Source organism: Miniopterus schreibersii, assembly GCF_964146895.1.
Source record: "Miniopterus schreibersii genome assembly, chromosome: X".
Taxonomy (NCBI): Eukaryota; Metazoa; Chordata; class Mammalia; order Chiroptera; family Miniopteridae; genus Miniopterus; species Miniopterus schreibersii.
In genome coordinates, this window is record NC_138104.1 from 13,911,947 (window position 1) to 14,193,706 (window position 281,760).

At 39.2% G+C, this 281,760-nt stretch overlaps 2 protein-coding genes and 1 pseudogene across 11 annotated transcripts; 1 reads left to right on the forward strand and 2 right to left on the reverse strand.

The window, feature by feature from the left end:
* Window positions 1-18,786: 18,786 nt before the first annotated feature.
* On the reverse strand, window positions 18,787-135,630 carry STAG2 (STAG2 cohesin complex component; the record flags this gene model as incomplete). 6 transcript variants are annotated; one of them, XM_081125571.1, is made up of 34 exons in its annotated part: window positions 18,787-20,707; window positions 25,343-25,420; window positions 26,395-26,521; window positions 29,382-29,492; window positions 29,583-29,772; window positions 32,789-33,012; window positions 36,427-36,555; window positions 38,419-38,567; window positions 40,562-40,663; window positions 42,331-42,470; window positions 45,081-45,255; window positions 48,101-48,193; window positions 50,283-50,363; window positions 50,456-50,543; window positions 50,835-50,905; window positions 52,393-52,596; window positions 53,186-53,275; window positions 53,408-53,500; window positions 54,860-54,963; window positions 55,388-55,505; window positions 56,102-56,213; window positions 57,036-57,143; window positions 60,279-60,358; window positions 60,452-60,550; window positions 61,121-61,244; window positions 62,365-62,438; window positions 64,744-64,895; window positions 67,581-67,785; window positions 69,685-69,761; window positions 74,266-74,362; window positions 80,422-80,586; window positions 84,811-84,889; window positions 88,012-88,155; window positions 135,416-135,630. In XM_081125571.1, 33 exons carry the CDS (start codon window positions 88,053-88,055, stop codon window positions 20,684-20,686), a joined length of 3,807 nt encoding a protein of 1,268 aa, XP_080981697.1. In that variant the 3' UTR covers window positions 18,787-20,683. The 6 variants fall into 6 exon arrangements, with proteins under 6 accessions (XP_080981697.1, XP_080981692.1, XP_080981695.1 ...); XM_081125566.1 differs by lacking the exon at window positions 29,382-29,492; XM_081125569.1 differs by lacking the exons at window positions 29,382-29,492; window positions 135,416-135,630 and adding an exon at window positions 135,340-135,357.
* On the forward strand, window positions 108,411-108,989 carry LOC308550894 (large ribosomal subunit protein eL21 pseudogene; annotated as a pseudogene). Its single transcript has one exon. The product of its transcript is annotated as a large ribosomal subunit protein eL21 pseudogene (transcript).
* Window positions 135,631-171,248: 35,618 nt separating the features above from the next.
* XIAP (X-linked inhibitor of apoptosis) lies at window positions 171,249-210,414 on the reverse strand. Of its 4 annotated transcripts, XM_081126583.1 has the most exons (9): window positions 210,284-210,403; window positions 209,913-210,041; window positions 198,121-198,321; window positions 188,382-189,290; window positions 187,008-187,107; window positions 185,919-185,997; window positions 185,186-185,228; window positions 181,573-181,773; window positions 171,249-175,697 (listed from the first exon to the last, which is right to left on the reverse strand). In XM_081126583.1, exons 4-9 carry the CDS (start codon window positions 189,256-189,258, stop codon window positions 175,504-175,506), a joined length of 1,494 nt encoding a protein of 497 aa, XP_080982709.1. In that variant the 5' UTR covers window positions 189,259-189,290; window positions 198,121-198,321; window positions 209,913-210,041; window positions 210,284-210,403; the 3' UTR covers window positions 171,249-175,503. The 4 variants fall into 4 exon arrangements, with proteins under 4 accessions (XP_080982709.1, XP_080982711.1, XP_080982708.1 ...); XM_081126585.1 differs by lacking the exon at window positions 198,121-198,321 and having other exon boundaries at window positions 188,382-189,285; window positions 210,284-210,414; XM_081126582.1 differs by lacking the exon at window positions 198,121-198,321 and having other exon boundaries at window positions 210,284-210,406.
* Window positions 210,415-281,760: the final 71,346 nt, after the last annotated feature.

A 281,760-nucleotide genomic window follows, 5' to 3' on the forward strand; every position in this document is an offset into this window, starting at 1 on the left:
CTGCCCCCGTGACTGCGGTTGATTAGGTTAAGGTAGTGCCTGCCAGGAAGTTAGCCAATCAGATTCTCTCTCCTAAGAATTTTTCATGAGGCCTGGAGTCAGCCGGTCAGTCTCTGTGTAGACAGAGAACCCAAGAAATTCATTCTGCAGAGAGAGGCAACAATAAGATGCTAAAAGGGAGCATGCTTCCTGGCTTCCTGGCTTGCTGGGTTCCTGGCTTCCTGGCTTGCTGGGTTCCTGGCTTCCTGGCTTGCTGGGTTCCTGGCTTCCTGGCTTGCTGGGTTCCTGGCTTCCTGGCTTGCTGGGTTCCTGGGTTCCTGGCTTCCTGGCTTGCTGGGTTCCTGGCTTGCTGGGTTCCTGGCTTCCTGGCTTGCTGGGTTCCTGGCTTCCTGGCTTGCTGGCTTGCTGGGTTCCTGGCTTGCTGGCTTGCTGGGTTCCTGGCTTCCTGGCTTGCTGGGTTCCTGGGTTCCTGGCTTCCTGGCTTGCTGGGTTCCTGGCTTGCTGGGTTCCTGGCTTCCTGGCTTGCTGGGTTCCTGGCTTCCTGGCTTGCTGGCTTGCTGGGTTCCTGGCTTGCTGGCTTGCTGGGTTCCTGGCTTCCTGGCTTGCTGGGTTCCTGGCTTGCTGGCTTGCTGGGTTCCTGGCTTGCTGGGTTCCTGGCTTGCTGGGTTCCTGGGTTCCTGGGTTCCTGGCTTCCTGGCTTGCTGGGTTCCTGGCTTCCTGGCTTCCTGGCTTGCTGGGTTCCTGGCTTCCTGGCTTCCTGGGTTCCTGGCTTCCTGGCTTGCTGGGTTTCTGGCTTCCTGGCTTTCTGCTTCCTGGTTTTAGGGTTTTCCTCAGGGCCAGTCACATTCCTGCCTGTAGATGCCATGAGACCTCCACCATTTCCTCTTTGTAATTGACCATTTATGGGTTTTTGCTTAAGCTGGCTTGAGATACTATTTACTATTTAAAACCAGAATCTTACCCAATCTACCTTCCATTTACCCACGTCTACCAAAGGGCAGTGAGGCAACCAAACTGATTGGAAGACACCATTTACATGCCTGGCACTGGAATATAGGCAAGGTGGTGGAATGGCTTGTGACTTATTACACAAGTAGTAACCATTTAGAAACCCAAGGAGGCGTGATCTAAAGCCCAGCTATCATTTACAGACTCAAGGGACATGAAGAAGACCCAGTGTCATTACGAAAGCAGTTTTCTTGTATTACGTATTTTGTTTTGTTTTTTAAAAAGGTAGATGTGGTTTATAATAACTTTTTAAGCTGTTTAATATTTTAAATGCAAAATTTGACAGTATGAAACAACATGCTAAGAAGAAAAAAACTGAGCCATCTCACTCAAAAACTAAGGCTTAACTACAGCTCACATCAACAGGAAAGAGGGGAACTGCAACTGTCTGGTTTCCTGCAACTCTCTCCAAAGGTGGTAAATGTCAGTTCCACATGAGTTCAGCATTGGCTAACTCATAGATTATCCTGGTAGTCACAGGATAATCTATGTTAGAGAGCGACTCTGTATTAAACCTACCATTACTATTTCACTTTACTATGCATATTACTATTGAGATATTTTCCTCTAAATTTACACTGAGTACCCTTATTCAAGTCTATCTGATTATTTATTTCCCTTAGTCGTGTTCCACCACCTTACTCTCTAGTCCATATCTGGAGCAGTCCTGACATCCTTCAAATCTGACCTTCTCTGTTGAGTTGCTTTGCTCCAAGAGTAACACTTCTCTACCAAAACCCAGTACCCTACTTTCAAATTAAAGCCACCTCCCCCACCCCAACTCAGCTTTAGTTATTTAATTTTTTTAAAGTAATTTTAGATTTTAAAAAAAAATTGCAAAAATAGTAGAGTCCCATATACCTCCACCCAGTTTTCCCAAAGGTTAACACCTTATATGACCATGGTACATTTGTCAAAATCAAGCAGCCAGCATTGATACAATACTATTAACTAAACTCCAGACTTTGATTTCACCAGTTTTACTACTAATATCTTTTTTCTGTTCCAGGATCTAATCCAGGATCCACAATGCATTTAGCAGGCTTTCTTTTCATCTGCAACAACCAGGAGCTTCAGGAAAACCCATCTCTTGTTCAAGACACCCTTTATTATAGAAAAGTAATTCTCACTTTTTACAAAACTATAAAGACATCAAACTATAAAGCCTGCCCAGTAGGTATGTTTGCTGATTTCAGAGAATTCATCATCTCATTGGTTCTTCCTCAACATGAGATCCTGCCTCAGTAACTTTCTCCAAACTTTAATGTAGTTTCTCCCACCAAAGAGTGTTTTCCTTAAAACTTATAATTTTCACACCCATACCTAGGGGAAATTAGAAACAATGAGTAGCTTCCAACAATCATTCAATAACACAAATGATGCTCTACCTCTTCAGCCTTCTCTGAAGAAAAATCACAGTGCTTCCTCTCTGGTTCTTCTCGTATCCTATCCTAGCCAAGTTTTTATCTTTTTCACTGGTACCACTCTTTCCTCACCACAGGTGCACTCTCCATTTACTTGCCCACTCTATTAACCTTAAACAGGCCCAGCTCACAAATGGAAGAAATTTATGTTTCTTGGGGTGGGTGTTCATTGCTAGTGAAAACATATGATGCTACGTGGAAGTGGAGCAGAATGAAGCAGGCTTTTACGACATTCCTCTTTGCACTGCTATGAATTAAAATAATCAGAACTGCCTGGCAGGGCGTGGCTCAACGGTTGAGCGTCTACCTAGGATCCAGGTGACCAGGGTTCGGTTCCTGGTCAGGGCACATGCCCGGGTTGCGGGCTTGATCAATGACTCATCATTGATGTTTCTACCTCTCCCTCTCCTTTCCTCTCTCTGAACAGTCAATAAAGATATATTTAAAAAAAATAAAACAAAATCATCAGAACTTTCCCAAGTCACATCATTCAGGAAAGTTCTGGAGCAGGGAAATAAGTGAGCGTCAACTATAGGGGCACAGTGAAGTATTTGGCCAATATCTACCTCAACATCGCTTCTGCCATCCCAGAACATGTGTGGGATGTAACCATGTATGTTACCATTATATATAATCAATATAAAAGTGTCAGTAATGTGAACAAAGAATATCATTTAGATTTATTTTTAATATCTGAACATTTATTTTCATATATAGGTGAAAATCTCCCTATGTGTTTTACATGTTAAAATCTGTGTGATTTGAAGTTAAATGCATATTTATTATGGCAGGAGTGAAATGCTATGATGATGATTATGAAAGCTTTTAATTTTATGCACAAACATAGTTATTAGGAACTTACAGTTAAATAGGGAAATAGATAAGTCAATACAAATATATATGTGGGAAAAGGAGAGAGAGAAACATCAATGATGAGTCATTGATTGGCTGCCTCCCGCACGCCCCCTTCTGGGGATCGAGCCTGCAACCCGGGCCTGTGCCCTGACCGGGAATCGAACTGCAATCTCCTGGATCCTACGTCAACGCTCAACCGCTGAGCTACGCCCAGAAGGGTGTCAATACAAATATTAAGAAAACATGCAGTGACCAAATAAATTTAAGAGTATCATATTCTCTTGAGCCAATAGTTTTTAATTGAATATAAGATAAAAATCAAAATTAGATATACTTCTAATCTTTGTAGAATGTTTTGTATTAGTATTCTTAATTAAAAAAATAACCTTTAAGAACTGTATTTCATTTTTATTTCATTATAAGTAAGACTATAAGTGTTTTAAGAAAGTCTTATTTGAAAATCCTTATAGCTTATGAGGATGAAATAAAAGCTAAATGTCAACTTTTCCACCTCAAAATTTTATAAGGAAGAAAAACTCCAAAAGCATACACTACATCCATGATAAATCACATTCTATCCAAATACTGTACAGTAATAAAGAATGTAATGACAATAAAGAGAAGTATTAGAGACAAGTGAGGTAGTCAAAGCTTCTTTGATTATCACTAAGCACACTTGAAAAATCTAAACTTGTGCACACCATTTTTAGTACTTGAAATTGAAAGATATTTGAGATTTGCCCAAGCTAAGAATCCCAAGTACAAAGTTTCTACTGGAAATTAAGTTACTGGAAAACGTTTTATATGAATTATATTCTACTGTGCACAAAATGATTAGTGATACTATTAGACGTGCTACTTTTTTCATTTTACGCATTGTACACTTGGACCTACAGAAACACTCCGAAATCTTTAAATTAGCATGATGGATTAATGCTTTTTCTTTACTTGCTTACAGTATCAATTAGCTATTGCTATGTAAAACAACAACAAAAAACTACCCCCAAACTCAGCAGCTTAATATAACAACCGTTTTTTCGCTCACAATTCTTTAGGTTGGCAATTTAGTCTGGGCTCAGCTGGGCTCATTCATGTGTCTATGGGCAGCTGTGTGAATCTGCTTCTGGGGGTTGCCTGGATGTATACATGCAATGAATGCTGAGATATAGATGGGAATTCATAGATGATTTTCCTACCTTTTTTTGGTTACTTTTATTAGTATTTATTTTATGCTGAATTTACTCCTGGGCCATAAGTTTTTGTTTCTTCTGGGACATCTTTTTCTTATGTGCAGCCTCCTCTTTTGGTTTAGGAACAATCTGCTCCTTTTCAGTAAGGGTCATCTCAGTGTGGCAGGGAGAGCTCATTATGGGTTAATCCACTCATGAATTCTAAGTTCTACGCCGCTCCTTGGGAGCTTTGTTCACCTGGATGTGCTCAATGACCTGAGAATCTACATCTACACCCTTAAGTTCAGCATTACTCTGCATTTTTAAGCATGTGCAGCAAAAATTCAGCACTCTTTCTGGGCACACCTACCAACTCCACCATCGTAACGATGGAACAGCATACATTGCTTCTGTAAAGTGAAATCCTTCACATACTTGGTGGCTTTTTGGATATGCATACTCTTGGTGGCCTGGGCACTTTCACGAGCATTCTTTAAGTGAACACAAAGATTTGAACCTCTTGAATTTCACATGATTTCATGGGGGGTGGGGTTGGGTCAAGTGAGTAGTAAACCATTTTTAGAGGTCACCTCCAGCCACTTATGGGGACACTTTTCCTATTTTTTTTAATTTATTTTTTTTCAATTACAGTTTATATTCAATATTATTTTGTATTACTTTAAGGTATACAGTATAGTAGTTGGACAATCATATGCTTTGCAAACTGTTCTTCTGGATGTTTCCAGTACCCACCTGGCACCATACATAGTTATTACAGTATTATTGACTATATTCTCTATGCTGTACTTTACATCCCCATGACTATTTTGTAACTACCTCTCTGTACTTCTCAATCCCTTCGATTTATTCACCCAGCAACCCAGCCCCTCTACTCAGGCAGTCATCAGTCTGATCTCTGTATCTATTAGTTTGTTTCAATTTCGTTTGTTCATTTATATTGTCCTTGAGATTCTACATATAAGTGAAATCATTTGGCATTTGTCTTTTTCTGTCTGTCATATTTCACTTAGCATAATCCCCTCTAGGTCCATCCTAGATTATTAATTTGAGATTATTCTTGTTTCTTGAGGTAGGCCTATAATGTTATGAATTTTCCTCTTAGGACTGCTTTTGCTGTGTTTCATAGATTTTGGGTTGTTTCGTTCTCATTTTTATTTGCTCCAAGGTATCTTTTGATTTCTTGATCTCATTGTTAACCCATTCATTGTTTAGTAACATGTTAGTCTCCATGTCTTTGTGTATTTTTCAGTTTTCTCTTGTGATTGATTTCTAGTTTCATACCATTATGGTCAGAGAAGATGCCTGATATGATTTCAATCATCAAACTTATTGAGACTTGTTTTGTGTCCTAATATGTGGTCTATCCTAGAAAACGTTCCATGTGCACACCATATTCTCTGCATTGGTGTGAAATGCTCTGAAGATATCAATTAAATCCATTTGATATAATGTGTCATTTAAGGCTGCTGTTTCCTTGTTGATTTTCTGCCTGGAAGAGCTATCCACTGATATCATTGGGGTGTTAAAATCCTCTATGACTGTATTACTGTTCATCTCTCCCTTTATGTCCATCAAGATTTGCTTTATATATTTAGGTGCTCCTATATTGCATGCATAAATTTTCACATGGGTTATATCCTCTAGTTGGATTGATCCTTTATCATTATGTAGTGTGATTCTTTGTCTCTTATTATAGCCCCAGGCTGATGCTATATGGAGGGGAGTGCTTGACCCAAGAAAGATGGCCTCTCTGGGCAATGTGGGAGAGGCACAAAACACAGGAACCCTCGCCGCTGTCCCTTCAGCTCTCTCCTCATGTGACTCTCTTCTGCTCCGCTCTCCCTCCACCAGAGCCCAGGGTGAATGGCTGCAAATGGCATTTCATGCATTGCCTGTTTAAGTGGGTGCCTGGCAGACTCCTGTCTTACCCTGGAGGTCGGAATCCTGAAGATTTTCATAGCCAGATCTTGTGTGAGAGCCTCTTCCCAGTTCTGGGGCTCTGGGCTGGGGAGCTCAGAGTGGAGTTGAGACCCCAGCTCCTTAAGTGAGACCTTTGCAGCTGAAATATCCCTCCAGATTCTCAGCCTCCGCCCATGGTTGTGGGGCCAGCCCTTTTCACATCTCTGCTCTTCTTACCAGTCTCAATGTGGCTTCTTCTTTAAATCCTTGGTTATAAGACTTCCGTTCAGCTGGCCTTCAGTTGGTTATTCAGGTTGATTATCCTATATTTTAGTTGTAATTCCAGTTTGGTCCTGGAAGGAGGGGAGTGTAACTTCTACCTACTCCACTGCCATCTTGGATCCCCTGATTTTCCTATCTTGAGCCAACTACCTTGCTTCATTGTCACATACGTCTACATCCATAGCTGAAAGGCAATTTTTTTCTCTCAAATGATTTATAAAACAGTAAGGGCTGATTTCTGTTCCTGCTTAGATGTAGAAACACACTCCACCCTATCTCACCCTCTGAATACGGCTGTAAAACCCAGATAGAGTCCATGGAGCAACTATTTGAGGACTCTGTAAAGTAAGTGATAGCAGACATCTTGGAAAAGAAGACAAGAATTCAAAGTACCGCCCCGCCGCCAAACTGGCTCCCCTAAGCAATCCTGTGGTGACAAAGGCAGCCTAAAACTCTGAGGGAGGGGAACCTTCCTCTTTAGGAGGAGGTATACCAAGAGGGCGGGGCAAGCCACCATTGCTTCTTTCTCTCTTTCCAAACATAGGCACAGTCACAAGAAGAACATAGCAGAACAGGGTAACTAAAGTCCCCTACTTCTGTCCAGAAGACTAAATAAGGGAGCCCCAGGAACCAGAAAGTACCAGGGAGACGGTGGCAAGTCAGGTGTTTAGGAAAATGACTCCATAAAGTGGTTTATGAACTTCTTATAGAAATGTACATCAAAAAAGATCAATTTTATTGTATGTTAAATTAGCAAATAAAATTAAAATGAGAGGAATACAATTTAAAATTAAAATCAAAAGAAAAAACACCAATGGCATACAAAATGCCCAAAATAAAAACAAATGAGGGCAACCATCTTAAAACTGCATCTGAATATATTCAGAAGGCAAGATTTTCAGTTTCCAGTACATCATGAAAGAAGCTTGTAAGTTGCCACTAGGAGGAAAAAGAGCTGTTTTCCCATATTTGAGTCTATGCATTTGGGTAAAGAATTGGGGAGTTCAGGAGAGGCTATGAAGCTGTTGAAGGGCTAGCTGAAAACAGCCATAAATTGTTTTGCCAACACTCATTCTTTCAATCACTTATTGTCTCATTTAACAAATATTAGCTGAGCACCTATTATGTTCCAGTCTGTGTACGTTGCTGAGTTTATGGCAAAGTTCAAGACACAGTTCTGACCTAAAGAATCTCAGAGGTTACTAACAATGCAGGCCTAGTTTCCAGTCCAGCATGTAAGGAGCTTGAAAGTTATTCCTCCATCCTAACAAGTAAAAATCTGAACAAACAAAAAGTCAACTCTTTTTTTAGATCCATTAAGAGAAGTGAGGTTACAGGGTAAACTGCAGCTCACAAAATGGGAGAGACAACAGGTGAACACAGAGAATCACAACTTACCCCAAGTAGAAACCTGCACAGAGAATCCCAAGTTATCCAAACAGAAACCTCCATGGGAACCAGTGCTGGAGTAGGGAAACCTGAACTGTAATTGAATTGCTGGAGGCTCAGTGTGGACAAGTCTGAAACTTAAAAATTCCAGGGAGGCCTGGCCATCAGGGGTCCCCCACACTTTTTTGTTTTACCTCCTGGATCTCTCCCAGGTTCTCACAGTGATTATCAGAGAACAATCCCCTCCCGCTTCCGGCAAGGGGAGGGGAAAAGGAACCAGTTTGAAAAGTGCTAGAGCACTCTGTTCTCCTTAACAAGCTCTGCACTTGGGGAAAACTAATAAACCAGAGCCTAACCTGCTGGCGTTTTACTGAAGACTAATTTACCTAGAGAAGGGAAATAGTCAACTCCAACCCAGTCTAGCCGTTCTATCCCACCAAAGGGGGGAAGAGAAAAATCTGAGAAGCACATGTGAAGTTCACAGTCCAGAGGGACAGGCTCACTAAAAGTCTGAACACTTACATCTGCACAAAAACATGCACATGGATATTTATACTAGTTTTATTCATAATTGCCAAAACTTGGAAGCAACCAAAATGTCTGTCCTTCAGGTGAATGGATAAATAAATCGTGGTGTATCTGGGCAATGGAACATTATTTAGCCCTAAAAAGAAATGAGCTATAAAGCCATAAGACATGGAGGAAACTCAAATGCATAAAAGATGCCAATCTGAAAAGTCTACATACTGTATGACATTCTGGAAAAGGCAAAACTATAAAAACAGTAAGAAGTTCAGTGGTTGCCAGAGGGGGTTATGAAGAGGAGCACAGAGGATTTTTAGGTCAATGTATGATATTATGGTGTACAGACATAATTATACATTTGTCCAAGCCTACACAATGTACAACACGCCAACAGTGAACCCTAATGTAAACTAGGTACCTTGGGTGATAATGATGAGCAATGTAGGTTCATTGATTGTAACTAATGTACCACTGTGGTAAAGGATGTTGGTAATGGGGAGGCTGTGCCTGTGAGGGCAGGAGGTATATGGGAAATCTCTATCTTCTACTCAATTTTGCTGTGAACCTAAAACTGCTCTTAAAAATAAAGTCTATTTTAAAAATATTCAGAAAGCATTTTCTTCAAGCTATGCACCAAACTGACAGTGCTGAGAAACCAGTGTTTCTGCATTGTAATGCCAAAAATTTTAAATATGAAAACCTCATTTTTAACCAAAAGGTTTTAATAATTTTTCAATAAAATTTTGGATTTACTTCTCTATTCCAGAAGTTTTTTCTATGGTAACGTTAGTTTGGCCTTGGCTTCAGGTAATATTGATTTTACCACTTGGTCATTTTAGCATGTTGCCTATATGTATATTCAGTGCACCTCTAGTCACCAATTAAGCAAGAACATCAGAATCACTTGCAGTATTTCATTTCACCTGCTGTAAATTTTCTGATTCATTCGCCAGGCATGTATTCTAGCTCCTTCTCAATTTTAGGTGTACCTTTATAACTTAATATCACTTGGAAATAAATAGATGTTTTATCCATTCCTACATGCACAAGGTATTGTCACAAACTAGGAATGACAATAATAAAGAGGGGCTTCAAACCAACCATTAGAAAATCAAAGTTACCATTTTTGGTAAAAGTTCCCCTCCATTTACCAAGCTCAGCACTAACAATCCCATTCAGCAAGTCAATCCATTCGGTTACCTAGGCATACTACCTTTCACTAGTTTCTCTTTGGCGGCTGGCTGATCTGGAAGCTACATTGTTCAAAGTAAAACCTTTCCCAATGTTCTTTTTCATCTTTTTTTTTTTTTTATATATATCCTCACCCAAGGATATTTTTTCCATTGCTTTTCAGAGAGTGGAAGGGGGAGAGAAACATTGATGTGAGAGAGAGACATCAACCAGTTGCCTCCCACATGAACTCCCACCAGGGCCGGGGATTGAGCCTGCAACCGAGGTGCGTGCCTTTGGCAGGCGTCAAAACCCGGACCCTTCAGTCTGCAGGCCGATGCTCTAACCAGTGAGCAAACCGGCCAGGGCGCAATGTTCTTTTTCATGACAGAGATTTGGTTACACCTTTAGATTTTTTCCAGCCTAAAATTACACCTGCTCTCTAGCTTAGAATTTTGAGGTCTGGTTCATCCACGTGCTAAAGCAAGGCACAGCTGCTCTAGGGTTTACTGGCCCTGGCAGGGAGTATTCCTTGGGCCTGCCTCCACGCTGAGGGGCAGTGGCTTTCTGTTCCCACACGGGTTCTTGTTTGGCTTCTTTTCCACTCAGGTTGACTTTTAAAACACATGGCTCTGTACTTTGGCAAACACAGAACAGTTGTGCTGTAAGGACTGTCAGATAGCATACCTTCAAACCCACAGTTGCTCAGCTTATCAAACGCTCAGCTGAGAGAGGTCAGATTTATGGAGGACTGCCTGAAGGCTATGAAGTCCATCCATTTCTCTAGTCTAACATTTACCCCGGTATCCCTCAATGCAAGAAAATGCCCGATTTAAAATGCAGTTTATTTTCCATTCATCTCTTTCATTGCGTGTGTCCAAATCTTTTGCCCACTTTCATTGGGTATTTCTTTATATCACTGAGCTGTCAGGAGTTTTTTCCATATCCTGGATACGTCCTTTTGCAGATATATGTTTTGTGAATATGTTCTCCCAGTCTATGGCTTGCGTGTTTTCTCTTATTGGTGTCATTTCATTAGCAGAAGTTTTAAACTCTGATGGTGTATTTTATTGATTTTTTCTTTGATAGATACTATTTATCTATATCTAAAGAAAAGTTTGCCTACTGCCAAATCGTGAAGACATTCCCACTTTCTTCTAGAAGCTTTAGTTCTATAATCCATCGCAGATTGATATTGTGCATGGTGTAAGATAGGGGTTGGGGTTAATTTTTTCCATATGGACTTGCAGAATATAAAATTAAGACACAGAGATCAATAGCCTTCACATACACAATAATCAGTTACGGAAGATAATGGTGGGGAGGGTGAAGACAGCTGCCGAAGAGGCGGACCTTTCTTGCATCTCCCCCCAGGGCCAGACTTGAAATACAACTCGATTGGGGAACATTCACCCGGAATTACCAACTGAGGTCCAGCTGAGACGTGTATCAAGGCGGGACAGAAACCACCTGGAAACTGGTGGGATGGGCGAGGTGGCCGAGGGGCTGCCCAGCTGCCACGGGCAGCAGGCGGAGAGCGAGGAGGGAGGGATCTCTCCGCTGCCGGAGGGTTTTTTCCGAGAAGACCCGAGGCCCGGAACCCAGGCTGGAACCCAGGCTGCGCCGCACAGCGCAGAGCACCAGAGCTGAGACCAGCGCCCCGGGCAACAGACAGTGGGGAAAGGGGCAGGGCTGCTGGCCTCTGGGGAGTTTGTCTTTATAAAGAGGGAAGGGGGCGCAGGACAGGTTTAACTGAAGAACTTATATGCCTGTGTGCATAATGCATGGGCAGACAATAAATAGTGCGGTGAAGGCCTGGGGGGGTGCGGGCTGGAAGGGGTCAATGGGGGGACATCTGTAATACTTTCAACAATAAAGATAAAATTTTTAAAAGATAATGGTACAGGAAAACCCCATTCAAATTGCAATAATGAAGATGAAATACTTAGAAATAAAGTTAGCAAGAAATGTGCAAAACCCATGCGAAGGAAACTTTTAAAATACTCCTGAAAGACACAAAGTAGACTTGAACAAATGGAAACATATCCTCTGGTCTTGAACAGAACATCATAAACATATCAGTTCTTCTCAAGTTAATTTTTAAATTTAATACAATCCCAATAAAATACTAAAAACTTTTTTTTATGGAGCTAGGCAAGTTTATAATGTCCATATGGAAAAATAAATATGCAATGATAGCTAGGAAAACACTGAAAAGGAAATCACAGGTGGGATATTAACGCACACTATAAAGTCTTTCTAAATAAGTGTGGTGCTGCTCCAGTATAGACAGGCAGGACAGTGAAACAGAACAAGAAGTCCAGAAATACAAGCCGAGTGAACAGAGTGGTTTAGTGTACTATAGAAGTGACATCTCAAATCGCTGGGACAAAGACGAACTTTTAATAAACAGTGCGGATAGCCATTTGGAAAAAGGTAAAATTACATTCACACCTCACACCATTCACAAGAGTAAATTTCAATTGGATCAGAGGTCTGAATAAATAAGTTTAAGCTACATAGGTCCTAAAAAAAAAAAAAACCCAAAGCTGGTGAATTCCTGAATATCCTGGGTGTAGGGAAAGGTTTGCTAACTATGACTCAAAATCCACATGCAATAGGAGACTCTTTTGACCACATAAACGGTTTTTAAAACATTTACATATATATATATATGTGCAAAGTTAAGGACAAATGACAAACTTGGAGAAAATATTTGCAACAAATATCATAGATAAAGGGTAAATATCTCTAATACCTAAAGAACTGTTTAAAATATTTAGGAGAAAACACCAAAAACCTAATAAAAAAATTAGCAAAAGACACAGTTCACCCAAAGACATAAAAATGGCCCTTAATAATAGAAATGCAAATTGAAATTATACTGAATCCATTTCTCAGCTAGCAGATTGGCAAAAATTAAAAAGGCCACAGTCTGTTGGTGAGGCTGTGGAGAAACAGGCACTCATCCATCAGTACCACACGCTGGTGGGAATGCAAATCTGTACAACCCTTATGGAGAGGGGAATCTGGCAATATTTAACAAAAACCGACAGGTGTTCATCATTTCCACTTCTAGGAATTTATGCTGCAGATAAACCTTCAATGATACAAAAATACATAATACACATGGTTTTCACTGTAGCACTTTTTTGTGAATGCAAAACAATGAAAACCACCCCAATGCCCACACGCAGGAGAGTGGTTAAACTATAGGATACCCACACAGTGGAGTACTACGTAACTGCAAGAAAGAATGAGAATCTATGAATGATATGAGTGATTTGTAGGAAATATTAGGTTAAAAAAACATACAAAAGAGTAATAAAAAGGGAAAATAAGTAAGCACAGGAAACATAAACCAGAAACTAAAAAGACTGGTTACCTACAGTGGCTGAGTGCGATCAGGATGGAAAGCATGGTGGATACCTATGTGCCAGAAAGAATTGTGGGTAACAGTGGGACTTCTCTGAATATGTATTTCTGTATAGTTTTGGCTTTTGGAAGCATGCTAATTATGTTTCACATATTGAAAAATAAATAAAATCGGTAAGTGTTGAGGAGGACCAACACGCAATATAAACAAACAGAAGCAAATGAAACCAACTATATGTCAAATGAATGACATAACCACATTGTGGTGGCGGTGGCGGTGGCAGGGGAGGGGGTGCACAGAATGTACATATGGATATAGAAACCTGCGCGTGTATGTGTACACATCCATCTAGTTCCCAGTTCTAAGAAGACCTCTGGAAGCAATCCCATCTGGAGAGCAGAACCGAAATTTGACCAAAGGACTTCCTCCACTGCCAGGGCAGGAAGTCTTCACAATCTCATCTAGCAGGTGTCCTTGGAGCAGTGACCCATCCGTCTTCCATCCTTCCCTTTTCTGAGTCACTGTGGTGATTCTAGCGCCACCGTTCTATATTGGGTGTTAGAGGATGTCCATACCTGGACCTGATGAAGACCGAGCATAACCCAGAGAAACTGGACTGTGAGCCACATGTAGTAACTAGATAGAACTTTTGGGTTGCTTCCCTTGGGAAAGGGGGAACGTATGTCCTAGGAATGGCAAGAAGGATGTACATGGATGGCCAGAGGGGGAAGAGCGAGGCAGAGACTGCGAGTGGTCTGCCAAAATGCATCTTCCTAGGCAAAGGCTAGAGTCCATTTCCCAGCCCTCCTACACCCTCAGCCCCCCACACAAGTTAGGTGCGGCCATTTGACTAGATTTCTCTCCAACAGAGTGTGAACAGAAGTGGTGGGTGCCATTTTCAGGCCTGGCCCATGAAAACCTCCCACGTGTACTCTACCATGATCTCTCCCCACCTCCTGTGGGGAGATGACGAACCAAACAGCCTTAGAAGCCATGTGTTAAAGACAGTAGAATTTCCTGCCAACGCAAGCGAATAGAGAAAAGGCACCTGCCAATTTGAAAGAGAAGTCCCGAGCCCGGCCAGTGGGACTCAGTGGTTGAGCATCGACCAGTGCACCAGGAAGTCACTGATTTGATTCCTGGTCAGGGCAGATGCCCAGGTTGCAGGCTCGATCCCCAATGGGGGACGTGCAGGAGGCAGCCAATCGATGTTTCTCTCTCATCATTGATGTTTATCTCTCTCTAAAATCAATAAAAACATATTTTTTAAAAAAGGAAAAAACAGAAGTCCTAAATTGCTACCAAAGGGAGAAATAAATTTATTAAGTCACTGAATTACTATTGAGTCTCTTCTTATAACAGCTTAGCCTTCTGAATGGAAGCCATTTGGGGCTTTCAAAGTAGATGATTTTAAGAAAAGGCTTTTGAAGGTGCTAAAACCCTAAGGACATGCCAGGTAAACCTTCAAATGCTATGGAATGGCTAGTTGAATGTACCTACACTTACACTGAAACTAGGTACAAAGGACACTCATCCCAAGAGATTCAGAATCAGAAAATGTGAATCTGACCCAAACAGGTTTTGGCAGGTGTGAAATTGAGCGCCAGGCTGTGCTCGAAGCTTAATCTTAACACACTATCCAATCTCCTCTCAACTCTCGAGCACAGCCATTTGCAGAAGGGAAGATGAAGAAACTGGCTGCTCCACTAATAAGGAGACAGGGAAGTTTCCATGTGGCATAAGCAGACTCTGACAGCTACGGAGATTGGGGACTTAATATAGCAATTACAGGTTCAGTCACTATTGCACAGGCTTTGGGAAAGCCACATGGGAACATCCTTCTGTCAGTTCCCGGAGAGGTAGCTGCCAAATAAAGGCATGCCCAGAACTCCACCAAAAGGGCAGAGCTCTCAACCTGCCATCTATGGGTTAGCCTGGGGCACAGAGGAAGAAACGTGGAGCAAACTAGACTCTGTAGACAGGTTAGAGAATACCGATAAGGAAATTTAGCAAAATGAAGGTCATTGGCTCAGTGGTTGAGCATTGACCTATGAATCAGGTCAAGGTTCGATCCTGGTCAGGGCACATGCCTGAGTTGTGGGCTCGATTCCCAGTCGGGGGTGAGCAGCAGGTAGCCGATCAGTGACTCTCATCATTCATGTTTCTCCCCCCCTTCCTCTCTGAAATCATTAAAAAATATATATAATTTTTTTAAATGAAGATCACTGGATATTGAAGAATTTCAGTGAAGTGGTATGAATGAAGGCCTGATTAGAGTGCATTCAAGAGAGACTGGCAGAAAAGGAAATCCAGACGGCAGAGAGAGGAACGGGGCAGTGGCTAGAGGGACATTTAGTCGAAGGGATATTTATTCCTCTAGTTTTGAAGATGGGAAATGTTTAGATGTTAGAAATGATCCAGTTGAAGGGGAAACTAATAATGCTGAGGAGGAGAGAGAGGGGTATACAGCGTCTTACAGACAATGACAGCTTATCCACTGTAAAGAAAATGCAGTGAATATGCACACAGAGGCAAGCATATGGGTATATTTAGAGCACAAAGATGAAGAGAGGTGGCTAAGAGCATGGACTGTGGAGTCAGCTGGCCTAGTTTCATATCTCCACTCCATCACTTGAGCTATGTGCCCTTAGGCAAGTTAATTTACAGATAAGGAAACTGAGCATGGCTTCCTTATCTTTTCCTTATCTGTAAAATTTCAATATCAACTATAAATTTGCTGTAAGAATCAAGCAGTGAAGCATTTTGAATAGTGTTTGGCACACAGTAAACACCCAACAAATATTGTCTAGTATTTCTTCAAAATTAGTTACAATTTTGCTGTAAGTACTGTAAAATTATTTAAAAGCTAACTTGCCAAAGAGTCACTAAACTCGTACCTATCCTAAACTTAAGATGGCAGAGGGTAAAAAAAACCAATCAAGTAGACTTATGGTAGCTGACCTTTCATTTGAAGTTCACACTACAAGCCCTAAACTGACTTCAATTGAGGAACCTATTTTTTTAGGAATTTACAGCTAATTTTTAATATAACTACACAACTGACAAACTGCAGGAAAAGCATTATTTTTCTCAATAATAGAATAAGGCCTAATGTGACCAAAACATCCATATTATTAAACAAATCAACTTATCGGAGCTCAGTGAAAGGCACTCTACTTCTGCTTCTTTGGGTATTTGCCTATTCTGAGAACAATGCATGTAACACTTAAGTCACCAAAGGTACCAGCTGTGAATGCCCTTCGTTTTTAAAGCTGATGTGAGGAAGTGGATGGCCAACTGTCTTCCAGTCTTGCCCCACCCACCCCTAAGCACTTACTAATCAATCTGCATCCCTGCTGATGGTCATGCCGCCCCCGTCCTGGAATTCGGTCTTGTTCACCCTGCCCCCACTTTCACCTAGCCCACCTCTCAGCTTTTAAAATTAAACTCAAGTAGCAGCTTTATCCATAACAGCCCCCAAATGGAAACAACCCAGATGTCCATCAGCTACTGAATAAACTGCTGATACGCACAACGTGGACACTCTCAGAAACGTGAATGAAAGAAACCTTGCGCAAAAATACCTACTATATAATTCCATTTATATCAAGTTCTAGAAAAGCCAAATTTGATCTATGGCGGAAAGCAACTACAGTTGTTACCTCCATATAAAGGATGAAAGCAGGGATTGATTAGTAAGGGGTAGAAAGGAACTTTCTGGATTAATGGTAACGTTCAGTATCTTTTACAGGGGTTTAAGTAACTGTAAGCATTTGTTAAAACTCAGCATATATATATATATATATATATATATATACTTAAAGTTTGTGTATTTCACCGTTTATGACTTTTATACCAAAAGGAAAAAAAAAAGTAAACAAATACCTCTGGGCTCCCTTAACACCCAGTAAAAATATTGAATTTATTCCATTTTATTAGTCTTGCATCAGCATCCCGACCCCCACTGGAACTGTAAGCAACTTGAAAACCAAGTCTGTCTTACTGGTCTTTGCTCAGCAGCTAGCACAAGGCCAGGCACACAGCAGTCAAAAGATGCGTTGACCTGAAGTGATACTTAGTGAACTTCACCATCCAGTTTCCTCATAACTAGAGCCCTTGGGCTTTATTGCCTCAATTTCTTTTGGTGAGTCATTACAGCTACCAAAATAACCTATTTGACCTGGAATTCATCCATGTGAGCCCTTAGAAATTCCCTTGGTGGAAGCATATTGAAGACATCTCTTTTGGGTTTTCCTACTCTCCTTCCCCCTCTCAACTTTAGAAACTATTAACTATTGACGTGCTCAGGGCCCAGTTTAATTTATATTCTCTTTATAGAAGGCAGCTGGGTAGCATATTAAGGACAATGCTGATTCTCACCACTCAATTGAAGATGGTCCATTTCCTCACCGTGGCACAATGAATAATGAGCTACTTCACCTTTCTGCAAGCACTTCTGCTATCCTTATGTATCAGTGTCAACGCTCTTGGGGCTTAAATGCAGCCAGCACTTACTAGCCACATAACCTTGTCCAGGGTATTTTAACTTCGCTGTGCCTCATTTTTCTCACTGCCTCCTGATTTAAAAAAAGAAAAAGAAAAAAGAGGTAGATTTGGAGATGATAACATGTTATCACCTATTATCATGATGCTTAATAAGTTACTGCACGTAAAACACTTAAAACAGTGCCCAGCTATTCGCTATCACTTAATATGTTCAGTTCTGAATCCGCAATGACAGAAGACTGGTCTTACACTATGATCTACAGACTAAATAACCAATGTGCTAGTGTCGCACTGCTCTGAATCAGTTTACAATGCAAATCTTGTTAACACACTGAAGACTCTAAGAGCTTTCAGTAAGAATTCAATTACCAAATTCTTTTTTCAAATGTTGGCTCTCACTCACCTCTAGCCACAAGTCCCGTAACTAAGGGAGATTTAACCGGGACAGAAACACACACATCCTCATTCTCTAGCTCAGCACACCCTGGCAGCACCGATTAAAAGTTCATTATTTTGTCTCTTTCCTCATTTGTTTACCCCACTAGATCTATGAGGGGGGACCTTGTCTATCTTCTTTGCTGTTAGAGCTCTAACACACGCCTAGCACGCTGTAGGCACTCCAATGTCTCCTGCATGAACAATGCAGCTATTTTAAAGTGTTTAACCCCTACCGGATAAAAATTTAAGTAATAACGGTCATGGGTTTCTACTTCAAAGTAATAACCCAATCAGGGATTTAGTCTCATTTTAAAATACATGATTAAAAATATAAAACGGCAACGGTGCCCTAGCTGGCGCGGCTGTGGTTGAGCGTCGGCCCGCAGGCTGAAGGTTCCGGGTCCAATCCCGGCCCCGGGCACGTGCCTCGGCTGCCGGCTCCATCCCGGCCCCGGGGAGGGCGAGTGCGGGAGGCAACCAGTCGATGTGTCTCTCTCACATCGATGCTTCTCTCCCTCTCTCTGCCTTCCACCCTCTCGGAAAAGCAATGAAGAAAATATCCTTGGGTGAGGGTTATAAATAATAATTATAAAATCAAATGGCAATGTTTTCTACAAGTTATTTCTACCCAAACATGTCAAAAGGTGTCCTAAAAGATATACTTTCTAAACCATTTACAGCCACCCTCCTCTTTCAATTACAAAAGATAAAACATACAACACACTGTAGGTTTATTTTTATTCAAAAAGTTACTGTCTCAAGACATAAATACAAATCAGAAAACAGTACAATTAGGACAATAGAATGTGGAGGACAACAGGTTAGAGTAATATATAAAACATTTTTAGCTGGTTGAAAACAAAGCTGTAAGAACTGCTTTCACAAAGAAGCACTCCTTTCAAGAGTGAGGAAAAAAATCAACTTAGGTTTAAAATCATATATACAGTCCTCTCAGCAGTTCTAGTAAATGCAGTGGTGTGAAAACAACATAGGCAATACTTTTGCACATAACATTATTTGTTGATGGAAAATCTGTTAGACAAGCCTGGTTTCATTTGTTGTTAGCCATGATTTAATAAAATAATTGAATTTCACCATGATCCTTTAGCTAAACCTATGGTTTTTGGCTACCACAGCCCAATGCTTGTTGATCTCTGATTCTAAGAACTGGAAGCCTTTTGGTATTCACCCATCTCAGGATATTCTTGTATTGCAAGCATATTAAGGCATGGAATGATTAAAATAATATACCTCAAGAACTGAGAGACGACTGACAAAAGATAGATACACATGTAATATAAGTTAATATTTTGTTTTAAACGATGTCTAGCTGCCTAAGCCTCGCAAAATGAGTTGATGTCAAAATGGCAAGTGGCCACTTTCTGTTTTAAACTAATTTATTTGTGAAAGGACATAAAATGAAGTTTAAAGCTTAGCTTTCAAAGAATATTATGGGTTATGAATTCTATTATCCCATCTAATTTACATACAGAGGAAATGTACTGTAACCTGTTAGAAGTATCTTTAACCTGAAGACTGCTTGCAAAGACAGATAGATAAAACAATATAAAATACAAATTTAAAAATCATTTTAAAGCATGAACACTCATGCTTTTCTATTTTTAAACATTGTTAAACTTTCAATATATTTCTGAAACCTCATAATTTTAAGTTGGAATTTAAAAGTAAGAAAAAACTAAACAAACTGCGCAATTATAAAATCAGCACCAATTTATATATATATATAATTTTATTTAAAATTTAGATCCCTATTCCCACACTCTAATAAGCTGTATAATTTTTGTTTAGAATTTTTCTGCAAACATACTACAATAAGCTTCTTTTATTTGGAGACAAAATACAGTGGCACTACTGGAAGGAATATCACAACATTACGTTTTTATCTTAAAGGACAAGCAAACTTTCAGGGTTGATAATGGGACAAGCGCGTTTGAGACTGGTTACCTCCTGGCAGTTCACTGCATCTGGATATTTCTGAAAAGTATAGAGAAGCTCTTGGATTTTAAAAATATCTTAAAATACATTTTAGATGAAAAAATTGTAAAAGTTCTGCTTATAAGTTTACTTTTCTCCACAATTACAATATTTAAAAGAAAACTTTGTTGATTGATGTTTTAAGCATTGAAATTTAGAATGCTAAAAACAATTCTATCCTATAATTTCAGGGTAGGGCAACAAATCCATCCTTAACTTTATTTCTTAGATGTAAACAGAAATCCAGCAGAGGTCATCATTACTTAGTACACCCAGTAAATAAATGTGAGAACTCATGTCTGTACCAAATGTCTCTTCAGATTGTTATATTTTCTTTTAAAAAAGCATGAAATAATTGATTCAAAAGCCAACTAACAGCGCATAAATAAAATATTTACTTTCTAAGAAAAACTGTAGCTTATCATCAAATTGTTTACTTGTCCTTTACTTTTCTCAGGCAAACAAAACTGCCCCTCAATGCACGTGATCTTGGTAAGCGTAAGCATGTCATATTCTCCTTAGAGAAAAATCTGTACAGAATTTCACTGTATCTACCACACTTTATTTTAAAATTTCCTCTTCCACTTAGAAAATGACTTCACCAGAGATTTAACTGTGTACGGGTATTAAAACATTGACACCCCAAGAACCTAATGAGAGAGAGGAAAAAAAAAAATCTTGTTAAAATTGTCATTCATTTTTTTGTAAATTAATCTGTAAATTATTACAATACTTGATTAACATCAATTTTAATAACATGCTAATAAAACTACTTTAAAAAAATCCCCCTCTTTAGATATGCAATTCTAAAATTAAAATGACCATAAATATACAATGGACTAACAAGCCTAATCAAGATGCTACTTACCTGACAAATATAACTAGGAGCAGGAAGCATGGCTCAGTGATATGTTTATACACACCCCAACGCCTAGATAATGCCCTGAACATTGGCACTCAACACTTGAATGAACAAACAAATGTGCTTCTTGAATATACTTCTGGCACAGGGTTTGCTGAAAAGAGCTTAAGAATGTCTTATAAACTCCATTCTTTAAAAAAAGCATTTAAACATGCAGACCAAGTATTTCCAAGACTAATACAAATATGTAGAAAACAGGAAGTTTCCTTTAGAAAATCTGACCTGAGTGAAAGGACAGAACTACAAATTTTAAGAAGTGAAGTAAGTAAGGTGAAATCTGGGCAAACATACTTATATTGATGCTTTCTTTTCTTTACATTCCAGTTGGGAAAAGAATTTAGATAAAATCTAATAATTACTTGTCACTAACTAAAAGAAAAGTAAAAGCAGAAGATGAATGGAGCTACTCCCCCTCGTTCATGAAATAAGAACAAGACGTACCTTTGAACTGTATATACTAAAAGTTAGGCTATTCAATTATAACTCCAGCACTTACTATGATAATTAAGTAATATTTTTGAATACTATAATAAGCTAATAAAAATTGATATTAAAAGCCAGAGGTAATGAGTTAAGACTGGGATTACAGAGGGCTCTTACTTCTAAATTAAATCTCACTTTAGCAAAAGTCATAGAACTCATGAATTGTTTTGATCTGAAGGAATTGTGTATTTTCAGACCAGGAAACTAGTATCTATCTGATTGCAACCCCCCTGCAGTGAGTGTAAAGTGTTTGGAATCCCCAGTGTTGAGAACAAAGAGGATTAATGGGGCACACTTCTTACCTGTCATCCATCAAAACCACCACCACTACTACTCACCCTAACCCTCTCCTCCCCTCCCCTCCCCTCCACCAAGGTTCAAGGTTCTCCTTTCTTGGTTAGAGTCAGAGTTGGGGTGGTGAGAATGTTTCCACCAAAGAGGCCTAAATGTTTACAGCTCCCTTCTAGCTACAGTCATCACTCTGGGTAAGGGAAGGTCTGATAAATGAAAGTATAAAAGCTTAATGAGCAATTCTTAGCATAGAGTGGGGCATGAAGATGAACTCAAGTGCCTCCCCAACAGAACGCCTAACTCGAAACCACCAGGACAGGCTTTCTGGCACAGACTGGGTTACAAGTAGATTCTACTAGAACATTAAATTAGCTCCATCATATCGAACCATTCTTTTACCAACTTTATACTACAGACATTTGTAATAAGAGAATCTCAACATTGGAGAATGACATTAGTGACATGTTCTCTTTTTGTGATGACCTAAACTGCACCTGTTTCTGTGTTAACACTAATAAACACTTAAACATATATTTAAATGTACAAATAGCAAGCTTTGGTGTGTTGTGGCAATACTGGCCCACTGGTAGCAGAAAGCAACCAGCGGCACAATGGGTAAACTAATGTTTCCAGATATAAACTAACTAAGTCATAAATCCAGAATCTTATGTATATGCAACTCCAAACTGATCAGCTCACAGTTTTTATTTTACCATTTTTTAATTACGTGGATATCATGTTACAAAAGATATTACTTAGGGTTTAGTCATAGCCTAAAGTATCTATACTAGTCTACTTTGGGTTGTTTCACTTAGAATGAGAGAATCTTAGAACTGGGTATAAAAGGAGTTAAGGTCCAACTTTACTATTGTTTTAATGACTCACTTATCACAGGCTTAAGTAAAAACAGATGTAGACTATTGTATACGGGCAAACACAGATTTTTGCATTAAAAATTTCCATTATTCCATTTCTTAAGTTATTATTGAGACAATATGAGGTCAAGTTTAATGTATATTTTAAAATAAACTAGTATTAACCTAAATATATATGTCTGGTCAAAGACTTCTCAAGATACATTAACCTTCACAGACTGAGCACTCAGTTATGTGACTGCTGCCATCATGTGGCAATGCTATAAAACTACAGGCATGGGTGCATGTGCTCCTTTTCCAAATTGTAGTAGAAGCCACTATCTCCTTAGTTACAATATATCCAATAAAAACAAGAACGCCAAAAGTTTTCTATAAATTATTAGATTCATATCTTTGGCCTTACTCAGATTGTAGTTTTTTTCTAAATGTTAAATGACAAAAATATGTAGACATAATTTACAATGCTATTTCATTACTTAAGAAATCTGAACTAAAGAGCACCTTTTAGCAAATCTAGTGACTAAGAAAACAAATGCCTCAAGTTTTCCTGTATTTAGATAAATACATGAAAAAATAAGGAAATCTCCAACTGCCCATATCAATTCTGACTATAGTTAATCATTTCAATTTCTAAATTACTTTTCTTGGTGTTTCTTTCAAATGAGGTCTGAAATTAGTTCTGGGAAGTACAACAGTAGAGACAGCACGAGATTTTTAAATCCAAAGGAACTCAGATTGAATTACTATCCTGACACTAAAGTTGTGTAATTCTGAGCAAGTCACTGAATCACCTCTTCAGTCCAAGTCTGCTTGGGTGTAAAACTGGGATCCCACCACCTTTCTTACAAGGTTGCTGAGGATCAAAATAAATCATGCCCAGCATAGTGTCAGGCACATAAGCTCTCAAATAAGAGCTTCTAGCCTTTTTGTTTCCAAGTGATAGTCAAGGTGAACCATAATATAAGCTCCTTGAGGGCAGCACCAACTTCTAGCTCAACAAATTGTTGAATTAATGCGTTGTATCACATGCTTGGAAAGAATCTCTTTTACTCCTCATTAGAATCACTACCTTCATGTTTTATTTAACAGATTGTGAAGATACATCCTCCTAGATTATCAGGGAACCAAATACTTTAAAATGCATTTAAACTATAGACTTATGGGTAAGCCTAGGTCACATATACTACACAATATGGTCTGCAGACCTGAAGCACTGACAGCACTTGCTAGAGATGCAGAATCTCAGGCCACACTCCAGACCTATTGAAACAGAATCTACATTTTAATAAGACCTCTGGATAATTTACATGCACATTAGAGACTGAAAACACTAATTTAAAAAGGATCCCAGGTGGCTTGTCCAAAGATTTCTATACCTGTTGCTGTATGAAACTGTCTTTTGGTTCAAATAGCTGGTCTTACTAATACAATGTTAGTATGAATTCGTCAAAATTCTTCCAAGAGCTATCTGAAAGCAGATTATGAGGTGAGAGCAAGAAGAGAATTGCAAAAACTGGGACATAGAAGGAAGGCCTCAGAGGATGAGGTTACCTGAGGTAGTAGATGTTAGGAAGGAGCATAAATACTGAGCTGAAAGGGTACTTAACTGACTTATTCATTTGACAAAACTAAACACCTACTATGCAAGGTAGAGTTCAAAATGAATAAAATCATCCCTGCCTGCAGTTCAGCCTACTAAGTGTTATATCCTATTTCACTACACCAATCTGGTAATTATCAAAATAAAATGTATGCAATGTGTTACAGAAACTAACAATAAAGTGCCTATCTGGAGAAGTCAGCAAAAACTCAGGTAATGTCAGAACTGAATATTGAAGAAGGAATTCACTAGAAGGGGTACTGGGGGCAGTCCTAACAGAGAAAAACTTATACAAAATCATGGAGTCATGAAAGAGCAAAATGTGCCTGAGGAACTACGAGATTTGGTACGGCTGTAGCACAGAATACGTGTAAGGAAAAGGCCAAGGTTAAGCTGGCGAAGGAGCCAGATCACAAAAAGCTCTGTTTGCCGGGATAAGGAGCCAAAATATTTTTCTTAGTGTCAATTGGGGGGGGGAGGGTGTCAATGAAAGATCTAAAATGATAAATGAGAGAATCCTATTTGCAAAAGAGAGATAAAGGAGGGGCACAGCATCAATTTAAAGGCTACTGCAATGGTCCAAGTGAAAACTAAGGATTTGAATGAATCAAGGCATCGTCAGCGAAAATATGGCAGCGGGGACAGATAGGAGGTATTTAAGAAATAGAATTGACAGTACTTAACAATAACCAATTATATCTCAATCCCCTTCTCTTTATCAGAAGTTCCATTTTTCACCGTGCCTTCATAGGATTATTATTCCTCTCATTCATCCTATCCAACCATAAATGCCAAGGAAATCTTTCTGAAACGAAATTCTGATCATGCCGCTCCCTCATTTGAAATCCTTCAATGGGTAACTCAAGCCTAAAGGAAAAGTGTAGGTTCCTTAACTCAAGTCCCATTTGGCCAGGGATTCAAAGGCACTTTTAATCTGTCACCACTACTGCATGGCCCTTCTCCCCTTCCCTGGAAATCCCTCCTGCCTGCCTCTTTTCCCGTCCAGTTGTTTTAATCCATTCTTGATGCGCTGCCTCAGCTCTCCATCCTCAATCTTAGGGGTTGCCTATACTTTTGATTTCGCAATCCTGGAGTACATCTAAAGGAAACCTACTGATTCATCCATAATTGAAGCTGGATCAAAGAAATCAGGCTTCAGTTCTGTTCTCTCTCGTCTGTTCTTTGATGGTGGCTAAAGGGAAAAAAAGGAAGGAAGTTGACAATTGCCTTATCTATAAGCCAGAAAATATTGAAATTAATTAGCATTAAATGTTCACATAGCCCATGTAGTTGCAAGTGTACCTTACAATACTTTAAATACTGTACATTCAAACTACAAAACGTTTAAATAAAAACAAAAGCAATTCATTCATGGAAAATTATCCTAAATAATGAAAACTGGAAAACTCATTTTTTTACTTTAAAAATTCCTCAAATCATTTTCCTTTAAAGGCACCAGATTACACTACTCTGAAGAGAGACTATTTAATTGTTCTTCCTGTTAAGGAGATTACTTCTGGTACACTGAGAAGTAGGATCAGAAGACTGGGCTGTAAGTCTCAGCTTCACTGCTTACTAGTTCTGTCCCCTTGGGTAGGCTGATTGTCTGAGCTTCAGTATCCTCAATCCTTTCAATCTGCCTCACAAAGCTGAATGAGACATGTGGCAAAATGAAGTATGTAGAAGCATTTTGTATATGACAAAACCCTAATCATAAATATGATGTAACAATTAATAAAAAATATACCCTTACATATATTTAACTTCCAAGTTAAGTAATTTTATTATCTGATACGAAGATCTGCCTCAATGACAGGGTAGTAGCAAGTTAATAATATATTGTTTTAATAATGATAAATAAATGGAAAATTATATGGTGATGTGATACTTAGTATAATATTAAACAAAATGTACTTTTAAAATCAATATATTCCTAAATTAACCTGAAGAGTAATTATCTTAAACTAGTATCTGATATCCTCACCAATCTCACCCTCTCCCGAATCCCTTCTCATATAAACTAAAGACTTAGCAACTATTTTTATTTAATAATTTTGCAAAACTTACTTCTCATGGCAAGTATTTCTCTTCTCTAATAAATATCCAGCTTAATTTCCAAAGAATCTAAACTTTGGAAAATCTTAAAGAAATCACTAAGTTTCTTACCAAGTCTATATCCATGGTGTCGAAATCCATTCCCTCGTTAAGATCTTCAATCCTCCCTTCTGAGGACATCATAACATCTTCAACAATTGGCTCTTCATCATCTTCCATTAGGCTTGTACCACGCCGACTAGAGAAATATAAAACAAGGTCAAGATCTGAACCAATGTTGTGACTATTAATATGTTGGCATCAACTATGTGGCTCTCTATATTCAAGCATAATGGAAAATGATGGAATTAGAGGTCAGGGAAAATGATTAGGCATTGATCATGTTATCAATGATGTCAAAACCCCAATGTTCGCTTGTCTAAAAATGCTAAGGAGTTATGTTTATTCTACATTACTTCAGTACATTTAGCTTGATAGTGCTGATATCCCATATAAAAGTTCAATGAGAATATCCCACATGGGAACAGACAAGATACCTCAAATCCTTTTTCATAGCAGGCAGGGTACAAATTAATAAACAAATATAAAACAGAGACCAGAGAAATAACATTTTCAGAATACATATATTTTCATTAATATACAATGTTAATTTTACCCATCACTCTCACTCATTCACTCAGTACCTAATGTATCAGGCGCTCACTCATTCACACAATGCCTACTATATGCCAGGCTTCTACTTTGTCCTACAGATGCAAATTAAAAAAAGGTGAATTAAGACATGGTTCCTGCCCTCAAGGAGCTCACAGTCTACTATGGAAAACAGATAATTATGACAAAATGTGACAAATATTTCAAGAGAAATATGAATCAAGTGCTATAATGATATACTGAAAGAGATTAATTCTGCTTCAGGAAAAAATGAGCAACATTTATGATGAAACTTAGATTCTGTGTCCTAATAAACTCTAAACTAAAACATAATTAAGACCAAAAATTCTGTATGTTATCACGTAATTATAAGGAATAAACTCAAATTTCAAGTTCACAAATTAGCCCAGATCAGCGTAAATGAGTCAATGTAATAGTGAAATTGAGGGTGACTTCTTGTTCCCCAGTTTGGCCAATGTTTCCTTCTTCTCTCACTCACTGAAAGATCTTAATCCCCCGCCCCCAGTCAATTATTTACTGAACGCTTGCTTCCAATTTACACAATACTATATTGAATCCTAGTGGAGGCAACTGTGAAGGGAAAATGTGTGCTTTGTGGATCATGTTACAGAAAACCAGAAATCCATCTGTATTTCATTTGGAATGTAAGGAAGATTATATAATATAAACTATTTAAAAAATACCACACAGACAATTTGGAAGTATTTTCAGTTATAGGGCAGATATCATTACAGAAAAAAACTATTGTAAAACAAAAATATTTTAAATCATCAGGTGACTGACCACTTATGGTACAACAACCAAAAGATTCTTCCAGTAATCATTATTTAACTGGGATGATCTCTTATAGTCACCAGGGAAGTTTTTCTCTAAGGGAAATTAAAACGAACTACAAACAAGAATAATGATAAATGGTACTGAGTAATGAGATACTGTGGAAGATCTTGGGGATTGGTGGAAAGTTTTCAGGGGAGAAATATGGACCAAATGATTGCAGGCAGAATTCCAGAATGTTTGGACCGGTGAATGTTGACTGGTTGGAAGCTAAGAAATTAGTTGTTGAATCCAGCATGAAATAAGAGCATATATTAAGGGGAATGTAGCCAAAGAAACAGGAGTAGGAAACAGAACCAGCGATAGTATAGATTCTGACCATATTAGACAAGCTGGGATCAGAATCTACACATGTGATGGAGTATACTTTTGTAGAGGTTCTTAAGATCGCCACAGATAACTGAATTTAGATAGGATGCTGCTCATGTGGTAAATGATAATTTCTTAAGAAAAACAGGTAAAATTCTCATCATTTAAAAACCAACAAAACAAACTAAAACTTAAAAAGATAACAATTACCATCTCCCAGTACTAATACATATACTACATTATGTTACAAATACAAGTTTCAAACCCAAAACCATAAATAATCAGAATCATGTCTTTCCCTTTGTGCCAATCATGTAGACTGTCTGACATTTCTTTTGGAGCCAAAGCTAATAAAGATTTGTAAAGCCCTCATACAGATTTCAGTAAAAATAAAGTACATAAAAGGTGAACTACAAATTTTTTTGCACTGGACATTTACTCATTCAATGAACATTTACTTAGCACATTTTATGTGCCAAGCACTGACAGGCAATGAAAGTGGTCCCTGCCCTTGAGGAGCTCACAGTCTAGAGAAAGGGAAACTTAATAAACAAATAACTGTAATACAATGTGGTACATGCTATAAGAAATATAAATATAATGCTGTAAGAACATAGATGACCGCAGATTCTTGTAAGGTGATACCTGAGCTTGTTCTTTTACGATGATTTTACCAGTTTCTAGTGAATGGTATATGATACTAAAATGTAATTACTTTGAAGATCTTGCATGCCATGAGCTAAGGAGTTTGAACTTTATCCTGTAGGTAGTGGGGAGCCATGGAAAGGTTTTAAGTAAGAGTTACATGATCAGATTTTTATTCTAGAGTAATAATCCTGGATGGTGGTGTGAATGATGGAGTGGTGGTGGACGAGTGAGAGGAGGGTGTGGTGAGAAGATAAATGGGAGATTTGAGGGAAGAAAACGAGTTAGAAAGCTAATATAATAGTTCAGGTGAGAGATGAGGGCCTGAACTAAGGTGGGAAATCAATTCAGATGTAACAAAACTGGATTTTTACTATAATTCTGTGTACCAAAGTAAACAAGGATTCAGATTTAAACTTTTCCAACAGATCAAACTAATAGTCCTTTAGCTAACTAGTTAATATTTTAACTTTAAAAAGTTCTTTTTTTTTCTGTTGGAAAAACCAATTTTTAGTTCCTTGATTATTTCAGCTTACTCTAGAGAGTTTGCTGAAATTTTTAGATACGGCACACATTAAAATATGTTCAAAGGAATTAGTGAACTTCCTAGACTCAGACAATAAGGCACTCTCACTTACATGGCATGCTGAAGATTAGCTCGTAGTTTAACATAGCTCATTGCTGCTCTCTCCTGCTGTTGCCTTGCTTCCTCTTGCTGTCTTTGAGCTAACATCCATGTTACCTGCGTGCTTCAAGGAGAATTTTATTCCTCTTTTAACTTAACTTTTTTCTATGTAATTAATAAAGTTACAGTACAGACAATAATCCAGTGTACTTACTTATAATCAAGAGGCGTTTGATGATGCTCCGTCTGCATTGGATAGACGCCCATGAAGCTGTCCTCGGGTCGCAACCTTTTGGGCTCTCTCATAATTGTGGAGGTGAGCTGTGGAGTCTGCATCATAACTGGGGTGTGCAGCGTTTGCTCTCTGCTTAGCCACATGCTGTCACTACTACTGCTTTCTTCAGCTGGAAAAGACAATCAACGGCATGAAGTTCAGCCACCAATTCTGCCTGATCAGATGCCTAACACGACCTGTCCGGTCAGCGCTCACCTGCTTTTCACAAGCTCAGGCCCGGAACGGGGGCTGAAAGGCATGGAAGGGGCAGCCCCTACCCTGACCTCAGTCTAGTTGTGAACAAAGAAAACACAGGCAATTACAGCACAGTGAGGCAGGTGCCGAAGGGGCGGGAAGCGCGGGTGGGATGGGAACCGCCGGGCATCGGGGCCAGCCACCAGGCAGGGACTCTGACCGGAGGAGACCCTGGGTGAGCCAGGCGGGAAGAGCAGACGCAGCAGCGCTGACGCGCGCACCGACGGAACCATACGAATTTGCTGGTATTTAGCCATTTTCGACCCACAAAAATTGCAATTTCATATGATTCAAACGAAGAGTTTGGTACTCCTGGGGTTAGCAGCAAAAGGTAATGCTGAATGAATGAAGTGGCAGGAATCAATTTATGGAAAGTTTTGTAAGCTGTGCTAAGGTGACAGGAACTACTGCTGGAGGTTTCAAGGAATCAGTGCGGTGAGTTACAGGTTTTAGTCAAAGTATGTGACGGCAGTAAAGAAGGTGGACTTAAGAACATGAAGACTAGTGAGCAAACCAGCCAGTTAGGAGGCTAACTGTACAGTGAGTGAGAGGTGGGAAAGGAGACAGGAAGAGAACGGTTCCAGTCTAAAGAATGTGCATCGCTGAGCAGCCCGAAGAACAACTTCAAGGGGAGCACAAATCCATACGCATGAAGCACTGGACTAAAAAGACCAGGTTTCAAACCTGCAAAATCTACTTGTTTCAAGTGGACTAAAAAGACCAGGTTTCAAACCTGCAAAACCTACTTGTTTTCAAATGTCTGTAGATGCTGTCATGATCAATAAAAGACAAACCCACGTGCAAGTGTTACTGAATTCATAGCACTTGACTGAAAACATTTTATTAGATGATTACATATGTGATATATACAGGCAAGTTTTTAAAGGCAGAGTGCAAAGAAAAATGTGTTAGTAGCTAATACCCTAGTAATAGATGGATTAGACATAAATTGCACAATTGGCAACATAATTACACCAACATTCAAGTTCTACTGTGTTTAGGCTCCGATTTTTGTCTTCCAATTTGCACTGATCTGGCCAACCTATCAGTTTTTTGGTGTTTTGTGTTTGTTTGTTTTTCATTTTTAACCCTCACCCAAGGACATGTTTATTTCAGAGACAGAGGAAGGGCGAAAGAGGGGGAAAGAGAAAAATCAATCGGCTGCCTCCCCTAAGTGCTCTGACCAGGGATCAAACCCTCAATGTAGGTATGTGCCCTGACCAGAACTCGAACCCGAAACCTCTTTGGTGTTTGGGACAACACTCCAATCAACTGAGCTGCCTGGCCAGGGCCAACCTATTATTATTTATTCTGCCTTCAAATTTACTAATGCCTCAATTTCTATGGCTCTCTCCAAAAACCTAAACAAAGAAAGCACTGACTCTATGATAATCTATCTTCAAGATGTTACATAAACACCAATTCATACACGTTCCATAAAGTCTAAGGAAAAGGAGTTTTGATGACCCAGCAGAAACTTATAACTATTAACTATTTGTTCAAATGTGAAAAACTTTTTAAAGAGCTATAGTGGTATAAACCATTAATCCATGGGACAAGTTTTAAACACTATAAACCTGATAACGGTTAAAAAATTACTTGGCAATTTAAAAATATGGTCTCCAACACTTTAACACTCCTCACATTAAGAGGTGGGTGATTATGTCCCATCCCCTTGGATCTGGGCCCTGTGACTGATCAATGGAATATGGTGGATATTATGCTTCGCCAGTTTCTGGCCTTAAGAAACTGGAAGCTTCCACCTCCTTTCTCTTCAGGCATTTACTCTTAAAGTCCAGTCACATGCTGTGAGGAAGCCAAACAGCCATAAGAAGAGGTCACATGTAGGTGTTGTGGGAGACAATCCAGCTGAGGTCCCGGCTGGCAGCCAGCATCAAATATATCTGTAAGTGAAGATGCTGCCATACAATTATCAGCCTCTGAGGTTTCCTGACTGAAGCACCAGGCACTATGTCCTGCTATGTCAAGTTTTGGGGTAGTTTGTTACTCAGCAATAATAACAGGAACAAATGTAGACAACTATGCCAATTTGTTTAGAGATTCCTAAGGAAAGGACGGAAGTCCCCAGGCCCATTTTGAACCAACCCTGGAGTGCTAGGAGTCCAAGAGACTCGTGTCATAATGCATTATTACCTCTAAGATTATAGACAGCAATTTGTATTTCTAGCAAGTTCTTCATGATTAATGACCTCTTCAAAGAAATCCAAAAGCTGCAACCTCTGTGAACCTGTTGCTCCATTTAAACTAGATGGATGTGATCTCGTAGGTACTAATTAGCTCTATAATACTGAGTCCATATCCCTAAGAATACAGTACAGCGCAGTGATTAAAAAGCAGGCACTCCACTGCCCAGCCGGGCATGGCTCATCGGCTGAGCTTGGGCCTAGGATCCAGGAGATCGGGGTTCGATTCCTGGTCAGGGCACATGCCGGGTTGCGGGCTCGATCCCCAGTTGGGAACGTGCAGAAGGCAGCCAATCAATGACTCTCTCATCATTGATGTTTCTATCTCTCTCTCTCCCTCTTCCTGAAATCAATAAAGATACATTTAAAAAAAAAAAAAAAAAAAAAAAAAAAGCAGGCACTCTAGAATGAGACTGCCTGGTTCTACTACTTAATACCTGTGTGAACTTAGGTAAGTTACTTAACCTCTCTGTTCTAGTTTTCTCATTTGAAAAATGAGGATGAGAGTTGTGAGAACTGAGTTTATATATAAAAGAATGCTTAAAACAGTATATTTACATAGAATGAACACACTGTGCAAGATACTATTTAACAACACAAATCTCAAATAAAAAAATAAGGTGAACCTTAATGACACTTCAGCTGGTAAACTAAGGGAGAAAGAGAGAGAATAAACTACATTCTTACTGAGCGTGAGCTGCATGCCTTCAACCACTTTCCGTTTTCCCGTGGATGGTTTTGATTTTTTACTCCGCACAGTTGACCCCCGACTGCTGATTCCACTAATGACTGACATGGTGTCATCATCACCACCAGCTAGCAAAGAATTTCGGTAAGACATCAGTGGAAGCCACACATCTTCTCTTCGGAGTGACATCTGAAATGTCATAAACTTTTCCAAGTAAACATACCTTAAAAAGAAGCAGAAACCATGAGTTTTGATACATAAAAGTGCAACAGCTTTTCCCCCCATTTGGTTATTCCTCCCAATAATCTCAAGGCTCACACACCATGTAGAACAGTCAATGATTTACTAAGAAAATAAAAAGCAAAATACATTAGAATGAAACAAAATGATGGTTGATAGTTCACATTTCCTCAAAACGTAGAGTAATAATTAAAGGACATCAACGTTTTCTTTGTCAAGATGTCTCTTTCTATCCTCACTTTTCACAGGTCCTCTGCTAGAACAAACTCAACTAATATTTCTGGAAAACAAACTGAATTTAAAATCACACAACTTGGGTTCTAGTCCCAGTTCTATCATCCCCTAACTATGCAAGCACATGCATATTACTTTACTACTCAATCTCAGCTTCATCAGTACACTGACGAGCAAGTTTGTCTCTCAAGACTTTCACATTAAAACAAACAATTCAGGGCATTTCAGCTTAGTATCTGTTGAGCATCTACTATGCCCCAAGCACTAGGGATAGATATAAAGATGAATGTGATATGGCCAGTCCCTACCTGCAAAAATGTTTCAGTTTAATGTAAGTCAGGCATCTACCTACCCTGGGATCCAAAGTATTGCAAGGATTCTATGGCTTATGTGTAATATAGCAATCAAAATTCAACTAACATTTGTGTGATTGTGTGGTAGACAGTTTTCTCTTGGGTGCTTTAGCTTAATTCTTACAATCTTATAAGGAAGACATTCTCCCCAGTTGACAGATGAGGAGAGAAAGGATAAGTAACATATTCATGGTCATACAAATGAAAAGGCAGTATAACCACAATTCAAATCCCAGCTTCCGACAATAAGAGTCCGTGTTTTATTGTCTAAATTATGCTTCAAATACATGAACACAATTTTTGTCAACTGTAAGGTGCAATTCAAATACTTTGTCATAATAATGACTAATTCCAATCAATTCAAAATTACCAGTTTTGAAGACCATTAAAAGAGACGACAGGAGATATTAGTTACAAACATACTGCTTGGTATTATTTGTCTAGTATTCCTTCTTATTTTTTTTTTTAAATGTGTTTATTGATTTTTGAGAGAGAGAGAGAAAGGAAGAGGGAGAGAGTGAATCATCAATGAGAGTCATCGAGCGGCTGCCTCCTGCATGCCCCCCACTGGGGATTGAGCCTGCAACCTGGGCATGTGCCCTGACCGGGAACTGAACCAGTCACCTCTCGGTGCATGGGCTGACACTCAACCAACTGAGCCACACCAGCCAGAGCCAGTATTTCTTCTTAATTGCAATATATTTCATCTATACACAGTAGTACAGCACTCCTCAAAGTGTGGCCTGTGAACTAGCTGTCCGTCTCAGAACTGTTACCAGCTTGCAACAACATATGGAACTTGAACCAAAATATACTAACTGGTAGAGAGCTTTACAACTGTGTATCTACTGATGCTATTTCCTGGCCACAGAGGTAACCACTAACCTGAATTTGCTATTTATCATCCCCATGCACATTTTTGTACTTTTAATACAGATTTGTTTGTAAACATCATTGCACATTTGGTACTTTGCTTTTTGCAGTCAATATTATGTTTTTAAACTCTAATCATTCTGGAAGAGGGGCATCAGCTAATGTTACAGTGGTGAATCAACATGGTGTACACCTGAAACTTACACATGATATGTCAACTATATCTCAATGAAGTTGGAAATTTTTTTTCAAAAAGATGAATGAGATCTGAGGATCTAATTATAACATGGTGACTATAGTCGATAATATTGTATAATATAATACTATATAATTAAAAAATAGAATTTAAGTGTTATTTAAGAAAGAAAATATGTGAGGTGATGGATGTGTTAATTAACTTGATTATGGAAATCCTTTCAAAATATATACATATATAAAACCAACATGTTATATATTTTAAATATATTACATTTTTATTTGTCAATTATACCTCAATAAAGCTGAAATTTTTTTTAAGGTTTCAGAAAGACAATCAACTGGAATGTGTATTATTTCAATCCCAATTCAATCAAATAAACTATAAAAATAAAGTAATTAATGACATCTGAGACTACTGAAAATTTGAACAATGGCTGGAGTATTTAATAAAATTAAGGAATTATGTCTACTTTTTAAAAAATCTAACCATTTTGACTGCTGTATGGTATTCCATTTTCTAGTTGATATTTAGTGTTTCCCTGTTCAAACAATACAAGTCAAATTCTTTTACAGTTCTTATACACGCGTGCAAGAGTCTCTCTAGGGTACCTACATATGAACAGAATTACTGGATCATAAGGTAGGTTAGACTTTACTAGATACTGCCAAATAGCTCCTCCACGAAGTTGTCTTGTACCAATTAATGCTGTCATCAGAAATGCCTGAAAGTCTCTATTGCTCCATATCCTCAGCAATACTTGACACTATCAGATTTCTTTTAATTTTTTCTAATCTAAATGAGAAATGGTTTTTCATTGCTTTAATCTGTATTTCTCTGATTGTGTCAGTGAAATTTGTTTAATTTTATTGATGAGAGAGAGAGAGAGAGAGAGAGAGAGAGAAACATCAATTTGTTGTTCCACTCATTTATGCATTCATTGGCTGATTCTTGTATGTGCCCTGATGGAGGATCAAACCTGCAACTTTGGTATATTGGGACAATGTTCTAACCAAGCTACCTAGCCAGGGCTGAAATTTTTAATTAGAATAAATTTATATATAATAAAATACACAGAAATTAAGAGTCCAGTTGGATCAGTTTTGCAAATGAAAGCACCCATGTAACCAATACATCTTTTAAGATACAGGACATTCCCATGATCCTAAAAAGTACCCTGGGTCCTTTTCCCCATTCAATCTCCCCAACCCTAGAAGTAACCACTGTCATTTCTATCACCATAGATTAGTTTTGTGTGCATTAGAATTTTATATAAAATCTATATAATCTTCCAATGAAAAATACTGGTGGACTTTTAGAAGAGGCTATATCTACTGTAAGTTATTCATATTCTTCTGCCCTTTTATACCACAAGCCAAGATGGGAAGGGTAGAATAGTATTTTTAAATTTAATTCCATTTGTTGAATCCTCTTAGAATATAATTCACCATTTTAGGAGACTATACCAGAAAAGTATCCTGTTTAAATGATCTGTTGAGAACAGCACTAGTAGTTCAAGTAAGAAAAGATAAAAAGGAGAATTCAACTTCCCAGTGTAGTTATAACTCTGGACACAGACTAAGATGTTCCTGATGGATCACCTATATCAGGGTCTATTAAATGTTCTGTCTTTTGTTAGGCTACAATTCTAATCTCTGTGCACAGAAGGGCGAAATCAAGTGTAATTACTGATCTTTAAGAATTCCAAAACAAAATTAAATAGAATATTTCTAACACATACACTGTTCTTTTGTCTTGTCGGAGCAGTTTAGAAGAAAATTCACTCAGTATGTCAAGAAATGCCAAATTTAAAGGTGGATGGCTCTCTCCTTGTGGATTAGGTTCTTTAAAAGCAAATTCTATGCCATCTCTGCAAGAAAAAAAGACAAATATTTAAGGGACAAAAATACAAAACTTAGTAACTTAGAAAGGAAAGTTCTCTCTATACTTTCACTCCACTACTAAATGTTTTGTCATGCATTTAACCTGAAGAATAGAGAGAATAAAGAGGCTATAATGTGAGAATAAGCAAATATGTTTGTAATTTTATGCCACTGTTACATTTTTTGAAACAAAATAACCACACACACAGGCACACAAGCCCGCCAGCTAGCCCCTAGATAGAATGTGGTTTGGTTCATCGACATTCTTTCCTCAGTTCTCTCCCACAGAGAATGACCCCAATGCTTGCACATCATGATCAATACAGTTTTTGTATTTTTTAAGACATAAAGGAGAACTATACCACACAGGACTAACTTAAACTTTATGTTTTAAATCCTCACCCAAGGATACGTTTTTATTGATTTTTTTTTTTTTTAGGGAGGGGGAGAGAGGGAGGGAGGGAGAGCGAGAGAAACATTTGATCGGTTGCCTCCTATATGCGCACTGACCAGGGATCAAACCCGCAACCTAGGAGTGGTGTCCCAATCTGGAATCGAACCCACCACCTTTTGGTGCACTGGATGATGCTCTAGCCAAGTTAGTCCGGCCAGGACAGGACTAACTTAAAAGTAAGGATAAAACAGCCCCGACTGGTGTTGCTCAGTGGTTAGAGCTTCGGGTGAGCACCAAAGGGTCTCAGGTTCGATTTCTGGTCAAGGGCATGCACCTGGGTTGCAGGTTCGATCCCCCGCCCCGGTAAGGGTGTGTGCAGGAGGCAACCAATGTTTCTTTCTCTCCCCACTTCCTTTCCCTTCCCTCTAAAAATCAATGGAAAAAAAACATTCTTGGGTGAGAATAACCGAAAGAGAAAGAGAGAGAAGGGGGGGGGGGATTTGTAATGACCTATTTAAGAGTAAAGTTTAAAAATTAAACTCTATGCAGGGCCCATTTTAACTATATTTATTTAACAGTAAATACCTCTATTAATCAAGACAACAACCCAACATTATACTGCATCAAAATGTAACTGTGTAAAAAATAATCCAGATGAAAATGGGAGGCAAGAAGGAAATATCATATTACTTCTCATTACCTGAAAGTATCATCCAATCCATTAAAAGGCATAAAAAGGAATTTGAGACTTTAAAGTTGGGGAAGGTATGGGATTAACGCGAAAGAGCAAACACATTTCTGCGGAGAGACATTAATGCTCATAACTAAGCCAGACTAGTAAGAGGCACAAGTAAAACAAAGCTTTCAATGAAAGAATCCAAGCCTCTCGATTTTCCCAAATAAAAGATCAAGGGTATTAATATCCAGGTGTTGGTCATGTTAAAGGTCTAAAATGCACTCACACTTAAAAGTAAATTGATCACTAAATTACATGCCATAAATTTTTGTAACGCAAAGAAAATATGCAGATAGAAAGGTTGTGGCTCAAAACAAGGGGGAAGGTCACTACAATGTAGAAGACAGAACCAGAAAGAGAAAATTCGAAATAAAGGAATCAAATCTCAAAAATTTCTCTAACTAGAAGTGAAATTATGACAAAAGCTGCTAAGAGATATTCTAATACCTGATGAAAATATGTTGCTTTTCTTCACATAATTTATAAAGATTTTATGTATGGTTTTAATTAAAGCAAAGACTTTCTATGAAAGGAGATTTAGTGGCAACTCATGTTACTAGAGATAGCACTATAGTTCTTAAGAAGAGAGATATGCTACAGATTTGTAAACAAATAATTAAGCATTAATTGAATTTGATTATTCTAAACAAAAGAGCTAGAGTAAAAAAAAAAAATCATTATTAAAAAGCAGGAAAGCTGAATAAAATATTTGGAGATTACTTGTGCAGCATAGCAATGGCCTCTCTCGTTTTCAATTGATCGAGTCCAAAAGTTAAAGCAAAACGTCGAGCAAGTTCTTTTATGCCGCTGAATGTTGAGGATGATCTATCAAAATTATAGCCATTTTCCTGAATCATTTCATTAAAAAGCTGTTTGGAAAAAAAGAAAGCAAGCACGTTAAAAGTTTTTTTGATAACTATGGATTATTAACATCTTTTAAAATAACATATTTTTTACTTAAAATATACTTAGAATAGACGATCCATAAATGAGGTAATGTATTTTATTCAAATACATGGAAATTTAAAACACATGATACAAGTGACGAAAATTGTAGCACTTCCGATATTCACACTGAGATTAGGAACTCTTTACATTAGTCACAGCAGAATTCCATTCTGCTGGAATTAACTGGTTACTGAGATAGCATATAAAAATGTAAAGAAAAAGGAAGCCCATTAAATTAGAGGCTACTATGACCTGGTATTTACATTTAAATGATGAATCTCACATCCAAACTTTCATTGTAAAGTAAACAAAACAATATGTAATTTTTCAACTACCAAACTGCCAAGCTTTTAAACAGATAATGGACCGCTGATAAGAACACAGTGCGATGAGCACTCTGATCTGTTGGGAACATAAATTGAGATAACCTTCCTTTCTACAGAGCAATCTGGCAAAATGTAGTGAAAGTTTAGATGTCCTTTGACGAAGCGATTCTAGTGATCAGACTTTATCGAAAAGAAATATTATTATTTGTGCACAATACATAAGTACAAAAATGTTTTAATGCCATTTATAATGGGAAAGATTGTAAAAACAAAACAAAAAGCACAACATGAAACAAGAAGAGATCATGGTTAAATTATGGTCCCTCTATAGAATGGAATACTATATAGTCATTTTAAATGCTGAGGAAAGTGTTTAATGGCATGAAAGTATTCAGAATTCATTAATGTGAAAAGCTCAGCCTTGAAAAATAGAATGCACAATGACCTAATGTTGTAAAAATAAGATTTCATATAGTCATAAAAAAAACCCAAAAAACTAAGGGGACTATAAAAACAAAGCGTTATTAAGTAAAAAAATTAATGATAAATTGCGTTTTTCTAGTTGCTGTATTTTCTAAACTTTCTACAGCAAGCAGCTATTATTTTATAACAAAAGAAGTTATTTAAATTCTACCTTTAAAACCTTTTAAATTCTATTAATTTTAATATAGAATATGCAAATAAGATCAAGAACTTTCATACCTAGGTTTCTGAAAAGAACAAAGTTTATCAAATTGAAAGGGGTTATATTTTGCATGCATTTGGTCTCTAGACACAAAAGTATACTAAGCAAATGATTTTTTACCTAATTAAACCTGCCTTGCCACTGCCAAAATGAAAATGACTATTGAATTCTGATTATTAAGACTGATACTCATTAAAATAAATATGGAAATATACAAAGAAAAAAGTAAAATTCACCTAAAACCTACCAAAGCAAGTTAACCACAGCTAACATTTTAGTGACTACTTTTTCCAGATAGACATAGAGATATGTACAATTTTATAGGGATGCTGAATGTAATCTTTTTTACTGTATTTTCAAACTATACACATTGTGGAAATCTTTACACATTAATGAATACAGACCTACTTAAAACTAATTTTAAATGCTATATAACAGCCAATGCAGAGATGTACTATGTAATATATTCATCTAATATCCTACTGATGAACATTAGGATTATTTCTAATTCCTTGTTGTTGTACACAATGTTGTGGTGTACAATCTTGTACACCCATTTTTGCAAACGTGTCCTATTATTACCTTGGATAAATTTTTCAAAGTAGATTTGCTGCCTCAAATGGCATACACATTATAAATTCTGACATATATTGCCAAACTGGAAGGTTGTACCAATATATACTGATGATAGTCCCTATTTCCCCCATACCTTAGATAGCTATAGGCTTTGCCAAACTTGCCAGACAGAAAGCAAAAAATAATCTCACTTGCACAATGTCTACTAGTGAAGTTGAATATCTTATATTTCTACTTTTATGAATTGTCTATTATGCTTGACCCAAAGTTACCTTGAAAATTATTGTTAATTGTGTAAGCCTAAAGCTAGTACTCTTAAATGTCTTACCTGTTGCAAACTGAGAATAAGGGTCTTTGCACATTGGATTTTGTCTATCTGCCTTGTTTTACTCATTGTTTCTTTGATGATGTCTCCATAGTCATTATAATACTAGAAAAGAAATTTGCACAAATTAGAGCTTTATCTTTTAAAACTATTGGGCAATAAGACTAATTTTAGGTTAATCATGTAAGTATGTATTTGGCTAAAATTATGTCTTCAAGGACACAAAAGAATGTTACCGAAACTTTAAGATAATTTCTAAGCACACAATCCCTAACTTAAGTAAATTCAGAAATATCAGACAGTTAAGATCTAATCACATTAAGCTCTAAACTTGGTTTTAAGGAGGTATGGTACAAAACAATAATTAGGTTATACAGATTTTCAGAAAAACACAAAGGATATAAACAAACTTCTTGTGTTCAACTAAGACAATGAATATAATCAGTTACTCTCATAACTTATCCATTGCTACTGGCATGCAGTCCATGTGCAGTTTCCCACTTTATTAATTTGGCTTATGCAAGCTAATAGTCTGTTAACATTTAAGAGAAAACTTATTGTGGGTGATATTTACATCACGCATTGCACATGAAAATTTTTTTCTAATTTAAGATCGTTTCAAAATGCATACAGGATAACTACTAGACATAACAGGATAACCATGCTCCTATGACTGATAGAACTGACTTTAACTAACTAGAATACCTAAGTCTAAAGTCTCAAAGTTTAAAACTTGCAAAATGACTTCACAAACAACCTTAGTTCGAAAAAATTCAATTATCATGCCAAATAACTTAAGTTCCAAAGTAAGTTATAATGGTGCTAGAGTTCTATCATGTAGGGAAGTATTCCAAAGAGAATTAACCAGGTTTTGGCAAATTTATTATAATTTTATTTCGTGAAAGACTTTAAAAAGTTTACATTTATAATTAGATTTTGCTTGAGAAAGAATTAAAGAAAAACTACCTTACCATATTTAGTCATATTCCATTAGTACAATTAACCATATCCTTTCTACTACTACTTAAAAATTAGAGAATTTGCTGTGTATTTATGAAACCTGTGAATAATCTACTCTGAATCAAATCAGATTTTGAGACCCTAAAGCAGTGGTGGGGAACGTCCGGCCCGCGGGCCATAATCGTTTGGTCTGGCCCTGCCAAGGCAACTGCAAGCGGGACTTGAAATTCAATAAATCTAGGAGCTTTTTTCATAGCTAACTTTTAACTTGATAATTTTGTATGGCCTACGAATGATGTTATAAATACCCAAATGGCCCTTGGCAGAAAAAAGGTTCCCCACCCCTGCCCTAAAGGAACCTTAGCTGTCACAGTGGAACAGGTGAAGGCAGGACACAAATGAGTTGCTCAAGGCCACAAGTTGTATAATCACTAAGCCAAAACTATACCATCTAGGTCTCCTGACTTCTAAAACAATACTTTTAATGCTATATCAAGCAAGGGGAAGGACAACATCCTGTTGTATTAAACTAAATCACAAATACAACTTCTAATAGTAACAGGTAACGTAAGACAAGCTGTTTCCAATATTCCAAATGCAAACTAACTTAACAAACTCACATTGTCCATTATAACAGAGGAGTAGAGGCATGAGACAAATGCTACTGAAAATGTTAAATACTTTAAGAGATTTCTTTTTATACTAGGAAAGTAATTTACTATTAAAAAATTCAACGGCAAGCATAAAAGCCAATGTTACGCTATCTGTTAAGCATTGTAACAATGTCTTGTGACCCATTTCTCAAACTTTACCTTCATGTACTGCTTGAAGATGTCTGCAGCTGTGTTCATCTCCACGACAGTATACACGATTAGCTTACAAAATGCTGCAAGTAAATTCCTCCTCTTGTGCAGAGCTTCGATTTTACTGGCCTCATCCTCCTGCTGGCCATCTGAGGGAGGGAGCAGTTCCAAAAATTAGACCGTTAGCATTTTAATTCAGCCATATATGTGTTTTTAATTCTCACTACAGAAATATCTTTATTTTGGAGAATTTACAAAATAAGACAAAAAACACATTTAAATGAAATAAAAATTAAAATCACTCTCAATATCTTCACGAATGGCCAGCTCATTCATTCCAATAAGCAAAATTTTTGTTAAGTCAAATAAACAGTCAGAAGGCTGCTAGGTGAACATGGCACAGGAACAAGAGGAGTTGAATAAGAGGAACTGACGTTTGGTGAAGTCTGGCTAGACTTGCCGAATACATTAATCTACTGCCCTAATAGGATAGTTTGTCAATGAGATCTACATATTCAATATGTTGGTTAAGGCCCTTTGTTCCCTGGGGGCAGCCAATCTCAGAAATTCTCCAATCTCTTCCAAAATTAATCCTATCCCAGATCTTATCGACACATACTTCCTTTATCCATATTACACATACTCAGACTGGCCTAGGAACCATTCTGTCATTTTAAGACTTCACATATTTCTGCCCTGATCCATTATGTGAGATCTTGACATTCGGTTATCAAGTGGACAGACTACAGCCTCCATGTACCACGAAAGGACTGTTTCTAATTATTTGATACTGAAAATAAAATTGTGATAAAGCCTTTTACATAAAAAGCTATGTAAAACCCGGCCAGCATGGCTCAGGGGTTGAGCATCGGCCCAGAATCCAGGAGGTTGTGGTTCGATTCCTGGTCAGGGCACAGGCCCAGGTTTCGGGCTTGGTCCCCAGCAGGGGGCGTGCAGAAGGCAGCCGATCAATGACTCTCATCATTGATCTCTCTCTCTCTCTCTCTCTCTCTCTCTCTCTCTCCCCCCTCCCTTCCTCTCTCTCAAATCAATAAAGATATATTAAAAAACAAACAAAAAACACACCACCTTATATTGATTTACATTTCATTGGTTATCAGTAAGGTTTTCTTGCCTTTATTTAGCCATTTAGATTTCCTCTTTGGTGAAGAGTGGGTGCATATCCTGTCCTGTCAGGTCTTCAATTTAAGACTCCCAATATAAAAAAAAATTGTGTGTAAAGAAAGAATGCTCTTTTAAACAAGTATTTATTTAGCCCTGTCTTTGATAATCCGTGATAACTGCTAATAAGTTAAAACAAAATTTTATTATAAAGAATTTAAGACGGACCATCAGAAAGTTATCACCATGCATATTCCAGAACAACAAAGCATTTGCTTAGAAACCTAAAACATATTGTTTATTTTTTAAAAAGATTACACTGAATATATAGGCTAGCTTTTCCTTAATGATACTGTGATTACAATGGATTTCTAAACAATGCTGTTTAATACTGCCTCTGGACCTAGAGATTTATAGACTTTTCCCCCCTAGAGACTGAATTACCAAGATATTAAGAATTTTGAACCCTGTCTAGAATTACATGTATTTATTTAAATGCTGTTTTACAGTGAGGTGTCCATTTCTGTATGGATATATATATGTATATCCATATACTCATGAGACATTATCCTTCGAGTATACCTTCAGGTTAAAAACAAACCCAGAAATAAAAAATGGTGGAGATTGAGAAGTACAGGTTGGTAGTTACAAAATAGTCATGAGGATGTAAAGTACAGCATAGGGAATATAGTCAATAATATTGTAATAACTATGTATGATGCCAGATGGGTACTGGAAATATTGGGGGAATGCTTTTTAAAGTATATGATTGTCCAACCACTATGCTGTGCACTTGAAACTGATACAAAATAATACTAAATGTAAAGTGTAACTGAAAACATTTTTAAAAAATTAAAAATGTTAAAAAAAAATAATTATATACACAACACACACACAAGAAAAATGGATAAAGGACATTAAAAGGCATTTCGAGGCAAAAAAAAATAGTGTCATTTAGAATTTGATTTTTTTTAAAAACAAACAGAAATAAGCCACCAAATAGTATTTGTTTTTGCATGACCTTTGCTTGCCTTAAGGCACTGGGTATGCAATAAGGGTGTAAAGAGTAACTTAACCCTAGGCAAGGCTAGTTCTGTATTTTTCCTGTGAACATTCTGTACCACCCCAGACTTTTATAAAATCCTTTCAAACTTTCTAGCATTAAGAAATTACATATAGTCTAATATCCCACGCTAAAATATAAAAACCTATTTTGTGAAAGTATGTAACAAAAACTTAAACACTTCATTCTACTCAAATTACCTGAATACCGGTATTACCAATGATTAAGGGAAAGGGGGTGTAAATTTCATTGAGTACCTATATGCCCAGGCACTGTACTAGTCACTTTGATCAATTTATTTAATTCGCACTATTCTGTAAGGTAGCTATAAATTAGAAAAGCTGGCTCAAGGCCAGTGAGAAGGAAAGATCTGGCTCCAAAACCTATGCTCCATATCATCACATTATCTTTACAATGTTGTAAGAAATGAGCACAAATGTTCTAGAACACGTACCTGTGTTTCAAGTTTTAGGAATAAAATATGAAATAGTACTACAACACTTGACATCATTGTTACTTCAATTTGCTTTATGGTAGGTACACAGATTTAACAAGATGCTGGCCATAAAATTACCTGCACTGTTGTTATCATCATCTTGTTCAATGAAGACATGATCCAGAATAAAGCTGAGCAACTCAGACTGCAACGAAGAATCCGGGGTGTAAACTAACGGCTCTAACATGTCACGCCCTCCTGACATAATCTGATGGCTGAAGATCATCAAAATATCACATAGAATAGTGAAGGCCTATTTTAAAAAAAAAAAAAAAAAAGCTATAAATCAAGGTTTCTCATCAACTGCCATACATTACCACAGAAATAGAATCCAACTTTCTATATTTGGAACTATTAAGAAAAATCAATATACTGTATAGTATTTTCCTAAGATTTTAAAGCTGATCAGTGTAATTTCTGTAATAATGACTACTAATAATATTTACATCACGCTTTACTAACAGCAAGGTAATTTGACAAATATTCTTTTTTATTTTTAGCAACTTTGTTGTTAATCCTCACCTCAGGATATTTTTTCCATTGCTTTTTGGAGAGTGGAAGGGAGGCAGGGAGGGAAGGGGGGGAGAAAGAGACATCTCGATGAGAGACATTGACTGACTGCCTCCTGCATGCGCCCCGACCAGGCTGGTGCCTGGGATGGAACCTGGTACGTGCCCTTGACCGGGAATTGAACCCCAGACCCTTTGGTGTGAGCATCAACCATCTAGCCACTGAGCCACACTGGCCAGGGCTATTTTTAGAAACTTTAAATGACTTGTGTAATATGCTAACACTACCAAAACATGAAGCCAGGGTGCAACCTCAGGTTTTCTGACTCCAAATCCTACACTCTATATACTATACCAAAATACCCCGTGGTATACATTCTCAAACATGAAATAATGCATGAGCTTGGTACCATTCTTTTTTTCTATGGAAAAATATGACATCAAGGAGATGAGTATCTCATAGATGATTTCTTAGAAGAGGGATCACAAAGGCTATGGTACTTTTTAACTACTCTCATTGTCAATATATGTGGTGCTTAAGTAGAAAACACATAACCAAGTATGGGCTGCTTACTACAAATCAGGCAAACCTGGTAGGTGTCATAAACTTAAGGCTGAAGTTCTATCTCAAGGAGCTTAACGAAACTCTACCAGTAGTTTTAAATGGAGTCAAACACTGGTAAAATTAGTCAGAAGTTAACTGGAAAAAGTTACCTGTTGGGAAGGTTAATGAAAATAGAATCTGGGGGGTCACAAAGTCAACGGTAAATTACATTTAAAGAAAGACTACTGCCAGAAATACAAATGAGAACACCGTTTTACCTTTTTGGAACTAATGACATTTACTTTTTTCTCTTTATGAATTTACCTCTTCTGTCAGTCTCCTCTCCTTATTTTACTACTACACTACTACTTTATACCTTTCTGAATATGAGTTTACAGAAACTTTTGCAACGTACGCAGTAACAATACAAAGTGCTAAGTATGGTGATATTTACTAATTAGGTGAACTGGAAGGTCAAGGGAGCTGCCCAGGACATAGTTCTAGAAGCTTGTTAGGAAGACTACACACAAGCTATTTAATGACCAAACCATCTCCAAGACCTGAACAACAAATTATGTAAGGAAATATGTTAACACTGTAAAAAAAAAACAAAAAACAAAAACACAAAAAAACAAACAGGGAATCAGCTGAGTATCTTGGTGGCATTTGAAAATATTTTGTTAAGCTTATATTAGTGCATATTTCATTAAAATCCTACTCTTAAGAGTTCAACTCTAAACTCAGTTTACTACCTTTAGAAATGTCATTCCTTTCATCTGATTTATAGAGATGAAAACTGAATTTCCAAATTTCTTTATTGCTAGAGTAGAAAATTATATACTTAAAACTGAAAAGAATTCAGCAATGTAATAATTGTGGCAATATACCTTACACTTTTGCAAGAAAATGCAAAATCCAGTAATTGGGTGTTGGCCATTAATATATTCTAATTTATTTGTGCCCAAGCATGTACACATGGGAGAGACAAAAGGGAGTTGGAAATAAGAAGAAAAATGGGCCCAATAGTGAGGTATTAAATGTAAGTTTTAGCTGTAACAATCCAAATGTATTTCTTTAATGTTAGTTTAATATTCATTTTTTAAAATGAAATAAAGACAAGTGACAAACAAAAGGAAAGGGTTGAACAACTTGGTAGCTTCGTAGTTGGACTATTATATTTGAACAACTTTCTTGGTAGCTTTAAGAAGTAAATATACCCTAAACTAGAATAAACAGCACCCAACATAACAAGAGCTGCTGAAAATAGCACTGATAAAGATGAATGGGGCCGACCCCAATACACAAAGGCTAAGCAAAATGAAATGTTCATAAAACCTTAAAAATCACCATAAGCATTTTGACTATATCATTATTAATATTTCTTATGAAATGATTATAAAAACATCTATCCCATAAAAGCATTTAAAAAGCATGTGTCCAAAAAAGATTAATCCTCTATTAGGAAATTAGAGCTCAATAGGCTTTTAGACCCAGGATCAGAATTTTTTTTACAGATGGGAAAACTACCTATGGTACCAGGTAACAATATATTTCCAGAATGAGAAAGTTGGCAGTATTAGAATCACAAGGGTATATGGGGTGAGAAGGTAATACTTTGAAGACAGGAAAATGATTGTCTGACAAAGTCCACATAAGAAAAAATAACATACAATCAGGACAAGCAGGAATGTCAGTATCTGATAATATTCTCAGAGATGAGAAAACTGTATGGACCTTTCCTCCTTGAGGCATACTTGTTATACTTGTTGCTTTCAAGAATAACATTTGTAATTTCAGATATTTAATTTGTATATATGGGTCTGTTTACCAAGAGTGTCATAAAGAAACAATAACACAGAATACCATGAGGGTAATCTGTAATGCAATTTATAAACTCCATATGAAATTAATATATTAAGTTATTTTTTGAGCATGGTATACATGGATGGATATGTTATTTCTACTTTGCTCAATCTCAGTATTACATCAGTTCAAATATTTATTAACATTCCTTTAAAAGATTGCTATCTACAGTAGTTACGAACCTGTTCCTTAACAGTAGTATTCACGTTGGTCAGGTAATGCTGACATATCTGACAGAATACCCTCATCTGTTTCTTTAAACGCAGCAAGTCCTCCTTGAAAAAAAATTTCACATTTAAAAATACTGTATAAAAAACTCAGTACTTAAAATATTTTAAATTACATAAACATTGTCATACATTTAACTATATTAACTCTGCTTATACATTAGATTTAAATTCTTTTTATTATGTATCAGAAAGGAAAACACGAGACCATGTTTCTTAAAAATTGCAAAAAATCGCAGCCTTCAAACTATCAGGTATATTAATGGATAATACCCTAAGTGGTCTGGGCCCTTCAGAATAAGAAAACTTATCTAACTCTCTATACGGCTTTCTTTAATAAATCCATTACCTCAGAATGCTTAAAGAGTAAAGATTTATATTCCATCCTCACTCTGTAATTTGAAAAGTGGCCAACTTATGAATGGAAGAAATTAATTTAAAAAAGAACTGCATCTTTCATTTCTTATGTGAAGGATACTGGTTGTACTTTTTAAAAACAGGAACAAAAATCAGCTTTGTGGTATTAGTCCACTTAAAACAATTTTAAATGTCTCACAAACTTACATTTAAAAAAAAATGAATCTTTTTCTTGTGTTTTCTCTATTTCTAAATATTTAAAATAGAAAACCATTCAGTAAAGTTCATCCACACTAATTTATTTAAGGCATAATCTTTGACCTATCTTCTGATACCGAATGCAAAATGACAGAATATCAGTACATATTTGGTATTTGTAATAGACAAGTTAAATAAAACCCAGTTTAACTTGAACATCACTTTGGTGAAAACTCAACCAAGCTTCAACATAATTTTATATTCAATAACATTCATGATACCCCTTTTCCTCTACTAAAAGTATTACCTTTTTTTCCCATTTAAATTTTTAACTCAGTACTTTCAATTTAAGTAAATATTTACTAATATGATCAATTTCTACTATCAGCTTGATAATTCTTGGGTGTTTGACAAAAAGTACTCTATTTTAACAACAAAACTGCATTACTTTTTCAAGGGGGAAACATACAGCATCTTGTTCTTAAAAAAATCTCAGAGGAATTCTAAGCATTTAAATTTTTCTGTGATTTTATACAAAACAAACTTATTATCAGAATTCCTGGGAGCACCTTTTTTAAAAGAAAAAAAAAACTTTTATTGATTTTAGAGAGAGGAAGGGAGAGGGAAAGACAGAAATATCGACGAGAGAGAAACATCAATCGGCTGCCTCCTGCACACCCCCTACTGGGGACTGAGCCGCAACCTGGGCGTGTGCCCCGACCAGGAATTGAACAGGTGACCTCTTGGTGCATGGGTCGGTGCTCAACCACTGCGCACACCAGCCAGGCTAGCTTCCTATTTACTAGATGGGATACTGCCCGATTCATTTACTGTTGAATAAAGCCAATTGGATTTTTTTTTAGAGAGAATTCCTTTATGAGGAAAATTCCTATAAGCAACTAATTCTGTAACTTCCAGATACTGCTTAGTATTTATAAAAATGTGCCGGAATAATATTTAAGGCAACATCCACTACTGTAAGTACAATGTTTCAAGCTTCTAATTTACAAATGGAAAGGCAGTACTATTTTATTTAGTTCAGTTATTAAACACCACATCAAGGACTACCATTACAGATAAAATATGGAAGTTCTAAGACATGATAGCTGGAACATTACACTTAACCAGAAAGTGATTTATCAATTTGGAAAACCAGCAGAGACATCCTGAGTGAACAAGGTGATCCTAAAACACCACCAAGGCAACTGGCTTATTATCATCAGTTTCTGTAATCCAATAGCTGCCATCTGCTTGTTTCAAAGGCTCTTGGTCATCATTTACAAAATCTATATTTCTGTTATGTACTCAATACTTTTGAGAATAATATGGGAATCCATAAGTTGTGCCACCTTCAAATGTGAAGAATTTTTAATTTTAAATCATACCCCGAAGCAAAAATAGGTTTTCAATAAATACACATCAAACTGCAAATGTGACTGTTTTTAAAAGTACACATGCCTAAAAAGTAGATTAGAAGTAAGCAAGATTTAATTGAAATAAATTGGTTCTATTAAATGTATAAGCTGGCTGACAACAGTTAATGATATTAGTCTAATAAAAACCCCACTGAACTACCACAAACCTTCGTCGAGCTGCTTTCAGTGATCTTTGCAAGCTGCCAAAGGATTACGTAGTGGGTACACTGCAGTGCGTGAATAACGATCTGCAAAAAGAACCGAGAAAATCAACTTACAATTAACAAGTCACAAGTCTTCCTTCTCAAAGTTAAGTATGAAACTTGTAAATAATAAAAACCTGCTCAGGCATGTCTCCATTTTCAATTCCGGTTTTCAATAGTTTGTAATTACAAGCAAACAAATCCCACTTTGAAAGGTCATGGGCACTGTAAAAAAGAATTAAGTTATATTAAAAAGTTAAGCTTAATCACATTTGTTTTGGACTTGAGTGTTAATAGAATGCTGTTAAAATATAGTGAACTTTTTAACATGCACAACAAAAAATGTGTATTTCTTTAAAAGTATGTTAGTTAATTTTTCAGTGATTATCCAATTCAAGTACGTTTCCCCCAAAAGCACAAGAAATCTAGCAAAGAATCTGACATAATAACCAAAACATATAAACTGGTTTTGCTACAGCTTTAAGAAATTAGCAGAAACTTTAAGATTCAACTTACTTATGAAAAGCAGTGATTCTCTTCAACGTTGACAATACCTGGTATGCATCGTCTTCATCAGGTTCTTCACCCTATGAGCATCAATTATACAATATTGAACATTAATAACCACAAAAGTAGAACACTTCAGGCTATCACACTGGCAATACTGCCTTGAAAAGAAAGAATAACCTAATAAAAAACGTTAACCGTACCATTCAATACCTAAAATCTGGCCAAATTTAAAGCAGTATGGCTGGAGTGATGAATCGATACAATTGTTACCACAGGTACATTATACCCGAGAGAGAAAGTGAATGACATTCTCCCTTTTTCTTTTATGTAGCCCAGACACAAAAACTACGAAGACATCTGCTCTTTCACATTAATAAATACATTAAGACAATAAAGAAAAATACTAGAGAGCAAGCAAGACATCATAAAGATAACACCTAAAGGACAAACCTACACACAAAAAAAGATGAATCAGGCCAATCACAATTAATCTGGAAAAAACCTCTGAGGAAGTACGAGGCATGCCAGTCTTTTCTGGATAGCAACTGTCCAATTTAGAGTAACTTAAGGTTTTGAAAATTTTATGAGTCTTAATACATGAAACTTATAAAGCTTGTTAAATACTATCCAACTTACTGTATCAAACCCTAGGTCTCTCAAATAATGCTTAGTTGTTTTTAAACTTTAATTTTTTCTACAAAGTAATTAAATTTAATTAACAAAACACTGCTTGATTTTAAATTAACTTGTCCTAATAACAATCATATCAAGCCAAGAGTAGAGCCATTAAAAATTTTAACTAATAATGTGATCATTGTACACCAATATATTTGAACTGCCAACTAAGCAAAAATTAGTGAGCATGCAATGTTACACACATACAAAAAGAAAGTTAAAGAAGTAATTCTTAAAAAGAAACCTGAAAATTACAAAGTCCATATGATTTTTGCAGCAATAATGATAAAAAGTGATGTGGAAAAGGCTAAATACATTAATTTGAGAAGTACCAATTTTTATTTTATGCAAATCAATTTAACTGTTAAATGTATTTCCAGAAATGATAAAAATCATAATAAAAATACAAGTGCATTTGAGCGCCTCGCTTTAAGCCTCTTTAGAAATATGATAGGAACAACATGTGAAACCCAAAAATCAACAATGGGTATAACAGTGGTTTCTCAAGGCTTTATAATATCAAAGACCAAACACTAAGAAATACCCTACTTTTTGAGACTACATGGCCAGAGGCTAGCTCTACTTTTCTGTTCCATTAACACTCTGTTCCCTAACAGCCTCATATTCAACTAAACCCTGGCACTTCCCAGATCATTTCTTTAAAATAAAAAAATTTTTAAAAGATGTTAAGTTTTGTGTTCACCTCCCCAAGTCACAGATTTTTACCACCTTCCTTTGTTGGTGGACGAGTAATAGTAGCAGATGAATCACAGAACAAAAAGTCTGAACATCTTTTCAACATACTGCCAGGGACTATCACCAGGACTGGTGAATAATTCGGTTACTGAAGGGGAGGGGGCCCAACTGACAAAAAACTTGTAATATATACCTCTTGCAGAAAATCTTCAAGAAGCCGGTTAAATTTATCCGCCAACTCGTCTATCAGCTGACTTCTTGAAATGTCTACTCTGTTGAAGATTGTAAACTCTTCATTACAGAGCGCATGATAAGTTTTAGAACAGGCTTCCAAAACATCTGTATCTGTGTGCTTCTCTACAATATTCCGGATCTGTCGTAATAAGGCATCCAAATGCTGCAAAATCAACAGTTTTTTTCATTAAAACTAATGTATACGTGATAGGCACAAGAAGACTACACCACCATGGTGAAAAGCTTAAAATAAGGTAACTCTACAACAAATAGGACATGGATTTTAAGGTGTTTTTCTAGTCATGGTAAATAAATACACTGACCCATCCCTGCTTATTTCCTTAACATTAACAGGAGTAGCATCACCTATGTCATGGGGCTTTGGTGAGAATTTTAATACATATAAAGAACTTACAACAGTTCCTGGAACACAGTAAAAGTATTCAATGGATATTAGCTGCTTTCATTCTGTAACTGTTATTGTCCTGTTACCCACCCCCAATCTCCACAAATAATCAGTGATAGTCACATAACGGGCAGGAATGAGAGGATGACCGTGAATATGAATCGAAGGGAAGCTCCGTTAGTGCCATTCTCTAAATGCAACTCATCTAAAATACAGAAGACATGTAAGCCATGTTTCCTTTCACATTAGAAGTTACAAAAATATATCTTAAAAATTGTTAAAAAACAGTATGACGGGATGATCTAATTATTTTTCAAGGTTTTTTAATACACAGGAAACAGCATACCTTTTCTAATCGCCCAGTGGTATATATTTCCAAATCAAAGTATTGAGGCAACTGCAACAAGTTAGTCACCTTTTCTGCATCTATAGAGTACTTTGAAATTAAAAAAAAAAAGTCAAAAACATCACAATAATGGTAAGTAAATATTACAATAAAATTCTGTGTGACACTTCTGAACAAAACCTGTCATTTTCTAGTAACATTCTGATATTGACACAAACTTACTTTAGCTAATAACTGAGGAAGTGCCACAGCAAAAAGTTCAGTGATTTTTGTCCTGTCATCCAACTGGGTCTTCTTCTCCTTCGCTGTCAGCACCTAAAGTAACACAACATTTATAAGTACTTACTAAGCCAAGACACTGTGAGGTGCTCAAGTTTAAGATATACAAAATAAATAATAAAACTACAGTTTAGATGATGGATACAAAAATTACTATAAAACTTGAAACCCAAAAGTGACAAAGAATAACTTGCACATTATAAGGAAAAAAAGTCACCTGAAATAACAAAAAAACTTTAAATAGTTCTGGAGGCAAAATCAATACCCAATTAGACTAACCAAGAAGCAGCAGTCAGGAACAGGAAATCCAGTTTATAAGCTTATATAATCATGGGATTGAGCAGCACTTCAGCCTACTCTACACTGCACGCCGTGATCCATGGGTTATGAAATCAATATAATAAGTTGCTACCAGTAATTAAAAAACAGAAAGAAAGCAAACTAGAATGCATCACATATTGTAAGTTTCAGTATTTGATGAAATTTCGTTTAGTTACACACAAAAACACATATATAGATATGTACTAGGTTAACAAAATAAAATTGTATTTTTGTGCTTCACAATCAAAAAAGTTTGAAAGCCTATGGAATTGTTGGTCTATAATACAAATATATGTGAACTTTGCAATAATGCATTAAAATCTAATCCCAGGAAATAGGAATTTCCCCATTTTAAGTCATTTTTAAATTGATTTTAACAAAGAAAGGGAGAGAGAAACATTGATGTGAGATCAAGACAATGATTGGCTGCCTCCTGCACGCCCCCTACTGGAGATCGAGCCCACAACCCAGGCATGTGCCCTGATGGGTACTTGAACCCGCCACCTTTCAGTGCATGGGATGACATGCAACCAACTAAGCTACACTAGCCAGAGCAGAAATTTCCCATTTTAATGAATAATTATGTTTTATTTATTAAAAGCAAATCTAAAGCACTGGCCAGGTATCTAAATTGGTTAGAGCATTGTCCCAATATGCCAAGGTTGGGGGTTTGATCCCTGGGTCAGGGCACATACAAGAATCAACCAATGAATGAATGAGCTGAACAACAAATCAATCTCTCTCTCAAATCAATCAATAAAAAAACTTAAAGCAAATCTAAAAATAAACCAGAACAGACAAATGCACCATTCTAAAATAGTGCACTACATTCAGTCTTGAAGGCAAGAACTGTCAATCACTGTATCTCTGTAGTAACTAACGAAGTTATGGAAGAAATTTCCCAAACTGCTAATGCTTGAAAATTTACATCTAACACATATTTACAAGCAAAGATCACTTGAAAAATAAAATGTAAGATTCAAAAATTTGGTTCTATAGTTCCAAGTATAACTTTAGAAAAGATATTGAAAAAAGAAAAACAAGGTTTAGAATACTAAAAATATATTGGCATACCCTTTTTCCTGTCCCTCTTCCCACAGGAGGATGACATTCAGCTGCTTGTCTAATGGTACAAAGCATTATTTCAATCAGAGCACTCTCTTGTCTGTCTGTCAGTGCTGGAAAAAAAAAAAAAAAACCCAGAAAGAATTAATCTATTTCTTTTCCCTATATGCCATTTATAATTATTACATAAGAGTTCCTTCTGCCTATGATAGAACCTGGCCATTTCCTTTTATAATATACCAAAAAAAATTCCATTACTGTATCACAGAAAGGATCAAAACAAGTTAAACCTTCCTAAACATTACAAATCTGTATACCACTGATCCACAATTTGAGCAAAAAAAAATGTGAACACAGATACAAAAAAATTTCAAGAATGTTGATGGCAACTACATCTGTCTACACAGCATAAAATTCATGTGTATGAAAACAAAATTATTCACAAAGTAAGGTTTTCACTCAATTATTTTAACACAAAAACAAATGGAATTTTCAAAACTGTCTAGACAACAAAAATACCATAATTAACATTCTTACCTTCCTCTCCACTAAGTGGCTCTTCCAGCAACAAGCTATTCATACATTCCCAGTCTTTCAGCAGCTCAGTAGCACAGTCCCACATGCTATCCACAAGGTATGCTGCATGCTCATGTAACTAAAATTAAAAAAGAGCAATGTGCTCTTAAACAAATAGCATACAAGCCTTAACTCAAAAGAATGGGAGCTTTTCGGACACCATGTACAAACTCAAACAGCAATCTGTTTTTTGAGGTCAAATGGAAGAAAGGACAGAGAAAAACTGCCTTAGCTTGCTCTGCAGAAGTACACATTCTAAGGTAGTATCATTAAACATTTCTTGCAATAATCATTAACATGAAAATTATTTTTGAAAAGATTATATGCATGCATATTTACAGCCTATCTGAAATCAATATTATATGAGTTACCTATAGTCTCAATTAAGAAAATGTACTACAAATTTACTTTAACTGAATGGGAGTAATTATGGTTACATAAAACAAAATACACGTTTACTTGTCAATCCAATATATAAATGAATTATTTCTCTTCATCCTGTGAAGTTTAAATAGCCCTAGAGCTCCCCAACTCACTTTAGGGGTTCAGCATTACTGATACCAAAACCTGTCAAAAACATTACAAATAAATATATATATATAGAACAACATCCTGCATGAACAGGGGAAATATCCTCAAGAAATTGGCATAAGCAGAAAATGAACATCAACTAACCTCACTTTCCAGGAAGAAGAAAACTAAGGTCTTCACAAGGTTGGCATTTGGGCCCTGCCGTCCTCTTCTCTTCATCATCCCATCCTCCTCCGGGTCTCTACGACTGAAGAGCCTGAATCAACACAGAACATTTACTTTTAAAACAAAAAACTATTCTTTCCTAATTAAAAGAAAACAGTCTCGATTCCATACTTCAGCACTAATGAAGGAGTAAACGGGGGCGAGGTAGGTGTAATGCTGCCCAACACTATGCTCCAGTAAATAATCTCACACTTGACGGTGCTGCCAAGCATTTTTAACTCAGAGTTGCGAATTATTTTTTTATAACTCATGCATTGTATACAACAATTTCCTTTAATAAAAGCATCATAATGACTAACCTATACCACTTATGCATATAAAACTACGATAAATTACTCTTAAACTGAACATATATTTTTCTTCTATCTCTTACACAAGTATCCCAAAGTCTGGACTTTGTGGCCTCTTTCAGTGGGTATCATGGTTGTTTTTCTTTATAAATAAAAAAGAGAACACTGGATAGTAATGAATAGAAAACTGTAGTGTGAATGTTTTACATCATATACTCCTTTTAATAAATGCTTCACCCCAAATAAGCTTTTTTTTTTTTGGAAAGTGGTATCAGAGAAAAAGTGAAAAATTAGGAAAAGGTCTTAACATTGTGATACAGTTAGGTACATTAAAGCATATCCATTAAAAGATATGGGTAGTACATTTTCCCTTTAAAGACTTAACAAATAAAGGAACTGAAGGGAAATCAAAACTTTTAAAGGAAATAGTAAAATGTGAAAGTACATATGTACTGAGTAATTTTTAAAAAATAAGTCACATATATTTTCATATAAATTATAACACAATAAATTACTGTCTTAAAAGTATATTTGAAAATGAATTAACAGAAATACAGATTTACTTTTTGTAGAGAAATTCTCCAGCTGCTACTGCTACTGGCCGGTGAGCTGAATACACCAAATGATAGACATTTTCACAATCTTCTGCAGTAAGAACTTCTTCGCTACTCCTACAAAGAAATAAGCAGTAGCAGTCTTTTCAGCAATGGCATAATTTTAAGCATATTGAGTACAAAAATCCATGCTCAGACTTTCGCTAAATTGTGTTAAGAAAAATTAAAAAGAAGACATCAACTTTATTTGATTATCATCTATCAGTAAAAGCTTGCCCTGAGAGGAGAGCTAAGTATTTTGTGAACATCTAAAATCAATGGGAAGTAAAATTAGAGTCAATAATGCAAGTGAAGACATATTATATGGTAAAGAGAAGTAATAATGTGAGACAAGGACGATAAAGGAAAATGAAGAGAAAATAATATAAACTAATGTAGAAAATAAAGTGTAGTGGTGGCATGCAAAGAGCTTGGTTAATAATCACAAAGGACACTGCATATATTTCATAGTAATATTAAGAGACAATACTGCAACATTAAAATATAATACCACCCCAGTTATCACACAATGATGAAGAATACTTCATCCATCATGTACTGAATACCATCTAAGGCAACAGAAATGGATTTCCGAATTAATTAAAATTTAAGTGCCAAAAACCTTATATGCTTTTAGTCTACTGTGAGATAAATAATCTAGGTTTTTACCATTATATGTAAATTAAGAATCAGAGCGCCACCTCAGAGAGAAAAGCCTAATAAGTACATTAGGTGGTTAGTTTAGAATCTCAGATCCTTTTGGTGGTTTTTCTGTGCTCAAGGTTTCCAAAAGTCTGAAGTCTTAAGGAAATGTTACTTCTTTTGGAGAAAAACAAAACCAAAATGTTAAAATTCAAGTTTCAAAAGCCCTTTGATGTAAATTACTCTATGTATAATATCAGATCATTTTTTGAAAAATCACTTGTTTATGATTAAAAAAAACCATACACTGAATCAAATCAGTTCACTCATTTTAACTATTTGAGAAGGAATGTTCCTTCTAAGTTTCAGTTATTAGTTATATACATGGCTGAACCAACATAAATGGCTATCACCCTTTATAAAAATATCAGTATCAGAAACAAGGGGAAAAAATGTCTATAAGGTATTATGGATGGAGATGAGAAACTACAGAAATATAGAGAGAATAAAACTATTACTTTCTTATTTATTTCAAGATTTTTTAAAATATTCTAATTATATGTATATATATTTATAATTTTTAAATCCAATTAAAAAATTAAAGAAAAATATAATAGTTAAGACTGTTCAAAATACCCCCCGTTAGGTAAATTTTCAGAAAATGTCAATATATCTAGAAGCGCCTCCCTGTTAATGACTACAATGTGGTCCATTTCATATAAATGTGGATAACCACCACCACCATCCCACAGGGCTGCTGTGGCATTCAATAAGCCATATAAGGTGTTTACATAAGCTATTATCTTATACAAATTTAATTCCTCCTCTATTGATAATCATGCAGGCTATTTCCAAAATTCTATTACAAACAATGCTATGCTAGAAGAATGTATTTAAATTTTTAAAAAGACATTGCAAAACTTTTCTCCAAAGAGGTTATACCAAATTATAGTCCCATCAACAACATAGGACATTACCAAACACTTGTACCTCTGTCAAGCAAAAGGTAAACTAATGATCAAATTTTAATATACACTTCTCTAAAGTGTGGCTAAACACCTTTTCATATGTTTAAGTTTTTATTTTACTTTCTGTCAATGATCCGGTTACTAACTTTTGATTGTTTTCCTATTAGGTTTCTGTTTATTTTATAGATTTATGGAAACTGATTCCTATGATACAAATATTTTGCCCAATCTGCGATTTATGAGTTTATGGTACTTTATATATTAATAGACATTTTTATTTTTAATGTAGTTATTAATCCAATGATTTTTTTATGTCTAGGTTTTATGTCATGCTCAGAAAGATATTGCTCAGTCATTTTACATACAAAATAAAAAAGTTTAATCTTTCCAAATTTAATTATTTTTGTATAAGAAATTAGATAGGGATCTAATTTATTTCCCCCAAAATATAATCTAGTCACAAAACCATTTATTTTCTGATAGGAAATGCCACCCTCACCCTATACTAGGCTCCTGGATGCACTGCGTTTGTCTCTACAGTATTCTTTATTCTGTGCCTCCAATCTCTCTGCCCAGGACCAAAATTTAAAAATTACTATGGCTTTACAATATGATTTAAAGTCATATTGGACAGTCATCTCTCATTAGTTTTTATCGAAATTTGTTGGCTACTCTTCGATGATGAATTTTCCATGAGTGTCAGAATTAAGATGCTTTGATTAGGAAGGACCCTTTTGCGATTATTTGGATCATGTTAACAGCCTAAATGTCCACTGACAGATGAATGCATAAATAAAATGTGGTATAAACATACAATGGAATATTACTGGACCTCAAAAACGAATCAAATTCTCGTATGTGCTACAACATGGACAAACACTGAAGACAATACGCTAAAGGAAACCAAGCCGGATACAAAAGGGCTACTATTGTACGATTCCACTTATGTGAGGTACCTAAAATAGTCAAATTCATAAAGATAGAAAGTAGAACAGTAGTCACCGGGGATTGAGGGGTGGGGGGAAGAGGAAGGATGAGTTAACGTTTAATGGATACAGAGTTTCAATATGAAGGATAAAAGAGCTCTGCAGACGGATAATGGTGAAGGCTGCACAATGTGTACATTATGCTCCTGGCGTGCGCATTTACAATGGTAGCCGTTATGTTTTATGTATATGGTACCACACTTTTTTTAAAAAAAAATTATTTGCATCACTATTACATTTTAACATAATATGTTTAAATTCAGATTGTTCATAGAGAAGTTTAGTTTCAGTAAATACTAATTACTAAAAGTGCGACAAAATACAATAAGCACATTTATTACACTCAGGTCTTTAACTTTATTTCGAGAGCATCTAAGACAGTAAAATGGAAAGGAAACTGACCAAGAGAATGAGAACACATGAATTCCTAGCTCAGAATTTTATTAGCCCCATGGTTTCCTTTTCCTATTTTCTCAAGTTTACAAGAAAAAAGCTTGTAGCTATAAAACCCCATGACTTAAGTTATTAAAATTTAGATCTAGATAAATGAAACCAAGTTCTCTAATGTATAATTTAAATGTCTGGACATAAGTAATATGCAATAAATACATACTTACTGTAAAACAAGAGTAAGTAATTTTATTGCTTGTACTGCAACATCATATTCTTTGTCAAGGGTCATAGACACAATTCTATCCTAAGGACAAAAAAATAAAGATTTTTATAGGGAAAGCAAAAGAAAAATATTTTAAAATGACAGGTGATTTGTAAATACTTAAAGTATACTAACCTTGAACCGACTGGTAAAAAGCTCCAGTTTAGAATTAAGCTCTTTGTTATAATAAAGCCCTTGTAGAGCAGTGAGACATTTGAGTCTTACTTCACCTTGCTAAATGAAACAAGAGGAGAAAAGGCATTAAAACTTTTCATGCTCTCAATCTGAACAGTCAAGACATATACCATATTTCTACTTAAAAATTTTAAATGTTCTATACAGTAGCATTTCTTCAGAAACTCACCTTTGATAATGTAAAAATAGGAATCAATAAATATATGTCAGACTAAATACCTTCGGTGTTATCATTTTTGTAGATCAAATAAACAATTTTAAAAATCTGAGAAAATATTATGAAAGGTAATAGTAGCATATTTCATACTAAGTCTTCCTTTACAGAAAGTAGTATTTGTAAAGGGTACATACAAGGAACTTCAATTCAAGGTCAATGAAGAAGCAGCTTCAGAGAAAGGTAGATTAATAAAAATAATCAGTGGCCAAGATTCAAAAATAAACAGGACTTTACATGATAAAGATGATGTTTTCCTGGACCAGACAGAACAGAATGAAGGAGACAGGCCTATAGGAATGTGGTCCCAGGTATACCTACATTCAGATAATTCTTTTTGAATGAGAGCTGCAGGCAGCTATGTCTAGGCAGACAGTCTGTAAGGCATATCTTACCTTATCATGCATAGTCCAACCAACATATTTTAAATAACTGTCATTAAGAAAGGCATCACTATACATTTTCATCCAAATGCCAATTTCTTCAATACAAATAGCTCGAATTTCAGCTATTGCATCACTGAAGGAAGGAAGAAAAAATGATGCATGTTAGCGCCACTATACCACAGGACTTGTTTATTCAAGAGATGACAAATAATTCAAACCTACTATAAATATACCGCTATGTTAAGTATTACTGGTGATTTCAAAGTAGAACTGAAACATGGCCTCTGAGTGCCAAGTTTCCAATTTAGTTGGCAAAGCATAATTATCACCACATAAATATTTAAACTTAAATAAAATTACAAAAAAAGTTGATCCCCACCTTTCACACCATGCCATATGAACCTGCTGGGCATGGTGTGTTCAGAAGACAGCAGGCACAATAGTCTAGTTCGAGCATAATTTTCCACAATAGTCTAGTTAGAGCATAATTAGTTACACATAACACTGAGGCCAACCTCAATTTGGATTTGAATGTCAGACTAAATTATTTTAATTCATCCTGGAGGTACTGATGAGTCATTGAAGGCTTTTTAGCAGAAAAATAATGCAACAAAAGGACATTTTAGGAAAATCAGAAATCTCTAGGCATGAGAATGATGAGTGAATAGACAAAGGTAATGATGACAATAAAAATAAAAAGAATGGACAAAGGACCATCACAAAGGAAGCATTAACCTGATTCAGTGACCGCTAAGTTGAGGAAATGAGGACAAAGTTGAGTAAGAATGCCACCAACATCTAAAGAACAGCTTACAGCAGAAATGGCGGTGAGATTGCCAGTGTCTTTCCTCTACTCATGCAAAATAACAAAAGAAAATATCTCACATCTATCCAAATTTTCCCACTGATACCCAAATGGAAGAGGAGAGAGTCAGGAGTCAGCGTGTATAGGCTCTACTAACATAATACATCTAAAAGCAATGAAATGTTCTATACCCTGACTCCTAATAATAGCAGTAGCTTCCACTTGCTGGGCAGCTACAAGTCAAGAACACTAACCCATTTTTCAGAGAGAAAACATCAAGTTCAGAGCAGTTAAATAACTTGCACTGAGTGTCTCATTCCATGGAAGAGCTTATATTCTACCACTGATCTTACGCCAACATTCCTTCCACTAACTTTTATGCAGTCTAAACCACTTCCAAACTTGAACAGAGTTAAAATTATATAGAAAAAAAATTGTCCTGACTTACCGGTATCTATGTACAAACACTCCCTTAAATATTGCATTCATCATATTTTCTATTTCATCCTGATTTTCTTGAAGCTGAAAAACAAACGTTTCTTTTCAATGGTAATGGAAGACAACCGAAAGAACATCTAAAATTTGTTATAGTACAAATGCAGGTTTCTCCAGTGTTTTGGTGGTGGCATCTAAATTTTAATTCCACTAGACAACAGTGAACACAGAAAAATTAAGAGCTGTTGTATATTGGTTCAAGTCCCTTGATAACTGGAATACTTGACTTGGCTTTTAATGTTTGGCTGGTAGATTAATTTTTCTAATGCTCACCAATTTCCACCATATAAAGACATGTAAAGAAATCCGCTAAGTAGTTTATTATAATTCAGATTATCTATTATATAACATATATGTTCATAACAAAAAAGCATAATATTTTATTATCTTGGTCTTTGTCTTCTGAAAAAGAAGAGTCATATTAATTAGTGTTTGTTCAAAAAACAAAAGGGATTTGAAGATAACTTGGTAAAAAAAAAAAATGCCTCCCTGCTAAATTCTTTTGAGGGAAACAAGGCTCACCTGAAAAAAAAATCAAGTAAACATTTCCAATCTTGGCTGACTTACCTATTGCCATATATTTTCAATTCAGAGCTTGAGAGTTGAGAAAATTATTTCAGAGCTTGAGAGTTATGAGAAAAATCTTTCACAAGGTAAGCATCAATTAGCTTTTAGATTATGTTCTGTGCTTTTATGGTTTTTTTTTCTTTTCATGAATATAATCCTGCATTTCCAAATAATGCTAACTTATGTTCATTAGCACAGACAGTCAAAGGTACAAGTGGTCTTTCAACGTGTTTAAAAATTTAACCCTGCTTGGCCGGGTGTCGCCCAGCGGTTGAGCGTTAACCAGGGACCCAGACGATAGGGGTTCGATTCCTGGTCAGGGCACATGCGGGTTGCGAGCTTGATCCCCAGTAGGGGGCGTGCAGGAGGCAGATCAATGACACTCTCTCATCATTGATGTTTCTATCTATCTCTCCCTCCCTCTCCCTTCCTCTCTCTAAAATCAATAAAGATCTATTAAAAAATAATAATGATAATAATTAAAAATAAAAATTTAACCCTAACCTAGAAGTATTAATATCCTGTATGTGTACAGGAATTTTATCCACTCATTCTGGCGCTGGCCGTGTGGCTCAGTTGGTTGGGCATCCTCCCGTACACCGAGGGAGTGGCCAGTTCATTCAATTTCCAGTCAGGGCACATGCCCCGGTATCGGGCTCGGTCCCTGGTAAGGAGCATACAGAAGGCATCCAATCCATGTGTCGCTCTCACATTGATGTTTCTATCTCTCCCTCTCTCCCTTCCTCCCTCTCTAAAAGCCAATTAAAAAAATTTTTTAAATAAATAAATAATAAATTCACTCATTCTATGTTCGCAATCTTACATTTATGCCCAAGAATTAGACGATAATTTCAAAGAGTATGTTCACCTAATAAACCATCTGATGAAATAAATTAAATTAAAGGGTAAAAACTTCAATTCTTCATTTCAAACTATATGAAAACGATGAGGTATTTAGGCATCAGGGAAATACGGGCAAATTTTTCCTGGCTTCTCTTGAGTCAAGGCAATGTTAAAAGTTACTATCTCAGAAATAACCAACTTTAAATTACAGCTCCATCCTCCATGTCAAAGTCAAATCAGTAATTTATGGATTACCATGGCAAGTATTGTAACTAGACAGCACTACTAATATTTTTGAAACATCAGACTTTGCCTATTAGAAATAAAAATAAACATCCCTAGTATCAGCAAAATATTGTATCATCGACGAAGGAGGAATTTAATTCACAAACACGACAACAAAAGATTGTATTTACTATTTAGCATAAGGCTAAAAACATTTTCCTCATTCAAATCTGAATTTAGCGGTCAGTCGTTAATGTTGAACAAGTGTTTCTACACTACACAAAAAAAAGCCACCAACTGAGACACCATAAATAGCTTAGAAGTTATTTTTCAAAGTGATTTCACATAAGTGAAAACCTTATTTCATCCTGAAAAGCTGAAGGAGGAAGCTGAGATATGTTCACAGTAGAGATGAATAATACTAAGGCTTAAAACAATTTGTCTGACTTGCCCAGGAATCCTTACTTGAAGCCTTGAACTCTTAATCCTAGTCCACACAGAAAGAAAATATACGCAAAAGGTCTTGCTGGCAGAGACAGTCAACAAAACTAAGTTAGACATATAAACAACCTGAAATGTATTATTTAAATTTAAATCTTTCAAAAAATTTTATCTAATGAACTAGCAAAGTTATATCATTAATGGTAAGCAAGTTGGTCACATATTAACAGTGTAAATAGTTAATACATGAGTTTACCTCTTTCCGCTTCTGTAGCAGGAGTTCTAGCCTCTCATTGGCTCGTTTTCCAATCATTTTATTCCGTTCTGCCTCATACTGTCTTTGTGTATTATCCATATTAATGCTAAGATTTAGTGCCACATTCACCAAAGCTGTCATCAACTTCATAGCTATTTTTAAAGGGAAAAAAACCACGTTGATATTAGCCTCACAGATACAAAAAATTTTACAAATTAAAAGAAATTAAAAACAAAGTGGGCTGTTCTGCTTCTAAAAGTTAAAGTAGAGCTGCCACAAATGACAATAAAACAACAGCTAATGAGTATTAAATACTTACTGTATGTCAGTCAGTTACCTATGCCAAGTACTTTTCATAGACTATCTCCTAATCCTTACAACAACACTCAAAATTAAGTACTATTATCCCCATTTAATTTATGAGGAAACTGAGATCAAGGAGATTACGAAATTTGCCTCAGATTATACAGTTCATGTAAGTAGGATTCAAAATTTAGTAATCTGTCTCCAGGCTGTATGTCCCCTCCAATGACCTTTTTCAGAGATCATGATTCACCTTCTAAGTAAACTGTGGTTCATACAGCAGTCAATTAGCTATCTCAGTAGCCAAAAAGAGAGAAAGCCTGGGGGCTTTGTATCAACCTACAGTACATAAAAATGTTAGAGAATTTTATCCATATTTGATTTCCTTTCATTCTACTCCGTTACATTTTATAAAGACAATGGTGAAATTATGAAGAGCATCTAGATGAAAAGTCAAAAGTACAAAAAGTTATCACTCAATGAAGTGATATTTTAATAATATTTTAATGATATTTTAATAATAAACTGACAGCAGACCTCCTCCAGATCCCCACCTTCTGTAACTGAACTCTTGGCTCCTGAGACAAGACTCAGTGCCTGTGATTTAAAACTTACTAAATGAAGTATCTGACCATTTTATGCTTTCTTTAGCTCATTCCAGACTGTTTCTCAGATCTGGTTCACTGCACGACAGAACAACACAAAGCCATCCTAATTTGTGGCTACTGACTCTCTTTAAAAGAGATTCTGAATTTTGTGCTCTGAGCTATTTCACATTCTCAGCAAACCAGTTTGCCATTCTGATCTAAATTTATTCGACTTATACCACCATATCTGTTTTAATTTACTTGACCCGTCATGTTCTTAACATGAAATACTACTTAAATCCATAGAATAAAATCACATTCATATTTTGTGACTTTGAATCTAAAAACAAAAAACCTACAGAGAGACTGCATTTTATTCTTATAAATAGAGCACTCAGCAGAAGTACATCTTTAATCACAGCTTTAATTATTTGGGAAAATACTCTAAAGGGAAAAAATATCCCCACACTTAGAGAATGAAAAATTTTTACAGATACTATATGGAATTGTAGATAGTAACACGTAATTAACACCTATTTGATTCATTCAAACTCAACTCAAAAAGCACATATCTTAGCCCTGGCCGGTTTGGCTCAGTGGTTAGAACATTGGCCCGTGGATTGAAGGGTCCTGGGTTCAATTCCAGCCAAGGGCACGTACCTCGGCTGCAGGCTCAATCCCCGGCCCCAGTTGGAGCATGAGCAGGAGGCAACCAGTCGATGTGTCTCTCTCACATCAATGTTTCTCTCTCTCCCCCCCCACCTTCCACTCTCTCTGAAAAGCAACAGAAAAAAAATATATCCTTGGGTCATGATTAAAAAAAAAACAAAACAAAAAAAAGCACATAACTTATAATAGTGTATCAACAATTTTACCTTTAGCATAAAGGAGAAACCAAAAGACTTTATCAACATCACCACCAAAAATCACTGTTCTAGAATTGTGCAACTCGTTTCACTACAATTAAAGATCAAAGAATCAGCCTAAAGTTACTCAGAAACATAAGAAAGGTTTCCAGTAGATTTCCATACAAATGGCCTGTCTTGGCTCACACTTCAGACTTTCTTAAAATCTGTCAAACAAGCAGCATCTGGCCTCTGTGTGCCGCAGAACTCTAGCCCCAGGCCTGACACTAGCAAACCGGGTCTTGGTTCGCAGCTTGGCCTTTCCTGGGCACTTCCAAGCCCAGCACAAGTAGCAGCCATCTGCAGACTGCTTTGTAGCACATGCCAGGAGGCCCTGGGCAGAACACAGCTGGTGGCTGACCTTGGCCTGAACCTCCTGGGAGGCCCAGAGCCAGCGCACCCAGTGGACAGCTTCAGACCGTGTCAAAGCACCACCCAACCACTTCCAAAAGCCTCGCACTCAAGGAGTGGACTCAGCAGCACCAGAGCCCCGCTAAAGTACCTCCTGCTCCATGGCGCGGGCCCCTGCAAACCTGATCCTCCACGGTGGCCCCTGGTCACAGCCAGTCCTTGCTGCAGATCAGCCTGGGGGTAAATCCCTCCCATTGATGTGCCAACAACAACCAAGGCTTAACTACAACAGGAGGGTATACACAGCCAACAGGGTCAGGACACACCTGGAGTGCCCATCTTGGGTGATTGAGGAGGCTGTGCCACTGGACCCTACAGAATAGCTACTACATTAGGACACTCTACCAAGGGCAGGAGACATAGCAGCTCTACCTAACACATAACATTCAAGTAGGTTTACCACAAGAAAATCTCTATATACTAATATAGAATGCCTTCATAAAACCAAACTGAAAATACCATCTTGTTCCCAGTAATTCATGGGGGTTGAAGGAGAGGTGAGTGTCCTCCTAGTGGTTACTTTATAAACAAAATTAATTAACTTATGTCACCATTACTTAATTTCTTTTAATGGAAATCTTTTTCATCTCTAATCTTAGGAAATACACAGAAAATATTTCTAAATACTGACCTGCCAGGGTGCTTGTATGTCGAAATGCTCTGACTTGTGAGTCAGACAATCCTGTAAGAAGTGAAATGACCGTATCCATCATGTATTCATCATATATGATACTGTATTGACACTGCCGTACTAATACACCAATGAATTCACAAAAACTGGATTTGAACTTCTTCCACTGAGGACCGGCCATGGTAAGTGGATAATCTCCACTATCCTAAAATAAAAAATTTAAACAACCGTTTCATATAAAACACATGACAATAAAATTTTACTTCGTTTTGCAATTCCCTAGGCAGAAGCTAAAATGACTCCCCTATCTCACCTTTCTTTCCCAATGAAATTCTCAAAGTACGCAGGGGAACAATATGCAAAAGGCAGAAGTAAGTACCTTTGAACACCTCCGCTTTTATTTAAGACCAAAATGCATATTCGTAATTCACTTTAACCAATGGAAATATATGCCAATTACTCAAAGATTAAAAATAAAAAGCCTATCCCATCAAAGCAAAACACTATTCTGATAAGCAAAGATATATTTATTAAATTTCTTTAAAACAAAAGCAAACCAGTTATATTATTTAATGAATTCAAAATGATGAACTCATATTCTCAGCCAATCTAACAGATTCAATGTATGCTTTATAAATAATCAAAAGATTACAATGCATGTTTTCATTAGCTTCAGGACATCCAACAGTCAACAGACACAAACAGCCAGATACTTTTTTAAAGAAAGGAAACATAGCTAGTATAGCCTAAAAAGAATGGTAATGAGTACTATTCCATACAAAGGGGGAGTATTCTTCAATGTAGTTACAGTGAGATTCTCCATAAATAATTAAAAGTCCTTAAAAATAAAAAGCAGAGACCAATATCACATAGAACTTCTAAAAGAATTTCTGACAAGAATATCCTAGAGACTTAAGATCATTTTATCAGTAGGTTAGTAAAAATTTTTAACAATTAAATTTTGTCATTAGAACAATATTTTAAAATTTTAAACTGTGCCATATATAAGTTTTCCTATTTCTCATCTGAGAACAAGGTGCTAGTACTACTTCACAAAAAGGTTTTCTTCTGTATTTTCTGATTGGCTCATCTAAGTGACTATATTAAAATGTATCATCTTAATTGTTAGCAATTTGGTTTGCTAATTATTCTCAAATCACATTTCAGGATTCTTACCTCAAATAGCTGTTTCCTTTTAGTAAGAAGGTTCTCACTAAAACATTTAATATTAGAAGGCTAAAATAATACCATTACTCATAATTACCTCTTAACTACTTGGATATTGATTAATAGCACTTAGTGATCAACAAAAAGGCCATTTTAACAATTCTTGTGTATCTTTTAAAATGATAGTTGAAAGCTCCTTCATCAGAGTAAGTAAAAGTGATCAAATAAAATTCAAATGGGACAAGACTTTCTACTTGAAAATTCACTGTGAAAAGTTTTGAAGAGCAAAAACTACTGGTGCTGGAATACAGCTGTGAACAAAACAAAAATCCCTGTCCTGAGGCTTACATTATAGTAAATCTAAGTATGTCTTTAATAGTAACAATACTTCAAAGGCATCATTTTGATAAAGGATAAACTCAAGTCTAAGCTACTATTTATTTTTTATTTGTATTTTTCGTATTACTCATATTTGAAACATAAAGGAGATTTTAAACAATGTAATTATTTATATGTGTGTCTATGTACATATATATATTCCTTTGCCTAAGCTACCGGTTCCCCAGATATTGACCAAATCTTCCTTTTACAAGAAGTCAAGATATGTTCTTAGGCTCTAAATTTCATTCTTCCTTGAAATTTTAATTTTTTGACAATAACAACAACTACCATTTATTAAGTTCTATGTGCCAGGCATTATAAAATGCTAAAGAATTTTTCAAACATTACTAAATTCAATCTTCATAACAGCCCACTTTACAGATGATGAAACTGATGCTAAGACAACAACTTGCCCAAGGTCACATAGCCATCATCTGATTGAGGCTGATGCCAAAGTTCTTATTCATAACATTAATAATAAGGATTTAAGAATACTTTCAAGAGTAAATCAAGTTCAACATGTATAAAATTATCAAAACATTTAGAGTAGTGTTACCTCATCAAATTCTTCAGTCATTTTTCGAATTATTTCAGAGTTCTGCATATGTCTAAACATTTCTGCTGTGACAACTCCTGAAATTTGCAAGTGTGAGAAGTTAATACATGGTAAAAAAAAAAAAAAAACCTAAGCGAACTTGTCAGTCCTAAAATGTCTACAATCACATAGTAAGGTGTACTTCTTCATCACGTGACCTTTACTATGATACTCAACCCTATAAATAAAGCACAAATCCCAATCTCAATGTGCAGAAGAAAGCAACCGTATACTTCTGACAGATATCTTTCTTCCTAACCCGGGCCATTTCTGCCTGACTTACTTTACTCATATCTATATGTACACTGGTTTAGTTTCTTTAATACAAAACATGTATCATCAAGAATGAAGCAGCATCCAGGATAACATTTAAAACCTCAAGGGTGAACCTAAAGGGAAAGATTAATAATAGGTAGAGTTCACTTCAGCCAGGTTTCTTCAGTAAGAGCTACTCCACTGAAGTCCACTACATCCCATCATTTTCTAAAAGAGCTTCAAATAAACCTAAGTTATAGTTCCTGCCTCCCTGGAAGCCCATAATCTAGTTGGGAGTTTAAATAAAGAATAACCTAGTCCTAGCTGGGTGACTCTGTTGGTTGGGGCATCATCCCATACAGCAAAAGGTTGTGGGTTCAAACCCTAGTGAGGGCACATACCTAGGTTTCGGGTTCCATCCCCGGTTGGAGTGTGTACAGAAGGCAACCGGTGGATGTTTCTCTCTCTCTCACGTCAATGTTTCTCCCCAACTTCTGCTCTCTCTAAAATCAATAAACATGTCCTTGGGCAAGGATATAAATGAATAAATGAATGAATAAATGAATGAATGACTTAAAAACGAAGGAAGGAAGGAAAATAAAATATTAAGGTAGTATATAATAAATGCCCTAATGAATGGCAATGCCAAGAAAGGCTATAACTCAGACCCAAAAAAAAAGATCGAAATCTGTTAAGGACATTCAGAATTTTAAAGGAGAATTACAAGGAGGAATAAAGGTTAGCAGGCAGAGCTCGAGCATCAGAAAGGAAGGGGCTGCTCTTTAATCCTCACCCGAGGACATGTTTAGATTTTTCTTAACTGTCTTCAAGGGGGGGGGGGGGGGGAAGGGGGAGGGGGGGAGAGAGGGAGAGGGAAAGAGAACATCAACGTGAGAGAGAAAATATTGACGAGCTGCCTCCTGTGCACGCCGACCAGGGAGGGAACCAGCACCCGGGGCAGGGGCACGCGCCCGGACTGGGAACCGAACCCGGCAGCTTTCGGTGTAAGCGCGCTACTCCCTTCAAGCCACGCGGCCGGGCTCAGAAAGGGGTTCCTAGGGAAAAGTTTTAAGTAGGAGACACTGCAGGGGGAACAGGTACATGAATTTCCACTGGGTGGGTGTCAGGTTTTTAAAAATGAAAAAACTGGGTTTTCAAAACCATATTTCTATTGATGGATTATTTATTCCTTGCCAGTTTTATCACTAGGAATACCATAAATATAGTAACTTCTAAAAGAAGAATGTCTTAGCATAGGAAGATGAAATTTATTATAAAAATTAGATATAATTAATATTTATTTCAATTGGCAAAGCTATATTCTGTATATTCATGCACTTGTATGTGTGTATAAATTTTAAAACAATAAACATCATACTCTTTCCAACCCCAAACCTGAAAAGAACAATTGATGCCTGCGCTTCCTTCTCTATGGGCATGCAATTTAAGACCTTCCAGTAGCACAACAAAGCCAGCAGGGGTAGACCAGTAACTAACATCCATTAAGCTTCCTATGCACCATCCACTTCACATATAATTAGCCCTAGTAACATGCCCATGAAGCAGGTACTACAGAATCCGGACTTTACAGATGAGGAAAATAAGGCTGAGGCAAAAAGAAGTTAGATAATTTGTCTGACATTCATCTACATCCTGCTGCTCACCTGCAGGTGAGATCAATTTCTAGTGGTGCTGTGAAACAGCCGATACTTAACACAACATCAAAGAACCAAATGACTGTTTAAAAATACTAAAACATCTGGAAGAAACCACGATTTGCTTGGCTAAAGAAGCACATCCTCAAATATCTTTTGAAGGGTTTTTAAATTTTAATCGAGTCATGGATATATCTTCAGAACCTTCCCATAATTTATGCCCAGGTGCTGTCAACTTGGCAATGCTAAAGAAGCACAAGTAACTCAATCCCTGAAACAATTCCTATGAAATAAATGTTTATATGTAAACAAATCTCAAAGCAATCGTACTGAATACGTTTTGACAAATGTCCAAATTCTGAAGCTCTTTCTCTCATCTCATAGGCCATATAACAGCCCCATACCCAAAAATAGCAGAAGAGAAAGCAGCTGTCACAAACCCCACTGCATATAACCCCAGAGCACCAGGCCAGAGCCCACTGTCTTAAAAGTGTGGGGGGCATGAAGTGAGACTGCTAAAAACTAGTAAATTGAAAAGTGACAGTTGACCAGGAAAAGAAGAAAGTAAACAACAGAATCACCAACCACCGAGCAGTTAGAGCCATTCGGTATACGGCAAATTCCCTCCACACCTCAATAGCCACAGAAGGCACAACTAAAGTAAAATAACTGATGCTCATAACAACAATCCTGAGTCCACAGGAAAAGGTTAAAATACACTGAATATACTTAAAGAAGTTTCTAACTCATTTATAAAAGAAGTCTATCAAAATAATGTTGAATGTGTTTGGAAAGTACTTAATGACTTTAAGCTCTGATTATATGGTAAATTTTCTTTAAGGGAGCTTCCTTGATTTTATATGCGCAATATTTTAAATCTACCTGGTAATTTAAGTTTTCAACACTGTGAATATTTACAAATCTTCACAACCTGGTTTATGACAAGGTATATCCAAATGTTGAGTTGGCAAGCTCCTGATTTATAATCACACTGATGCCAGGAAAGGAATGAATCTGATAAAGGAAAAATGCTTCAACTATGACCTTGTTTTAAAACTACAATTCAGAAGCCTCATTAGGAAACTAAAACTGACCAAGCTATGGTATAGAAGGAATACTGAAGATAAAATATTAGAATTTCAACTCATCGAATATTTCTGGCACCTATTCGGTAGTTCTGCAATCAACCTTCTATTTTCAAAGAATATAAAAAGGGAAGGACATGGTCCTTGATTACATAACACAACAAACAGGTACTTATACACTTCTACTGCAGAGAGGTGGACTAAACATAGACAAAATAAAAATATTAATACATCCCATTTTTAAAGAATTAATCTGGTTAATCATATTGTCATTATAACACTTTTAATGAGCAGTCAGTAGAATTTTCTAATATTGATTTGTAGCTATTTTTAACTAAGAAGTCAAGTCAACTGGGCAACTTTCTGTACTCTAAAGTTGAGACAATTTATAGAATTTCTCAAAACTGACTACATTAATGGCATGAAGATCACAGACTCAAGAAGTTAATATATTTATCAGGCCTCATACGTAACATTTAATATGCATGCTGCACTGAATGTTGTGATCAACCTCAAATAAAATGCATCAGTTCTTACAATATTACTTGTTTTCCAATTCCAATGACAGTATTTTTTAAGGACTATAACAGAATGAAAGGAGTAAATCTAAGTAAATTGTTTCTTGGGATTCTTTCTTCAGATATGTCAGTCATTCTTTAGCATCTTAACTTTTTACATCTATTTTTAAGCAACCTTCCCTCCTCCTAACTTCTAATGCCCATGGTTTTTGGTTCCATTTTCTTTAAAAAAATGCAACACCCTTCTAAAACTATGTAACATTTATTTGTCTGGGCATCTTCTAAAATTTCAAGGATGGACAAGTATTAGGGAAACACGGGACAAATCAGAACCTGCCCATGATCTTGACTGACTCATGTAATAATCCAGATCAGGATGTAAGACTCAACTTATAGAACTTTATCCCCCTGCCCAATGTCTGCGCTAAATAATTTTGTCCCAGGGAAGATATTTCTGTATTTTATATTTTCCCCACTCCTACTTCAAAATATTTTTACACAAAGTAAAAATATTTTAAACAAGACCCCACTACACCCCAATCCAGTTTTTCTACCTTTGAAAAGAAAAACTGGAAACTTCACCAATACCTTATTTAACTCACTTACTTACTTACTTACCTACTTACCTACTTACTTACTTACTGTTATTCATGGTACTTTTTAATTCCCTAAACTGTACAATTCCCTGCCATTTGAACCTGTATCTCTTCATTATCTTCCTCCTCCCTTCTTAATCCATTTCTTTGTTCCTAAAACCAGATGCTGAAAGTGGAAAATATATCTAATAAAAGTAACAACAATTATAAATTGCTAAGTTTTTAGTTAACTTCACATATGAAAACAACTCTCTCAACAGTTTCTTACTTTGTTCTTTGCTCTTTTTTCCTTATACATTGTGTATGGTTATAAAGCAAACAATTCAATATGTTGGCATTGTTTTCCATGTAAAGTGCTAATATAGCTTTAGGTGGAACCAAAAAAAAGAGACCATTCAAAAACGTTCTGCTTCCAAAAATAAATATATCTTACCTTTACAGCCTGAACACTGAATAAAAAAGTTGATGAGGTCAAGAAGTGCTATATCTCGGTCATGCTTGTATGATTCTATCCAATCATCTACCACCGACTACAGTAAAAGGGGAAAAAAACCATTAGCTTTTTCTAATGTTCTAAGAATTAAGCTGGATTAAAGTCATTAAAATTCAACATTAAGTGGTATCACATTACTTCAAATTAATAATATATATACTTGTATACAAAAATTTAAAGTAAAGTTTGAATCATAAAATAATCAAATTCGGTAAAATTATCACCTGATAAAGCATACTTTTTATGTCTTAGTGACATTATTAAAGATATCCTAGAAAAATATTAAAAGTAACACCCATATTCCTTTTTGACTAAGATATTGTAATAAACAGTATTTAAATATTAACACTTCAATGGAATGAAAATAATTTCTTAAAGAAGTGAATGCCCGTATCAGTGAGAAAATAAACAAAATAATTTCTTTCAACAGTGAGACCTGGTAGTCTTGTATTAATAAGAAAAACAAACTGAAGACTAACAACAGACTAAAGAAAGGACAGACAGTTCACGGGTCTGGAGACTTAATATTGCTAGATGACAATGCTCTCCAAATTGATCTAAAAACTCAACACAATCCCTATCAAAATCCCAGCCGGTTTCATAGTACAAAATAGAAAGCTGATCCTAAAATTCTTATGGTAATGCAAGAGATGCAGAACCACCAAAACAATCTTGAAAAAGAACAAAATTAGAAGACTCACACTTTATGATTTGAAAACTTACTACAAAGCTACAGTAATCAAGACAATATAGTACTAACGTAAAGACAAATAAATAGATCCAATGGAATAAAATTGAGTCCAGAAATAAACCCTTACATTGTTGGTCATTTGATTTTTGACAAAGATGCCAAGACAAATCAATGGAGAAAAAGTAGTCTTTTCAACAATGCTGCTGGGGTAACTGGATATCTATATGCAAAAGAATGAAGCCTGCCTGACCTTATTTCACACCATAAACAACACTTAACTCAAAATGAATCAAAGATATAAATGTAAGAGCTAAAACCATAAAACATAGAAGTAAATCTTCATAACTGTGTATTAAGGAAAGCCTTCTTAGATATTAGACCAAAAGCACAAGAGACACAATAAAAATTAATTTATTTGTAATTAATTTTTGTGCTTCAAAGGACTCCATATGAAAGAAGTGGAAAGACAATCTACAGAATGGGGGAAAAATATTTGCAAATCAGGGGTGGGGGGCGGGGAGAGGTAGAAGAGGGTAAAGGTGAGGATAGATGGTGATGGAAGGAGACTTGACTTGGGGTGGTGAACACACCGTACAATATACAGATGATGTATTGTAGAACTGTACATCCGAAACCTGTAATTTTATTAACCAATGTTACCCCAATAAAGTCAATAAAAAATAAAATATTAAAAAGAAAATGTTTGCAAATCATATGTCTGATAAGGTATTTGTACCCAAAATACGTAAAAACTTAAAATTCAATCCTTTTAAAAAAGCAAATAACCCAATTAAAAACATAGGCAAGGGATCTAAACAGACAGTTCTATATAGAAGATATACGAATGGCTATTAGAACTTGAAAAGATGCTCAACGTAACTGGCCGTCAAGGAAATGAAAATCAAAACCATAATAAGATACTGCCGAGCTGGAATGGCTCAGCCGACTGAGCGTCATCCTGTGTACTGAAAGGTTGCCGGTTCGATTCCCAGTCAGGGCACATGCCTGGGGTTGTGTGGTTGGGAGTGAGTGAAAGGCAACTGATCAATGTTTCTTTCTCTCTCTCTCTCTCTCTCTCTCTCTCTCTCTCTCTCTCTCTCTCTCTCGCAGCATGTCTCCGGTGAGAATGTTAAAAAAAAAACCAAAACAAAAAAACAAAAAAAACAAAAACAAAAAACTTAGTAAGATACTACTTCACACCCACTATTAATAGTTATAATAAAAAATAAAGGCAATAACAAATGTTGGCAAGGATGTGAAAAAACAGTATGCTAAAACACGGCTGGTGAGAACATAAAATGCTGCTGCCACTTTGGGAAAACAGTTTGGCAACTCCTCAAAAACTTAAATAGTTATCATACTGACCCTCCAACTCAAATCCTAAGGTACATATTGTCCAAGAGAAATGAAAACATATGTCAAAACAAAAACTTGTAGGAGAATACTCTTAACAGCATTATTCAGTCTTAATAGCCAAAAAGTAGAAGCAAACCAAATGTGCATCAAGGAATGAATGAATAAAACAACATATGATAGATAATTCATACAAAAGAATATTAATTGACAATAAAAAAGAACAAATTTATAATACATACCACAGCATGGATGAACCTTGAAAACATTATGCTAAGGAAAGAAACTACTCAAAAAGGACCATTTATTACATGATCCCTTTATATGAACACTCCAGAACAGGCAAATTTATAGGAAGTAGATTAGTGGTTGCTTAGACCTGTAGCAGATGAGGAGAAAGTGACTGCTAATAGGCAAGAGCTTTTTTTCTGAGATACAGAAAAATATTCCAAAATTAGATTTTGGTGATAGGGGAACTCTGAATATACTAAAAACCATTGAATTTACACTTTAAAAGGGTGAATTTTATGGTATGTGAAGTATATCTCAATATAGTAATTTTTTAAAATTAGGACAGCCCGGCAGGGCATGGCTCAGCGGTTGTCGACCTAGGATCCAGGAGAACGGGGTTCGATTCCCGGTCAGGGCACATGCCTGGGTTGTGGGCTGCAGCCGATCAATGATTCTCTCATTGATGTTTCTCTCTCTCTCTCCCTCTCCTTTCCTCTCTGAAATCAATAAAGATATATTTAAAAATAAAAAATAAAATAAAATAAGGACAGAACTAAAAAATAAAAGTAGTACTTTATTCCTTTGTGGACAGAAAAGTAAACCACAAAACAGATAAAAACAATTTTTAAAGAAACCAAATTTTAAAAATTAGGGTGAGCCCGGCCCAGTGTGGCTCAGAGGTTGAGCATCGCCCTAGGATCCAGGAGATCATGGTTCGATTCCTGGTCAGGGCACATGCCTGGGTTGTGGGCTTGATCCCCAGTCGGGGGGCATGCAGGAGGCAGCTGATCAATGATGATTCATCATTAATGCTTCTGTCTCTCTCTCTCTCTCTCTCCTTTTCCCTCCCTCTCTCTAAAATCAATACAGATATATTTAAAAAAATAAAAATTAGGATGATCGATAACAGCTAATATAAAGAACAAAAAAGTCAGAAGGGGGAAATGTTTAAAGTTATATACCAGTAAATATGAAAACTGGGTAAAAAATGAATAAAATATGTACAATTTGATGTACAAAAACAAGTATGATTACACAATACAGAAAAGAAAAAGAAAATATTATCTAAGATTTATCTGACCCAGAGAAACTGACTAGAGATAAACAGTGCAGTAGAAATAACAGTGCTTTCAAGATTAGGTCACAGAAGGCCATTCAACTACTGCACTGGGTTCTTGGAGCACTAGAGAACTAGACTCCTCCCTGCACAGGGGGGGATACTCTCTCCAAACCCAGCAGCCACATGGAAGGACCAGTTGTAGTCCTTTCAGGTACAGGTCCAGCTTAGCCCAGCCTTCAAGTCGCTGCAGACTAGGCATGAAACATGAATAAAGAAGCCTCCAGATGATTATAGTCCCTAACTGTTTATGTCACCTCCAGGCAGTCAAGCTGTTTCAGCTAAGGCCCCAGCCACCGTGGACAGAAACACAGATGAGCCATCCCTACTTAGTTCTGTCTGTATTCTAGAACCACAGAATCATTAAGCATAATAAAATGGTTGTTCTTTTATATCACTAAGTTTGGGGTAGTTTGTTATGCAGCAATAAAAAAATGGAATGGGTTATTTTCATCGATAAAGCCACAAAAATAGTTAATGAAATCTTATCAAAAGATCGCCACATCAACATTAAAAAGTTATTCATGAAGATCAAGTAGGGTTTATACTAGAAATACAAGGCCGCTGTAATCAAAATACAAGCTATCAGATGGAAATATATTTAAAATTTTTAATCATCAAATAGTACGTTAAGAACTTATTCAATAAAATTCAATATCTATAAATAAAATTCAACATAACTAGGGGCATATGCATAGTTTCTCCTTTCTTAAAATGCAAGAACTATTTTAAAACCAACAGCCTATCTTGTACTTATTCGCTCTCACTTATAATTACGGAAATAGATATATCTTGGGGATACAAAAAATGAAGAGTGCAACACATTCAATGGGAGGAGACAGAGCCCAAGAATGCTTCTCAAAGAGTGACATTTGGTTTAGTCAATCTTCTGAGATACAGAAAGGAGGAAAAAAGGCTTTTCCAGGCAGAGAGAAAAACAAAAAAAAAGGCCTGGGGGCAGAATACATGCAGTGGTTGGAGAATAGCTAGTTTCCCCAAGGAAATCTGAGTGGGGAATCTTTAGATAAGGAAGAACTCTTAACAGTTTGTAAACAGGAGACTTCCTGATCAAATCTCGATAACGCAAGTAGAAGGTACACAAAATAATTACACAAAATAAAACGGAAGTGCACAGAGAATTCAGGGGAATCAATGCAGAGATACTATGGACATTTTGCTTTTAAGAGAGAAATCACATTTAGAAACAGAAAAACAAATGGCTTAGAGGTACAATCTTAATATATAACAACCCATAAGCAACACAAAAATAAGAAAAATGTTCATTCTTTAACTACTGAGATACCATTAACAAAAATAATTAAATATAAAGCTAAACCCTCTCACTTCATACTAAAACTTTTAGATGAGACAAAAAGTTAAACAAAAACCCTAAGACTAAACAAAAATAGAATAGTGTAATTAACATAAAGTTGAGAATGCGCATATTAACAAAAATGAAAGATGTCAGAAAAAAGATTAATGCATATTACTCAGAATAAATAGAGAAAAAGTGTAATATAAAAATAAAAAGGAAAGTAATTAAATTAAATGATATAATATAAATAAGATAATTTATCCCTTTGATAAAATTAACCCAAAATGGGAACTAAAGAAAAAGGGATAATTTTTTAAATTAGGGAATGACTAAATAAACTATAGTATAGTAACATAGATATAATTTTTTAAAATATCAAATGTGCACACAAAATAATCATCCAAAACATTAAACAATAAATAAAATCCACACCCAATCACAATGTAAGAAAGCAAACCATATGTAAATAAATAAAGGTGAATTCAAATGTAAGAAAACACAATGTTCTGCACAACTGGTGACAGCTCAGAAACTAACAATTCTTTATTGTTTTCCAAGTAAAAATTATCTTTATTAGTCCCAATTAATAATTTAAAATTGTATTTACACAACACACATTTAGGTAAGTCCATATTTATAAACAAGATTTACATTTCAGTTATTCATTAACAAAAAGCTTAAATGGCTAGTTCTCCATAACCTGTCCATGTGTGCCTTTTATTGATTTAAGTTAACTCTATGAAGGAAAAAAACTATTCCCTATAGCTTTTATAAATTAAACAATAACTTTATTAAGCATGTATATTCTTTGAATACAGTGTTTATTCAATACTTAAAAACCATATGGGTTTTGCCTCCATTATAAATCCTAAATGCTACTGTCCTAAGATTACGAAGAAACAAAATTAGGATGATTTAACATGGATGTAACTTTTTACTCTTCTGTTAAGAAACAACACAAGTAATCAAGTTTGTAAAAGACAAGTGATCAAAATAATTCAATTCACTAAAGTGGATGGTGATCCTATTACGTCACTCAACCTAGAATTCTACATGGGCAAAGTACTTCATATTTTAATGGCAGCTATATAAATTCAGGGGAAATTGAAACCTCATAATCAAGGTTTACATCAGCATATTTTTGACCAAATAATTTTTTATTATATGCCAGTAAAAGAAAATAATGCAGCAGAAATTGATTCAACACACAGCTTAAAGGTCTTATGTCTGAATACACATCCCTAGTTTTCTGACTAATCTGTTGCTTTTTTCTAATAATCGGTATAAGAAATTTTTTAAACACAATTTCAAAAACCAGGGATATATTTTATATCACTCACTAAAGTTCAAAATGTACAAATAAGCTGAAAAGAGCATGATAAACATTACCTGCATAGCACTCTTGCCCATTTTAACAACTTCAAACAACATCATGTTTTCCACTCCATTCTGTTGGTGATGACCATTCATTCGGTTTGGACCAGAAGGAGGTTTTCCTCCTCCATTTCCACTTTTGCCCTTTTCTCCTGGGCCCTTTTTGCCTTTTTTACAAGTCTGCATAAAAACATAAGTTGGTTAAGTTATATCGTTACCTTTGAGAGTTCAAATTAAAACTAGAGAAGCAGCTGATGGGATACATAATCATGCTGAAACCTAAAGGGGAGTGCCATACACTTCATATAAAACGATACGATTGTATGAGTTCCTTATATATTTTGGATATAACCTTTTATCAGATGTGTCATTGGCAAATATGTTCTCCCATAATGTGGGCTCCCTTTTTATTGTGTTGATGGTTTCTTTTGCTGTGCAGAAGCTTTTTATTTTGATGTAGTCCCATTTGTTTATTTTCTCCTTTGTTTCTCTTGCCCTAGGAGATGTATCAGCAAACATATTGCTACGAGAGATGTCTGAGATTTTGCTGCCTACGTTTTCTTCTAGGATTTTTATGGGACAGCATGGAGGGATCTGGATAGTATTATGCTAAGTGAAATAAACCAGTCAGAGAAAGACAAGCATCCCATGATCTCACTCGTATGTGGAATATAATGAACAAAATAGACGGAGGAACAAAATAGATCCAGAGACATAGAAGCATGGAACAGACTGAGGGATCTCAGAGGGAAGGCAGGGGTAGGGGAGTTGGTGGGGAGAGATTAATCAAAGAACTTATATGCATACCCTATGGACACAGACATTAGTATGGGAAAGGCCTGAGAGTGGTGTAGATGCCAGGTGGAGGGAATCAATGGGGGGAGGACATCTGTAATAGTTTCAACAACAAAGATAAAGTTAAAATTTTTGAAAATAAAAATAAATAAAATATATAAAAAAGCAAAACAAAAACAAAAACAAAAACTACAGTTGTGACAGGCTCTTTGTAGTATCATTTTTTTTTCATTTATACTATCATGCGTCTCACATGACATTGTAGTCAGGAACACAGCCTCTGCAGACTGACAGACTTCACAAGGCCAAACTTCTACTCCTATTAGCTGCATGATTTTAGGCAAGTTACTTAACCACGCTGTGCTTCATAGAGATTTCTAATTTGTAAAATGAGAATAAAGCTGTGCCTACTTCACAGGGTTGCTGCTTTATCAAATAAGTAACTAATACTTAGTTTAACATTTTAGCTTGATACCTATTGTTAGTCCTTATAAATCATGCAGTGCACTGACAAAGGAATTCTAAACAGCATAAACAGGTGTATCAACCTCATTCTTGTCTGGGCGCTCCCTCTGATCTTTATTAAATCATGAAAATTCAATTTATGTGAACACTATGGAAAGGAAGCCCCCTTATAAGAAAGTTGTCAATATTAGAGGTGGGGGCTCCATAAATCAGTGAAAGGGCTGCCTATATGCCTGAGTTATAAAATACCTCCCACAGCTTCTATACCTTGTCACAGAAAACAAGTCATCCCCCAAGTCAGAGTTCTCATTTCTAAAATGCCAGAGTTGTACTAAAATCTTTACAGATTGGAATAGATGATTTCTAAGGTCTCTTTTAGACCAACACATTCTATGACCTATAGCAAGGGTTGGCAAACTATCTGTTAAGTATCAAATAGAAAATATTTTAGGCTTTGCCGGCCACATAACTGGTCTGTCATATATTCTTTGTTTATTTTTACAAACCTTTCAAAATGTAAAAATAATTCTTAGCTTGTGAGCAGTACAAAAACAGGCCATAGTTTGCAGACCCCTGATCTACAGCCAGGTCTACAAATTTATTCCCAGACAGCCTGTATGCTTCCATACTTGGCTCCGTAAAGGGTCCTTCCACCTCCTCTGAGAGTCCAAAACCACCCTACTCTAACTACTCCAAATCCCTTCCTAACAACTGGAAGATATTACTGGTTAATTTACATTATTTTGTTAATGATATTCAGTCTTTGTGAACCTAAGTCATTAATTCTTAATTGTAGGATGAAAGACTTTTGTCCCCAGTAAAAGGAATTCCAGAGATAAGGGTGAAAGAAAAGATCAACTACAAAGAGTACACTAGAAAAGTATAAAATGTTAATGTTAATTAACATGGAGCTATATATTTGCAATTTATCTATCATATGCTTCAATATTCCCTGTTGGTATGAGAAACTAATTAGTACAATTGAAATGGCTCAGTGGATATGCTGTGCTAGAAAAAACAATGTGTAAGGAGTGATAATACAGGGAAGTACAAGAAGTAAACATGCTAACCCGGGTTCAATCATGTAGAGGGGGAAAAAATATCTTAAAGAAGACTATGAGGTAGTATACCATAGTGCAGTGATTGTCAACCTTTTTCATCTCGTGACACACACAGACTCGTTACTAAAATTCTGTGGCACACCACAAACTATATCGTATTTTTTGCCGATCTGACAAAAATAGGTACAATTTTGATTGATTTACTACTACTACTTATTATTATTATTATCTGTTCTTTCTGCTCCATAGTGTCTTTTTCAAAAATCAGGTGCCTATACTTGCATATAAGGATTTCTGGTACCAAGAATTAACCAATCATACATAACCTTATTACACTATATGACCAGTAAGATGCAACTCTATTATATTACCTATATATATTTATGGTTCAAGACAGGGCATTCACACCAGACAGCTAGTGTGCTGGCTGCTGTCATTTTTTTATTTGACAATCTAAGGGCAAAGAGGGCAGTGCTCCTGACCAAATAGTCAGGTATTGCATGTTTTAAAATTTCTGTGGCACACCGACTGAAAATCACTGCTATAGTGGATTTAAAGCACCATCTTTCAACAGATGTGGGTTTGAATTCTTTAACCACTGAGTTCTCTGGACCTTAATTTCCTATCTACAAAATAAGGAAGTTTTCTAATCCACAAGGTTGTTCAAATATTAAATTAGATAACATGTAAATGTATTACCACAGTGTATGGAACATACATAATATAGTGTCAAATATCATGATAGCTCTTATTATTATAATACCTGATCTGATCCCTAACACCTCCCTCATAGCAATGGGTATACAAAGTTAACCAAACTCTAGCACAAAAATTCTGGGGGGTCCTCTATGCAATTGCCACTCTGAGTTTTGTCCCAATTTGCAAATTAAATCAAAGTCAAAACTAGAGTTTCAGTTTTGCAAGATGGTTCCAAACAAAAACAATTTTTTTCTAATGAATTACCATAATACCCACTAGAATTACAGCTGTCTTTGGACAGTCATGAGTTAATATTTTTATTCATTCACACTTTTCTCTCTCTCTCTCAAATCTTCTACTTTTTAAAAGACTAAGACAGCATATGAAATTATGAAACAAATGAATTATGTACACTCTAAAATAGTATTCCATGAACTAGTTAAATAAATTATGTTCCATAGATAAAATGGGATGGTATGACACCATTAAAAATTACAGAAAGCTGCTGACAACAGACCATTAAGTTTTCAAAGCAAATTAAACAGCATAGTATGATTTCATTTAAGTAAAATTCTATGTTCATGTTTATACACAGGTTCTCCAAAATGCTTAAAGAATAAATTACCTCTGGGTGATAGGCTTAGGGGAAATTTTTGTTTTGTTCATTGTACCTTTCTGTATTAAACTTTTTAAAAGTAAATATGTCATGAGGAAATACAAATCCAAAATTCATCTTGGTTAAGAAAATGCTAAACAAAAACAAGTCGTATTTTGCCCAATGTATTTACACACATGCACAGAGTCAAATGTACTTTCCAAACAGCAAAATGATTTGACCATTAGCCAGGGTATCCAGAGCCCTCAGGGTACCGACTCATATTCTAAATTTGCATTCTATTGACTCAGAAAACTTCACTTGGAATTACTTACAAAGAGTAAAACTACTGTCCATCATAACCCATTAGATGTAAACTGATTGTAGGTTACATTTTTAAGGTGCTTTAAGAAGAAGAAATTTTTATTGCTTTGCTTTATATATGACTACTCATGTGTAAATAAAAATAAAGCCAATAGAGTATCACATTTTGCTTAGTATACTGTGCTTTACAAAATAAACTACTAGAAACAATGTATTATTAATTTCAACTTTACAGCAGTGACAATAATCAAAAGATACCTGATCTAGAAGCCCAGAAACCACATGTTCAGAAGGCTTACCATACCAATCAGAAAAAAGGGCATTTTTAAGAGACAATAACATCTGAGATATAACTAAAACAACTACATATATATACATATATATTATATACATAATTATATATATATGCATATACATATATGAAAGACCTTGCAAATCAAAATAAAAGTCACATTCTGTACATACTTTTCCTTTGCCTTGCTTTTGGTTTTTTCCTTCAATATCTTCAAAATCTGTGTCAGAAGAAAAGTGTGTTTCTGACTCCCTGTGACAGAAAGATAAGCAATTATTTAAAACCTTCCTTATAAATATAGATGGAGTTTCTAACTTTTGCCATATTTTCTAAAATAAAGGTTTGGTTAACTCATTAACAAAACTCCTTATCAGCATTAAATGTAATTAAGATGATTTTCCAAATCATACTTTAGCAAATTACCAAATATATAAAATTACATAACCAACTCCAAAAACAATAATCTGAAACACAAATGTCTAAATATTTCTTTAGTTTGTTAATTTTTAACCAAAACATAAAAATGAAACCAGTGGCTCTCAAAACTTTAACCCTAGGAACTATGGTGTTCTGTTGTAATGGCTGGTTTCACTCTAATTCAAAGACCACGGTGCTCAGGGAAAACTATTTTAACACCAGGCACTGGATGAATTTTATCAGAGAATTTTAACTATATTAAAGATTCTCTGTCCTATACTACCTCACTCAGAAATATTTATAAGTCTACCTGTAATTATACAAAACAGGTTTTTCTGAAAGAATATATATAAAACATTTTTACAAACTAAATCATTCGAAACACAGGAGGGAAGTATGCTAACTGACCAAAATACTTCATGAAGAAATAAAGAGGTGGTGAGCTATAGTTAGGAGAACTGGCTCTAGTACTAAGAAACTATGTGGTATTGGACAAGTGACAACCTTTCAATCTTCTCATCTATAAACAATGCATATGTAGAAAAAAATGAAATCTCTAAAGTCTCTTCAGTCTCCATGATATAAACCTCTAGTTCAAAGAATTGTGCCTTACTTTGGAGTAGAAGGAGTGTTTTTTGTATAACCTGGATATTCTTACACATACAGAAGCAGGCTAATTTAAATATGTGTGATGCTTCCTATATGTTAACATGTGTCTAAATAATGGTAAGCTGCCCTCATTTAAATGCTTTAAGTAAGGCAAGGCATACTTGGTTTTTGGGTCACAATGGATTTTAGAATCAAGCCACACCCATAAAAGATAAAGGTTTTTCCACTCTAAATATGGAAACCTAGTACCAGGTTTGCTTAAAATATATGGATCAAAGTGAAAGGCTATCCTTCTAAAGCTAGTCTTCTCTAACTATATTTCTTCTATTTCCATTTTTATTGCTACAATAACCAGTTGTCCAGAGGCTGTGAGGTAGGAGGAATACTTTATAAATCTAAAGTCATGGTTAAGATGGGGGAGGGGTTACTATTTATAGCACTTATCTACAAAAGTAATTTAAACAATGTATTGAAGATAGTGGCAATCCTAACTATGTCCTATAAGGTTGTGAGGAAAGGGCCTGTAATAAATACCATTTCCAAGAGTTAATGCACTAAAAAACCGAATGACTACTGTAATATTAACCCTGAGACTCTTGCCTGTTACATCTTAAGAAGATTGCTGTCATCAATATTCTTCTCACATACCTATATGGCCTTGCAAAAAAACTGAAAATGTTTTTAAATATCTTGGTGTACAGTAATACTTCTTTCTTTCCAAGACATTTGTGGGACACCAGCTCTCTTAGCTCAGTAACTACTGTAAGTCTGCAAAAAAAAATTAGTCTTCACGATATTCCAATGGCCACGGAGTAATCAAAAGCTAAGTTACACTCTTAATCCATCTCCAGGCTATCCCAAATGAAGAATGAGGCACTAGAGGTTTGATTACTCACTGGGGAACCCTTCTGAAGAAGGCTGAAGTGACTGATCGGTATAGGAGTCTAAAATATCCAAACAGAGAAGAAACATTCTCGAGTCTGTCTTTCTCCAGTGCTTTCCTCTCCTTTTAAGATCAAAACAAAAACCTATCCTAGGTGAAGTAGGTATGTTTAAGAAACATACTGCTTACCCTTTGAGCGGCTGAAATTTCATGAGTCAGCTATTACATGGCTGAATCTTCCATTCCTTTCTCTTTACCCTGGCCCCTACCTCACAAATACTATCTATTCTGCCTCCACAAATCAATTCTCTCTTATCCATTAGCCTATTTCAGGCCTTACTTACTCAAGATATTCTAACAGTCAATGGTCTAGTTAACCTTTTTAATCATCTCTAACACTTAATTCATAGGAAATTCATAATTTTACGATAGTCAAACAAAAAATTATTTTCTCAGACTATCCCATATCCTCCCTCAAACAAACAAAACCAAGAAATTTTCCTCAAAAATCTTAATACAGAGTCAATATACACTGGGATTAAAATCGCATGAAAATCATACTTTGAAATATTGGCAATATCCCAGTATATCCTTAAGTGTCCACTGAAAATACAATTATTTTTAAAATAAAAATCTATACACTATCAAAAGCAAACACTGACTACCATTATGTACAAGGATGTCTACCTGTTGTTTTCAAAATTTTTAGCAACCAGACTGTTTTCAATTCAAGTCTTATAAAGACCCTTATAGCAAATATGGTGTGGTAATTGTATGTGTAAAGTTAAAGGGACCCACAAGCACTTTAAAGATTCACTTCCACTGAGGCATCTTGTGAAACTAAGATGTAGTATGAAAACCACTATTACATATACTAGTTCAAATTCTTTCCAACATCACCAAAGAGTAATTAGAATAAAAGTTGAACAAGGAATATAGGCAGCTTTTAAGACAAGGGTAAAGAAAATAACTATGTTGAAGTCACTTCATGAATCAATAAGCATATAATTATTTCTGCAAAAATATGGAGAGCATGTCCCACCTTTCTAGATTTGTTTTAGCATATCATCATTTGATTTTATAATAGAAAGCTGAGATTACATCCTAAGTACTGCTGCATGATATGTAGTCCTTACTAATGAGAACACTTAACTTTTTAAGAATTTCATGACACTCCCTCAAAACAACTGCTATTGTAAAACCAACTGGGGATTCAACTGCACAGCAAAAATAATAAATTGTGCAGTATCTAAATTTAAAAAATAAATTTAAAATGTAGTACAAAAAGCATGGAATAATTAGTTACAGGGTCCAATGAGCATTAATATAAACTGTTTCAAAGTATACATACTATGCTCTATCTTAGGTATTAGATCTGCTCAAGTAGAAGTAATTTTAACTGAAGTTAATACATTTCTTATTTTGTGGAAAAACAAGTATTTAAAAATAATCGTAATATACTTACTGTAGTAGATTAAAATCAGTTGGTATTTCTGGAGCTGCTATCATTTCTTTATCATCTTCTGGAACGCCCCAATATCAGAAATATATTCATATATTTACGTGGGTAAAACAATGGTTCACTTCTTTCTTCTAAGACAGACAATTCCTTTAAAGGGGAGGAATGCCAAATCTATTATAAACACACCAAAAATATTGGGAAGGGCATCTACACTCAAAAACTAAATTCCCCTGTGCCTGTTAGTGTGTTTCAGTAAATAAGGATTTCTGTCCCTTGCATGTGACTGCTCTTTCTAGATATGGATTAGTTACAACTATTGTAGCCCCACAATAGTAACAACAGACACAAAGAAAGAAGCCTGTATTACAGATAATTATTTTAAAATTTTGTTATGATTCTCTAGCCTGGATTTAAAAAACATATACCCTAACCAGGAATAGGGTATGACTCTTTATCGGCCCCAAAATCCTTATGACGAGATTAAAACACAATACAAGATGTCTGAAAATTCTTTAACTTTTTGCTGATAGTGTACAGTACAGTTAAAAGTAGCAAACAAAAAACCTAAGATATCATTTTAAAATACTATAAAAGCAGGTTCTTCTACTGTAGAAGAAACATACAGTGCAAACCCTGGCTTATTAATAAATAACCACTTCATGATAATCCCACATTGTGTGGAATAGGGAAGGGGAGAAAATGCTAGCTCTGATCTAGTCCCTGACCCTCAAGTTTAATACCAATAATCTCATATGGACAACAGTGTGAGTTTGGCCATAGGAAGGGTAGGACTTCTAGTTTTGAAGGTCAAAGATGCGGTTCCTAAATGAAAGAATGACCTAAGAGCAAATGAAAGTCTGTAACAAAAAAAGAAAGAGAAAATAGGCTGGGTCTAGAGCTTTTAATCTTTCTTTTATAATTTTCTTATGCTTTTCTTTCCAAGTGCATCTAGTACTTGGTGGCCACCTAAAGAAAAAGCAGATAAGACTTAACATGTCCAATTAATAATAAATGTTCAGCCCAGCCGGGCATGGCTCAGGGGTTGAGTGTCGAGGATCCAGGAGATCGGGGTTCGATTCCGGGTCAGGGCACATGCCCGGGTTGCAGGCTAGGCAGCCAATCAATGACTCTCTCATCATTGATGTTTCTATCTCTCTCTCTCTCCCCCTGTCCTTTCCTCTCTCTGAAATCAATAAAGATATATTTAAAATAAATAAATAAATGTTCAAATATCACATACTAATAAACTTCTAATGATCTCTTCGAATAGAGCAGACGTTATACAAGAAACTGATAATTCAGTGTTTCCATTAATTCTAAATCTTTAAAAACATCATAAATGGCTAGACAAAACACAGCATTTCCTAGCTTACTCTAATTAAGCTACTATTAATAGCAAAATAATGAAGTAATAAGAGAAATGAGAATGAGTAATCCACAGAGTAAGCCCTGAATAATTGAGGCTTCTCTGTAACACCACTTTGAGCTTATCTTTTTATTCTAAAGAATCGTCACATTGTAAAATCTTTAGATATGACTGTGAGCCTGGTCTTCTCCTTGCAATAAATCATGGTCCCAGGATTGTTCTCCTCCAAGACCACTAATTGTTAATCTGGTTTTATTCTTGTAACCCAAGAAGTTATCTAATAGTACACCAGAATTCTGAGGCTTGCCATCACATGTAGGACACAGCTAGCTTCCTAAAAATTCAAACTTATTTTAAAAAGAAAAGTATTTTTTAAGAAAGATAGCAATTTTGTTTTTTAAAGAGAACTGGAGAGGTATAGAGGTAAATAAGTTCTAACCAACATGTCCGGTCATCTGAATGGCAAGGTGGAAAGTGCTGGCGAGGGTGTGGAGAAAAGGGCACCCTAGTACACTGCTGGTGGGAATGCAGACTGGTGCAGCCACTGTGGAAAACAGTGTGGAGTTTCCTCAAAAAATTAAAAATGGAATTGCCTTTTGACCCAGTGAACCCACTTCTAGGAATATATCCTAAGAAACTCAAAACACAAAGTAAGAAAGAATATATGCACCTCTATGTTCATAGCAGCGCAGTTTACAATAGCCAAGATCTAGAAAGAGCCCAAGTGCCCATCAGTAGGGAGAGCAGATAAAAAAGCTGTGGGACATTTAACCCATGGAATACTACGCAGCTGTAAAGAAGGATCTCTTACTCTTTGAGACAGCATGGAGGGACCTAGAGAGTGTTATGCTAAGCGAAATAAGCCAGGCAGAGAAAGACAAGTATCACATGATCTCACGCATATGTGGAATCTAATGAACAAAATAAACTGATGAACAAAATAGATCCAGAGACACAGAAGCATGGAACAGATTGACAAATCTCAGGGTGAAGGCGGGGGTGGGGGAGTGGTTGGGGAGAGCTTAATCAATGAACTTATATTAATATATGCATGGACACAGACAATAGTGTGGTGGAGGCCTGGGGTGCATGGGTGGGAGGAGGGGGAAGTCAATGGGGGAAAAAGGCAGGGGGACAATCTGTAATACTTGCAACAATAAAGAAATAATTAAAAAAATTAAAATTATCTGAGCTTCTACAGAAAAGGGAAAATTAAGTTACTTTTAGGCACTCAATTGGTTAGGAATGTCAGAGGTGTGTACCTGCTAAAGAGAGCAAACAGAGCAAAACTGAAAGCCCTAAAGAATCATCTGTATATCAAATATTTGTCTGTAACTGATCATGGCAGCCTGCAATAAAGGCTCTCCAAAAGAAAAAGAAAGAAAAAAAAAAGATGGAAAGTGCTTGCTTTGTCTGTCTGCCTACCTGCCAACTACTCTCTCTGAGCATTTTATAAAACCAAACTTGCTGCATTCCTTAAATATACAGTTTTTAAGCAGACTTTAAAGATAGTTCATAATATGTTCTCCTAAGGACCAAAAGAATATCTCAGCTCTGAAAACTAGAGAGCACTAAATAAAAAATAAGTAGTGTGATATACACTACATTCCTCTACATAGCACAAAATTAATTTCTAGTGTACAAGAAGTCTTGTCAGGTCAAATTATTTTGCTCAGTATAGGGTTATACTAATTTGTGCTTGGAAACTAGAAACCAAAGCAAACACAAAAGAAAAATGGAATTTATAAAGATGCGAGTCTCCCAGACAAGGAGCCTATTTTTTAAAAAGAAATACCATCTGACAGATTTAGAAAAAAATATTAAATTGGCCAACTCTCTATTCCCAGTAAAATACTTGTTTTTAAGAGTTTCTAAATATTAAAAATCCATCCAACCAATTAAAAATATCTACCATGTGCCAAATGCAGTGCAGCGCACTGGGCACACAGTGGTGAAAAAGGAGAGTAATGATCCTTGCCCTTATGGAATTACCTGGAACAATAAATGAGAAAATGTATTTATTCCACCCTGACCAGTGTGGTTCAGTTGGTTGGAGCATCTTCAGATATAACGAAAGGTCACGGGTTTTATTCCCAGTCAGGGCACATACCTAGGTTGTGGATTCCATCACCAGGTCGAAACTGGTTAACAGATGTTCTCTCTCACAACTGTGTCTGTCTCTGTCTCTCTCTCTCTCTCTCCCCTTCCCCCTCTCTAAAAAAAAAAATCAATAAGCATAACCTTGGGTGAGGATTAAATTTATATATATTTTTTTTTTTTTTTCTTTTCTTTTCTATAAGGCACATACCCTTACAGACACCTAATGTTAAGTAACCAAGCAATTTATATGCGTATATGTACAACCCAAGGACACAGACAATGGTGGGGAGAGGGACTGGGGAGGGGGATGGGATGGGGTGGAACGGGTCATTGGGGAGAAAAAGGGACATCTGTAATATTTTTTTAAATTAAATTTAAAAATTAAATAATAATAATAATTAATTAACATAAGAACACTATATTCCATGTATCTGAATTTTTACTATTTTAATCATTCTCTAAATAACGAATTTGCCACCAAAACAGTTCTTCGAGATTGCTCAAAATTATACATTAAAATTGCTTTGTAGTTTAAGGGGCCGAAACAATGGGTAAGTGAACACTGCTGTTTTTGGGGGACGGAAGAAGGGTTAAGAATATAAGCTTCTTCTGCAGGAAGAGCTGAGAATTTTTCCCTTTTTATTTTAAATGTCTACAGCTGTATATAAATACAGTTTGCTTCCTCCAAAGACTTATTACATTAAAAAATTCACAAATAAAGTATTTAAAAGTGTACTTAATACCATCTGACCAAAGTTGAGAAACCCCAAACTGTAAGAATATGTAATGCTCAATAAAAGTACAAGTTAAACAGGCAAACTTACCACACTATTTCTGGCTTACTGTAGGTTATTAATTTTTTAAAATATGCTCAAAGATCACAAGGTGGAGCTCTCACCTAGTGTCAAGGAAAAACTTTTGAGATTTTTATCCCATGTACCAATTCTCTGTAACTACTGTAACATTCCCACAGCTTTGGAGGGTAAAGCATAGAAATGAAACTAGCTCTAACTCTCAATCACTATTTTCCTTTTGGGGAAAAGATACATCCAATAACAAATAGCTTCTGTCTCTCCTTACTGAAAAGTAAGCGAACACATTTTGTAGATGGGTTGCATAATATACTGTAAAATCACTTCCTTAGGCTCAAGTGTATAGTATACAGCCATTAAAGGTTTATTAAATACATTCGTATATAATTACTGGATTAAAAAGTAATAGGTCATAATGGATTAAGTCTATATGTTAAATTCAAGTAAACACTCTCACAGGTACTGCTTTTGTTATAAACAGATATAAAAGCTGAAACATGATCACCATAACTTTTCAAGTTATCTATATATAATGAATATGTGTTTATAGCCTGTTACTCAAAGTTTAGATTCCAAGTTAAATTAATAACAAAAAAAATTTCTTCTTCCACTTCTGTAAAATCTGTTGATTTTTTTTCATAAAATAATCGTTTCAAAGTTCTTTTAATTCAAACCAAATGGTCTCAAGACAGAAAATAAGAAAAACTACAAAAAACAACCATCACTAAACAAGGTTGAGCATTTAAAGCAGCTGGTGTGTTACTTTCTCCCCTAAAATTACAAAAATTTTCAACTGCTAAAAGCCAGCAAATTCAGCCCTGGCCGGCATGGCTCTGTGGAATACTATGCAGCTGTAAGAAAGAAGGAACTATTATCACCCTTTGAGATAGCATGGAGGGGCCTGGAGAGTGTTATGCTGAGCAAAATAAGCAAGTCAGAGAAAGTATCACATGATCTCACTTATGTGTGGAATCTAATGAACAAAATAAACTGACAAACAAAATAGAGAGGCATGGAAACGGGCAACAGACTGACGAATCTCGGGGGGGGGGGGGGGTGCGGGAAGAGATTAACCAAAGAACTTATATGCATATATGCATAACCCATGGACACAGATAGTAGTGGGGTAAAGGTCTGAGGAGGGGGTGGGAGGGGGAGGAGGGGGTCAATGGGGGAAAAGTAGGGGGGCATCTGCAATACTTTAAACAACAAAGATAATGCAAATAGAACAATTATAACTATACGCTGTAATAAAAAGACCTTTACAAAAAAATTTAATTTTAAGCCAGATAAAGACACTACCAAAAAAACCTATAGACCAATATCCCCGATGAATATCAATACAAAAACCCTTAACTACTAGCAAACCATTCAACAGCTCATTAAAAGTACAATATACCATGACCAACTGGGATTTATTCCCAGAATGCAATGCTGGTTCAACACATGAAAATCAATCATTACAATGCACTACATTAAGAGAATGACGGACCCAAAAAAATCAATTGTGTGTTCATGGGATATTATATATTTAACCAGCAATTTTCAATCGATGTGCCAGAAAAAATTTTAAAATATGTAATACCTGACTACTTAGTCAGGGACACTGACCTCTTTTCCCTTAGATTGTTGAATTTAAAAAAATGACAATAGCTGTCCAGTGAGAATGAATCAAAATTATACCTGTATTTTTGTCAGATCAGCAAAAAATATTTTTTGGGTGTGTCACAGAACTTTAGAATTAGTTTATGTGTGCCATGAGATGAAAGGGGTTGGGAATCACTGTATTAAACAATGATGCCTTAAGAAAATAGAATGACAAATAAACCTCACAATCATCTCAATTGATGCAGAAAAAACACTTGATAAGATTCAACACCTTTTCATGATAAAAATACTCAAAAAAGTAGTAATAGAAGGAAAGTACCCCAACATAATAAAGGCCACTTAGGAAAAGCTCACAGCCAGTATCAGAAATGAGGCAAGAATGCCCACTCTCGTCACTTCTGTTCAACACAGTATTGGAAGTCCTACCCAAAACCATTAGGCAAGAAACAGAAATAAAAGGCATCCAAATTAGAAAGGAAAAAGTAAAATTATCTACATTCACAGATTACATGTTCTTATATGTAAAACACCCTAAAGATTTCACACACACACACACACACACACACACACACACACACACACACACACCCCTATTAGAACAAACAGCAGCAAAGTTGCAGGGTACAAATCAACACACAAAAAACAGTTGTGTTTCCATATACTAACAATGAACAATCCAAAGAGGTAATTAAGAAAACAATTTCCATTTACAATAGCACCAGAATAAAATACTTACTTCGAATAAACCTAACCAAGAAGGTGAAAGACTTATACACTGAAAGTTACAAAACATTGCTGAGTGAAATTAAAGCACAAATAAATGGAAAGACACCCCTTTCATGGATTGGAAGACTTAGTATTGTAAGAATGTCCATACTACCCAAAGCAATATACAGGTTCAAAACAATCCCCAGCAAAATCCCAAAAGCACTTTCTTACAGAAATACAAAAATTCATCGTAAAATTCAAAGGACTCCAAATAACTAAAACAATTTAGAAAAAAGGAACAAAGTTGGGGCAATCACACTTCCTGATTTCAAAACATATCACCAAGCTACAGTAATCAAAACAATGTAGGACTGGCATAAAGACAGACATAGAGACCAATGGAATACAATGGAAAGACCAGAAATAAATCCTGGCATAAATATTTAAATAATTTTTGAAAAAGGTACCCAGACCACTCAATGGGGAAAGGACAGTCTCTTCAACAAATGGTGGTGGGAAAACCGGATGTCCACATGCAAAAGAATGAAACTGGGCCGTTCCTTATCTCACACCATACAAAAAATTAATTCAAAAAGGATTAAAGATCTAAATGTAAGACCTAAAACTATAAAACTCCTGGGGGGGGGGGAGAAATGGGGGAAAAGCTTCATAACATTGAACTTGGCAATAATCTCTTAGATATGACACCAAAAGAACAGGGTAATAAAAGGAAAAATAAACAGGCTACATCAAAACTTTTACACATTAAAGGATACAATCGAAAAGGCAATCTACAGAATGGGAGAAAATATTTGCAAACCATATACCTGATAGGAACTTAATATCTAGAATATATAAAGAATTCCTACAACTCAACAACAACAAATATCAAATAACTCAAATTTTTTAAATGGGCAAAGGACTTGGAGCAAAACCACAATGATATATCATTCCACACCGTTTGAGATGGTTAAAATTAAAAAACAACAACACATAATAAGTGCCTGCAAGGATGTGGAAAATTTTAACATCCTTGTATTGTCGGAAGGATTGTAAAACTATGCAACTACTACGTAAAACACGAAAGTTCCTCAAAACTTTTTCAATAAAACTGCTGTATGACCCAGCAATCCTCACTTCCAGGTATATATCCAAAACAACTGAAAGCTGGGCCTCAAAGAGATAGTTGCACACCCATATACACAGCAGCACTATTTATAACAGCCAAGAGGTGGAAGCAGACCACATGTGCCCATCAACAACTTCATACATAAACAAAATGTGGTATATACATACAATGGAATATTATTCATCCTTAAGAAGGAAGGAAATCCTGTCACATGCTATAACCTGAATGAAGCTTCAGGGCATTATAATAAATGAAATAAGCCAATCAGTCACAGAGAGACAAATACAAGGGTTGGCAAAAGTAGGTTTACAATTGTTCATATGGAAAAAGACATGCAGGTTATGATTATTACAATAGCTTTGTGTACTCAACAACCACACACCTACTTTTGCCCACCCCTGTACTATGATTCTACTTGCATGAGATATCTAAAGTAATAGTCCAATTCATAGAAACAGCAAGTAGAATGGTGGTTTCCAGGGAATAAGGGAGGTAAAAAGGGGGGAGTTGTTGTTTAATGGGTATAAAGTTTCACATTTTCAAGAAAAAAGTTCCATAAATTTGTTTCACAAAAACGTCAATTTACTTAACACTGCTGAACTGCCCACTTAAAAATGATTCAAATGGCAAATGTGATTTTTTTTTGGGGGGGGGGGGTGATGCAATAAAAAATTAAATTTAAACCCCTTTATCAAACAAGCTTCCCTCATGTCACACAGACTCACAAGATTTTACCAATCACCAATGACTGGACAACACCTGTCTACTGAAAAAGGATACTACACACCATTAACTATTGGTATCTTTTGAAATATAAATCTATAAAATAAGAGGCAGACAACTGGTACCTACACTCAGAATACTTTATTTTGACAGATTTTTTTTGGTCTCCTATTTAAACTGGTGAAAATGAACCAAAGCTTATGTAACTTTATGGCAAAGGATCCAAAGAGATATACAGCTTTTCCAAAAAAACCAAAAAATCATGGAACCACCTGAACAATGCAAGCTAACAGTCACAGGGTTATGAAAATAGTCATTGAAACCCACTTAATCAATGTTCAACATTTCTCTCCCTTGTTCAAAATTTGATGGTACAAGTCTCAAAGTTACCCATAAACAGCACACAACTTAAAGCCAGAAAAAAGCAATTCCAACCTTCTACCAGCATTCAGGCAAGCTGCAGTAAAGGGCTAGCATGCTAGAATGGCATCGTGTGATGATACTAAGAATTAGGAGTCACCAATCCCTCAAATGCAGCATGTGATTCCATCCAACTTGGGGAAGAGAGCTTATTATTTTCATACATAATAAAGATAATCCACTAAGAGATTATCTAAATGTTATATATATGTAGCTAGATTACTGGTACTAGATTATTACAAGGGGCCCCACATTTTGCCCTGTATCCTATTCCATTTTAAGTGCTTTTATAAACCCATAGGTGTATTTCATCCACTTTCCATATATGCCATCCAATGGTGAAAGAGACAACAGACAACTCTCAAGCCAAGCTCTATGAAGGGAAATTTTTAAACTTTCCTAGAGCACTAAGACCAAAAAAACTACCTTTTTTCTAAACCACAACAAATATATTAATGCATCCTGCAAAATATCCCCAAAAGGATTATCTAAATGCTAAGAAAGGAAATGAGCAGGTTTACAGTTGTTCATATGGAAAATAATACAATAAATAAAAATACAATAAACTGTTTCTCATAGTCACAACTGTAAACTTACTTCTGCCCCACCCTGTACATTATTAAAGGCAAATACAGCATATAGTAGAACTAATGTTTACACGTGGTTGGTATACTTGAAAGTATACTGTAGAGAACTTAAAACTACTATCTTAAATTTATAGTTATTGCAACTTTACTTTTAAGACATAATTTGTTGTACCAATGATTTATCTGCTAAGCCATTAATCAGGAAAGAAACTTGTCAATTAGCAAATTCTTCTACAGAAAACCATTTGTTGTAAAGATCCACTTCACAAAAAGTTTTCTGCCAAATAATGTAGCAAAATCTGAGAACATGTATAAAGAGATTATTTATATGCAAGTGTCTCCCATCTTACTCTATTGCCCAGCTGGTGTGGCTCAGCTGACTGAGCGTTGTCCTATGCAAGAGGTCGCTGGTTTGATTCCTGGTCAGGACACATGCCTGGGTTGCCGGCTTGATCCCCAGTAGGGGGAGTGCAGGAGGCAGCCACACAATGTTTCTCTCTCATTGATGTTTCTCTGCCCCCCTCCTCTTTCTCTAAAATCAATAAAAACATTTTTAAAAAGAAATATTTGCCATCTTATTCTATGATTACTTTGGCAAAAATGCTCAAAATGCTCTTTTCATCAAGAAAAACAATCTCTCTCTCTCTACCATCAGCAATTATGCTTAGCATTCCTGATTAATATATTCCAAACAAAAAAGGGAAAAGGTTTTCTTCTCCAACTGCTTCTTGTAAATTATTCTGCTAATGTTTGCCAATTATTCCACTCATATCATTTTACTTGAATGTTTTACTTCATCATGTGCCCCTACCCCCACATCCGTCCTGTATGAACTGCTTTGGCCAGCAATAACAACTCAGTAGGTATTCAATCGTATTTCACCTGTCTCTTTTTCTGTCCGAAGTCACAGAGCAACAAGTAGTTTCTCCGCTGCTGAAGTGGCTATATAATGATTAACATAGTTACTAGTGAACCTACCTCACTAACTCATATTGATCAAACTTACACATCATGAAATGGTTCAGCATTCAGCGTGGCAGATTCAACTCTCACACCATGAAATACATCATCAACACAACTCTTAATATTTCTACTATGTCTGGCACTTAATATCAATGTTTGCAACAAATCGTGTTGATCAGTATGCTACTTCGAAGAAATAAGTATAAAATAAAAATGTACATATAGATGCATTTGCTTCTCTGGACAAAAAAGAAATACTGGAAGTATTAACAAGAAACATTTTTTTAGCCCTTGCCAGTGTGGCTAAATGAATAGTGTGTCAGCCCGAGGGCATCAATGTTTCTCTCTCTCTACCTCCCTCCCTTCCAGTCTCTCTAAAAATCAATGGAAAAAATATCCTCAAGCGAGGATTAACTAAAAATAATAAAATAAAATAAACATTTCTTTAAAGATGCCTATATAGCCCAGCCGGCCATGGCTCAGCGGTTGAGCATTGACCTATGATGCAGAAGATCACCCTTCGGATTCCTAGTCAGGACACATACCCAGTTTTTGGGCTCAATCCCCAGTAGGGGGCGTGCAGGAGGCAGTAGATCAAGGAGCCACTGATGTTTCTCTCTCTCCCCCCCTCCCCCTTCCTCTCTCTGAAATGAATAAAGGCATATTAAAAAAAAAAAGATGACTATATAGAGGAAGGGGTGAAAGGAGTAAGGAGGCAGGACTCTGGAGACTTCTGTGTACACCTTTTTATATAACTTTACGTTTTGATTTAGGAAAATAAATTACCTGTTCAAAAAAATGAAACTGAATTTTTTAAATTCATAAGGTTGTAAAAAATTAGAAAAAATAAACCTAATCTATGGTGTACATCAAATAAATACCATGAGCATACAAAGAAAGCATTTACAGTAAGAGTTTAAAAATTAAGACTTTATCTACAGTGAGATGAATTTTAAGAAATATAAATAAAAATTAAACTTTACTTAATAGTTCTGTTGCACTGCTGATTATGTTCTTTTGAAGCTATTTTCTTTTTACTATATAATAGCAAACAAGAAAAAATAATAGCAAGCAAGTAATCATGTTAATGATATTAAGAATCAAGAGTTTAAATGTAAGAGAAAAAAGGTAATTATCTTAAAAACATTAATAACGTTAATAATGCTAAAATTCAATTGAAGGAAATGCAAAATAAAAACCACAATGAGACATCACTACACCTGTCAAAATGGTAACAATAAAATGTAGTGACAAATCCAAATCATAGCAAAGATGCAAAGAAACTGATTCTCACACATTATTGCTGATGGAAATGTAAAATGGTACAGCCACTCTGGTAAAGAGTTTAGGAGTTTTTTCTAAAAACCACACACGCTCACCACAGAAAAAGAAGTGATAATTATGTGACAGTATAGAACACTAGCTAAAGCTATGGCGGTAATCATACTGTAATATGTAAATGTACCAAATCAACACATTGTACAACTTATATGTAAATTATATCTCAATAAATTTTAAAATTTTAAATTTAAAAACCATATACATATTTACCATTAAAAACAACCAATCTTACTCCTGAGAACTTATCCCAGAAAAATGAAAATCTATGTCCACACAAAAACATGTATAAGAATGTTCATGAAGCTTTACTTGTAATAGCCAGAATTTGCAAATAACTCGGTTACAGGTTGAATTGTGTCACCCCAAAATTCATATTTTGAAGTTTAGCCACAAGTACCTTGGAATGTGATCTTACTTGGAGTTAGGGTCTTTATAGAAATTATCAAGTTCGAATGAGGTCATTAGTGTGGGCCCTAATCCAATAGGACTAGTACCCTCATGAAGAGAGGAAATTTGGCCCTGGCCAGTGTAGCTCAGTGTTTAGAACATCAGCCCATGCACTGAAGGTCCAACAGATTTGATTCCTGGTCAAGGGCACGTTACCTGAATTGCAGGCTCATCCCCGCCCCTACTAGGGGCGCGGGCAATAGGCAGCCAATTGGTGTGTCTCTCTCACCTTGATGTTTCTATCCCCCTCCCTTCCTCCCTCCCACTCTCTAAAAATCAATGGAAAATATATCCTCGGGTGAGGATTAACAACAACAAAAAAGAGGAAATTTGACGACAGACATGCACAAAGTAAGAACATCATGTGAAAATAAAGGCAGAGACCAAGGCAATTCTATAAACCAAGAATACCAAAGACTGCCAGCAAACCACCAGAAGCTAGGGAAGAGGCATGGAACAGATCTCTGCCATAGCCCACAGAAGGTAGCAACCCTGCTGACACCTTGATCTTGGATTTCTAGCCTCCACAACTGTGGAACAATAAATTCTTGTTGTTTAAGCCACCCAGTTTGTGGTATTTTGTTATGGCAGCCTTTCCAAACTAATACAAACCCAAATATCCTTCAATGAGTGAATAGTAAATAAACTGTGGCACATCCATACCATGGACTACAACACAGCAATAGGAAGGAATTAACTGTTGGAATGTAAAAACTCAGATGTACCTCAAGGGAATTATTTGAATGGGGGGAAAAGCCAATCTCCACAGATTATATACTGCATGGTTTCCATTTATATAACAGCCTCCAAAAGGACAAAATTATGGAGAACACGTGTTTGCCAGGGATTAGAAACAGAATAGAGGAAGGTGAGGGAGGGGAAGGAGTATAACTATAAACGAGTAGTATGAGGGGTCTCTGTGATGATGGAACAGTTCTGTATCTTGATGGTGGCGATGGTTAAATCATCTACACGTGATGAAACTGCACAGAATTATAAATACATAAACAAAGCCACATAAATGAGTGCACATATAACTGCAAAATCTGAATAAACTTTGTAAATGACATCAATATCAATTTCCTGGTCTTGATATTGTACTATAGTCATGCAACATATTACCAATGAAGGAAATTACATGAAGGGTATACATGATCCTCTTTACATTTACTTTACTACGTCCTGTGAATATAGTATTATACCAAAGTAAAACTTCAAAATGTCTAATCAGAATTCTAGCAAGGTTTTCTTTTTTACTCACCAAGCTGATTCTTAGGTGAAAAGGCAGAGGAATTAGAACAGCCAAAACAATTTTGAAAAAGAAAAAGTTTGGAGGACTCACACTATACCAAGGCTTACTATAAAGTTACCATAATAAAGAGTGTAATCAAGACAGATCAACTGAATAGAAACCTGAAGTAGACCCACACACATATGGTCACCTGATTTTTGCAAAGGCACCAAGTCACTTCAATAAAGAAAGACAGTCTTTTCAAACAATTAGATATCTATAAGCCAAAAAAAGTTCCTTAACCCATACCTTGTATCTATGGAAAAATTAAGTCAGAAAGAATGCCAGACTAAAATGTAAAAACTTTAAAACTTCTGGGCGGCTTTATCTGTAATCACCAAAAGGTGAAAAACAACCCAAATGTCCCTCGACTGGTGAATGGATATGCAAATTTGTTACATCCATACAATGGAATACTACTCAATAATAAAAAGGAACAAACATCTGATACATATATGACTAGGCTGAATCTTTTTTTATAAATACATAATTAATTTATTAAATGAATATTTTTGTATGTGAGTGTCCCAAAACAGTCAGCAGGCCAAGGCTGAAGGCTGCCAAACTCTGCTCTCATCTAAAGATAACAGATTGTGTGGACCACTGTGCAGAATGCATGATTTTCCACCACCATGCTGTACATTTGAAACCAAGACAGAGCAATACCGAATGTAAACTGCAATAAAATAAAAAAATTAGGTGAAAAAGATAGTATTACTGTAAGTTCTCTCAGCAACTTGCTATACTTCTTGTTAGTACTTATCACAATTTGTAATTACCCATTTTGAAGGCATGGATTCTATTTTGCATATCAGTATGTACATACTAGGCTGAATCTTAAACGTATTATGCTAAGTGAAAGTAGCCAGATTCAATAGGCTACTTATTGTACGATTCCATTTATCTGACAGTCGAAAGGCAAAAAAAACCTATGGATGAAAAACAGATCAATGGTTGCCAGGAGCTCAGGTTGGGGAGAAAGACTGACTGTACCAAGGAGTACAGTAAAACCTCAATAAAACGGACTAATTCGGGTGACGGGGTGCCCATTAAGGCCAAAAATCCATTATATAATAAAGTGGGATTTCTGAACGTGTATGTTAAAAAATTGACAAATAAGGGTTTTTTTTTTACTTATGTAGACAAGTTAGTGTAATTAAAATTAAGTATGTATGAAAAGTTTAATTTCACAGAAGTGTTTTCTGTATGTATTACTGTAATTTTAAATTTATACTGAATAGGTCTAGTAAATGTGTGCATTCACCAGTCACCTTGAGTAAACAAATGCATACGGCTGGGGTGCAGCTTGGTGCACATGGGAACATCAGTGGGCACATGCGAAAACTGCTGCAGAAAGTCATGCCACGAGACAACAGAACCAACGACTGAGCACTACAGTATGATCACAGGCTAATCATTCACACAATGTTTACAAGTGGTGACTCTTGGATTTAAATATGTAGACTACAGTTGTAGATGTGTGATATTTATTTGTGTTGGCGAAATCACTACAGTGTTTTTTCCAACATATGGCTATTTGCTAAAATTTGTTAAAAATAAGTGAAGCCTGGCTGGTGTTGCTCAGTGGTTGAGCATCGACCCATGAACCAGGAGATCACGATTCGATTCCTGGTCAGGGCACTTGCCCAGGCTGTGGGTTTGATCCCCAGTAGGGGGCGTGCAGGAGGCAGCCAATCAATGACTCTCATCATTGATGTTTCTCTCTCTCTCTCCCTCTCCCTTCCTCTTTCTGCAATCATCAAAAATGTATTTTTTTAAAAAGTAAATTAATAACAAACAATAACCTGCTAATTTAAGTAAAAGCAAATCTTGGTTAAAAGCATTTTTAAATTAAGAGTGTTAACTTTCACGTGACATATAGACTGAAAACTTTGTCCATTAAATCCAAAGTCCATTAAATCAAGGTCTGCAAAATCAAGGGTTTGCTGTTTTGGAGGGATTTTGAGATATTGTAACTGAAATGTATCTTGATTGTGATGATTTTATTCACCTCTTTGCCAAAACTCACAGAACTGTATACTAAAGAGTGAATTGGACTTTATGTAAATAATACCTTAATAAAACTTAAAGTCTGTGTCCATCTTCTAATTAGTTTCTTTGATATCTACACTGAAACCCCCAAATTACCTGTTTTAGCCACTTGAACATTTAATTCCACTTTGTTCTGCTTTTTTTTTTTTTCAATCCTCACCTGAGGATATTTTTTCCATTGCTTTTCGGGGGGGGGGGGGAGAGAAACATCGATGTGAGAGAGACACATCGGTTGGTTACCTCCCGAATGCACCCCGACCAGGGCCGGGGGACTAGGCCTGCAACCGAGGTATGTGCCCTTGGCCAGAATCAAACCTGGGAACCTTCAAGTCCGAGTGCCGATGGCTCTAACCACTGAACCAAACCAGCTAGGGCTGCTCTAGCCATTTTAATCAATTAACACGTAAGCATCCTTCATACCAACTGACATATGATTGAAGATTGTGACCAATGGCTATATGAATTTGTAATTTTAACAAATAATAGCAAAATTGGCCTCCATAGACAAAGGTTATAACAAATTGTACTTCCACCAGCAACCTATGTATGGATTTGTTTCTGTACATTCACTAACAGCGTTGTTGTCAAGACTTTCAAATTTTTGCTAATCTGCTAAGGTGAAAAAGGGTTAATTCAGGGTATATTGAATCTCCCTACATGAAGTCCCACCTTCACAAACTTAGGAACCAAACAAACATTTTCAATAAGTCCTGTTATTCAAAACTCAAACCAAGACTTGGATAATGCAGTATTCATAATTATTTGAACTCTTGCTGATGAAAATCAGGAACCAAACATGTCTGGCTAAGAAGGGATACCTATAGTTTTAATTTGCTCTTCTCTTATTTCCTTACGTTTACAGGCCATTCTTAGTACCTTTTCCATAAATTCTCTCTGCTTATGTCATTTGCCCTTTCTTCCTAACAGGCTGATCTCTTTCTTGCTGACTTCAAAACACTCTTTATGTATTAGTATAGTCTTTCAAGCTTGATAAGTCAAAAATTCTCTCCACTTCTTCCACCAAGACAGATCACTTCCTGCTAACATGGCGTCTTTGTGCGGCAGTTGTTACATTCAGCCCTACTCTCCCTCCTAGTCTGACTAAGCCTTGTCCTCAGGGGCTTTTTCAACTTGCTCAACCTTTTCATCTGCTCCCATTGCCACATACAAAGGATATTATTATCTTTTACAGCTGAGATTTCTGAGATGAGCTATCCCTAGGCTAGCTTACTACACTCCATGTTTCTCTCATGTACTGCCTACCCTCTCTTACACATTTTTTGTAATCTGCACTTGTCATCTGTCTCCAAGTATGCTTTAAAAAAAAAAAAAAAAGAGTTCACAGAGGGGTTTTTTCCTGTTCACCTTGTTATTTCTGTATTACACCTGAGAAGAAAAATGTCCACACATTATCTAGGTAAGACCAGAAGTCTGATATTGCTAATGCTTACGCAAGTAATGTCATAAAACGGTTTCCACAACACATGGACTTCCTCTAAACACTCATCAACATTGAATACTTTTTAAACAGTTAAGAGTCTTGCCCAAGGTCACACAAGCTAGTAAGAGGCAAAAATCTCAGTTTGAACTTGTTTTAGGCATATGTGCTTCACAAATAGGTGTCTTGTTGGGATAATTCATATCGGCTCTTCAGAACATAAATGAAATTTTGCCCTTAAAGTCTTCTGAATCAGTCAAAATCAAATATAAGAGGTGTTAGTTTCCTTCATCTATATTTAAGTAAATGTCTAAAATGATCACATAGAAACCCCTGAAATATCATACACACCCTGTTCAATACATAAAAACAGTTCCCTTACAACTGTGTACACGAAATGATCTCTAGTAGAATCCTGAGCAGCCGAAAACCCCCAACAGCTGCACTTTACCAGCAATCTTATTATAAAGCAAATAGGCATTTGTTGCCTGTAATTGTGCTTCGCTGAAGGGGAGCAGTAGTAGCTCCACTATAATACATGCGGGGGATCACTTAATCAATAATGGAAAATTCCATCTATAAGAGAGTAGTTCTCTTAAATTCCAGTGTGCTTAAGAATCATATAAAATGCTTGATAAAATGCAGGTTATAAAACCCACACCTAGGGAAGCACTCAGATCTGTATACAAGTCTTGGTATCTGTATTACTCTCAAATCCCTTATATTGGTGGGTCCATATCCCACTTTAAGAAAAGTTGCTGTAAGCCATGGAATCAGGAACCTCCAATATACAGGATGACCCAGTTTTAGGGACAGAAAAGGGATGAGTAGTTAGGGAAGAGAAGCAAACACACTCCCCCCCTGCCTGACTTAGGCCACTTAATCATCTGAACCTCATTCTCTCAAACGCCAGAAACCCACAGCTCAATGATTATTTCCCCAGAATGTCCTTAAGAAGCTTCCCAGAGCCTAAACCACCAATAGTGACCACACTACTCTTCCTTCCACAAGAAAAAAGTATCTCTTTCCTAAAAGATATTGCTCAAGTTTAAGCTAACCAAGGCTGAAAATCTCCAGGAAGTTTATTCCATGTAGACTTCAACTTGCCACTGGGATCTTCCTCTTTCTAATTTCTATCTTCTACAGAAACATCAAGAGCCGCCAGTTTCTAGAAAATATGAATAAACCAAGACAAAAGTTTACTCAACTGGGAAAAAGAATCAGATAAAAAAGAGTATTTTTAAAACTATGAGTTTTAGAAGAATATACGATAACCTTTTGGAGGCACTTGTTATAATTTAACATCACCAAGCCCCTTGGCAATCCCAATGAGATTCTCCAGAGACCAAAAACCATTGTTTTTTTAATTAATGAAGTTAAACCTACAGCTCCGAAGTACAATGTTTGTCTCATTATTCCATGAAAAGTGTTCATTCCCATCTCTGTTTCCCCAGTCTGTAACCATAACCGACTCCCCCTTCTACTCAACCCAGAAACATGGGTATATGGGTGATCAGTATAATTATGTATACTGGAAATTTTTCTAATAAAATGTTGGGGAGCTTTAACCAGTTTGGCTCAGTGGTTAAAGCGTCGGCCCATGGACTGAAGGGTCCTGGGTTCGACTCTGACCAAAGGCATGTTCGATTCTGACCTCGGTTGCAGGCTCTATCCCCAGCCCTGGTTCGGGCACATGCGGAGGCAACCAATCGATGTGTCTCACATCGATGTTTCTCTCTCTCTCCCTTTCACTCTCTCTGAAAAGCAATGGAGAAAATATCCTCTGGTGAGGATTAAATACATACATACATACATACATACATAAAATGATGGGAGAGCCCTGGTCAGTGGTTAAAGTGTCAGCCCGAGCAACAAAGGGTTGTGGGTTCTATTCTCGGTCAAGGACATGTACCTAGGTTGCAGACTCGGTCTCCAGCCCCTGGTTGGGGGCACGTGTGGAAGGCAACCACTCGATGTGTCTCTCTCATCAATGTTTTTCTCTCTCTCTCTCTTTCTCCCTCCCTCCCTCCCTTCCACTCTCTCTAAAAAAATCAATGGAAAAAATATCCTTGGGCGAAGATTAACAAAAATAATAATAAAGTTAAAAATAAAAAAATAATAAAATGTTGGGGAAAATGAATAAAATAGAGTAGTGCCCCCCCCCCCAAGTGAGCTTACAGTACAGTGAAGGTGTCACTGTACTGTAAGCAATTACAATTGAGTGCCATGAAAGTACACTGGCATAAATATGCATAGGAAGCCCCAGGGCACAGAAAAGTGGCTCTTAACTGGGAAAGGGGAGCTCAGATATGGTTTCCAGGTGACCCCTATCTAAATCTGAAGGACATGAAGTTATACCGGCAAGTGGGTGTATGAGTGTTTTAGACACTAGAAACAGCTCAAGCAAAGAAACAAGTGGGCTTCAAACAGCATGGTATGTTAACATAACTAAAAGTAGTTGGGTACTACTACAATATGTGAGGAAAGGGAGGGAGGGAGGTTGGTTGCTTTGGAATTCCCTGATAAACTCCTACTGAACCTCAATCACTACCTCCTCTCTGTAAGGCACACTCCCTGAACTCTCCCAGATAATCACCACCTCTTTCTATAGCTATACACAAGCTTCTATACTTACAATAATGATCCTGTATTTTAATGCTTTTGTTTCCTTAGGTACCTTCTGTATTAAGACTACAGACTCTTCAAAGATAAAAACTGCATCTTATACACACAATAAAGTTTATTCTTTTGACATAAAGTATGACCTAAATCACATCCCCATGAACTTCCCACCCAACAAAAAATATCTAGGCTGCCCAGCCAGTGTGGCTCAGTGGTTAAGCACAAACCCATGCACCAGGTCGTCACTGGTTCAATTCCCAGTCAGGGCACAAGCCCAGGTTGTGGGCTCAATCTCCAATAGGGGGCATGCAGGAAGCAGCTCATCAATGTTTCTCTCTCATGGATGTTTCTATCTCTCTCTCCCTCTCCCTTCCTCTCTCACCAAAAAAAAAAAAAAATCAATAAAAACATATTTTTAAAAACTGTCTGGGCTAATTTAGTGTAGAGATATAATTATAATACCACTTTTTCTGTAAGAAAAACAGATTAAATTACACGTATGCCCAGAAAAGTAGGCATTTTAAAAAGCCACGGGCCCAGCTGGAATAGCTCAGTTGGCTGAGCATCGTCCTGTGCATTGAGGGTTGCCGGTTAGATTCCCATCAGGACACAGCCTGGGTTTGAGGCAGTTTGATCCCATTGGGGCAGGTACAGAAGGCAACCGATCAATGTTTCTCTCTCACATCAATGTTCCTCCCTCTGTCTCTGTCTCTCTCTCTTAGCATGTCCTCGGGTGAGGATTGAAAAATTAATTTTTTAAAAGGCCATGGGGCCGTTCAGCCAGAACTGCCATCTGCCAGTAATTAGCCAAAATGACCAACACAAAGGGAAAGAGGAGAGGCACCCGCTGTATGTTCTCTAGATCTTTTAGAAAACATGGAGTTGTTCCTTTGGCCACATACATGCGCATCTGCAAGAAAGGTGATATTGTAGACATCAAGGGAATGGGCACTGTTCAAAAAGGAATGCCCCACAAATGTTCCCATGGCAAAACTGGAAGAGTCTCTACAATGTCCCCCAGCATGCGGTGGGCACTGTTGTGAACAAACAAGTTAAGGGCAAGATTCTTGCCAAGAGAATTAATGTGTGTATTGAGCATATTACGCACTTTAAGAGCCAAGATAGCTTAATGAAATGTGTGAAAGAAAATGAACAGAAAAAGAAGGAAGCCAAAGAGAAAGGTGCCTGGGTTCAACTGAAGCATCAGCCTGCTCCACCCAGGGAAGCACACTTTGTGAGAACCCATGGAAAGGAGCCTGAGCTGCTAGAACCCATTCCCTATGAATTCATGGCATGATAAGTGTTAAAAAAAAAAAAAAAAAAAAGACCTCCGTACTGATAAAAATGTTTCTCTTAATTCGGTAGAAGTGTGGTATCCCTTCCCCCAAAAAGTAATTAAAGAAAACTTTGTGTCCAAAATAAAATAAAATAAAATAAAATAAAATAAAATAAAATAAAAGGCCATGGGAATGATTAGATTCATAAATACAGAGTATATACTGCTAAAAATGTGCCGATATTATAAAATGTAAGACAGTATCATCAAGTGAAAAGAACAAGTTATAGACCAATACATATAAATTTAATGTAATTTGTTTATGCTTACAAATTTTCTAGAAGGATACAAACAAATTATCAGCAGTGGTTACCTCTGAAAACTGGGAATGGAGGGATTGAAATTTTTCACTCTACACCCCCTTTTGTACTCAATTTTTACCATCGACAGGAATCATTATTTTTATACAAGTAATAATAAGAGTTCTTCCTCCTTTTGAAGCAGCTTGCACCGAACATTTAAAAAATCCTTTGAATACATGAGAACCATGCTACAGAACCAGCAAGTTTTCCCAGATGCTGCTTCTATAAAATATACAACCACCAAGAAAGGCAAACATTCCAAAGAATTATAATACAGGGAACTCTCAATGGTTTCACTTGCAGACATACTCCCTGAAGATTAATTTAAAACAAATAAAATAGAAATTAGATAAGTAGATAGCTAGGATAGCTAGATAAGAAAGAGGAGAGAGATACAGGGGAGGAGAGAGGGGAGAAAGGGGAGAGGAAGAGGAGAGAGAAAAAAAAGGGAAGAGAGGGAAAGGGAGGAAGGAGGGAGAGACTGACTGAGAGAGAATGAACCAATTTAACAATGTCCTTAACTGAAACACAACTGGAAACAACTGAAAAAGCACTCTGGTAAGTTTTCAAACCACCTAAACCGTCATACCATTTCTCCAGGCAAATTCTAACAAGCTTCTTTTAAAATCAGAATATAAATGAGAAATTCAAGAATCAATGGCGCACTGTGTCTTGTAGTACTCACAGATGAATGAAAAAAGAGAAGGAATCAAACTAACACCTCAACCAGTCTTTTTTAATGGAAGCAATGAAACAGAAAAGAACACACATACCATAAAATATATCAACCATAAAATATATGAAGTAATTCAGAAGGCAGAGAGCAGTAAAGTATTTGCTTTGCTGATTGACAAGACAAGCTACACAAAAAGCAATGGGCATAGAGATTACAATGGACGGCCTACAGCAGCTGTTTTCAGCCTTTTTCATCTCATGGAACACACAAATTACTAAAATTCTGCAGCACACCAAAAAATATATTTTTTGCCCATCTGATTAAAACATAGGCATAATTTTGATTCATTCACACTGGACGGCTATTGTTGTGTTGCCTGTTGTCATTTTTTAATTTGCCAACCTAAGGGAAAAGAGGTCAGTGTCCCTGACTAAATAGTCAGGTGTTGCATGTTTTAAAAATTCTTGCGGCACAGCAGTTGAAAATTGCTGGATTAAAGCATGCTTCCTTCATTTCATCAAGAAGTTGAAGATTCTCAAATAAATCCATTAAGGTACAAAAATAGTTATATAAGATATAAGTCTACTTACAGTGGCTATAATTTTCAAGAACAAGAAGAAAAGAATAACACTAAAATTCCATGGTAAAATGCAACGATTGAATGGTAGTGTGTGCTGAGAGTTTACTAAAAGAATAAAGAGCCAGTAGTTGAGACTATTAAAGTCCCCCCAAAGTGTAAGAAACAATATACTGGATCATATCATCTAGGTCAAACCCTCTGAGCATTTGTAAAGCAATGTTCTTCAGTGAACGCTACACAGGAAACAGATGACCTTGGCTCCCACCAAATTACATGCAAAATTACCTTTAAAGAACTCAGAACAATCACACAGCATCCATTACCCTGATAAATCACTTATTTTTCATTTTTCTCCCCAGGCTTTATCCGTATGTACGTGCATGGATGCCCAGGTGTTGGTTTTTCAAAACTATAACCAAAGAATAAATATTTATTGTGCATAATTTTAATCTCTATATGCATTTCTACCATTTTTATAATAGTAATAAAAAGTAATAGTTTAATGAAATTCCACCAGAAATGCTGTATCATAACCTACTTATTTCTTATTAGACATTAAGATTGACCCCAATATTTCACTATAATAACTAACACTGCTTCCTGTGTATAGATTTTATGTGGAATTATTTCCTATTTTCTTATCATTAGATTCAAGTAGATCAACATTTATTTTAGGGCTCTTGATTAGAGACAAGGTGTATGTCTACAATTTTTTGTTATTTGTAGAATGGGGAGATTTGCACCAATTCTTCACGTTTACTGCCTAAGGATTTAAAATGACACTTAGCATAGTGCCTGGCACTGAATAAGTGGTAGCAATAGTATTAAATCATGTCCACTAACATTTAAAATCAGAACGGTTGTTCACATCAATGTACCTGAATGCTGAATAACATAAAACCTTTGCTCATATTTGCTACAAATGCTTTCCCAAATTTGTTGTCATCTTAGTTGTTCCTTTCTGTACCATAAAGACATGAGTTTCATCTCTCTGGCATTTTGTAAAATAAACCTAACATTATCAAACACATTCCATGTTGCATAAATTTAACATAATACACTATCTTTAATTATTTCCAGGTGATATCCTGCCCATTCTACAGATGAGAAAACAAAAGAAATTAATTTCCACAAGGCCACACAGTTAATGAGAGGAGTCATAGGATTCCAACTTAAATCTGCTTGACTAGAAGGCTTACTACCTTCTTTCCAGTATTCCAAGTTACCTCAAAATACATTCAAATGTTTTTGGAAGCTACTCACCATTACAAGTATAAACATGAACCAGAAAACTATTATGAAACCCTAATACCTTTGTTACCTGCCAGCCAATTCATCCAGTAGCATGCACATCTCCAAGATCAAACACATGGAAGATTAGAAATACAGAACCAATCTGAGCAGACCTGGGTTAGAATCCTTACATATTAGCTTTGTAATGTTAAATTATTTCCCGTACATATATAAAGGAATTTATAGAGTTAAGGCTTCTTCCTGATCTAAAACTCTATGGTTCTAAAGAACAAAGAACCAGAATCAGAAAACAAGATGTGTATGCTGCTGTTTCTGTTACCAATTCTAGTTGCGTGACCTTGGGCCATGTTTGGCTTGTCTGAAAGGGTAATTCTTCATTTGTAAAACAGCATGAATACCACAAGACCTCCCCCTCTAAAGGACTATCATGAGGACAAAGTGAAAACTGCTATGTAAATTCTACAATGCACTAAAAGTATGGTGGGATCCTCACCACTACCTTTAACACACATAGTGAGCAGCACACCCAGAATTTGCTATTAGGTAATACATTCAACCTTGGAGAACAGTGCTAACAAACCCTCCCCCAATCTTCCTACAAGATGGTGGCAAAAAAAGCAATCTCCAATTGACCCTTAAACTACACAAGTTTGAACTAAACAGATCCCCTTAACATGCAGATATTTTTCAATAAACAAACATATTTTCCTTATGATTTTCTTAAAAGCATTTTCTTTTCTCTGGCTTGCTTTATTGTAAGAATATGGTGTATAGGGTGTCCCAAAAAATGTATACACACACTTTGAATAATTATAAAGACAGTGTTTATTAAAAAATACATTTCATGCCCTAGCCGGTTTGATTCAGTGGTCAGAGCGTTGGCTTGCAGGCTGTAGGGTCCCAGGTTCGATTCCGGCCAGGGGCATATACCTCGATTGCAGGCTCAGTCCCTGGCCCCAGTCAGGGCACATGTGGGAGGCAACCAATCAATGTGTCTCTTTCCCATCGATGTTTCTATCTCTCTCTCCCATTCTCTTTGAAAAGCAATGGGGGGAAAATATCCTTGGATGAAGATAAAAAAATAAATAAAATAAAATACATTTCATTTTCAAAACTGTTCTATCAGTAGTTAAAGTATGTGTACACCTTTTGGGACACCCTGTATAATACATATAACATACAAAGTAAGTGTTAATTAAATGTGCTTATCAGTAAGGCTTCCAGTCAATACTAGGCTATTATAGTTAAGTTTGGGGGGAGTCAAAAGTTATACTCATATTTTCGGGGGGGTCAGCTCCCCTATCCCCTGCATTGTGCAAGGGTCAACTGTAGCTTCACTAACTATTCTTTTTTTACCTGCTTCAAATTTCTTAACTTCTGCAATTAGCAAAAGAAACTTGTCTACATTTGGAAATATAGCAGGTCCTTGAATAGTGTCATTTCATTCAGCATTATTTTGTTATAACATTGAGAATGCCGTAGGAATTTAATTCTTGTTTATATCAATTAACCTATGGCAGGTAAAACTGGTTTCGTTATACATCATTTTGCTAAAAGTTACATAAATTTGCATAAATTTCACTTATGACATTAAGTGAAGACTTAGTGTACACCAAATCAGATGCTAAGGAATAAAACCCTGTCCTAACGTGTGGAGATAAACCTCATCAGAAGAAGCCCTGCTCACAGTCATAGCTCAGATAATGAGCTCAGCCAGTTACATACAGCAAAAGATTTATTTACCACACTTTTGGAGACTTATGTCTTTTTTTAGCTTTACCTCTCATTTCTTGTACCTACAGTAATACTGACAAGCACCTCAGATCTCAAAACTTATTCCACCTTAAACTGATTTTTAAAAAAAACAACCCTGCACAATTTCAAAAACTTCAGACATTTAGTTACACTCACAACTAGGATTGAATTTATTTCTAAATACTTTAATCAGTATCTAGTTAAATTATTAAATCATTCATTCAACAAATATTTCTTGAGTAGCACCGAGGTTACAGCAATAAACAGCAAAGCCCCTGCTCCCATAGCGCTTAATTCTAGTAGGAGGAAGAGAGACCACAAAGAAACAAGAAAATACCAGCAGTGATAAAAACTACCATGAAAATAAAACAAGGTGATTGTGCTGAGAGGGGAGCAGGGCTCCATTCACTACATTTAAACATAATACAACATACACGATCATTTTAACTAAAGCTATAAATAATACATGTGACGTTCCTAACTAAAATAAGTCTTTATAGTGTGTTTGAAAATTAACTATTCTATATTTCCATTTGCCCTGAACTTCTCTACCCAAACCTGAACCTTTTTTCACTGCAAATTTGCTAGTGTATCTTTAATCACTCTAAAATTAGACAGTCCAGAACATTCTCTAATATCCTAAAAGGTACCTTTTCCCATAGGTTTCACAATGCCTGGCACTAACAAATTTTCAGTAGGGGAAGAAGTCTATGAACTACTACCTGGCATAACCATGAATGCAAACATATAATAATATTTTAAGAATGATGTCTTGCCCTAGGTAATCCTGCTCAGTGATTAGAGCATCGGCCCGCGGACTAAAGAATCCCGGGTTAGATTCCAGCCAAGGGCACGTACCTCGGTTGCAGGCTTGATCCCTTGCCCCAGTCAGGGCATGTGCAGGAGGCAACCAATAGATGCATCTCTCTCACATCAATGTTTCTCTCTGTCTCTCTCTCCCTTCTACTCTCTGAAAAGCAATGGAAAAAATATCCTCAGGTGAGAATAAAAAAAAAAAAAAAGAATGTCTAACACCCAATTTTACTTTCTCTACCCTGCTCATGACTAAAAATTATCATTACTACCAAGAAACAGGCTGAACTACTAATAAAATTTTAATTTCACTCTAGGCTTCATTGTTAAAAAGATTACACTGCAGTGAGAAAAAAAATCTGGGCTTTTCCCACTGGTTCTCTCATATACTATTTACAATTTACAAAACACTTTGAACACAGCTTATCTACAAGCTGTCCACTGAACGCAACTTAGCACTACTGGGCTAGACAAGAGGATGCATAGATTATTGTAGGTTTCCTAGGCATCTGCTGTTTGTAAATTGAAATGAGCTGAAACTACAAATAAGGTGAACAGACATTACAAAATAATACACAGACCCAATTTAAAATAATTAGATACATCTACTTAATACTAAAAACCATCACTACCAGTGATTAACCAGAAAACTACTACTGTATACTCATAATTAAAAGACGCCCGAGGTTAAACTTAAGTGTTGTCTGTCACATTCAAAATACCTTGCTCGAAAATAAGGGGAAATATTCATTCTAGCTAGTAATCAAAGAAACACAAATTAAAGAACCTGAACTACTACTGGCAAACACAAAATAACATTTCCAGAAGCAGGGATGATGTGGCTGCCATATATCACAGCAACCATACCTCTATAATATGAATACAACACTATTGGGAAACAACATATCTTCATTTACCAAGAGCTTTAAAAGTTCACACTGCTGGACGTAGAGAGAGAAAAACAAAAACAAAAAACAGAGCTACAGTCCAGCCAGGCATGGCTCAGTGGTTGAGCATCAATCTAGGATCCAGGAGATCGGGGTTCAATTCCCGGTCAGGGCACATGCCCGGGTTGCCGGCTGCAGCCCATCAATGACTCTCTCATCATTGATGTGTGTCTCTCTCTCCCTTCCTCTCTGAAGTCAATAAAGATATATTTAAAAAACAAAACAAAAAAAAAACGCCCAGCCAGGTGTGGCTTAGCGGTTGAGCATTGACCTAGGATCCAGGAGATCGCAGTTCAATTCCTGGTCAGGGCACATGCCCGGGTTGCGGGCTCAATCCCCAGTCATGGAGCCTGTAGGAGGCAGCCGATCAGTGACTCTCTTATCATTGATGTTTCTCTCTCTCTCTCCCTCTCCCTTCCTTATCTCTCTGAAGTCAATAAAGACATATTTTAAAAAACAAAACAAAACAAAAACAGAGCTACACACAGAAATAGTGCCATCAAAATCAGAGGGAGAAAAGAAAAAATTAAAAGAATTAAAAAAATTTAAAACTCAGAGGGGAAAGGGAAAAAATATATTGCAAGAAAAATAATTAGGTATTTCATGGTATGGCACCAAAAAAATACCAAAGTGTGTATGGCTAAATTGGTTCTGGGAACCAATTCCAATGTGTGTTGGGGGATTTCCCACACAGCACCAAGTAATTCTCCAGACACCAGCTGGGTGTCCTACAATGCAACTCAATTCTGACACTGTCTACCCAGATACAGTACCAGACTCCACAGGTTAAGGGTTAAATCCTACAAAACTGCCTCCTCTTCCTCATTTCAGAGTCCAGGTTGTTACCTATGCTCCTGACAGACTGGCAAGGTTCCAACAACCTCCTCTCCTTAATTTGTTAGGGTGGTTCACAGAACTCAAGAGAAACGTTACTTACTAGATCAGCAGTTTTAAGGATAACTTAGGAACAACCAGATGGAAGAGGTGCATAGGGCAAGGTATGGGGCTTGGAGCTTCCATCCCTCTCAGATGGCACCACTCTCCCCAAATCGCCACATGTTCACCAAGAGGGAAGCTACCTGAACGCTGTCCTTTTCCGTCCTTATGAAGGCTTCATTACACAGCTGTGGCTGATTAAAACATTGGCCATTGGTGACTGAGCTCCATCTCCAGCCCCTCTCCCCTCCCTGGAGGTCAGGGGATGTGACTGAAAGTTCCAACCCTCTAATCACAGGGTTGGCTCCACTGGTAACCAACCAACCCCCATCTTGAGGTGCATTCCAAAAGCCACTTCATTAATATAAAGGACACCTTTTCACTCTCAGCACTTGGGGAGCTCTGTACCAGAAACAGGAGGAAGACCAAATATGTATTTCTTATAAATCACAGTATCACAATAGCCCTACCTGACATCAGTCAAAAATTAATTCCTGATGCGTTAAAATTTTAAATGTGGGGAAAAAGCAGAAGAGATTTTCATGTGGTAAGGAAATGGAGTGCTGCTGAAGGGAATTATGATGGAATATGGAAAAGCATTTAACGTTTTGTATTCTTTTCACTTAACAATATATACATTATTACAACCATAAAGAACATACACATGGCATTCAGTACTTGCTCTTTTGGAAAACTTAACATACTCAATTGTAACTGCTTTTTAATCTCCCCATTAGATCATAAATTCTATGAGGGCAGGGACCAGGCCTGTCTTGTTCGTTACTAAGTCCCCAGTGCTTAGCACAGTGCCTGCCAATACTAGTCACTCAAATATTTGTGAACCAATTCTACTTCTGGGTAGATACACAAAAGAATTTAAAATAGGGACTTGAACAGATATTTGTACCCAGCAGCATTTTCACAACAGCAAAAAAGATGGAAGCAACCCAGTGTCCATCATGGATGAGTGAACAAAATGTGGCATATACATACAATGGAATACTATTGAAGCTTAAAAGGGAAGAAAATTCTGACACCTGCTACAAAACATGGATGAATGTTGAAAACATTATGCCAAGTGAAATAAGCCAGTCACCAAAGAACAATTATTCTATGCTTCCTCCTATATATGAAATACCTAGAACAGTCAAATACATAGACAAAGCAGAATGCTGGTTACCAGGGACTGTCTGAGAACAGAGTGGAGGAGACTGGGAGTTGCTTAATGGGTACAGTTTCATTATGGGGTGATGAAAAAGGTCTGGAGATGGATGGTGGTGACCTCTGCACAACAATGTGAATGTTCTTAATGTCATGAACTGTACACTTAAAATAGTTAAAATGGTAAAATTTATGTATATTTTACCAAAATAAAAAATTAAGTACTTCTGGAATGAAGACAGAATTTATGAGCAGTTTTTTCAGATAACAACAATTTCTCTGAAACATTTTCCCAAGCAGCAGAAAAGATTTTGTACTCATAAAATAATAATACTCATGTCTGGCATTATTTCCACCCAAGGTAAGCTTTTCCACAAAACTTGAAAAAAACTCTAAGTGGTTGTCTACACATTTATTTCACATGGAAGTACAGAGGGGAAAAAAAGGTTTTCCTTTTCAAATAATCATTGATTATATCAGCTTTAAAGATAATTTCAACTTGACTTAATGGAACAGCTTTTATATCTATACAATTTAAAAGCATCTCTCAGATGGAGAACATGCCATCTGGATTCTTTTCAAATTTGAAATGTTTATGGATTTTATGTTACATTTTCCTAGATTTTCTCCTAACTCCCTGACCAGTCAGTCCATCAATGGTCCTACTTCCTCCTGCCCAATTAACAATGTTTTCTGGTGATTACTGGGGAGAGGAGGGGATGAAGGAGGGCATAGGGGGGATAAATGGTGAGGGAAGGAGACTTGACCTGGGGTGGTGAACACACCATACAGTGCGCAGATGATGTGCTGTGGGATTGTGCACCTGAAACCTGTATAATTTTGTTAACCAGTGTCACCTCAGTAAGTTCAATGAAAAGGAAAAGAAACAAGGCTTTCACCTGACCCTCTGTTCTTTATTTGTAAGTCCCCTCCTAACAGTCAATGTACGCTATGCAGAGGGATCCCTAATAGCTCCTGCTCTTATGTCTGCTGAACTCCAGCTGCATAATATCAGATTAAGATTGAAGTATCCAAAATAATATTTGTCGCTTTCTTTCCAAAATCAGTTACCATTTAAATGCAAGAGCATAGATCTGGCTGAGTAGCTCAGTTGGTTAGAGCGTCATTCCAATAAGCCAAGGTTGTGGGTTCAATCCCAGGTCAGGGCACATACAAGAATCAACCAATGAAAGCATAAATAAGTTGAACAAATCGGTTTGTTTCTCTCTCTCCCCCTTCTCTTCCCCCCATCTAAAATCAATAAGATTAAAAAGAAATAAATTCAAGAGCATAGTAGTACAATATTGTTTCACTACTGTGTTCCAACTACATACATTGCAAGAAATTTTTCCCCTCCCTTTCTTTCTTCATGGCAATGAATTTTTTTAATCTTAGTTGAGAAGGAGGGAGTGTGTGACTAGAATGGCATGGTGAAGCCACATCTCTGATCCTGGAAGTGGCCTCTGGTAAGTGGTGGGTGTAACAGAGACGTTAGGAAAAGATAGGCTTTAGGGTCAATCAGATGTAGGTTCAGATCTGAAGCTGTGGTCCCTGCAAGCGATGTGTCTTCTGTGGGATTCAGCTGCCACATCTGTACAACAGGGATCCTCCCTTTGCTCCCTCCATCTAGCCTCTGCCCCCCCTTCCCTTTGGCCATCACCACACTGTTGTCTGTCTATGGGTTATGCATATATGCTCTTTGGCTAATCCCTTCACCTTCTTTCATCCAGTCCTACCCACTCCACTCCCCTATGACAGCTGTCAGTCTGTTCCATGTGTCCATGCCCCTGTTTCTATTTTGTTCATCAGTTTATTTTGTTCATTAGGTTCCACATTATGAGTGAGATCATATGGTACTTGTCTTTCTCTAAAGGGCTTATTTCACTTAGCATAATACTCTCCGGGTCCATCCATGCTGTCACAAAAGGTAAGAGTTCCTTCCTTTTTACAGCCACGTAGTATTCCATGGTGTAAATGTCCCACACCTTTTTTAGCCACTCATCTACTGATGGGCACCTGCACTGTTTCCAGATATTGGCTATTGTAAATAATGCTGCCATGAACATAGGGATGCATATATTCTTTCCGATTGATCTTTCGAGATTCATAGGATAGATACATCCACAGAAGTGGGATCACAGGGTCAAAAAACAGTTCCACTTTTAATTTTTTGAGGAAACTCCATACTGTTTTTCACAGTGGCTGTATCAGTCTGCATTCCATAAGAAATTGAGTAGAAACAAAGAGGTATGCATCCCAGGATATCAAAAAATGACTTATGTGTTATGAAAATATTAACTAAAATATAATTAAGTTTCAATAATGGCAGTTTTAAACACATACAACATATGTTCACACATATATGTTGTACACATGTTGTATGTATATTATTTCCTACTAACTTTTAAATGGCAAAACTAGGAATCCTGTTTGAAGCCAACTAATTCCCTGTTTCACATCTATCTCCAAACTGTGCATATCACAAATACACTATAATTGGTCAATAAATGCATCTTTAGGCAAAATGTGGGATTGCAATTTAAGCAGTAAGAAAAAGCTGAATGGCAGATTTCTAGTAAGAGATAAAAAGCTTTACAGAATCTAGAAGCTGAGCTGAAGGCACATACTCCTTCCTCCTGGAATTCAAAGGCAATTCATGAGAATAGGATTCTAAAAACTACAATGCAAGACTCAACTGCCTCCCCACTCCCACCCTAAAACAGGCACAAGCACATGCCACAGCACTTCTGTGTTCCAGGGAATACCTATCTTGGTCCAGTAAAACTAAATCAGTTTAATTCAAGATCAGCTTGCAAAAAAGTCTAGTGAGTGACTCAGGATACCACACAATGCAGCCACTCAATATTACATAATCTATACCATGTCCCAAGCACTAACTGTTCCAGGTGCTGGGGTTAAGGCAATGAACAAGACAAATATTCTTGCCCTCATTGAGTTTACATTCTAGTGTGGGTAAAGAGACAGCTTATGTAAAACTGTCTGATGGTGAAAAGAGCCTTGCCAAGAAATAAAGCAGAGGAAGACGAAAGGGAATGCTAGGGGTGCAAAGGGCATTATTTCACATGGCATGGCCAAGGGATACTTCACTGAAAGGTCAATTACTTAAACAAAATGTCCAGAAGAAACAAGGAACCAAGCCAGGCAGAGGGACCAGCAAGTACAAAAGGCTCTGAGGTAGGAACCTATTTCCACAGATTACTGAATTCCTTTAGGCCTCGGTTTTCTCATCTGTAAAATGGGTATAATATCTACCTGGCCGGGTGGCTCAGTTGGTTGGAGCATCATCCCATACACCAAAAAGGCTGCAGGCTCAATTCCAGGTCAGGGCAGATACCTAGGTTGCAGATTCTATCCTCAGTCGGTGCACATACAGGAGGAAACCAATCAATGCTTCTCGCCCCCCTTCCTCTTTCTCTCTCTAAAATCAATGACCATATTCTCCGGTGAGGAATAAAAAAAATGGGTATAATATCCCCAGGTATCTGACACATTAAATGTACTCAATAAATGAGAATATTCATTATCTGGAGGCCTATCATGCCATGCAAAGCATATTGGCCGATACACAGAAAACACTGTTAGCTAATTCCCATAATAATATATAAGGCAAATGGGATTATACCTGTTATGCTTGGGAAACCTGAGGATCAGAAATTTGCCTAATCCTCTGCTGACCTTTAAAATTCCTATAAGAATGAACAAATATAATTCCACAATTAAAGAGAGGACAAATATATTGCCAGGATAAGGAAACCATTCACGTTAATGTCAACTAATCAGCAGTACGGTGTTGTAACATTAAGAACATGGCCCCCATTGCCAGATTGCCTGGGTTCACATCAAGGCTCCACCACTTCGTAGGTACAGCAGGTCCTCAAATAATGCCATTTCATTCAACATCATTTTGTTAGAATGTTGATGAAAAAATTCAATTCCCAGGCAGAACCACTGACTATGGAGCCTGTGTGTTCTCCCCATGGCCGTGTTGGGTTTTCTCCAGGGACTCCGGTTTCCTCCCACGTCCTAAAGATGTGTCTACGAGGTGAACTGGCACATCTACACTGTCCCCGTCCCAGTCCCAGTGAGTGTGGGTGTGAGTGCACCCTGTGATGGGAGGGCATCCTGTCCAGGGTGGGTCCCGCTTTGCACCCTGAGCTGCCAAGAGTGGGTTGGAAAAAAATGTTGTTTTCTTTTTTTAATTAATCTTAGAGAGAAGAGGGAGAAAGGGAGGAGATCAATGGGAGAGAAACATCTATCAGTTGTCTCCCACACAGGGATCTGACCAGGGATCCAGAACCCAAAACCTAGATATGTGCCCTGACCAGGAATCGAACCGACCACCCTTTGGTGTTAGGACAATGCTCCAACCAACTGAGCCACACGGGCCAGGGCTTGCTTTTCTTAATATTCCTTAAATGTATGTATAGCTCACATTCATCTCAATGTTTAATGCTAGAAATGCTTTGAGTCTTTATTTAGAAATTTGGTTGGTTTTGTGACCAGAAATATACTGTAGGAACTTAACTCTTGTTTATATCAATTAGCCTACGGTAAAACTGGTTTTGTCATATCATTTTGCTTAAAGTCACAGTTTCCAAGGACCTACCGATGACATTAAGTGAGGACTTATTGTACATGTCCTTGGGCAATTTTATGTTTTCACTCGGCACCTGTTTCCTCACCTGTAAATAGGAAATAATAATAGCAACTACCTCACAGGGTAACTGAGAGGATTAAATGGGTTAATTTTTTAAATCACTTCTATTTCAGCGCCTAGCATATCGAAGGGCCTAGCATATAGAGTTAGTTATCTAACATTAGTAGTGATAGCATAAAAGAAAGGAAATTACCATCAAAACGTTTCTATTTTTCATGGAGAATTATAGCAATTGTTAAAACACTACAGGTGGAAAAGCAGCAGAAAAAGGCTGGAGAAGATGAAAACAGGCCCTGGCCAAGTAGCTCAGGTGGTTAGAGCATCATCCCCACATGTCGAGGTTTCGGGTTCAATCCCTGGTCAGGGCACATACAAGGATCAACCCATGAATGTACAAATAAGTGGAACAACACTCTCCCCCCCCCCATTCCCTCCCTCGCTTTCTCTGTCTAAAGTCAATAAATAAAATAAAGAAAATTAAAAGAGAACAGAATAATGTAAAGTGGCATCATAATGTTGCCTACATTTATTTAGGCCAATTTACCTGAACAGATTGTTCCTATAAGTATTATTGCCCTTTAGTAAGAACACTGCTTGTGAGACATATGCCAACAATGCTTTAGCTAACATTTGTTTCCTAATTTATAACAAGTTTAATTCCTTAAAATTAATTCAAGTGTCACTTTACTGAGGATTAAAACAAGTACAATATCACAAACTTTATCATCTTCCCTCCATCCAACCCTCTTCTACTTGTTATCTGGTGTTTATTACAAAATATGAAACATATCACATGTAACTTCAGACTGAGAATAATTTAGCCTCTATCAGCTCTTGGTAGAAAATAAACATTTCTCCTACCCTTCAAAAATTTTCTGACTGCTTTGAGTTTAACTTCCTCCTCAGTATGTCTCATCACTTGAGGATTCTTGTCTCTAATTCTCTACCCCAAAAAAAGTTATCACTATGGCCCTGGCCAGCATGGCTCAGTTGGATGAGCATTAGCCTATGTACCAAAAGGTTGCTGGTTCAATTCCCAGTCAGGGCACATGCCCAGGTTAAGAGTTCCATCCCCCATTGGGGTATGTGCGTGAGGCAGCCAATCGATGTGTTTCTCTCTCTCTCTCCCCCTCTCACTTTCCCTCTCTGTAAAACGAACAAAAACTTTTTTTTTCAAGTTATCACTACGAAATCTATAAATCATCCCACTGGGAGGCAGTGCATCCCCATGTAAAGAAGTATGCTAGAATTGGATTAAAAAGAAAGCTCTGCCACTTACTAGCTGAGTTATCTTGGGCAAGTCACTTAACCAATTCTGAACCTCAGTAAATGAGAATACCATCAGCTACCTCACATGGTTGTAAAAAAAAATAAAAATTAAATGTTAGGGAGCCTAGTACAACTACTACATAATATCCTGTAGATACAAACTTAAAGTTTATCATTAATGCAAAGCCAACTAAAGGAAATAAATTGACTAATTTACTCTTCCAACATACAGTTCTTTAATATGAATATTAATCATGTGATTATAATGCAGAGTTACATTTCTAGAAAACCTAAGGTTTCAATTCAATTATCTGGAAAAAAAATTATCTGATAATCTTTATAATATGTACTACACAGTAAGACAAGGATTCAAACAAAATCAGATAAAAATGTAATCCCTACTCTGAAAAAGTTAACAATTTGATTATGAGATAAATTGGATATTCACCAATATCATACATTTAAACACTACATATTTATATACACATACACACAAATAATTACTCTCAAGTTAGGTTTGCTATTTTTCTTCAGAAACCTGGATAGCTGTGTCAGTCTACTCCAAAGGTTTAGGAACTAATTCCCTACTAAAAGATCTTTTCTAATATAATCCTGTATTGTCCAGATAATCCTTCTGAAGTTTTTCAAATATATCTAGAACACCCAAATATGAATGAAACTACTGAATAGTCCTCAATGAATAGTAGCACATTATGCATTGATATTTAATCAGAACTCAAAAAAGTACATATACTCAGTGCTGGAAAAATCCATTTGTCATTGACAATTTTGCTTTTCAAAAACATACCTTCATGCTTCTGCTTCCCTGCCAGCCATGACTACCACCACTTCCTCAATTCTCCTGCCAGGGATAAAATCTGAGGAATGGCTTTTGGTCTCAACTGAAAGATGGAAACAGGGAGGGACATATCCCAAAGGGAAAATATTATGGCTTTGCTAATATTTCCTACATTTTCTCTACTTCTTTAGTGTAGAAGGGAAATTCTCTAAGGTTCATGTTCCTATCTTTAAAACTACTTCTTTAAACCACAAAAAGGCCTTTTTTAGTAAGAGGATATTAAACGTGTTCTTTGTAATAACATTTTCGTCACCATAAAATTTGCAAATTAAGTATAAGGCAGTAGATATACTGGTGAGTACAGAAAACTTCTCTTTGCTTTTGAAAAGAGGAAAAGGTTAGAAATCCAAGAAAAGATATTATACATCCCAATTCTGAAATGGAAATACTTCAAATATACCAAACCTAAATCATCATACAAATCTTATATAATGAATTTAATGAGCATCATATAGGGCTACAAAGACATTTCAAACTAACACTCCAACAAAGAATCCAAAAGTAAAGTATATATAAATTTAAATTCCTATTTAAAAGCAAGTATTTAGAACGTGAAGGGGGTAGAGATTAATCAAAGAACTTTCATGCATATATGCATAACCCATGGACACAGACAACAGTGTGGAGGCCCGGCCGGCGTGGCTCAGCGGTTGAGCATCGACCTAGGATCCAGGAGATTGCGGTTCGATTCCAGGTCAGAGGACATCCCAGGGCCCGGGGTTGCGGGCTCCATCCCCAGCAGCGGGCATGCAGGAGGCCGCTGATCAATGACTCATCACTGTTTCTTTCTCTCTCTCTCTCCCCCTCTCCCTTCCTCTCTCTGAAATCAATAAAGACATTTTTAAAAAAATAGTGTGGAGAAGGTCTGGGGGGGGTGGGTCTGGGTGGAAGGGATCAATGTGGGAGAAAAAGGGGGATATCTAGAATACTTTCATCAATAAAGATAAATAAATTAAAAAAGACACAAAAGTCCCATAACCGAGTGATTGCTGATTGCCTCTTTTACACAGAACCAGAATATCATTTAGAAGGTTTGAACCTTTGGATACAGTAACTGGTTATAGGGGATGATGATGGGTCCTTTTAACTTAGTTTATTAACCACCACCAAAGACTGAAGCATGCCAAGGCTATATAAACAGTTCTCAATTGTTATTTTTTCCCCTAAAGCTTTCCAGAGAGGTCCTTATTGTTAAATACTTGTCACTAATCTCAAATTAAGGACACTATCAAATTGTATTGACTAATGATTTTAGCCTAATATTCTTTAATGTATAGTGATCCCAGTACATAATGTTTTAAAAAAGAATTATTTTTAAATTTTTTTTAACTCTCACTGAAGGACACGAGGGATAGGGGGGGAGAGAGAGAGGGAGAAAGGGGGGAGAGAGGGAGAGGGAGGGAGAGGGAGAGGGAGAGGGAGAGGGAGAGGGAGAGGGAGAGGGAGAGGGAGAGGGAGAGGGAGAGGGAGAGGGAGAGGGAGAGGGAGAGGGAGAGGGAGAGGGAGAGGGAGAGGGAGAGGGAGAGGGAGAGGGAGAGGGAGAGGGAGAGGGAGAGGGAGAGGGAGAGGGAGAGGGAGAGGGAGAGGGAGGGAGAGAGAGGGAGAGAGAGGGAGAGAGAGGGAGAGAGAGGGAGAGAGAGAGAGGGAGAGAGAGGGAGAGAGAGGGAGAGAGAGAGATGTGAGAGACATCAATGAGTAGCCTCCAGTACTGACCAGGGATCAAACCCACAACCTAGGTATGTGCCCTGACCAGGAATTGAACCTTTTGGTGAACAGGATGATGCTCCAACTGAGCCACTAGGGCAGGGCAGGGCCAGCTACAGCTTTTTAATAAACCAACTGCATTAATTTCATATAATAAATCAAATCCACAAGATATAAACTTTGCCTACCAATCACTCAAATTCCTTCATCTGGTCAGAAATGCGGTTCTCTACGCCCCTTCCAACTTCATGACGGCTTTAATGAACTAAATAAGACTTTTAAAAAATTGAATAGACCTACTTAATGACCTCTCAGTTGTTTGTAAAATAGTGACACCAACAAAACCTCCAAAAGTAAACTAGCTAGGGGAGAAAATCACAAATTCCTCAATGAAATATTAAAATACCCAAGTATGAAAACAAAAGTCAAAGTCCTCTTAAGATCAAACCTCTACACCACTCACCCCCACTGAAAGAAAAAAAGGGGGGGGGATTCTTAGTTTAAGCCCTGGCTGGTGTGGCTCATTAGTTAGAGCAACAGCCAGCACCAAAGGGTTCAATTCCTGGTCAAGAAAAAGTGCCTGGGTTGCAGGCCTGATCCCAGGCTCTGGTAGGGGCTCCTGCGGGAAGCAACCAATCAATGTGTCTCTCTCACATGATGTCTGTCTCTGCCGGGCTTGGCTCCATGGTTGAGCATCATCGACCTAGGATTCAGGCGATCAGGGTTCGATTCCCAGTCGGGCCACATGCCCAGGCTGCAGGCTCGATCCTCGGTTGGGGGCTTGCAGGAGGCAGCCCATCAATGGCTCTCTCATCACTGATGTTTCTTTCCCTCTCCTTTCCTCTCTCTGAAATCAATAAAGATATGTTTAAAAAATAATAATAAAAAATAAAATCAATGGAAAAATATCCTTAGGTGAGGATTAATAAAAATTTTTAAAAATCTTAGTTTACAATACAGTAAATCTGTGATTATACTGAAATCATTTCTCCAAATGTTTGAGTTGGCCTACAGTAATCATTTCTGCGGGGTGGGAGGTACCACAAACATAAATAGGCCAGGAACACAAAGCAACTACAAAAGTCACCCAAAATAAAAGAGCACTATTAATTTTATGAAATGACACACCAATCTCTGTAAGACTTAACTCTCAAATTATGTTATCAAATCAGTTTAACTTCAGATAAGTCTCTAAACTAGAACTTTTTCTTTCTTTTCTAAGACCACATCTCCCTAGTCACAAAATTATTTCTTTCAGCTTTCTTCTCAGAATAAATTTTCCACGTAAGAACCCTTGTGAAATATCACACAATTCATATTTCTTTCTTTAAAAAATGGTAAAAGGGTCTGAATAATAGGTAAGGAAAAGAAACACAGATGTAAACAGTAAAAGTAATTATCCTGGAATTTTCTCTTTTATTTAGGCGGACCTCAGAGAAGTTGCTTTTAGCATTAAGACATATAATTACTGAAGTCTTAACAGTCACTTGAAAAAAGCCAACTGGAAATTCTACCGGCTTTTAAAAAAACACTATATCTTGTCTTTTACTATCGACCCCATACCTATAAAAACTCCTCCAAAACAGTAAAAGTAAACAAACTCTCAGAATATGGCAATTTACAGAAAGTTAAATCACAAACCCAAAGAAACCTCTGTAGGGGCTTCAAATCCCTTCCTGCCACTTACTAATTGGGCAAGTTACATGGCCTCCCTATACTTTGGTTTCCTATTCTGAAAAAGTGGGTATTAATTAGGGTCATCATACATCCTAGTTTCTCTCGAGACAGTCCCAGTTTATACTATTATCCTATCATGCCATACGGCTAGTGCCCCCTTTCACTCTCAAAAGTATCCTGGTTTGAATAAATCGCATGGCTGGTCATCTTACCTCATAAGGTTATGACTGAGTAAGCTAATACGCCTATGACATTTCTAACATGTCTGAAATATGGTAAGAGTTCAGTTACTGTTAGCTATTGCTAATGTTATAGTCACTGTCAAAGACTTCTTGTAAAAAAGTTTTGTGTAATGAACAGAGCTCCTAAAACACTTTTTACAAATAAAATTATGCATTTACCTTCCTACATTCAATTCTTTAAAACAACTAAGCACTAACTGGTTGACATCAACACTAACCAATTTATCCCACAGAGATGCCAATACTATCAACTGCATTCACATTTTATCATAAATAAGTTTTAGTACAGGCCATATTAGGGTTACTGTGGAAATTAACTGTGGAAAGTAAAACTCTGGTTAGTGCCAAACCAAGTCCCTGAATATTCTAGCAGCCTTTCTCAACCAGTGTTCCTCCTATTAACCATAGGATCAGAAAATGATTTGAGTGACAATTTCCTGAATTCTCCCAAGATTGGTACATAACTGGTATCTTTCTAGATGCACAGCAGAGAAAGTATTACATACAAGGGATGCCTTGGGGCATAATTCTGTTGCAGAATACCAAAGTCTTGGTATTCTTGGAGAACAAAGGGGGAAATATGGATGAAAAGCCTCAATATTGAACAGAGTGTGGGTAGAAGGCTGCATCACCTACAAAAATTATTTCTTACAGAATGAAGCCTACGGGAATGATTAACATAAAATATATAAATCTGACTCATGGCTATGAAAAGCACTAATATATTCAGTTTTACTTCATCTCCACTAATTTATCTTAGGCCAGATATCCAACATCTAGCATTTCTTCAGATAAGGAAAATTTTAGTTTATGAAACACAGTATGGAAAAAGAGGAAAAGCAAAGAAAGAGAGATCAAGATTCTGATCACTAATGAATCTAATAATCCAAGGCACCAATATTATCTATTACCTGATAAAAACAAGAAAATTTAATAAAGTAAAAAGATGACCTAGAATACAAAGTATAAACAGAGAAGATACTAACACTTAAAAGAGAATGTTTTTAAAGTACCATTAAGTAACAAAACAAAAAAATCCCCCTACAGAACCAATCAGAGCAGCGAATTACAAAAAGATCACCTAAATTTTTATTTCAAATCCAACCACTCAATAAACAAACTGAATGATTAGGGAACTATTCTCAGACACACTTAGCCTCCATTCAGTATAGAGCATAAATGACAAAGGAAAAAAACAGTGAAACTATTCTATCTACCATAGTATGACCAAAAATAAACACAATTCAACATATTATTCCACAAACTTTTGTATAATGAGCATACTCAGAAACAAAGCTCGGATTTATTTCAACTATTTTGACTATTAGTATAAAACACAATTTAGACCTTTCACCAGGCTGCAACTCATCTAACCCTGTCTAAAAATCTGCATTTATCTTGCACTACACATGAAAAAAAAAAATCTTCATTGTGTACATTAAAATGATACATGCTTTCTGGTATAGATAACCCAAGACCTAAACCAGTTAAGGGAATCTACTGAGCTTAACAAAAAAGCACAAAGTTTTCAAGGCCAAACTAATTTGTGTGTGAAGTCAGGCTGTCAATTATTATCATGTGACAAGCCATTTATCCTGAGAGCCTCAATTTCCCCATCTGTAAAATGATAATAACTACCTTATCCTGCAAGGTAGCTGAGATTAAACAACACATATTAAAACACATAACACAGGTATTAGTTCAAAAGGAACTCAAATGGCAACTAAATTAAGACTTTCTTGGAGTATCTCAGGATTCAACAAGTTATAGGTCAAATCCCATTACAACAAAGGTTACCCGAGCAAAAGTGTAAAAGCAGGACTTACTTCCCAGCCTGTAGCAACATTCAACAGAATTTAAACTATTTTTAAAGGAATTTTACCTTTGAGTTGTACATTACAGTTTATAGAAATCTCTCATTTGTCTCATAAAGCTTTAGTCATGTGTTATACAATTAAAATAATAAAAACGAACTGACCACTGACATTACTCACCCTCCCTTCCTTTGGGGGAGGGAAGTTTAAAACAATTCAACAATCTCTTGGCTAGACTAACCATATGTAAAAACTTCTGGTCACTATCAAATATGGAACTATAGCAAGCAAACGTTAAAAACACAATTCAGGCAGATTACAACTGCTAAAAAGATGTAGTTTTTTTAAATGCACATATACAAAAATTAAGACTCAGCCCACCAAGCAACACCACTTACACTGATGATATATAAAATTTGGTTAAATTAAATGCAAAGCGGGCAATTCAAGAGACGGGGGAAAAAAAAAAATCAAACTGACAATTTTGTTTTCTCACGTATCTTTGCCAAACAGAACATGCAATAACCACAGCTCAAGATATCCAGAGATACAGAAAATTATTATACCGGGACAGCATTGAACCACAAATTGAAAGTCCTAAATATATATCGAAAGGAGATTACAAGGGAAAAATGTAAAAAACTTTTAAAGTGACCTGTATCTTTAAAGTTTTTTCTTTATTCTCCAATGATTAATTACATTTCCATATACTGATACCCACAGCTAACTGGGACTCATCCCTGTCCTTTGCTATGCTTCCCAACACCCCAAATACGGATACTATCATACTCCGCTGCACAGCAAGTAAACCACCGTGCTCCAGTCCCTGAACAATCTACTAATATCGATTTCAAAGCGGGAACACAAGTACGGGATCTTTTTAAAAAAACACGTGAGACGCAAAAAAGTCACAACATTAAACAGATATAAATGTTATCCCAATGAGATATATGACAGATCACTGTGTCCATTTTATGTAAAATTTAAGCTCAAAAGCTAACTTGCAGCATCAAAAACTTAAGTCTTCCATCTATTATAAAGAACCCAAAGCAAAAAGAATGAGCTATTCACTGTTTACTCCCTTCCCACACATGACTGTGGGTGGCATCAGTTAAACATGCAGAATATTAAGCATTACTAAGCTGTCCAATGCGTATTTTCACATCTAACCCTATATTCCCAAAGGATAATCTGAGCCTGAAACCTGTCAGCCACCCAATCCCACCAATTTTAATCCATGGGTCCTCAGGCGAGAAAGCAAAGTCAGTAAGGTCGAAAAAGAAAACAATGAAAAAGGAATGTAGAATTTAATTTCATTAAAATCTTGAGTGTTTGGGCTTTAAAAAAAGCCCTAACTAAATAGACTTCAAAGTCACCAAACTCATAATTGGTTTAGTAGTTTAGCTGTTGCCTCACCACAATAAAATAAATCTGAAGTCACAATCCTCATCTGCTTATGATTATTTGCATATGAACAAGAATTCAAAATATGTAATTTGTCTTCTCTTAACATCCTTCTAAAGTTAAAATGTGGAATATGAAATATACAGACTAATATTAAGTTATAAAATGTCTGTACCCAGATGATGATGGAATTGTTTTCATAACTATTAGGAAACACACCTTACCAAAATTAAATATCCATTATTTTGGATTCCCTTTAGAACTTTGACATATATTCAAAAATATATCTCATGGGGGGGGGGGCTAACACTGACCGCCACAAAATTTCAGAAAATAAGGCACTTACCTTCAAAGAATTTAGGAGCAATTCACAAATACACTAATTGAGGAGACAGAGTTTTAACTGCGTTGCACTTTTATTTTACAGTTGATGGGCAAGAGTCAGAATTTTTGTAATAGAAAACATCACAGTATTTTACATATCAACTTTTAACTATTTATAGTACCAGATCCTTGAGGAGGGAGGTGCAATACATTTTATATGTGTACATTTTCATATGCTGTTTTGTGTTTTTTTAAAGAGCACACCCCACCCCCACTGCCAATTTCTGATGCCAATCTTAGAATGCTATAGTTATTTCATTGTGGGAAAGAATGGCTAATAAGTACATTTCTTTTCCAATCCTTTTCTCTACCCATTCATTAAACACCAAATGCTGAAACTGAATTCAACCGATACCTCAGATCTTCCTACCAGGAATGCTCCCCAGGGCACCCGAATCCCTTCCACTGTCACTTATTCCAACTGCCAAAGCCCCTCCTATTAATAGTAAATCCTTTCATACTGACTCACTGTAACTCCAACTTAATGAAATAGACACCAAAACAAAACTTACAAAATTTGTTAATGGAATTTTCCTATTTTCAGAGGATTAAAAAAACAAAGTAGTGCACATTCAAACTAAGTTACAAACATTTCAAGTTCAACCAATTTATAAGCATTTATGTTGCTCATTCTATACTGGATCAATTTGAATATTTTTTAGAAAGTTGGTATATTAGGCATTGTATAATTACCTATACACAAGGCCAAGTTTCCCATGCAAATAACTTGATACTTTAATATAAATTTAAGCCATTACACCAAAATTGCAAGACAACTTGAAAAATTTTCTTCAAATTTGCTTAATTATGGAAATTTAAGTACACACAAAGCTAGAGAGAACAGTACAACCAGCTCTCCTGTACTCACCCAATCCAGCTACAATCATCAACTCAAGGCCACTTTTGTTTGATCTCTACCTTCCTCTGCTTCCTCCCACAATTATTATCTTTAGAAAAGAATTAAGAGGAAGACACTGTGCTCAGTAAGTACATTGGGTACAGCAAGAAGACAAGAATTTAACAAGGTAGCTGTTAAATACACAACTCCTTGTTTGGTGGTAAATTTAAGAATTCAGTTAAAAACAAAGAAATGGCCATCTTTAAGAATTTTAATAAAGTCCATAAGATCTAAAGGACATATTTAAAATTATATCTAAAGGGATAAATAGGAACATGTGATGAAAATGAAACTTAAACATGTACAATTAGCTTGCATTTATGGAGCACCTTGGCTCAAAACGAAAATAAAGACACTATTTAACGTAATGTGTCATAAAATCACAATTCAACCACTTGAAAAACCGCTGAACACTTATGCCTTAACTGGCCCTTCTGATCCCTAATTATAGATTGATATCAATGTAGAAAGAAAACCAGGCATTTTAACCTAAGTGGTTGAAAATGTTCAAAATCAACGCCACCGGTCATTGGAAAACATATGAAAGAAGCAAGTCTAAACTACCTGAATTGTATGTCATGAAACAGAAACGTATCCACTTTCCAAGACGGGGTTTTTTTGTTTTTTTAAAATAAGTTCACATATACCCTTAAATGCAACGCGCTAGGCTACAGATAGAATTAGGAGACCGCCTCCTGCTTTTGCTCCTAACCAATACGCAGAGAGAGAAGGTTGGCAGGAAAGTGCAGCGAGGACAGTAACAAACACCAGCAGCTCCCGAGCAGGCCCAGCTAGAGCCAGGAATGACGCACTTCGGTAACCCGACTCTTTCTCCCCTCCACCCCCGCCCCCAGCAGCGGTGCTGACACCGCCAACAGCCCGGAGTAGGAAAAAAGACAACAGAAAAAAAGGCAGAGGTTGGACTGCACCAGGTTTCATCAAGAAACCCCGATTATTCCTCTTTCGACACTAACCACTAGGACTAAACAGGAAAAGAAGCTTGTGCTTAAGCAAGTCCCATCATGGTGGTTTAAGAGTCACTAAATTAAGCTGATAATGAGTCCAATCCACAGAGACAAATACAGGGTGTGGCTGCTGTGAAATACGGCGGTCCGTGGGAGAAGAGGGGTATGGAATTTACACTCCCCGTATGAGGGGGAAGATGGGGCTACACGGGAGGGGGGGCGGCCCGCGCATTTTAAGGAACCATTTCAAACCGGCAAGCTTTTCCTTTACTTAAACCTAATCCTACAGATCAAAAGTTTCTAATAGATATATCATGTAAGCTGTAAATAACCATTTAATCAAACACCAGGACCCTCAATTAAAAAACTACATCTAAAAGAAAGTAAGGGGGGGGGGTAGGCAACAACATAAAACATTTCTAGGCCACGGAGAAAGTCACAAACCGGATGAAACTAATGCAATATTAAAAATTAAAGCTGAACACTGCAGCACGAAAAAACACAAACCATAAAGCCCATTACAGTTCGGGATTAAAAATAAAATGACATATACAACAAGGGGGAGTGAAAACTAAATGTCGAAAGTACAGCGGCTTATTTAAAAAAAACAAAACACACACACAACACTGAAGGCAAAACAAGACATTCTCGCGACCAAAAAAAAAAAGGGGGACAGAAATCAACAATACATTTACGAATGTAGGCCAGAAGAAAATGGGAACGGGGCTCAAAGTTTTTGCGGAACTACTTGATGCTGTTTCCCACACCTTCTCTCTCCCATTGCCCATCCGACCCTTTTCGTCCCTAAAATCGCCGTCCCCAGATCACCGGGTACGGGAAAGAAGGAAAAAGAAAGTCAACCCCTAGCCAGAATAAAAGTGTGGAGGGAAAAAGCAGACGCTGCCTACCTGGGGCAAGGATCAGCTCAGTTCGTGTCTTGAGAAAGACAGCGCGGGTGGGGGTGGGAACGAAAAGCAGCACTAAAACTAAAACAAAAGTGGCGCCAAAACCCCCCAACAAACAGCCTTCCACTCCCGCCCTTCCCCCCTCCTCCCATGCCAGCCAGGCAGGGCCCCCTTCGGGGCAAGGGCTGCACGAGGGGGCCAACACCGCCAGACCCCAACCTATTTATAAAATTGTTGCCCGAAGAAAACTGACCGAAGTCGGGCCTCGGAAGGGATGGAGAGATCGATGCCAATCGCTTTCCCCAGCAGTTTCCCCACCACGCGCTGGAGATGATGGGGCGGGGGAGAAGCCGAGGGGCCCGTCACATGAATGTTGTTCCCTCTCTAGGAAGGGAGGAAGAGAGGGAGGGAGAGGAGGGAGGGAGGAAAGGAAGGAGGGGAAGGGAGAAGGGAGGGGGCACGAGGGAGGGGTGTGATCAGAGTAGATTTTCCCTCGCCTCCCTCGGTCCGAGGCCCAAATATACACAACTGAGCCTCCTCTCCTCCCCTCCCCCCAGGTTCCCAGCACCACCATTTTGCTCTCTTCCTTCCCCTCACCACGATCCGCGCTCCCCCCCCCCCCACTCACGGCCTCCCCGGCTAGGCTCCCCGACCAGGCTCGCAGCCCACCCCACCCCACCTCCAGTTTCGGCTCTCCCGGCCTTAGGAGCCTGCCGGAGAAAAGGCACCTAAATCGAATGCTACACAGAGAAGCGGAGCCTCCATCTTGCGCTGCTCCGCGTTCTCCATTTTGGGCCACCCTTGGGGGGGTCTCCGTAGAGGCCCCGAGGGAGAGAGGGGCGAGGGGAGGAAGAGAAAATCCTCAGCCAGGGTAGTGGGAGAGAAGTCCTGCGGTAGGAAGCCACTCTAGGAGGAGGAGGTAGGCAGGAAGGGGCTGGAAGTTCCTCGGTAGTGTGGAGGTAGGGACTTGGGGGGAACAAGGGAGAAAGGAGGGCTGGGGGTTACGCGGGGACGAAGCGGAGTCCCCCCCGCCTGGACTTGGCAGCCACTCCGCGGCCGGCCCCGCTGGGGGCAAAGGAAGAAGAGGGGACGTTAAATGGCAGCGGGGCGCCCAATCGCTTTCCCTCCCAACTCCTCTCCCGCGCCCTATCGCAACCATACACACCTCACGGTGGGCCCCGCGCCCTCCGGGTGCCCCTCCAAACTTCTAGAAGCTTCGCCTCCGCCATTTTATAACTTACCTCCCCCCTCAGCGTACACAGAGGCAGCAACGAGACTGTTCGCCTCCCCCACTCCTTCCTTCTTTCTCAGGCCGGGGGCTCCTTCACCCCTGGGCTGGTACAAGAGATTTTTCCCTTCCTCTTCTTTACACCCTCGAATTCTACTCGGGGACGGAAGCTCCCGCGGTTCTAGAACGGTGGGGGGTTTTGAAAGTGGCGGTCGGATCCGGCGGGGTTTTTTTTTTTTTTTTTCTGTTTTTTTTTTTTTTCTTTCTCTCTCTTTTTTTTTTTTTTTTTTTTTTTTTTTTTTTTTTGGTGGCGCTTCGGGATTGTTTGGGGTGTTCGCTCTTCGGCGACTTGGAGGCGAATGGAACGCGCAGGCGCCATCTGTCGGCCGGCAGCCCGCGCCCGGCTCCCGTTGGGAGGGGGCGGCATCTAGCGGCCGCGCGCGGGCACTGCAGCGCCCGGCTCCCAGCCCTCCCACCTCGCGTCCTCCTCCCAGCCGCCAGCCTATCGCGGCCGCCGGCCTCCCGGTGCCGCGTCTCCGACGCCGCCTCCCAGCGAGGCGCCCGCAGGGGCGCGCCGCCGAGCGGGGTAAACAAGGTGCCGTGCCCGCGCCTCGCTTACTCGGAGCTTGGCAGCGCTTCCGCCGCCGACCCGCCGGGGCCGCGGTTCCGATTTCTTTCCTGGGGAGGGGTCGACGGCGGGGCGGTAGGGACGTCCGGCGGAGCCTCGGGCCGTGGGAAAGGGAAGAGCGGGCTCGCTCGGGACTCGGCCCCCGGGCCCCTTTGCCCCCCGCGCTGCCCGAGGTAGCAGCTCAGCGGGCATCAGCCTGCGACGTCCCCTCCTCTGACACGCCCCGGCGAGGGGCCGTGGCCCCGGTCCCCGCACCCTCTCCTCCCCGCGGCCCCTGCTCCTTCCCACCAGAAGCACTCAACTTGCCCAACTCTGGCACCTGATCCTAAGCGATTTAGGGGGGTTTGGTTTTGAGTTTTTGTTTTGTGTGCTTTTTGTTTCGGGTGTGAGAAGAAAGCGAGCTCATTCTCTACCAGGAAGACCTAACACGGGGCGGGGGGGGGGGGGGGATTTTTTTTTTTCTTTACAACTCACTCTTCCCGTCTCCCAGAAAACGTGGTCTTGCTCTCTCCCGGGTTCGGGAGACCAGGGAACTGGGCTACTAGGCTAGGCCGGGAGCCCGACCAATTCCTTCTCGACTCTTGGGCCAGGGGGGTGGGGGACGGGCCCGAGCGAAGTGCAGGGAAAGCGAAATTTGGGTCAAAGAACCCGACAGGGACCTCCAGGGTCTTCCCCGCCACCCCCGCTCACCCACTGTCTTCCAGTAAACGTGGGCGGGGGTGCCCTCCAGACTTGCAGAATTTTGGTTCCTTTTTATCCTGGCTCCTGCCCCCTCTCCCAAGATGTTTGAAGTGCGAAAGGACCCCTTCCGATCCTTCGACCCCGGTCAATCTAGGTCTTTTTCACCCTTTGTATATATTTTTGTTTGTTTCAATCCAGCTTCTCGGGCCCTTGGACTGCCAGGAGCTCTCCACTCCGGGAGATAAAGTCGGGGAGGCCCTGTCCCCTCCGAAGCGCCGCTTTTCCTAGGACAGGAAGAAGTGACCTATTACACTGTCTCCATTGCTGTTATAGAAGTTCCAGATTCATACAGTCGTCGTTTAGTTAGTTCGTTTGTTTCTTTTTTTTTTTTTACAATTTTAGTTAAGATATTTCTTTAATGTTGAATTACTTTTCAATTAGAAGAAAAGGAATAAGTGTCTTTAATAACGACAGATTTTCCAAATGAGAAATAATGTAAGCCCCGTGTAAATGGTGGAGATTTCACCCGATATCACGTCTAAAGCATTCCTAATGCAACAGAATGATTATTTTCGGCCCTCAAATTATATTCCTTCCACGCCTGTGTCTTGGTCTCTCTCCAATCCTGTGCGCTTACTGGGTGTTTTTTTTCCTGCGACTTTAAAAAGAGTTATGGTATATTTAATCAAGTGAACAATAAAAGTTAAACAGAAACATCTAAATATCAATAACAAGAAATAAAATCAGAGACATTTTTACTTACCTCTAAAGCTTTGGGCAGTGCAATACTATTCAAAATAAATTTCCATTTCTTTTATAGACCATCTTTGGTAGAATGTTATACAGTTTTTAATAGATTCAAGTTACAGAATGATGCAGCTAGAACATTAAATAGAGAGTAGTGGAAAATTTACAGTTATATAAGTTAATGCAAAATTCCACTTAAAGTAATAGAAAAATTGGGCTCTGTACCAAATCATTTTACATTAATTTAGTTCAATTGTGCCAATTTAATATCAATTGATATGAAATGATTTCCTGTTTTAGTATTAGCTGAAAACTACTGATTTTTCTGCTCTAAACATCACATTTATAGTACATGGTGCAGTTTTTCATCTATTTTATAAATTTACATTCTTGGCTGATTATCTATGTGGCAGCTGAGACTTGAAACAACTCTATACTTTGAACGAAATTGACAAGTTTCTCCGGTTAGCAAACTTACTTTCATTTTGAGAAAAATACCGCTGAAGAAGAATAACTGGTATAACATCAGAAAAATTTTATAGCAAATTGATACTTATATTGAATGTTTCACAGTAGCCCCTCTTTTTCCTAGAACTCATTCAAAAAATATTTATTGAGCCTTGAGTATGTACAGATCACACTGCTACGTGCTCTAGTCCTATCCTAAGAAGTAAAATTTATCTCTTAGGGTGCTGAAAGACCAGAGTGCACCCTAATAATTTGAGAACAAAGTGAGAAAATGCCATCAAATGAAATATGTAACTGATATAGAGTAAGTTTTAATCTTAATTATTTGTAGCATGTCCTTCATGAAATAATATTGTAATGGCAGAAGCTTTTGGTGCCTGATAAATGCTGAAAGAGGGAAGTTGAATAGTTAGAACATTTGATACTGTGTAAGGGGCAAGACACTATTTAATGCAAAAATATTCTGGTCACTAGTGTAGCAGAGATAATCCTCCAGCCTTACCATAGTCTGAAAAACACCATCCCACAATTCTCTTTGCTCTGACTCCATACAAATAGAGCAAGCTTCTGATTATAAATTAGGTTCTCCAGATAGTCTCCTACTCTAGGTAGCATACACATATATTTTGTATTTTCTAACACTATTCTGAACATGACATAAAATCCAGAAGCCTAAAAATGGATAAATTTGAGTTCACAGAAATTTTATATATCAAAATACCATAAACAAAGATAAACTATAAGCTGTGAGAAGATATTTGCTACATGAATGAAAAAGGCTAATTTCCTTCATATATGAAGAACTGTCACAAATCAATAAAATAAAAATACTCTAATAGAAAAACAGACAAATGATGTAAAAGTTAACTAACTTATTAGACAAGAAATGCAAATGGTTAATAAATATATAAAAAAGCACTCAACTTCATTCACCACTAAGACATGCAAATTAAATCCTACAAGATTGGCAGAAGTTTAAAATTTTGATAATACTCAATGTTGGAGAACTAAGAATTCTCATATACCATTGGTGGGAGTGTAAACTGTTTAAAAAAGTATCTCAACATGTAAAATTAACCTAGCATTTTCATTTCTATCATATAGATATGCTAGTGCAAGTTACACAAAGATATATGTAGAAAGATTTTCATTACAGTATTTTTGTAATAAAGAAACAGCCAATAGAAAAAGCATCATTAGGTGACTGGTTAAAGAAATTATAGTACATCCATATAATGGAATTCTGTGTCCACCATTAAAACAAGTATATCTTTATTTACTGATACGCAAATAGGTCTAAGAGATGTTAAGTAAAAAAAAGTCAAGTTGCAGATAGCGTGTATAGTGTGATCCCATTTGTGAACATATATATTTTTTTTTACATGTACATATATGCGCTTGCATATGCATGAAACATTCTTGAAAAATATACAGGAAACAATGGTTACTTCTGAGGAAAGAGTTGGTGCAGGGTTTCAGGGCTTATAATTTTGCTTTTCAGTTTATACATTGCTACCTTGTGTTAATTTATTACAGTGAGCATGTAATTTTTACATAAATTACGTAATTTTTAAGATCTTATACTGGTTACTGTGGACAATTTGTCACTTTCTTATGTAGTTAAACATACTTACCATATGACCTAGCAGTTTTATTCCTGAGCAGTTATCCTAGAGAAATGAAAACTTACGTTTACGCAGAAACCTGTACAGAAATGCTCAGAGCAGATTTACCTGTGATAGCCCAGAACAGGAAACAACCGAAATGCCCATCAACTGGTAAGTGCTTAAACAAACTGTGGTTCATTCATACAATGGAATACTACTCAGCGATAAAAAGGAACTACTGATGTATGGGACAACTTGGATGGCCCTCAGGGGTATTATGCTTAGTGGGAAAAGCCAGTCTCAAAGAGTTACACACTTGTGCGATTGCACTATATAATTGTCTCAAAATGATAAAATTATAGTGATAGAGAACAAATCAGTGGTTGGCAAGGGTTAAGGTTGGGGAAAGGGTGTAGCTATTAAGCAGTAATGGGAGGGAGTATCTTTGTGGTGATGGAACAGTTATGTTTCCTAATCGTGGTGGTGTTTACTTAAATCTACACGTGATAAAATTTCATAGAGCTACACAGACGCATACAGGAGTGCACGGAAAAAGGTGAAATCCAAATAAAGTCTGTACTTGAATTAATAGCATTCTATCCGTGTCGATATCCTGGGTTTGTCAAATACTATGGTTATGTCAACTATTATCGTTGGGGACAGCTGCAACTCCTTGTGAGCCCTAAACTATTTCAAAATAAAAAGTTGTAATAAAAAGTTTAATGCTGTTACTAAAAGAAAAAAATCCCTGGTCAGCAGAAAAGTAATTACTCCACTGTAAATTAAGAAATTGAATTTCTAGTTTACAAATCAGCTTTTTGTTACGTCGGATATAATGACTCAGTTTCCGGGACCCTTATCATTACCCCGGTATGAACTTACACAGTTGAGAGCCTGATACCTCGATACTGGGAGTAGACCATGGACCTGTGGCGTCAACAGGAAATAGACGTACCAATAAGCCTTGTCTAGAACAAATAGCTCGCACCTTTCCAAGACATCTCAAGTACCATACTACAGAATTTGATGGGTTTTTTTGTTTTTTTTTTTTTACTCTGAATAACATACAGTATTTCCAGTATGAGTTAATGGAACTGAAAATATATCTATATACAAAAGAGTTGATGTCTCTCACATATAAGCCCTCCCACTTCTCATCTGAGCTACAGTAATTGCCCCATGACCAGTTTCTTTCGCATTCAACCCAGTACTGATTAGAATACTACCTTCCTTACTCACTTTTATGTTTACTTACTTGCCACTCTCCTACTCCCTTATTTATTCTTAATTCACTCGCTATCTAATTGGCTCAGTTGGCCTACAGCGGCTATTTTCAGCCTTTTGCATCTCGTGGCACACAAACTAATTACCAAAATTCTGCGGCACACCCAAAAATATATTTTTTGCCGATCTGACAAAAACACAGGTGTAATTTTGACAGCTTTTGTTGTGTGGCCTGTTGTCATTTTTATACTTGCCAACCTAAGGGAAAAGAGGTCAGTGCCCCTGACTAAATAGTCAGGTACTGCGTGTTTTAAAAATTCTTGTGGCGCAGCAGTTGAAAACCGCTGGCCCACGGCAATGCCCCTAAAACTTGACTGTGCTTAAGAGCAACTCAGGGATCTTGCTAAAAATGCAAATTCTGATTCAGTAAGTCTGAGTTTCGGGTGGGACCTGAGATTCTGCAATTCTAACGAACTCCCCGGTCATGCCCAGCCCACGTTGCTGTTCTAAAGTCCACACTTTGAGTGTCAGGGCCTGAGGAACAAAGTACAAACTCTGTAGGGTAGCTTTCAGTGCCTTCCACAATCTTATCCAAATACCATCACTCATAACTGTAAACTCTGCTGGGGCAATGTCTGTATAGGTCACTGTTGTATCCCCAGCGCTTAGTGTAGAGCCTAAAACAGGAGAGGTACTCCAGAAATACTTATGCAATGGTTGAAGGAATGAGTGAATGATCTAAACAACTACTCCCTGCTCGGATACCACACATTCTAAGCAAACTAAATTACTTCCCAATTTCCTCATGCTTTCCCACCCCTGTACATTTGCTCATGCTATTTTCTCTCCTTTCCAAGCTTTGCCCCATTCAAATTCCATTCTTAAACGCTCAATTTATTTTTTTTAATTTATCTTTATTATTGAAAGTATTACAGATATCCCTATTTTTCCCCGATTGACCCCATCCACCCCACACCCACCCACCCCTCCCAGGCCTTCACCACGTTATTGTCTGTGTCCATGGGTTATGCATCTGTGCATATAAATTCTTGGGTTAATCTCTCCCCACCCACCTGCCCTCTGAGATCCCTCAGTCTGTTCCATGCTTCTATGTCTCTGGATCGATTTTGTTCATTGGTTTATTTTGTTCATTAAATTCCACATATGAGTGAGATCATGCCCAATTTAAATGAGAAAATCTCTATAAAATCTTCCCCGATGTTCCAATATAGAAATAATCTCATTTTGCAAGGTTTCTCCCTAGCAGGTTTGGAATGCCTTGCAAATAATAATAATAATAATATAATAATAATAAATGTTTTAGTAGCATTTGCTATAACCACCATGCCTAGCAGAAATGTTGGCATATAGTAGAAATCAATGTTTATTAAACTAAAATGAGAGAAAAAAGAATTATTTAGATCAGCACTATGTATTAGAGCTTTTGGCGATGATGGCAGTTTCCGTAATCTGTGTTGTCCAGTATGGTAGCCAGCAGTAGCTATTGAGCACTTGAAATGTGGCTAGCGTGACTGAGGAACTGAATTTTTAATTTTAATTAATTGAAATTTAAATGTAATTAGCCACATGTGGCTAGTGGCTTCCTATTGGACAGTTGGCTATCTTAGATAATTCAAGTTACAACAGTTCCTCATTCTACAGTGTCTACTGAGTGCCTTTTTATGTTATTTTTTTATTTTTATTGAATTTATTGGGGTGACATTGGTTAATAAAAACTGAGTGCCTTCTATGTGCCAGACACAGAATGGGATAGGGGCTGGTGATAGAAATATGAATAATTTATGGTCCTTGACCTCAAAGAGCTTGCAGCCCATTTAGAGAAGATAGGATCAAACAAATCCAATCAGTGTTATCAGTGCTATTATAGAAGATTGACCAAGCAGAATGTGGGTACAAAGGTGAACGTGGGCAGGAGTCAGAAAGGGTTTATAAAGAAGGTTAGAGTTGAAATAACATAGTATTCATTAGGCAAACAAAAGATAAAGAGCTTTGCCGGGGGAGGAGTGTGAACAAAGGCATGGCAAGTCAAAACAGAAAGCCCCTCTCCTCCTGGAACTACCTGCAGCCCCTTTAGGAACCACCTAGAAAGTGGGGGGCAGAGACCTGCAGATGTTTCTGCTCGAGGCATAAGCAGGAGCCCAGGCACAGAGGGCCCTTGGAGTCCCGTGCTAAGGAAGGAGCTCGGTGTCCTGCAGGCAATGCTCGGTGTGACATTTTAGGAAGATGTCTCTGGAGGACGGAGTGGAAAGGTATAGATAGTCTGGGAGGTGATGGGCTTGGGCTAAGCACCGGCAGTGAGACTGCAGTCAGGGCTCAGGGTGTATGTGCTTTGCAGCCTGAAGGAGGATGATCATTTCACTGACCGTCTTTGTTCTGTCTTTATTTCATAATCCATTTGATTTTCCTGCTTTTTTTTTTTTTTTTTTTCCTTTTGCATGTAGAGGCACAGCCTTCACTGAATGGCCAGATCTCCATGGAAGCAAAAGTCGAAACTTGGTATGAATCTCTGGAAATTTCAAGGAAAAAACTACCTTCTGCCTTCTGCTTAAGTCATTTCAGAAATACGAGCCAAAATCATTCATTCCTATCAGCAGCTAATTCTTTCATCCCTTAATGCTGGCACTGGTCTAGTTATTTGTATTAAGGAGTTAAACATGTCACAGGATTTGTTTGTGTAGACAGATGACATTTGCATTCTTTTTTGAGTGCCAGCATTCAATAATAAAAAAGACTGATCAAGGCACAGGCAGACCTATCAACTCAGACTTATGGGTTACTTTAAAGGTCCTGTTGTGATATATGATTTTTCAATATGTTCAGGAGACATTTATCATTTTTTAAAAAATGTACCTTTATTGTTAAAACTATTATAGATGTCCCCCTTCCTCCCCCCACTGACCCCCTCCTCTCCACTCCTGCTCCCCCAGCCTTCCCCCCACTATTGTCTGTGTCCATGGCTTTGCATATCTGCATATAAGTCCTTTGGTTAATCTCTTCCTGCCTCCCCCCTTCCCTGTGAGAATCCTCAGTCTGTCGCATGCTTCCATGTTTCTGGATCTATTTTCTTTCAGGAGACATTTATCATTTTAAACCCATGCACATTTAATGATTAAATTATTCTTCATTTTGTTTGTCACTTTTGTGGCATTGTTGCTGGGTATTAGTTTTTATAGAAATGGCAATAGTTTTTGGAAGCAGAAACATTATTGTTAGCAGAACAACAGACACACACATCCCCCCAAAATAAACATTTTTAAGTTATTTCCCTGTATTACTGAAAGTGATTTGGTTAAAATTAGCATTGCCCAGCAGGAGCATTTGAGGTCTTGCTCCCCAGCACAGTTTGGCTCAAATAAACTCCTGTAAAAATTCTCAAAAATAAATAAATAAAATTAGCATTGCCCAGAACCTGCAATAAGACTCTCTTTTATTGGCATGCACGCAAGCTTATAAAGCAGAGGTCGTATTAATAACTAAGAGGGACATTACTGACAACGAAGACGACTCCCTGAGCTTAAGTGCAGTATTTGTTCCTAGTTACTACCAACATTAAGTAAAATTCAAATACTTGACCCACTGTCAGCTTCTGATGTCTATCATCGGTAACACAGCACGTTTGCTGTTATGTGCTGATAGCACTTCTAACGTTCGACACTAGAAATTAATGCTAGGACTGCTTGTGGAAAGGCTGAAGGGAGATTTGCAAAGTGGAAGAAAGCTAGAGATAGAAACTTCTGAGAAAATACACTTTATTCCCCAAATATAGGCAATACTGGATTAGGTTCTTTCTTTAAGCTATAAAGAGCATTACTGGGACAATTGGCAAAAATTGAATAAGGTCTAGTAGATTATATAATAGTACTGAATTAATGCTAATTTCCTGATTTTTATCATTATATTGCGGTCATTAGGAGGATGTCTTCATTCTTAAGACATACACACTAAAGTATTTAAGGGTAAAAGGGGCATCACATCAGCAATTTATACTCAACTGGTTCAGAGAGAAAGGTAAATATATTGCTTATATACACAGTATATATTTTGGCGGTGTGCTGGACCCTGCTAGCACCGGCTCACAAGAGCTAACTGTGCACATGTCTTCCCAGCTCCACTTAGTTACCTCACATTGGGAACCATCGTGAGAGCATTTACACCATGAAAATCACCAAATGCTATAGATCAGGGAGATCTGGAGAGCCAGTTGTTAAAACATTTGCCATGGATCAAAATCAAAGGTAATGTCCAGGTTCATGAAATTTTTTTTGTGTTGTTATAATTGATAGGTTCTTCTATTTTGCTTTTTTTTTAAAATATGTTTTTATCGATTTCAGAGAGAGGAAGGGAGAGGGAGAGAGAGAGATAGAAACATCAATGATGAGTCATTGATCAGCTGCCTCCTGCACACCCCCGACTGGGGATCGAACCCACAACCCGGACTTGTGCCCTGACCGGGAATCAGAATTCGATCTCCTGCATCATAGGTCGATGCTCAACCGCTGAGCCACGCCGGTTGGACTCTATTTTGCTTTTAACCTGAGTTGATGCAAAAAACCCAAACCACCTACTGCTGTTAAATATTCAGTAGTAATATATTTTTAAATGTTATTCTCTAGTCACCTGAAGATATCTTTCAAACTTACTTTATCAAGAAAGTAGGTAAATATATACATTATCCTAGTTTTGTTGTTAGTTACTGTACACTTTAAACTAAAAGCGATCACATATCTAACTAAACTGACTGACTGGTTTAGTTAGATGCAAGCCCTGCTAGTCTCCCAAGCACCTGAATCCTTCCCGGAGCTTTGTGAGGCCTCATGTTCTCCACAAGGTCTCACATTCAGCACTGGCTCCTTCCTTACACAGAGTTCATAGGACTGTGTGAAAGATCCATAGAAAAGCATCCGGACCAATCCCCTCATCTTTCAGAAGAGAAGCTCAAGAGTCAAGAGACGAACATCCTCACTGTCACACGATGTCCAGTGACAGCTGTGAGCAGCACCCCAGTCCTCTCATCACCAAGCCCTGGGCTATCTTCCACACCATTAGAGAGCACACTTTCCAGACCAGATCCAGACACCAGATCACAATCTGCTTCCTGGCCAAACATAGTGCATACGCTTACCCATTTCAAGAGCAGGAATATGTGTCTAGCACAGTAGATGCTCAATAAATAAAACGTGGTACTCAGTAAACACTCGATATTTCCATTCGTTTGGAATGCTTTTCACATAGTCTTTTTTTCAAAGGTGCTTTTTGATTTATTTATGGAGCTATAAAACCTGATGAGTACCTTCTTAGAGTTGTAAATGAAGAGCCAGCTACCAACAATGAAAGAAGATGACTTGTTTCACAGAGGGTGGGACATCCAAGTGTCTAGGTGCCAAATTATAAAATGAGATCAGCCTTGGAGTCTTTACTGAGGTTTTATTCCTTCAGATTTAAATATAGTTTATCGAATACTTTGAGAATCAATTTGAAGTCACCTTATGGGGCAAAACAGTATAGCTATTTAGATATTCTTAAAGGAGAAGTACACCAATTAGCTGCACAAGAAAATGCCTTAAAAAAAGAAAGGCCATCAGAAGTTCTTTATCCCTGCTTTTTTAAAAATAACACTTTCCTACAATCTTCAGAATGAGAAAATGATAAATTTGAATACGTCTTCAAAAGGACTACCAGATGAAACTTAATGAGGTCAGTAGTCTAAGATCCCAATCATCAGGAACTTTTTAACTGGGGTCTTTATCCCTTTATGAGTTGTTGAAACATTCTTAAGGTTTACAGCCCACCATTCAGCGAGTTAAGACCAATAAAACACCCACTTGACCAATTCAGTCTTTTCCCAAGAAGAAATAACAAAACAGTCAGAGTTTGAAAAGCCATTCATTACAGCCGTTGTGACATAAACCTCAAAAGCCTTTGAAGTATAATGACCAATCAGATTTTTTTATGCATGGTATAAAAATGGTATCCTGTTTGATTGGAGGTCAGGTTCTATCCTGCAATTTGCAGAGAGCAGTAGGTGAAAATTAAGAGGCAATCAAAATTAATTCATAAGACCAGTGCTTGCTGTCCTAACATCATGACTTCAACCAAACTGTGATTTGGACGCTCAAGAGGATGGCTGCAAACATTTAGAAAATCACAAACACTGTTGATTTTGAAGACATTGGAATAAATTGGACACATAGTTCCATTGCTGTGAAAAAGAAACCAAGGCCATATTTTATAAGAATGTATTTTTCTGGAAATAGTTAACTAAAGAGGAACTAGAGAGAAATGCTCTCATATATGTGCACAAGGAGACATGTATAAGGATGTTCATTGCAACAGTTTTTATAATGGAAACAAGTTAAATGTCCACCACAGAAGAGTAGATATATTACATTATATCCGTATGATAGGATACTGTGCAGCTTTGAAAGTGAACTAATGCTACATGTATCAACGTGAATAAATCTCAAAAATGTTATGTAAAAAAAGTAAGGTGCAGAGTAACAGCTAACACATTATGCTTAGTGTATTATGTTCTGAGTGCTTCATATGTATCAACTCATTTAACCCCCAAAGCAACCTTATGTGGTAGGTATTATTATGATTTTCTATTTTATAGCGAGGAAAATGAAGTTCAGAGAGATTAAGTGATTTTTCCAAGGTAACAAAGCTAGTAACAGCTACAGCAGATACTCCAGACCGCCTCTGGCTCTGTTTGTGGGCTTATCCACTGTGCTATTGATGTCATTTAATAAACCTTCAAATTGGCAAAGCAACGTTCCATACAGTTTGTGCATAGACATGTATGTGGTAAAAATGTGAAAACATGCATGGATATGAAAAGCATCAAATCCATTATTGTGGCTACTTCTGAGAAAGGGAGGCAGGGGAAATGAATGGGGGCAGGAAACTTGAACTGTATCCATAAAGTCTTATTTCTTTTTTTTCTTTTCTTTTTTTTATTATTTTTTAATCTTCACCCAAGAATAATTCTTTTTCCATTGCTTTTCAAAGAGAGTGGAAGGGAGAGAGAGAGAGAGACAGAGACAGAGAGACAGAGAGAGAGACAGAGAGAGATGAGAGAGACACATTGATTCTCTGCCTCCCACAACAGAGGTACGTTCCCTTGGCTGGACTCGAACTCGGGACCCTTCAGTCCGCAGGCCAACACTCTAACCACAGAGCAAAACCAGCTAGGGCCATAAAGTCTTATTTCTTTAAAAAAAAAAAAAATGGGGGCAGTGTTTCATCATGGATGGGTCTTGAGAATATCATGCGAAGAGAAATAAGTGAGACAGAAAAAGTCAAGAAGCATAGGATTTCACTCATGTGGGATATAAAACTGAAAGCAACAAATGAACAAACAAGACAGACAAAAACTCATAGACACAGACGACAGTGTGGAGGTCGCCGGAGGGAAAGGGGGGCGTGGGGGGTAGTAACGGAGAAAGGGGGTCAAATATATGGTGACGGAAGGAGATCTGACTTTGGGTGGTGAACACAATGCAATACACAGATGATGTATTATAGAATTGTACATTTGAAACTTATATAATTTTATTAATCAATGTCACCCCAATAAATTTAATTTAAAAATCTTTAAAAATATATCTTCAGTAAATATGGGAAACATAAGATTTGACAATGCTGGGTGATCGATACATGGGAGTTTATTATAGTAGTCTCTATATTTTTCTGTATGTGTTTAAAACATTTCATAATTTAAAAAACAGAACAGACTGATGAATCTCAGAGGGAGGGGGAGGAGGAAAGAGATTAACCAAAGAACTTATATGCATATGTGCATTGCCGGTGAGCACAGACAATAGGGTGGTGAAGGCCTGGGGTGGAACAGGAACTGGGGGGGGCAAAGGGAAAAGCGGGGGGAGGGGGCATTTGTAATACCCTCAACAATAAAGAATAAGAAAAAAATGAAAAGATATAATATAAAGATAGAATATTTGTCTTGGATCCCAAATGTAGTAATTCTGATTATAATTTTAAATATTTATACAAATAACACAAAATAGAGATTCTGGGAAATTCAGAAACCCTTTTTGATTTCAGTTGAAATGTACTTGGATAGTTACTAAAAGTTGAGTGATACAGTCTAAAAAATTAGATTCTCCAGATAAAATGAAGTCTTCACAATAAAGTATTATTAGTATACATTCATATAAGCACCACGTATATGGTCTCTTGAAAGACCAGATCCAAATTCAAATCAGAAGTCAACATAACCATTTTGGAATTCCTTAAATGCAATATTGTTGTTTTATAAATTACATTGTTTAAAGAAACTTGTACTTAATCAAGGAAGAATTCTGAAAATAGCTTCCAAAAGTATCTTGATAAACAATCAGGTTTGAAAAGATACATAATTCTATTTGAATAACAGAGCATTTTATTTGTGTAACAACTAATACATTTTTAATTTAAAGGTCAAGCCATTGATTTGGAGCGAGGCAGAGAAGAGAAAGTATTCTATCTCCATGTTTACAGACATTCAAGTAGTTACACAAGACCTCCCAAGATCTAAGATACAGTAGCTTTTCTTTTTCTTTTTAATTTATCTTTATTGTTGAAAGTGTTACAGATGTCTCCTCCCCCCCCATTGACCCCCTCTTCCTCACTCCCGCCCCTCCCCCAGGCCTTCACCTCGTTATTGTCTGTCCATGGGTTATGCATATATGCATATAAATTCTTCGGTTAATCTCTTCCCGCCCCGCCCCCTTCCCTCTGAGATTCCTGTCTGTTGCATGCTTCCATGTCCCTGGATTTATTTTGTTTGTCAGTTTGTTTTGTTCATTAGATTCCACATATGAGTGAGATCATGTGATACTTGACTTTCTCTGACCGGCTTATTTCGCTTAGCTCAATACTCTCCAGGTCCCTCAGTAGCTTTTTCTTAATTTGATGGAAAGGGGGTTTCTGTGTTTGTTGACAACAGAAGCAAACACCTTTACTCTTATTTTCTCTTTTTAAGTAAAACAGAACAGCCCCCAAATAGATTTTATGTCAATATATCTTTCCCCAAAACAGTCAAGAAAGATCAGGATTTTATAAATATTCAGGTAGCTTTCCCCCTTTTAATTTTTTTCTGCCTTCCTCTTACTTACATATTTCAAAGCACATTTTTCCTGTCCAGAAGAATTATCCCCATCCTTTAACTGGGGAGTGAAAGGAATTTTCCACTGCAAATGTTTCTGTCTAGCTACTGTGCCCATAAATTATGTTTCTGAAGCATTGATTCTCAATGATTTCCAAAGCAGTATTCACTCCACACTCTGGGGGTCAGACAACTTTTGGCACATCTGCAAATCTTGAAAGTAACATCGAGTTAATTACCATGTTTATGAGACATTTGTTGCCTCCTCTCTCCTTCTCCATGCGCCTGAGCTCATCCCTTTGGTGTGGAAGATCTGAAAAAAGAAGGTGAGAAGGAAAAAGCAAAAAATGATAATACTTTTAATTTCTGCACCCTAACAAGGAGCTCCAAATACTTTGATTTTATGCTGCATTTGTCTTGGCAACTTCCCTGCCAACTGTGCATGTGGGAACTAAGGGGAAGGGCTGCCACAGTCATTTACCCTTTCAGTTTCATTATCTGTTAACTGCGAATAACAATACAGGCTTGACATGCTTTGGTTCTTTGAAGATAAAGTTAATAATAAATATAACACGTGAATCCATTCTCCTTTTTAAAAAATCGGAACATTAAAAAGAGAAAGCTAAAATCCCTGTATTAGGGTTCTCCAGAGAAAGAAAACCTACAGGATATCTCTGTCTATGACTATATCTACATCTATATTGATGTCTATATGTAGAGAGGCTGATTGATTATAAGGAATTGGATCAACACACTTATGGAAGCTGAGATGTCCCAAGATCTGCGGTCAGCAAGCTGGAGGGAGACTCCAGAGAGTCAGTGGACTAGTTCCAGTCCAAGAGTCAACAGGGTGGAGACCCAATAAGAGCTGATGTTTCAGTTTGAGCAGCCTAAGCAGTCAGGTAGGAGAGAGGGTCAGCCTTTCTGTTCTATTGAGGCCCTGAGCTGATTGGATGCAGCCCACCTACATTAGGGAAGGCAGTCTTCTAGACTCAGTCTACTGATTCAGATGTTAATCTCACCCAAAAACATCCTCATAGGCATGCCCAGAATAATGTTTGACCAAATATCTGGGCACCCAGTGGCCTAGTCAAGTTGACATATAAAATGAATCACCACAAGCCCTGACCAGGTAGCTCAGTTGGTTAGAGCATCATCCCAATGGGCCAAGGTTGCAGGTTCAATCCCATCAGGGCTCATACAAGAATCAACCGATGATGCATAAATGAGTGGAACAACAAATCTCTCTCTCTCTTTCTCTCTCTCTCTCCCTCCCTCCCCCTCCTCTTCCTCTTTCTCTCTAAAAATCAATAAATTAAAATTTTTAAAAATAATAAAATTAATCATCACAGTGCCCTTGGTCACCTCTCCAACTTGCTCCTCTCCCTTCTTCCCATAGATAACCATTTTTGAGTTTGATGAGCATTCTTCCAGATAAATCTTTTAAATACTTTTATCTAAATAGGTATAGAAAAATACATAGGATTGCATTGTAGTATATTGACATAAATGGTATCATACCATACATATCCTCTTGTGGCTTGTGGTTTTTATTCAACATTATATTTTTGAGAATTATCCCTGTTGACACATACCTTAGTTCATGACTTTTAACTATTGTATAGTATTTTATTTAGTCTTTCTCCTACTGATAGACATTGAGGTTCTTTGCTTTTTGAGGTTGTCTTTTATTTGTTACTATCAACGACAGTACTATAGTAAACATCTTTGTGCACATATGGGTGTGTTTCTCTACCTAGATGTGCAATATATGTAATTTTTTCAATAGGAGAGAACTAGTTTAATGAAAACTGGTTGTAAAGTTTTAAGCTAGTCTTTTGGTTTGTGTGTGATCTTGTGAATTGTTGCTTTTTGATAGATACTTGAGAAAGAGATTTTATGGCAAGAAGCCAGCTCTCTATCCAACCAAGGCTTTGCATTGTGGCTATACTTTGGGAGGGAATCGAAACCATTCAGGGTCCAAAACCCACTTCTGCAAATCCAGGACCCAATTTTTGTCAGTGTACCCACTGAGACAACCTGTTTCTAGTATCCAGGTACTATTGAAGCCACCTCAGGTAAATTCTTATTTTATTTTATTTTTTTGTTATTTTAAAAATATTTTTATTGATTTTTAGAGAGAGAGAAAGGGAGACAGAGAGAGAGAGAGAAAAAAAATCAATGTGAGAGCAGTACATGGATTGGCTGCCTCCTGCACACCCCCCACCAGGGATCAAGCCCAAAACCTGGTCATGTGCCCTGACCAGCAATTGAACCCACAGTTTTTTGGTGCAAGCAATGATGCCCAACCAACTGAGCCACACCAGCCAGGGCAATTCTTATTTTGTATTTTCCAGAGTATTTCATATTCTTTTTATAAAAATCTCTTCTTAAAATCTTTGGGATCACACCAGATTGTTTGAGCCTTTTGGTGACTGTGACTCTTCAATTTGGTTGCCATTCGTAAGTATGGGCTTTGATTTTTCAGAGTTCTGCTAGCTTTTAAGCCTGCATATAAGTGAACAAAATCCCTCATTGTGCAACTAGGTACTGTTATCCCTATTTTATAGATATGTAAACAGGCTCAGAAAGGTTCAGAGACTTTGCCCCAGGTCACAAGCTCTGAAATGGCTGAGCCAGATTCAGTCCCAGGTCTGCTTGGTTTCTAGTCCAGTGCTTTTTCATAGCATACTGCAGTCTTTCATGACAAATCTTTCTCGATCCCTAAATCACTTTGTGACAATATATGAAAGTGCTTTGAGACATATAAAGGGCCAAGTAAATAATAACTAAAACTACCATCGACTGACCATCTATTCCATGTCAAACGCTGGGCTAGCATGGTACCTTATCTGTAAACCTCATAACATCCCTCTAAGGTAGATATTATCATCCCCATATGACAGGTGAGAAAACTGAGGTTTGGAGAGTTTAAGTGACTTGCACAGGGGAGTATCAGGACCAGGATTCAAACTCAGGTCTATTAGGATGTAAAATCTGTGTGCTTTCCACTACAACCAAGCTACCAGTCAGTGTATTATGTTTATTATATTTCTATGTATTATTAATATCTTCATTTGGTCAAGCTTATATCTTTTTTAGACAGCCTTTGTGTCCCTCTCTAGTTTCTCTTAATAGTAGGTTTCATTTCATTTCTTATCTTAATGGGGAGGAGCTGAAGGAAGAATTAAATTCTTACAGTTATCTAGTGCCTTCTTCATTCCACTGTTGTATATTTTCTCTTAATAAAATTATTTTGCTTGTATTTTTAAACTGCTGACAGAACATCAGTAAACAGAAAATTTATCACCTGTGAGTAGTCCTCTGTTCTTTTCTTTAATATAACTTGGGTCTTTATTGAAGTATCTAGTTCTATAGGTTGTTTTTTTTTTAGTTTTTTTAAAAAATATATCTTTATTGATTTCAGAGAGAGGAAAGGAGAGGGAGAGAGAGATAGAAACATCAATGATGAGAGAGTCATTGATCGGCTGCAGCCCGCAACCCGGGCATGTGCCCTGACCGGGAATCGAACCCTGATCGCCTGGATCCCAGGTCGATGCTTAACTGCTGAGCCACGCCCGGCCGGGCTCTATAGGTATTTTTATCTTTTAAAAATGGCTAAAACAACAGAGCAAGATGAATTATCCATAAATTCCAGTAGTCATTCATTCATTCATCCATTTGTCCATCCATTCAGTACATATATATAGAATATCTATTACGTGACAGGCACTATGTTAGGTTCTGAGGGTCAAAAGATGAATGTGACATAATCTCTACTCTCAAGAAATTCACAATAGGTTGAAGAGACCTACAGGCAAATTGACAATTACAATGCAGTGTGATGAGTGCTGTGTCTGAGCAGGAAAGAAGTATAGTGGTTTCAACAGTAGGTACTTGGGCCGGGCATCTGGGTTCAAATCCTAGCTGCCACTGGGATTTACTACCTGCCACTACGAGAGCCTACTTCATGCTATGGCGAAACAGAAGAGAAGCATGTAGCCCAGAGTGAGAGGAGGGTATGGGAAAGGGCAGTGCTCCCAGATATTGAGTCTTGAGAGAAAGCAGGGAGTTACCCAAGCAGAGAAGGGGGCGACTGTTTTTGACACAGAATCTAGCATGGTCAAAAGCATCAAGAACAGAGGGAGCATGGCATGAATTGAGCTATAAAAAGTTTGGTATTGCTGAAGCATAAAGCGCAAGGGCAGAGGGCTGTAGAGGGAGATTAGGCAGAGGCCAAGTCAGAGCAAAAGACTTTGAACTTTATCTTGAGAGCAGTAGAAACCCATGAAGATTAATAATGAGGGGGCTAACATCACCAGATGATTTGGCTGGAAGGATGGAGGATGGGTAAGGAGGCAAGACTAGTTTCAGGAAAGCCTGTTGAGAGGCTGTGACAATAGGTCAAAGGAGAAATCTGAGGCCCTTGACTAAAGCTATGGCAGTGTAGATGGAAGGATGGAACCGAGTCAAGAGAGAGTTATGATAAGCAGCACTTGGAGGCCATTTGGATGAGGGAAGTGGAAGATGTGAGTCCTCATTTCTGCCATTCACCTGGATAGGAAATATAGGAGATGTAGTTTGGGGAGGGAAGATGTTTTTGAGTTTGGTTAGAGTGTCCTGATACACCAAGGTTTTGGGTTCGATCCCCAGTCAGGGCACATACAAGGAGCAACCAATGAATGCATAAATGAGTGGGACAACAAATCAATGTTTCTCTCTCTCTCTCTCTCTCTCTCTCTCTCTCTCCCCCCTTCCTCTCTCTCAAAAATCAATCAATTTTTTTAATTGCTTAAGGCTATGATGGTGGAAAATCAGTGATGGGAATTGCTCGCCAGTCGGGCCTGTCCCACTCCACCACAGCTACCACCCCGAAGGGCAAGAACAAAGTGATGGGAGCTGCTGAAGGACCTGCCTCACTGAAGTCAATGAGACGGACAAAAATTCAAGAAGGGCCTGTATCCCACATGGAGAAGCTTCTAATGACCTGGATGCACAGAAGCACATTGCTCTCAACACCATGAGATCATGGCCAAAGCGAGAAGTTTGTTTGCAACGTTGAAAGAAAAGGTCGGACCCACCTACCACGTTGAATTTACTGCTAGCCCTGGGTGGCTGATATGACTCAAGAAATGTTATTCATGACATCAAGTGAAAGTGAGTGGTGAGCGCTGATGTGAAGGCAGCTGAAGAATTTTGGGAAACTCTAAACTGATTGTGGAAGAAAATTACTTGCCAGAGTAAATATTCAGTATGGATGAAACCTCCCTGTTCTGGAAACAGATGCCTTAAAGGACTTTCACCCGTAAGGAGGCCAAGTCAGTGCCAGGTTTCAAGGCTTTTAAGGACAGGATAATAGTCCTTCTTGGGGGCAATGTTGCAGGCTGCAAATTGACACCCTTTGTGATCTGACACAGTGAGAACCCCAGGGCCTTTGAGCATATCAGTAAGCACACCCTGTCAGTGTACCACAGGAGCAATGAGAGTCATGGATGACCCAGCTCCACTTCCAAGATGCCGTCCTGATTGGCTCTGCCAGCAAAATGGAGAAGTGTTAATTGGAAAATAACACACCTCTCAAGATTTTGCTTATTGTTGATAAGGCTTCCGGACATTCTCCTTTTACTGGTGATCTGCATCCTAATATCAAAGTGGTATTCCTCCCTCCAAACACCGCCTCATTGATCCAACAAATGGATCAAGGAGTTATAGCAGTTCTTTCTTTCTTTCTTTCTTTCTTTCTTTCTTTCTTTCTTTCTTTCTTTCTTTCTTTCTTTCTTTCTTTCTTTCTTTCTTTCTTTCTTTCTTTCTCTTTCTTTCTTTCTTTCTTTCTTTCTTTTTCTTTCTTTCTTTCTTTCTTTCTTTCTTTCTTTCTTTCCTTCCTTCCTTCCTTCCTTCCTTTCTTTCTTTCTTTCTTTCTTTCTTTCTTTCTTTCTTTCTTTCTTTCTTTCTTTCTTTCTTTCTTTTTCTTTCTTTCTTTCCTTTTCTTTCTTTTCTCCTTCCTTCCTTCCTTCCTTCCTTCCTTCCTTCCTTCCTTCCTTCCTTCCTTCCTCCCTCCCTCCCTCCCTCCCCTCCCTCCCTCCCTCCCCTCCCTCCCTCCCTCCCTCCCTCCCTCCCTCCCTCCCTCCCTCCCTCCCTCCCTCCCTCCCTCCTTCCTTCCTTCCTTCCTTCCTTCCTTCCTTCCTTCCTTCCTTCCTTCCTTCCTTCCTTCCTTCCTTCTCTCTCTCTCTCTCTGTCTTTCTTTCATCATCACCTGAGGATATTTTTTCCATTGCTTTTCAGAGAGTGAGTGGAAGGGGGAGGAGAGAGAGAAAGAGATCAATGTGAGAGAGACACATCGATTGGTTGCCTCCTGCACACACCCGACCAGGGCCAGGGATCAAGCCTGCAACCAAGGAATGTGGCCTTGACGTGAGCCAAACCCAGGCCCCTTCAGTCAGCAGGATGCTCTATCCACTGAGCCAAAACAGCCAGGGCTATCTCAGCTTTCAAGGAGAACCTTTGTGCGGATTATCGCTGTAACTGATGCAATTCTGGAGGGATTACAACATGTATGAGTGCATCAGGAACCTCGCTTAGGCTTGAGGTGATGTCACCAAGGAGTGCATGAATGGCAGGAGGAAGAAGACACACAAGAGGTTCACCCACGACTTCAAAGGGTTTCTCAAAGATGAACGGGCTGCCTAAATCAACGCGGCTGCGGCTGAGCTGGCAAACAACTGAACCTGGGCGTGGATGACGATGACATCGAGCAGCTCCTGGAGGTAGATCCTATGGAACTGACTCATGAGGAATTGTTGGAACTGGAGCAGGAAAACATAGCTGAAATAAGAACCCCCAGGAAAATTCACTGAAGGCTTTAGCAGGAGCTTTTGCAGACCACAACAATCTCCTTAAAACATTTAAAAAGATAGACTCCAACACCAAAGGGTTTTCATGAATAGAGAGGAATGTTCATGATGCAGTATCTGCTTACAAGCAAATCTATGATGAAAAAACAGAAACAAACTAAACAAACCCCCACGGACATATTTCTGAAAAGAGTGACATCTCCTCAAGAAGAGCCTCGGGCAGGTCCTTCAGATGGTGTTCCTGAGGCATTGTTATCGCAGGATCACAGCTCCATACGTGTTATTACCCCTGAAGGCCTTTCAGTGGAACACGATGTAGAGATGGAAGACAGTGATATTGCTGTCCTGACTCTGTATAGGCCTAGGCTAAAGTCTGTGTTTGTATCTTAGTTTTTAACAATAAAGTTTTAAAAATAATAATAATAAACATTGTAGAAGAAGGACGCAAAGAAATAAAATATTTGTGTACAGCTGTGCAATGTGTTTGCGTTTTAAGCGAAGTATTAATACGAAAGAGTTGAAAAGGTAAAAAAAAAAATTAAAAGTTTATAAAGTCAAAAGGTTACAGTAAGTTAAGGTTAATTTATTATTGAAGAAAGAAAAATGTTTTTAAGATAAATTTAGTGTAGCCTAAGTATACAGTGTTTATAAAGCCTAGAGTGTTGTACAATAATGCCCGAGGGCTTCACACTCACCACTCACTCACTCACCTGGAGTAACGTCAGTCCCGCAAGCTCCATTCATGGTAAGTGCCCTATACAGGTGCACCATTTTTAACTTTTCCATAGTCTATATTTAGATATGTTTAGATACACAAATGCTTACCATTGTGTTGCAACTGCCTGCAGTATTTGGTACAGTAACATGCTGTACAGGTTTGTAGCCAAGGAGCAATAGGCTAGCCCATATGGCCTAGGTCTGTGTAAGTGCACCCTATGATGTTTGCATGATGCAATTGTCTAGCAGTGCATTTCTCAGAATGTATTACCATTGTTAAATGATGCATGAATACATATGCATGTGTGTGTGCGTGTGTGTGTGTGTATATATATATATATATATATATATATATATATATATATATATATCACAAATGAAGTGGTGACATTTCAGCTATATGATTATTAAAAATGGATCGCAATGAACTATGCCTCCCTGAGCTCATGTCCCTTTGCAATATGATTCTGCAGCTCCTCTTATCTAGTTCCCCCCTCCTTGAACCTGGGCTATGTAATTTGCTTAGACCAACAAAATGCAACAGAAGTGATATTGTGGGGTTTCTGAGCCTAGGAAGGCCTTAAGAGACCTAGAAGTTTCAGCTTTAGCTCTTGGAACCCAGTTGCCATGGAAAAAAAGTTCAGACTACCTTGCTGGAAAGAGGCCATGTGGAGAGTGAGGCCCTGGAAGATGAGAGACCACATGGAGAGAGAAAACGAGGTGTGATCGTGTCCCAGCTGAGCTCAGTCCCCAGATGACAGCCACAGGAGTGAGCCCAAGTGAGACCAGCAGAAGTATCAGGCCAACTCACTGAATCTTTGGAAATAATAAATCAACTTGTTTTTAAGCCACTCAGTTTTGGGGGAGTTTGTTATGCAGCTATAGGTAAGTGAGACAAGCTGGCAATGGCAAGGCGAGGAGGAGTCGTCCAGGAAGATAAGAGATGAAAGTAGATTTCAGGCCCAGTGGATATTGTGAGCAAGGGCGCAGAGGAGTGAGAGTGCACAGCCTCTCTCAGGAAGGGCAAGTGGTGTTGTGTGCTTAAAGGAAAAACAGAAGGCACACTGCAGGGAGCAGCTAATGGAAGGGTAAGCTGGGTCTAAGTCTGGAAGGGAAAGGTGTTGCAACCAGTTGTAATTTAATGCTGAGCTTTGACTATCTCGCATCTTACAACGTCACACAAGACTTGGGCTTCTCTTGTACTGTTCCTTTCCTTTGTGAACTGTTTTCTCCCAAACCTCCTCAAATAAATTATTAGGTCATTATCTAGTTTCCTTCAATGCCATCACGTGGAGATTGCTAGGAAGCATTTTCGGAACTTAGCTGCCTGTCCAGTGCCTTCCATTTTTGCTAAGTTTGCTTTGCTGTTCATTTATTAAAGAAGTAAGCATTTATTGAATTCTTAGCATATGCCAGGCACTTGGGATTCAGAAAAAGTAAACCACCTTCTAGAAGTTTATAGTGTATCTGGTGAAACTGACAGGCAGTAGGAAATGACAATACAGCATGCTTCATCCCAGAAAGGAAGGTTTTCATATAATTATTATTATCTAGACAATACTGTATTTACAGAGACAATTGCCACCAAGATCCTTTATTTGTTCCTGAAATATTACACTCTAGGTTTTCAAGCGGCCATGAAACTTATTGGCTTGATACAATCAGCTTTGGTTAGAGACCACCTGGAATACTTGAATGTCGATGTAAATTGTGTTCCAAAAAAGCCAACCTACATATGGCCAGATTCCCTTTTTAGTTCCTATGGAATACTTTTATGAAATCCTCATTTTTAAGTTCTTATTAATTACTGTCCCTTGATTTCCTTCTCACAGCGTAGGAGGAGGTCTATATTTTATACATTTCTTTCATTCATGTATAATTTCGCAGCCACTTGGCAGTCTTGGAATCAGGTCTGTGCTAACACTTGCAGCCTCTGGATCTGAAGCTTCTCATTGCTGCTTCTTTTTGTTTTTTTTAATATGTCTTCACTGATTTCCGAGAGAGGAAGGAAGAGGGAGAGAGAGAGAGAAACATCAATGATGAGAGTCATTGATCGGCTGCCTCCTGCACGCCCCTGACTGGGGATCGAGCCCGAAACCCGGGCCTGTGCCCTGACCGGGAATCGAACCCCGATCTCCTGGATCCTAGGTCAATGCTCAGCTGCTGAGCCACGACCAGCTTCTTTTCTCTTTTTCGCTTTCAATATTTCTTTTCAATTCCCTCCACCCAGTCTTTCTACTGGCTCATTAGAAATTACCATATTGCCCTTTAATTCTTTTATAATGTATCTAGCTAACAGTTCCATTTTGCCCACGTGTCTTTGAAAACCTCTAGGAGGGCAGCCCTTCCCTTTCTCTCATGTTTTTTTTGTTTTGTTTGTTTTAAATATATCTTTATTGATTTCCGAGAGAGGAAAGGAGAGGGAGAAAGAGAGAGAGAAACATCAATGAGGAGAGAGTCATTGATCGGCTGCAGCCCGCAACCCAGGCCTGTGCCCTGACCGGGAATCGAACCCTGATCACCTGGATCCTAGGTCGACGCTTAACCACTGAGCCACGCCCGGCCGGGCCCCTTTCTCTCAAGTTTCCCCCCAATACGGTCCTGTTGAGCCTGTGCCTGCTAAGTTATGGGTTCTCTCCTATTCCACCCTGGCACTGAGATCCCTAACTCAGCCTCCAGGAAATTATTTTCCTTCTTGCTTGGATGATATTCTTCAAGTCTTTGTAGAGTTGGAAAATATCATCCTGTTGAGCCTTCAGGCTGTTGTTTGCAAGAATGCTGTTATTTGCCAGGAATATCTGTACAGTAGTTGGACTTTCGGCAAATGCATTATTCATTATTGTTTAGTCACACCTAGTCTTATTTATTATACCAATAGGATACTAGGCAGAGATTTGACTTTGGCCTGGAATCCTTTTCAGTTTTATATCATGGTGTTTGTTAGTTTGATTCTATCTGAATTACCTCATTATTAACTCACGCAGAATAATTTATTTGAAGAAGGTTTTAATACTTAAACAGATTGGCTGAACTGGTTTCTCTTATTTATTCCCTCAGGATAATAATTATCTAACAGAATATCTATGGCTACAACAACTAGTCTTTCTCCTCTCACTACCTTTTTGGTTCAAATATATATGTTCTAAACCTAGACTTAATATTTCTTCACTTTCAAAAAAGTCTGTATCTATAAAATTTGCTGTAACTTGATACTTTTAGTGTAAAAAATTAACCTTTATAAGATTTCTTTATTTCTCAAAACGAATCTGCATCAGGCATTTTACAGTGATGACACCTGGTTTAAGGCGAATTTCTGCCAAAAGTTGACATGATTTCTCCACCCTTATTCATAAAACAATTATATAATAAAATAATTAAATAGGCATTAGGGAGTGCCATTATTTGTTTTGAAAATTCATTTCTTAAACCAATGTTTAAAATAGATTAATATTGCACAACTCAGTATCTTTTTAGAAAATAGATTCTAGAGAGTAAGGGAGAGGGAGAGAGAGAAACATCAATGTGAGAGAGAAACGTCGATCAGTTGCCTCCTGCACATACCCTGACTGGGACTCGCACCCATAACCTAGGCATGTGCCCTGATTGGGAATCGCACCCAATCGAACCAGCCACCCTTGGGTGCACAGGACGACACTCAGCCAACTGAGCCACATCTGCCAGGGCCAGCATCTTTTTTTTCTTTTTTTTTAAACTAATTTGTAACCTAAATCCTTTACATGGAATGTTAAGTTGTAATCAAAAACCTTTTTTCCCCTTCTTTTCTGATTTATCAAACTTTGGTTCTGGGTCACTCAATCCTCGGAGGACAGCTCACCTCTCAGGGTCCAGCTTTCTTGTCTTTGTCTCAGCCATGGGTAGCTTGTCTCCTTAACTGTGCTATTTGAGTGGGGCCTAGAAAAGTCCTGGTTAACTTTTTTAAAAATTGAAAATGTTAACTGAAATAATTGTCGATTTGCACACAGTTGTTAAGAAATAATACAGAGAGATCCCTTGTACATTTTGCCCAGGTTCCTCCAATGGTAACATCTTGCAAAAGTATAGTATTATACCACAACCAGAATCTTGGCATTGATATAATGCACTGCTTTTATTCACACCCCACCCCCAGTTTAATTGTGCTGATTTATGTGTGGGCCCACATGTATGCCTATATTAATTTATATACAATTTTGTCAGTCTCGTAGATTTTATGTATCTGCTGCCAGTCAAGATAGAGCAGTTCGAACACCGCAAGGATTTGAGTTGCCCTTTTATAACCACACCTGCCTCCGTCTGCCCTCCCCTCCCCAATCCTTGGCAACTACTAATCTGTCCTACATTTCTTAAAGTTTGTCATTTGAAAAATGTTATATAAGTAGATACTTTTCAAGTTTTCTGCACTTAAGAGTGAGAAACATGCAGAGCTATACAGTATGTCAAGGAGGATAAAAGTCCTCTTTGTGTGTTTTTTACTCCACTTGAAGGAAAATGTTTCCCATAGGAAAATGTTTCCTATCAGCAAAATAAGAGTAAAATTGACCCACTCTCTGGATATTTTACTCCGGTAAAATTCCAGTTTAGTGATGGTAACTGAAGCCCGTTAGAAATGCTTCAAGTAATGGTTTCTGTGAAAGGAAACTCTGCCCCCCAGGTAGTACAGACAGAACTTATGGGGTTGGGAGGAAGGAAAGGAAAGCTTTTACCTGAGATTCATATGTTGAAATCGTCACACATATTCGTAAAATGACAGAATTGAAATGGAGCTTAAGAAAAAAAATTGATTTATACTCATAGTGTCATATTCCATTTCAGGTTCCATTTGGAACCAAACATTCAGAAAAAATGTGCTTACCTTGGAACATAAAGATGTCACTATCGCCCGGCCGGTGTGGCTCAGTGGTTGAGCGTCGACCTAGGATCCAGGCGATCGGGGTTCGATTCCCGGTCAGGGCACAGGCCCGGGTTGCGGGCTCGGTCCCCAGCAGGGGGCGTGCAGGAGGCAGCCGATCAATGACTCTCATCATGGATGTTTCTGTCTATCTCTCTCTCCCTCTCCTTTCCTCTCTGAAATCAATAAAGATATATTAAAAAAAAAAAAAAATGTCACTGTGGATCCCAGGTCATGAAGATACATGCGCTCCACCTTGTTTTCCCTCATGACGTGGCGAAGTGGCCAAAGGAGTTTGCGGGAAGGCTGCCGGATTAGGGGGGGCGGTTCTTTCTCACGTGTTGCCAATGGACTCTGTTGCCGTGGGTGTCCCCTTACTGCCCGGACAGACTGTCATGTTGCGACAACATCTCGCTCGCATCTTGCCCGCGTCTTTGGCTGGCCTAACCCCAGCCCCTTGCCTGGGCCAACTCCGCAACTGAGTATTTGGATTCCGGCGGCTCCTTTCTTCTCCCGCTGTGGAGCCATCTAAAGAATTTCACCTGCTGTGAGTTTCCAACGGGCAATTAAAACGGGGGGGGGGGGGGGGGGAAGGGAATAACAACAGCGAAGCAGGAATTAGCCAGCACGCAGCAAAGCGAAGGAGGGCCTCCTGTTAGATTTCAGCGAGGCCATCGAGCTGATCTTTTACAGTCTTTGGGGACTGTCATCAGAGAGGAGAGGAGTGAGCCAACCGAAGTGGAAAACTTGAGGGATGAAGGCAGACAGCGATCTGGAAAACTAACTTCCCCAAAAGGAAGGACCTTAAGAACCCTAAAGCCAAAATATCAGGGGTCTTTACTAGTACTGTGGGCCGCCTTCTGCTTTAAAGGCAACTGGTTATCAGTGGCTAAATAATGTAGCAGTAACCTGAGAGCGAGGACAGCTTACCCGAGCTCTGTCCTTCTGAACACCTATGGGAGTGAGTCGCCGAGGCGGGTCTGAGAGGCTCGCCCAGCGTGTAATTAGGCCCTTGGAAAGCGTGGTCCGTCCATGGATCTCCAAGCACATGGCCAGCTTTAATTAGCCTTCATAACACCTCTGCGAGACCATTATTTCCTACAGGCAGATGAAAAAAACAGAGCGAAAGGTTACCAGGCCCCTTCAATCACACCGCGAATCACCTGCTGACTTGATCCCATTCCGGATTTGTCATTTGAATTAACTGATCTTTTCCAAACGAAGAGGGAATGCTTGAGCAGGGCTTCGAGTGAATTTTTTTGCTTCTATTTTTTGTTTCCAGGCAAGGGAGGCTGAATTCCTTGTAAGATAGAATGCTGTTCAAAGAGGTGTCATCTAATGGCATGTGTAGGAAGATATCAAAATATTATTCGAGACACATGCCAGGAAAACATAGAAGTCCTACGTTAAGTGGCTCCATCATTAACCTTGCATAGAAAACAGAGGAAAACAACAGCAAGTATATCATACACCATCATCAAGTTTTATTTTATTTATTTTATTTTATTTTTGTAATCCTCACCCGAGGATATTTTTCCCATTGCTTTTCATAGAGAGTGGAAGGGGGGGTGGGGAGAGAGAGAGAGAGAGAGAGAGACATCGATTGGTTGCCTCCCACACATACCCCAACTGGAGCCAGGGATCGAGCCTGCAACCGAGGCACATACCCTCGACCGGAATTGAACCCAAGACCCTTCAGCCCACGGGCTGACGCTCTAATCGCTGGGCCAGACCTGCGAGGGCCACCATCAAGTGTTAGTGTCTGGAAGGGCCTTCAACAATCTCTTTAGCTTAGGCCTCGCCACTTTTTCACGAAACCCACTTTCACAAAACCCACTTTCACCAAGCCCACTTTCATGAAACCCACTTTCACGAGACCTACTCCAATGATCAGGCCACACCCTCATCCGTCCTTCTCTGTTCCAATACTAATGATCGTCTAGCACTGTGTCACACTGTATGTATATTCTTTTGCTCCTTTTATTTTATTTTTAGTTCAACGACACAGTAGTTACCCATGGCCCCGGCATTATGTTTGCAAAGGGGGAATGATGAATGGAAATCTCTGCCTGCGAACAAGACCGTCAACTCCAGGAGGACCCAGCCTGAATCTTATTTTTCTTTCCTATCACTACCTCCCAGAACTTCTGAGGGCACTGCAAGCACTTAATACACATTGTTGGTATGACTTCATACGAGTAAGAGATGTTGCTGGAGACCAACAATGACGTGAAACAAGGTTTCATTAAACTCATTAAACAGGTGGCTTAATTTGAATATGTAGTATTTTCAATAAAAAGGAACCTAGGAGAGACACATATATTCCATCCAGCCCCAGCAAAGGTTTAGAACTGTGATGGTTGCCTAGTGAATGAATATCTTCTTCCTTACCCCGAACACACCTCACAAAACCTGCTTTAGAAGATAACCTACTAGTTTCCTGCTCAGAAATCCAAAACCCATCGCACCAGCTTGAATTTCTGTAATCTGTATGGGGAAAAAGAGACCAAATTTATCCTAAATGTGCACCCAAGGAGACCTAGTGACATAAAGAGCCCTCGAGGGTTCTCAGTAAAGGCCTTCAGACCTCTCATTCAAAACTTCCATTTTTCATTCTTCACACTTTCTGAGCCCTGCTCTTATTTCTCTCCTAAGCAGATCTCCCTCCCTCCACCTCCTTGACTACTTCAAGGGTTCCCTCCCCCAGAAACCTTTCCCCCACCCCCTCCCTAGCATCTTGCACAGAGCCTGCGACATAGGTGTTTAATATTTGTTCATAAAAAAGAATATTTGTAGAAAATCAGTATTTATTCCAAACTGTATGATATTTGTCAGTGCACGACTTTGAGATGAGGTTTTCCCACTCTGTCCATTTATTTTCTTCACTCATTCCTTCATTCCTACATTTCAGTATTGAAAATAAATGAACTCAGTGCTTATTAATGGGCTAGACAGCATGCCTGTCCTTGGTCACTGGGGACACAGTGATGAGAGAGGGGTGCTTCCTGACCTCCAAGGTTTGCCTTGGCAATGTAGTGAAATGCTCTCTTTCTCATTTCCAAATTTTTTTATTTTTATTTTTTGTGGTTAATCCTTGCGGGAGGATATTTTTTTCCATTGATTTTCTAGAGAGTGGAAGGGGGGGGGGAGACAGAGAGAAACAGAGAGAGACACATTGATTGGTCGCCTCCCTCATGCACCCAGACAGGGGTGGGGATCGAGCCTGCAACCAAGGTACATGCCCTTGGCTGGAATAGAACCCCTGACCCTTCAGTCCGCGGGCCGACTCTCTAACCACTGAGCCAAACCGGCTGAGGCTCATTTCCAAATTCTTGAGATCAGAAACATAGTCATAAATTTTGTTTTTTTTTAGAATTTAGCTTTTTAACTCTGGTTGGGTAGACATGTTAAGGACCACATATTTCTATTTATTACTTCTATTTGGTTTTGTGGGTTGGTATCTAATGGCCAGCCAGGTCTTGTCATCCAAAACAGAGCCTGGATTTGGACATATAAACTCTAAGTTCAGACAGTGAGGCAGCCAATTTAGCTAATTCATGCCAAAAATTAGCTAGAAACATTCTCACTGCCTATAAGAATAGCTTGACTTGTGATTCACCATATGATTTAGGTGAGTCACATAACCTCTATGTCTGGGGTTCCTCAGCTGTAAATTACAGAGATGCTAGGAATATAATGAATGAGAGACACAATGGCATCATAGTCAAGAGTACAGGACTAATTATTTTATCGTCCCTAAATTTATCTGTTTTATATATTCTTAGTTTCACGTTAGAAAACAGAGCTAACCTGACTGCCCAAGTGAATCTATTTATAGGGCCACTTGAATGGCAGGGTTAATGAACACAATTTCCACAAGTGTACACAGCAACAATTTCACCAATTATCTCTGCACCATTACCCATGTACTTCTGATTTAAACACAAGGAGTAACCATGCAGAGGCTGGAAGGCAGAGAGATAATGTATGGAAAGGTTTTTGAGAGCCACGGAAATGGCCAAGAAACTGTATAAATAAATTTCATCATTGTACATCCCTGCTTAATAAGACACTGGTCCATGACTGTTTCATTTTGTGTGAAACTAACCCATAATTAGTTCAGTAAACTCTAATTAGAGAAATGATTCCTTGAACTTATATGGAGGGTTTATACTTTTTGAAGCTCTTTCATGTACATTTACTCACATGATCCTGGCAACAATCCTCTGCAGTAGGTGGAGCAGGGGTTACTATCCTTATGTATTAATGTTTTTGGTACATTTCATTTCATATAACTTACCAAATATTGATTTAGAACTCAATACTTAGTATAGGTCTTTGTACTTAATTCTTATAGATCCCATAAGAGTATAATGTATCTGAAAAGTTTACAGGAGAAAACCAAAAAAGGTTTAAGTACAGTAGAGCACATTCTTTTTAGTACTCAAATAACAAACAAACAAACAAAAATCCTGTTGAAAGAGAAACAGGTTTTTCCAGATAAGTCAGGTCATTCTCTTAATGATTAACACAGGCCTTTGTTAAATTTCTACTAGGAAATCCATGGGCAATGTTTATTTAATAAAAAATAAAATAATTTTTAGCAAGTTTTTCTCCACTTCAGATTAATTTTATAGGGGGAGATTTGGGGTCTTTCATTTTTAATATAAGTTCCTCTAAAACATCAAGTATTCATAAACATACTCGTGTTTGTTTGTTTTTTCCCTCAGTACAATTGTCAGTAATCTGGCAGAAGCAGAACCTAATCACTGCCAAACAAAATTCCAGTATCACTGCCAAACAAAATTCCAATATTTAATGAGAAAATATATTTTTGGTGCTTTAGCCAATAATGCAAAGCCCCTTATATAAGCTAATGGAATTAAAAAGAAATCCCTAGTGCCTAGTAACAGAATAAAGTTAAAGAAACACAACACAGAGACTTACAGAAAAATAACTCTCAAAATAACTTTATGTAACAAATAAACACCCATAATTTTGTATGTAAAACACATTTTTGGAATAGTAACATTGAAATATTAGATTTTGTAGCACAATCGTTGTTGAAATACTATTATCTCAATTAATCGTACCCTAGTCTTTCTTTTTGCAAATTTAAATTCTTACTGGAAATTAAAAGGGGGAAATAATCAAAGTTTAGTTTCTCTTAGGTTCTTATTCCTTATTTGTTTTGAGCCAACATTTTTCCAATATTTATTCATAAGCCTAAAGTTAACAAGCATAGGCCTATGAAAAGATTTCTTACACTGTCATTAATTATGGTGCCTATAGGGTCTTGGAAATCTCAAATTAATCAGAGTAAGACCGGAAAGAACCCTTTAAGCAGACCAGCTCTATACAAAGCCCAGTGGCTGGCCCTGACCGGGTAACTCAATCTGTTGGAGCATCGCCTCAATATGCCAAGGTCGTGGGTTAGATATTTGGTCAGGTCACATGCAAGAAGCAACCAGTGAATGCATCAGTAAGTTGAACAACAAATAGATGTTTCTCTCTCTCTAAAAGAAATCTTTAAAAGCCAAATGGCTAGTTATTTAATATTTGTTATAAGCAACTTAGTGGTTTGCAGGAAAAGAAAACGAGGTCCACTGACTTTCATCTGGCCTTACCTACCTTAAGAGTTTTATTTTGGTTACAGTTAGAGACCAACATTGACCTGTGAGTATGGATTTACGCAACTTTGAAGGCCTTTTATAGATCTAAGGCCACTTCACAAGTTTTAGCTTTTGTGCCAGTTACCTAAAGAGTTCAGACCTAAAAAAGTATTCAGAACTGTTAGTTATGATGAATTAGACAGGTTGACTCCTTCTAACTCTTAAATTCTATCACCGTAGATTACCTGCTCACATCTCGCTGAAGCTTTGGTTCTTTCTAGAAGTGCAGTCTGTCTGTACAATTTCAACTGATTGTGGTTTCCCTAGCAGTCATGAGTCTTCAAATACTTAACTCTTTCACTGCTGGATCGGAGTACAGTATAGTTGAATGACAATGACCAGTGTGTGGCTATTCAGAACTCAGCAGTGAGAGGTCTGAAGGTTGCTTCTCATTACAAAATTCAGGGTACTGTATGCAGGAAAGTTTTGTTGAAAAGTAGAAGCAAGATATAGATGCTTGCAACAGAATAACGGATCTCAGTGGGGGGACAGGAAGAGACTAATCAAAGAACTTACATGCATATATGCATATCCCCCGGAACACAGACAATAGAATGGGGGGCGGGGGTTGGGTGGGCGGGGTGGGGGGTGGGGGGGAGACATCTGTAATAGTGTAAACAATTTTAAAAAAAAGAACCAGAGGGGACCTTCAGGGTGTTGCATTTTATGCCTTCACGTTTTGGTAGCAGGAGAGAATATAGGACTGGATCAGCAAGGAGTTATAAAGAAAGAAAGGGGAGGATGGCAGTCATTTGCAGAGCAATTTCATTTGTAGGTTACAACCATTCAGTTCTTTGTGGATTAAGATCCGACCCCATATTCCAGTGGTTTTGAAACTTGAGCCTACATCGCAACCACCTGGAGGGTTTGTGAAAAACAGATCGCTGGGTGTCTGGTTCAGTAGGCTTGAGATGGGGCCCAATGATTTGCATTTCTAACAAATTCCCATGTGATGCAGATGCTGCTGGTCCCCGGACAACACTTTGAGAACCAACCGTTAGGTAACCATATACCATTTAGTTAGCCTACTAACTTTTTGTCATTATTTTTTGTTAAAAATATTACAGATGTCCCTTTTTCTTCCTACTGTCCCGTTCCACCCCGTCCCCTCCCCCTCCCCAGTCCCTCTCCCCACCATTGTCCGTGTCCTCGGGTTGTGCATAGATGCATATAAATTCTTTGGTTACTCTCTCCCCCTCCACCCACCCGCCCTCCTCCATCCCTCTGACATTCGTCAGTCTGATCTATGCTTCCATGTCCTTGAATCTATTCTGTTCATCAGTTTATTAAGTTCTTTAGATTCCACGTATAAGCGAGATCATGTGATGTTAGTCTTTCCCTGCCTGGCTTATTTCGCTTAGCATAATTTTCTCCGGGTCCATCCACATGGTCCCAAAGGTACGAGATTCTTCTTTACAGCTGCGTAGTATTCCATGGTGTGAATGCCCCACAGTTCTTTTATCCACTCACCTACTGATGGGCACTCGGGCTGCTTCCAGATCTTGGCTGTTGTAAACTGTGCTGCTGTGAACATAGGGGCGCATATATTCCTTCTGATCAGTGTTTCAGGATTCTTAGGATACATTCCTAGGAGTGGATTCACTGCGTCAAAAGGCAGCTCCATTTCTAATTTTTTGAGGACCCTCCATACTGTTTTCCATAGTGGCTGCCCCAGTCTGCATCCCACCAGCAGTGCACCAGGGTTCCCCTTTCCCCACACCCTCTCCAGCAGGAGTGTATTACTGTTTTTTAATTCTCACCTGAGGATAGTCTTTCCATTGCTTTTCCAAGAGAGAGGAAGGGAGAAACATCGATGTGAGAGATACATCAATTGGTTGCCTCCCGTACAGGCCCGGGGTAGAGCCTGCAACTGAGATGTGTGCCCTTGGACAGAATCGAACCCAGGACCCTTTGGTCCACAGGTCAAACCGGCTAGCGCAGCCTACTAACTTTTAATAAGTACCACATTTATTCTACAGTCTGTAAGCACACTACAAATGAAATAGTGAGGACCTAGTTTAAAAGCAATTTTAGATATCAGTTTTGAGGGGGTTTATTTATCTTAGTCGTCAAATAGGGGAAGAGGGATTCAAGTTTATTTTAATTTTTTAGATGCCCATTAAAACTCAGTAGTAAGTGGGTTAAAATTCACACATTTATGTAAACAATGTTCTAATCTGGTATAGGTACATAAGGTAATTCAGGAGAAACGACATGATGTCTAGGGTTTGCTCTAGATATGCCAGCAAAAATAAAAGGGGGGGGGAGTCCTAGAAGAAATGAAATTGGCAAAATATTGGTATTTGTTGAAGCTGAATGATGAGTATCATGGAGTTCATTATACTTTCATTTCTACTTTTAAGTTTGAAAATTTCTGTAAGAAAAAGCTTTGAAAATTCACATCTTCATCGATATTCACTGAAAGTATAGTTGACATGTGAGAAAAAATGCGGACTGCATTTAAAACAAGGTTCTTATGGGCCTGGCCAGGTGGCTCAGTTAGAGCATTGTCCAAGGTTTGCAGGTTCGATTCCCGGTCAGGGCACGTACAAGAAACCAATGAATGCATAAATAAGCAGAACAGCAAATCCATGTTTCTCTTCCTCTCTCTAGTCAATTTTAAAAAGTATTCTTATGGTAATCTTTGATAATAGTGATAACATAGTCCAGGATTCAATAGTCACTATAATAGACTAGGCCTGAAATACAACCCTTGATTTAGGAATCTCCATTGTGGGCAGGAATGGGTAGGGGCAATAGCCACTTGAAACACCTACTTCTAAACTCTCAGCCTTTAAGGATCCTTTATTCCCTCCCTTTTTATCCCATCGCATCGCTTGCAGCTTCTGAAACTCTCTGAGTCACTGCTTCTCCAGACTCACAAAAATCCTTCTCTGCCCCTGCCTCAAAGGGGCAGTGGCTCTTAGGCCCCTTGCTTGTTCAAGCTGTATTATGGTGACTATACTATCTCTTGGGACAACCAGGCCAGTCTTTGTGGGGAGGGGAGTGTTACTATGGTTCTTATTTTTATACACTTAAAAAATTGACTTTTCATGCACTTAGAGAATTCTATAAATTAATGTGAAAATGGATGCCCTCTTTTTAAAAATGATGACTTGATGTGTACCTTAATGCCTAGCACAATGGCATAAGGTGTTTTTAGGTTACACTTTGGTATTTTTAAAAGGGCTATTTTATTTTTTCCTGAAAAAGTACAATATATACAAAGTAATAAGATATCATTTTAAAGAATAGTACTTTATTGAATACATTTTATTCACAGAAAAATAAGCTTTGATCTATGACTGCCAGATTATGCAGTGGAAAGTAATTTTCTTAGTTTTCCATAGCGATGGAAAGGTTTCTACTATATGGGGGAAAAAGCCATAAAATTATATTCACAAATATAGTACTCTATCTCAAAACATTTCACACGATTATTCACAACACTAATACAATGACATAGCAACCAGCCATTCTTGCAGGGTAGATAAAGTATAACAGTAAAGAAAAAAAGGGCAAAATCTTCTAACAAAAGTTACATAAAAGCCTTTGTTACATCAAATCAAAAATGCAAATTTGTAAATAAGTACAGACAAAATAGACTTATATAGTAATTTTAAATGTTACATTAGTGATACACAATAAGAATGCCCTAAATGCCAAAAAAGTCTATACACTTATCTGCAAACTTTAGACTTCAAAATAGAATCTTACCACCCAAACATTAATGTAGTATTGTACAATTTGAAGATATACGTATTTAAGATTGTCCTATTGGATTAGTTATAAAGTGTCATTTAATATGTAGCGAAAGTTATGGTACAGAAGAAAGAATAGTTGAAAAAATAAACTTCTGAGACCTCCCAGGAGAGGTAGCTTGATGTTTTACCTTCAAACTATGCCCCAGCCTGGGCCCAACTAATTAGCTATGTAGCTTTCAACAAAGCACTTCACCTTTGAGCCTCAGTTACCTCACCTGTAAAATGAGGGGGAAGAAGTAGATATTCTAGGTCACGTCCAGCTTTAACGCCCTATAATTCTATTGTGCTGCAAATGAAATTCACATTGTGCTAAGTATGAGTCAAATTGAAACTGACTGCGAAGGTGGGAATTAGCCAACTGTTTCTATTAGGAAGGCTCAACTAAATGAGAAAATTTTCAAGTTTTTTTAAAAAGAAATTTAAATATTTTTAAGAACTTGACCTATTTATTGATTGTAATTTACATCTTAACTATGAGAAACACCAAAACAGATGAGTAGGAGTCAATGAAAGAGTTATCATCTAACTTCTAGCCCAAATTTCCAGAGTCAAGGCAGACCAGGAGGGTAACAGTGTTAGGAAGGGAATTAACACTTATAGCAGGTATTTTACATACCCGATCTCCCTGAACTCTCATAACTGTAAGACTGGTACTATTCTCATTTTCACAGATGAAGAAATGGCAACCTCTTTTTTAAAGAGCAGATTTCACTAAAAATAACTACATCTGTCAAATATTCCCTCCCGTGTTATTTCTCTAATGGAAATGATACACAACCAATCTCATTTCTCCCATCCCTCTACCTCTTTTCCCACATTCAACACCTGAGTAATCAGGAAATAAAACAATGATTTGGATCTAAAGGGTACAATACATGCAACTAATGCTGTGGTGGTAGTCTCCCATTCAGAGAGTTCAAAATACCAACTTTTCCACTAAAATGAAAACAAGAGAAAGCAGCTACTAAAATCTAAATATTATAAAAACAAAAACAAGAAAAGATCATAATACGCAGGGCCACATCACATTATATACACTCACTACACCCACCCTGCCCCATCTTAGACCCTAACCAAAGGGGGAAAAAGCAAAAACACACACACAAAAAAATCTAGCCGGAAAGGCAATACAAAGCCATTAATTAATAAACTGTAATTTATAAACACTAAAGCCATTTCTTAAAAAGTACGACGAGGCTTTTGATCAGCACACCGAAGTATTACAAATAAAGATAACTATTTATTACAAAACAACTTGACTCTCACAGGACTAAATGTAGCAAAATAGGTGGGAACTCGGAAATCTTAGCAAGAACTTCATACAGAAAAGGCATGTCTACATGTAGATACCGAGAACTATTCTGGGGAGGGAGGAAGCAGAGATTTGGATCTGGTTATATTTTTGACCTTGCAAGTGATTATTTTTTGCACAATTAGATGGGACGGATCCAGTGCTTTTTATAGTGTGAACACAGACAAACATTGGTTAAGTCTTAAAAAATTTGATTAGAAGGTGGAATGCTGAGTGATTTAAGAGCCTGAAGCAACAGCCTTTCTAAACAATTCTTAAAATAAACTTGTTAGTCACATCAGCTTCATGCATTATATTTCACAACTCACGGGGAGGAAAAAGGCCTTGCTTAATTCTAAACAGACAAGTTTTCAAAGAAGAGTTTTAATGAACTGAGGCTCCCAGAACAGGACAAGCCTTATGTTAAAACAATTCAGTCCTTGGCCAACAACTAGATTGAACTAACTACTTGACTTGGAGCAGATGTGTCCTGAAAGCACAGTTTAAAAACTGAACACTTTTTTTGCTCTTGTAATTTAAATTTAAAGCTTACACTATACATGTAAAATTCAACTTAATGAATATATAACTAATGGTAAAACAAAAACAGGACAGTCATTTTTAAAATTCTCGTTTAAATTTGCAATGCAGTTTTAAAATATCACTTAAAGCAGTAATCAACAGAGGTTAGGAGAACATGACAATCTTTCCCTTAGAAAGCACAACAATAATTATATTTGTAACAGTTTTACTCTCAAGCTTTTCTCTGCAGTAAAATGCCTCACTCACCTCTGCAACAGGTCGTTGTGAGAATCTTGAAATATGAAGCCTGGGCGTTCTATGAAGGGTTTTAAAACTTTCAGTTTTTAGCTATATAGATTCTTATTCAAGTTTTATTTTCTCTTTAATATTTAAACAACTGTTCTCTCCTTGTCAATATTTTATAATTTCCAAGAGGTTTTTAAGGATCTTGAGAGAATATTTATTTCAGAATTATCTACTACTATTACTAGTCAAAAAAACCAAAAAAAAAGGTAAGTAGAGACTTGACATTTTGTCCTATATACATCTTAATCACCCTAACGGTAAAAACTCACACGAAACTTTACAAGATGATATGAGAATCTCAACATGGAAAGCTTGCACTACAACTACAACTACAAGCAGTGTACAAACATGCGCCTACTTTTACCTACATAAGCTGACAGATGTTTAAAATACTGGGTTAACAAAGATCTTTTAGTAAAGTGACTTAGGCAGGCTTAAACTAGCAAGGATTAAGGGTGAATCCTTGCTAATTAATTGGAAGATCTGACACATAGTTTATATTTCATTTTACAAAATCAGGAATATTTATTTTGAAACAAGAGAAGAAGACATGGTCTACCTGTCAGGAAACTACCACTCAGAAATATTTTTCATCCACAAAGCAGGACAAACATAAAGACACTTTAAAATTTTCACATTGGTACCAAAAAGGTTAACTGCCCTGTCTTCTAGGATTAGAAAAACGAAAACTGAGCAATAAGTAGTTTTGCAGGCGTTTGAACATGCCTAAGCCTTTAAATCAGTAAAATATTTTCTAAAAATTCTGATTACAAAATTAACACATACTTACAAAAATTCAAACAAAACAAAATTAAAAAAGTAGGAAGTGAAAGGCCCCTGTAAAGCCCCTCTGGGACCCACCCCCCACCCCCCTCCCCAGAAACCACATTTAACCGTTTGGTGCATATCTTTCCAAATCTTTTGTTCTATACATAGACAAAATGCACACCACCTTCATTCGGCTCATTCGATACAAAGGGTTTTGCCACCTGCATTTTACATTTATATCTTTGACGTCTTTCCATGTCAATACATGTAGGCTAGATGGAATTCTATCATTAAATACCCTTTTAAAAATGGCAAAAATATTTTTAAAAAAATCATCCACCCAAGTGTGTATGTATAATTTTAAAATAGACAAAATCTACAACACAAAGGCTAACATCTAAAAATAGTCTATCTTTCCACCAGTGTGGAACAGTTCATTCATTTTTCACACAAAACAAATTATGTGATTGGGGAGATTAACTCTAATCTCCACATTTACACAGAATGTTAAGCCTATTTGAAAAGAATGAAAAATTCAGTTGATTAATTCACTTACACTTAAAAACCAAGTCAATGCACTACAAATACACATTGTGATCAGTTACAATAGGATAGTTCTTAGTCTAGGCTTTCAATTAATAGAAAAAATATAGATAATACAGCTAATACTGTGAAAAATGCAGAAATTCGAATTTTAGATCACCACCTACAACACCGCAGTTTTACATTTTTCCTTCTTGGCAGCAAATGCTAATGTAATTCAATGCTGATTACTTAAATTTGGTTCACATCACACATTCAATCAGAGTAATAAGAACATAACACATCCACTGTAGAGTTAGATTAAGATATAAAAATTTTTTGCTTGAAAGTAATGACTGTGTAGCACATGGGACATTTATCAACTGCTTCAGCACATTGTTTACAAGTGACCAGATGTCCACAAGGAATAAATGCGACAGCAATATTTCTATCCATGCAGATCTTGCAAAGCTTCTCCTCTTGCAGGAGCCTTAGCTGCTCTTCAGCACTAATGTCTGCACGAAGAGAAAAGAAATGAGTTAACTGTAGACTTTCTAAGTTGTTTAAATTCATGGAAACGGTCTGAACCCCTACTATGTGCCAGGCACCAATTGACTGTTAGGAGATGGGATGACTCACACATGGCACCTGCTCTTAGTGGCTCGAATGCTGGTAGGAGGGAAGGACGCGAGCCAAGGCGATAAAGGTGAGCACAAAGGACAGAGTGATAAGCGCTGTAATAAAGTTCCGTGCGAAGTGCTGGGGACAAGACGCAAGAACAAGTTCTTCCGTTCAGACTGGCCGGGGAAAGCTTCACGGCTGGCAGCTGCTGGGCCGAGGGAGCGGGAAGTGGAGCAATGACATTGAAACATGACCAGCAATTTGCCAGGCAGAGAAGCAAGGGTCAGGTAAAAGCCGTGTACAGAAAGGGCGTGGATTACTCTGGCATCGGAGGGATGGACCTCAGGGACACCTCTGAAATGGGACAAGCAGGATTTGGTGACTCACCAGAGGTGAGCGACGCCGAAGAAAGAAGAAATACAGTTTTTCAAGACTTTTAGCGTGGCTGACAAGAGGATGGTGATGCCAGTAGGAAATAGAAAAGGAGGTACAGGTTTGGGATTTTCAAGATATTTTTGAGGTGTTTGCGGGGCATCTATAGAAAAATGTCCAGTAGGTAAACGAGGAGTCCGATCTTGAGGTCAGAAGTCAGCATTAGAGATAAGAGATTTGAGTGCCATCAGCATAGGGGTGGCACTGGAGTACTTGCTGAATTCAGCCTTTCCCAAACTAGGTTTAATGAAACGTTAACACATATGCCACAGAAATGTGTTTTGTGGTCTTATGTAACTATAATGACAACATCAACAATAGCAGCAGTTAACAGTAATGCGGCAGTTATTACCATGTGCTAGGCACTATTCCAAATGCATTACATACTTTAACAATCTTTGCAATCACTACATACACCAGTGGTTTCCAAATCTGGCCTCACATGAGAATCACTTGAGGCATTTGTAGCAACAGATTCCTAAGCCCTGTTCAGTGAATCTAAAATTTTGGGGGTTGAGCCCACTAGCATTTGGAAACCACTGCTATCAAGTTCAGGGCAGTATAATATAGTGTTTGTTCCCGCTTGGTAATTCATAATGCATTTCCCGACTTAACTATAGAGCTCCTCTACCATGGCATTCCTTTTAACATCTTGGGGACACTAGTATGAAAACATGTTTGGGAAATAGTGGTTTAATTTTATCCAACAAACACTTAACGAGGTTCTAGGCACTAGAGATACAACAATTATATATATATAGACCTTGGGACACAAGTAGACATGAAATTAGAATACAGTGTGATGATAAAGGTAGTTACGATGTGTTATGAAGAACATGGGAAGGGTGTAAGTGTGTGCATGTGGGTACAGGCATGAACACATAAAGGGAAGGCCTCCTGGAGGAACGTATGCCTAAACTGGGGTCTAAAGGGTGAGCAGGAATAAACCAGGGAGAGGGAGAAGGCCCTGGGGGACCGAGGCAGTGGAAGAAGGGTGCTCTAGTGGAGGAAATGGCATAAGGAGGCTCCAGAGGAAGAGACAGAACAGGGCCTGCAAGTCCACAGGTAAGGCTTGGGAATAGAATTTGAAGGGGAAACAGCAAGAGATGAGGCTACAGAAGGTTAGGAGGAGCCTGATCCTGAAATATTTGGCAACCTATGTGATGGAGTTTGAACTTCATCTTCAGGGCCCTGGGAGCTGGTGAAGGGTTTGAACCTGGAGAGAGATATGTTCAGATTTGTGCTTCAGTAAGGTTTCCCTGGCTAGGGGTGTAAGAAAGGATTATTTAATCTCCTTTTTCTTATAAGGCAAACTTCTGGGCATAATCAAAACTATAGGCTCAAACATGGAACTTATCAGAAACAAGAAGATAAAGTACCTAACCTGAAGAAGCTTATCTAATGGGCAGGAAAGAAAACAATTCCAAAATAATGTTACAAGTGCTCTAAGAGTACTGAGAGTAGAGGCGGGAGCTCTGAACTCTGCTGTGGGCACTGGGCAAAACTTCAAGGGCATGGCCCCTGAGCTGAGCCTGGAAGGACGAGTTCCCAAGCCGGAGTTAGGAAACTGGCGGCGGAGTGGGGAACGAGACCAGGTACGCAGGCAGGGAAAAGGCATTCAGGGCAACGGAAACAATTTAAGCAAAGGGATAGCATGAGAAACCGTAACAACACAAAAGCACACGACCAGCCCCGGCTGGTGTGGCTCAGTTGGTTGAGCACCATCCCGCACAAGGAAAGGTCGCTGGCTGCACATCGGAGGCAACCTACTGATGTTTCTCCCCCGCCTTTCCCCTCTCTCTAAAGTGAATAAAACATATTTTTTAAAAAGCGTATGACCAAAAAAGTCAGGATGAAATGCATATTCATGGTGTTGTCATACCAGCGGTAACCGGCATGCATCCACCCAGCAGAATATGAAAAAGCAGAGCCACTAGTTTAAAATGATGCGATGACAGGCTTTCTGCTGCCTCGGAAGCATAGGGACGGACTCAGATTAGGAAGCAGAAGCACAAGACTGCAAATGAGGAGGCACCCGAGCAGCTTTGCGGCTTCATGTCCAACCCTTTTGCCCTTCGCCTGTGAGCCTGAGCCAGTCCTGTCATGTTCAAGTGTCCTCCTGTACTGCTCAAAGGTCCCAGCACCAATGACATTCCCTTTGCCCCCGAGTCTGGACTGGGTCTCTTTTGTGCTTCCTTCCCCACAGAGCCTCTCTTCCCCTGGACCACTCCTGGGAGGGGAGGGGATTACCCCTTCCCAGTGTTGTTTTTGTTTTGTTTTTTACTCCCGTGGGGCTTACCTTAAAGTATTAAAAGTAGCTTTGTAATTTTTCATTTTTAATTTTGAGAGTACCTTTATTAAAGCTGGGGACAGTGAAACAAGGACGGACTTAGGATAGAAGAAACAACAGGAGAGGCTAGGAGGGGCTGCTTTGGCTCACTGGGAAGTCAGAGAAAAGGGGGCCTTGGAGACAGGTTCCGGGGGTCAGCCCGGGATGAGCTGCCGCTGCCCACTGCTCCCCTTGTTGCAAGTCTCATGGGGACCTTTGGGGTTTAGGAGATGTACACCTGAGAGGGAAGAAAGGCATGGGTGTGCCCCCAGGAAGGAAAGCACCAAAGGCAGCTTTGTAATTTAAAAAATAAGGTGGAAAACAATGAAGTAATTTATACATTACTTTTGGATGTGATGCTGCAATGAATAAAAAACAGTGGACCAGATATCTAGAGCAGTCAAATTTAGAGAGACAGCAGGATGCTGGTTGCCAGGGGCTGGCATGAAGGGGAATGGGGAGTTGTTATTAATGGGTGCAGAGCTTCAGTTTTGTAGATGAAGAGTTCTGGACTTTGGTTGCACAACGTGAATGTACTTAACACGACTGAACTGTACACTTAAAAATGGTTAAGATGGTAAATTTTGTTATGTGTATTTTACCATCATTTTTCTTAAATTTAAAAAAAGGAACGCTGGCCCAGAAGTCAGGAAACCCGAATTTCACTCCCAACTACCTGAGTGACCTTAGACAACAGCACATCTGCACTTCAGTTTTCTCACTGAAGTAATGAAAGTTGTATGACCTTTAAGGTTCCTCCTGGTTCTGTTTGAGATTCCATTTTACAGATCACAATGGAATGAAAGGTCATGCCTACGGAACACTAATATCAACTCTACTTTTTCTACCTTATTTCAGCATTTTGTACAGAATTAAAAGATTCTTACTGCCAGTTTTTCATCAGCAGCCCTAGCCTGAGAAGACAGCCTGCATCAATTACCCGCCTCCCTATTTAGCGAGAACAAGGAGAGGTCAACTGGCGAATTCCAGCTCCTCCCCCCGAGAGTGCCGCTGCTTAGACCTGCCTTCTCTCACCATCCTAGCTTGCAGTCTCTGCGATAATAACCCCTGTGGACTCTCTTCCTATTGCAACCCACTAAATCCTTCTGCCGCAGACAACTTGAGGTATAAAAACTAACACCTTACTGTCAAATTTAATTAAGCTCGAGTTGTGATTAAATGCAGGCAAAACTGAGACAGTCACTTGTATTTCTACTGCAGCAGAAAGATGACAAAGTAAATGGTTTATTTTATCATGGCTAAGGCAAGTGGAGCTATTACAGGTTTTAAATAAATAAATCTTTAGAAAAGTATTAAGCTTTCTGCTGAATCTTTTACATCAACTGATGTAATTTTAAAAATCACTGCCTGGCCGGGCGTGGCTCAGCGGTTCAGCATTGACCTAGGATCCAGAAGCTAATGGTTCGATTCCCGGTCAGGGCACAGGCCCGGGTTGTGGGCCAGATCCCCAGCTGGGGGCATGCAGGAGGCAGCCGATCAATGACTCTCATCAGTGTTATACTGTTTTACGACTTATGTAATTCTCTGAGTAATGTTTCAAAAACATCTGAAATAACTTAAAGATCACAAGGGTCTTCAATGTAAAAAAAACTAATTAAACTTTTAGGTTCATTCAGCACTACAAAAATTCTCGTCTTTTGGGAGAAATGGACAAGAGCTTAGAGAACAATGGTTATAATAAATGTATTCTGATGAACACCTTTTCTTTACCCTTCAATGCTGCTGGCAAGCACTAGAGTAGCTGTCATTCTTAGAGGAGGGACCTGTATTTTTAAAAATCTTTCTTTTCAAAAAGGAGTTTATATGTATCTCTTCTATATTAATTAACACACTTTGTATATGTGATTCACAGTATTAAGGTGCCATTCATTCAAGCTCTATTTAGTATTATGACCCCTTTATATATTTATATCATATGAAAAGTTGCAGAACACTCTAAATCCAGTTTCAACTATATAAACTGAGTTTCAGATGATATTATGGAATTATTGTTCATTTCTTTTAAGTGTGATAATAGTATGTTATGGACTAAATGTCTGTGTCCCTAAAACTCAAATTTTAAAGCCGAACACCCAATGCGATGGTACTTGGAGACTGGACCTTTGAGAGGTAATTAGGTTTTGATGAGGTCATGAGGGCGGGACCCTATGATGGGATCAGTGTCCTTACAGTAAAGAGGAAGAGAAAGCAGAGTGCTCTGTCTCTCAGCCATGTGAGGACACAGAGAAAAGGCAGCCATTTGTAAGCCTGGAAGAAGCCCTCATCAGGAACTATGTCTGCCTGCACCTAGATCTTGGACTTCCCAGTCTCCAGAACTGTGAAAAATAAATGTTTACTGTTTAAGCTCAACCAGCCTATGGTATTCTGTTATATCAGTCCAAGCAGACTAACACACAGTATTAAGGGTAAGTTATAAAAAAGTCCTGCCCGGCTGGGCGTGGCTCAGCGGTTGAGCATCGACCTAGGATCCAGGAGATCACTCCTTCCAGCCCCGGTCAGTGCACATGCCGGCTGCAGACCCGATCGTGCAGGAGGTATCCCATCAATGAAGACTCTCTCATCACTGATGTTTCAACTCTGTCTCTCCCTCTCCCTTCTTCTCTCTGAATCAATATATATATATTTTAAGTCCTTATCTGTTAGATACTTACTGAACTATTTATAGGTGAATGATATATAGGATGTCTGGTATTTACTTTGAAATACTACAGCAAAAAAACCCCAAACACATTGGGGGAAGTAATGAAACAAGATTGGAAAAGTGTTGGTAATCACTCAAGTTGGTTGATGGCTACATCAGAGATCATTATACTGTTCTCTCCACTTCTGAGTATATTTGACATTTTTCATAATAAAAAGTTAAAAATGTTTATCCTAACAGGGATGTGAGAGGGGGGAAATGAATGGGTCACAAAGCCATATAAAATACTATCCATAATGAAGTACTATTAGGTGTTGCTTGTTTTTTTAAAACCAGCCAGGCATACCTTTCTGCAATGAAGTCTGACTTGACTCATCTTGTGTACTGTCTTTCTGAGCGCTCACTAGATCTGCAACCAGAACCTCCAGTGACTTATAGTTGCTCCCAGATGTCTGGATTTTTTCCTCCATTTTTTTCTTAATGTCCCCGAAACTGAATCCCATTCGCATAGCTTCATGTATCATAGGACTCTGAGAGATGTTATCATCTGAAATGAACATTGGCAAGGAAAAAGAACAGAGTTTAAACAATTCTTTTCATTGACACAACTCAACACAAAGTATAGTTAAAAGGAAAAATTTAAGCAGCAAGAAAACAACCAAAAACAAACCAGCAAGCCAAAGACATACACAAGAATATTCACAGCGGCATTATTTTTAACGGGCCCAAACTGGAAATAACACAAATGTCCGTCATCAGCCGAATGGGTAAGTATAACGCCGTATAGTCGAACACCACACAGCAAGAACGAAGAATGGACTGCTGCCACAGACCACACAGATGCATCTCCCAGACAGGACTAAAACACCATCATAAAGACGAACCAGAGACAAAAGACTACTTACTGTATGGTTACACTTACAAGATGTTCTAATCTAACCTAATGTTCGACGGTAATAGAAGTCAGAATATGACTTGTGGGTGGATACTGACTGGGACATGTAGAGATCGGACTGTATTTCCTTAGTGGGAAAGTAACTTAAGATTTGTGTTTGGTAAAAATTCTGTCAGGAGGTTTTAATGCGAATAAAAGATCAGTTAGGAGACTACTACAATAGTCTGGATGAAAAATAAAGCCAGGAACCAGGGCAGAAGCAGTGGATTTTAGACAATATTAAAAAGGTAGAATTTATCAGACCTGGTCATTAATTAAATGTGGAGAGATTAAGGAAAACAAAGGTCAGCTGACTTCACTCTTTCCTGGTTCTACTCACTCTGGTTTTTTTCCAGTTTGTTTTGCTGGCTCCTTCTGTCCACCTGATTAGATATTGATGGTTCCCTTCCATTCTCTCATTGACAGCCCCCGCGCCTTTGACAATCTCTCTGGACACTTTCCCTACTACCACAATTTTACCCTCATTTATATGAGTTCCAGGTTTTAGCATTCACCTACGTGGATATCCTCCGGGTACCTGAAGCCCAACTTGCTGAAAACCCAAAGCAAGGACAACAGGCTATCCACATGAAAAAGAATTAAATGTACCACTACCTCATACTATATGTAAAAATTAACTCAAAATGGATCAAAGACCTGAATGGAAGCGCTAAAACCATAAAACTCTTAGAAGAAAACATTGGTGACTTTGGATTAGTCAATGGTTTCTTCAATATGACATTAAAAGGATAAGCAACAGCCCAGCCAGTGCTGCTCAGTGGTTGAGCGTCGACCCGTGATTCAAGAGGTCACCAGTTGGATTCCCCATCAGGGTATGTGGTCAGGGCACATGCCTGGGATTTGGGCTCGGCACCCAGTAGGGGGCACGCAGGAGGCAGCAGAAGCATGTTTCTCTCCCATCGATGTTTCTATCTCTCTATACCCTCTCCCTTCCTCTCTCTTTAAAATCAATAAAAACATATTTAAAACAAAAACAATAAACATAAGCAACAAAAAAGCCCCCGATAAACTGGAATTCACCAAAACAGAAACTTGTTTGCTTTAAAGGACACCAACAGGAAAGAGAAAAGACAATCTTCAGAAAAGGAGAAAATATTTGCAAATCATATATCTGATAAGAGACTTATATATAAAAAGAACTAGGATACGCAAAGAACTCTTACAATTCAAAATAACACAAATAACCCAACTAAAAAATAGTCAAAGGAGATGAACAGACATTTTTCCAAAGACAACATACAAATGGCCAATTAGCACATGAAAAATGCCCAACATCATTAGCGATCAGGGAAAAACAAATCAAAACCCAGATGAGGCACCACTTTACCCCCACTAGGATGGCTGTAATAAAAAGACAAATAACAAGTGTTAACAAGGATGTGGAGAAACACTGCTGGTGGGAATGTAAAATGGTGCAGCCACTTTGGAAAATTGGCAGTTTACTGAAAGGTTAAACATAAAGAGCTACCACATGACCCAGCAACTCCATCTCAAAATATATATCCAAGAGAATTAAAAACATGTCCACACAAAAACTTGTACATAAATGTTCATAGCAGCATCAGCTATGTCTACCAACTGGCGAATGAATAAATAAGGTATATTATCCATACAAAGAAATAGTTTTCCACCATAAAAAAAAGAAATATTCATATTTGAGTACTAAAACATGGGTGAACCTTGAGGCCATTATAATTCCATTTAATATGAAATGTCCAGAATAGGCAAATTCATAGAGACAGAAGTAGATTAGTGGTTGTTTGGGGACGGGGGTGTGGGAGGCAGCAAGGGGGAGTGATTGCTAATGGGTATGGGGTTTCTCGTTGGGGTTATGATAATCTTCTGTAATTAAATAGTAGTGATGCTTGCGCAACCTTGTGAATACACTAAAAACCACCAAAGTGTATACTTTATAATGGTGAAAATTTTGCTAAATAAATTATATCTAATTTAAAAACATTAATCCTAAACCAAAAGAAGACTTTCATTAGTCATAAAAAGAACAGTATGCATTGTAAGTTTGATTATCAAGAGAAGTTACAGAATCTTTGTTTCTGGATAATTTCAAAAGTATAGGCTGGAACAAATGATTTCTTAACCTGTGTTACTTATTCCCATTACAAAATCATGTTAAAGTGGCTCTTCTCAGGCTTATTTATGAATATACAGTACTCTCTTGCCTTGTAATCCTTAATATACTAAACAGACGATGCTATGAGTATAGGGCATGGGGAATCACAGACATATTTTAAATTAAACTTTCTCCTGTTTTTGAAATATGATGCCTCAGTTGAGAATGAGACTTGTAGTGTGATGTAGGACTCAGAATACCTTGTTTACAGTCCTAGTTCCACTAATGATTTGTAATGTAACTGTGGACAGAACACTTAACCTCTCTGACTCTGTTTCCTCATCTGAAATGTGGGGATTATGACACCTTCCCTTAACATACTATCTTTCTCTGCCTACTTTCTGGTTGTTAAAGATATCTACGATGAGTAAATAATCTTTGTGATAAAAACTTCTACCTCTCTGTGAGGTAATAGGAAATAAGCAAACCCAACCGTACGCCTCTGTGAAGAAGGTGGGGAAGGCACAACATGGCATGCAGTAAATAAGGAGGCAGGTTAGGGTTCATTATGGTGATGGCACATTAGCAGAGCTCTGCATTCACGATCCTGGCGAACTAAAACAGCCCCAGGGACAAAAATCCATCTAATCCTTACTTTTGTGATGTTAACAGAGTGGTGATGGATAACCTATGGCTGCTCCTCCCAAACTTGGAATAGCTAACTGTCCAACCTCTGTAGGAATATTCTGAATATATAAATATCCTACTGAAATTTATAGGTGCTTCATTACTTCTTAAGTTTATAGCAATCTCATCTCAAATAAATACACCTTGGTGAACCTGAAAGAATATGTTTATCTTTCTACCCTATAAATAACAAGTATAAGTTGGCAATGAAATTAAAAGTACATTTATTATAATAAGCATATTTACCAATTCTTTTAGTTACTGATGGTGTTTTTTCAGCAGTTCTTGCCTAAAATAGAAATATGAATTATAAGTTAAAATTCTTTTTGGTAGAAGGCAATTACCTCAATTTGAAAAGTTACATTAATCATGAATTTAAAAACTGTCTTTATTCCAATTCAACATATGAATATTCACAAGAGGTATAGCCTGATGAAGCTAGAAGGAACTTAAAAGATCATCTAACCCAAGCCATTCACTTTTCAGACAAGAAGCTGACACTTGGGAGGATTAAACAACTTGACTGAGGCAATATAGTTCCTGGCAGAACCATAATGGCAACTCTGACCTCCCATTCTACCCCAGGGGTCTTTTCACATGGTACTGATGCCTCAGGCACCCCAGGCGACAATATCAATTTAGATACCGTTTTGAGATCTTAATTATTGTCTGGGGAAAGTTTAAAACTATGAGTACAAAACACACTGTACACAAGTCAAATTTCGGAAGACTGAGAGATTCAAGTATTTTAGTTCTTCAAGACCATTTTTGCCTACAGTGATACCAAATCAGTCCATCCTAATCCCCCTTTTACACATTTGCTTCAGGTTAAGAACAAAGAACACTTTTCAAGATCTCACCTTTAAGGCTCACCGTACATTATTATTAGAAAATACCATACTGTGAATTTACACCAAGAAATTATTGCAAACAAATTACATAATATCTGAAAAAATATATTCTACAATATCTGACTTACCACTGAGTCCTCAAGTGAATGAGTTAAATGAATATTGTTTATATATTCTTGTCCTTTCTCTTCCAACAGATATTTACACCTAAATAAGAAGGTTAAACTTTAGTAGCTGGAAAATTAGTACAGTGTATGATGTCATCTCTATCACCCTAATCCCATCAACTTGCTTTCCATTATTTTTAAGGAGCCACAAAAGAAAATGTTACTCAATTCCCTATCCAACTGTCATTTTAAGGTTAAAATAATACGCTCCCTTTGTTATGCTACTTATCGTAATGTTAGTAGATCAAAAAATATCAACTTGAGAACTTTCAACTTTTAAGCAAGTTATTAAATTAGCACCTTAACATTTAAAAATCAAGTTTTAAATAACCTTAACAAGTTTTATTTAGAAGATTAATCAACTGTGCATTTAAAAGGAATTCTTTAGGCTTTCGACATTTCCTTTTAAGGTTGTTTAAGGTTAAGGTTTATCTTCGAATGGTCGCTTGAAGTTTTAAGTTGTACTATTTTGTAGATCAAAATGCACATCACATCTATATCTGTTACTTTATTTTAAAGAGGCAAAATGGCAGAGACATTTAGAGTATGTCACCATCACTCTAAGATGCCACTGACTGCAGGAAGCACTATTATTTTATGTACCAATGCTGCCAATTAAATTACAGGCCACCGCCAGATGTATCCTGACTTCAGAGATCTGGAAATGTAAACAACCGTGTGTTAGAATCAGTGAGAAACAGTAATGTTTGCTAAAGGGTGTGATGGGTTCTTAAGGAATCTCTTTGGCAATGTGAGCCCATTGTAAAAGAGCCTACTTCCAACAACTAAAGTACACATTCCTAATTTGGTGTTTAGAAATGGAATCATCTGAATGTCATAAATATAATACATAAGTAACAATGTTTTCATCACCAGAGAAGGCTTAGGTGGTGGTGTTTTCCTATAAAGTAGGTGACCCCATTTTTACAAACCAGGTGTGAATTTCAAGCCCTGGGAAGGCAAAAATAGTTGAGGTGAAAAGTTATTCAAGTCTTCCCATTGCATACTGTCCAAGTTGGCTGTCACTGAATAAACATTTAAATACCTTACCCTGGATACCACTTAGCATGTTCTTCCCAAGGGTCTTCACTGGGTTTCCAATCAGTCAGCCCTCCTCCACAATGAAAGCACTTTACTTTATCACCTTCACCTAAGAAAACATAAGTAAAAATACATGTATTTTGTGCAATTAGAAGCTTACACCAAAATACCCTTTATAGGCCCTGGCTGGGTAGCTCAGTTGGTTAAAGCGTCGTCCCATTATGCCAAGGTTACAGGATTGATCCCCGGTCAGGGCACATACAAGAATCAACCAATGGTGCATAATAAGTGGAACAAATCGATGTTTCTCTTTCTCTCTTCCTCTCCCCCTCTCAAAAATAAAAAATAAAAAATCAACCAATAAAAAAGTACCTTTTTAATACCATGAAATTAAGCATTTCTAAATTTACATAAAAATCTCTTAGCTTGAAAGAAGACATTCAAATTCACATCTAAATAATAGATACGATTATTTGAGGAGGAAATACAAACTGAATTCACTGATTCAACTTGAGGTATTTTATAGAAGACAAAAGTAAAACTGCCCAATTTTTATACGGAAAATTACAATGGCCATGTTCTTTTTTAACATGTCATTTGAGGCCATCAATACTATACTTTTTCAACCTGTGAAACTTCAATAATAATGTTTAATGCATAATAAAATTGTAAGATAAGTTTCTCTAAGTTATAGCTACATGACACTAACCTTCAAAACTGCTGTATGATACTATGTAAATAAAATATTGAAATACTTGATATTTTGGCAAATCCTAAAGTAAATGGACCCAATATATAATGGTATAATTTTTCTGAATATCCCTGGAAGCCATCACACTACTGGCTCTTCCTGACACGTCTATGGTAGTCCATTTGAAAAGCATCCATTTGAAGAAATAAGGCATCATACAGGGCAGCTTTCAAATATATAATCTCTGTACAAAAGGCAACTATCAATTTTAATACCAATTTTACTATCAGCCAAACTCAACTCTCTAATGCTAACTCTTCTTAAGAGGTGTAGAGAAAATGCATGTGATATGCGTATTGAGCATGTAAAGCAGGCGCTCGATAAATTATAATCAGTATTACTATCAGACTCATTCTCTTATCGGGGATACCTATCATCTTTGGCATGTCATCCTTCTCCAAAAAACAATTACACGAAGATAAACATGACTCATAATATAGTCTTTTTCACATCAACTCAGTGGTTACATCACATATTCATCATAAGGGTTAACAGAATAACAGTGACATAATCATGCCAGCCTACACCTAAATATTTACCAGTTCAGGGGGCTAAAGGAATCTACTTACTATTTAGGACCCCTGGGATAGTTGGAAAGTTATTTAATAGCCTGGTTTTATAATAAAGTTTACCTAAAGCATAAAATCCAGCTCTTGCAAGCTGCTCCTTGTTAACAGAGTACATCCACGTCCCAAAAGTAATGATCCGTGCTTCGTAATCTGCCATGGCTGGATTTCTTGGAGGATTTGTTGAATTTGGGAAATTCCTATCAGAACCCAGGGCATCAGATTCACTTCGAGTATTAATATTCCGGCCCAAAACAAAGAAGCAATTAGGAAAGTGTCGCCTGTGTTCTGACCATGCACGATCACAAGGTTCCCAATTTTTCAGTTTTCCACCACAACAAAAGCACTGCACTTGATCGTCAATACCTGTATAGTAGAGTCCAGCACTAGCTAACTCTCTGGGGGTTAAGAGGGCATAGTCTGGCCAATTCTGAAATGACTGTAATCGAGCTTCTTCACTACACATGGCAGGGTTCCTCGGGTATATGGTGTCGGAGAGATCTACAACCTGTCCAGTTCTCAAAAGATAGTCTGCGTGAGTCTCGGATGGCCTGTCTAAAGCAAAATGATGTCTGTTTCCCAGATAATTTTCACCTTTGTACGAACCATTCAGGATACGAGAACTTGTAGATTGCGCAGCACTATTTTCAAAATAAAAGCCACTGATAAATTGGCAATTTGGGGATGCTTTCCTGTGTCTTCCAACTGCTGAGTCTCCATATTGCCATCTATCTACTGCTGCGCGACAACTAAAGCACTGCACCGTGTCGCCTTTGCCAGTATATAGAAAACCAGCTCGTGCTAGCGTTGATGCCGAAACAGGACTACTACTTGGAAAATTAGCAAAAGTTTTTAATCTATTAAGCTCTTCTACAAATTCTTCATCTTTATCGGTGTCTGCAGGTACACAAGTTTTAGATCCTCCAAAACAGTTAAAAGTCATCTTCTCTTGAAAATAGGACTTGTCCACCTTTTCTAAAAAGAGAACATTACATTAGGAAAGCCAAAATGTGAAACACAGGCAATCACTTTTGATATTAGGAACTAACAAATTACCCACTCATGACATACAATCAATCATACAACCTCTAAGAAACATTCTAGTTCTAGAGTTCTATATTACCACATGAGTCAAGACATAAAGTAAAAACTAGCATTTGTTTTCACTTTTAGAGGAAAGTAATATTTAAGCAAGTAGAACAGAACTATTCATTTTTAAGTGCTTATTTTACATAAATATAGAAACTGTGATGCAGAATATATTAAAATTAACCATGTGAAATCATTAATTAGGAAAAACATGAAAGAAGCATAAAATATGCAGATTCTTAAAGTCTATGCATAATTGTTATAATGGATTGTTACAGATTCAAGGCATCAAAGTTCAGTTTCTACAATTTTAAAAAAAGAATGTTCAGAATGCTAATGAATTGATCTTAGTATTTCTTTGCTTTTTTGCTTAACAAAAGATAAGTTATTCACAATAATGGTTCCAATGGGTTCTTTAAGAACATCAAAAGTTTCTGATTTTCATGCGTAAACAAAGAGGCCATTTTTTGCTGAAATTGGATTTTAGATGTATATAATACTGCCCTCTAGAGGGTGGCTCAGGAGGAATACTAATTATGCGTAGTTACTTTTGCTATCAACTTCCCACGATCAAGGAAGTTCAAATGTAAGAAGTACCACTGCAGCCTCATTAGATCTGCCAAATTATAGCTGTGTAATATTTAACCCAGATTAAAAAAAAAACAAAAAACCTAAAAGGAACTAGTTGGGTTATGAGAAGGATGGCCAGTTATTTATACTCCAAACCTAGACTTTTTTTTTTTTTAAATAGATCTTTATTGATTTCAGAGAGAGGAAAGGAGAGGAAGAGAGAGATAGAAACATCAATGATAAGAGAGTCATTGATTGGCTGCCTCGAGCCTGCAGCCCCGGCCTGTGCCCTGACCAGGAATCGAACCCCGATCGCCTGGATCCTAGGTCGACACTCAACCACTGAGCCACGCCCCGCAGGGCCAAACCTAGACACTTTTTGAAAGTGAAAACTGATGCTCCTAATAATTACCCTGGGACAAAAGGTGGAAATCAGGGTTGCCTCAGGCAACCATGATTCTCCAGAATCCCCCACAGTTCCTAACACTGTACTCAGTATTGCTTGTCAAAAGCAAAATAAAAGAACAGTCACAATGACTCTGCCTCTGCTTCACCAGTGAGTTAACTGATTTCTTAGGAAGAATAACCAGCTCTTTTGGCATTACACTGGCATAGTGTGCCCTGGAAGACCACCTCTCTTAGAACGTTCAACACAAGGCCTCTGTCTTGCAGGCTGACAATGGACATCAGTCCTTCTTGGCCTTGTCAATTTGCAATGCTATAATTCATATATACCTCAAGAGCTGAGTTATATCTGCATACAACAATTTTTGGAAGTCTCCATGACTTTTGATGACTGTTTCTCAGATATCTGAAAATATTCTGACACTAGCTTCCAGGCCCTTTGTTGAATCAGCATAAACTGGATGACAAAAATCAAGATCTAAAGAAACCAGGGCTGGCTGACAGGCGAATGAGAGAAATTTTAACAGGGATATGTGTAAAGTTTTACATTCTGACTTTAAAAATCTGTTGCACAACTAAAAGAAGATGGAAACTTGATTTGAAAAGAAGTCACGTGAAAGCAAAGCAGACTAAAATGGGGATTTTAGTTAATTACAAATTCTTTCTGAGCCAACACTACATGGCTGCTAAAAAACTAGCAACTTTAGGCTGCATTAATGTCCAGATGTGCAACATCCAGAGCCAATTCAGCTACACTGTGAATATTATTTTAAATTCTGAACCAATTTTAGAAGGGACATTAACCAAGTGTAATGCCCCCTAAAGACTAATCGGAGTAATGCAAATGTTGTCCTATGAGGGAGAGGTGGAAGAGCTGAGTGCTTATCTTGGAAGGGGAAAAACTGTGGAGTATGGGGGACAGATTAACTGCCTTTAGGTATCTAAGACGCTGTCATGTAGAAAGGGATCCAAATTCTGTGAAGCTTAAGGGCAGAATCAAAGCCAAGAAATATAACTACAGGCTGTAGATTTTAACCCACTGCAAGGATGCATGCTTACAATAACCAATAGCAGTACAAAATGAATTGGGTTGCCCTGTGTTGCCTTGTAGAATGAGTTCCTCCTATCACTGGAAGGTACTTCGGCATGGCCTGAGACAGTATTAAACATTTCTAAGTCTGTAATTACCCTGAAGAATTAATGCTCAATACAATTGATATGAAAATTACCTTCTCTGAGATGATAAGCTTTATTTCTCAGAGATCAATCAAAATAGATAGACGTGTAAAATCAACAATCTATTCTCACTTCACAATAGTGTATATTCTGTGTGGTTTAAGCAGCTACCCTATTTCAGGTGTTATATAAAACTCCATCATTCAATATTATTAGCAGGAGAATCTCTATTTGAAGCTTTCAAGTGGAGACCTCATCTTCCCAGGGGTTATTTCTATGCTAATAGTTTAGATTTCACTGTCTTAAAAAGCAGATATTTATTCAGAAGCACTCAACCCAACAGTACATATACATTATCAGAGTGAGAGCTTTTGGAGAAATGTGAGCAAATGAAATTACTAGAGAGGTTAAGAGTGAAAGGAAGAAAGATGACTGACAAAAGGCAGTCATCTTTTGGATTTGGAGGAAGTCTCCAAAAGAAAGGGAGAGAGAATTTTAAAAATTAAGTGAAATGAAGGTAGGGAAGATGCTATTTAGAAAATAAGTATATATGGAGCACAGGAATTGTGAATACAGAATGAAATGGGGTACGGGTATTGGAGAAGGGTGATAAAAAGCTTTGGGATAAAAAAAGGTCTGAATGTAATAAAGTATGCTGAGATAATTTAAGGCTTCTTTGTGAAAGTATATGCAGGCTTTATACTGGGTAAGCAGAAAGGTAAGAAAGGCACAGAGAAAACAGAGTTAAAGAAAGCTTCGATATAAAGAGGTTAGGCAGTCATAAATCTTTAGGGGAACAGTGCTTAGGAAAAAAGGCACTATGGATGCAAACTGGCAAAAGAAAGAATCAGCAAGTAGAGGTACATGTTTATATGAAGGGTATGGAAGATTTCAGGATGTGAGATGTGCTTAATATACATATGCATACACACACAGGATATATATAGCCTAGTCAAATAGGTAAAGATAGCCATGGGCAGGCACCAAAGAGAAGAGGCTGACAGCTAATTTAGTGATAATGTGGGAATATGGGCAGTTGGAGAGAGAAAAGCACACACATAAGACCCACCTTCCTACTATCTGCATATACTACAAAAGTTTCTATTTCCCTGGGTTTTTATTATTAAATACACAAAATTAAAGCTACTTTAATGGGGGAAAGGATATAAAATAGGATGCAGCCCGGCCGGGCGTGGCTCAGCAGTTGAGCGTCAACCTAGGATCCAGGAGATCGGGGTTCGATTCCAGGTCAGGGCTCATGCCCGGGTTGCGGGCTCGATCCCCAGTTGGGGGTGTGCAGGAGGCAGCCGATCAATGACTCTCTCATCATGGATGTTTCTATCTCTCTCTCTCCCTCTCCCTTCCTCTCTCTGAAATCAATAAAAGATATATTAAAAAAAAAGATTAAAATAAAATAAAATAAAATAGGATGCACATTAGACTGATATTGCATGAAAACATACACTCATGGACAAGACCTGGAAGGTAATTTTTTAATAAATGGGTAAAATGTGTTAAGGTGGTAAGATTAAAGGTGATCTTTTCCTTCAAAATGTCTTTAATAGTATTTTCACTTAATGTCTCTCAGGACGGCACCTCTGCTCTGGGCCAGGAGCCCAGCTGTGTGGGAGGCGGCCAAGAGCAAGAAGGTGGATGGACTAGATGCCTCCTCCCCCTCCCCTCCCCCCTCCTCCTCCACAGGAGCCGCAGGGGCATCAAAGCAGGGAGGGGGGGCCGCAGGGAGTTGCCTCTTCGCCTGCCACCAATGAGCCCTGTGGCGCTCAGTGGAGCTCAGCATTGAGAACCAAGTCACCAACGCAGGTGCATTTGGTGAATCGTGGGCTCCTAGCACTTGTGAGGGGCAGCCCCACACTCAGCATGACTGTGGCTGCAGGGGCATCCTGGAGGGAAAGAGCAGAACTTTGACATTTTGAGGAGTTTTTTAGATTACTGCAACATGTTCATAAGATATCTAATGTTGACATTTTATTAGGCTATGCAGACTTCTAGGGACACTTACTACCTATAAATAATGACAAGTACAGCCAACCCACTGCTTAGGATTTTTACACAAAAGAAGGAAGAAACAGACAATAGTGCCTTTGGTACAAACATGCTAACAAAGTAGTAAAATGTTTTAACCAATACACTGTCCTGTCAACCACAGAAAAAAGCCACATCCAGCCACTCGTATGCCCTAAGATTTCACACCTATCTTCAATTACAGGTGTGGATATTCACCCAGAAACACATCATAGGGCTACAGTTCATCTTTAAACTTGATGCTGGCCCAGCAAGGCGTGGCTCAGCGGTTGAGCATCAACCTAGGATCCAGGAGATCGGGGTTCGATTTCCAGTCAGGGCACAGGCCCAGGTTGCAGGCTAGGCAGCCAATCAATGACTCTCACATCATTGATGTTTCTATCTCTCTCTCTCCCCCTCCCTTCCTCTCTCTGAAATCAATAAAGATATATTAAAGAAAAAAAAAAGACACTGAACATTCCCTAGGACTCTATAGCTGGATGGTTTCAGCCTAAGGGAGATACCGCATGGCTTAGAGAAGGTCCCAGGGATATCTTCATATCCTGCCTTGTTCCAGGAGGTCTGGCTCACAGCACAAGTCTATTGGCTGTTAATGATGAAGCTTTAGACGTTAATGATATAGAAGTTTCAAGGAAGAGTTTTGATCAAGCAAACAGCTGCAACCTCATCACAACAGCAAGACAAACCAGGGGAATGATGTTAGGAACAGTAGGGCTTCTGGAAGCTCTAGCCAATCTACTGATAACAGCCTTCTAGGCGATCTACAGCAGACTGAACCAAACACTGAGCCAAAGGACAAAGACAGAGAAGATGATGGCATTATGATCGAAGATAATGGTGAGCCACAGAAGATTCCTAAAGCTGTTCCTACTACCGAAGTCCTTGGAATAGTTGACACAAATAGAACAAGTTCAGTTTTGAGTCTGGACAGAACAGTTTTATTCCTTCTTACTGAGTTTAGCAGCTCTAGCAAGTGGCACAAACAGAAGAGAATTTGAAACACATGTTCCAGGCCAAAAACTCTTTAGACTATGGAACATAACATCAGGAAACCATCGTTTGAATGTTTTCTGAGTGAGGGTGTCACAGGACTTGTAAATCTGGCAAGTTTAAGAGCTTTTAAACCTCTGATCCAATGACCTGGAATAGGCATGAGAACAATAATGTTGCAAGTTAACCCTTTGCGGTCGTATTAAATTTGGACATGGGTGTCGTACTGGTCGGAATTAATCTCCATTGAAAGAGCAGTGATACATAAGATGCAAGATTATGAAGGATAAACAAGAGAAATTATGAACTGATACATGAATGAATAGAGTTAAGATTCATACAGTTCCTTACTGTGGTGGCTGAAAGCAGACATACGACCGGAACGGTAAAAAAGCTTTGGTGGCTGAGAGTAGACAAACGACCGCAAAGGGTTAAAATGTTATAAAAATAAACAGAAAAAGAAAGATTAGTAGTTGTCTAAGACTGGGGTAAGAGGGGAAATGGGGAGCAACTACAGATGGTTGAGTTTCTTTTTAAAAGTAATAAAAATATTCTAAATTAGGTTGTAGTGATGGTTGCACAACTCTGAGAATATAATGAACACCACTGAACTGTACACTTTCAAATTAATTTTATGGCATATGAATTATATCTCGATAAAGCTGTTCAAATGTTATTAAAATAACAGTTTGGTAATTGTTAGTATACTTTGATGGATCAGAGGTCATTTAAGTCTAAAACAAAGGGACCTTTGCTAATGAAGTTACCTGCTTTTGATGTGGAAACTAGATGTTACAGTACATTTTCAGAACTCTGTGAGATTACCAAATCATTTGTTTGAAGTGGTTAAATATTTAACCTGTTGCAGAGATCCCAGTTAAGTTTTTCTTTATAACTACATTCTTTAAATTCTAAGTGAAGTCTGATTCTATTTCTTTTGGTACTCTCAGGACCTCAGTTCTTGTGTGCCCAGTATTTTATTTCTTAATGTTGTTCTTCTGTTAATTGTTACAAATCATTTTCTGAAATGCATTTTTTAACTTCTAAGAAATCAAACCAATTGGCTTTTTAAATTTTTTTAATTTAAAAAAAATCCTCGCCTGAGGATATTTTCCCATTGACTTTTAGAGTGGAAGGGAGGAAGAGAGCGAGCGACAGAGAGAAACATCAATGTGAGCGAGACACATCGATTGGTTGCCTCCCGCACGCCCCTGCCACCCCAACTGGGGCCAGGGATCGAACCTGCAACTCAGGTGTGTGCCCTTTACTGGGAATTGAACCCGTGACCCTTCGGTGTGCGGGCCAATGCTCTAACCACCATACCGCCCAGGGCCTAATTGGCTTTTTAAAATAAGTTTCTTTCCATATTATGAAGCACTGAAGCTATGCTACTAAATTATAAAATTCTGTGGCAGCTTTTCACATTGGTGTTTGTCCATCCTATAGCTTACATATTTATAAACGAATTCCAAATATGTATAATTTATGTTTTAAAATTCAGATAACTCCACTGACCCTGGTAATATAGAAGACTCTCTCCTTTAATTCGTATCCTCATTCCCAATCTCACTGGAAAGCATTCCTTTTATTTTTGGTGCATGTGTCTATATATATGCTGCTGTGCTTTTGAACTAATGTATTCAAAGTAGTGTGAGCTGTTTGGGGTACAAAATCCACCTAGATTAAGAGATTTTTACATATAAGACAAATGTGCACTTTTTTATACAAAGATTTTGGATTTTCTTCAGTGGCATTATTCTAGGAATACCACCTACACTTCAGGAAAAAGATGTACTGACCACTGACAGGTAGAATTTATATGTATTATTTTCATTAGGCTACTTCCCACACATCCACTTAGAACAAGTTAAGAGTAAGGCTACCGACATGCATTCTTTGCCTGATTTCTTTGGTATTTATCATTGTACAATGTGCGTGAGCACCACAGTATGTGTGTATATAGAAATTAAGAATATTATAAAGTACATTAATTCCTTACGGTTTATGGATAATTCCCACCAAAGCTATTTGTTAATTTTATGGTAGGGCTAGTATGGATGCATTTATGACGGTTGTATGCCATTAAAACAATGAAGAATCAGATGACTCTGTTTTGGCCTCTGTTTTAAAGGATAGCTTCTCTAAATGATAAAAACAAAAAAACACAAATAAAGTCTTAATTGACTGAAAACTACTCTAATGTTGCCCTGGTCAGTGTGGCTCAGTTGGTTGGAACAACATCCCGTGCAACTATCAATGTTTCTCTCTCACATAGATGTTTCTCTCTCTCTCAGATCAATAAAAAACATATCCTTGGGTGAGGATTTAAAAAAAATCAAAACAAAAGACAACTTCTAACGTTAAATAGAAAAAAATCCCATGCAGAGAAATACTTTTTGTGAGAATATGAAAACACTACTCAGAAATGTATTTTAGTATTAAACATTAGAATAAAAATCTGCCTTGCTTATGCCCTGCCCGGGTAGCTCAGGAGGTTAGAGCATCATCCTGATACACCAACGATGAGGGTTCAATCCCCAATCAGGGCACATACAAAGGTCAACCAATGAGTGCATAAATAAGTGGAACAACAAACTGATGTTCCTCTCTCTCTAAAAGTCAATAAATAAAAATTTTTAAGACTGTCTTACTTGAAATGAAGATTAAGAGAATTTTAAGCAATTTTTAAAATCTACGCTAAAATACCATGAGTTTTAACATTATTTCTGTAACCAAGAGCTTTGTTAACCTCTCATCATGAAAAATCATTTAAGTAACTCTATTGATGTAGCACAGTACAAGGGGAATTAAATGATCGTTATGGGTTGAATTATGCCCCCCCACAAAAGATGTGAAGTCCTAACTACCACTTAGGAGTGTGACCTAATTTAAAAAGATGGTATTTGGGGATGTGATCAGTTAAGATGAGGTCATTACATGACTGATATCCTTATAAGAGAAGAAACACAGACAGACACACAGGGAAGACGGCCCTGTGAAGATGTAGGCAGGGACAGGAGTGATGATGCATCTAGAAGCCAAGGAGTACCAAGGATCAATGGCAACCACGGAAGCTAAGAGAAAGGAATGAAACAGGTTCTCCCCAGGGCCTTGAAAGAGAGCATGGCCCTGCCAACATCTTGATTTTGGACTTCTAGCTTCCAAAACCATGAGAAAATAAGTCTGTTGTTTTAAGCCACTCGGTTTATGGTACTTTGTTATGGCAGCCCTAAGAAACTTAATGCAATGATGTTAAAAATATGAAAAGAATTATGCAAGTGCCCAGCTGGGCGTGGCTCAGTGGTTGAGCATGGACCTAGGATCCAGGAGATCGAGGTTCCATCCCCAGTCGCAGGTGTGCACGAGGCAGCCGATCAATGACAGCTCTCTCATCATTGACGTTTCTCTCTCTCTCTCTCTCTCCCCCTTCCTCTCTCTGAAATCAATATATATATATATTTTAAATTATGCAAGCAATATAACCCTATTAGCTCCCACTGCAGTACTATTATCATGCTGACCGAAACATTACCTAATTATGTAATAAAGTCATCTGTTTAAAATTCAGAAAACAGCCCGGCCGGGTGTGGTTCAGCGGTTGAGCGTCAACCTAGGATCTAAGCGATCGGGGTTCGATTCCAGGTCAGGGCACATGCCCGGGTTGCGGGCTAGGCGATCAGTGACTCTCATCATTGATGTTTCTATCTCTGTCTCTCCCTCTCCTTTCCTCTCTCTGAAATCAATAAAGATATATTTAAAAAATAAATAAAATTCAGAAAACAGTTGTTTTTAGAATCTCATCTATGACATTTTTGCTGATTTTTCCACTCAAAACCTCAGAATGACTACACTTTGTGCCCCCCCATGCATCCTCTACATAATTTGCTGATGACCCAAGTATACTAGAAGAAGATTTAATAATTTCTGCAGCTTTGTATGTTTGTATGTGTGTTGTTAGAATGAAGGTCCTTTATGACAGGGCTGTGTTTTATTACATTTGTATTTCCAATGCCCAAAACCATGCACGACACACAGTAGCACTTAAATATTGGGCAAAAGAATAAATGGTGAACCACCTCTATTAGGCTACTGCTGTTATTATTCCACATCCCAACCACCACCTCCCTGGACTCTTGAAATCATTCTGAGTACTTAAAATCGTTAATATGCCGTTGTGCCTAGGAAATGTGACAAAAATAGGAAATACATGCATACCATGTAAACAGTAAAAACCCATACTAAAATCACACTTCAAAAATATTATAGGACTCACCCTGGCCGGTGTGGCTCAGATGGTTGAGCGTTGTCCCATGCACGGAGAGGTCACCAGTTTGATTCCCAGTCAGGGCACATGCCCTGGTTTCGGGTTTGATCCCCAGTAGGGGATGTGCAGGAGGCAGCTGATCGATGTTTCTCTCTCATCAATGTTTTTCTCTCTCCCTCACTCTTCCTCTTTCTCTCATTGATTTTAATCAATAAAGACATATTTTAAAAGAACTTTAAAAAATATTAAAGGATTCATACATTTTTTCATAACATCATAAAAATTTTGTATGTGCTAACCAAAAACGCCATCATAATTTAAAATGTATTTTAAGATTCTCTCTTTGCTCAAATATTACAAGTTTTTCTCATCAGTGGCTTTTTCCTCTATAGAGGATCTAGCATAGAGATCTTGTCAAATAAGCAGCATTCTCCCTGACCCAATGTAGCTCAAATCCTCTTTTAATTATCTTAGAAGTATCAGCCAGTTACTTCCCTGTTTAGAAATAGTATTTTGATTTACAATGTTGTAGTATCTAGGAAATATAGCTGTGTAAATATATTATAGTATTAAAAAGCTGAATTTTTAAAATGAAATGCTCTAAACAAAAATGGAATATCATTTTCCAAATTCAGCTTTGAGTTTGATATGATACATTCACATAAAAATTCAACATTTAATCAAATTGTTTATTTATACTATTCGGAGATTCTTCAAATAGTGAAGCATATTTTCTTTTAACTTGAACTTAAATGGTCAACAAAACATTTTTGAGGTTAATTACAGTCAATCAAATCAAAAGTTCTTTCACTAAACTTAAGCATTAGAGCCATTCAAATAACTGAATGGCACTAATGAGCACTTAGCCCATGAGCTCAGTCAGTAACATAAGCTTACTAATACTGCTGTATAAAACGTATGCTTGATCATGAAGCCTACTTCTGTAAATACCTGAAAGGGCATACTGAGAACCAACAAGAGGAATATCAATTACATGTTCTACACTTAATTTAGGAAGTCATAGTAATACTTGAATTTGAGCACAGACCTCCAATCTTTGACAAATTATTCATAACGACTAACTCCACAGGTGTAGTTCCCTCAGAATAAACACACAGTAAGGCGTTCCCTCATCTATTCAACGAATTACAGAACTGTGTTCCCCCCAAAGAATGAAGAATAGATAGGTTTGGGGCTCAAGAATTCACTCAAGAGCATAAAAAGGCTCAAGATCACTATTATTCCCCTCTTCTATTTCACTGAAAACCGTGCAGAACTTAAGACAATTTATAGTGCTCATTAATCAGCAGTCTTTGATTCAAAAACAAACCATGTACAGTCCAAACTGTAGATCCACGACACAGATTAATACTATTTATGCTTATTCAGAGCTCAGATCAAAACCTTTGCTAAAATCAGAGCAGGCAGAAAAATATCTCAAGATGGATACCAACCCAATTTTAAATATATATATATATCTTTATTGATTTCAGAGAGAGGGAGCGAGATAGAAACATCAATGATGAGAGAGTCATTGATCGGCTGCCTCCTGCCCGATCCCCACCAGGGATCGAGCCCGCAGCCTGGGCATGTGCCCTGAATGGGACTAGAACCGCGATCTCCTGGATCACAGGTCAACGCTCAACAGCTGAGCCATGCCAGCCCGGCCCAACACAATTTTTAATAAAAACTGGTTTCCTTTTTAAAAGAGAGGGGTTAGAAAAATCCTACAACCCAGGCTGTGAACACTTTAGTATATTTATCCTGTAAGAACCTTTTCTGTGTGCACGTACACATTATAAATATTTCTAAAGGGAATTTATTTTTCATGCTATTTTATAACTTGCCTTTTTTCACTTAATAATATATAATAAACATCTCACATAAATTTTTATCTGGATTAGAAATGTTATTTTAAATGGATGACAAGTACCTGCCTTATGAATGTATCATAACCTCACCAAATCCATATTGTTGAACGTTAATTTTAGATGTATATTGTTTAAAAGAGACAATATAAACAGTGATCAAACAATTCAATAGGCACAAAAGTTACATCCAGCCCACCCCTGTACCTTACACTTCTGGTTCTCTTCCTAGGAGCAATCACTCCTACAGTTTTCTGTATATTCCTACAGAGATGATCTAGGACTATAAAAGCAAGTATGAGCGTTTTATTTTTTAAAAATATATCTTTATTGATTTCAGAGAGGGGAAGGGAGAGGGAGAGAGATAGAAACATCAATGATGAGTCACTGATCGAGCCTACAACCCAGGCATGTGCCCTCACCGAGAATTGAACCTCGATCTCCTGGATCCTACGTCGATGCTCAACCACTGAGCCACACTGGCCGGGCACAAGTATGAGCATTTTAAAAAACAAATGTTAACCGGCATAGGTATGTACCTTCACTGCTGGACATTTAGAAAGCTAGCAATATTTTGCTACTATACTTTGGTATACTATTGGATAAAAACTATACAACTTTCCTATTATAAAAAATGTTGCCCTGGCTGGTGTGGCTCAGTGCACCAAAAGGTCCCAGGTTCGTTTCCCAGTCAGCGCACATGCCTAGGTTTCGGGTTCGATGCCCTGCCCACGTGGCGGCACGTGTGGGCAGCAACTAATTGACATTTCTTTCCCACATTGATGTTTTTCTCTCGCTTTCTCCCCCCCACCCCCCTCTCTAAAAATCAGTGATCTCGGATAAAGATTTAAAAAAAAATGTTGGCATGAATATCCTATCTAAACCTGTTTGTCATTATTTGCTTTTAACATTAATATTAAATGGTCTCAAACAGGATTGTGTCCTATCCCCACCTCCTTTTAATCTATGAAGAAAAAACTTGAAAGCACTTCTAAATCTGTAAGAAAAAGACAAACAACTCAATAGAAAATAGGCAAACTTACAAATGTCCAATACTAATGGCCAAAACAAACATATACAAAAATGTTAAATCTCGTTAGTAATCAAAAAATAAACATTTCAAAAGACACTATTTTTGTCCGTTTTGGCAGAGATCACCATCACTACCAACAATAAAACAAGCCATTCTAGTTCTAAGCATTAACTCTAAGGAAATGATAAGGGAAGTTTTAAAAAAGTGTATACATAAGGATGCTCAATACAGTGCTATTTATAAATACAAAAAATTTCAATGTCCAACAAAAGACAACACTCTGATATGTGGATACTAGGCAAGCATTAAAAACTCAGGTTGCAGAAGAATACTAAAGGACATGGACATATGTTCATGATACTGTATTAAGTAGAAAAAGCTGGTTACAAAATAATATTGTACAGTATAATCTCAATAATAAAAATACATATATATATATATTTAGGCTAAATTATGCATTAAAATTCTAGCGTGGTTATCTCTGGATAGTGGGAAAATTTTTATTTTCTTGTTGCTTTTCTTAATTTTCTAAAACTTATTCATCAAATATACTAGATTCTAATCAAAAGAAAAAAGCGGTTGAGCTGTTGATTAGTTAGGTCCCTTATACAATCCTGTCCAGAAGACTGGGGGTGTTATTTGGCTATTTTCCATGTGACAATGCTTCCTGCATCTGTGAAAACATTGTCCCAGTAAACTATCAACAGCAGGGCCTGGTATTGCATTTTTGGCTTTTCACTCACAAAAGATCATTTTGTAACTTACAAGAAGAGGGAAGGATATGTTCTTGGTCCTTACTTTTGCCTATTCTGAGAATTTTTGCCAGTTTCCTACTTTGTAATATTACTGTTAGATAACTGTCTCTGAGCAACCCTGATGAAAGAAAAATTGTAAATTGGTGGCAACACTGTCAATCATCAAGTCTTAGAGATAAAGGCAGTAATCAGGTCGTGTCCACAATGGCTGGCCATGAATAAATGTCTTTTGGTCCACTGCTTGGGTGGCAGTGTATCACCAGCAGAGAGGGCTGAGAAACAAAGGTAATACCTAATTGAGACTTATTAACTTGAGTTGAAAATAAAAGGACTTTGTTGAAAAAATGTTTCTGAGTGCCCTAGCCAGTTTGGCTCAGGGGTTAGAGCATGAGCCTAAGGACAGAAGGGTCCCAGTTCGATTTAGGCCAAGGGCACGTACCTGGGTTGCAGGTAGATCCCCGGCCCTGGTCGGGGGTGTTCGGGAGGCAACCAATTGACGTCTCTCTCTCATATCGATGTGTCTCTCTCTCTGTCTCTCCCACTCTCTCTGAAAAGCAATGGAAAAAGTATCCTTGGGGGAGGATTTAAAAAAAAAAAGTTTCTGAGTGATGTCTATTGCTGGAGTTCTGAACTGTTCACTTACTGCCTTGTAAAAATAATTAATTTGGGACCTAGCAAGAAGAAAAGAGCCTCTCCTGATATTTGGCCCAAAATTTTCCTAAAAGGGCAGCTCAAATTAAGTATACTGAAAAGTAAACTCAGACCCGGCTGGGCGTGGCTTAGCGGTTAAGCATCACCCTAGGATCCAGGAGATCGCAGTTCGATTCCTGGTCAGGGCACATGCCTGGGTTGTGGGCTCGATCCCCAACTGGGGGTGTGCGGGAGGCAGCCGATCAATGACTCTGTCATCACTGACGTATGTTGCTCTCTCCCTCTCCCTTCTTCTCTCTGAAATCAATAAAGATATATATATTTTTTAAAAGTAAACTCATTATATTTTAGACACCCCCAAGCAAAACTTGTTCACCATAACTACGTTTGTGCAGAACAGGATAATAGAAATCTTCCAGTTAAAGATATGGAAATTAAACATAAGGAATTTAAATGATTTGACTAAGGCCATACAGCTGATTAGTGGAACCCACTGTACTTGATATTTGTCCAGAATGATTAGGATGCAATACTTACAAATCAGATGGTTCCTCAAGTGTCATGACGAGGTTCTTTTAATGGATGACTTGGTGAATGGGAAAGTGATACTAGGTATTTTTTCCAGAATTAAGTATTCTCTTTCATGATCATGTTGGGATCTCAAACAAGTATTGAAACAAGTTCTTGATAAAAGCCAACATCTTTTCTTTTTCCTTAGTGAAAATATTTATTTCTATCTGAAAGCCACTCTCTGCCCATGTGAAAACATTTCATAGTTTTGTCTTCTGTTTGCGTTTGATTTTTAAAAATGACACAAAGTAAAGGAAATTCTGCCACAATAAGTGACTGCAAGCCAAATTAAAACAGTACGACATATTTTCTTTCTTCTTTTTTAAAAAAAAAAAAAAACTTTATTGATTTCAGAGAGAGGAAGGGAGGAGAGGGAGAGAGAAATAGAAACATCAATGATGAGTCATTGATCGGCTGCCTCCTGCAAGCCCCTGACTGGGGACCGAGCCCACAACCCGGGCCTGTGCCCTGACCAGGAATCAAACCTCGATCTCCTGGATCCTAGGCCGATGCTCAACTGCGGAGCCACGCTGACTGGGCAACAGTACAACACATTTAATGAGTGCCCACATGTTCTAAACACTTATCTACAAATTTTCATTTCCCTCCGCCCCACCATTTTAGCTACATGTAAATATTGTCTCTAATCTACTGAAAAATGCTGAACCGAAACTAAAAATCTCTAAGCCTATTTAATACAAGTTCAAAATTTGAGCATGAACTTGTGATTCCACAGCTCACCCTTTTTTTTTTTTTTTTTACCATGTTACCTTTGATAATAACCAAAACATATTATAATGTGCTTTACAATTTATAATGTTTTCATATATGGTATCTAACTTAACCTATAGAATATATCATAGCCCCCATCTGAAATATGGGGAAACTGGTTTTCTGACTGGTTGTTACTCATCAAAGAACACATGACCAGTGAATAAGTTAGAAACCAAAACTGGTGATTATGACCAATATGGGTCTAAGGAAATGACTTTATAAGAATTACTGGCAGAAGGGGTAGTCCGATGAGGTAACAGAAAATGTCAGGCTCCTTGCCCTTTCAAGGACTGAAAAATTAGCTAGAGCCACAGAAAGGTAAATCCCACAGTGATATATGCTGAGAGGCCTGTGTTTTGAGGTCAACAAAATTATTACAGGAATAAGTACAAAAGTTCAAACAATATTTATTCCCAGGTGAGAAGAGGGGAAGCAGAATTTGCCACTCCAAAATATGCCTTTTTGAAATATTATTTTAAGCTGGTTATTTATAAGAAACAGAAGACTTAGAAAGAACCTTTGACCCTCCCCCTTAGAGGCCTCAAGGAATTCAGATAGAAAAACCTGCTTAAAGGAAAGGGAGCTATCACCTTAGCATAGTATAATCCAAGTGTAGCAGACAGGAACTTGCAAAGTCTGGGGACTCCCCATTGTTTCCAGGTGGCATGGCAAGAATTTAATTATCACATGTTTGCTCTTTCTCATTTACCTGTGAACTGTCTTCTTTCCCTTTGAAGTCCCAGACCCCTGCCTCCCTCTCCTGAGTCCAGAATGGCACATAAGCCTCAACTGCCTAGTGTGTCCTGAGGTCTCAGCTTCTTAGGGAACCCTGAACGTACATATGTAATAAATTTTCACCTGTTAATCTGTCTCATGTTAATTTGATTATTAGTCCAGCCAGAAGAATTTAGAAGGGTAGATGAAAATTATTTTTCCTTCTCCACACAGATACACCTCACTTTTCACCATAACCCAGGTCCTTGAAAACACATTATAAATGCAGATCATGCTAAGTGAATCACATGGATCCTCAACAAAGACTGGGTACTAATCATACCAAAATCAAATCCCAAAATGTATCCAACAGCAGAGTTACAACTATATCATAATTAAAAATAATAAAAGTCCATGCTGAGTCCCACAAAATGAACACAAATATGCTTTTATCACAGAAAGGACAATGTGCTAAGTTAAACACAGAGCAGCAGATAAAACATGTAACTTTTAAAAAAATGTTTTATTGATTTTTTTAGAGAGGGAGAAACATGGACGAGAGAGAAACATCGACCGACTGCCGCCTACACGCCTCCTACTGGAGATGGAGCCTGCAACCCAGGCATGTGCCCTGACCAGGAATTGAACCAGCAACCTCTCAGTGCCTGGGATGATGCTCAACCAACTGAGTGAGCCACACCGGCCAGGGCATGGGGCATAAAACATGTAACTCTTAAGCTTGGCCTCAAAAAATTTTAAGATTTTTATAGATTTTTTTTTTTTTTTTGAGAGAGAGGAAAGGAGAGGAAGAAACATCGATGTGAGAGCGAAGCGTCAATTGGCTGCTTCCTGCACACCCCCTACTGGATATTGAGCCTGAAACCCCGGCACGTGCCCTGACAGAGAATCAAACCAGGAACCCTTCGGTGCATGGAGGACACCCAACTAACTGAGCCACACCGGCCATGGTTGGCCTCAAATTCTCATGGAAGATACAATAACTAATCAACAACTGCTTTGCTTAATTTCTCAGAACACAGAAAGGCCTTTCTTTTCGATTATCCAGAGGGCCTGGGAGCTTAAATTTCTCCTTTTTCATCTAATACATTTTTTGGTAACAAGTAAGAGTATTCAATCAACAATTTTTTATCATGCACCTACTTACTACATGTCAGCCACGTGTCTCTCTCACATCGATGTTTCTCTCTCTCATCAATGTTTCTGTCTCTCCCTCCCTTCCACTTTGTGAAAAGCAATGGAAAAAATATCCTCAGATGAGGATTAAAAAAAATAAAATACATTAAAGTATAAACCATAAATGACAAGAACTGCATCTCCACCTTGTTCTTAATTTCTTGTCCCTTTATTTCAGATATTTATTACGAACAGATTTGGGATGGTTACATGGGATTTTTTTTCCTTGGTAAAATCTGAGATAATCAAATCAGTTTTTTTAAAAAAAACTATTATAATGGGTTTTCAATCTTTTAATCAACGAGCTCAAACCTGTTACTCTATAGATGTAGGAAATGGGGCATGGAATAATATGCTGAATTAATAAGAACTATATTTTGAAAGACTTCATGACACAGGAAATATTCAATACAGAATATTAAGAGAAAAAGATTAAAACAATCTACATATAATATGTTCCTAAATGAAAAAAAATTAATATAAAAGAATGTGGGCTATACTTATTCTCTATATACTATTCTTAATCTCAAACATGTTTCTTTTATACTATATAATATTAATAATATTATAAATACTCTTTATGTTTTGAGTTAAATGGAATAAATATATTGCACAGCTCACTGGAAACAAAGCCAAGACCAGAACCTAAATCAGGGCTCTTTCCACTGTACCATATGGCCTCTATGATACAAAACTAACACTTGTTCAATATCAACTTATTTTACCACTGTTTTTGTCTCCTCAAATCTACTCACACAATGACCCTAAACAGTGCTACAGATTACATTTTATAATACTATTACCAGATTAGATCAGAGATTAAGTTTGAGAACTGACAGCTCATCATAATCTTCCAGCCTCAAAATAACAAGGGCACCTACGTTGCCATGTTCACCTTTGGAACATCACCACACAGGACACAATGACTGGCTTATAGAAGGTGCTCAATAATTTTTTTTTTTTTACATAAACCATTGCTTTTTTTTCCTGTTAGCACTAGCTACCTGACTTAAATATGAGACCAAACAAAAACGTATTTCACATTTGGGGTCTCTAAGCATTGATAACATAAACAAGGGTTCACTAAACAAATTAATGTTTACAATGAATATTTCCATTACTAAAATATTTCAAGCACTATACAAATTAATGGTGCATTAATTTCAATAATTCTTATCTACGGAAATGGGCCTGAGTAACCTTTAGTCACCACTACTTTGCCTAGTTGGAGTCATGAATGCACTAAAAAGCAATAAAATTACAGGTATATTACAAGAGGCACTGGACTAGGATCTAGACCCTAGTCTAAGCTCTGCTAATAATCAAACATATAACCTTGGGCAACTAACTTTTTCATCTCTGAGTCTTGATTAACCTATTCATAAAAACAAAAGAGCTGAACTATCACAAGGGACCTTTCCAGTCTTAATTTTTAAATGATTTTTATTCACGATTCTACATTCAGATTTTTTTCACTGTGTCTGTGTCAAGTTTGATATACTGAACGTTAGTTTGCTACATTATTTGATAACCAAAAGCTTAGCACCTGGTTGGTCTTGCTCAGTGGTTAGAGCACTGGCCCGCAGACTGGAGGGTCCCGGGTTCAATTCCCAGTCAAGGGCACAAGCCTGGGTTGCAGGTTCTCTCTGCCCAGACCCGAGTGCCTGTGGGAGGCAACCAGTCATGTGTCTTTCTCACATGGATGTCTCTCCCCGTCCCTCCCACTCTCTCTCTCTGAAAAAGCAATGGAAAAAAATATTCTCGGGTGACGATTTAAAAAAAAAAAAACTTAGCACATTTTCAATTTTATTAACCAATGTCACCCCAATAAATTCAACAAAAGAATCCAAAAAAAGCTTAGCACATTTTGTAAAAATATTTGAAGACTAGTTTACTCATATATAATTTTTACCATCTTACATTAGGAACAATAGGAGAAAACCAAAGAAGAAATGTGAGCATGCTTTACCAGTTGGGCTGACATAAACCAGACTGGATTTGATAATACAAACCACTGATACGTAAGAAATAAAAGAAACCCAAACCACTGATAAATACATATATGTATATAAACATATATACACACCATTGATATATACTTGTTTATATTGATATACATATATGTGTCAACTTTTAAAACTTGTTTTAATTATAAAATTAATGCTTGTTTACTGTAAGAAAGTCAAACAGTACATTAGGCCACATGTGAAGCGCAAAAAGTCTCCCACCCGTCTCCATCTCCATAAGTAACTACAGTTAACGTTTTTATGCATCCTTGAAGAAGTTACTGAGCATATTCAAGTATACATATGTGCCTGTGTGTATGTGCACATCTTTTTAACCCAAAATGATGCCACTTCTTGAATGCTGAGAGAAAAATGTCTCGAAGCACCGGCTCGGCTCCGTAAGCATGTTAAAAACCCTGAAAGTGGTAGCAGAGCTGGATGCCACAAAGTAGCCTTCGCTTTGGAAACGGGCGGCGCACTGAATACATTTAAGTTTCTGGCTCCGAGGCTACGTGGGGCAGCTGCGCAGGAAGAGCCCTGAGCAAGAAGCCAGAGGACCTGGGTTCTAAAGTGAGCGGCCCAGTAGCCTCAGGAAGCCGTGCAGTCTTCCTGCGCCTCAGTTACAGCTTCCGAGAACGGCTGGACTAAGATCCCCTCCACCTCTAAAATGTTATAATTCTAAGATGGCCGTCTGCAACAGTGTTCTCTCGAACTCGCAACAAATATTAAGTGAAAAAAGAGAAGAAACACTCTAGCGATCTCCAGACTTATGGAAGGAAATTTTTATGCGTCATGAACAATCAAGGTAGAGTTGCGACAAGCTAGTAACATAATTATATTTGAAAGCAGAGTAGCAGATTACAATCGGATAGGTTTTTACAAAGCTTTGATTGACGTTTTCCTGTTTTTTTGTGTGTGTTTTTTTTCTTGGAGGAGGGCTGCGGCTTAGTTTCATTTATAACCACCACCCCCCGCCCGTACGCCCGAAAAGAAAATAAGTATATTTCGGAGTTAAACTACTGAAACCGAAAGTTATAGACTGTATTTCGTTTTACTTACAGAATATGCAGGGGAGGTGACTAGGGCGGCAAAGGTTGGAAAGAATTACTAGCTAATTTCCTCTTCCGGGAGCTCTTCGGCTCCCATTCTTTTGGTTTCACACGCCCTCACCCCACATTCCACCCCGCCCCGAACACACCACAGGCACCCATTGGGGGGATGGGAAGGCCCCTTGGATCACTAAAAAAGTTCTCTGACTCGATTTACCTTAGAGGCCATGGGGTTCGGGTTGGCACCCACCCGCCCACGCCTCCCTTCCACGGTCCCGGAAAGCTGGGCCCGGAGCCCGGGCCTGGCCACCCTCGCGGGGCCAGGGCGCCCTTCCCGCCTTTCCCGGTAACGCGGGACGCGAGCGGGGGGAGGGGAAAAGAGGGGGGGGGAAGGGAAGAAGAGAAAAGGAGGGGAGGAGGAGGAAGCCCGTGCGGGCTGCACCTACCGCGCCAGGAGAGCCGGCCGGATCACCCTCACCCGCGGCGCCCCGCGCGGTCCCGAGCGGAGGCTCCCGGAGGAGGCGCGGCCCAAGCCCCAATCTGGAAACGCCAACTCCACTCGGCGGCCGGCCGGCCTACAAGGAAACGGAAGTCCCTGCGTCTCCCACACTCGCCCCCGCCAGACCGCCTGTCGCCCGGACGAGCCCCGCGGGCCTCAGAGCGCCTCCAGGAAGCACCCGGCGAAGTCTGGCCGCCTCGCCGCCCGGGCCCCGCCACTGGGCCCCCCGCAGTGTCCTCCCCGTCGCCCCCGCCAGGAAGCCAGCCACCCGCCCCGCAAATCCCCTTCTTCTTTCCCCTCCATCATTTTCAAATTTACCTCTAGGGCCCGGGCGTCCCTCGCGGGGCGCCGAGCCCACCCGGGGCTCCGCCGACGTCCCGCCACTTCCCGGGGCGGGAAGGGGGCTGCCCGGGCAAACGAAGCCCTCTCCCCTCCCCCACCCCCCAAGTTGGAAACCAGAAACTGACCGGGCGGGCGCGCATGCGCCCTGCGCAGCTCCGCCCCCCAGCTCGAGCGTTTCCTCTTTCAGCCTCGGGGCGTTTTTTGTTTCCCACGGTGTTTACCCGCGGGGTTCTGGGGTTGGGGAGTAGGGAAATAGAGCTTAAAGGATAAAAAGAGAAGAGAGTGAACATGTTGAATTCTTACTATAGACCAGGCGCCTTGGTAGCCACAGAACGTGGTTTTTTGTTGTAATTTTGACAACTCTATTAAACCCATTTTACAGAGGAAATTGAGGCCCAGAGAGGGTAACTACCCCGGTAGCGCGCAGCTAATAAACGAGGGAACTGAGATTACAATGTGACCTGTGTCCAAGGAGGGAAGGGTGAAAGGAGAAAGAAAGGAAGAAAATAGTGGGGGCAGGAAGGGAGTTGGGAGATGAAGAGGGAAATAAATAGGAAGCACAGAAAGCACAAAGAAGGGACACAAAAGAAATCTCTGTACATAAAATGCTGATTATACCTTAGATTTATTTCAAATATGCTGTAGCATTGTCAGACCAAAAGATGAATTTTGTTTCAGAAACTTGGGCAAGTCAATATTTATTTCATTTAAATCTCACAGCAACCTTATAAAGTATGTAACTATCCTTATTCCCATTTTACAGATGAAGATACTGAGGTTTAGAGAGGTTAGGTTGCTGCAAGAAAAGTCACCCTGCTAATATGTGTGGGAGCTGAACTGTGATTCAAACCTAGATCAGTCTGATTACAGGTGTGTCTGATCCTGACCCTGCCTCCTAACTGGTCTCTCTATCCCTACACTAGTCCATGGCAATCCAGCCTGCACAAGGCCATCTGAGCTAAACCGTTCAGTATGGCCTCCAGGATAATGGTAAAACTACTGGGCTTCATGTTTACTCTCTCCTTGGGCCTCCTACCCATCTTGTAACAAAACGGAACTACTCACTGTGCACCTGCCAATCCCCAGTTTTTCTGCCTCTTCTGTTAATCTGCTAAACTGTGCCTTCTGCGAGGTGAAAAGACTGCCCCTACACAAAGCCTCATCTGATTCCCTTAGCTGAAGGTCGTATCTTCCTCCTCTGAATTCTCTTGGCAGTTGAATTTTTCTTTTTGGCTTTGTTAGCATCTTTTAAAAATTGTGATGAAATGTATATAACAAAATTTGCCATTTTAACCATTTTTAAGTGTAGAGTTCAGTGGCGTTATGTACATTCACCATCCATCTCTAGAACTTTTACATCTTACTTGGCATTTGAATTTGTACCTTTGTTATGGAGCGCAGTGCCTTCTGCCTTACAGTGTAGCTACTGTGTACACACCTTATCTCACTTCTGTTTTAAGTTCATTTGTGGCAAGGTCTATATCTAACCCATTTTTGTAATTCCTCCAAACCCCTTGGAATCATCTTTAATTGCACTTTCTCCTATCCTACATCCAATCCATGAGCAAATCCTGCCATCTCAATTTTCAAAATATAGCCAGAATATCACCAATTCTCATCACCACCACTATGCCCCTAGTTTAGTCTCTTGGACTGTAAAAGCTTCTTCACCAGTTTCTCAGCTTCCATCCTTGCCCCTCCCCAGCCTATTCACACAGAAGCCAGAGTTATCCTAAATATTCAGATATTTGTCAATTATTTGCTCAAATCCCTTCAATGACTCCCCATTTCACTCAAAGTAAAAGCCACAGGTTTTAAACCTACAAAAGCTGTTGAAGCCAGCCACCAAGATGATCTTCAGTGATCTTTACTTCTTGCTTTCCATACCCTTGGGTAGTTCTCTTTTACAGTAAACCAGAGCTGACCTGTGTAACCAATAGAACACAGTGGAAGTGATGCCGTGTGACTTAAGATGCTATGTCATAAAAGGCATTGTGGCTTTTGCTTTGCTCTCTCTTAGATTAGTTGCTCTGGGGGAAGCTAGATGCCATGTCTTGAGTATACTCACACAGCATGTGAAGAGGCCCACACAGGGAAAAACTAGGTCTGCCCCTTCTCCACATCTCCTTCTCCCCCACCCACAACCAACACCAACTTGCCAGCCATGTGAGTGAGCCACCTAGGAAGAGAATTCTTCAGGCCCAGACTTCAGATAACTGCAACCTCTTGAGATTCAAAGCCAGAACCACCCAGCCAAGCTACTTTTAATTCCTGTGTATTGTTGTTTTAAATTTTAGAGCAATTTGTTACTTAGCAGTAGATAACTGATACAAAGATCCTACATAATAGGCATCCTTCCTACCTTTATACCCTCATCTCCTACTACTCTTTCCCCTTGTTTCTTTAGCTTCCCTGCCTCAGGGCCTTTGCACTTGCCATTTACTCTGTCTTGAACACTTCCCCCAGATATCTCCTTCACTTCCTTCAAATCTTTGCTCAATTGTCACCTTCTCAACAAGGCCTACCATGATCACCATTTTTAAAATTACACCTTCTCCTGCTGGCCTTTTCCATTTTCCATGGCATCTTTCATTTTCTAAAATACTATATGGTTCTCTTATTTGTTATGTTTATTTATTGTGTATCTCCTTTCTCTCGCGCCTGCTAGAATATAAGCTCCAAGAAGACAGGGATCTTTGTTTTATTCAGTGATGTATTCTAACTGCTTAGAACAGTGTCTGGCACAGTGTAGGCCCTCAGAAGGTATTTATTGAATGAGTGAATAAAAATTACATAGACATGCCAGACCCTCAGTAAATACTGGTTGGGTATATTGACATTTGGGAGACATGGGCAGCAAAGGCAGGTATACCTGAGATATGGTGTCCAGGTTTTATATGTAGTAACACATAGAGGTATAAAGTTAGAAGAACACAGCCTATGTAGAGGTTACTCTTACCTGTACAAGGATTTTTTTGTAATTATTTTTGGTTGAGGAGAAGAAACATTCAGAGAGGAAAAGAATGGAGATATATTAGCTTAAACCATATGAAACTGCCAATGTTCCATCATTGCCAAATGTCCAAAGCAGCAGTTTAATGTGGGTCAACCTAATAGGAGAAAGGAAAATTGATGCCATAAAGATTCAGAGGAAATGAGAAAGAAATGAGATCAGGCCTTAGTGGCATTAGCCTTGAACGGAAAAAAAACAAAACACATCCTCAGAGGCCAAAGGGCATGCAATGTAGATAAGTAGAAATTTCGAGGGTGGTCACCACACCTCAATGGCAACTGGATTCTTTGGAAAGTAAAATGTATAGTTACCTGCTGAGGGGACAGCAAATGTTTAGCATTAGAACACTTTTTACAAAAGCAGTTATAAGTAAAAGCCCAAATTAAAAAAAAAAAAAAAAGAGCAGAGTTGCTTTGAGTGAAGAAAGGTGGGGTGACTTCCAGACCTTGCCCTTGGAACCATTAGTTTTATGTACCTTCTGGCAGGAAGGGGTACACACCTGCACAGCATTACTATAGACTCATCATGAGAGCACAACCTTTGTGAAGAACATTCATGTTGAATAAGGCCTATTGGCTGCACATGCCCCTCTGCCTCCTGATTTTTACTTGGGTGTCTTGACCTCTGACCTCTCAATCCCTCCTTGCTGCCAGAAAGACTGCAACTATAATTTCCTCTCTTTAAGCAGTCATAAAGATGCCTGCCCTTATTTTGTGCTGGCAAAACTAGCATCTCCAGCCAGCCCTCCCTTTCCCATCTCTGCCTTTATCTTCCAGGGACCCAGGCACACAGAAGAGACGTGACGTGTTGCTTGTTTGGGGTAGAGACAGAAGAGCTCACTCTTGTCTCAACCTAATGAACATTTCATCTGGGCTTTCTATATCTAATCCATTCCTATGGTTACACACAATCTATTCAGTTTGTAAAAATCCAACACTCCAAGAACAGTATCAAGGTCAAGATGTTGTCATAGTGTGTCTGGATAGAGTGGAGGTGAAAACTACTGGAGTAGAGGTCCAGGAAAGCGGTTATCATGCTGGAGGGGTCATTACCAAGGATGGTAGTGGGATCTGTGTTTAGAGAGGAAGACTGAACCAAAAGCCACAAATGTCAATGGATGTGAGGCAGTGCCCCGAATATAGATTGATAACAATAGTTAGCATTTACTGACTTTTCCCTATATCAGACACTGTCTTAAGTGCTTGGCACACTTTATCTCTCATAATCCTCTCAGTAACCCTATGAGCTAAGTGTTCGTTTTATTCTGGTCTTGACTCAGAATCTAGAACGGTGCCTGGCATATAGTAAGTACTCAAGCCAGACCTAACCCTGCAATGGCTTCTTATTTTGTGGAGGCAAGCACAGGGTGCTGTGGGAGCCCAGAGGAGGGCTCCAGATAGGGAGAAGGGTGGGTTACAATGAGCTCTGCCAGGACTTAAGTCTTACAGGACAACCAAGAGTTAGCTAGGTGAAGCAGTGGGAGCAAGGCGTTCTAAGCAGATATGTCATCATGTGCTAACTCATGGAAGTGAAACAAAACAGTGTGCATTTGAGGAATAGAAGTTAATGCCTTATGGCTGACATATATTGAACGTTTTTATGTTCATACTGTGTTAAATGCATTTCATAGATGATCACATTTAATCATCACATTTAACCCCACGGATAAGAAAGTTGGCGACAGGAGGATACAAGATGGTAGCAGAGTAGGTGGAAGTTCAAAACAATGGTTATAAGGATACTCAAGGAATTCAGTGAGAATGTCAACAGCATAAACCATTAAAAAAAAAAAAAGTCAGAAATTAAGGTGGTGGCAAAGTAGGTGGAGGGTACACTCACCATCTCCCAGGACAAAACTAGAATTACAACTAATGTATAGAACTATCAATGTGAATAACCAAGTGAAGACCAGCTGAAGAGAAGTCTTACAGCCAAGTATTCACAGAAGAAGCCACATGGGGACTGGTAGGAAGGGTGGAGATGCGGAAAAGGGCTGGCCCCACAGCCTTGAAAAGCAGCTGAGATTCCTGAGGGATATCTCAGTTCCAAACGTTACCCCGGATTAGCATCAGGTCTCAACCTCTTGCTGGGCTGCCCAGCCCAGAGCACCAGAGCCAGGAAGAGGCACCCACATAAAATCTAGTTGTGAAAATCAGCAAGGATTCTGTCCGCCAGGGAGAGACAGGAGTCTGCAAGAGAAACATGCACACTCTTCAAAGGCCAATGCACAAAATCTCATTCACTGCCATTCATCCTGGACTCCAGCACAGGGAAGGAGGAGCAGACTAGAGTCGTAAGAGGAATCACTGGGGTTTGTGGCCCTGGGGAGAGAGCTGAAGGGACAACCACCAGGATCCCTATGCTGAGTCCCCCTTGGATACCACAGACGCCATCTTCCTTGGGTGGAGCATTTCCCTCCTTATGACATCAGCCTGAAGGAATGCAATAGCCCCACCCTTTGGAATACCTGTCACTGCGTCACCTTGGGGAGCTCACGCCCTGCTGAGGAATCAGCTGCCTGGACCCAGGTGTAGAGGTCCGGGCAGACTCAGGAGGGGTGTCAGTGACTGAGTTGTGTGGCTTTGGGGCAGGGTCCATTCCCCCCACTTTCCTGTGAACCTGACTGGCACCTCATCCTCATGGGAGATCCACTAGCCCCACCAACCAGGCTCCCAGTAGCCCCACCCTCCTGATTTATGTTTATTCAATTTATGGAAAATGCCTACCATATAATCTAATTGGCAGAGTCAGTCCTACCCTGTTTTTAAAAGTCTGACTTTGTTTTTCAATTCAAATAAAATGTGTTAATGCATTCCTTGTAACGACTATCTCATTTCTGAATTCTAATTCTAAGACAGATGAGCCCGAGAGTCTTGCCATGAATTTATTGCCTAGATGAAATCAGGCACTACCCCTTCAGTATTTCTTACCAATGTCTCATTGCTTTGTTTTCATGGACTCATCTCTCAGTAGCAGAGAAAGACACAAGAGTTTGATTAGTGGAGGCTTCCTCAGCATCAGTAGTTTTTGGGTCTTCCCCCACCCCCCAACATGTTACCACAGAAAAATTTAAACACAAAGAGAAATTAACAGAATGGTATACAAATGTTCATGTCCTAGGCACCTAGATTCTGCAATTAGCATTTTGCTATGTTTACTTTATTACCAATCTTTCTATCTACCCATTTCCCTATCCATCCATTAACCCATCTATATTTTTATGCATTTCAAAGGAAGTTTCAGACATTAGTACACTTTCCTCCTCAATATTTCAACATGCGTATTATTTGCTCTTATTTTCTTGAGGTGGTCAGTTTTCATTCCCACTCCAGAAGCAACCACTGTTCAGATTTTTTCACTGTAAATTCAGATTCCCTGTTTTTTACTTTCATATAAATACAGTGTGTACACTTTTAACACTGATATTTTGATTTGCCTCTTTGTTTGGGTCACCAGAAGTTTTATACTTGGGTGACAATACTAACATTGAGGTTGGGGAAAGGGTATACAGGCATTTATGAAAGGAAAGATGGAAAAAGAGATCCAGAATAAGGCCACCACACACGCATTCTGAAACACTTCAGTTTTAGAAAAGAATAGATAAGGAATTGAAGATCTAGAAATCTATTCCTTCAAAGTTATCCGTAGTCTTAGACACCTTCATATACCCCTAGGGAACGTGTGTACCCTAGACTGAAGATCACTATCCTAGACAAGAGACACAATGTATAAATCATAAAGGAAAAATTAGTAAATTTGACTATATTAAATTTTAAAACATATGCATAAGAATAGATACCCTAAATAAGATATTTACAACAGGTAAGAGATACCTGATTAGCATCTGAATAAAGAGTTTCTTTGAAAAAGGGTTAAAGACAAGCAGCTCAACAGAAAAATGAACAAAAGATACAAGTAGACAACATATAGAATGAAATGTGGTTAATATGAAAACATGTTCAATTTCACTAGTAATCAGAGTCAGGTAGATTAATAAGAACCCAAGAGAGATGAAAGCATATATACACAAAAAGGCTTGATAAGGCCATTCATAGAAGCCTTATTCATAATAGCCAAAAATTGAAAAGAGGCCAAGTATCTGTCACCAGAAAAATGGATAACAAATTCTTTAAAAAATTCATACAATACAGTGGAATCCTACTCAGAAAAAAAGAGCAAGAAACAGACTAGTGATAAATGCAACAACCTGGATGAGTCTTAAAACATTATGATGACTGGAAGAAATTTTCCACAAAAGAGTATGTATTGTATCTAGAACAGACAAAACTAATCTATCATGGTAAAACAAATACATAATAGTGGTTATCTGGTGGGAGTGGGACCAGGGATTGACTTGAAGGGGAATTAGGAAACTGTCTATTGGTGATGGTACAGTGTTCTATATTTTTATGGAGTTTTGGGTTACACAGTTGTATATGTATTTGTTAGAACTCAGTGAATATATATACTTACAGTTTGGGCATTCCACGGTGTATAAATTTTACCTTAAAAGTCTGTAAGCAAAAGTTGAACTCTAGTTAATGATGTGCATGCTGAAGTGTTTAGGGGTGAAGTATATAGTACTGATGTTTCAACTTTGTAAGATATTACAAAATATGATGGATTTTGAGTTATGGATAGAGGGATGGATAGATATGTGATAAAGCAAATAGGATAAAATGCTCATGTAGACACTGCCTGAATTCATTGCATAATTAAAAGCATTTTACTATATGTTGCCCAGCCGGGCATGGCTCAGCGGTTGAGCGTCGACCTGGGATCCAGGCAATCGGGGTTCGATTCCTGGTCAGGGCACATGCCCAGGTTGTGGGCTCGATCAATGACTCTCTCATCACTGATGTTTCTGTCTCTCTCTCTCTCTCTCCCTCCCCTTCCCTCTCTCTGAAATCAATAAAGATATATTTAAAAAAAAAAAAAAGCATTTTACTATATGTTTATATTTTTTCATAACAAAATGAAAAATCTATAATGAGATACTATTTTACACCCATCAGAGTGGCACAAACAAGAACTGAGTGGTCTGTGAAGATGTGGTGAAATGTAGTAAAAGTATAAGCTGGTACAGCCACTTTGAAGAGTAGCTTAGCAATATCTATTAAAGCTGAGATGCTCATATTTTATGACTCAGAAATTCTTCTTCTAAGTATATAACCTAGAATTTTATGTGCCCAAGCAGATATGTCCAAGGATGTTCTTTGCAACATGGTTCTTCCCAGTAATCTTTTATATTGAAACACTTAAAATATTAAGTTGCAAGAATAATACCATGAACACCTGTGCACCCTTTATCAATTGTTAGCATGTTTCCACATTTGCTTTATCTATGTGTAAATATACATTATTTTTTCTGAATCACTTGACAGTAAATTGCACTTAATCTGTAAACACTTCAGCATGTATTTCCTAGAGCAAAGCCATTCGTCTGCATAACCACAATACAGTGACAACACTCAAGACATTTTTTTAAAATTTATCTTTATTGTTGAAAGTATTAAAGGTGTCCCATTTTTCCCCCCAATTGACCTCCTCCACCTCGCTCCCACCCCCTCCCCAGGCCTTCACCCCGTTATTGACCGTGTCCATGGGTTATGCATATATGCATATAACTTCTTTGGTTAATCTCTTCTCACCCTCTACCCCCTTCCCTCTTTTCCCTGAAATATGATTGACTGTTACATGTGTCAATGTCTCTGGATCTATTTAGTTCGTCAGATTCTTTTGTTCATTAGCTTCTTCTTAAAGTAGACCCTTCAACATTTCCTGTAGTGCTAGTCTGGTGGTGATGAACTCCTTTAGCTTTTTCTTATCTGTGAAGCTCTTTATTTGATCTTCAATTCTAAATGATAGCTTTGCTGGGTAGAGCAATCTTGGTTGTAGTTCCTTGTTTTTCATCACTTTGAATATTTCTTGCCACTCCCTTCTGGCCTGCAAAGTTTCTGTTGAGAAATCAGCTGACAGTCCTATGGGTGCTCCTTTGTAGGTAACTAATTGCTTTTCTCTTGCTGCTTTTAAGATTCTCTCTTTGTCTTTAACCTTTGGCATTTTAATTATGATGTGTCTTGCCGTGGGCCTCTTTGGGTTCCTCTTGTTTGGGACTCTCTGTGCTTCCTGGACTTGTAAGTCTATTTCTTTCCCCAGGTAGGGGAAGTTTTCTGTCATTTTTTCAAATAGGTTTTCAATTTCTTGCTCTTTCTTCCCCTTCTGCCACCCCAATAGTATGAATGTTGGGCCACTTGAAGTTGTCCCAGAGACTCCTTATACTATCTTCATATTTCTGGATTCTTTTTTCTTTTTGCTCTTTGGGTTGGGTGCTTTTTGTTTCCTCATGTTCCATATTGCTGATTTGATTCTCAGCATCCTCTACTCTACTGTTGATTCCCTGTAAATTATTCTTTTTTTTTTTTGTCTTTTTTTTTTTTTTAATGTATCTTTATTGATTTCAGAGAGAGGAGGAAAGGAGAGGGAGAGAGAGAGATAGAAACATCATTGATGAGAGAGTCATTGATCGGTTGCCTCTTGCACGCCCTGGGTTGGAGATCGAGCCGGCAGCCTCAGCATGTGCTCTGACTGGGAATTGAACCCTGATCACCTGGATCCTAGGTCGACGCTCAACCACTGAACCATGCCTGCCCAGGCCCTGTAAATTATTCTTCATTTCAGTTGGTGTAGCCTTCATTTCAAATTGGTACTTTATTATGTCATTGATGATCTCACTTGTTTTCATAATACTTTTACTAATATGCCTGAGCATCCTTATAAACAAAATTCTGCACTCTGTATCTAGTAGCTTGCTTGGTTCTATTTCATTTAGATCCTTTTCTGGAGATTTCTTCCGTTCTTTCCTTTGTGTCATGTTTGTCTCCACATTTTGGCTGCTTCCAGGTGTTTGTTTCTGTGTATTAGGTAGAGTTGCTATGTCTCCTGGAATTTGTAGAATGGCTTTGTATAGTAGGTGTCCTGTAGGGTCCAGTGGCTCAGCCTCCCCAGTCACCTGAGCTGGGCCTTCTAGGTGCTCCCCTGTGTGGGCTGTGTGCACTGTCCTGTTGTAGTTGAGCCTCGGTTGCTGTTGGCATCACTCGGAGGAACTGACCCCCAGGCCAATCAGCTGTGAGGACCTGGTGCAGCTACAGCCAGAGAGCTGCTGTGCTGGAGACACCCCTATGGAGCAGGATTTACTTTGGTGTTCACCAAGTGCGCCCCTTGAGTGTGTCACTCGTGAATGTGGAAGGGTTGTAATCCAGCGTGGTTGAGTCTGACTACCAGGTGCACTGTCTCTGAGGCCTCCTGGGAGATGCAAAGTCAGCCTGTGCCAGTGCCTTGCCCAGGGCCCCCCCCAGCATGAGCTACAGAGCAAACCATACTTGGCTGCTACTTGTGCTGGGCTTGGAGGTGCCCAGGAGAGGCCCAGCTATGAGCCAATGCGGCTGCCACTAGTGCCAGGCCTGGGGCCACTTCTCAAGCCGTATGGGGCAGCTGCTGCTTGTTTGAGAGATTTTAGGAAAGTCCTAAGCATGAGGCTCGAGAGGCCACTTGCACAGAAAAGCCCCTGGAAAGGGCCCGGATGAGCTGCAGGTGGGGAGGGGCGGGGCCTCCGGGAATCACGGGGCGGGGCCAAAGGTGAGTGTCAGGCGCTGGCGATTCAAACATGGCGCCCGCCTGCCGGCTGTGCGGGGAGGACTCGCCAAAGGAGCCATGGCCTCCGCCTGCCCTTCTGCCCGGGAGGAAGCCGCCCTCCGCCTCTCGCCCGGATCTCAGGCAGGTTAGTTCCCCCCGAGTGTCCCGGGTCCTCTCAGGCTGCTCCCGGCGCTGGGCTCAGAGGGAGCGTCCGAGTGAGTCCGCGCCGGGCCCTTTAGAGGAGCTGCTGGGGCTCCCGCAGCCTCCGCGACCCTCAGGGACAGTCCCCGCTGGTTTCACAGCCCGGAGTTGTGGGGACGTCTCCTCCCAGCCCTGGAGCCCTGGGCTGGGGGCCTGCTGTGGGGCTGGGACCCCTCACTCCTCCAGGAAACCCCCACCGCCGCCGAGATTCCCTCCCGGGTTTACCCGAGGCACCGGGTGTGGGCCCGAGGCCGCGTCTCGGATTCAGCCCCGACCCGCCCGCGTCTCCCCCTCCTCCCGCTCTCGGTGCTGCTTCAGTCCCTGGTTGCGGGGCTTCTGTGCAGCCGGGTGTCAGGAGGCTCTGAGGGATGGCGGTTCTGTGTTTTAGTTGTGATTTTGATGTGGTTGCGGGAGGCGGTGGGTGCAGCTGGTACCTGCGCCGCCTCTTGTTTTCCCACCTGCCGGAATCTTAAAAGTTTATGTAGGGGCCTGAGCTGGGTTCGGTCATGGATGGTGTCCAGATGGTCTCAACAACACGTAGCTCTCTCAAGGCTGTGTCCTTGAAAAGAGCTCTCACTGTGAGAACAGCGGCAGAATATATATTCCAAGGACAGGGGAGGAGATGAGGAGCCTCTGCTTGCCCAGGTCCAGCTCTCGGGTTAAGTGACAGTCACATATTCTTAGTGACCTCCTACAACAGCAGAGAATAAAGGATTTTTTTGGGCAGCAAAACTACTCTCTATACTTTAATGGTGGATCCATGTCATTAAACATTTGTCTAGACCTATAGAATACATAATAGCAGGAGTGAATGCTGATGTAAATGACGGACTTTTGGTGATTATGTAGGGGCTTGTGTCAATGCAGGTTCATCAGTTGTAACAAATGTATCACTCTGGTGGGGGATTTTGATAGTGGGGGAGGCTGTGCATCCGTGGGGGGCAAGGGAGCATAGGGAAACTTATACTTTCTACTCAATTTTGCTGTGAACCTAAAACTGCTCTAAAATATAGTCTATCTAAGGGGGGAAATGAATGGAGGGTTATGCAGGTATTCCTTTTATGATGGTCTCTACTTGTTTGTTTGTTTGAAATATTTGATAATAAAAAAAAAAAAGATGCTTACAGACAGGCACTTCTTTAAGATTGGATGTAAATGTTCATAGCAGTTTTATTAATAGCAAAAAGCAGGAAGCAACTGTTCACCATTAGGTAAATGGGTAAACAACTGCGATATATCTACCCAATGGAATACTACTCATTAATAAAAAAGAACAAACCACTGATACATGCAACAATCTGCAAAGATCTCAGAACCCTAAAGTTGAGCAAAAGGAGCCATACACAACGGTTCATACATTATAATTCCATTTATATGACGTATTTATAAATGAAAATCAGAACAGTAGTTGCCCCTTGGGGGAGAGTGGTGGTAATGGATGGGAAAGGGGCAAGTGGGAACTTTTCTTCTAATTGAGAAATAATTGTTATATAATACTGTGTGTTGATTTGATACATTCATTTATTGCACTATGATAACCACTGTAGCATTAGCTAACACCTCTATCATGTCACATAACTGTTTCTTTTTTATTGCAAGAACAATTAAGATCTAGTTTCATAGCAACTTTAAAGTTTATAATACGATATTGTTGACTATAATCACTATGCTATGAATTAGATCTTCACGACTTATTTATCTACTAGTTGCAAGTTTAAGTGGAAACTTTCTGAGGTGATCAAAATGTTCTATATCTACATGGGGTGATGTTTATGTGACTACATTTATTTGTGGCAAACTCTTCAAGCAGTACACTTAAAAGCTATGTGTAATTTTATGTAAATTATATCTCAATTTAAAAATCGGAAAAAATGCTGAAGATGTTACTGTGTTTCAGAGGCAATCTTAGCTGATGTGTACAGAAGGGGAACACATTAGTTTATAGGCCCCTCACTTACTGTTATAAAGAGCAACAGCCTTCAGTGGGTAAGAGGCCTCAACCTTTGTCAGTGGCATCAACTGTAGCCTCAGCCCATCATGATTTGGATGCGATCACAGCTGGGTTATGTGGAATTGCTCAAGGTTTGTCAAGCTCACTCATGAGGCAAGGCAATGCCAAGGTCTAGGCCTGACTGATTTGGCCAGAAAAGATACACCAAGTCCCTTCCAGATTTAGACATTGTATTACTTAAGTAGACAGCAAAAAATAGAACAAGCCTGAGGTGCTAGCTCCCTGTGATCCCTGTGCCACACAGTAAAAAGGACAACACTGAAGACACAGGGTTTCAATGTTGCTGAGGAGTCCATTCTCGGCTGCCGCTATGGTGTTTTATGTTCTGCAGCTCTGTTCTGAAGGAGTAAGACAGAAAGTTCCATACCTCATCAGAACTAGGGAGGCGATGAGAAGCTGTCTCATGACTGCCTCCCAGGGGAGGTAGGGAGGCAAGCGGGAGATGGCCTTGGAGTAACTTTCACAGGCCTCACACCTCATGTTCCAGGAGGATCACGAGGCATTCCACCAAAACTCAGATAGTTCAAGCCTTTGCCTATGTGGTTACATGCAATGTTGCCATAGCAGAGCCATTTCCCTAATAAAGCTATTTCTCTAATGGCAATGGATAGAAACAGCAGCAGCAGCCTTGGGTAAGTGGAAGGACTCAGGGCTCTCTTGAGTGATCCGGCAATGACCTGGATTGATCATGATTTGGAGGAAATCCAAGTTCAGAGTTTTCAGGTAACTGGATATGACAGTTCCTAGAATCCTTGTGTTGTCCTAGAAATTGATTCACTTCCCTTTGCCACACCTTGCTAAGGGAGAGAAAGAATTAGTGGTAGCGTACAAGTTTGGCCTTGATATTGCAACATGCTTTACTCTTTATTATATTCTTTCTAGAGCGTAGGTTCCATTTTCTCAATTAATTTTCTGGGTTTTCTTTAGAAATTCCAGAGCAAAGATCTCTTTTTGTGTTAAGAGCTCTTAACTGGTGGTTGGGCCTGAATAAGAGCTGCAGCCAGGTTTCTGTCCAGAGAGAGCAGACTGAAGCCAACAGTTCTACTTCAGGATGGTATCTGAACAAGGCCTATTCCTCTTTGGGTATGCCACGTGTTAGAAAACATTAGGAAAAATTAAGACTAACATTCAAAAAGTCAATAACCCACAGGAAACCTGCGGACTATTTTAAAAATACCGAATTGGAAGCCTGAGAAAATGTATGCCAACGATCAAAAATACTAGACACTTGGGAAATAAAATATGCAGGTTGGCTAACCGGCAAAGTCAAAGAGGCTATTGTAAGGGGGAAAAAGATGTCTTTCAAAAAATGGAAATATAGTTTCTATTAAGGAGAACGGGGAAGTCTGGAAAATACAGCACCTCAGATACAAAGTAGAAATTACATGGGCTACGAAAGAATGAGTTCTTTGCTGGGGACTCTAAAGCTCCTCTCGGTAATATATCCAGGAGAAAGCCAGCTAGAGAATCAGGGATTACGGGGATTAACAAGGGATTTGACAGTGCCAGGAGCTTGGGAGGTGGGGGGTTTCGGGTTGCTGGTGGTTTACATGAGAAGGCTTTGGCAGAGCTCAGGGTGAGGCCCCAGAGAGGTGGCTGAGTAAGAAACATTCCGCCTTTTCCTTTGGCCCAGCTTCTTTCCCCCTATGCCCGCTCTCTCTGGCCTGCTCCTGGATCAGGGTTGCCTTGTTCCTCTGGGCCGGGAATGTCTTTTTCCTGTTTCTCCTTGACCTGATCTTGGGCATTTCCAAATTGTGGTGCGGAGGAATACTGCGGAGCATTTTGAACTGAGCTGCCTCATTAGGCGCACAAATTCTCACCTAAAATCGCTACCAAGAAATTTCGGCAACCAAGCAGTTGCGACCAGGAGTAGTTGAGGGGCCAATAGTTGCGTGGAAGTCCTTCGCTCCTTCCTGCGTGGTACAGAGGGCGACGACCTGCTCACCCTTGGCCTAGTGGGGTTTAGCTAGGGGAGGCTGCCACCTGGTGGTCGCCTTTGGGCGGTGCAGAAGGGCTCGTGCAAGCCCTGGGCCTTTCCATTTACTTCCCATCCATCGAGCTATTCGCTTTGTATTCACGATAACCCCGTGAAGTATCATTATTTCTATCTGATTATAAATGGTTTATGTTAAACATATATATAAGCTTATTTAACCAATGGGGTAAGGGATTTTTATTTTTATTTTTTTGGTCTTTTCTCAGTTTCTGGGACAGTACCTGGTATACAGTAGGTTCTCAGGAAATATTTGTTGAAATAATATTTTTTAGTTATCAACATTGTGAAACTTTAATTCAGAGGGCAGTCTCTTTGTAATAGAGTTAATGTGACTACAGTGCTACCAGCCACATAAACCTAGATTCAATCTGTTGCAACTCTTGCTTGCATATCCTGTCCCAGAAATACTTGGAGACCAAGTCTGCTGCTGAGAAAAATTTAAGTCTATTGAAATTCTACTCAACTACAATCATCCTGAAATCTCCACCCTGGATACCACAAAGCCGAATCTCTGTTCAAATGCAGCCATTTCATATTGAGAAACCACTAGGAAACCACAAGTTTCGGTCAACTGAGGCTGTTCAAATGCTGCCTTCTTAGACTCCCCAACCTGGACATTGGGTGCCCAAGGTTAATGCTTGTTAATATGAACACTGAAGTTGCTCAGAGTGGTGGCCAGTTTGTTAGAGAGGGAGGCTGCGAGTGAAGCAGCAACATATTTAGAGAGAGAGAGAGAGAGAGAGAGGCCAGTAGGTTGTTAGATGATCACAATGAAGAAGAGAAGATGGATGATATGAAGTGCAAAGAAGGAATGCTGAAGGAGTTATGGCTTGGAAGTAGCGACATGGTAGTAGGAGACACCAGCCCTCTCTGGGTCCTGTGATATGTGGAGAATGCATGAATAAGCAGCCTTCTCTGCAGGGAGAGGCAGGGAAGGAGTGTCTGGAGGGGAGAACTGTGTTTCATTTGAAGCCAGAAGTGGGAGAGTTTCCATGGAAGAGAGTTTGTCTTTCTTTGAAAGGGAATTCCCTAGGGCCAACTGGAAAAGTCTGGGAGGGAGAGGTGCAGTGGGAATTTGGTGGGTGAGGAAGTATTGTGCTTGATGAAAGAAGAGAGAGGATTAGTGATTTAAGGAGCTTCATCTTGGAACGTGATATAATGTAAAGAAAGGCAATATTAGCTTTCCTCAAATCTAAGGCAGGCTGAGGCCCTGGGCCTTGGCGGGGAACTGGAACATTTGGTCATTATTTTGAAACTCATCAGGGAGGGGTGTGGAGGCATCAGCAAAAAAGAAGTGGTGGTTGCAGAGATAAAATCAAAGTCATCTGAGTGAGTAACCTTGATAGGTAGAAAAGGCAGGGAGCAAAAAGTGAATAGTGCCCTGAAAAGACTGAAGGGTAAAAGCCTATACACATTGGCTGACTCCACGTGAAAAAAAAGGGTGTTCTCGGAAATCAGCAAGCTGCCCCACAAGACATGCTATGTTCTTAACCCTAAACTGTATTGGGCTTCTTTCTTATCTTTTAATTTCAGCATCTTCTTGGATGACAGCTTTCTTAACATGGTTGGCAGGCTCTTGATGCTTCCTTTTAGACATTTCTTTTTTTTTTTTTTTTTTTAAATATATCTTTATTGATTTCAGAGAGGAAAGGAGAGGGGGACAGGGAGAGAGAGATAGAAACATCAATGATGAGAGAGTCATTGATCGAGCCCACAACCTGGGCATGTGCCCTGACTGGGAATCGAACCCCGATCGCCTGGATCCTAGGTCGATGCTCAACCGCTGAGCCACGCCCGGCCGGGCCCTTTTAGACATTTCTTGTTGATCCCCATGGATTCCATTAAGTTTTTTGCTCTTTAAGATCATGGATCAACCATGTCTGTCTATCTCTCAGATATCCCTCTGTTACTGTCCTTGCCCATTTGACATGTTTTCATAATTGAAGTAAAGGAAGTGAAGCAGTTGAAGATCCAGAGAGACTTTGAGGTGGAGAAGAGGGAACTTGGGCAAACTTATCCCCATTTTTTCCTGTACAGTGTAAGGTGTGCGGTCATTGGCTGAGGGTGAGAGGGGTGATTCATAGCTTATAGGGTTGTTGTATTAAATTCAATAGTGGATGAGAAGCATTTAGCACAGTGCATGGCTCAATAAAACAGTTTTCTTTTTTAAAAAAATATATCTTTATTGACTTCAGAGAGAGGAAGGGCGGGGGGAGAGAGATAGAAACGTCCATGATGAGAGAGTCATGGATCGGCTGCCTCCTGCACGCCCCCTGCTGGGGATGGAGCCCACAACCCGGGCCTGTGTCCTGACGGGGAATTGAACGGTGACCTCCTGGATCCTAGGTCCATGCTCAACCCCTGAGCCACGCCCAGCTGGGCAAAAACAGTTTTCTTAAAGCTCCCCGTAGAGAAGTCAAAGTCCTGGCTGGGCATGGCGGTAGTCAAGGCAACTGGCAAGGGTTGGGCAAGGTTCACTAACTGGGGAAATGATGTGGAGTGGGGCAGGTGGTGTGCAGCTGGGCAGCACTAGGCAATGGGTGAGTGAACAGGCAGAAGCTGCGATCTAAGCAAGCTACTAAAGGTCAAGGGCGAAACTGAGGTTCCGTCACATCGTGTAACCTTAAACAGGGGGTTTTAAGTGAGGCACTGATGCTGGCAAACCATTTGCTAGCTGGGGGCCATCTGTTATGACTCATTATGGAGGCCTGAGAGCCTGACTTAATACTGAATCTAGGCAGTCTGAATTAGAGAGGTTCTCTAATAGCACGTGGTAGGAAGAGGGAGTAGAGAAATTGGGCCAGGGCAGGAGATTGGCAAGAGGAGACGCGAATCCAGGAATTTAGGATGGCAGAAGGCTTATTGTTGTAGTGTTGATAATGGGATGAAGCAAAACAAGGGAGAGTGTTTTGTAGGATAGCAGATGACTACAAGGGAGGGGATGGAATAAAACGCTATATATCTGGCTTCCCTCTGTCAGACATGGTACTCAGAACCCAAATATGGAATTTCTATAAATTTAATTCTAAATAAGAACACAATAAATCTCTAAAATATGAAGTGAAGCCCGACCGGGCGTGGCTCAGCGGTTGAGCGTCAACCTAGGATCCAGGCGATCGGGGTTCGATTTCCCGGTCAGGGCACATGCCTGGGTTGTGGGCTCGATCAATGACTCTCTCATCATTGATGTTTCTCTCTCTCTCTCCCCCTCTCCTTTCCTCTCTCTGAAATCAATAAAGATACATTTAAAAATAATAAAATAAAATAATAAAATAAAATAATAAAATATGAAGTGAAGCCCTAGCCGGTTTTGCTCAGTGGTTAGAGCATCAGCTCACAGACTGAAGAGTCCCGGGTTCGATTCCTGGTCAAGGGCCGTGCCTGGGTTGCAGGTTCATCCCCCTCCCTGGTCGGGGCACGTGCGGAAGGCAACCAATCAATGTGTGTCTCTCACATTGATGTTTCTCTCCCTCTCCCTTCCTCTCTCTCTACAATCAATAAAAACATATTTAAAAAAAACCCAAAATCTGAACTAGATCATGAAATACCCCATACCACCACTTAGCATAGCTGAAGGATTTATGGCCCTAAATAGGGCCTATATGTTCACCAGAGAAGGAATGTGTCCCTGTGAAGAACTGAGCCCTTACACATGGCTGTACCTCCCGCATACCAGCAGACAGCTGCGCATATAGACATATCAAACCACATGGCTCACTATCAGACAGCACCAATTTGGGCCTTTACCCACACCACTCATCCACACACCACGAGCAGAAGGCAGTCCCTTCCTAGACCACACTTTGTGGTTGTACCAGAACTGGGCACACCAGGACAAAGTCCCACAAAGACAAACACTTAAACCTATACCATCACTCAGCCCATATGGAGAACCCCACTCCTCAGCTAACAGTATCTACGGCACATCCCCTCATCCCCTCAGCACCATGGGTGCCGAATCCTTCCCAAAGTTCAATATCCACTCTACAAGCATGCACCTTAAGAGGTAGTATCTGCCCAGGGGAAGGCCGTTTCTTCCTTTCCAGATCAGTACTTCACACACAAGGAGATAGCCCAGATCAAACTGGGGCCTATGCCACCATATGATGAACCACCTCCTCACTTCCCATTCCTTCCTCTACCCTTATAACCTGGCCTCTGCCACCATGCCTGTGCAATCTCTCCTGAGATCACCAGTTACCACATCCAAAGGTTACTTTTCCCTCCCACCCTCCCTACTGGACCTGGTTGGCGATCAGACACTGGGTCCCAACTTCCTCTGTGAAACTCTCTCCTCCCTCAAGCCCCTGGATTGTGTTCCTGCCTCTACTTACCTCTCCCCTCACCACTTTTGCGATCCCATGCCCCTGTGGATGCTCTTCTCTGGACACTACCAGACCTCCCCCAAGATCCCCTTCTTTGCACAGCTGACCCGTGACTCTCCTCTCAAGTGTCCCCTCCCCAACAAGCCCTGGCTGATCCCACCCTTGGTATCTGGACTTGCCTCTAGCACAGTGTGGCCCTCTGTTCCCGGGCACACCTCCACCCCTCTAGATCTTAGGCCCTCACAAGCAAGAACCCCTGTTGCTTGCCTCTGGGTCCCCAGGACAGTAAAACTGAGCACCTCTCAAGCTGAAGGGCTGTGAGCCCTTGGGACCTGCACGTGGGATTCCTGAGCTCCCAGGGACAGGCAGGAGAGGAGACCCCAGCCTGGCCTGCCTATTGCTATGGGAAAAGCTGCTGCAGAAAGCAGGAGGGGCTGTTGAATCAGACCCTCTCCCAGCAAGTGGCAGTAAGGGCCACCTCTAATGACCCTGTAAGGGCTCAGTAAATGTGTGTAGAATCAGCTGAGAGGCATCGGTGCAGACTTAGCCATCTTGAGAGGCCTGAAGAGCCCTTGAGTTCCCACTGTTAGTAAAGATAATTTAGCAGGCAGAAGAGAGGGGGGTGGCATCAGCGGCTTGTGGGGAGAAGTGCCCAGCTGCGGCAGAGTGAGCAGTGGTGGCCCTACAGCTTCAGGTCAAGTGCAGGGCTCTGGTGACTTCTGGGCACTGAGAGGAGCCAGGCCCTTCCCTGCACGCAGAACCAGAGCACTCTCCACAGTAGTGGGGGACACACATTCCTTCCCAGGAGTAGGGGGGCCTTCAGGGTGACCAACCATCCTATTTTCCTGGGACCGAGGGAATTCCCAAGAAGTGAGATTTTCAGGTCTCAAACCAGGAGAGAGTCCTGGACTGTGGGGCCCTGTTGGTGGCATGGGAGGGAGTGTCAGTCTGAAGCAGGGCACTCTTGCCTTCTGCTGTTTAGCGGAAATTAAGGGGGCTTTGGTGTGAGTTGCAGGCCCATCAGGATGTACCCAGTGGGACATGGGGTTTGTATCCGGTCTGAGAATGAGGGCTACCCAGAGGTGGCATGGGTTGGGCCCTCTTCTGGAGAGCTTACCCTAAAGGAGTTGGGTCTCCACTCTGGTTTGGGGTCACTGTGCTTGGTAGATGTATGTTGTGAGGGTTAATAATAGGATATTCAATAAGGCTGAAATTGTTATCAGTGGAAGTGTGGTGTCCACTGGTGGAAGTGGGAGATCCCTTTCCCCACTGGGTGCTGGGAGTTGGGTCCTTATGATAGCTTGAGAAAAAGAATTTTCTGTGACTTTCATGGGAAGGCAAGTGATTTTTATTTGTGTAGAATTGTATCTCTGGGTTTTAAAAGTCCCACTTCCCTTAATTCAGCCCTGGAAGAGGTGCATCTGGGGATTTAGCAGAGCTAGAAGCAAAGCCAGCGTCCAAAGTTTCCATTCCATGGTGGAGCTGGGTCTGGTTTAGCATTAGGCTACTTGTAGTCCATTAGTCCATTGTATGTGGGGACCGCGTGGCCCTGGGCCTGGCAGGGGAGCAAGAGAGAGAATGCTTAAGTATGTCAGATTTTGCGCCCTTGCAGTGGCCACACCTACTCTGGCCAATGACCTGTCCCCAGGTGTGACTGACAGACAAGTAACTCCCCTATGTTACCCAGACTTTACTGGGCATGTGTCTATTCTTCCCCTGTCCAGTCCCTTCTCCCAGCAGGGGGATATACCAGTGGCTTTGCAGCTTCCTGGCAAAACTGCACAAATGGCATGCCTATAAGATTTAGCTTTCCCTTTGCTTCTTTCCTTTTAATTAATAACTAGGTTTATTATAACAGTATCAAAATTACCCTGAGCTGTTTGCCAAAGTTCTTTTTTTTAAAAAAATTTAAAAACTGATTTGAGAGAGAGAGAGAGGAACATTGATTCCTTGTTCTACCCATTTATGGTTGTTCTACCCATTGGTTGATTCTTATATGTGTGCTGACTGGGGATTGAACCTGAAACCTTGGCACATCAGGATGACACTCCAACCAACTGAGCCACTCGGCCAGGGCCTGCCAGAGTTCTTAACTGGTGCTGGTCCCTGGTTGAAGCATGAAACATATATATATATATAATATATATTTTTATTATTTTTTAACATATCTTTATTGATTTCAGAGAGAGGAAAGGAGGGGAGAGAGAGAGATAGAAACGTCAATAATGAGAGAGTCATTGATCGGCTGCAGCCCACAACCGGGCCTGTGCCCTGACTGGGAATCGAACCCCGATCTCCTGGATCCCAGGTCGATGCTCAACCGCTGAGCCATGCCTGGCCGGGCAGCATGAAACATATTGATTATTAGTGTGGCTTTATGACCATGGGTCCCAGGAATTTGAGGGCAGTTTGTACTACAATGGCAACATTGTTTTGTTTATTTTTAATTGAGAATAAATCCACATAACATAAAATTTGCCATTTTAAAGTGTACATTTCAATGGGGTTTTTTGTACATTCACAAGGTTCTACAACCGTTGCCATTATCTAATCCCAGAATACTTTCATCACCCTAAAAAGAAGCTTTATGACTCCCAATTTCCCCCTCCGTCCATCTCCTGGCAACTACTGATCTATTCTCTGTCTCTATGGGTTTTCCTATTTTGGATGTTTTGTATAAACAGAAAATGTGGCCTTTGTGACTGGCTTCTTTCACTTAGCAAAATGCTTTCAAGATTCATCCATGATGTGGCATGTATCTGTACTTTATTTCTTTGTATGGTGGAATAATATTCCATTTATATGGATTTACCACATTTGTTTATCCATTCATCAGTTATGGACATTTTGGTTGGTCCCCCCTTTTGACTATTATGAATAATGCTGCTTATGGATATTCATGTACAAGTTTTGGTATGAATATATGTTATCAGTTTTCTTGGATATGTGCCTAGGAGTGCAAATGCTGGGTTATAGGACAACTGTATATTTAATATATTTTTTAAGGAATTGCCAAACTGTTTGCAGTGAGTGCACTATTTTCCATTCCCACCACTGTGTCTGAGGGTTCTACTTCCTCCAGATTCTCACCAATACTTATTTTCCATAAAAAATTATAGCCACGTTAGTGGCTGTGAAGTGATATCTTGTGATTTTGGTTGGTATTTCCCTAACGACTAATGATGTTAAGCATCTTTTCATGGCTTTTCAGCAATGTAATGTGCCACCTAGACATGAGACACCCAGATATCTAGACACGAAAGAGGTCCAGGGTCTGTCTGATTCCATAGCCCATGCTTTTGACCACTCATCTGTACTGTCTTTCTTTTTCTTTGTTAGGGATTCCTGTCACAAAGGAAGTCTTTCCATTTTATAGCTTTGTCTCTCTTCTGGGAACTGATGCTTGGAATGCTTTTCCCTTCCTCCTCTCTTCGCCTCCCTCTCCTGCTCCCTACCTATCGTTAGTCCCTCCTCCTTCCTTTCTTCTTTCTCTATCTTCCTTGCTTCTTTCTTTCCTTCCTTTTTTCATTCATTTCCCTCCCTCCCTCCCTCCCTCCCTCCCTCCCTCCCTCCCTCCCTCCCTCCCTTCCTTCCTTCCTTCCTTCCTTCCTTCCTTCCTTCCTTCCTTCCTTCCTTCCTTCCTTCCTTCCTTCCTTCCTTCCTCCCTCATCTACCATTGGGTTTCTCCCGTTGTCTATGCTGTCATTTTGCAGCCCTGGGTTAATCCCACACTTAATTTACTACTTCACAATACCTTGAAAAAAGTGAACCCTAAGATTCATCTTAGCCTCCTGGCAGCAGCATTGCTGGAAGGGCATAGAGGTCACTCCCTAGCCCACGTCACAAGTACCTGGCAGGCAGAGTGAGACAGCAAACCAAGAACTCTGCCCATAAGAGGAAAGAGATGGGTATTTTTCTTTGGATCTCCCTATATTCCACAGCCCATCGTTTATCGTTTTCTGCCCTGCCCTATGCCCAGGAGGCTGTATCACATGAGCTTCCTTGCCCTCTGGTTTCTGGTTGGGTTTGGCCAGAGGCAGACACTGACATTGGATAGTAGGAAGAAGTGAGGTCCTTAGTAGGGCAGTGTAACTATTGGGTGTTTCCTTTGCCTTCACTGTGCCCAATCAGCTATATGGCATCCTTCATGACCTCCTGGAATGACAGTAATCAACTAAGAAGATGACTATTGTGGGTCTTCTGTTTGTCTTAACTGTTCCCATGGCTGGAATTCAACCATGTCTGGGCATGTCTCATAACCTGGAAGGGCAAGCAACACAAAGATATTTATTTGCAATAATATCAGATTGCTTAGGGCATCTGTGTAAAGGAGGTTTGCATAGGCACCTGGGGAGATGTGAAAATAAAGAAGATGGCACCTTATTTTTCTTGGGTTTTGAGTTTCCTGCCCAGCCTCAAAGACACATATTTGAGCCTCACAGAGAGAGAGGCTAATGGCACCAGCTGATGGATCTAGTTCCCAGCTGAAGTGTGATAATGTGGGAGGGAGCACTCCCCTGACACCTCAATGATTTGCAATTTCAATAATATAACGAGGCTACACCCTTGACACAGCTGTTTTTAAGTGGTGGTAAGAAAAAGTATGCAAAACTTGGAAATAAAGTAAAAAGGTGTCATTTCCATGTCATACTGGAGCGTTGCCCAACAGGCCAACCCAAAGATTATTGTATTCTTGAGTAAAATACATTTTGTTTGACTTACTATTTACTATTGTTTAAAGCCAAGCCTCTGTGAAGTCTCTGTTAACTTTCAGACTTTAGTTGATAGACATGCAAATGATTGTGTCCAATAGAAAGGATGGCCCCAAAGGTAACAGTTGTATTTCCCTGTAGGACATTAACTGGTACTGTATCTAATTTAGTAACCTTACTCTAGAATTCTTTCTTTCAGTGCCTATATGTACTTTCTTTCAAAGTCTCCTTTCAACCAACTTACCATACTGTTGTTTCCTCATTAATGAGTTAAATAAAAATTTTAGGGACTCACTTTACATTTTGTATGAGTTATATTTTTAACTTTCTAAAAATGATACTTGGACAGTGGACATGCAGCTGTGGCAAGGGTGAGACACTGTTGAGGTGTTTTATTGAGTGATGGATACTAATGAGAGGGCTGCAGCAGGTGAGAAGGAGAATGGTGGTTGCTATATGTTACCTACAGCTGACAGATAAGTTCATGAGGACGTTAGGAACACCTCCTGGGGGCTCCCAGGTATCATTTGGTGAAATAAATATTTTACCCAAAATTTCTGGTTTTATTTTGACTATGAAGGCAAAAGGGAATCAGAAGAGGGAGGCTTCTGGGGTGGTCTGCCTCTTTCTTCGGTCTCTTCTTGCCCTCCACGTGAGGGGGCCAATTTCAGATTTCACCTGGAAGCTCCCAAGGTTTGGAACCCACAAAAGAGTACACACATGTCCTTTATACTCTTCTTATCCTAGTACTTTTTAAAAATTCCTTTTCATTGATTTTTAGAGAGGGAGAGGGAGAGAGAGAACAAAACATCAATGTGAGAGTGAAACATCAAGGTGCACAGAACTACGCCCAGCCAGCTGAGCCACACCAGCCAGGAAACTTATTCTAGCACTTTTGATGGAAGTTTGAAATTATCTCCAAATAAAAAGTTTAAATACCAAAACAGTAATACCTTCATTAGAGTACTTATATTATATTGTGTGTGTGGCTCCACTAGTCCATGAGCAATCACAGACATTGCTACAGAATGGCGTGGGAGGGTGCCTTCACAAGACAGGACAAATAGGTGTGCTCAATGTTTGTTGATTGACCATAAGCATTCGCAAATGAATGCCATGCAAAGGGTGTACTGATGAGGGTTATTTCCTGGGTGATGTGCTAAATAGGGGTTCAAGCAAGTTAAGAAATCTCTGCTGGTGCTCCTAGCAAAAGCATTTATAGGTTTCCTGGTGTTATTGCCTCTTCCCTTCAGGGATTCATTTGATATTACAGGCATACCTCTGCAAAGCACGTGCTATGAATCCCTCAGTTCTGATTACATTCAGGCTTTCCTGAAGTAAAACCCAAACAATTCTGTGCAGGCTCTGCTGAAATTTACCATTTCCTGTTATCTCTATAATTGAGCAGAAGCTGAAAAATTTGTGAACACTCTCGTACCACCTTCACACAAAAATATGATTGTAAACCACAAAGAGGTCACGATTCACTAAGAAATCTATCCAAGCAAGTACCTGCCTCATTATATCTGCCTCTAATTAAGAGAATGATCCATCAGTATTCCATAGTGGTTAATTATTTTTACTACTGCTTTTGACTATTTTCAAGGAACCATAATTCACTCATTCATTAAATCAAAAAACACACACTCATTGAACATCTACTATTTCACGGGTACTGTATGGTCACTGAGAAAATAGCTGTGAACAAAACAGATATGTCACTGGTGTCATGGAGTTTACAGTCTAGTAGGGAAAATAGGCATTAGACAAGTAAATGTATCTGAGATGACTGTTGTAAAACTCAGCATTTCAAAAAATATATATTTTTTGGCTTAAGGTTCAATATTCTTGGAATTATTTCTTTAGGAAGTTAAGGTGAATATATTTTGTTTAACAAAATAACCAGTTAGATGGTTTTTCTATACATCTCGTCTTTGAATTAAAAATTAATGTTGTTGGCTTGCCATTAATATAAGTAATAGAATTAACTTGTCAGGAATTTTCTCACTAGCATAAGCATGAGCCCTGTACCTGTTAACATCCATCAGGAACAGATGGCACACTCACATTTTTAAAAAGAAACATTTAATAAAGCAACTTTTCACAAAATTGAGGTAGTGTGTAGGGAATCCACAAGTGATATGCAAACCCCGGGCCAGAAAGGCTGTTAACACTCTGATACCTGAAGCAGCAAAGGGAGGGAGTGGTTTCTTGAACCTGGCTGTGGGGAGAGCAAGTGTCACTTGACAAGGGCCACCTGACAGAAGGAGCTACGGTTTTCAGGTGAGGGAAACAGCCAGCCTACAGAACCCTCTCAGGGAAAAAGTCATAGAAATAAGTACCCGAATTTTATTCTCTGCCATTCCGGCAGTTTCCTTCCTGTCCTCCTCATCGGCCAAACCTGACTGGAAGCCAGAGGCAGCGGAGCTCAGTGATATATGTATATATGGGTCAGAGCAGAGCAGAGCAGACAGTGGATCTAGAAAGCGAACGGATCCCGCACATGCAGCACTGGCCCCCACTATTCTCATCACAGCCTAGGTCTCCACCTACCTTACATTTTCTTTTCTCACCTTACAACCTCGTAACCCCCTTTTCTTAAGTAAAACCGAAGATCATCTTTGAAAGCTAATGCTGTCATTGCATCTTATTTGTGACTTCTGGGTCCCTTCCTTCCTCTTCACTTTGATCAAGATGTTTTCATCTTTGGCCCTGGCTGAGCAGCTCAGCTGCTTAGAGCATCCAAGGTTGAGGGTTTGATCCCTGGTCAGGGCACATACAAGAATCAACCAATAAAAATTTTAAAAAAAAGGAAGAAGAAATGATGTTTTCATCTGCTCGGGGTAGCCATGCCCTGTTCAACACACGCTTTGCAACACTATTTGAGCAAGGACCCCCATGGCAAGTGGCCCGGCTCTATTCGTTTGGGCCCTGTAAAAGGCACTGGCGGTGAGGACCGAGATGGGGAAGCACCGATTTGTGTCAGACTAATTACTCAGTCGTCACTCCGGTTCTGTTTACAGCCACACCCATGAATAGATTAGGATCGCCACCCGACTAAAAACAACCAAGTTCAAAGGACACGTCCTCAGAGGAGGGATGCAAACTATAAGAACCTGAAGAACTAGTATTTCTTGTCCATGCTGGGTGTTGCAATTTTTGGAAATTCAGGCTAGTAAAGAGTTCTGGCATGCATGGAAAAGATCGACTCCATTTTCAGTACAGTGGCTACCTCTGGGGCAGGTAGGAAAAGATGCAGGGGAAGTACAGAGGGAGCTCCAACTGGGCCTGTGCTTTATTTCTTAATAATTGAAATTCTGAAGCACATAGAAGAAAATGCTAGAATTAAATAGCGAATGGTGGGGTGCTACTTAGGAACTTCTTTGTACTTTTCTCTGTGTGGAGAGTACTGTTGAGGCGAGGAGAGTGGGGGGCCTGTACCACAGACGTGACCAAGAAAAGCTGAAAGGATGTGAAGATTAGTGAAATTATATGTCTGCCAGGGTCCTGGTGGGGCTCTGGGAGCATGTTGCTTCAGTCTGGCCACAGGCTGAGACCTCATGGGGCTCTGGAGTCATGACACCACTAACAGTTTGGAGACCCCAGTAAAGGTTGCTTTCCCAGCTCTGCCCTACAAAGGACGTGGTTCCCTGTGGTAGGTGCCAGTGTGTGGAGCCAGCCTGCCTGGAGCCAGATCTTGGTTTGGGCACTCACTGGCTGTGTCACTCCACCTCTCTGTATCTCAGTGTCTCCATCTGTAACATGTGATGAGGCTGTCAACCCATGTCAAAGGGTTGTTGAGAGGATTATGGCCACAGACTAAATTTTGTGCCATTTTTATGCTATTGTTCATTCTCCCAGACAGGCTGACCTGATGGGAACAGTCGTTCAGCACAGGAACTGGCAAAGTTTTTCTGTAAAGGGCCAGATAGTAAGCATTTGAGGCTTTGAGGGCTTTATGGTCTTGGTCCCAACTACTGAACTCTGGTGTTGTAGTGAGAAAGCAGTGACAGACAATACATAAACAAATAGGTGTGGCTGTGTTCCAATAAAACTTTATTCATAAAAACAGGCACAGGGCCCATGGGCTGTAGAGTTCCAACTCTTTCCTTAGCATTTTAAATATGTGGATGCTCCACTTATCTCTCAGAATGGTGGATGGCCTAGTCTGTTTGGGATGAATGGCGTACATTCCTAGGTCCTAGTTGGACCCTTACGGAAGAGGAGAAATTGTAAATCGTCAACATACGCTCAGACTACATCCTGACCTTCCTAAGTAGCTTCTGCTTGTGACCCTCCAGTTGAATTATCCCAAGACTCAGGACTTGCCCCTTACTGAGAGGCTCAAAACAGTCTCTTTAGTCACACCATTGCTACTTGAGAAAATTCTCCATCCTTTATGAGTAAATATGGGAAGCCTTTAACTGGGGTACTTAAAACCTGCCCACAACTCAGGGTGCACAGTCTACACAAATTCTATCAGAGATAATAGCATGAGTCAACCATTAGTTAGGTAGGGGCCAGACACATACTGAGAAGTCCTCTGTCTTAAAAAGAGCCAGTTTAAAATAAAAATTATTGATTTGAGAGAAAGAAAGGTAGTGGGGGAGAGAGAAAGATTTGTTGTTTCACTTATTTATGCATTCATTGGTTGATTCTTGTATGTGCCCTGACCAGGGATTGAACCCACAACCTTGGTGTGTAGGGACAACCAACTGAGCCACCTGGCCAGGGCAAAAAAGGCTAGTTTGAAAACTACCACTTCCCAGTGTGCCAGGAGACAGCCATACCATTATCTCTAGCACATAGTCCATACCATTATCTCTAGCACATGCCTCAGGGGACATTACCAGCCAGAATTACATCATGGCTCAGCATCACTGCCAAAGACAAGGCCCACACACATACCCACAGACAGCACTTACCAAACCAGTTTGTGCCTAGAGCAGGGTTCATGGCCAATGCTCAGCTAGATACACTGTGAAGACAGCTGCCCCACAGAAACCTTCTCATGCTCCCACTGAAAGGGCAGGGCAGGCCAAGACCTTCCCACGCAGCACACTGTGACACTGACTCAACATGGGCCTGAGCACACACCCATGCCTAATCTAGTCCATAGTGCAAGATTAGGAGTTATCCAAGACAGACATAGGCCATCCCCAGGTTCACAGACCCCAGCTCAAGACCATGTAGAATGGTCTCAGCTTACTCCCAGCAATTTATGTGTACACCTGGCAAGCACAAGGTCCACAAAACAGAGCTGAGGCCCAACTCTTTTGGGATAAGCTCTCCAGAAGAGCGCCCAACCCATGCCACCTCTGGGTAGCCCTCCCTCTCAGACTGGATGCAGACCCTATGTCCCACTGGGTACATCCTGATGGGCCTGCAACTCACACCAAAGCCCCCTTAATTTCCACTAAACAGCAGAAGGCAAGAGTGCCCTGCTTCAGACTGACACTCCCTCCCATGCCACCAACAGGGCCCCACAGTCCAGGACTCTCTCCTGGTTTGAGACCTGAAAATCTCACTTCTTGGGAATTCCCTCGGTCCCAGGAAAATAGGATGGTTGGTCACCCTGAAGGCCCCCCTACTCCTGGGAAGGAATGTGTGTCCCCCACTACTGTGGAGAGTGCTCTGGTTCTGCGTGCAGGGAAGGGCCTGGCTCCTCTCAGTGCCCAGAAGTCACCAGAGCCCTGCACTTGACCTGAAGCTGTAGGGCCACCACTGCTCACTCTGCCGCAGCTGGGCACTTCTCCCCACAAGCCGCTGATGCCACCCCCCTCTCTTCTGCCTGCTAAATTATCTTTACTAACAGTGGGAACTCAAGGGCCCTCCATACCTCTCATGATGGCTAAGTCTGCACTGATGCCTCTCAGCTGATTCTACACACATTTACTGAGCCCTTACAGGGTCATTAGAGGTGGCCCTTACTGCCACTTGCTGGGAGTGTGTCTGATTCAACAGCCCCTCCCGCTTTCTGCAGCAGCTTTTCCCATAGCAATAGGCAGGCCAGGCTGGGGTCTCCTCTCCTGCCTGTCCCTGGGAGCTCAGGAATCCCACGTGCAGGTCCCAAGGGCTCCAAGCTTTCAAAAACACAGCCCTTCAGCTTGAGAGGTGCCTAGTTTTATTGAACCTTGTACTGGGGGCCCAGAGGCACCAACAGGGGTTCCTGCTTCTGAGGGCCTAAGATCTAGAGGGGTGGAGGTGTGCCCAGGAACAGAGGGTCACACTGTGCTAGAGGCAAGTCCAGATATCAAGGGTGCGATCAGCCAGGGCTTGTTGGGGAGGGGACACTTGAGAGGAGAGTCACAGGTCAGCTGTGCAAAGAAGGGGATCTTGGGGGAGGTCTGGTAGTGTCCAGAGAAGAGCATCCACAGGGGCATGGGATCGCAAAAGTGGTGAGGGGAGAGGTAAGTAGAGGCAGGAACACAATCCAGGGGCTTGAGGGAGGAGAGAGTTTCACAGAGGAAGTTGGGACCCAGTGTCTGATCCCTAACCTGGTCCAGTAGGGAGGGCTGGAAAAGTAACCTTTGGTACTGAATAGTGGGTGGTTCAAAACCCCTAATCTGAGAGTGTATTTCTTTTTGTATGATCAATGGTGGCATGAAAATGCTGTTTGCCTCTGGGCTATCACATTCTATTCTGATTCTGGGCCTGTAGATGGTTCCTCTGGGGAACAGGGGCTGCATTCGGATGCGCTGGGCAGATGTGCACAGGTTCTGTTCTCAGCAGTGGCTATCATATAGTTTATTATGTTATATCAAGGGTATGTGTTTGGGACCCAGGGCTGACTTTTCCATGGTATGCTCAGTATATGTAGAAGGCAAAGGCACAGTCTTAGTGGGAGACTGTCTCCTTGTGGTGGCCTGTATTGGCCCTGATACAGATCATGGCTTGCTCCTGTTTGTTGAGCCATGGGGTGGGTACAGGAGTTAGTCTGGTCATGTGGTGTCTCCTTGTATACGGAGCCATTCTGTAGGCATGGGCTCAGGTCTGAGTGGGGTCTGTCTCCTGGCTTGCTGCATGATGTGTGTATGTATGTTGATTCTATTATAGGTGGTAGCTGCATAGAAGTTTCTGCTATAGATATATCTGCTTATAGATATAAACCCTCATCTGAGAGATCCCTTCTTAGTGTGCTGAAGGCTGCTCTGCTCCAGGGCTCTCTATGAAGTAGTGGAGAGGTGTCTTTGATTCTAGGTGCTTTCAGTGAAAAAAAACACACACACACACAACAGCTTTAAAACAGGGAGAAACATGCAGCGTTTTGTTGTTTTTCCCCCCCTATTCTCATCAGTAAGACAAAACTCGCCCCTCTCACTCTGCATTGCCAAGAGCAACCAGGCATGAGAGATGTCCATTGATAACCCGTGGAAGCCAGGATGGCTGATTTTGTAGGGCTCAAAAAGGGACTGGGAGAATAGAGACTTTATTATCCTGTGGGGAGAGGGCATACATGCCAAGGACAGGGTGTGGGGAAATGGGAACAGCTTAAAAGGGAGAGAACTCTGAACTGGAGAGGGGGAAGGAGAGAAGAGCTAGGGAAAAGGTCCCTAAATTATGCGCCACTGCACACAGGTGTGCCCCTTGTGGGCTCTAAGGGTCCTGAGGTATTGTCTTCAGTCCTCAGGACTAGTATGGCAGAGCCCCTAGTCTGATCATCTTTGGGCATGAGCAGCCTACTCATTTTCCGCCATGTGTCCTGGAAAATCAGTTTCTATGAGTACCAGGAGAAAGACAGGGAAGCACTGAATTAGGAAATCAGGTGTTCCCCTGGCACCACTCCTGATCTTTCCACCAACCTGACTTTGTACAGCTCTGAAACTCGTGCCTGAAACCTTATGTCAGAACTGCTTAAGGTCGTCCACATCAGGGAGAGGAAGACTAAGCAACTCAACCAGCTCACCTAAAGACAAGTCAAAAAGGTGGACCACACAGATGAAAAGATATTTTCAAAACCATCAAAGAGCTACTAATGTTGGGAGCAACTTATTGGTTCAAAAGTTAGGAGATATTTAGATAATAAAAGGATATTATGACCAACTTTATATTAGACATTTTAACATTTAACTAAAATGGATAAATTCTCTGGAGACATAACATCAAAATTGATACAGAAAAAAATAGAAAACTCAAATAATATTAAAGTTCCAGGCCCAGAGGGCTTCATAATTGAGTTGTGCTAAATATTTGAAGAAGAATAACTCCAGTGTCTTCCAGAGACTAGAAATAGGATATTGCACAACTCACTTTATGAGCCTCCTATAACCTTGGTACCAGAGCCTCACAAGGACAACTTGAGAAAGGTAAATGACAGGCCAATCTCATTCATGAACATAGATGCAAAAATCTGAAACTGAATTTTAATAAACTAAGTCCAGCAACATATGGTGGAAAGGATAATATACCATGAGTAAATTGGGTTTATTCCCAGAAATGCAAGGATGTTTTGACATTAGAGAATCAATTATTTTAATTGGTCATCTTAACATATTAAAAGGTAGAATCATGTGGTAATCTCAGAATACAGAAAAAAACCCCACATATAAAATTCAATATCCATTCATGATAAAAACTAATAGCATAATAAGAACAGAAAGAAATGTCCTAGCCCTAGCTGGTTTTCTTAGTGGTTAGAGCGTTGGCCCTTGGAATGAAGGGTTCAGGGTTCGATTCTGGTCAAGGGCACATACCTCGATTGCAGGCTCTAGGCAACCAATTGATGTGTCTCTCTCACATCGATGTTTCTCTCTCTGTCTCTCCCTCTCCCTCTCTCTCCCCCTTCCACTTTCTCTGAACAGCAATGGAAAAAATATCCTTAGGGAAAGAAAGAAAGAAAGAAAGAAAAGAAAGAAAGAAAAAGAGAGAGAGAGAGAGAGAGAGAGAGAGAGAAAGAGAGAGAGAAAGAGAGAGAGAGAGAAAGAGAGAAAGGAAAGAGAGAAAGGAAAGAGAGGAAAGAAAGGAAAGAAAGAAAGAAAGGGGAAGGGGAAGGGGAAGGGGAAGGGGAAGGGGAAGGGAAGGGAAGGGAAGGGAAGGGAAGGGAAGGGAAGGGAAGGGAAGGGAAGGGAAGGGAAGGGAAGGGAAGGGAAGGGAAGGGAAGGGAAGGGGGAAAAAGGGAGGAGAAAAAAAGGGAGGAGGAAGGAGAAGGAGAAGGAGAAGGAGAAGGAGAAGGAGAAGGAGAAAGGAAAGGAAAGAAGGAAAGGAGAGGAGAGGGGAGGGGAGGGGAGGGGAGGGGAGGGGAGGGGAGGGAAGGAAAGGGAAGGAAAGGGAAGGAAAGGGAAGGAAAGGGAAGAAAAGGAAGAAAAGAAGAAAGGAGAAAGAAAAAAAGGTTTTTAATTTATAAGGATCTTGAAAAAATTTACAGTTATTGTCATATTTAATGGTGAACAATTGAAAGCTTTTCCTGTGGAATTATATACCATGACAAAGATACCCACTATCATCACCACTTCTCTTTAGCACTGCAGTGGAGGTCTTATGCAGTGCAGTAAGCATAAAATCATATAAGGTTTTGAGAGTATAAAACAGAATTTTTGTTATTTACATATTACATGACTGTATGTAGGCACTCCAAAAGTACATACAGAATTAATGAGATTGTTCAACAAAGATGCTGGATGGAAGATCTATATATAAAATTCAATTTTTCCCACATAATGGCAACAGTTAGAAAAAATGGAAATAAAAAAGATATAATATGCTAGGAGCATCATAAAAAGAACTTGAAATATTATGTTGAAGAATTTAAGGGTAAGTGTATTGATGTCTGCAATTTGCTTCAAAATACACCAAAATGATATGAATTAATGAATGGATAGAGGGATAGAAAGATGAATAAGTATGTGATAGAGCATGTATAGGGAAATGTTAGTGATAAAATCAAGGTGGTGGGTGTTTGGGTGTTCACTGTAAAGTTCTTCCACCTTTTCTGTATTTTTGAAAAATTTCATAATAAAATGTTGGAAAAACCTTAAAACAAACATAACAGGAGAAGTTCATATACTCTATGAAGGAAAAGATAAAACTTTTAAAAGAAATATCAAAGAAAACCTAAACAAATGACATATACTGTGTTCATGGATTAGAAGACTAAATATTATTGTTGGAAGAGGTCATCTGGAGCACATGACCACCAGTGGACCCTTGAGCTGGACCCAGGCAGTCCAGGGCTCCTTCCTCCCTTCCCTATCCTTGGAATGTACATCTCACCCACCATTTCCATACTAGGAGCTGTTTCAAGAACACAGCCTTGAACCCTGGCCCATGTGGCTCAGTTGGTTGAGTGTAGTCCCATGCACAGAGAGGTCACCTTACTTCCAGATTTTCTCTTTATTACCTTATAGAATCTTTACTGTTTAGTCTTTTACATTTAGATCTTTAAACTGTCATTGATTTTGTGTGTGGTATGAGGTAAGGGGTCCAATTTAACTTTTTAAAATACAGTTAGACAATTGTACCAGCATCATTTATTGAAAAGACCACCCTTTCCTCAATGCTGTGTAGTGCCATCTTTATTATATAGTGTACATACATACAGCAGTCTGTTTCTGGGCTCTCTGTTCTGCTCCACTGGCTTATTTATCTTCCTTGCATTAATATCACACTGTATTAATCAACATATCTTTACAACAAGTCTTGATACTTGGAAGAGTAATTCTTTCCACCCTGTTCTTTTTTTTTTTAATTTTATTTTTGTTTAAAATCTTACAGATGACCCTTTTTCTCCCCAATGACCCATTCCACCCCCTCCCTTCCCCCTCCCCAGTCCCTCTCCCCACCGTTGTCCGTGTCCTTGGGTTGTGCATATATGCAAATCCACCCTGTTCTTCAAGAGTGTCTTAGATATCCTTGGCCTTGCGGATTTCCATATATGATTTTTTAGTTGATTTTCAGAGAAAGAGGAAGGGAGAGGGAGCGAGAGAGAGAAACGTCGATATGAGAGTGATACACTGACACATAAAACCATAAAAGAAAGTATTGATGGGTATATATATTCTGTTTTCTCTTGTACAGTTATAGTATGGGTTTAAGCTCTTGATTGAGAAGGTACTGTACTTACAGGCATTTAGAGTATGTTGAGAGTTTGTGTGGCTAAGGGCCTGGTCTAAGCTGGGGCTGATTCTTGGCTTGCCAGATTTAGTTGCCAACATGGTTATGGGACTATCTATCTCTCAGGGTGCTGTGGGAGTTACTGTAGCACTGTAACTTATACATGGTAGGTCCTCAATAAATATAGACTTAATGAATGAGAGAATGACTGAATGGTTGAATGAAGTGGAGTGTACTTATATGAACTCTGCTCTTGGCATATGCTGTCTCCTACTTTGACAAGTGGTGGTAGAGTCATGGTTTAGTTTGCACTTGAATTCTAGTGTGTTTAATTGTGGTTTTGGAATGGCCATGATTCTAGTGGGAATCATGGCATAGATTTAGACTTTTTTGTCCAGTGCTGGCTCATGAGTGAGACTTATATGGCTTGGATCCTGTTATGAGTAGGGACTGTCCTTTGCTGAATAGTGACATGGATATAGACCTTAATCTGGATAGGAGAAATCCTACTGGTCTCATATGTGTTAGAAGGTTGTCTGCTCAGTGATTTGGGGAGCAGATGTCTGCATAAGGGTCCTGAATTAGGCAGAGGGCTATCCTCCAACTCACTGGCTACTAGGGTAAGGACTGTGGGTTGTCTGAGGGTTCCTTTGTGTTGGGCTAGGACATGGTATGTGAAGGAATCCTGGACCATGCATAGTTGCTGGGCTGTGGAATGTATATGAACTCTGCTCTTCGTATAAGGAGATATTCAGTAGGAAAAAGTCAGTCAAGGAAAAGGGCAGTGGGGGGCATGCAGGAGGCAGTTGATCAATGACTCTCTCATCATTGATGTTTCTATCTCTCTCTCCCTCTCCCTTCCTCTCTCTGAAATCAATAAAGACATTTAAAAAAAAAGAAAAAAAAAGGATTGTTCAAAATAAATTTGATGAAATATCACTTAAAATTATTGCTGCAAAAACTCTAATAAAATACTAACAAAGAGAATACCATCATGCGTTAACAATGACCAAGTGGAGTTCATTCTAGAAATGTAAAGATGCTTGCCTTGGCTGCTGTGGCTCAGTTGGATAGGTGTTGACCCATGTACCAAAAAGTTGCTGGTTCGATTCCTGGTCAGGGCACATGCCTGGGTTGTGGGCTCCATCCACTGTGGGGGGCATGCAGCACATACATTGACCTTTCTCTCTCCCTCCCTCTCCCTTCCTCTCTCTCTAAAAATCAATAAAAATATTTTTTAATGTGAAGATGCTGCAGTATGATGAAATATATAAGTATTATAATATTTATTATATTAATAGATGAAAAGTAGAAAACATATGATTCTCTTGACATATTGCCCCAAAAGGCATCTGAGATAATTCATGTTTCTTTATGATAGTATTTTGTAAAATCTTAATAAAACATGAATACATGGATAATGTCTTAACATGATAAAATATTTATCTCAAACAGAAAGCCAGCATCCTCTTTCATATTTTTTTGAACTACCTCTTGTTTGCTCTTTTATGGCTTGAGTAGCAAGCAACTGACTATGACTTAAAGCAAACAGTTACATCTTAGAATAAATTTTTTAAAAATTGCAACAATCTCTTGGAATAGAGAATAACAATCTTTCATTAATATCTGACTCTGAGTGAAGGAAGGGATGTTGGCCCTGAAGACAAATGTGTTGTCCACACCTGTGTAAAGGAAGCTGCCCTGGAAGGCCTTCAGCAGGCCGAGCTGGAGCTGGATCCTCCAGGAGAGGTGAGGCAGCTGGCTGAGCAGGAAGGTAAAATATTTCTGTGGGCTGAAAATGTGGCAGAGAGAGAGAATGTGTCACCATAAGATTACAAAACACAGAACTGAAAAGTCTTATGAAATTGTCTGGGCTGGTGGCAGTGTGTGTGTGTGTGTAGCGGGGAGAGTTGCAGGGGGAAGGATTGTCATGGAACAGAGTCTGTCCCCCACCTGGCTCGCAGAGCCAAACACTAAACACTAAGAATCACGGTGGAGAAATACTGGCTATTTTATTATGAATAGCAACACATTCCCAGGAGAATGGGAAACTAATGTTCAAAAGCTCGAACTCCCCGATGGCGTGTAAGTTCCAGATTATGCAGGGCAAAACCACAGGACACCGTGGGTTAAGGGTTTGGGGTGGTGCTGGGGGCTGACTGGTCGCAGGTGAGGTAAAGGTAATAAATCATTTCCTCAGGTCTTGAGGACAGTTCTGAGGTCTCTTCCCGTCCCTCTCTCCTGTCTCATGGGAAAATAGCCAGAGGGTCATTGCACCTTTCTGCTCAGTAGTTGAAACATAACTTAGGTCAAGATGTTATCTTTAGCCTGCCAGAGGTCCCGGCCTTGTGGCCTTTAGTCAGGTCTGGGCTACTGTCCTCTGCTGCCTGAGGGTTGCTGATTATCTCAGGAAAGGCTAGGTCTCTGAGGTGTGGGGTGTGGGGGAGAGACAATCCATGGAGTCTATCTGATCCTTGAAATATTTAAAAGATACCACAAAGATCAGACCATGAAGGAGATTAGGTGAAGTCATAGGGATGAGGTGTCTCCACTGGAATACCTAAAGGCCTCAGCTCCCACTCCGCATTCTCCTTACCGCCTAGGTTTTACTGCTTGGTTTGCTATTTTAAATGACATCCTTTGTTTTCGGTTTCTATCATATGCACATGTTATCTTTTAAAAAATAAACTTTATTTTAAAAACCCAAAAAATGATATCCTTTGACTCCCACCTATGACCTATGCACCGATCATTGAGTTTATTCTACATTTCTCCTTTGCTCCCAATTTCTGTTTCTACTTTGTCAGAGAATGTTCTTCAACTCTTATCTTAATATTTGTCTTAGGTTTATGATTAAACCTATTTTAGTCTTAGATTTATAATTAAACCTATTCAATTCTGATTATCAATTCTTTTGCCAAAAATTCCAATCTTCTCTTAATTGGATAAAACTCGACCCTGAGTAGAATCCTCAGCAAGAATCCCTGAATACAAAATTTCTTAAGTTCTGAAAGTTTAAAACTAAAATCCTTGGCTCACACATTTTACTTGAGTTTTTAAAAAATGTTTCTTCACTCTTACTCTTTACAATCCTGTCATGTAATTTAAGGTCTCCTGATTTTCGTTTCTTGTAGGTCATTTGTGGGTTTTTTTTGTTGTTTTTTTAAATTTGTAGACACAAAGGATTTTTTCTTTATCATTAATGCCTGTTTTACTAAGTCACAGTTGACAGTGAATTTTTCCAGTTGCACAAAGGGCTCTTTAAATATGTAGAATCATGTGTTCTTTTATTTCCAAACTTTTAAAAATTTTAATATTAAATATTAGTTGTGTTTCATTATTTGCTTTCCCTCCGCTTTTCTTTTAAAGAGATTTCTGATATACTTTATCTATTGGTTTCCTCTTTCCTTTTGTTTTGGTTCTCTTGCCTCTTTTGCACTTTCACCCTTTCTTTCCCTTATTGTATTTTTCAATCACATCCATTCTCCCTTCGGTGCTTTGTCATTTAGCCTTCTGAGATGATTTTGTCTTTTCTTCAATTTCTTTCCTAAATTCAGTCAGCACTCACTTTATATTTTCACATTTGTGTTTATCGTGAGTTTTTGAATTTCTGATTTATAGTATTATTTCATGTCTATAATTGTTTGTTTAATATATTACAATCCATGCTTTGCTCTGTGGTTGTTTTTATTGGGGGTTGGTTATTTTTTTCAACTGAAAAGTTTTGATTCTTGCTTTTTTTTCTTATAATAGTTTTGTGTGGATGTTGGGTTCCTTTTCCTAATAATTATAAATGGTGATGGAACTTTCTGGTTCAGCAATAAAAGTTGATGTTATATGAAAAAAGGGGTTTGGATGCTTTATTTGGTTTACTGGTTCAAGAGCACCCTCTTCTGTTGATACAATAAAGTACAATTTCTTGCCTTGGCTGGTGTTGCTCAGTTGGTTGGAGCATCGTTGACAAGGGTGCTCAACCACTGAGACACACCAGCCAGGCTAAAAAGTTTCAATAGTTACATAGAATTCTATTTAACCAGCCCCTACAAATAATTCCACAATGATCATTAATATATGTCCACCTATAAGTATTTCTACATGATAAATTCACCAAAGTGTAGTTTCGAGGTCAATGGCCTGCATCTTTAAAATATTTATAGATACACAATGTTTATAGATATATAAAATGACCTCCAATAATATTGGCCTAATGTATAATAATCACATCACAGTGTTAAAAGAATGGTTATTTTTCCACAGCCTTGCCAACGCTGGAAATTGTCAATATTTTAAATCTTTACCAATCTGATAGGTCAGAGGAAATGTTTTGATGTGCATTTCTTTGGTTATTAATGAGGCTGAGTAGCTTTCATATATTTATTAACTAATTGTATATTCTCATATCTTTTGCCCATATTCCTAGTGTATTGTTGGTCTTACTGATCTAAAACAATTCTCTTTGGTATTAAGTAATTAAAACCTTGTTTGTCATATGTTGCAAATATTTCTTCCCAATTTATTATCTTTATGTTGTTTTATGCTTTGCAGGTTTTAAAATTTTTTTTATGTAGTTGAATGTATGTCTTTTTACCCCTAGAGCTTATTGGTTTTGTTCCATGCTTACAAAAGTCTCAGCTATTTTTCTTTGTTTTTGTTGTTTTTCCTCACTCGTTTTTTCAATACTACTTTTATGGTTCTATTATATCTTTGATACATTTGAATGTATTTTGGAGTAAGGAATGGGGCATACATCATCTTTATTTTTCCAACTGGCTATCTAGTTTCCTAGACACTTTTATTGGAAAATGCTAGCTTTTCTCTACTAATTTCAAAATGCTACCTTACCCAAAATCTAAGTTGTCATATACACCTAATTTATTTCCAAACTTTTTTTTAGGGGAGTGTGCAAACGCAGTCCCCCACTACCACAAATTATACAGCTGAGTTTCCCACATTTGGAGAAATCGCAGGGGTCAACGCATCCGGAATGCAATGGCTAAGTGTCACCCTGGGAAAACTACTTTTGTGATCATGGTATGTCCCCTGCCAGGTAAGTATTCCAAGCCTGCCCCATAGTACTTCAATTACTGTGTCACACTTAATTTTTTATTTATTTATTTATTTATTTATTTATTTATTTATTTATTTATTTATTTATTTATTTATTTATGTATTTATTTATTTTTAAACACATCTCTATTGATCTCAGAGAGAGGAAAGGAGAGGGAGAGAGACAGAAACATCAATGATGAGAGAGTCATTGATCGAGCCCGCAACCCGGGCCTGTGCCCTGACCGGGAATCGAATCCCGATCGCCCGGATCCCAGGTCGATGCTCAACCGCTGAGCCACGCCCTGCGGGGCCTGTGTCACACTTGAGCCCTCTGCTCAGCCGGCCCACGCCGCAGAGCCCTCCGCTTGGGTCAGGGCGCCCTTAGCAGGCATCAGGCAAATGGCCACAGACTTCCTAGGGCGTGATGTGATCTGGCTGGGCAAGTTCAAATACGATGATGCGGAAAAGAAATTCCATGAGCAGATACACTGGCCTGTGGCTGGCTTCTCGCCCTCGCCCTCGGCGTGAGCTCACGTGAGCGTGATCCTCGGAAGCGTAGGCCCTGGGGCCTCCTACGGCTTGGGGGAGATCACAGTGAGCCCGTCATCCCGGTGGCCTTCCTGGAGGAGGGGAACCAGAGGCGCCAGGGAAGGTGCAGGGCCCGCAGCAGAGCGTCTCCGAGCTGGAGGTCCCACGAAGTGTGCTGGGGAAGAGGTCGCCTGCTAGCGGGGCCACAGCGCTGCGCTCCCAGCATGGTCTCCGGTGCCCCAAACGGAGCCCCCTTCCCCCCCCCCCCCCCCCCCCGCCCTCCCATCGAGAAGGCAACCTGTGCGGTGGAGCATGAGGAGACTGGCCTGGCTGCGGGAGCAGAGGCAGCGGCAGTAAGCAGAGAAGGCGGCCCAGAGGCCCACACCCGGGCCCAAGTCCTCAGGCCTCCCGCACCTCAAGCTCTGGGGTGATGAGATGACAAGGCCCACCCGCAGGCCTGCGGGCGCTCGGGCCAGGTGGACCCATCGGCCGGGCGGGAGGGGGAGACAGGCTTCCAAACTGCTGCCCGTGGGCTGTGGCATCCGCAGGCCACAGATCCGGTGTGCGGTACACGATGGCAGGGTGGGGACCGACCTGCTGGGAGAGGACATCGCCAAGGTCCAGGAGCACATGCAGAGTGTCCACATGGCTGCTCCAAACAAGATCCAAGCCCCAGTACTGGGCCTGGGCGCGAGGCCTGGCCGCCGTTAAAACCGTACATTTATTTTAATATCGACTGGAGCTAGACTGCCCTCTGTTAATTTAGTTTTTACAAATTTCCTAGAGATTCTCGCATATTTTTACCTAGATGAAACTTTAAGATCATTTTTTTAAAAAATATATCTTTATTGATTTCAGAGAGAGGAAAGGAGAGGGAGAGAGATAGAAACATCAACGATGAGCAAGTCATTGATTGAGCACACAACCCCGGGCATGTGCCCTGACCGGGAATCGAACCCCAATTGCCTGGATCCTGGGTCTATGCTCAACCACTGAGCCACACCTGGCCAGACAAGATCATTTACTTTTTAACTATTCAAAAAGGACTGCAGGATTTTCAAATCAGACTTGTAAATTTATAAGTCAATTTAGGAATAATTAATACTTTTGCACAATTCAATCTTTTGATGTCTCTCTGGAAAAGGATGTTTTCTTTATGTAGGTTTTATACAATTTCTTAACATAGTATTTATTGGGCACCTATAATGTGCAAAAAGCACTTTTTAAGATGCTGGACAGAAAAAATAAATCAAATCCCTGTTTTCATGGAGCTTACAATCTAATGGGAGAGGAAAACAATATTGTAAGAAACAAATAAATATGTAATATGACAATTGGTGACTAGTGCTGTAAAGAAAATAAAGCTGTGCCTGCTTTGGCCGCACATGTACTAAAATTGGAATGATGCGGAGAAGATTAGCGTGGTCCCTGCACAAGGATGACATGCAAATTTGTGAAATGTTCCATATTAAAAAAAAAAAAATCTGCATAAAGGATAGAAAATAAAGGAAGAGGAATGCTATTTTATTTTTTTCTTTAACAATAACATTTTTTTTTATTTTTTGAGGAATGCTATATATATATATTTTTAATGTCTTTATTGATTTCAGACAGAGGAAGGGAGAGAGAGAGGGAGAGAGAGAAACATCAATGATGAGAGTCATTGATGGGCTGCCTCCTGCACACCCCTGACTGGGGATCGAGCCCGCAACCTAGGCATGTACCCTGACTGGGAATTGAACCCCGATCGCCTGGATCCTAGGTCGATGCTCAACCACTGAGCCATGCCAACCGGGCAAGGAATGCTATTTTATATTGAGTGGTCAGGGAAGGCCTTTTTGACAGGTAGAACTTGAGCAGAAATTTAAAGCAAGTGAATGAACTAGCCAGGTGAATACTGGGTAAAGAACACCGTGGGCCTTAAGTACAAATCCCAAGCATGATTGGCTTGTTTGAGGAACAGCAAGGAAGCTAGTGTGACCGAAGTGTCAGCGATAAGATCTGAGTGGTAACCTGGGGCCAGGTTATATAAGTCATCATAGGTCATGGGAAGGAGTTTGAATTGTATTCTGAGGGGTGTTCAAAGGTACTGGGAGGTTTTAAACAAAGAATTTTTATGCCTGATTTCCTCTTTTAAAGAATTATTATTGTTTCCATAAGGAGAATAGGGAGGAACGGTGTGAGCTGATGAACCAGTTGAGTCCATGGGATAGATGATGGTACATTGAGCCAGCGTGGGAGTGGTGACGTTATTGTGTGGTCAGACACAGAGAAATGAGCTAGGGCCTCTTTTATTCATAGGCATTTGCCAATCTAGAGGTGCTCCTTAAGTGAAGGGGACAGATGAGACAATGTTTGTGACCTGAAATCACCAGGAAGGTAGACCTAGGCCCTGGATAATCTCTCTCTCTCTCTCTCTCTCCCTCTCTCTCTCTCTCTGTCTCACACACACACACACACACACACACTCACATATACACACAAACACACACCACACACCATTGGGATCCCACTATAGTCTTTTCTCCGGATATTATTTGCCCATCCCAGATAACTGCTGATAGCAAGCGGTGCTTATGGGGGGCACTGGGAACTGAAGAGCTGGAGCTGAGTACCAGCCAAAGGGGAACTCCTAGTGCAACATAGACCCTATTCTGGAAAGGGAACTCAGAACTACACTCTGAAAATGGGGAGCAAAAAATCCTCAAGTTTTAGTTCTGGACTGCTAATCCCTTCAGGTGAGCCCTGACTGAGGCAAGATTTGAGAGAGGCAAGAAACCAAGAGAGGTTAGCAAAGCATGCAGGGATGCTTTTCTCCTAAGGGTGTTTGCCTGTTCCAAAGAGGCATCTGAGAAGCTGAGTTGCTCTTTTGGTGGCCTCACTGGGCTAGGGGGACAAAAATCGGAATCTGAGGCAAACAATTCCTTGCTTTGGGATTGGAAACTAGAGTGCTACACTCTAGGAGGAAAGATGAACCAGAAGTAAATCAGTCTTCAGGAAGTCTACATTTCAGCTTTGTCATTTTATTTTTATTCTATTTTATTGATTTGAGAGAGAGACAGAAAAACATCGATTTGTTGTTCCACTGATTTATTCATTGGTCGAATGCCTTGTATGTGCCCTGATTGGACATAGAACCCACACCTTGGCATGTGAGGACAATGATGCTCTCAAAGGCCATCCTCCCCTCCTTCCTGCTCAAGCCCTTGGTTCTTAAAGGGATATAAAGGGGAGGCCATTTTTCCTCCTCTCCAATTATCTTGCTAACTTTTGGTTCTTCAGTCCTGTCCATTCATCTTTCTAGCTTTTGGTGAGCTCAGTGTAAGAACCTCCCCCTGCACCATCTTGGCCAACGCGGGGAGACTCCGAGGTGCTCCACTGACTGTCTACAGTAACAATAGTAGAATTAAATAGAGCTAAAAACAGAATCAATTAACCAGAAGCAAAACCAAAAGGAAGTTGTTCAAATGGATCTGTTTTCCTCAACTGCAGACTATGGAGCCAGAGCTAATGGCAAGAGATCTTTATGGTACTAAAAGAAACTGCCAATCTAGTTATGCCAATTCTACACAGGCAAAAATATCTTTCGAAACTGAAGCAAAATATAGGAAATACAGAATAAAGAGTGAGGCAGCTTTATTCATAATGGCCAAAATTTGGAGGCAACTAAGATGCCTTTCAATGAAATGAAAGAATAAATAAACTGTGGTACATCCACACAATGGAATATTATTCAGTGCTTAAAAAATGAGCTATAAAGCCATGAAAAGTCATGGATGAACATTAAATGCATATTACCAAGTGAAAGAAACCTATTTGAAAAGGCTATATACTGTATGAATACAACTATATATGACATTCTGGAAAAGACAAAACTATGAAAACAGTAAAAAAGATCAGTGGTTTCCAGGATTTGGGGGAGGGAGAAATCAATAGGCGGAGTACAGACGAATTTTAGGGCAGTGAACTACTCTGTATGAGACTAGAATGGTAGGTACATGTAATTATACATTTCTCAAAAACCATAGAACACACAACACGAAGAGTAAACCCTAACATGAACTATGGTCTTTGGAAGAGATTAATGTGTCAGTATTGGTTCATTGATTGTAACAAATTTGTACCACTCTGGTGTGTGTGCTTTGGGGGAGAAGGTATATGAGAATTCTGTATTTTCCACACAGTTTTGCTGTGAACCTAAAACTTCTCTAAAAAAAAAAAAGTCTATTTTTAAAAGAAAGAGTGTCGGGGGATGTGGGTGGAGAGAGATTAATCAAAGAACTTCTATGTTTATAAGCATAACCCATGGACACAGACATTGGTATGGGGAAGGCCTGGGGATGGGTAGATGTGGGATGGAGGGGATCAGTGGGAATAAAGGGGGGACATCTGTAATATTCTCAACAATAAAGATAAAAAAAAGAGTGAGATACATAGAGGATTTTGTAAGAAGGGCTAATGTACATTTAATGAAAGTTCAGAAGGAAGAGAAGAAGAAAGGGTGAGAAGGAATATTTGAAGAGATAAGGACTGAGAATTTCTCAGAACTGATTAAAGAACTCAATCTACTAATTTAAGAAGCCCAATGAAGCTCATTCAGGAAAAAGAAATTTATGCCTGATATATTAGAGTGAAAGGTCAGAAAGTCAAAGAGAAAAATCTTAAAAGTAGCCAGAAAGACAAGAAACAGGCCAAAATGAAGTTACTTTTGCTAAGCCATGTCACCAAACCGAAACTTAATAACCTCATTGCAGTTTCAAACTCTCCCAGGACTGGAATTTTTAAACCAATCAGTCTGGAATTTCCTGGTTAGCCCTAGTGAGGTAATCTGCCTGATAAGGCCCGCTTCCTTCCCCTAAGGCAGGGGTGGGGAACATCTGGCCCAAGAGCCATAAAAGACCCAAGAAATCATTTGGTCTGGCCCTGCCAATGCAACCGCACGTGGGACTTGAAATTCAATAAATCTAGGAGATTTTTTCATAGCTAATTTTTAAGTTGGTAATTTTGTATGGCCCGGGAATGATGTTATAAATATCCAAATGGCCCTTGGTAGAAAAGAGGTTCCCCACCCCTGCCCTAAGGGAAGGTGTCCTTGCCTGAAATAATTCAATCTTTTAACTTCTTAGTCCCAACCTCTTTCTGCCTATAAAAACCTTCCATTTTGTAAAACTCCTCATAGAGCCTATCTAGTTGCTAGATGGGATGCAGCCTAATTTGTGAATTGCATAATAAAGCCAATTAGATCTTCAAATTTACTCAATTGAATTTTGTTCTTTAACACCCTAAAAGAAGCAATAATTAGAATGATAGCTCAATCCTCACATGCAACTTTAGGAGCCAGAAGATAGTGAAAGATCCTCAGGATGCTAAAAAGAAGTAACTGTCAACTTATAATTCTATACAGGTGAAAACATACTTCAATAAAGAAAAGAAAATGAAGATGTTTTCAGACCAACAAAACCTGAAAGGATTTATTACCAGCAGATACCTACACTAAAGGAAATTTTAAACACTGTTCTTCAGGCAGAAGAAAAATGATCCCAGACCGAAACTCAGAAATATAGCAAGGAATGGAGAACAAAGAAAGTGGTAAATATATGGGTACTAAATAAGCACCAGATAAAATAGCAATAACCAAGCCTTGTGAAATATGACATAGTTTCAATTTTGCAAGATAAAAAGTTCTACAGAGCTGTTGCATAACAGTGTGAATATTATTAAAACTACTAAACTGTACACGTAAAATGGTTAAGATGGTAAATTTATGTTATGTGCTTTTTACTACCCAAAAATTAATGACAACAATAGCACTTAAGTTGGGGGGAGGTTAAATGGATTTAACTGTTCTAAGGTATTTGCATTGTCTGGGAGAAGGAGAAAGGTAAAGACTAATATTAGACTTTGATAAGTCAAAATGCATGATGTAATTTCTAACCACCAAAAGAATTTTTAAAAAATGGTATATAGGAGAGGTGAATGAATAATTTTTAATCTGATAGGAGAGGTGAAACTGATAGGAGAGGTGAACGAATGATTTTTTAAAATATATCTTTACTGATTTCAGAGAGAGGAAAGGAGAGGGAGAGGGAGATAGAAACATCAGTGATGAGTCATGGATCGGCTGCCTCCTGCACGCCCCCGATGGGGATCGAGCCCGCAACCCGGGCCTGTGCCCTGACCGGGAATGGAACCCCGATCGCCTGGATCCTAGGTCGATGCTCAACCGCTGAGCCACGCCCGGCTGGGCACAAATGATTTTTAATGATTTTTAATCCAAAGAGGAAAAACAATAAAAAGGAATACAGAACAAGTGGCATAAAGAGGCAGTACATTTAAAAGATTAATGTGCCCAGCTAGCATGGCTCAGCGGTTGAGCGTCGACCTAGGATCCAGGAGATCACAGTTCAATTCCCGGGGTCGGGGCACATTCCCGGTTTATGGGCTCCATCCCTGACAGGGGGCCTGCAGGAGGCAGCTGATCTGCGTTTCTCTTGCTCTCTCCCTCTCCCTTCCTCTCTCTCAAAAAGGAAATTTAAAAGTCTTTAAAAAATAAAAAATAGCCCAGCCGGGCGTGGCTCAGTGGTTGAGCATGGACCTAGGATCCAGACGATCAGGGTTCGATTCCCGGTCAGGACACATGCCTGGGTTGCAGGCTGCAGCCGATCAATGACTCTCTCATCATTGATGTTTCTCTCTCTCTCCCTCCCTCTCTCTTTCTCTCTGAAATCAATAAAGATATATTTTTTAAAAATAAAAATTAAAAAAATTAAAAATAAATATGGGAAAAGATATGCCATTCAAAAACTACCCAAAAGAAAGCTAATATAAGCTATAGTAACATCAGACAAAATAGGCTTTAAATTTAAAATTATTAGAGATGCAATCATCCCATTTACCAGAAGCTATAACAATTCTAAATATTTGTGCACCCAATAGTACGGGCTCAAAATATGTAATGAAAAATGGACAGAACTACAAGAAGACATAGACTAACCAATCATACTGGATAATTTTAAGTCTCTTGCTCAGGTAGAGTCCCTGGTAGGGGTTATAGCTCCTCTGCAGCCCCAGCTCCTACCAGACAGGCTTCCACTGGGTAACCCTGGCAACTAAGCTTCAGTGACACCAGCTCCTGCCTCGTGCTCCCCAGGGCCTAGGAGCAGTAGGTGCCGCCTGCTCTTCCTGGCTGCCCCTCGTTGTCCTCCGTTTGGTTTATCAATTCTTCCATTACCTGTTTTTCATTCCTTGTATTATTATATTCCCTCTTCTATTTCAAATACTCAGAACAGTTTCTATTTTCTGGTTGGACTCTGACTTATACACTTACAAAGGATAAGCAGCTAGGATTAGACATTGTGTCTATGACATCGGAAGCTAGAAAACAGTGGAATACCATCTGCAGAATGTTGGGAAAAGATAACTGCTAGCTAAAAATCCTATACCTGACTGTGGCAGGTTGCTTCTAAAATGGCTCTCAGCCTGGCCGGGGAGCTCAGTTGGTTAGTGTGTTGTCCCAGATATGCCAAGGTTGCGGGTTTGATCCCCGGTCAGGGCACTTAAAAAAGCAATTTAAAAAAATGACTCTCAATGATCCCCACCCCCTGATATTCACTCCCGTTTACTCTCCCCTTCGCCCTGTGCTTGTGTGTGTGTTGGAGCTAGTGACTTACTTATGACAGACTATTGCGAAAGTGATGGGATATCACTTTCATAATTAGGTTATGAAAGACTGTGCTTCTGTCTTGTTTATATTCTCTCTCTGGCTCTTCTTGTGTGATGACTCTGATGCAGATCCAGGCCCTCATTCTGACAGCCAGCAAGGAAGTGAATCCTGCCAACCACCATGCGAGTGAGCTAGGAAGTGGATCCTGTCCTAGCAAAGCCTTGAGATGAGACTGCAGCCCCAGCCGATGCCTGGATTGTCACCTGTGAGAGACCCTGAGTGGACACCTTGACTGTAGTCTTATGAGAGATTCTGAAGCAGGTGATTCAGTTAGGCCGTGCTTGTATTCCTGACCCATAGAAGCTGTGATGTCATAAATGTGCGTTGCCTAAGCAACTAAGTTTTATTTTTTTTTTTAAAGTGGAATTCAATATTAAAAGTAAGCCCTGGCTGGGTAGCTTAGGTGGTTAGAACATTCTTCTGATACACCAAGGTTGCGGGTTCAATCCCCCGTCAGGGCACATACAAGAATCAACCAATGAGTGCATAAATGAGTGGAACAACAAATTGATGTTTCTCTCTCTCTCTCTCCTTTCCACTGTCTCTGAAAAAGCAATGGAAAAAATATCCTTCAGTGAGGAGAAAAACAAAACAAAACAGAAAAGGAAGTAACAAAAAGGTGAATACTTTATACCAAAACCTATGGGATCATCTAAAGCTTTATTGAGAAGAAAATATATAATTTAAATCAGGAATCACAGGTAGATGATGCAGATGAAGGAAGTAGCTAGATGTAAACATATAGGTGAGGCTTGTGGAGAATTAGAAGGTACTAATTCTCTAAAAGCACTGAAATCCAACACCCCATTTTAAATGCTTTTACTTATATCAAAAAAGAAAAAATGGAAAGAGTACTTACTAGAGCTAAGTACTCTAGTAAGAACACAGCTGCAAAGCCATAAAATTATCGGAAAGTAAACATAGGGAATTAATGAAGATAAAGCTCAAATTAGTGAAATAGAAAAGTATTGCAGGTTGGGTTCTCTAGGAAACAGAGACAGAGGAGTTAAGGATACAAAAGGGTTACCCAGGAATAGCGTCCATGAAGAAAAGGGGCAGACGGGAGGTTCTGTCAGACTGCAATGGAGAGCTGACAAAGTCTCTGCCAGCCCATCTGGAGCTGCGCTGAGGGGAAAAGGCTCTGCCCCAGAACCACCACCTTGCTGTCATTAGCCTTGGGCATCCTGAGAGGAGTGGGACTCTCAGCTGGTTTGGCTCAGTGGTTAGAGCGTCGGGCCTCGGACTGAAGGATCCCAGTTCAATTCCAGCCAAGGGCACGTACCTCGGTTGCAGGCTTCATCCCTGGCCCTGGTTGGGCATGCAGGAGGCAACCAATGGATATCTCTCTCTCTCTCTCTCTCTCTCTCTCTCTCTCTCTCTCTCTCCTCCCCCCCTTCTACTCTCTCTGAAAAGCATGGAAAAAATATCGTCAGGTGAGGATTTAAAAAAAAATAAATCTAAGGTAGACTCTGAAGGTTCTAGCAGCTGGCAGCAGTCCTTGCAGCCAGACAGTCTTGGAGTGGACTCTCTAAGTCTGCCACAAAAACAAACAATAAATGGTAAAAAAAAAAAAAAAAAAAAAAAAAAAAAAATTAATAAAACCCCAAACCAAAAGCTGGCTTTAAAAATTAATTCAATTTATTACAGCTTCCACCTTTTTGCGTACAATTTGCAAAATTGTTTGCAAGTGTTATATACATGCGCAAATATACAGAGGGGGACATTGAGGATATGTTAAATGATACATCAGGCAGAGGCAAGTAGCATTCAAATGATTGTCTTTTATGGCGAGGCCTTTAAATCCCTCATCTTTGAAAATTAAACTTTCAATGCCACCCTGCATTCCACTGCCCTCTTAACAAGGAAGGAATTTTTAATGAATTGAAATTAAGAAAGGCCTACTCCTAATAGAAAACAGGAAACATTCTAGTTCAAGGTTTCATTGTCCCCCAAGATCAGGAGCAGTATCTTGGGAAAAGCCCGGCTGAGACTTGGACAGGGTGTGTGGACCCTGAGTGTCCAGAGCTTCAGGGGACTTAGAGTGCTCCCAATGCCCCCCTCACTGAGATTTCCTGCCAGTTTCCACACTCAGTTGACTGGGTGTAGCTCAAACAGGAAAAGCTCCTGGTTGATCTAAGGTTCTGGAGCTTTGTGATAACATTTAATAACAGCTGGTGGGATGTTCTGCACGTAGTATTATGGAATTTCTTTAAGCGATTGCTGAAATATATGGGGTCCAATTGTTCTGTCGTACTCCTACATGTTTAGCTAGATTAGATTTTAGATAGCCAATAGATCCATACATTGCCCTGGAGGTTCAGCAGAGTAACTGTTCAGAAACTTTGACCTCAATGGCAGAAATAGAAGAAACTGCACTGTGAAAAGAAGGACAGGAGGAGGGTGGGTGGGGGCGAGGAGGAGGAAGAGGGAGTAGGAGGAGGAGGAAGGGGGAGGAGGAGGAGGAAGGGGGGAGGAGGAGGAGGAAGAAGGGGGGAGGAGGAGGAAGGGGGAGGAGGAGGAAGGGGGAGGAGGAGGAAGAGGGGGAGGAGGAAGAAGGACGAGGAGGAGGAGGAGGAAGAGGGAGGAGGAGGATGAGGAAGAAGGGGGGAGGAGAAAGGGGGAGAGGAGGTGGAAGGTGGGAGGAGGAAGGGGGGAGGAAAGGGGAAGGAGGAAAAAGAAAAAAGAACGTGGGCTATCTTATTATCATACTGATTAATATTGATGTATTTTGGATATATTCGAGCAACTGTTAAAGATTTATTTGACCTGTTTAAGTTTTGAACATATCGTTACTAGAGCATTTCAAATCCACACGGAGCTCACATTCGTGGCCTGCACTGACTCGCTGTTGGGCAGTGCCGAACTAGGTATTTAGTACCGAGCTCCCCAAATTCCTATTCTTCTGCCTCATTCCGAGCTGCAAGCAGCACAGGAATAATGGTCACCTGCCCTTACGGTCTGCCAAGGCTCTCAGAGTACGAGGCCGAGGGACGTCCAGAATGTGTTCATGTTCAGGTGCATAATTTTTTATTAACAAGGAGGTCATATGGAGGTGACGTGTGTCTGTCTACAGTGGAAACTTGACATCCGGGGGAGGCTCCCGGTGACAAGGCCACAGGCAGGGCCAGCAACAAAACCCGCAGTAAGTTGTCCCGCGCCGGGCATGACAATGGCTCCAGCCAGTCTTTGTTGTTGACCGACCCTGCGACAGCCGAAGTTGCAGCGCTGCATTCGGCTGAGGTCCCGCGGCTCGGTACCGTCGCGCCCCCCCCCCCCCCGCGGCCCCCCCCCAGCGCCCCGCCCCGATCACTCGGCTGCGCAGCTCGGGCGGAGGGACCGATTGGCCGCAGCGGTAGGAGCGGCTTCATAAGGGACCTGGCAGCGCGAGCCGGACGCGGGAGGAGGCGGAGGAGGAAGCGACAGGGGAGGAGGAGGCAGCATCCGGGGCGGTGACGCCGGAAGGTGGGGCCCGCGGCGGCCTCCCCGCCCCCCCCCTCCCCAAAACCCTAGTTCGGTCCCGGGAGCTGCCGCTTCTCCTTGACCGAGCTGATCCGGACGATCCGCCCCGCCGCCCCCGCCGCCCCTCCCGCCTCTCCCAGGGGCCGGGTCCCCGGGACCCGCGCCGAGCCCAGCTCCCGCCGCTCGTCCCCAAAGCCGGGTTCCTTTGAAAGGACCCACAGAACAGCCTCCTGCCGGCCAGACGAAGATAGGAAATTGACCAGAAAATGACGAAGGGAGGAAGGGAGCCGGGGCATAAAAGATTAGAATTGACAAGAAAATGACGAGGGGAGGAAGGGGATAAAAGATTAGTAATAACAAAGCAGATAAATACGCACATATGACATGTTATAAAAGGCTTTTCAGAGAATATCGTGTGCAACAAATGTGAGTGTAACGAAGGAATCGCTGATTTCCTGGCAAACTGAAAACAACCAAAATTGACCCAAGAAAACCCGAAGAGCAATAACTATAGAAGAGAATGGGAAGCCAGCAGGTCCACTTGGTTAGACAACTAAGTCCCAGCTAACCTTTACCAAACATAATGTTATTTCGTCCCTTCTAACCGGTGTTTGTGAAAATATCTGCAGTGAAGGGCCGTTTTTTTAAAATTTACAGTTATTGTGGAGATATGCTTTTGTAAAATTCAATAAAATAACTAGAAAAAACAAGCAAAGTGCAAGCTCAATTTTTACATTTTAAGATTCGTCAGAAGTAAGTTACATTTCATTAAATACAATCAAAACAAATTTAACATAGGGACAAAAAATAATTACAAAAACTGATTGCATTATTCATCAATGAGTCCACTGATCACTGCTTAGATGTCAACTATGCTCAATTGTTATAATGGTTTCTGGACACTCTCAATATCTGTACTTATCTCATCATGGATCAGTAACAAACAGTTCAGGGACTGGCACCAGTCCTCAGGCCACAGGAAAAGATGGAAAGATCCCAAATTCATTTTGCAAAGCTAGCATAGCCTTCCATATGGTAGTATGATTTTAATATTTTTTTAATTGATTTTAGAGACAGGGTTGGACAGAGAGAAAGAGACAAAAACATCGATTTCTGTCCCACTTACTTATGCATTCATTCCTGACCAGCCTGGAACCCAAAACCTTGGCATATCAGGACGATGCACTAACCAACTGAGCACCTGGCCAGGGCTGGTAATATGATAATATAATTTTTTAAATATAATATTTGGACAAAGTATACACATAGAAGTTCCAAATAAAATATTAATAAACTGAATCTAACTGTGGCAAAAGAATATCACACCATGACCGAGTAGGGTTTATTTCAGAAATGCAAAAATGATTCCACATTAGGAAGTTGATCAACATAATTCATGACATGAAGCAAGGAGAAAGCCCACAGTATGATGTCACTGGAAACTGAAAAGGCATTTAAAAATTCAGCAGCCATTCCTAATATGATAAAGACTGGCTACCAAAACTCAACTGCAACCATTATCCTAAATGATGAAATAGTAAAGTCATTCTCATTAAATTCAAAAATGAGAGAGGAATGCTATCACCACTATTGTTTAACGTAGTTTTAAAGGGCCATGTGTCTTATGGTTTTTGAACTGTACATTCATATTATTTGCCGATTATTCTACTGGGATGTTGCTCACTTTCTTACTGATTTTATTGTAACTACGTATCTATTATGGAAATTGGTCCTTTGTGATATTAGTTGCAACTACAGCATATTTTACCAGATATTAAAATCACCATGATCCAAACAGTATGGTATTAGTACAGGAATAAAAAATAGATCCATGAAATATAATTGTCCAGATATGCAGAGTAAGTTAATATATAACAAAAGCGGCACTTCAGTTCAGTGGTTTGATACACAGATGTTAGCACAATTGGCTATTCACATAAAAGAAGATGGAGCTATGCCCCTATATGATACTATATAAAAAATGTAATATAAATAGTTGAACTATTTTTAAAATAAATTTATTTTAAGTGAAATATTTAAAATATAAATGGGTGAACAGTTTCAGATATACAGAAAAATTGCAAAAGTAGTAAATGTGAAGTTTCCATATACTTTGCACCCAGTTTCTTTTATTAACATCTTACTTAATATAATGATACATTTGTCACAATTTGTTCACAATTAATAAAACAATATTGATACATTGTGATTAACTGAAGCTCATACTTTATTCAGATTTCCTTACTTTAATCCCAATGTCCCTTTTCTGTTCCAGGACCCCATCCAGGATACATTACATTTAGTAGACATATCTCATTGGGATCTTCTTGATTGTGACAGTTTCTCAGACTTTTTTATTTTTTATTACCCTGACAGTTTTGAGAAGTACCAGGCAGGTATTTTGTAGAATGTTCCTCAATTGGGGTTTATTTTCTCATCATTAGACTGGTGTAATGGGTTTTGAGAAAGAAGACCACAGAGGTAACATGCCATTTCATCACATATCAAAAGAACATATTATTATCATGTTATCACGGTTGATATTAACCTTGATTACCTGTTTGAGGTAGTGTTTGTCAGGCTTCTCTAATGAAAAAGTCTCAGTCCCCTCTTTCCACACCGTATTCTTTGGAAGGACATCACAATGCACAGTCCACACATAATGGCCCTTACTCATTAATGTGAGGGCAAAAAATTTGAGGGTTCTTCTAACTGCTGAGTATGTCCCTTCCAATAATACTCTCAGGGACCAGAGAAGTGACCACAGAATGAATCTGTGGATCTACTGGATTCACTGTGAGACTTGTGCTAGGACCCCATTTCCTACCAGGCTTCCATGCACTAACAGGTGGCCCCATGACGGTGCTTTGGATTCCCTATCAGCCCCCCAAAATATGGTATTCCTCTTTCCCCACTGTACCATCACATTGATTAATGGCCTAGTCCTATTGAGGCAGAATTGTTAGAATCATAACTGTATATATTTGCTGTGGTATTTCAGGGTCTTTCCTCAAGGGGACCTGGCATTTCCTTCACTTTATCAGTTCTGGGTCTGAGAACCTGCTCAGGGATGGAAACTAAGGTATCATGATTTTTCCAATGTGACAATTGACATTCAGTCTACCGTTCAACTGTTCTTGATTTGTTTATTTTTTTTCCCAGTTTCGTAAGCGATACCCTTATTGAGTTCTGTTATTGGCTGAATTGTGTCCCCCTCCCCCCAATTTATATGTTGAAGTCCTAACACCCAATACCTCAGAATGTGACTATGTTTGGAGAGAGGGCCTTTAAAGAGGTAATTAAGGTAAATTGAGGTCATTTGGGTAGGCCCTAATCTAATGACTGGCGTCCTTGTAAGAAAAAGAAATTAGTACACAGACACACACAGACTGAGGGGCAACTATGTCAGAACACAGCGAGAAGGCAGCCATCTGCAAGCCAAGGAGTGAGGCCTCAGAAGAAACTGACTCTGCTGACAACTAGAGCTTATACTTGTAGCCTCTGGAATTATGAGAAAACAAGTTTCTGTTGTTCAAGCTACTAAGTCTGTGGTATTTTGTTATGGCAGTCCTACCAAGTCATCCAGCTTCTCATCTATACTGTTCTTAGGAATGACATAGCTCATTAGCTATCACTACAGACACCTACAGGTCAACACCCCATCTTTGCCATTCCAGACTTGCTGTCCATTACAGATAGTACACTCACCTTGACTCTGACAGTTAACTGCTGTCACCTGGCCTCTGCAATCCTAGAGTCCTAACATTGCCATTGATACCAAGGAGCCTAATTACATGGCAGTCTGCCGTATCTTGAAACCTGACTCATAGAAGACAGCCACCATGGAGCTTTTCGACAATGCTAGTGACACAATTCTTGTTGCCTTAATAAGAGAAGTGTCCTCTGGGCCCTCCCAGGGGACACTGTCAACTTGCCTGCTTTCTGATCTTATATAAAAAAGCCATCCTGCCCAGCTGGCATGGCTCAGTGGTTGAGCATGGACCTAGGATCCAGGAGATCACTGATTTCTGGTTGGAGCACACACCCTGGTTTCGGGCTCGGTCCTCAGTAGGGGGCGTGCAGGAGGCAGCCGATCAATGACTCATCATTGATGTTTCTATCTCTCTCTCCCTCTCCCTTCCTCTTTCTGAAATCAATAAAGATATATTTTTTTTAAAAATTCTAGTTTGCCCACTTCTCTGAAATTTTTGACCCTTCTGTCAGTCCTCTGTGAAGGCAGTTGCAACAATCCCACTTCATTTACTAAGTAGGCTTTGTTGTTTCCAAGTTTCAAGGAGCCATTCCAGCAGCATGCTAGGACTGGCTCCAGGTGTCCTTGCCAGGATGTTAAATCCTGAGTCATAGGAGAGCGTTCCAATATTATGGTCCTTGCTCTCATGGGATATAGGGCCTACTAGGAGAGAAAAATCATACAGTAAATATAAAATGACAGACTGTGAGAAGTGCTAGGAAGGCATGGCAGACACTTGGTCAGTTAACCCAACTCCCACTCCCAAGCCCATTTACTCCAGCCTCCTTCCAGCTAGAATTTTGGCCAGTGAGTAAAAAAAAAAAAGTGGGTTGTGGTAGGCAAAGCATGTCCCCCACCAGACAGCCTTATCCCCAGAATTTGTAAATACTGTACATTACATGGCAAAGGGGAATTAAGGTTGCAGATGGAATTAGGCTTGCTCACCAGTTAACCTTAAAATAGGGAGCATGTCCTGGATTACCCAGGTGGGCCCAGTGTAATCTCAAGGCTCCTTGAATGTGGCAGATGGTGGGCCAAAGATGAGAGAAGGAGATGTGATGACAAAAGCAGAAGTCAGAGTGATGCGATTGCTGGCTGTGAGGATGGAAGGGGGCCGTCAGCCAAGGAATATGGGCAGCCTATAAAAGCTGGAAAAAGCAAGGACACCAATACTGCCCTAGAGCCTCCAGAAGGAATGCAACTCTGCCAACACTGATTTTAGTCTAGTGAGACCCATTTCAGACTTACGACTTCCAAAACTGCAAGACAATAGAGTTGTGTTGTTTTAAGCCACTGCATTTGCAGAGATTTGTTATCGGGGTTATAGGAAACGAATGCATGGGTTCTTGGGGAAAACTTTTGCTTTCCTGATACAGGTGTCATCCCTTCCTCTTCTTCCTTCTTGCCTTGAATGTGCACCTGTAAAAGCCATGCAGTGACGTTGAGGGAAAGGCCAAGAGAACCACAAAATCATCAGCCCCGACATCATTGAGCTACTGAACAAATGGCAGCCTTATAGTTCAATGAGAAAAATAAACCCATAGGCCCGTACTTTAAAGCCCTTGCCCTAGCTGGTTTGGCTCAGTGGTTAGACCATTGGCCCGAAGACTGAAGGGTCTTGGGTTTGATTCTGGTCAAGTCCACGTGCCTCAGTTGCAGGCTCCATCTCCTGTGGGGGTGCGTGTGGGAGGCAGCCAATCGATGTCTCTCTTTCACATCTCTCTCTCTCTCTCTCTCTCTCTCTCTTTCTCTGTCCCCCTTCCACTCTCTCTGAAAAGCAGTGGAAAAAATATCCTCGGGTGAAGATTAAAAAGAAAGAAAGAAAGAAAGCCCTTGTAGTTAGATATTCTGTTACATGCAGAAAAAATGCATCCTTGAGTGATAAGGTAAAAATCTAAGGGGCCATGAGGGAATATCGCAAAGAACTTACCTGATCATGAAAGGCATGTATAATGGCTTTTTCTTTTTTTGTTGTCCAACATCCAATTCCCCTTTCTATTTGGGGCAAAATCCCCAGTGTGTTCAGCATTGGGGGACTTCAGGACCAAGCCTCCACTTCAAAGTTTAAAGGAGGGCATCTTCCATCTCCCTGCCCTTCGGCAGCCAGTGCACAGGCACATATTCCCCATTGTATTCTCAGCATATAACACATGCACAATATGTGGTAGCAGCTCAGTAAATTTTTAGTGCGTAAAGGAATGTACCAACAAGGATACAGACACATGGACATGCGTGGACACACACATATGGAAAACATACTCACTACAGCATTCTTTTGAATTATAGCTAAGAACTGGAAAAACGCTAAGTGTTCATCTATAGGGAAGTATTTATTCAAATAATTGATTTAAAAAAATATCTTTATTGATTTCAGACAGGGAAAAGGAGGGAGAGAGAGAGAGAAACATCAATGATGAGAGAGTCATTGATCGGCTGCCTCCTGCACGCCCCCCACTGGGGATCGAGCCCCCAACCTGGGGATGTGCCCTGACTGGGAATCAAACCGCGATCTCCTGGGTCCTAGGTCGATGCTCAACTGCTAAGCCACACCGGCCGGCCCAAATAATTGATTAAAAAATAAATAAATAAACTCTTGGTACTTTTTTTAAGTTTACTACTTTTAAAAATATATATATCTTTATTGATTTCAGAGAGAGGAAGGGAGAGCAAGAGAGAGAGATAGAAACATCAATGAGAGAGTCATTGATCGGCTGCCTCCTGCACACCCCCGACTGGGGATCGAGCCCGCAACCCGGGCATTTGCCCTGACCGGGAATTGAACCCCAATCGCCTGGATCCTAGGTCGAAGCTCAACCACTGAGCCACGCCCAGCTGGGCCTCTTGTTACATTTTAACAGTGGAAAATTCAGCCTTTATAAAGAACAAGGCCAGTCTTCAATGCAGCGACATGAAAGAATGTTCATGATTTATCATTAAGGGAAAATGCAAGTTGGGGAACATTATGACCCTGTTCATGTGATAGAGAGTAAACTGAAGCTGACTGTCCTGGGGAGGAAAGGGCACGAAGTCCCAGAAAGAACAGAGAAAAATTCTTGACTTTGAATTGTTCCGGGAACACACACCCAGCACATTCCTGTTTTGTGGTCTGAGCACTGACTGTCCTTCCTGCCATACTCTTCCCTCACATATTAACAAATCAATATGAATTATTACTATTAACATATGAATAGCTTGCTCTCTCCTCTCATTAAGGTCTCTATTCAGTCTTACCTTCTTCTAGAGGTCTGCCTTGACTACCCTGTCTTAAAGAGCGTGTCCTGTCACTCTCTATCTCCTTGTTCTGCTTTATTTTGTATATTATATACCTATTGGTTTAATTGTTTATTGTATCACTTCTCCACTCAAATGGAAGCCCCTTGAGGCCAGGGATCCAGGTGATTCTGATGTGGTTGCTGAAGTACCTCAGTTTAGGAACCAGTAACACGAGCATCACTAGAAATGCAAATTCTGAAGCCCCACCTACTGAATCAGAAACCAGCTGAATCAGAACCCCAGGCCCCAGGAGTAGGGCCCAGCAGTCTGTTTTATTTTTTAACCTTTTTTTTTTTATTACTTTAGAGAGAGAGAGAGAGAGAGGAAGGGAGAAGGAGAGAGAGAGAGGGAGAAACATTGATCGGCCGCCTCCCTTATGTACCCCAACTAGGGATTGAAACCATAACCTGGATATGTGCCCTGACCCGGAATCAAACCCATGACCTTACATTGCACTGTACTATGCTCCAACCAACTGAGCCACACTGGCCAGGGCCAAGGCCAAGGCCAGCAGTCTGTGTGTTTGTTTGTTTTTTTTACTTTTTATTTATTTTATTTTGTTTAAAATATTACAAATGTGTGTGTTTGTTTTTTAAATATATTTTTATTGATTTCAGAGAGAGATGAAGGGAGTGGGAGAGAGAGAGACAGAAACATCAATGATGAGAGTCATTGATTGGGTGCCTCCTGCAGGGCCCTGCTGGGGATCGAGCCCACAACCCAGGCCTGTGCCCTGACTGGGAATTGAACCGCGATCTCCTTGATTCTAGGTCGATGCTCAACCACTGAGCTACGCCGGCCAGGCTGCAGTTTGTGTTTTTAACAAGCCCTCTAGGTGATTCTGATGAGCAGTAAAGTTTGAGAACCACCGACTTTGGTTTTCTTTTTTTAATCAGCGTTCCTCAGCTCTCTTCCTAGGTCTCTTGCCCAAGTAGAAAGATATCCACTCTTTTCCTTATTCTTTCCTCTGTGCTGCTCCTGAGAATATTCTAAATGAGACAGGAATGTTGAAATTCTGTGTTTAAGTTACCTTAAATTTAACTTAAAATTTTCTTGAACTTTGCTGTCTATAAAGGGGGCTGACAGTAAGTATTTTTGGCTTCGCAGGCTATCCAGTCTGATGCAAACCATAGAGCTTTCCCATTGCAGTGTGAAAGCAACCAGAGACAATATGTAAATGAACGGGTGTGGCCGCATTCCGATAAATCTCCGCAGAGGGCCACTGAAATTTGAATGGTTGGCAATCTGGCGGTATAATGTGTATATAATAGGATGTTATTTTGCATTCCTTTGATTACATTCATTTAGCCTCTTCTGTGAAATGCTTGTCTATTTCTCTTGCCCTTTTTCCTATCTACTGAAGAGAAATCACCCTGATGGACAGTAACCTTGGTCACTCACTTTGTATGGAAGGAGATAGAGCCTGATGTATGGACATACAGGGAATCGGAGAAAGTGACCAGTATCACTGGAGGCACAGAAGGAGCAGTGTTGAAATACCAGTGGCAACAAAGTCTAGGAGAGAGATAGTAGATGGCCCCTTTGGAGTGGGCTCAAAGTGCACACAGATCATTGCGTCTCACATTTGTATCTTCCAAAGAGCATTCATTGCATAGGAGATGCAAAAACATCCAGCTGGATGAGCGGACCTCTCTCCTTCGCCACGCAGGACTTGTGCGATGGGCCTGTGAATAGGTGGTTACGCAGGCAGGGAGGGAGGCTATGCGTGGGCCCGGCGTGGACTTCAGCTCCGCAAGGCTGGTTTAGCTCCTGTCACTGCTGAGTGCCCGAGAAGCCAATGGCGAATTCTTTATGCAGTGCCAGTGACTGAGGGGACACTAGCCAGCCTCCTACTTTAGAGGGAACAGTGAGCTGTCCTTAACGAAATCCATACATACTTTGGATTTGGGTTTGCCTTGCTGGCCTGCACTGCCTCTGCCTAATTCTCCTGCCGCCTCATTTCCTTCACAGATTTCTCTCTTCATGCACTCCTATCCAGGCTCAGCTTCTGTTTCCTAAAGACTGCAATCTGTGATAGCCTCTTTAAAAAAATTTTTATTTATTAATTTGAGAGAGAGATCAATGTGTTGTTCCACTTATTTATGCATTCATTAGTTGATTTTCGTATGTGCCCTGAGCGGAGATCAAACCCACAACTTTGGCGTATTGGGACGATGCTCTAACCAACGGAACGGCCAGGCCAGGGCATGTGACAACCTCTTTTTAGGGGGAGAATGGGACTCTTGCAATAAGTGGCGTGCACTGAACGGTGATTACTCAAATTAGCACCCATGATAACTTGAAATGGAACACAAGTGGAGGGCAAAGCTCTGGGAAATCAAATGGCTAGAGCACTTAGTCCCTATGGTGATGTGGCTGAGGCTAACTGCCTCTGATGACCCTAGAGAGCTTACGCAGAAAAGAGGACAGATGGAAAACCTTGACTGCACTACTCAGATCATAGGGGAAAATCAAAGAGCCCCATTGCCACCATTAGAGTTCTCTTTATTTTCCCTGAGCTGCAGGACAGATATGCCTGAAGATCATGCTCAGGGACTGATTATAAATGTTGCAGAAGTGCTGCACCAATTAAAGGTACAGCCTTGCTAGGACTCTTAGGCTAAGTCAAGGGCACTTCTGGCGAAAGAAGGGAACCTAACATATTGGATGAAAATATTAGGACATAAATAAATGAAGCTGAGCAAATTTTAGCTTCCAATCCACTTGAACCTTTGCCAGTAGAATTAGTCCTACATTCCTTGTCCAACACTACCAGCCTTTCTCTATGTGAAAATCTTTTAGCAACTTCCACTTGGGTGTTTGCCTCACAAGGAATGCAGATTCTCCTCAGGACCAACCCCCCAGTTCTTCATTGCCTCCACTCCCATAGGATCTTTTGATTTCAGTGTAGCCTATATGCCCAAATGTGCAAGGAAAAGGGAATGCTGAAGTGCACCGGCTATGTGCAACCTGCTCAGTGCCCACCTCCACCTATATTCACAGGAGGACTATACAGTCGAGTTTCCTGGATTGTGGAGTTTTCAGTTTTAAAACTCTGACAGTCCCAGGAAAACCGGGACAAGTTGGTCACCCTATGGGAGGCATCAAGAAATACATTGGCCAGAGGAGCACCAGCATCACTGAAAAGCTCTGAGGAATATCCTCTGTAGGCCAGAGATGATGGTAGGAGATGCTTCAGTGGAAGTGGGCTCCCTGATTTCAATAGAAACAATAGGGCCCTAAAAGGTTACAGTCCAGTTGATGGTACTTAACTGTCAGAACTAAGGTGGTTGCAATTAACATAATAAAACACAAGGAGAGAGTGGTAATCAGAGTGCTCTGATCTTTATCTGTTGCACTGGGTGCTTGTTTATGGAATTCCCTAGGAATGAAATAGATGTGACATGTACGAGCAGAAAATTTCTAGGTCTTGTGGGCAGAAACCTTGCAGACTCCTGAACTCTTAATCTGTTTCCAGATTTACTAAGCCAGCTCTCAGATGTGGAGCCCCTTGATTAAGGGTGCTGCTGAATCTCTTTGAGAAAGGACCCTGCTACAATGCTATCACAGATATACAGGCTGAGGTAAAAGTAGGTTTACAGTTGTGAGTATGCGAAACAGAGTTTATTCTTGTATTATTATTTATTAATTACTGTATTATTTTCCATACGAACAACTGTAAACCTACTTTTGTCCCACCCTGTATACTGCAAGACTTCCAAGTCCTCCTCGGACTAGGACCTGTTGTCATTTACTAGGGGACCATGACCAGGGAAAAGGAAATATTCAGAGCCTTCTGAGAGTTATCAAATTCTGGCTCAGAACTGATGCTAATTCTTGGAGACTCAATATGCCACTGTGGTCCATCTTCAGAGTGGGGACTTACGGAGTCGGGTGATAAATTAAGTTTTGTTCTGAGTTCATTTCGGTTGAGTGTGGACCCATCTTGGCAGAATCACCACACATTTTTCTGACCCACTGATCCATGGAGGGAATCAAATAGGAAGGGTCAAGTAGCATCCACTGGAAATGTATATAAGGGATCTTTCTTCACCAAAGCTGATCTATCTACCACCACTTTGAATCGGCAGCCTGCTTATTATTAGAGACCAAACACTGAGGCACCAACATTGTACCATTCCCCCAGGGGACCAGATAGACATCTGGTGGCAGATTGGTTACACTGAAACCCTTCCATCACGGGGGAGGCACCGACTGCCTTTGCAGGAACAGATGCATATTCTGAATACACATTTGCTTTTTATGCCTCAAATGCCTCTGCCAGCACCACCATGTGGACTCACAGAATGCCTGAGTCATCACCATGGTATCCCACCCAACATTGTTTCCAACAAAAGAACTTAGTTGAGCCTAAAGGAAGTGTGGAGATGGGTTCATCCCCATGTAATTTATTGGTCTTATCCCGTGCCCCATCACCCATCAACAATTGGATGTAATGGTGAAATTTCCTGCTGGAAGCTCAGTTATGGCACCACAGCCTGAAAGTTTGGGGTACTGTTCTACAGAACCTCGTGTTTACTTTCAACCAGTGGCCAATAATATAGGGTGTCCCCCCCAAATGTATATACACACTCTGAATAATTATAAAGGCGGTGTTTATTAAAATACACTTCATTTTCAAAATTGAGCTATCAGCTATTAAAGTGCATATACATTTTTTCGAGACACTCTGTATATCCTATCTCCTTTGTAGCAAAAATGTATGGGTCCAGGATTCAAGAGATAGAGGCGAGCATGGCTGAAGAAACATTTATTTCCCATCCTTACACTTTGGATTGAGTGGGTTAAGAGGTTCTAATGCCCAAGGGAGAAAGACACTACCCAGGGAACCTGTCGGGATTCTGATGTTCCGGAGGCTGACACTACCTTTTGGCTCTTTTGTGCTCCTCATGCTGTTGAACGATCAGGCAGATAAGGGGTTGCTGTACAGACAGGGGGGTCTACCCTGATTACCAAAGGTAAATTAGGTTGTTACTACACAATGGAGGCAAGGAGGACTATGTCTGGAACCCAGAGGCCTCCCTAGGGTGCCTCTTATCGCTCCTGTGCTCAATAGTACCGGTGAATGAAAACCGGTAACCTAACCAAGGTAAGATTCTAAGGATTCAGATCCTGTAGGGATGAAGGTTTGGTTCACTCCACCAGGTAATGTGTCTTGTTTTACTGCGATGCTAACAGAAGGCAAGGGAAACGTGGAGAGCAGGGCAGAAAAAGGAAGCTATGAGTATCGACTTAGAACATGCTTCCAGCTGTTGTAGGCGGCAAAACGGCACCAGGTGTGAGACTGGTGGGGTGAGACTGGGTCTGGGTTCAGCAACCTCAGTACTTGAGTTCTGGTTAGGAAAGAATTCAGAGCCCAAACTCAAACTATAAGAGGACATTTATTTGGAAAATTACAGAGGTAGAAGTAACTCATGGAAGAAGTGGGCTTCGGAAACAATTTATAGAGGTAAAGGAAGGGCCCTTGGAGCTTGGGAATGGGGTAAGTAATGGTAGGGAAGGGAAAGGGAAAGGAGCAGATGTGCTCCCCGGAGGGAGAGTCCACTGGGTCCTCTGTCCTAAGGGTTATAAGGGTGGAGATTTTAGGAGAGGTCCCAAGGGAAGATCTCAATAGAATATTCAGCAGCTTCCCAAGTGTGTCCTTTCAGGGTCTAGGTTTCCACTGATTGATTGGTCAGCACCAGGGCTGGAAGGTCATTATTCATTGCAGCTGGTTCTGAGGTCAGCCTTGGCGTGGCTTGTCTAGTTTTGTTGCTTTTCTGGGCCTGGAGCTGAAATACAACTGAGGCCTAGATGTTACCTCTAGGGAGGAAAGGTCAGTGGGGCCCAAACCTATGAACCAGCGATTTGCTAGGGGAGGAAAGGTCACCCTGGGGGCAAGGTCCTACCCTACAGTTGTCCTTTGCTAGGCACAGAGGGCTTTCCACCCTGGTGACCTTCTGTACCTGGCCTATTGCCTTTGTTCTGCTCTTGTCTAACTGCCTATCACACAGCTACTATAGCAACTGTGTTTCTTTTCCCCTTCTACTTTGTATGAAAAGCACTGGTAGTGGCTAATATTTTAGATTTCACGTGGGAGTATGAATGAATTGACATCACCCTATAATGATACAGTAGCTGATGGGACTTTGTACATTCTGTTTGGGGGCCTGGGTTTTTCATGTGGACAAAGGGCAAGAGTAGCGTCGAGGGGCAAAAGGAATGGACAGTGCCAGAAATTCTGTTTTTCTTTTCAAGATCTACTTTCTACCCTGCTCTGTCTCCTGACCCATATCAATTTCATTTGCCAGGCTCCCTTGCATTCTGCCTTCCAGTAGCCATCAGCCAATGGGAGGTGTCAGCAGAAGATCAGATGATGGAGGAAGAGAAAGGTCAGGGTTTTTAGTCCCCAGACTCCCTTCCTGCTGGGATGTGAGTTAGCAACAATTCCACTAGAGAAGGCCACAGTTCCTGTTGAATGTTTCTTTCCTTATTATTTTACTTTTACTTGTTTCCTTAGTTTTTGCTAACCATTCCCTCACCTTGCCCCTTCAGGCTTAGGTGTACTAACTACTAGTAAACACTAGATTTTGCAGACCTTGATTTAACAGACTTAGGATTTAACAGACAAAATTTCCGGTCTCTATGTCACATGTGAAAATTAACACCCTGTTAATTTTTATTTATTATTTATTTATTTAAAATATTGGCACCTACTTTATTTTTTAATTTCTTTATATATCTTTATTGATTTCAGAGAGAGGAAAGGAGAGGGAGAGAGAGAGATAGAAACATCAATAATGAGAGAGTCATTGATCGGCTGCCTCCCGCACACTCCTCATTGGGGATCGAGCCCCCAACCCGGGCATGTGCCCTGACTGGGAATCAAACCCAGGTCGCCTGGATCCTAGGTCGATGCTCAACCACTGAGCCACGCCCGGTCGGGGCACCCTGTTAATTTTTAAATGCTTTTAACCAAGATTTGTTTATAATTAACAGGTTATTTTTTTGTTATTAATTCACTGCTATTTTAAACAAATTTTAGCAAAAAAGCCATATGTTGGAAAAAACACTGTAGTAATTTCACCGACATAAATAAATATTACATATCTATAACTATAGTCTACATATTTAAATACAAGAGTCACGGCTCATAAACAATGCTCCATGAATGATTAGCACATGGTCACATCCCACAGAGCACAGTAATTTGTTCTGTTGTGGAGTGGCTTGACTTTCTGCAGCAGTTTTAAGGCTTGTGGGCCAATGTTCCCATGAGCGCTCAGCCGCACTCCAGCTGTGACTGGTGAATGTGGGCCTTTACTAGAACTATTCAGAATAAATTTAAAATTACAGTAATACATGTAGAAAACTTTTATGTGAAATTAAACTTTTCATACATACTTCATTTTAATTATACAAACATGACTACATAAGCAAAAATAGGTAAACTAATTTGTCAATTTTTTAACATATGCATTTGGAAAACCTACTTTGTTATATAACGAACTTTTGGCTTTAACAGACACCCCCTCACTCCAATTAGTCTGTAATATCGAGGTTTTACTGTACTTCCAGTACCTGAGGTGGTGCTTTACCAAACAGTGGTTGGCGTCTCTTAATCCTGCCCACACCCTTAGGCCTGGTTCCTTCTCTTTTTTTTTTATAATCAGTCATGCCAAAGGTTTGTCAGTTTTATTAGACCTTTCAACCAACCAATTTTTGGTTTTATTGATCTTTTCTATTGGGTATTTTCTTTTTCTTAATATTCCTATTTTAAAATGTCCTTATTTCTGTTATTGTTCCTGCAACTTCTTAAATTGATGCTTAGAATTTTTTTACTTCCAGCCTTGTTTCTTTAATAATGCTGTCAACATAAAAAACATTCAAACTTGTAGAGAAATTTTGTGAGTTTATTTGAGCCAAACTGTCGACAGTTGTGGGGAAACAAAATCTCGATGGACTGAGAAAATACTCCGGAGAACGGCAGTTTTGCACCTTATTTTGTATTACAATGAAAAGAGAAGACGAGAGTTACAAGAAAGCCATTAGTGATACATTAAGGAGGTGGGAAAAGCGAAGTGGGGAAATGGATAAAAACTAAGCCCATGTCCAGCCAGGTGTGGCTCAGCGGTTGAGCATCGACCTAGGATCCAGGAGATCGAGGTTCGGTTCCCGGGTTGGGGGTGTGCAGGAGGCAGCTGATCAATGACTCTCTCATCATTGATGTTTCTGTCTCTCTCTCCCTCTCCTTTCCTCTCTCTGAAATCAATAAAGATATATTAAAAAAGAAAAGAAACATCAATGATGGGAGAGTCATTGATCGAGCCCTCAACCCTGACATGTGCCCTGACCGGGAATCGAACCCCGATCGCCTGGACCCCAGGTCGACGCTCAACCACTGAGCCACGCCCGGCTGGGCGAAGGGTCTTGGTTTTGATTCCCTGACGAGGGCATGTACCTGGGTTGCAGGTTTGATCTCCAGCCTGGGTTGGGGCACACCAGTCGGGTAACATGTGGGAGGCAACCAATCGTTTCTTCCCTACCCTCCCTTCCCTCTAAAAAAATTAAAAAAATAAAAGAATATCCTCTGGTAAGGATTAACAAACAACAACAAAAACGATAGACACAAACATCTTTTACATAGATGGGTACAGGACAGTTAACAATTAACATGATAACAATGACAATGAGATTGTGGTCCCTGGTGCCCTGAGGGGCCTGGAAAAAGGGAAGTTGCTGAGGTTTGCTACCATTGATATATAATGATAATAGACAGGCTTAATTAAGGTAAAGATTGGCTTTTGTCAGGGAAGATTCTAGCCTAGGGCGTGACTACCTGCCATAAACTGCTTTTGGTTAAAAAGTTTTAATTTCAGACCATCCTCTGTGGTTACTTTAAGTCTCTGAGTTTGTAAGGCCACCATGCAGGCCTTCCCTGAGCTTGTCAGGTTTAGTATGTGGCCCCTTTTCGTCCACAATACAAAGGTTAGTGTTGTAGGTGGCGAGAATGGCACTGGGTGTTAGTCTGGTGGGTTCAGCAACCTTGGTACTTGGGTTCTGGCTAGGAAAGAACGCAGAGCCAAGACCCAAACTAAAACAGAAAATGTATTTCATTAATTACAGAGACAGAAAAAGTAATTTTTAGAAGAAATGGGCTTAGGAAACAAGTTATAGGGGCAAAGGGAGGGGTCTTGGTGCTTGGAAGTGAGGAAGCTAATGGTAACTAGCCTGGGGGGTGGAGAGGGAGGAGAAGGGAAGGGAAAGGCAAATGGAAAGTTGAGGCATGCTCCCAGAAGGGAAAGAGCACTGGGTCCTCTGTCCTAATGACTTTAAGCATGGAGATCTTAGGGGAGGTCCCAGGGAGAGATTTATTATAATATTCAGCAGCTTTCCAGGTGTATCCTCTCAGGGTTGTGGTCTCCACTGATTGATTGGTTTGCACTGGGGTGGGGTGGGGGGGCATCATTCAGTGCTGCTGGTCCTGACTTCAGCTGTGGCTGGTTTTGTTGCTTTTCTGGGCTTGGAGCTGAAACACAAATGAGGCCTAGATGTTATCTTTAGGGAGGAAAGGTCTGGGGGTCCAAACTGCATGACCAGTGATATGCTAGGGGAGGAAAGGCACCCTGGGAATGAGGTCCCACCCTACAGTTGTCCCGGTCAGGGCACATGCCCAGGTTGTAGGCTTGACCCCGGTGTGTGTGTGGGGGTGCCCAGGAGGCAACTGATTGATATTTCTCTCCCTTCTTCCTCTCTCTATAAAAGTCAATAATAAACTATTCTTAAAAAAATAAATTTCCGAATATAGGTGTTTATGTTCCAGTTGCTAGGTACAGCATTCTATGTGTATCTAGTAAATTAAACTTATTCATTTAATGTTCAGATTTTCAGGCCCTGGCCAGGTAGCTCTCAGTTGGTTTGATCCCTGGTCAGGATACATACAAAAATCAACCAATGAATGCATAAATAAGTGGAACAACAAATCTCTCTGTCGCTCTTAAATCAATAAATTAAAAAAATATATTTTAAAAGTGTTCAGATTTTCTACATTTTACTGATTTTTTGGTCTGCTTTATCTATTTCTCTCTTTTTTTGCTTTATTAATTTCTGAGAGAGATGAATTAAAGACTCTCACTGGGGTTGTAGATTTGTCTATTTCTCCTTGTAGTTCTCTTAATTTTTGCTTCATATATTTCAAAGTGGTTGAGTACATTTCAGATTACGATTATTACATTTTCCTGGCGAATTGACATTTTTATCAACATATAGTAACCCTGTTTAGTGATTATTTTTTCTTTTAAAATCTATTTTGTCTGATATTAATCTAGCTATAACAGCTTTTTATTGATCTTAGTATTAACCGGGTATATTTTCCCTGTCATTTTTACTTTCAAACTTTGTGTCCTTGTGTTTCAAGGATGTCTCTTAAAACTAGCTAGACTTCTTTAAATCTAGTCTGATAATCTTTACTTTTAACTGGAGCATTTTGTTCATTTATATTTTACACAATTACTGATATATTTAAGGTTAAATCTAGCTCTGTTTGAGCATCAGCCTGATATACCAAGGTTATGGGGTTTGATTCCCCAGTTAGGGCACATACAAGGATTAGCCAGTGAATGCATAAATAAGTGGGGCAACAAATCAATGTTTCTCGCTCTTTTTCTCTAAAATCAATCAATAAAAAGTTCTAAATCTATCATCTTTCTTTATTCTCTTTTTCCCACCTTTTCAAAAACGTTTTCCTCCTCTGTTGCCCCCTCCTTTTTTTTGGATTGATTTTTAAAAAATCTTTCTCTCAGAGAAAGACTAGATCTTGAGGACTATGAGGCCGTGGTCTGTTTTACAAATCAGTGTAGTGCTTTGCTCCTAGTAAAGTGCTTGGTACATAGTTGGCACTCAATAAATATTTGTTGCATCAGAAAAAAAAAAAATCTTTCTTTCTTTCAATGTTTTTCCCCTCTGGTAGTTTGGAAGATATATAATATCTTTTTGTGTTTGTGGTGGTTAATTTAGAAATTTTAATTTGTATATTTAACACAAGTAAGTCCTTCATTAATAAAAATCCATTTCAAATATGCATTTCAGGGGATAGGCCCACACAGGGTACAGCTTTTGCATTCATTCTTTATTTTACTTATATGGTTTTGCTTTTACATGCCTCCTTCTTGATCCCATTACCTATTTTCACTGAGATGATAAGATTGCTTGAGTTTACAATTACCTAAAATCAACTTATCACTCCTTGCATCAGACTGTCAACACTGAAACTACCAAATCCCTGGCCTTCACCACAGACCTCAGTCTCTGCCGAGTCCGTTGGTAGCCATGAGCCAGTGAGATCACCAGGGAGCAGTACTAGCAGCTGCTGAGACAATACCAGATAGCAAAGAACAGGCAAGCCAATGTGGATGCAAAAGATTTCATAGCTTTGCAATATTATAGAGCAAAAAGCCAATTAGCTCTGAGGAATTCCTAAAGGAGTTATCATACTGTGCAAAAATAGTTCTGCAGGCTCTGGGAGAAGGGGAGACATCACTGTGATACACTGGCAACGTAAGCCACAATACAGCAGAATATTGTAGCTCAACGGCTCTGAACAGGGGGCTATTTTACATTGCAGGAGACCTTTAGCAATGCCTGGAAATATTTTTGTAATGATTGGTGTGTGTGTGGTGGGATGCTACTGATATCTAGTAGGTCGAGGCCAAGGATGTGGGAAATATCCTACAATGCACAGGATCGCCCCTGCCCTCTGCAAAGAATTATCTGGCTTCAAATGTGAAGTATACATAAGCAGCAGGATAGCGCTTCTTGTATCAAAGAAGCCATCCTGTAATAATGATTTCAAAATTTTTTTAGGAAGGATGATGAAACAATAAGGATCCACTGTATCATTCTGTTCACTTTTGCGATACTCCATAATAATGAAAAATGAGAAGATCAAAGGGCAGTTACATCTCTGCACCTCCTTGAAATGTCAAAAGGTTTTTATGAGCAGATGTCACTGAAACTGAATGGTTCATATTTTCTAGCGGGTGGCTTTAGAATTTCAAAACCAGACGGGATGTTAGATATAGCTGATAAAAATAATCATAAACAATGTAGCATTTTCCCATAACTTATTCTGAACACAGTCTAAAAAATAATCATAAACAATGTAGCATTTTTCCCAGAACATATTCTGAATAGAGCCTAAAAAATAATCATAAACAATGTAGCATTTTCCCATAGCTTATTCTGAATACAGTCTATCCCCTGAACAGTTTTTCAGTGCAAATGAACCTAGTCCACTTGGCAAAACTTGCCAAATTTAGAAGATATTACTTCTAAAGTTCATGTTAATATATTTGTGGTAGGATTTCTATATTTTGTTTGTATTTTCTAAATTTTATGCCGAAGATGTATTTTTAAAGCCTTTTATTTTGAAAAGTTGCACAAATAGAACAGAGAACTCAGATTGCTAAAATGTTACTATTTTATATTTGCTTAATTATCTTTTGTTTTTTTTCTGAAACATTTTTGAGTAAGTTGCAACATAGTGCCCCATTCTCTCTAGATACTTCAGTGTTACAATCAAGAAATGAACACTCTGGCTGAGAAGCTCAGTTGGTTAGAATGCCCTCCCGATATGCAAGGTTTGACTCCTGGACAGGTCATATACAAGAAGCAACCAAAGAATGCATAAATAAATGAACAATTTGATGTTTCTCTCTCTGTCTGTTTCT

Excerpts from the sequence above, each read along its gene's own strand:
- XIAP (XM_081126585.1), bottom strand. The coding sequence starts at position 189,258 with ATGACTTTTAACTGTTTTGGAGGATCTAAAACTTGTGTACCTGCAGAC. Across the intron at positions 185,229-185,918 it reads ATTCACTTGAGGACTCAGTG|GCAAGAACTGCTGAAAAAAC; the intron begins GTAAGTCAGATA and ends TTTCTATTTTAG. Across the intron at positions 181,774-185,185 it reads ATCAGTAACTAAAAGAATTG|ATGATAACATCTCTCAGAGT; the intron begins GTAAATATGCTT and ends TGTTCATTTCAG.